The 288,358-nt window shown below is 39.7% G+C and overlaps 5 protein-coding genes and 1 long non-coding RNA gene across 17 annotated transcripts; 4 read left to right on the top strand and 2 right to left on the bottom strand.

The window, feature by feature from the left end:
• Nucleotides 1-1,111: 1,111 nt before the first annotated feature.
• b4galt1.2.L (UDP-Gal:betaGlcNAc beta 1,4- galactosyltransferase, polypeptide 1, gene 2 L homeolog) lies at nt 1,112-53,628 on the bottom strand. 2 transcript variants are annotated; one of them, XM_041561209.1, is made up of 7 exons: nt 53,466-53,628; nt 52,923-53,206; nt 32,518-32,753; nt 10,555-10,742; nt 8,621-8,743; nt 7,084-7,188; nt 1,112-1,359 (listed from the first exon to the last, which is right to left on the bottom strand). In XM_041561209.1, exons 2-7 carry the CDS (start codon nt 53,200-53,202, stop codon nt 1,224-1,226), a joined length of 1,068 nt encoding a protein of 355 aa, XP_041417143.1. In that variant the 5' UTR covers nt 53,203-53,206; nt 53,466-53,628; the 3' UTR covers nt 1,112-1,223. The 2 variants fall into 2 exon arrangements, with proteins under 2 accessions (XP_041417143.1, XP_041417141.1); XM_041561207.1 differs by having other exon boundaries at nt 1,113-1,359; nt 52,923-53,628.
• Nucleotides 53,629-80,614: 26,986 nt separating this feature from the next.
• Nucleotides 80,615-104,279, top strand: smu1.L (SMU1, DNA replication regulator and spliceosomal factor L homeolog). Its single transcript, XM_018254193.2, has 12 exons — nt 80,615-80,776; nt 82,373-82,583; nt 83,982-84,134; nt 85,276-85,386; nt 92,876-93,004; nt 94,931-95,050; nt 95,359-95,475; nt 98,033-98,160; nt 99,797-99,923; nt 101,423-101,590; nt 101,834-101,986; nt 104,013-104,279. Exons 1-12 carry the CDS (start codon nt 80,751-80,753, stop codon nt 104,109-104,111), a joined length of 1,542 nt encoding a protein of 513 aa, XP_018109682.1. The 5' UTR covers nt 80,615-80,750; the 3' UTR covers nt 104,112-104,279.
• Nucleotides 104,280-118,275: 13,996 nt separating this feature from the next.
• Nucleotides 118,276-130,588, bottom strand: dnaja1.L (DnaJ heat shock protein family (Hsp40) member A1 L homeolog). 2 transcript variants are annotated; one of them, XM_041562365.1, is made up of 9 exons: nt 130,532-130,588; nt 124,912-125,079; nt 123,735-123,918; nt 123,392-123,496; nt 122,309-122,536; nt 120,743-120,857; nt 120,175-120,290; nt 119,172-119,272; nt 118,276-118,764 (listed from the first exon to the last, which is right to left on the bottom strand). In XM_041562365.1, the coding sequence occupies exons 2-9, from the start codon at nt 125,041-125,043 to the stop codon at nt 118,540-118,542; spliced, it is 1,206 nt and encodes a 401-aa protein (XP_041418299.1). In that variant the 5' UTR covers nt 125,044-125,079; nt 130,532-130,588; the 3' UTR covers nt 118,276-118,539.
• Nucleotides 127,553-163,384, top strand: aptx.L (aprataxin L homeolog). Of its 9 annotated transcripts, none has more exons than XM_041573643.1 (9): nt 127,554-127,801; nt 141,841-141,886; nt 142,161-142,295; nt 144,733-144,779; nt 147,809-148,126; nt 148,590-148,652; nt 149,041-149,267; nt 149,872-149,975; nt 161,978-163,384. In XM_041573643.1, the coding sequence occupies exons 3-9, from the start codon at nt 142,166-142,168 to the stop codon at nt 162,130-162,132; spliced, it is 1,044 nt and encodes a 347-aa protein (XP_041429577.1). In that variant the 5' UTR covers nt 127,554-127,801; nt 141,841-141,886; nt 142,161-142,165; the 3' UTR covers nt 162,133-163,384.
• Nucleotides 163,385-179,445: 16,061 nt separating this feature from the next.
• On the top strand, nt 179,446-185,409 carry LOC121393277. Its single transcript, XR_005960937.1, has 2 exons — nt 179,446-181,954; nt 182,587-185,409. It is a non-coding gene; the product is annotated as an uncharacterized LOC121393277 (long non-coding RNA).
• An 8,801-nt stretch (nt 185,410-194,210) lies between these two features.
• On the top strand, nt 194,211-233,701 carry kcmf1.L (potassium channel modulatory factor 1 L homeolog). Of its 2 annotated transcripts, none has more exon segments than NM_001092234.1 (7): nt 194,211-194,393; nt 215,090-215,257; nt 217,026-217,165; nt 224,177-224,278; nt 228,745-228,919; nt 230,022-230,304; nt 231,587-232,002. In NM_001092234.1, coding segments are annotated over 7 exon segments (1,146 nt in total). In that variant the 5' UTR covers nt 194,211-194,377; the 3' UTR covers nt 231,849-232,002.
• The last annotated feature ends 54,657 nt before the right edge of the window (nt 233,702-288,358 follow it).

A 288,358-nucleotide genomic window follows, 5' to 3' on the forward strand; every position in this document is an offset into this window, starting at 1 on the left:
TATTTGACCAAAAAATTTTCTCTGAAGGCATGTTCCCTGTCATTAGGTCTGTGGATTGGCCTGACTACATCCATATACCTATATTGTTAAAAAAACAAAATACTATATAGCATTGTTTATATACATGGAACTATTCATTTAAAGATACACATCCCTTCATCTCAGGATAAATAATGCACCAATTTTTAAACAATATACATTTATATGCATACCATCCTTCTTTGCCATTTAAAAGGTGATAACAGATATCACATGTGAATCAAATGCTGAAGCCAATATCACAGAACTGTATGCCAAGGCAAGTAACAGTAATTACCTAGCACTGTATTGGTTTACACAAGGAGTTTAGTAACAGTTCACATTTAGTGCCTATGCTTACGCAAAGCAAGCAAAAAGTGCTCTGGACACATTGGAAATAATATAAGAACCCTTTTGTAAGTGCAAATACTAAATTTTTTCAAAAAAGTATTTTGTCATGAGAAAATAAATTGGCACTGCCAGCTTTAGTTGTATTGCTGTTTTGTTGCTTAAAGGGATCCTGTCATCGGAAAAAAAAACATTTTCAAAATGAATCAGTTAATAGTGCTGCTCCAGCAGAATTCTGCACTAAAATCCATTTCTCACAAGAGTAAACAGATTTTTTTATATTCAATTTTGAAATCTGACATGGGGCTAGACATATTGTCAATTTCCCAGCTGCCCCAAGTCATGTGACTTGTGCTCTGATAAACTTCAATCACTATTTACTGCTGTACTGCAAGTTGAAGTGATATCACCCCCTCTCTTTTCCTCCCCAGCAGCCAAACAAAAGAACAATGGGAAGGTAACCAGATAGCAGCTCCCTAACACAAGATAACAGCTGCCTGGTAGATCTAAGAACAGCACTCAATAGTAAAAACCCATGTCTCACTGAGACACATTCAGTTACATTAAGAAGGAAAAACAGCAACCTGCCGAAAGCATCTCTCCTAAAGTGCAGGCACAAGTCACATGACCAGGGGCAGCTGGGAAATTGACAAAATGTCTATCCCCATGTCAGATTTCAAAATTGAATATAAAAAAATCTGTTTGCTCTTTTGAGAAATGGATTTCAGTGCATAATTCTGCTGGAGCAGCACTAGTAACTGATGCATTTTGCAAAAAAACATGTTTTTCCATGACAGTATCCCTTTAAATTCCTTGAACTACAATATAAAGTTTATTTTGCTATTAACTTAATGGGGTTAGCTTGGAGGTAAACCGATATCTACTGTTATATTTGTGTACAAAGGAAACCTTGTTGTACAGACAACCTTATAAGAGAGCGAGTTTATCCCATCCGAGTTCATAGTCTGTCTTGTGTGCGCAAGCAAGTCAAACCTGCAAATCAAGAAAAAGTATAAGAATAATATAACAAAATACTACAACTGCACAAAATGTAGTTTAAAGCCTTATTTATGTATTGGATAAATTACCAACAGGGGCATATATATATATATATATATATATATATATATATATATATAAAGATATAGTTAAGAGCACTCACGGGTATTGTGAAAAAGGCTTTTATTGGAGTATTACAATCTACCCCACATCAACGCATTTCGGTTCTCTCTGAACCGTCGTCAGGACGACGGTTCAGAGAGAACCGAAACGCGTTGATGTGGGGTAGATTGTAATACTCCAATAAAAGCCTTTTTCACAATACCCGTGAGTGCTCTTAACTATATCTTTATGCTATTTTTTGAAGAAGCACCAGGGACTTGATTGATCGTTGGTGAGTGCCGGTTCAACAAACTGACTATATATATATATATATATATATATATATATATATATATATATATATATATATATATATATATATATATATATATATAGCAATATGTATAAAGTATCTCACCAACACACTCTGAAATTCTTTTCAATTTTTTTTAAATAAATACTGAATTAATTTAGGATCTCACAATTAATTTAAATACAACAGGACCATTTTTTTAAATACTGTAAATTCATGTATCTTACACCATTAATTACATTATCATAAATCACATTTTAGATTACACATAACAGATAATGCTATCTTGTTCAAATTTCTCTCTATGAATCTTATTGCATATTATACAAAATTGAATTGATTTGAACTTATATACTGTAGTTAAAGTCCATGTGACTACACAATCCATAATTTTATTTCAGAATTATTTCCTGTTAAAAATATCTCATGGAGGTATTATTCAGCATGCTCTACGGCTCTCTTAGTTTCCCTCATTAGGGCATTTAAAGTTCCCAATTGAAAGAAGAACCAGTTAGTATATGGCTTAATGCAAAACACCCTTGTTGTCATAAAATCCCCTTTCTCACAAAGCAGCTCTGTTATTGAGACATGGCACCGACAGTCTCTATTCTCACCTGGCACTGATGGGGGGAGTTAACACAGTGCAATATTCCTTTCTCTAGCATGGTAATTGTAACAAAGTCATTAGATACAAGTGATATTCCTTTAGTTAGCACGATAATTGTAGGAAAGTCATTAAATACAAGCTGTCTCATGAAGCTACAATGTTACAAGTCACCGGGAATTCAATCAGCACTATATATGGCAAGAAAATCGCGATCCGGCTCAGCTATGCAGTGAGTTCACATCCAAACACAAGTTCCTGCATACTTTACCGCCTGCCAATTTTCCTCAGTGGCATAGCGAATTATATATATATATTTATATATATTATCTGAAGTTTTTTTAAAAATAAAAATGCCCTATCAGCCACCACCGAACACTTACTGCAGAAATCCACTGGGGATTAATAAGTGTCTTACAGGTTAAATTAAAATTATGTTTCTTAAAAAGAGGATTCATTTTATTTTATGATAGGAAATCAATACCAGTTTTCACAGCCTGTTAAAGGTAAAGAAAGTGATAGCTTCTTCACCAATAGCCTTGCTCACCAATGCTTTGTACTTGCATTTGTATAATACTGCAACATACAATACTGGTTTGCAGCAGTAACACTGAAGGGGTCATATGCCATACACAGGGGCACTTGCTTCGGGAAAAATCCCAGTTGGCCCTGACCCTGTTGTGCTCTGTCACCTGCCCGCAAGCCAGTGTGCAGCTTTAGAAATTCAAGCAAGAATAAAGATGGCCATGTGTTCCACTGTGGAATGAATGGGCATCTTTCATTTTTCCCTAGTGGCTGGGTGGTGGGCTCTTGAGCCAGGTACCTGGTGGATCTAATGTGACCTCAACAGGATGAGTTTCTAAATAAAGATCCATTGTATTGCTGGAGCAATATGGTCTGAGGTTAATGTGGGGTGCATGCAATTCCTGGCAGTAAAATATATGTCTGTAAGCGTCAGGTTTTTCATATAATTAATCTACTTTGGTACAGTTACACTAGAGCATGTTAGCAAAACTGGTGGCTGGTGGCTGGTATGGGCCACATACTTAGCAGATGATCATAGATGACAGATTTCCAGGATAGGTAAATAAAACATTTGTAGATTATGTCATCATTAGCACTACAAGAGACAAGGACTGTAGAACTGGCTTTGATCTCTACTAGTTACTCTGCTCTTGACATAAGTAGAGGAGGGAATGAGTAGGCACTCTGGATTTCTGGCTATCACAACATATATGAGATTTTGGCAAAAAAATGCAAATACAAGCACCATTTTAACACTGGCAGAGAAAATGCACAGTTTGCCATAAGACTTAGGATAAGGGCACACAGAGCTGTGCCTTGGGATCTCGCTGCCTGTGTTTACTCTGTGGGTGGAGAAGCAGATGCACTCCCATATGCTCCAGCATGTCCTGCACTGTCAGCCACTGCGTCAGACTGTGTGCATTTACACAGAGCAGATTTCTTTATGAAAACAAGAAATATGCATTTTCGTGCCAATACCCCCTAAGTGACTGCACAAACTGTCAGTTGGAATTCAATCCTGAACACAATCCATATTGGTAACAAGAGTTTAAAGGTGTGGGACAATTGAAGCAGTCTGCCAAGGTACATATTGAAGGTGTTATGTACACTACCCTATTGTGAAGTATTACATTGCTAATATTGTAGCAACTTTTTTTTTAATTGAGCCTAATCCCCACATAGTATGCAGAGGAAGCTGCTGCAATGTAGTGAGCAGTGTGTTTGAAATTGAGTTTACAGTTTATAGATCAGTGACTCTAAATGACAGAACGCTGAGATCTTCTTACTTAAAGTAATAAACAATTGAGCGTGGAATGCTAACAATGCGAAATATATGGGCCGAGAGTTCAATGGGCAATTATAACTTAAGAAAAGATACAATTTAAACTCTGATACTAATGGGAAGTTCCAAAAGTAGATATGTTGTGTTGCTTTCTTAGTGGCGCAACGTCTATTTAACATACAGTATATCCTTGATTACCAAGGTTTTTTCCAAAGCACTTACTTGGAATAGCTCTGCCTCCCTGCTGTTAGTGACCTGCAGAATCGGGTAGCTTGGATGCCTACACAGTGTTTCCATTATACTGCTTTTGTAGTGCTTGTTTTGTCCCAGAAAAGCCACATAGAGATTAGATAAACTAGAGGAATTTTGAACTTCCCCTCCATCCCATCCAATTCCCATGCAGCTTTACCAGGACAAGTGGTACAGAAATGGTATAAGGGACAGAAAATGCAGGCATATAGCTTCTTCCCAAAACCCACTGAGCTCTGGACAACTGTCCCCCATCCTCCGATGGTGGCCCTAATTCGAATTGCCTCCTGTCCTGGTCATTGCCTTTATTCTATAATGAGCCTTGATACCTTACTTGTATATAATAAGAGGAACAAAGTTTGCCCAGGTCGGTTTTGTTTTTTTTAACAAGTAAACACTAAATGCTTTGTGCTGAGCAAGAGGTAATAAGATCAGTAACAGTTTCTGTCTGATCTTCAGTGGCTGCTTCCACCTACATCCAAACTTTCCAGTCTAGAAGGGCTCATGGTAGTCCTGAGCGAGTCCATTTTTTGAAACCCGTACCCGACCTGAACCCGCAACCCAAAATTTGGCCCACATGTTCCCGTTACCCGATGCAACACACAATAGGCCAACTAACCTTCCGACCCGGGGGACATGTGAAACCAGAAGTGATGTCACATTTGCCTGGAAGTGACATCACTCTGGTGCCGAATCTTCCAAATAAATGTAAAAACTGGAAGAACCACAAGGGTGGGTGGGATCAAGCACACACCTTTTTGGGTACCCAGCTGGGTTACCTGTGGACAGGGTCGGACTCGCAATTTGGAGCCCATCGGGTTCCTAAGCTCGGGGGCCCCATGTGCAAACATCAACGCACCACACGCATGTGCAAACATCAGTGCACTGTGCGCATGCACAAAATTCTGTGTACCGCGCTGCACATGTGTTTCTTCTAGTTTTGGCCAACTGGGAGCAGATCTGGCCAGGCGGGGGCCCCATGGGTTTTTTTTCTTAGTTTCCCGCCGGTCTAGGTCGACCCTCCCCGTGGACTGCCGTGCGGCCAAGCAATCAGGTATTTTTTGTCCCAAACCTAACCACTTTGTGGGTATTCCGTGGGTACCCGACCCAATGCAGGACTCTAGCTTATGGCCCTGAACAAAGTTAAGCTTTAATAAATGTAGTTTCCTTTGATTGTGGAGCATTTATGCATACATACTGAAAAGGGCAAATCTTTATCATTTGAGCAAAAACTAAAAAAATATTTGAAAATTCTACAGGAAAATGTCAGTAATGTTAATCAAATAACTTTAGGGGTAATTTATGCCTTCTGCTGGCTGAACCCAAATGTCAAAATCTCCTCTTTTAAACTGTAAAAATCTGCACACAAAACTATACATGCCGACTAAAGCAGTCAAATGCATAACAGTAGTAAAGGCAAACACAGACTAGGAGATTAGTTGCTCTACAATTAATCTCCTCTAACCAGGGCAATCTCCCGAATGCAACTTTGCACTGCATATATTTCCCCAGTGGGGATTCGGCACCTGGGAAACATATGCGGCCCAAAGTTTCCTTGTCAGAAAACTTCAGGCTACTTTGGAAAGTAGCAGCACTGTATGTTTCCCCAGTGATGAATCAGATATTACCCACTAAAGAAGCATTCAGAAGAGATTAGCCGCCCAGACTAGAGGAAATTCATTGTGGGGCAACTAATGTTGTAGTCTGCCTTCACCCAATCATGCATTTTGTACCTGATTTCTTAGTGGTATAGTGGTTCTTATTTTCTGGGGCTTTTTGTTGTACCAGATTCTGCTTAAGACCCTGCCCAAAGTACCAATTAAATAAAGGTGATATAAGTCCCAACATATAATTTTGCCTTATTAAATCTGTAATTCTCCACAATTTTTCAAATGTTTAATGAATATATATTGTAAGATTGTTTAAAATTATATATTTTTTTCATTAGGAGGAAAATAATTTTTAGGGTTACATCCCCTACGCTTCGAGATTTTGCAGTGTCCGATATTTTTTCACAATGTCTGCAAACACATTTCTCAGCAGCATCCACAAAACACAACTTTCCAGGCCTTCCAAGCACACCACTTTCCTTTCATACCATCACCCTTCCTTTTTTTTGCTCACAGAACACCTGTGAAGTCTTTCAGAGATCCCCATTATTGGTTGGATTATTTTTTATATTAATCTATTACAAATTAGCAACCCCTCTTGGCATCACCCCTATCAAATGTATATAGGGGAGCCTTAGCATCAACAAAGATATGCATTAAAATAAAAACACTGAAGATTAATACCAGGATTAGAAATTTTGACTAGCAATGACAAGCTGATTATAGTATATATAAACCCCTCTTAATATTACTAAATTTAGAGTGGCAGAGATATCAAAGTTTAGGGCACACTGCATAATTGGCATGGATAATAGCTTGCAATACTTTGTTAGTTCTGTCACTTTTCACCCCTCACAGCTTTTAATTAATTTCAGGTTACTGGAAAATTCAAATCAAAGTTTCAATTTACCAATGCTTTATAACATTTTGTCTCAAACATCATTTAACAGTATCTTAAATTGAAACTTTACCTATGTCTTATATGGACTAGCACAGTAGTATAATCTAGGAAGAGAAGTTAACAGCTGTATACCTTTGTGGATTTGGCTCATTTTTGTTGTCTCTGTTATGACGAATCATCCGGCATCTTCCAGTAAGTGTATCTGGACGCGATATATACATACTTCTTGATGCAATTCTACAAAAATATTTAGAAAATGTAATCTGGTATTACAGAGTGACTTTAGAGGGCTAAAGCATCCAGATGCATGCTTATTCCAATCTCCTGAGGTTTTTTCAATAATTTTGTGGTATAATATATTGTCGTAATTCTCAACAATATTAAGAAATATAGGGTAGAGATGATTTGGGGGTTAATGCAAAGATAATGATATTGTAAGCATATACAGTAAGGCCATTTTGGAGACACAATCTGGAACATTTTCTTTCCTAATAGCCTGGACTAACAGCTTAAAGGAATTGTTCAGTGTAAAAATAAAAACTGGATAAATAGATAGGCTGTGCAAAATAAAACATGTTTCTAATATAGTTAGTTAGCCAAAAATGTAATGTATAAAGGCTGGAGTGAATTGATGTATAACATGTCAGTCAGAACACTACTTCTTGCTTTTCAGCTCTCTTGGTTGACACTGACTGGTTACCCTGGCTACCAGGCAGTAACCAATCAGAGACTTGAGGGGGGGCCACATGAGTCATATCTGTTGCTTTTGAATCTGAGCTGAATGCTGAGGGTCAATTACAAACTCACTGAACAGAAATGTACCATGTGGCCCCCCTTCAAGTCGCTGACTAACTCAGAGTTATAGAGCTGAAAAGCAGGAAGTTGGATTCTGGCTGTTTTATTAGAAATCTGTTCACTACAGCCTTTATATATTACATATTTGGCTAACTAACTATATTAGAAACATTTTTTATTTTGCACAGCCTATCTATTTACACAGTTTTTATTTTCACACTGAACTGTTCCTTTAATAACCACAAAAAGGAACCCATGTTGAGCCCCACTGGACATCTTTAAATTGTTCTGAAAGGAATACTCCAATACTAACTTTAACCATTTAAATTATGGGTCCAGAAAAGGTGTTTGGTTTCATTAAACCGACTGAAATCATAGAAATGGAAATTGTAAAACACTTCTGAAACGTCATACATTTTATGATGAAACTATGAAAATATTAATGTAATTGGGTCCAATAAAAACTCTTTTTATAGGAAAAGATTTTGAACGAATTCCAACTGGAAATTAGTTTTCCTGTTTTTTTATTCTTAGAAAACCACCCAAAAGCACAGGTGCCACTAAAACTGGTGCCACAAATTAATTCAAGCTGATTTTCTTTTAAAACATGAACATTTTAATATTATCATGTTACATCTACTTCATGCCCATGTTTCTAGTGAGCCAATGCTTATACAAAATGCACTCTCATGCTCTTTCTGTATTTAACTGCAAGAAATAGTGTTTGCTAAATACTGCTTTCAAAGTACTACACACAAGATGACCAGAAGACCATATGGAAACTGAGGTCTATGGTCAATGAAGCAACTTAAGTGCAAATGTGGGGCCATTATATGTAATCAGTTTCATACTGGTTTTGTAGCGGTTTACTTACCGGTTGTAGATATCATCATCTTCTCCACCCCAACCCCAATAATTGTTTGGAAATCCATTAATTTCGAGAAATTGGTTCTTGCTTAATGCAGAAACACCACCAAAATACTGATTGTATGGCAGGCTGGAAAAATTGTATTTCATAATGTGAGTAATATTATATATTATACTACATTTATACATGCTGTCTAGATTTACAAAGTCTCTCTCGCTATCACAAAATATCATAATTTTTAATAAATTGAAGACCAATTTTCCTCTGTAAATTATTCTGTAAACTACATGGCCAGTAAAAGAAGTTGTTCTGTAATGCAAATGCCTCTTTATTTATGACAATTATACTGTGATCTTAATTGAAAAGAGCTGAAGAGAAACCCCTGCTCACAGGAATACCTGTCTCCTTTTGATTTAGGGTACATAACAATGGTTCAAATTTATGTGAATATTATCTCATTTATTTTCCACCTGATCAACAGCAGGATTCTGCTACCTTGGTGGTCCAGGTATGATGTGGACCAGTAGCAGCAGAAGATGGTTTTGGCAGGGGGGGAACATGAAAAAGAAAATTTTTGGCCATGCCTTTTTTGGTCACTCCCTTTGGACTCCACCCACTTTCCCGTGGGCTTTTTATTGAATTTTCAGAAAAATCAAACCATAGCAGTGGGGGCAAAATTTGCTAAAAGTCTGGCACTGCAGGAAGGGGGTATTAACACCACATGTACAATTTTAACTGAGAACTGTGAATGCTCTACTACAAGCACATTATGGGAAAAAAGGGGAAAAAGATTCTGGCACCTAAAGTACATTACATGCAGAGACTGTGAGATACTCAAAAGACATACAAAGGAGCAGTAGGTACTAATCTACCAAGAGAAGGCACCACAAGCACTATAAAGAACAGTATATAGTAAGAAGCAGAGCACACTGGTACACCAAATACCTACATTGAGAGCAATGGACAATGCCACCACGAACAGTAAGATAAAGAGAAAACTGGCAGGCCAAGCACAATATACCCAAAGTGGGTATAAGTACAAGAATGCATTATATAGTCATTATAATAATCAGTGAGCACAGACACTCCAAGCCTATTAGCACCTCCACATGAGCTGTAGGTCTGGAGCATTGTGTAACCTGTATAAGAGAAAGCCATACAGTGACTGCATTAGTACTGTAAAACATTCTAATATCTCTCACTACATGGATCCCTTTTCTGCTAGTTAGACAGAAATGTTATATTATAATGGGGCAGTTGTACAAATTCTCCAATCCCACTGCATCAGCATAATAATTATATATAAACATAGTAATTTAAGTTGAAAAAAGACACGTTTAGCCTTTTGGCCTAAGTGAAACCTATCTGACTTCTAGCTGATACAAAGGAAGGAGAACAATCCCTTAAAGCTTCTGCAATTTGCTTCAAAACATTCTTCCTGACTCCAAGATGAAATTGGACCATTTTCTAGATTAACTTTGTACTAAGATCTTTAACCCTGTATTTCCCGTATACCCCCTGCCCAGAAAGCAGGATAGCACAATTCCATGTATAAATACCCCTAGAACTCATAGCAGAATTGTAACTTAATTTATAAATCCCCCAGAATTCATTGCAGAATGAATAATGGATAGCACAATTCCATGTATAAATACCCCCAGAAACTATATCAAGTTGACACAGTGGCAATTCCATGTATAAATGCCCCCAGAATTGATAGTAGGATGGCACAGTGCAATTCCATGTATACATATACTGTATATACATGCTGCTTCATTAACATTATTTGCCTAGAACCTGCAATTGGTTTTTGAATTATTCTGCAAATTTCACTGACCATTTCGCCAATGAAAAACATGCCATACAGTTAGATTATAGAAATTACTATGAAGCCTTAATGTCCCATTAAAATATGAAATTAGTTTAAAATAAAGTCTTACCCAAACCCAAATTTATCCATTGCCGCAGAGAGATGTCTTGGTTGTTTAAAACACTTGTAGATATTCCGATCATCCATTGGGATAAGATCAACGTCACTAAATACAAAACAATCGTAGGCATATTCTTTCAATGATTCCACATAACCAATGTTCAGCAGTTTGGCCCGATTGAAAGTTTTGTCACCATCCTTGCAAAAATATATGGAAGAAAATAAATAATAATAAAGGTTTTTTCCTAATGTACGGTATATAACAAACACCAATGCAATTTTTTATATATAAGGTGCTTTATATCATAAATTGAACCAACATTTTAGTTCCTGCTTCAAAACAGGTACATTTTATTTCAAGAACTTCAAAACATGGGAACAAAGAACATAGTAATTGTGCCATGAGCAAAAGTTTGGACCCCCTTCCACTTGTCCAGTGATTAACACTGTTTTTGAAGGGTCTGTGACCCTATTTACCTTTTTAGGCCTTAAAAGTCAATAACAGTTGTCACCAGTTGGCAGCTGCCAATCTCTGACACCCCACACTTAAAATTAAGCTACAATGCAGGCCAAGGGTATAAAAAGTTTACAAAACTTCTGAAATGTTATCAATAAATGATGGTTACAGGAAACTGTGGAAGTTAAAGCAAGATCTGGAAACAAACTTTTAGAGAGAACTGCTTGTATGCTGGACAGCAAGGCAAAGGAAGTCCTTTTAATAAACTTTAAGAAGATTACTTTACTGAACATTGTTTTTAAGCATAAATGTAAACATTATACTTTGATGACATTATCCCTATAAATCACAAGGTGAAACAGTAGTTAAAGTAAACTACTACGCAGTAACCAGAGTTTTTTTGTTGTCTGCATCAGAAATTCCCAGCTGTGCCACTATGGGATCAATAAATGAATTATTATTATTATTATTAACATATTTTTAGAGCGACAGCATATTGAGCAGCACTGTAAGATAAATGTGTTTAAGCAAAGAAATCACATGAGTTACATACATAGAACATACAGAGTTACATACATAACAACCAGTACTGGAACAAAAGGTGAGGAAGGCCCTGTGCAAAAGAGCTTACAATCTAAAGCGGAAGGGAAATGAGACACAAGGTGTGGGAGTGGGCAAGATCAGAAATAAGCAGGCGAGAAATGTACAGATGGAGACTGCACTTTTGTGGGTTTAACACTCTGTAACACTAGATAAGCAACAGCAAGCAAGTTAGAGTTGCCTCAATGCTTTTATTGCAGTTTCCTTTATTTAAATGTGTGCAATACCAGCAGTGCCATCAATTTCTATAGCTGCCGACTTTAAATATGTGTGGAACACAAGTTCTGACTATTTGCATGAGATTGCAATAAAGTAATAAAAACTATTTGCAAATCATTCTGACTGTGACAAACAATAGTGTTTAAAGTTGGAGAAATGATTTGGCAGGTTTCCCAGACCCAAATCGATAAATTTGTATAATTTACTTTTTTGCATGAAGCAGTTTGCCAATGGCACGTTCTACCTGTAGAAATCTAAAACTACCATGTGTCACCTGGTGTCCATTTACAGTAATGCGGTTGAAGGAAACTAAATGGAAACTTTTCTGATTTGTCAAGGCAACGTGGGGAACTGCATACAGCGTGCATATTTGAACTTTATTTGATTAGCTAGGCCGGTAAATTCTCCCAGCAATTGCTGAATAACCAATTAAATGTATGGTGGGAGGTGTTTTTGTATTTAAATTGTATACCATGGTGGAGTTGTATCACACTTGTTAAAGAACTGTTGAGCTCGAAACAAGTAGTTTTGCCAATAAAGGCACCTTGCAGCAGAATCACTGCGCCTAGTGGTATCATTACCCATTTACTGAATTACAGCGCGCATAGCGTGTCTTACCCATTCGGTTACAGCGCGCCAGACACACAAACCAGACTGGCTCTATCTTAGCATATGGTATTGCATTTGGTAGCTAAACACAGTGAGGGTAGGCTTCTCTAAATAAGTGTGTTTTAAGAGATCTTTTGACAGCAGAAAGGTTGGGTCCAGTGAATCCAAACAGCATGAAATTTGTAAAGCATTGTTATAGTGGTCTATGGATACTGATTCTTTATAGACTTATGGGCAAGTCAAAAAGCCACCCTAGGCTCTTCCAAAACTCCAAAATAAGTATGTAATTCAAAATGAGTAAGTAATTTAAACCATAATGAGTTTCAGCAGTCAGATAACACACCTAAACGACACACCTATAGACAGACTAAAGTAAGGTAAAGGTCACTAACACACCCGTCTTTGTTCCTTTTCTGTTAATAAAAAAGGAGTGAAAAACTTAGGAGAGAGAAAATGAGATAAGGAAGTAACATTTGAGTGAATAAGGAAATAAGTGTGTATGCTTTAATTGTTGGATATAAATAACTGCATTTTATTTAACATAGAGTATTAGGAAAATTTTGTAATTATATTGAGTTTTGACCTTATTTTAGAAAAACTCAAATGGCAAAAACCTGAATATGAGAGTTCAAGTCCTGCAGTCCAACAACTTAAATTGATTGAGTTTTTGGCGAAAAAAATGTAATCACTCAAATCAGTCGAGTTTTCGAGCAAAACCCTCCAAAAAAAAAAACTCGAACATTAAACATTAACCTCTTCAAATGGTTCTAGGGACCTCTGCCATTGACTCCTACATGACCTAGACAGGTTTTAGGGGGTGTATTTTCGGAATCAAGCTATTTCTAGGGTCGGGGTATAATAAATATCAAATATTCTAGTTTTTTTTTAACCTGAAAATGTGAGTTTTGACCATAAAAGACAACTCAAAAACTTGAATGTTCGATAATTTTCACACGATAATGAGTCTGAAACCACCTATTTATGCTGTTCGTACCTCTATGCTAAGAGTAGGAAACATTTTAAATTTCTTTCATTTCTTTGGCAGGTTAGGAGCTTTCCTAGAAAGAAATATTTGGTAATGTGATAAGAAGTTACAAAAAAAGTTTGCTACAGGTCTATAAAACAATCAGCAGGTAGCATTTACTGGTTTAAAAGCAATATCATTGTGTCTTTTATTACATACAAGGGATGTTTGTGAATGAAAAACAGCTAAATTGTATTACCATATACTGCAAAAAATTCCATTATTTCATAACCTTGCTGGGGGATGTGCACCAAGCAAATTATGCTTTTAAAAGGGGAGCAAATGTTTCAGAGAAAGTTTATTGATTTGGCTTCATTGCTGTTTGTTATCACTCAATACATTTCTATTAACACAAACTAACTTCAGCAATGTGGAGGTCTATTGATATATTACATTTGTAGTCAGTACTGATTTGGGACATGATCAGTGCTGACTTATATTTTGTATTACATGATTTGTTTAATAGAACCAAGTTTTCAGTATTCAAATAAAAAGGACTGTTTAAACCACTTAGGAAAGATAGCCTGTAGTATCCCAGCATTGGCAAAGAAAGACTGCACAGGGCCCCCCTGCCAAAACATTTTTTGGAGGGTCCCATTGCCCATTACCTCTCCCGCTCTGCTGGTTGCGCCCCTCCCCTGCCTCATACTTGCAAAGGTGCACAAGTGCCAAGCCAATCAGAAATAAGCACACATGAGTAACCATAAGAATCATTTATCAATCTCCTCTTTCTTATACTCATTTGTATGCCCATGCAGGCTTTGTCTTCTCATATTTCTCCCCGACTTGCTGCTTTCAGTGACATAATATGGATATATAAATGATCCCTGCAGCAGGCAGTCCATAAAGCATGCATGCAAATATTTTTTTTCTTTTTTTATCATGTTTTCTCACATGTTGGGGGTATGCATCTCTGTGTGCACATTTGACACTTAATCTGAACTTTTAAATGCAAATTGCATTTAGATTTCACCTCACTAGTCAGCCTGTTTAGGCATCATATGATGTGTTTCTCATTCAAATTCAAATTTAACAACAAACCCTGCCTAAACTTGCAAATCCTATATACAACTACTCAGGCCCGGACTGGCAATCTGTGTTTTCTGGCAAATGGCAGAGGGGCTGCTATAAGGTGCCATAGAAAGTCAGTATTCAGTGGTCTGGTGGGGGCTATTTGGGCCTCTGTGTGGCTGATTGAGCCTCTGTGTACCTGAAATGCCAGGGCCTATTTTAATTCTTAGTCCAGACCTGCAAATACTAAGACAAAAGAAAACAGACATATTATTTCAGCCTTTGCATGTTGTTCTTGTGTGAAGCTATGGTATTGTGGCAAAAGAAAATGAAAGAAACCAGAAAAACTGAAATGGTGTCATGTTAAACATGTACCTTTTTTAATCTTAAGAAAATATACCTTATTGTGTGTATGATAACCATAGAAATGTCAAATAAGCACTCCATTAACCCCATACAAGCCAGTACAATCACTGCAAAAATGGGCAATTAGCACTCCATTAATTAAAGACATGCCAATAAGATCAATGCATCTCAAGAAAAAAATTGAAGAAGACCATGTGTTCCACAGTGGAAAGCACGGCAATCTAGAAATGTTTCCTTCAGATACAGGAAGCAGCGAGTTTACAATGCAGGACAGTGGGATGTGTGCTAAAAATGTGCCTGTCCTGGAAAGGCAGGCTAGTTGAGGTATGGAGATGTACAGATAGCCAGAGAAGAACCGACAGCTTAAAGGTGGCCATAGACGCAAAGATCGGAACAAGCGGATCTTTCCCTGATATGCCATTAACGAGCATGGCTATATCGGGGTAATCTGATTGTTCGGCTGAACGATCCGATTACGATGTGCAATGGGCTCCGGCGGGATCAGTCAGGTCAAAATCAAACCTGACCGATCGACCAAAGACCGATCTCCGCCGGACGAAAGATGTCTGCAAACGCCACACACGATCCGAAAATCATACGAATCGAGGATCTGTGTGTCTATGGCCACCTTCCCTTGCGTGGTAGATTGAGAGCTCTCCTCTCTGGAGAACTGGCATACAGTAAGCAAAAAAGAGTCTAGTTTCCGGTAGCAATTGCAAGAACAAAGATGCATACCTCCCAACTGTCCCGATTTTCACAGCTCAACCACAGTCTCTTTGATATCCTGCACTGAACAGCCAGGAAAAGATAAAAAGTTTCCAACTTAATTGGATTTTGGCAGAAAACCTAGAACAGCCACCAGGTGTACGTAGATACTTTTGTAAAAATTTAAGATAAGCAGGTCTCTTTGGGAAACTGTGACTTGCAGCATAAAGGGCAATTCACGTTTATTAGCAAAACTGTAATAGCACATAAACACCACAGAAATGTATTCAAACTTTCATAACCTGCCAAATTCTGTAAAATGAACATGGTAATTAGGGAATGTGGTCCCAAAATGGACGTGGTCAAAAAAATTTGCCACTCTACATGCGGCAAATCTTTGTGTCCCTCTTTCTATTGACAAAATGTTGGGAGGTATGAAGATGCCATTCACAAAAGTAATTAATTAACTAATTAATTTTTTGGCCTTGGGAAAAGGCACAAAATAATATATTAAATAAACGAATACTTATATATATATATTTAGTTGCAGCACGTGTGTACGCACAATAGCCGTGTATGGAGGTTTTAAAGGAACAGTAACTTTTTTTTAGCAAACTAAAAAAAGTATGGTGATCTAAATTACAGAAACATCCCTTATCCAGAAAATGGCAGGTTCCAAGGATTTTAAATAATAGATCTTATATTTATTTGTGGAAAGTACACATGAAAATTCTGAAAAATCTCCTCAAAACTTTCACCATGTGACTTCCTATTTCCTACATGTCATTAGATTCCACACTAAAACATCAAAAATACATTTATCCAAGAAAACCATAAATGCTTGGAAAGTAAACACTCTGCTGAATCCAAAATGAATAAACATGCATTGCTACTACAAATTACCATGTTGCAAAGCTTTGCTAAAGTTAGAGATCTTGATAAAATATCTGAAACTTGCATTAAACTTATATTTCACAGCATATTTCCCCCATGTCATTACGAAAAAGAAAAAACTCATAAATATACCATACAGTATATATTAATATAATATGCCTAAATAAACATTCACCAACAGTTTGATGCCCAGTACACACAACAGCAAAGCAAACCATATATAGTGGCTTAAAAAAAAACTAGAATTTCTCTGGAAATAGCTTGAATCAGAAAATAATCCAGCTAAAACCTGTCAAAGTCAAAGTGGCAGAGGTACATTTGAAGATGTTTGTAGCCTTCATGATGTTCAGGTTTTTTTTCTATGGTTTTACTTGAAAACTCGATCAGTTAGAGTATTCGAGTTTTTCACCCCGACTACACTGATTTAAGATTTTACATTCCAGCTTTTACATAAATTATAAAAATTTGTGTAGTGAGTTTATTAAAAGTACAAAAAAACGCACAAACTCGACCGGTGATAAATAACCCCCTTTAAAGTACATATTCTAAAGAATCCAAAATGGATAAATATGTCTGTCTACTCCAAAACCTCCCTAAACTTAGTTCGTTTTTATGAATCATCTGCGACCCCTGAGTCGATCACACCACAGGGACCACTCCTTCCCTGCCTCTTTCCATTGCCTGGGGTTAAGGGAATGAAAAGGGAATGAAGGAGCATGGCACCATTGACATTTGTGCACTCTTGGAGGGAAAACACAGTCCAGAGTGACACATTTTGCAGGTGCCTTTCCTCAGGTAAAGGAAGAAAAGTTAAAAAGTTAGGGTAGCTGGGGGGGCGTGGCCATGACACTGACCTGAGGAGACGCAGATTACCAGTGCTCCGTTACCGACGGTCCCTTATAGCTACAAGTTGAGCATTTTACCCGCAGAACTTTCGACTGAAATATACCATTAAGCTCTCCTGATTATGACAAGAGGAGGTAAGCCAAAAAAAACGTCCCCCAAGAGCAAAGAACCGCTCACACAGAGACAGCGAGCTGGCATGGCAGCCAAAATGGCCGACGATGCACTTGCCTCTCCTCGGACCTCCCCTCGGGCAGACTGATCCGGCAGAATCGGAACCGGAGACTTACTCCGGTTTCCAGATTCAAACAACTCTTACATACCGAGTTATCAGCAGTCGCCAACAAGATCATGGACCACGTGACGCAGGAACTGCACGACCTCGGTAATAGAACGGCGGCAACGGCCAAAGTCAACACCCATGACCTGCAAATCGCAAAGCTCCAACAACAACTGCTGGATCTTCAAGACCAGATGGAGGACTCTGAAAATAGGTCACGGAGGAATAATATAAGAATCAGAGGCCTCCCAGACACGGTTCAGGACCTGCACCTTGAAATCCCACAGCTCCTCACGGAGCTTCTCCCAGATACTTCTCTGGACCACCTCATCCTGGATAGGGTTCATAGAGCCCTGGGACCCAGGCAACAAGGGGCCCCACCAAAAGATATCATCACCAGGAATACAAAGGCCACAAATATTCTATCTATGCCGATCTAGCTGCTACCACGATCCAGCGGAGGAAATTGATGAAACCTATTACCGCCCTCTTGGTCACGCACCGGATCAGGTACAGATGGGGTTACCCATTTAAACTAACTTTTACTCTACAAAATCGGCAGCATACCGTTACCAACCCACAAGATGGCATGCAGCTTCTTCACCGCTTGCAACTGGCAGACCCCCTGCCCACTTTTAGGAATTCTTCATCCCCATCTAAAGGCACTAGTGACCACCCGATTGCCCCCCTGTGGAATGCCAGTCCTACCCAGGACAATTGACTGACTTACATTGTGGGTAATACCTTTCTTCTATCATACAATGTTGGGGCCGTCGGGTCGGTGCCCCCCCCCCACAAACAGGCCTACTTGTCACCATTACTGGCTAACCAGTAAGCCCTGTTTACTAATGTCGGCACTTCTACCTAAAGTGCCTTTTGTACAGTGTTATGTTGATGTTTGCACAGTTATTGTTTTGCCACACATTATGCAAAAAATACTTGTATTTTACTGCACTTTCTATCTATTGTTTTGACAAGAAAATGGCATTATTATGTGTAACTCATAACGTAAAGGGATTCAATTCCCACTAAAAAGATCTAAAGCCTTTAGACAGTATAACCAAATGAAAGCGGACTTAATTTTCTTGCAGGAGACTCATTTCTCTAGAACTTCCTTTCCAAAATACTTTCACCATGCTTACTGCAAGGTGTACCTGGCCTCTTCGGAGAGTAAACATGGGGGGGTTGCTATCTGTGTCCATAATAGAATTAATTTCCGTTTAGACTCTTCCAAAGCAGATCTAGAAGGGAGATATTTAATTATAAACGGTTACATACAGGATACTTTAGTAACGTTGGCAGTGGTGTACGGCCCAAATGAAAACCAAAAGACATTTTACAACAAATTTTTACCCCTTTAAGAGGAATTCAGTAGCGGCCCAATTTTGCTTGGAGGGGACTTTAACGAAGTTGTGAACCCTACTAATGACAGACACACTACAGCTACTTCACTAGATCCAGGAACCCGCATTACTTTGCAAAATTACTAGAAAAGAATAGACTTGTGGATGTCTGGCGAGAATGTCATCCCCAACTCAAAGACTACACTTATTTCTCCCCTCCCCATAACTCTAACTCAAGAATAGATATGTTTGTCTTGGACCAAAAGTTACTGCCACGAATCACCCAGTCTAACATCCGTACCTGTGTTTGGTCTGATCACTTCCTAGTAACTTTGCATATTTCCAATCTAGTGGATAGACCCTCTACTTACCGTTGGAGACTCAATGACAATATGCTGTCTGACCCCCAAATAAAATATACCATAGAAAACGAATTGAAACAGTATTTCCTAATTAATGATACCTCTGATGTTACCAGCCCCACATTATGGTCTGCCCACAAAGCCTACATCAGAGGCATCTTTATACAAACAAAGGTGAGACTAACAAAGGCAAAAAGCAAAAAACTATCTGACATCTCCCTCCTATTGCAAACCAAAGAGGAGCAGCTCAAACTAATCCCTAATAATGCCTCACTCAGAAAACAGGTTGGCCTACTGCGAACTGAAATAAACCTCTTACTTACCGAAAAGGATGTCAGAAAACTGCAATGGGTGAAACAAAAATTTTTTCATAAGGCCAACAAAGCTGACACCATGCTAGCTCGTAGATTGTCTAACAAATCTTTACAATCCCCTTTTACTCAGATTAGAAATAGCAAGGGCCTATTAACGGCTAATCCAGTCCAAATAGTTGAAGAATTTAGCTCCTTTTATCAATCCCTTTATCAAGCACAAGCCTTAAAGGAGGAGAAAATAGACTCCTTTTTAGGGAACCTTGATATCCCCTTTCTTTCACAAACCCAGAAAGAGTCCCTATTGTCTCCCATCGATTCACAAGAAATCTTAATGGCAATAAAAACGCTGAAAATAAAAAAATCCCCCGGTCCAGATGGCCTTACTGGATTATATTATAAGACATTTGGCCCCCTATTGATCCCAAGATTACACAAACTGTTCAACGATATTCAACTTGGCCTCCATAAATTCCACTCTGAAACATTGGCCTCACAGATAGCAGTAATTCCCAAACCAGATAAGGACCACTCCAATTGCAAAAAATTTTAGGCCCATCTCAATATGGAACCTGGACATTATAATTGTTAGCAAAAATTATGGCCACAAGATTAAACGTTTTCCTAGGCCAACTAATCCACAAAGATCAGTCAGGATTCATTCCGAAACGACAGGTAACTGACAACACCCACAGATTAATTAATATCTCACACACAGCCAAATCTAAAGATATACCCTCCATGCTACTATCTTTAAATCTGGAGAAAGCTTTTGATACGGTCTCATGGTTATATTTACGTAAAACCCTTTCACATTATGATTTCCCAGAGCCCTTTCTCAATGTTATCTTGGCTCTCTATGATGATCCTACAGCGCAGGTTCAGCATATGGGCTTCCTCTCATCTAAATTCTCGATGGGCAGGGGTACACGGCAGGGGTACCCATTGTTCCCCCTCCTATTTGCCCTAGTCATCGAACCTCTTGCAATTTCAATTAGAGCACATGCCCAAATTTCTGGAGTCAGAGAGGGAGATACAGATTATAAATGTGTATTGTATGCAGATGATATCTTGCTTTCCATATCTAAGCCTATGACATCTCTCCATTTCCTATACGATTTACTACAGTCCTTTGCAACAGTCTCTGGACTCAAAGTGAACCCTAACAAAACAGAAGCCTTAAGCATCAATCTTCCCCCCAGTCTGATAAAGCTACTAGAAATTTACTTTCAACTCCAATGGCAAACATACAAATTAAAATACCTGGGAGTGGAATTACACTGGGACTATGAATCGCTCTCACAGGCTAATTACAACAAAATCTTTTATAAGATACTACACCTAATAAAGTCATCGATCAACCTTAAGCTATCCTGGATGGGAAGAATCAATGCCCTAAAAATGTCAGCCTTACCTCATCTACTGTATCTGTTTAGGACCCTCCCGGTTTCCCCCCCTACGGGCATGTTAAGCTCTCCACAAAAACAGATGAATAAATTTGTATGGGACGGTAAAAGAGCACGGTTAAAATTTTCAACTGCGACTAGACATCGCTCTAAAGGAGGACTGGGAATCCCAGACCTGAGGAAATATTATATTGCTGCCCAAGTTTGTCAGCTGCTCCACTGGCATGACTCCTCAGATAACCAAATATGGGCCGCCATAGAGCAAGATACCCTCCCTGTGGGATCCTTACACAACCTGCTGTGGTCTAAACCTCCCACCAAAAGAGTCAGCTACAATCCTATCATTTCCCACTCTCTGAAAGTCTGGAAGTCAATCCCCCATACACCTAAATTGTCTTCCTCTCATAAACCTGTGGTCAACTTTAACCTCAACACAGAGTTTTCTCCAGGGGCTAAGAAAAAATATTTCTTCTGGTGGAAACTAAACAACCTCCACAAAATACATGCTTTGACTAAAACCAACAAACTATTGTCGTGGCAACAGCTACAAGACTCTTACAATTCCCCACAGAGCGAATATTATAGATATTTGCAAATCAGAAGCTATATATGTTCCCTATGGTCTGACAAAAAATTTCCTAACCCAACCATGTTTGAGAAGATGTGTTTGCAAATACTTCAGCGGGAGAGGGCACTTTCTACTATATATGATAACTTAATCCACCTGGCTCCTATCAAGGATTTATCCAACTTTGGAAGAAAGACTTGCGTATCTGTATGGAGGCAGATCAATGGTCTGATATCATTAAAGACAATATACACTGCTCTGTGAACATTTCCATCCAGGAAACCTCCCAGAAAGTACTGCACCAGTGGTACATGGTCCCCTCTAAATTGGCAAAGTGGTACCCTACATGCTCCCCCCTGTGCTTTCGGAGCTGTGGCCACCACGGTTCATTCTTACATATATGGTGGGAATGCCCCAAGGCAGTCCGATTCTGGATACGAATATACACGATGATTACAAATGTGACAGGACTTTCACTAAAAAAGGATCCAGGGGAAGCATTGATCAACAAGCGAATCCCAGGAATTAACAAATTCACCAGGAAATTAATAACGCATATTTTCTCTGCCTCCAAACAGGTCATTGCAGCAGCCTGGAAGTCCACCATCTTGGACTTTCCTGAGGTTAAACGGAGGCTAGATAATGTCCTCATTCTGGAGAAACTAACTAGCTACACAAATGGTGCGCAGAAATCTTTCCACAAAGTCTGGTCCCCCTGGTTATCATACTGAAATATCTCTTTAACCTAAATGCTCTTAAATGTCCTCCTACTCTGACCCAATGGATACCCTAAATTTTCTTGACCCAATGCTGAACCTGTAAGTGCTGAAATGACGACAGTACTTACAAGTGTTAAAGGCAAATGTTTATTTAGTTTAACGGTTTCCTTTTGATCATTTCTTTTTTTATTCCTTTTCCTTTTTCTCCTTTCTTTTATTTTTTGTATAATTTCCTTGCCTGCTACTAAGGCTACTCTATTACACAACTCAGGAATATATTTTATGTACCAATGTGACACAATACTGCTGCAGCCTGGGAATTGTCCAGTACCTGCAGATTCTGAGTTTTACTATGTACCCATTCTTGCTATATGCTGATCTTTAAAATAAAAATTTTAAATACAAAAGAAAAAAGTAAGGGTAGCTAAGCATTAAGTTGTCCTGTAAGTGTATGTAAAGACAAAAACATCAAATCCCATTTTTACATTCTTTAATGAAAAATAAACCTATCTCCTATGTACTTTAATTAAAAAATGTGTACCGTTTTTATAAGAAACCTCACTGTATGCAGTGAATTTCCCTCATTGCTTTACTTGCTCTAATTGCTGCGCAGGCCCGGATTTGTGGCGAGGCCTAGGACGGCAAATTATTAGGGGCAGCATGCAGCCTGGCTGCTTGCTGAGGAGCGCTGGGGATAGGAAACTTCAGACGGCCCCTAGCTGCTATACAGGGAAACAATGATACTTTCAAACTGCAGGGGGCAACCCCCCGCCTTACTTCCGAGCTGTGCAGAACTGGAGAAGCTTTGTTTGTTTCCCTGTAGAGCAATTGGCGACTGTGTAGAGATTTGTATTGGATTTTATTTTTGCCTTTACATCCCCTTTACTGTTTCCAACTCCAGTGGCAGGGACAAAGATCATGAAATCAGATCTGGAGAGTTCTGGAGAATTGGAGAAAGTTTGTATCAAACAATACAAAAAATACAAAATCCACATCCGATTACATGACAACACGGGACCCAGTGCAGTCTGCATATTCTGATTATTAATCAGTCTTGCTGTATCAGCTTCTATGGGAGAAATGATTTGACTTGTGCTGTTTTGATCATTTATGATGATCCCTAAGCAGCCCAGACCACACTGAGCATGTTCATGGTCTTGCAAAGATTGTTTAACAGTTACAATATGGGGAGCCCTGTGGTCAACTTTGAAAGCATAAATAATTTATTTTATTCGGGTTTGTGGTGCAGTAAATTCATGTAAATGTTTAGTATACAAAATACAGCATTTCTAGCATTATTCCAGTTTAGACTTTAGTTCCCCTTTAAAAAGCTTTTTTTTTCTCAGCACTGTTTGATGATATGTAATTTGTATGAGAAAGCTACCTAAACATTTTTTGAAGGAAGGTCACAATGCTTTACAATTGATGTACTGTATATAGTGATTGATAGGGGAGTACTTTTAAAAAAGAGAAAGTACACTTCAAACATTAAGCCCAAATGCATATATATATCAAAACAAAAAAAGTCCAGACTTCCAATTGCAAGTAAAAAAAGTCCTTTATATGAAAAAAATCCTGCAATTAATATAAAGGACTTTTTTTACTTGCAATTGGAAGTCTGGACTTTTTTGTTTTGATTTATGTTTTGTCCATAATTTTGGACTAAGTCACAGATTGGGATACCGCTCCACACCAGTTTGTATGGATATATATATATATATATATATATATATATATATATATATATATATATATATATATAGCGCACAAAAGAACCGCACACACAGGACTTTATAGTGAAAAACAAAAATTGTTGGCTTTATTACGACGTTTCGGCTCCTAAACTCGAGCCGTCATCAGGAAGTGAAACCCCAACCACAACAAACCCTTTTAAACCCCAAAACGGCGCCAAAATTCAGGATGTGACATCATAGAGTTAGGTATAAATACATACAATTCATCAGTGCGCTGCTCCTATTGCATAAGGTAAGGTGCCCGTGAAACTTCTTGGTGCAAAGGGCCCAGGTCCCCCGTGTATATCCAGCGTTGTGAGTATCTATGTTAGCGCCTACCAAATCAGTGTATCACCAATAAGTGAGTGTGCGCACAGTCAATTTATTAGACCAGCACTTACCGGCAGGATACAGCTTACCTGACGAGAGGGATCATTAGCACAGAGAAATACCGTAGCGATGTCGCCCTTACTGCAGACGGCGGGCCAACCATCAGTGTCCCTAGCGTATCCGTGTTCATCCACAACTTAGGTATTGTCCAGGTACTGACAGCGTCCAAGAGCAGAAGGCGCGTGCTGCCCTACACCACGTCACGAGCAGCTCCGTCCTATCACAGGCAGCCCTTATTGGCCACACCTCTTTGCACATCGCCCAGCAAGGGAATCCCTTGGAATGAGGGATATTCTTGTCACTTTGTTAGACCAGGTGTTGGTGGGCTTGTCACACCGTCCAGACAGCACTGCCCAGGGGTGTCAGCGAGAGGCAAGTATAATACCTGCCCCGCGCTCACTCCTTTGCGGGCAGTTTTGGGCTGTATGTACCTAACGGGCAAGCAGCCATTCACACAGGTCCTGGTGCAGTGTGGTATGTTCGTTAGGGAGCTCATTCTCGTTAGTCGCCTTAGCACAGCGCCTCTCTGCTGCCCTATGTGTGATCTACGGTCGCATGTACGACAGGTTGGTCCGTCATCATGCCAAGGGGCCGACCTTGTTGTAATCCCACTCGTCTTCATGAGAGCTGGCCTGCTATAGAAATAAAATAAAAGGCCTGAACATATAGTTGGTTGGCCATTATATTTACATCGAGAGTCAGAAATGTCAGCTGCCACCAATCAAGTGTGTCATCAAACATTAATGGTTATGGAGAAAGTAAAAACAGCACAAGTATTTTAAAATGTAAGGAAATGATCTGTCCTAGATGCAATAAACTCCAACACTGGCAGCTTGAGAAATCAATACGGTACCACACCCACTCCCAGCCCGGGCCCATGTATATAATTCATGCAATAGCTGTTATCATATTCATGTTGTCCATTAAAGAATAATATAACACAACTGTCAGAGTTTTCATCTAAGGTAAATACGATCTGGCTTGCTTATGAACCAGTCTTCTAGTGTCAATAGAAGGGGGACATGGGGAGTGTTTCATTTAAACCTTTCGGTGTCAAGGTGTCTAGTTTGTAGATCCACATGGACTCCTTCTGCAGTAGTAAAAGGCCTCTGTTGCCACCCCTCCTCGGAGAAGGGACATGGTCAATGATCATGTGCCGGAACTGTGGCAAGGTGTGCTTACTCTTCAGCCAATGTTTAGAAATGGGTTGGTCAGCTTTCCCAGTGGTCAGGGCACTTCTGATGGCACAGCGATGGTTGTTCATCCGTTCACGGTACGTGGTGGAGGCCTTCCCAATGTAGTGTAATCCACACGGACACCAGGCCATATATACTACATGATCTGTAGTGCAAGTGACCCTGTGATTGATCCGAAATTTGGTTCCAGTTCTAGGATGGGTAAAGTGTGTGCCCTGTAGCATTCCTCTGCACGTTAGGCAATTGGTGCACTTGTAGCAGCCATCTTTCAGCGGTCTCTGCAGCCAGGTGGCCTTTGCAATGGGATCTCCCGGTAAGTCTTTTACCACAAGTAAGTCACTAAGGTTTCGTCCTCTCTTATATGCCAACATTGGATCCCTCTTACCAAAGAAAGGCAAGTTGGTGTCGGTGTTAATGATTTCCCATCGGTCCTTCAAAGCATCTTTCAACTGGAAACTTGTGTCAGACCATTCAGTCACAAACACCATATCACCAGCCACCTGGCTGCAGAGACCGCTGAAAGATGGCTGCTACAAGTACACCAATTGCCTAACGTGCAGAGGAATGCTACAGGGCACACACTTTACCCATCCTAGAACTGGAACCAAATTTCGGATCAATCACAGGGTCACTTGCACTACAGATCATGTAGTATATATGGCCTGGTGTCCGTGTGGATTACACTACATTGGGAAGGCCTCCACCACGTACCGTGAATGGATGAACAACCATCGCCGTGCCATCAGAAGTGCCCTGACCACTGGGAAAGCTAACCAACCCATTTCTAAACATTGGCTGAAGAGTAAGCACACCTTGCCACAGTTCCGGCACATGATCATTGACCATGTCCCTTCTCCGAGGAGGGGTGGCAACAGAGGCCTTTTACTACTGCAGAAGGAGTCCATGTGGATCTACAAACTAGACACCTTGACACCGAAAGGTTTAAATGAAACACTCCCCATGTCCCCCTTCTATTGACACTAGAAGACTGGTTCATAAGCAAGCCAGATCGTATTTACCTTAGATGAAAACTCTGACAGTTGTGTTATATTATTCTTTAATGGACAACATGAATATGATAACAGCTATTGCATGAATTATATACATGGGCCCGGGCTGGGAGTGGGTGTGGTACCGTATTGATTTCTCAAGCTGCCAGTGTTGGAGTTTATTGCATCTAGGACAGATCATTTCCTTACATTTTAAAATACTTGTGCTGTTTTTACTTTCTCCATAACCATTAATGTTTGATGACACACTTGATTGGTGGCAGCTGACATTTCTGACTCTCGATGTAAATATAATGGCCAACCAACTATATGTTCAGGCCTTTTATTTTATTTCTATAGCAGGCCAGCTCTCATGAAGACGAGTGGGATTACAACAAGGTCGGCCCCTTGGCATGATGACGGACCAACCTGTCGTACATGCGACCGTAGATCACACATAGGGCAGCAGAGAGGCGCTGTGCTAAGGCGACTAACGAGAATGAGCTCCCTAACGAACATACCACACTGCACCAGGACCTGTGTGAATGGCTGCTTGCCCGTTAGGTACATACAGCCCAAAACTGCCCGCAAAGGAGTGAGCGCGGGGCAGGTATTATACTTGCCTCTCGCTGACACCCCTGGGCAGTGCTGTCTGGACGGTGTGACAAGCCCACCAACACCTGGTCTAACAAAGTGACAAGAATATCCCTCATTCCAAGGGATTCCCTTGCTGGGCGATGTGCAAAGAGGTGTGGCCAATAAGGGCTGCCTGTGATAGGACGGAGCTGCTCGTGACGTGGTGTAGGGCAGCACGCGCCTTCTGCTCTTGGACGCTGTCATTACCTGGACAATACCTAAGTTGTGGATGAACACGGATACGCTAGGGACACTGATGGTTGGCCCGCCGTCTGCAGTAAGGGCGACATCGCTACGGTATTTCTCTGTGCTAATGATCCCTCTCGTCAGGTAAGCTGTATCCTGCCGGTAAGTGCTGGTCTAATAAATTGACTGTGCGCACACTCACTTATTGGTGATACACTGATTTGGTAGGCGCTAACATAGATACTCACAACGCTGGATATACACGGGGGACCTGGGCCCTTTGCACCAAGAAGTTTCACGGGCACCTTACCTTATGCAATAGGAGCAGCGCACTGATGAATTGTATGTATTTATACCTAACTCTATGATGTCACATCCTGAATTTTGGCGCCGTTTTGGGGTTTAAAAGGGTTTGTTGTGGTTGGGGTTTCACTTCCTGATGACGGCTCGAGTTTAGGAGCCGAAACGTCGTAATAAAGCCAACAATTTTTGTTTTTCACTATAAAGTCCTGTGTGTGCGGTTCTTTTGTGCGCTACAGATTACTGTTTACAACCAGCACCCAGGCATTACCATTGAGTGACGGGTGCACCAGTTCTGAACTTTATATATATATATATATATATATATATATATATATATATATATATATATATATATATATATATATATATATATATATATATATATATATATATATATATATATATAAAACCATACAATTCATGTGTGAAACATACAAATCAGTTTAGGCATATATATAAATATATAGTTTATGTTATGCTTTTAGACAATGCTCCCATAGGAATGGAAACCATCTTTGCCTTCCCATACTCCAGCAAAGCCACCCTTCCAAGCAGGCCGGGCAACAAGTATCAAGAAAACTTTGGAACTTGTAAGTCAACTTGTCTGATGGCTAACTCTTCGGGAAGATGTCAAAGACTTACATTATCTGTACCTCTTCAAAATCTAGTCATTCATGTCCATGCGGTCTATTGCAACCGCTACCCATTCCTTCCTGTCCTTGGACTCACTTAGGTATGAACTTTATTATCAAACTGTCTAATTCCAAGGGGAACACTGTTATATGGTTAGTTATTTACCTCTTCAAGAAGATGGCACACTTCATCCCTCTTCGAAAACTTCCTTCTGCAGTAGAGCTTGCCCAATGTTTATTCAATACATCTTCCGACTTCATGGTTTCTGGTGGTGATTGTATCAGAAAGAGGTTCCCAGTTTGTGTCAAAGTTCTGTCGGTCCTTGTGTAAAGATCTGGGTATTGCTCTCCAATTCTCCTCTGCCTACCACCCTCAAACCAACAAGGCAACTGAGAGAGTAAATCAAGCACTATAACAGTTCCTGAGAAGTCACGTATCTCTCTGTCAGGATTATTGGTCCAGTCTACTCCCCTGGACAGAATTAGTTTATAACAACGCTTGCCTCAACTAGTAGATCGCCCTTCTTGACCATGAATGGGCAACACTCGAGACTTCCTCTTGTTGGATGTTCCAGCAGCTTATGATCATGTGGCCCACATGTCCGCCATTTGGTCTGCCACCAAAAAAATTTGGAAAAGAGTACATTGGTCCACAAAGACTATGCCGATCGAAGACAGAAATCTTCTCCCCAGTATAAAGTAGGAGACAAAGTGTGGCTTGCAACTAGAAACATTAATCTTAAAATTACTTCTCCCAAGTCCGGGCCAAAATTTGTTGGTCCTTTCCCCATTGTAGAGATTGTTAACCCTGTGGCAGTCAGACTTCAACTTCCCCCTGAAATGTGAATCCCTAATGTTTTCCATGTGTCTCTGGTGAAACCATCAACCGCTAATTGCTTCTCTTCTGAACAACCTCCTCCTTCTTCTGTCACTGTGGACAGTCAACAAGAATACGAATTAGAATTTTGGACTCCAGAAACTCCATAAATTCACTACAGTTCCTGGTACACTGGAAAGGCTTTGGTCCAGAGGAATGTTCCAGGGTTTACATTCTGATGTCCATTCCCCCCTGGTTAGTGCGGGAATTCTACAAGCAATTTCTTCAGAAGCCAGGATATAATGGTCCAGTAGAGGGGGTACTGTCAGGAGCACCCAGCGGCGCTCCCATCTTCTTCTGCACCGCATCCAAGATGGCAGCACCCACGTGGATTGCGGTGCTGGCACTCTGACGCACGCAAATTCAAAATAAAGGAGCGCCAAGGTCACGGGTCCCTGCTTGTATTCCTGGGCGATTCTCAATTCATATTAACTTGATTTTTGGACTTTTGACACTTGTTTAAGATTTTAACTATGATCCTTGCTGCCTGCCTATTGAACTCTTGCCTGTATCCTGACTACAATTTCTCCTTAATCCTTAACCGCAAATTGGATTTTCAGTTAAGTGCTCCTCCTTGGTCCAAACTTCTCCGCTACAGGAGCTTTAAGCTCAAAAAAAATTCTAAATGCATGCTCTTTAGGTATAAAAAATTGTTTATTGGGTCATATTAAAATATCAAAAACACCCCACATGGAGCCTAACATGTTTCATGCTTACCTAGCACTTAGTCATAGTCAATCTCTAATGGGAGGCATGTCCCAGATACTTATATACCATCTCATATAAACCCTCCCAATGTTAAAACCAATCACATTTCAACACATCTGTTGTATAAGTCATTAATTAGAACCTTGTCTATTGGTCTGCTCATTAGACAAGGTTCAAATTAATGACTTATACAACAGATGTGTTGAATTGTGATTGGTTTTAATATTGGGAGGGTGTATATGAGATGGTATATAAGTATCTGGGACATGTGTCCCATTAGAGATAGCTTTTTTTGAATAATATGTTATACCTCTGTTTGGTTACTAGAGGTTCCTAGCATGCCAATAATGGTGATTTATGCTACTTATAGCTCTATATCATAGAATTTAGCTATAGCTCTGACACATACCAGGCATACTTATTAAAAGGGTTCACAAACCCTGCATAACGACCTGAGGAAAGATTGTTGAATCTAAAACCTGTAATGCCACATTTTTCTTGTATAATAAAGGTTTATAAGCTTTCAAGAGGTTTTTTATTTCTGACTTGTTAAAAGGGTAGTTCACCTTCAAAATCAGTTCAGTACTTTTTTTCAATTTCTGCCCATTACTATTATTTCTAAGAATTAAGTTTAAACTTTGATTTTCCTTGCTCTAGTGTTTCAGACTAGCCAGGTGCAGAAAAACTGTAACAATTTGCTATATTAGACAAAACATTTTATAGCTGCACCAGAAGAATACCAGCTAATTTCTCAATTTTCACATTTGACTTTTATAAACCCCAGGGAATATATACTCAGAGTGAAGAAATATATTAACTGTTTTATCAAATTCAACCTTTTGTCTGCCAAACACGTACGCCGTACATGCTGGCAGGCAAGTGCTCTATCTGCCATGAACGTACTAGGTAGGAGAGTGTTTCTCTCTCCACTTCTGTCACAGAAGCAATAACAGTCCCATTGGCAATGCGGCTGACACAATCGTTGCAGGGCCAACCTGCGAGTAGCATATTTTGATTGTGTACCTGCTACTGTACCAGCTTTCTTCTCCCCCAGCTAGCTCCAGCACCACCCACACCATAGATAATTAAAAAATGAAAGCCAATTGTCTCAGGATATCATTCTCTACATCATACTAAAAGTTTATTTAAAGGTGAACAGCCCATTTAATACAGCACAATACTGTATTTGAAAGAAAATGACTGTGCTTTGAGTATTTGCAGCTTATGTTGCTTTAACATATTTCCATGATGTTACATTTTCCTGGATATTAATCCATTGTTTTGGTCCTCTGAAAATTTAAAAGGGGGATGTGTATGTGTGTATGTATGTGTAACACAGTGTATTCAACAGATCACTAAAATATATCTAAATAAAATTATACATACTCAAACATATTGTTTGTACAGGCACTTCAATCTTAATTATTGATTCCCAAAATAAGTCAAAAATATTCCAAATGCCAGCACTCTCTAGGGCATACATAAGTTAAGTGGTCCCATAAGGAATGCTTTAACTGCATATTTGATTTCCCACACCCAGTGGGGTTTATTTATCAGAGGGAAGTTAGAGGTCGCCACAGTCCTATAGAGTGAAATTCTGCCACTCTTCATTAATTTCTATGGGATTTTTAAAAGAGTATTTATCAATGGGTGAAAGTGAAAGTTCATTCTTTGATAAATACGCCTTTCAAAATCCCCTAGAAATGAATGAAGAGTGGCAGAATTTCAGTCTAGAGGACTGTGGCGATCTTTAACTTAACTCTTTGATAAATATACCCCAGTGAGTCTATCTACTCAACATAATAAAATGTACAAAAAGCCTAAATCAATACATGTAGTATACTACCCAGCTTTCTTCAGATGATTGTTCTCTAACATAAATAAACCCAAATAGAAATGCAAAGTAAACTTACTCAGCTCACCTGAACACTTTGCAATTTTTGACTGCTAATACCAGGTTTCCAGCTCAACAGAGAATCATTGACCCTAGAGTTAAATGGTTATGAAGTTAATGAGAGATGTTGAGCTGAAAGCATGGAAGTCTAAAACTGCTGATATGTCAGAAACGAGTACAGGTACAAGCAGAAAATGAATGTAAATCAAAAAACTAGAGAAGCATTCTGAGTAAATTTACTATTTGCATTTAGATCTATCTTAAGGTATGTCTATTAGATGCCCACGTTTAGTTAAACAGTATAATCTACTGTGGCACATTTTTGGGACAAGCTATGATTCATTAAATACTTTTTAGCAAAGAGGTAGCAACAGCAACCAAAATAGTTATAATAGGAAGGTTTCTATTGACACTTGCACCAAAATCATGTAAACTACCTGAAATTATTAATGTAAATATGAAATTAAGTTAAAAAGTAAACTGCAATCATTTTTAAAAAAAACAAGCTAAACATATACTTGTTCTTATATAGTCATCCATTTAATATATGATTTCATAATTAAAAGAAAATATTTTTTTAGCAATTTACCAATATGGGTGCTCAGTGGCCACAAATAAGGTTTGCTCCATGTCAATTTATTTGGGAGAAAAATAAGCTATGAGTTAAATAATTGTCCATATTTTTATTAATTAGACGAGTAGAATATATTACCTGATTAATAACATATACCCCATAATCAAGCTGCTGCCTCTGTAGAATTGGATGCATATAATGTAGCCAGTACTTAAGGTGATCATCACGATTTCTAAAAGGTATGATGATGGCAACTTTCTGCAATGCCTTACAGTTTTTTGGTATGTAGTGCCCTCCATCTGTTACATCTGGATTCGTTTTCCTTATATCTTCCAAATCCAAAGGCATGGAAAACACAATATTTAGAGGACCAACTGAAAAATAATGATAATAAACAATATTAGATGGACAGGAATTAATTAATTTGTGTTACCATTGCCAAAAATATATGTCACAAATGACAAACATGTCAGATACTATACTATAACTTCTAATTTTCATAGATATAGAATATTCAGTGGAGTTTTCTAAAAGTTATTGGTCCACACAGCAAAATCATTTTAGGGTCCCTCTAAATTTTGGGAATAAGACATTTTTCATAAACTTCAGTCAGTGTCCCACTGGGCCCCTATACCTCCAGCAGTTAGGGTGGCCCTGTTAAGGAACATGCATGAAAGTGGCCTAGTGATGGCTATTTTAAAAAAAAAACTATTGTATCCCACAACCTGAGTGTGGGCTAATAAAAATTCAGGGTGACCAGTGCTCTTTAAGAGAACAATTTTGTTTTTAATGTTTTTTTATTTTGCTCTGTTATAATAAAATAGTATTTTGTACTTAAAGTAACTAAAGTAGAATACATCTACATTGGTGACCAAGTAGACTTTTTAAGGGTTTTCATGTTTAAATGGTTTTAAATAGCCTGGTTTGGTGATCCAAATTACAGAAAAAAACTGACTGTAAAAAAAATATCAATGTACATTACAGGGCAGATTTATCAAAGGTCGAAGTGAATTAGAGGGAATTTTCAAAGTAAAAAAGTTCAAAACTCGACTTCGAATTCGATTTGAAGTAAAATAGTTCGAATATTCGACCTGCCAAAGTTATATGTTAGCCTATGGGGACCTTCTAGAGCATTTTTCTAAGTTTTTTGAAGTTGAAGAAAAATCGTTCGATCGATGGATGAAATCCTTCGAATCGTTCGATTTGAAGGATTTGATCGTTTGTTCGATCGAACGATTTTACTTCGACCTCTAAACGGTCAAATTCGGTGAAAAAAACTTCGACGTATTTATCACTTCGAAATTCGACCCTTGATAAATCTGCCCCTAAAAGATACCTATATATCATGTTGATCGACTTTTTTTGGTCTGCTTTTGTAAGTTGTTACTTGAAATTCCTAAACCTGATTGTTTGCCAAACTGGTTGTCCCTTCTCAACCTGTTAAGCTGGCCATAGACGCAAAGATCCGATCGTACGAATCAACGTACGATCGGACTTTCCCATCTCCCGACCCTCCACTAACCATTCAGATCAAAGTCTTTACCATTCCGATCAAATAAGAACAGATCACCCAATGTTCTGCCCCTGACAGCAATCGTACGATACTTATGTCTGACAACACTAGTGACAGGCAATACACGCAGAGATATTATCGGCAGCCGACAGAAATTTTCTAACCTGTCCGATCGACCAAACGACCGATCTCCGACGGACGAAAAATGTCGGGACTCTCCACACATGGTCCGAAAATCGTACGAATCCACAATTCGTACGATCGGATCTTTGCGTCTATGGCCAGCTTTAGAGTTTTTAATGCTAACAGACTACTGCTGCACAAATATGGCAGCCCCCTCATAGAGGAACATGGGATTAGAAAGGTAATGTAAAAGGATTAGGCAAATACCTTTACGGCAAAATAATAAATAGTATGCAATGACAAAAGTTATCATATATGTAAAGATAAAGGTTTAATTTCTGGTGTCATGAATTTAATCAGGAAAACCCCAGGCCCCTAGCTTCCCAGGTAATAAATTCCATACCTAAAATGTTAAAAATAATGTATATGAACACACACATATGTACATCACGAAATATTTAATAAACAGAATGTATTTAAAAAATATGTATCAATCCTAATATGCATATCATCATTAGCAGATATCTTAATAAAATCATTACAAGGTGCCATATACTGTACATGGGTCATCCTTTACGCATAAAAAGTACAAAACAGTATAACCCAGATGACTTCATAATGATCTTGTCTAACTTCTGATAAGTGGTAGATAACTTAGATAGCAGCATAGCTGTTCAGTGGGAGTCATTTCTGCATTGTGTCTCTGGAATCATGAGTTTGCTTCCAGCTTGGGAACTGTTTGTCATTTATATGTTTTTCCCATGTCTGTGTGGGTTTCCTCCCACATTTCAAAAATATACACGCAGGTTAACAGGCTCCTGATAAACTTGACCATATTTTTTGTCTATGTAATAGGCACCTTAGATTGCAAGCTAGTGAATAATAAACAATCTCTGTAAAATGCAGGAAAAATGTGTCAATAGGTGATCCACAAAAAAATATATTGGGGGTGCACCACACTTAAAACAAAACTATTTCATACTTAAAGGGATTACTGTCATGGGAAAACATGTTTTTTTTTCAAAACACATCTGTTAGTAATGCTGCTCCAGCAGAATTCTGCACTTCCCTTCTGCAAATCCCTTTTTTAAAAGAGCAAACACATTTTTTATATTCAATTTTGAAATCTGACATGGGGCTAGACATTGTCAGATTCCCAGCTGCCCCAAGTCTGCTGGAGAAGCACTGTTAACTGATGCATTTTGAGAAAAAAAAACATGTTTTCCCATGAAAGTATCCCTTTAAGGATCGGGTAGTGATTTCATAAGCATACTAATAGCACAATTGTATGCAAAGATGTGAAAATTATTTATTATAGGGCAGATTTATTCATTTCTAATAATGATCTTGTCTTTAAATCTGATTTGCAAAAGGTTACACCTTTTACCCAGTTGGACCATCTTAAATATGTTCAGATAAAACACTTTTTCTCCAGCTTAGGGGGCCAGGCTACGATGGGTAGACCTCTTTTTCCATTTGAGACCTTATGTGCGGCTAGTTCCCCACCAAGACATGCCATATCGCAAATTTACAACCTTTTACGTAAACACCAACAATTTCGCAGACCTGCCTTTTTAGATTCTTGGGCAGCTGATTTACATACATACTTTGATGATGACCACTTCAACAAATTTATGCTAAAACTTTTCAAAAGCAGCAGATGCTGCCGAATTCAGGAGACTAATTATAAGTTAGCCACTAGGTGGTATCTTACCCCTACACGATTAAAGTTGATATATAAAAGTACTAATGGTTTGTGCTGGAGATGTGGAGTAGAAGCTGGTTCTCTATTGCACATTTTTTGGACATGCCCGCTTATAAAAGTGTTTTGGGAGGATATCAGGCACGCCATGAAACTTATACTAACATACGATATACCTGATGATCCTGCGTACGTGCTTCTTTTTCATTCTGATACAACTCTCAAGGTCTTTCTGTCTACCATAGAACCACATCTTTTAAATGCTGCAAAACTTTTAATCCCGTTGAAATGGAAACAAACCACGACCCCGACATTAAGAGAATGGTATAAAAAAGTGGATGAACTCCACAGGTTCGAAGAACTTTCTTTGTTCGGGGCTGAACGTTCTCAGGAACATATTTCTATGTGGTTTCGGTGGGTTTCGTTTAAAGAAACTGACTTTTATAGGACTACTGCCCTGTAGTATAACTCCACTGCCTCCATCCAAGGGTCTCTTTGTTTCTCTTCCCCCCCCCACCTTCTTCTATCCAGGGGCTCATTCTATTATGATTGTATCTTTGGACAAGTTATATTTTGTTTATGAATGTGTACTGATAACATGTTGCTCAATGTACCCCTTTTCTTTTTTCTGTACCCCTTCTGCTATTTTTGGAAAATAATAAACAGCTATTTGATAGGGCAGATTTATTAAGGTTTGAGTTGTGTTTGCCACAAAAATTTGTGTTTTTGAGGTTATTTTGGAGTCCAAAATTTTTTGAGATTTATTATACCCCAACCCTGAAAATAACTTGAATCCAAAAATATAGCATCTAAAAACTTGTCTAGGTTATGTAGAAGTCAATGGCAGAGGTCCCTTGTTATTTCCTCAGCTAAATCCACTGATATCACTGATGTTACAAAAGCGGGTAGAATAAAAGTTCATTCATGAGTTAAAAACATAGCACATGTATGATTGGACTATTGTGTCCCACAAACCTGTCCACAGTGAGGTTGTGTATTCAGTATAGGTCACAAGTGCATTTAATAGTATCAAGACATGAATTTCACACAATCAATTCCTCACAGGGCTCTATAAAAAGTATATAATAGTATGTTCTAGTTCAGCAACATTGTAGTAGACAAGCAGTCAGCACAGCAATTTTCACTCCTTTTGTGGCTGGTGGACGTCCACCAGTGGGCCCTTTCCACTGGCACCACAAATCAACAAGAACTTCAGGACAGCACCAACAAATTCTTTTGTATTAAAACGCCTTTATTCGTGCTTCACAGGGGCAATGTTTCAGGCCACATGGCCTTTTGTCAAGCTTGGAGGAATGTTTTGGTTGTATAACATTAGATGTACTGCCCATTAGGGCCACCTGTAGGCTGCCTGCTACATACGGGCTACCAAATAGCCAATCACAGCCCTTATTTGTCATCCTCAGGGACTTTTTCATGCTTGTGCTGCTCCCCAACTCTTTTTACAATTGAATGTGGCTCATGGGTAAAAAAGGTGGAGGACCTCTGCTTTACAGCTTTCAAATGGGGGTCACTGACCCCATCTAAAAACAAATGGTCTGTAAAGCTACACATTTTTTGTTTTTACTACTTTTTATTACTCATCTTTCTATTCAGGCCCTCTCCTATTAATATTCCAGTCTTGTATTCAAATCAATGCATGGTTGCTAGGGTAGTTTGGACCCTAGCAACCAGATGGAGAGCTGCCAAATAATAAAAAGCTAAATAACTCAAAAACCACAAAAAATAAAAATGAAAACCAATTGTAAATTGTCTCAGAATATCACTCTCTACATCATAGTCAAAGTTAACTCAATGGTGGACAACCCCTTTAATCAGAACAGAAGCCCAGCTTCATGTCACTTTTTTAAGTATGCATTTAGAGAATCCTTGTGGGCTTTAGACACATGGCATTAAAGGAAAAGGAAAGTCTAATATACATTTAAACTCACTGGACTGTCATACCTTTAGTGCGTTCTACAATGCTATCAAATCTGCTTCATTTCTGTCCATTTAGCTGTTTTAATATCTCACTTTAGAAAAAAAACGCTGAGTTAATGGAAAAAAATTCCCATAATTCAGTGCTCCTGTGCAAAGACCAAAACCAGGAGCATGTGTACTAGGTACTAAAACTAGCTAGTAACTTAAACCAGCACATGTGCATAAATGAAAATAGTGAGCGAGCTTTTAACGTTCCCAAACAGTGAGTGACCCCTGCAATCCCAGGCCTCTCTTCATCTTGCACCAATAACAACTGATTCCCCTGCTAAGGTGGGCGAGTGGAGATACTCATGCATGCACAAAAAAACAATTGAAAATGGCGCCTGCGACTGAGTATTCTAAGATTAATTTAGAATATAGGATTGCAGGAGATAGAAAAGGTATATTGAAAAAGAATAGGTATATAAAGTATATAAACAAGCACCACCCACTGGAGCTTGGGCGGTGAAGAGTGGTCTTGGGAGCCACTGAGTGGTAATGAATTCGACCCACCACCAGCCTCTGTGGGCATAAGGTCAGCCCAAACCTGCCTGACCCATGGGTTTTTAGGCAGACCAGCCTATGGATAGAGCTTTTCAAAGTTGCTCATAGAGCTTTTCATATGCTCAAGGGGAATATCTTTCTCAGATTCCCTCCTGAAGCTCAAAATCATCCATCAGGCACTCGTATTTCTAAAAAAAATGCACTTGCACCATTACTTTAACAACTGGCTACATTTTGGCAATTTTTAAAGGTGTATTTATTTATCAAAAGGTGAACTTTCACTATCATCCTTTGATAAATACGCCTTTAAAAATCCCATAGAAATAAATTAAGAGATGCAGTATTTCACTCTGCAGACTGTGGAGATCTCTAACTTCACTCTTTAAGAAATCTACTCCTATGTAACTCAAAAAAATAACAGCTACCTCAATATGTTTCATTGCACCATTGTGAAAAGATACTATTTAACACGTCAATAAGTTTCAGTTAACACCTACCTGATTTGGATTTTTGGATTTGAACTTTTATATTTTAATTGATATTTGTGAACTCATTTTAAACCTGTGCACCTGACTAATGATTTAATTATTTGCTTTATATAATTTGGTTCATAAATGCGGATTTTATACATATATTTTTAACATATTTAAAAAGTCTGTTAACTCTATGGTGAGTGATAGTAATGGGATCCCTTATCTGGAAACCAGAACGTTCAAAATTACGGTATGGCCATCTCCTACAGAGCTGATTTTAAACAAATGATTCCTAAAAATGAAATCAAATAGTACCTTGTGCTTGATCCTAACTAAGCTGCATAAATGTGTATTGGTCGCAAAACTTAAGTATAGTGATCCAAATGACATAAATATCTTTTATCCTTAAGACCCCAGTTCACAAGCATTCTGGATAATAGATCCTATACCTGTATTAGTTTTATAGTTGAAAAAAATTCCTCTGTAACCATTGCTGAATGCCATAACTAAATAAAAGTAACACTTATAAAACCATGTTTCATACAGACTTGTTTCATGCAGACACTTTCCCACTACATATACTGTATGTCAACTGCCCCCTCTGCTTCCCTGCGTTTGTCTTCCTATCTGCTGTGCACTGAACTCTATCTGGCTGTTCAACTGAAGTGTTAACGTGCTTATTCAACAAAGGAGCAGTTTATGTGTCCCCAACTGCCAATCCTCACTTTAACAAATATAAACAAGTTCTTGCAGTACAGATAGCAATGTCAGCATTTGTGAAACAAATACAGTGGGTATGAGAACCTAGCGACCTGCTTTAGAGGGTATGGAAAACGAGCATAGTCACGCGTATAAAGATTGTCACTCGCGTCATAATTGATGCGCGTCAAAAAATATTTGATGTCCATTGACTTCAATTTTTTTGAAACATTTTCGGTGAAACAGGACAGATTTAGCCATCACTACCCAGGAATTCTGGAGGATGGTAGTGACTCTGCTCTCCGAGGTTCTCCATTGCACCATAAAAGCAGCTCCCCACACATTCCTACTAGGCATGAGAATCAGAGCCATAAGATCCCAGAGCTCGCGTAAACAGCAACAAGCCCTACTAGCAGCAAACTGGAAAAAAACACAGATTCCAGGTCTGTGTGGTGTGTCACAGTCTGCAAACACTGATCTCTAAGGTGAATTGGATCAGGGCAATGGAATCTAAGACATCCTTCTGGACAGAAGCTATGAAGGGGAGTTGGTACCCATGGACCCAGCACCTGGAAAGCTTTCACTGGGGGATTAATACTGTACCATACAGTACTCGAAAGAAATCAAGTTCCTTAAATGATGTATGCAGAAGCTGAATAACATCTCTCTGCCCTTCTCTTTCTTTCTTCCCCTCTCCCCTAACTTCTAAACCCCCCACCCCCTTCCCCTCTCCCCTCCTCCTCACCAATCCTGTTTTCCTCCCCATGATCTACGTTAAAAACTATATGATGCATTGTGTGAATACAACCATTGGCGATTGATGTGAAGCTATCTTTATGTTAATTTACATTTGAACTTTTGCTATATTGAGAAAATTAAAGTTATTTTCTTAACTCCTGGTAGTTTCTTTTTAAACAATGTGCAAAAGTCAACGATGACAGGTTTGTTTTTTTTACCTTCTGTTTTCATTGATTCATATTTTTATGTCTTTCTAAAGCAGCTCGGGGGACGAAAAGGTTCGGGTTTTTGCCATTAAAGTTTTTTCTTAAATTAGATACCATTCGAGTTTCAAGTTCATTTGAGGTTAAAAAAAAACTCTAACACTTGACCTTTGGTAAATAACCCCCTACATGTGTAAAGTATTTACTTTTTAGATGGGTCAGTTGAGAAGAAAGCAAATAATTAAAAAATTATAAAAAGGAGAAATGAAAGACAATTCAAAGGTGGCTCAGAATTAGCCATTCTATAACATACTAAGGGTCAGATGTATCAAGGGTCGAATATCGAGGGTTAATTAACCCTCGATATTCGACTGGCGAATTAAAATCCTTCGACTTCGAATATCGAAGTCAAAGGATTTTGCGCAATTCGTTGGATCGAACGATCGAAGGAATAATCGTTCAATCGAACGATTCAAAGGATTTTAATCCATCAATTGAAGGATTATCCTTTGATCAGAAAAAACTTGGAAAGCCTATGGGGACCTTCCCCATAGGCTAACATTGGCCTCGGTAGGTTTTAGGTGGCGAACTAGGGGGTTGAAGAAATTTTTAAAGAGACAGTACTTTGATTATCGAATGGTCGACTAGTCGTAGTCGAAGTAGCCAATTCGATGGTCTAAGTAGCCAAAAAAAACATTCGAAAATCAAACTATTTTTCCTCTATTCCTTCACTCAAACTTAGTGAATGGGCCCTTTAAAGTTAAGTTAAAGGTGAACCACCCCTTTATACTTCAACTATAAAAAAACTATAAAAAATAGAAGATTGAAAGCAACTGAAAAAGTCTATATTTCTGGTGAACAATCTGAAAACAACTGGTTGTTTGAAAGCTGAACAACACCTTTAGAGTGGTGACACACGTTAAAGGGATACTGTCATGGGAAAACATTTTTTTTCAAAATGAATCGGTTAATAGAGAATTCTGCACTGAAATCAGTTTCTCAAAAGAGTAAACAGATTTTTTTATATTCAATTTTGAAATCTGACATGGGGCTAGACATATTGTCAGTTTCCCAACTGCCCCAAGTCATGTGACTTGTGCCTGCACTTTAGGAGAGAAATGCTTTCTGGCAGGCTGCTGTTTTTCCTTCTCAATGTAACTGAATGTGTCTCAGTGGGACATGGGTTTTTACAATTGAGTGTTGTTCTTAGATCTACCAGGCAGCAGTTATCTTGTGTTAGGGAGCTGTTATCTGGTTACCTTCCTATTGTTCTTTTGTTTGACTGCTGGGGGGGGAAAGGGAGGGAGAGAGGGGGGTGATATCACTCCAACTTGCAGTACAGCAGTAAAGCTCCCCATAGACGCAACAATTCTTCTTGCCAAACTACCGATTTTAGAGAAGTCCGACCAATCCTTCGAAATTATCGTGCGGTTTGTGGGATTCGAACCGCAATTGTAAAATTGTACATCTTACGATTTTTTGGCCGACATCTGTCAGGAAATTGATCGGCCAGGTCAAAAAATCTTTGTCGGTCCCAGTGCAATCTATCTATGTCTGCAGGGCCAAGCAGACAGCTCCCTTTGTTTTCCTGGCAAATTGGTCTTTTTAGTTGATGGTCAATTCGTATGATCGTTCGGGGAAAATCGTGGTCTCACGATGAGGATCTGATCTTTTAAAAATCTCAACATCTATGGCCAGCTTAAAGAGTGATCGAAGTTTATCAGAGCACAAGTCACGTGACTTGGGGCAGCTGGGAAATTGACAATATGTCTAGCCCCATGTCAAATTTCAAAATTGAATGTAAAAAAATCTGTTTGCTCTTTTGAGAAATAGATGTCAGTGCAGAATTCTGCTGGAGCAGCACTATTAACTGATTCATTTTGAAAAAAAAATTTTTTTCCCATGACAGTATCCCTATAAGATTCAGGGAAATCTAGTTGCCCGTTGACAAACTTCAGATGACTAATCTTCCCGAAAAGCCTCAAAAACTTTGCGCGACTTCGGAAAATGAAGAGCTCTGAGTGCCATCCTGCTGCGATTTAGACTCTTGCCTGTGGAAAGGCTTTTTTGGGAAGATTAGTCGCCCAAAGAAGAGGCAATTTGTTGCAGGGAGACTAAATCTCCTCGAATGTGTCACCACCCAGACTGGATTCAAACAACCAGTTGTTTTCAGATTGTTCACCAGAAATATAGAGTTTTTCAGTTGCTTTCCATCTTTTATTTTTTATGGTTTTTCCATAGTTGAAGTATAAAGGGGCGGTTCACATTTAACTTAACTTTTAGTATGTTGTGTTATATTCACTTTTTTCTATTTAAAAGTTGTATTCGTTTTCAGAGAAAACACAAACAACTATAAAGTAACCATTTGTTTTGAAAAAGCGTTGACAAATAGGGCAGATTTATCAAAATGTGAGTTTAGATTTTAATAAATAAAAACTCACCCATGTTCTATTCATTCCCGTGGGATATTTAGAACTGTATTTATCAAATGGTGAGTTCTAACTTTCACCCATTGATAAATACAATTTTAAAAATCCCCTAGAAATGAAAAGAATGCCGGTTAGTTTTTATTTATAAAGCTCTAAACTTACATTTTGATAAATTTGCCCTGTATTGTTAACTGAAAATCAGGGGTAGGTAGAGGTTGAGTTGGGATGGTAGGGGGTAAAGAGTTTCTTGTGTAGTAGGGTGTTGTAATGGCCATTTGCTTATAGGTCAGATTCATGTCTATGAGGTTGACTAAGACATTCTCTGTAGGGACGTTTGGAGATTTTCAGTTTCTGGATAATAAAAGTTCTGTTAGAATATAAAATACTAGAGGGCAGATTTATTAAAGGTTGAGTTGTATTTAACCCAAAAAATTAAAGTGTATTTTTCAGTCAAAACTCTAATTTCGGGTTAAAAATAAGACTCAATTTTTAAGACTCTAAATTTTTTGCTGCTAAAAAAAACTTTTAAAAAAAACCCCTCAGATTTTTCGAGATTTTTCTTGGTTTAGGATGGTTATGTCCCAGAGCTGCAATATTTTGGGCCATTGCAACCAAATATCAAGCAGGCTTCATTACGTTATGCTTTCTGTCCAGCAAGTTGGTGCAAGCCTGAAATATAGTATCTTCTTCGTATAAGTGCATTAGTTTAGGAATTTTATACTATCTATATTTTCTTAGCATTATAGATATGATTTGTGCATCTAAAATTACTGTAAATACAGTGTTCACCATCTCGATCCACTGTAGTTCTGGTACTGTAATTTTTAGATCAAGCTCCCAATTTAAGACATATGCTACTTTGAAAGGTGCTTGTTCTTCTGTAAGCAGTTTATAAGTTCAGGCTATGCCTTTAGTACTCCTCAGTATTTGAAAGCACATTTTTGCAAAGGGGGTATTGTGTATTTTCTGTGACTAGCTGTAAAGACTGTTCTGGATTAGTTAGGGGCACATTTACTAATGGTCGAATATCGAGGGTTAATTAATCCTCGATATTCGACCCTCGAAGTTAAATCCTTAGAAGTCGAAGGATTTAACGATATTTGTTCGTTCGATCGAACGATCGAAGGAATAATCGTTCGAATAATCGTTCGAACGATTAAATCCTTCTAATTGAACGATTCGAAGGATTTTAATCCATCAATCGAACGAAATTCCTTCGATCAGAAATTGGCTAGAAAGCCTATGGGGACCTTCCCCATAGGCTAACATTGATGCTCGGTAGGTTTTAGGTGGTGAAGTAGGGGGTCGAAGTTTGTTTTAAAGAGACAGTACTTCGACTATCGAATGCTCGAATAGTGGAACGATTTTTAGTTTGAATTGTTCAATTCGAAGTGGAAGTCCTAGTCGAAGTAGCCAATTCGATGGTTGAAGTAGCCAAAAAAATACTTCGAAATTCAAAGTATTTTTTATTCTAATTCTTCACTCGAGCTAAGTAAATGTGACCCCTGATCTATATGTAAATAAAAATTAGGGGGATTTACAAACATTTGCATTTCACTTGTTTTAACAAATTGCATTTTTTAATGCTAAAAATCATGTTTTATAGTTATTACTCTAAACAAAGAAAAATGAATAATTTATTAAACAAAAAAATTCAAAAACACAGGCAAATGTTGCCACCTAAAAGCAGACAAGGTCATGTATAAAGTAATTTCAAATTAAAATTCTTGCTAAAATGAGGATTTTGAGGTTTTTGTATTTGGTTTCTTTTCGCATTTGCATTCTCTTTTTGTTCAGTCTTTTTATATTAGGCTGTTTTATTAAATTACTTGGCATTCATGATATTAGTGACAGCTATAGTCAGGTGATCCCACAGGTGTCTAATAAAAGGGCAGCCAAGTTTGGGAGTTTTACTTTGAAAGCAGCTACTAAGTTGCAGGTAAAACTAAAGGTGGCCATACACGGGCAGATAAAGCTGCCGATATCGGTCGTTTGGACCGATTTGACAGCTTATCTACCCGTGTATGGGGGCTTCCGACGGGTCTTCCCGATCGATATCTGGCCACGATATCAATCGGGAAGGTTGGATTTTTACCCGACCCGACGGAGCCACTTGGCGCATCGTAATTCGATCGTTCGGCCATACGGCCGAACACTCGAATTACCCCCGATATAGCCATGCAGTTTAGTGGCATATCGGGGAAAGATACGCTCGTTTGGCGATGTCGCCAAACGAGCGGATCTTTGAGTCTATGGCCACCTTTAGTCCCTTTGTAAAATGTATAATGAAGCAATAGAATTCTTAATGAATCAGGTGAAAATTGAGTGTAGGACTGGCCAGATATGGGATGATTTTGACATAGTTGGCCAGATTAAATATATTGCAATATATGGACAAACAAACAATCCCTCTTTTGAATATCCAGGGTTAATTAAGTAGAGTATCGAAGTCGAAGGATTTAGCGATTAAATCCTTCGATCAAATGATTTTCCTTAGATCCCATATTGCCTAGAAAGCCTATGGGGACATTCCCCATAGGCTAACATTGGTGCTCGGTAGGTTTTAGGTGGTGAAGGAGGCGGTCGAAGTTTTTTTTTTAAGAGACAGTACTTCGACTATTGAATGGTCGAATAGTGGAACGATTTTTAGATTGAATCGTTCAATTCGAAGTGGAAGTCCTAGTCGAAGTAGCCAATTCGATGGTCGAAGTAGCCAAAAAAATACTTCGAAATTCAAAGTATTTTTTATTCTAATCCTTCACTCGAGCTAAGTAAATGTGACCCCTGATCTATATGTAAATAAAAATTAGGGGGATTTACAAACATTTGCATTTCACTTGTTTTAACAAATTGCATTTTTTAATGCTAAAAATCAGGTTTTATAGTTATTACTCTAAACAAAGAAAAATGAATAATTTATTAAACAAAAAAATTCAAAAACACAGGCAAATGTTGCCACCTAAAAGCAGACAAGGTCATGTACAAAGTCATTTCAAATTAAAATTCTTGCTAAAATTTGGATTTTGAGGTTTTTGTATTTGGTTTCTTTTCGCATTTGCATTCTCTTTTTGTTCAGTCTTTTTATATTAGGCTGTTTTATTAAATTACTTGGCATTCATGATATTAGTGACAGCTATAGTCAGGTGATCCCACTGGTGTCTAATAAAAGGGCAGCCAAGTTTGGGAGTTTTACTTTGAAAGCAGCTATTAAGTTGCAGGTAAAACTTAATCCCTTTGTAAAATGTATAATGAAGCAATAGAATTCTTAATGAATCAGATGAAAATTGAGTGTAGGACTGGCCAGATATGGGATGATTTTGACATAGTTGGCCAGATTAAATATATTGCAATATATGGACAAACAAACAATCCCTGTTTTGTTTAAAGGGTAAGGCATTTTTCAGTAGCAAAATGTCTTAAATATATTGATAATGGGTTGAGTGCAGAGGACCTCTTGTATTTGTTTATAGATATTAGCAACAGTGTTTTTTTGTGCTTTCAAAACTACTGAAACCACTAATCAGAATCTTGATAAATGGGTCTCCCTGTGTTAATTATGGCTTCGTATTTAACCAGTAATATAAATGAAATATTTTACTAAAGTACAAAACAGCAGTGTAGACTGTCAAGGACCGGATTGCTATACAATAATGGATTCGATATTTCCATTTCCCATTGCCAGCAATGATATAAACATATTTATTAGCAATATGTGGTGCTGCTATGGTTGGTACAACATAAGTTAAAATGTTTTATAATTATTGCAGTTTACAGTAAGTAACAGTTATCCAAGTCCCAAAACGTTATTTGTTATTTTGCTTAATAGGTCATCCAGTCTGTTGCAAAACAAGTAAACTTGTCATGAACAAAGGTCAGAAATAATATTCTGAAAACACACACCCTACAGTACGTCATGTACACAATTATCCTAGTCATTTGCTATTTGAAACCTTAATATTGACATTATTATTTGGTTTCAGATGTCTGAAACCCCTACTTTAAGGGAACACTAACAGCAAAAAATGTAAAAAAAAAGTATTTTAAAGTAATAAAAATGTCATGTACTGGTAAAAGTTGTGTGTTTGCTTCAGAAACACTACTATAGTTTATATTAAACAAGCTGCTATGTAGCAATGGTGGAAATTGAAAAAAAAGGCTACATGGCACAGGTTAAATAATGCTATCTACTGTGTAACTTGAACTTTTTCTCCTTTGTCCCCATTGCCACACAGCAGCTTATTTGTATAAACAATAGTGGTGTTTCTGAAGCAAATACAGCAGTTTTACCAGTGCAGGGCAACACCGCATTATATTTTTAGTACTTATATTTTTAACACTTTAATTTTTTGGTGTTACTGTTGTTTTAATATACTTTTAAACATTATCTGAAAAGAAAGAAAGAAAGAAAGAAAGAAAGAAAGAAAGAAAGAAAGAAAGAAAGAAATAAAGAAAGAAAGAAAGAAAGAAAGAAAGAAAGAGAATCTTTTCCCCAACAAATGCAATGAAGTGTTTTTTTAAAAAAAAAATTTCCCCAGTGATGAATGTTGTACACACACTCAAAATATAAAAAAAAAAAAATTCAAAATATCAGATGATCCTTTCTTGACATGGGGTAGGGGATTCTTGGCCTGCAAAGAAACGCAGGCCAAGTTCCAACATTGGGGCAAATTTACTCGTAAGCGAATTTTTGCTAGCGTTACATTGGCAATGCGAGCAAATCAAAGTGAAAAAGTGCTCTCGTATTTTTTCGCGCATGTGCACTTGTGTCTTTTCGCGCATGCGCACTAGTGTATCGGGCGCTTTGCCGGGCCAGGCTGCCTAGGGCGCCTGCCCGCGCTGCCCCGGCACTGGTCTGGTCCTAGCCTAAAGAGACAAAATTTTGTTTTCTTCCCTAAAGTTTTTGCAACTGACTATTTGCTATTTGCCTCATTTGCCAATTTGCTGCACAGGTCTCTAAATTAGTCTCTGACAACATCCTGAATGGGACATAGTTTGGCACAATTTAGAATCACCAGCAAATTTAGATACAGTATTTAAATTAAAATGTAAAGGATCATGGACATCCCCTGTGGAACTCCACTGACAACATTGGTCTTCATAATCTATCCATCAGCCAGTTCTAAATCCAAATATTATGTTCCAGGCTAATAGTCCTTAAAGGGGTTCACCTTCCAACACTTTTTTCAGTTCCATTGTTTCAGATAGTTCACCAGAAATAAAAAAAATTCTATGTGTGACTGTTTTTCTAATATTGAAGTGTAAAGTCTAATTTTTTACCTAAAGCAGCTCTGGGAGGGAGGGTCGCCGACTCTTTTAAAGGGGTTGTTCACCTTCCAAACATTTTTTTCAATTCAGTTGTTTTTAGATTGTTCCCCAGAAATAAAGACTTTTTTCAACTACTCTCCATTATTTATTTTTAACGTTTTTTCCAAAATCAAAGTTTAAAGGTGAATGTTCGTGTCTCTGGTGTTTGAGTCTGGCAGCTCAGGAATTCAGGTCCAAACTGTAAACTGTTACAATTTTGCAACATTTAGTTGATACATTTCTAAGCAGCATCTATGGAGTATTAGCAACAATTGTATCAATTGTAACAGCTGCCTGTAATGAAACCCAGAGATTCTGCTCAGCAGGGACAAAGATAAGAAATGTATCAACTAAATGTATCCATTTAGAACAGTTTACAGGATTAGCGACCCCCCCCCTCCAAGAGCTACTTCAGAAGGAGAGAAATTACACTTTACACTTCAATATTAGAAAAACCGTCACACATAGAAAATAGAAAGTCATTGGAAAAAGTCGTTATTTCTGGTGATCTATCTGAAACCAACTAGTTGTTTGAAGGTGAACCACCCCTTTAAACTGATCTAAGTTCATACATTTAGTTGATACACTGATCTAAATTGATACATTTAGTTGATACATTACTTCTCTCTGATCAGAATGCCTGAGTTTCATTAAAGGCAGCTGTTTGAATTGATACAATGGTTGCTAATACTCCAGTGATGCTGCTGAGAAATGTATCAACTAAATGTTGCAAAATTGTAACAGCACAGAATCTGCACCTGAATTACTGAACTGCCAGAGACAGGAACAATAAACTTTAAACTTTTTTTTGGAAAAACTGTAAAAAATAGAAAATGCAAAGCTATTGAAAAAAGTCTTTCTGGAGAACAATCTGAAAACAAATAAACTGAAAAAGTGTTTGGAAAGTGAACAACCCCTTTAAGTAGATTACAAATTACAAAGGCCACTTCAATATCTAAAAAGGTGACAACCTCTTCAAATGAGCAGATCTGCCCATGTATGGCAACCGTAAAGCTGGCCATAGATGCAAAGATACAATCTTTCAAATCCTTGAACAATCGGACTTCCCAAACTCCAGACCTGCCACAAACCTGTCAGATCAAATAATGTAGTAAAAGAACAGATCAGCCAATGTTCTGCCCCTACCGCAATCGTACAAAAGTTTATGTCCAACAAAAGCTAGTGAAAAAAAATTTTTTTTGACGCCCTAGACTTTAATGGGCATCGTCGACGGCAAATTTTTGCTGAAACTAAATGGGTCAAATTCGCCCATCCCTACTGACAATTATCTCCATAGCTTATTATGGTCACTGAGCAGGCAGGGTAATTATGTTATGTTATATTAAGTTGTACAAATTCATACTGTTTAACTGCTACATAATAGGTGGTAGTTATGAAAGTCAGCAACTCCAGAGACTGGGTCTCACACACAGTCTGTATAATATGATGTGTATTATGATGTGTATGCAGTTTCTTCAGTTACTTAGGTACCTATAGTTTAACTACTACATAGCTTCCATTTCATCACTATGGCAGCTTTGTCAAAAGAAGCGAATCAGCTTGAGTGAGCAGAGCCTACACATAGGTGAATTTTTCCCATATTGATTAATCTAGTATATGTGGCTCAGTAAAGCAGCTAAGTGACCCACTGGTGGCACAGCACAGTATTGCTGTAAAATTCTGAAAATACTGTTTTTCTAATTCTATTGTTGAATTATATGAACCAGGAGTACCGCTGGGCAAGGGTTACACTCAGTCCCTTTACACGCAGGTTAGACTATCATCAGAAAACCCAAAACATACCAACACCCAGAAAATTAATTTGCTGAGCTATGCCAAGCCACTGCCACTGGGAGCCATGCCAAGACCTACTACCATACTGTCAACCAAATTTCCACCTGTGTGAGGGTTGGCCTGTATCCCCCAAGGAAATTGTAAAAACCAAAAGATTTATTAAAACATACACTTTTTCTCAGTCTTTCCAGGGAGACACAGGTACATAAGAATGCCTTACTGTCAAACCCTGTGGGCCTCTTTACCCATGGGAATACTTTGATTAGCTTCATATCTACAGAGGCATTTTTGCATGGTTGGCTCGCTCAGTATTACCAGGGATGGCAAGTAGCCACCCTTGATAACTGAATTTTGTTTTTGTTTAACCACAATTCAGCTCTTCAGACAAGGGCTGAAATTGGGCTGCTGAAATATACAGGTTGCAAACAGGCAACTTCGCTTACATTAGCCTACTCTCCTACCTGCCTAAAACTGTAGCATTGGCTCGGATGCAGACACATACATAATTTCAGTGCGAGAAAGCAAACTCACACATTTCTTGACTGAAATCAGCTAAGTGTGCCTGCACCTGAGCCAAAACAGTGGTTCTGGGTGCAGGCAGGAGAGGATGTTAATGCCCAGATATTGGCATTAGCTGCTAGCACATGAGGCTGTGGGGCCTGCGTTCATATGGAAGTAGCTTTATTGTGCAGACTGATTCAATTAAAATTCATCCTAGCGGGTGCAAAATGGACTGGCTAAACCATGCAAAGGAAATAAAACATACTGCTGCTCAGTAACTAGAGGGGGCGGGCCCTGGTGCGGAACAGCAGCTAGGCCCCCTCCGTATGCAATTTGTTTTCACCGTAATCAACGGCGCTTGTGCTGTCGGGGAGTCCTGGCCCAATCGCACCCCCTGCTCCCCCGGTAGTTACACCACTGCTGCTGCATACACATTCCCCACCCCTTTGCAATAAGCAGAGACTGCTTTACATCTAATAAATCTCCTCCCACAGGAGAGGCATATCCAGTAATAATAATAATGAGGTTAGGTTGGTTAGTGGCCTGTTGGAATAAACCATCTTTTTACTAAACCTGAGTGCCGCCTTTCCATTTTTTGAGCAAACATATCAAGTAATAGTTGTAGGAAATTGTAGGAACTAGTTACTTGCAGTAGGTGGCGATTAAGGGGGAATGCAATCCATATCTATGAATAAATAAGAGTACCATACAGTAAACCTTCTTTATTCACCAGCAGACAGGGGTGTTTCAGCACAGTGTGTCGCCCTGAGGCAATGCAACCCAACCCACATAGTTTTTTTGCACTGAAGGAGGTGCCACATCACTACTAAAAAGAGCAGAACAGTGCTCTCTGCACTAGAAGAGCAAAAATTCAAATTTAAAAATATGATTTTCAGCTATTAACGTTACCAAGAGTTGCTTTTTCCTGCATCAATCACATGCTAAGCGCTGCCGTCTGAGGCGAGTTTCTCAACTCATAAAATGTGGGGCTTGACTTCAAACACTGTCAGTATCACTTTGCTCTTACCAAGAAAGTTTAGTTTCAATAGCACACTTAGCAATACTATAATAAGTTTATTGACATATTTGGGAACTTTGGGTTTATGCCAAATTTTCTACATCACGAACCCCAGTTCAGTATCCCTTTTATCTCTACTTTGTTCACAAATTTTCAGTAATATAGTTACATGATCTGTAATGGATTGGTGTTGTGCACATTTTTTCAGGGTTATTCAGACTACTTTGTCCATCAGAATCAGGATTGGAATGATTGCTTAATTTTAAGCTAGAAATATTTTAACATATTTGACATATTTGCTTGCAGCAGAACAGTATTTAGGCTCAGTTAGCTAATTAATATGACATTCTGTGGCAGTACAACAGCATACTGTAAAGCAGCGATTTTTTACCTATGAGTTAAGACCCAAAAAGTGTTCCCCATACTGTTTATGGTGGGTTTCACATTTAATACATGTATGGGACCTTTTATCAAGAATGCTTGGGACCTGGGGTTTTCAGTTAAGGGGTCTTTCTATTATTTGGAACACTTTAAGGGGCAGATTTATCAAAAAATAGATATCACCACAGAAAAACTCACCAACTTTCTACTTATATTGATATATTAATATTTTAGAAGCATTTCTTTCTAATGGTGAACTTTTACCCATAGATAAATAAGCTCCTTTAGATCCCATAGGAATGAATAGAAAGTGGGTAAGTTTTTATGCAGTGAACTCTGTTACACTTTTAGAAAGCTGCCCTGAAATTAGACTACTAAAATTTAAACATTGAATAAACCCAATAGGATTGGTGTGCCTCCAATAAGGATTAATCGTAACTTGGCTGGGTTTCTACAAGGTACAGTTTTATTACTACAAATAAGAACAACAGAGGATTTTTTTATTCACAATTTCAAATGGTATAGTTTGGAATAGTTAAACTATTCGTTCAACTATTTTCTACTGATATGCAGAAAATCTTCTATGAGGAATGCAGAAAATCGTGTTCACCATAGACAAAATTCTCGCTGAAACTAGTAATGCCTGCTGACATGATGGACTCAACTTTCAGGCAGTCAGCTCTCTGCTGCAAGTTCTCCAAATCATTTACTGTTAAGCAACAGGATACAAAAAGGCTAAAAACAAAATGACCCTGCTCTGTGGATCTTTTTAAGGTACAAAACAGAAAGACAATGTCATTCCACTTTGCCCCTGGTTTAAATTGAGAGTGAGCACAAAAGTGAAAACTCTCTGGATTGGCTCATTCTTGCTCCACAAGCCCTGATCAGGAAAGTAACACACAATAGTGCTGCTGGTAAAAGAATATTTGTCACTGAGTCAGTAACACAGGAAGTATTTAAAAATACCTGGGGCAATGGCCAGTTCATATTTCCCAGTTCTGGCCCCACCACCACAGTGCAGTGTCTCTGGAAGCAATGGAATGTACAGAAAGACAATTGCTGTGATGCAGCCTGTGCTATCTGCACATGAGTGATAGGTTTACAGTGTTATCTGGGAGTTTCTTAAAAAATAATCACGGTTCAGTATCGCCTATGCTTTTCAGATACAAAAAAAAGTAGCTTACCTAGTAATGGAGACGTCGTAGGGCAGTCATTTAGTTCTTCTATCCCTTTGGTGCTAATCGCAGTAGGTAGCAGCGTGCTGTTGATAATGGTATCATTCTGGAACTGCTGGTTTCGCCTGAAGTATTGGAGGATGTAGAAATCGGCGCCGGACAAATAGTATATAAGGACGACACAGAGGTGAAGGGCGCAGAAGGCCACCAGGAACTTACAGGCTTTGTGTAGGAAGCCACCGGGCAGGACGGCTGTCACGTTAGATACGGGTAACAGCGACTCTTTCATTGTACTAGTGAAAGCCGGGAGAAATAGCACTGTAAGATTTCAAACCTAAAAATGACCAATTAAAAATCTTTCTTCTAGTAATACTTTTGTAAGACGCACTTTACGCATCAACTGGTGGCCAACAAAGCAGTTTTACAGGAAAAGCCAGGAAAAGTAGTGAATAAAAGCGCTGAGTAAGTTCAAAATCACAGTAAAACAGTGGCGAATTCCGATATCGGGAATCAGTGGTTGCTTGCTTTTCTAGCGCACAAGGTAAAACTTACAGTCACACTTCATAGAAGGAACAGAGGCACGTATCTGATGGAAAGCCAAAATCCAACAACACTTCAGTACTACTGTTAAAGTGCGCGGTTTATCCGCCGAGCTCCACAGGCATCAGCGCTTTACCTGGCAGCACTTTCCCCGTTACACGCGAATCACTATATCTGAGGAAGTCACGTAGTGAGTGGCGCAATAAAGGGGTGGAGAAGGAAACAGAAATGCAGGTAGTAAGCAGAGGGGAGGCTTAGGGATTATCGTTTTTTTACATCTTAAAATACATTTATAACGTATTTCCTTGTAGGTAAAAATGCAGTCCTTTTTATTTTCAGCAACTTCAAGTTACTTATGGCTGGTTAAATTGTGGGAAGTTTTCACTGCCAGTTCTTGTTCATACTGTGTGTTTCTAGAAAAAGCAAATATATTGTATATGTAAAAAAATACAATTGTAGCTAAATTCATTTTCAGTCATGAAAAAAATTACAACTTTTATTACTTTTTGCTTGCTACTCTGCTCTGTTCAGCAACATACTTTTCACATAATTCAGTACTCAGAAACACACACTTGATGGTTTAAAAAAATCATTTATTTGTAAGAATAATCTTAAAGGGGAACTCCACAAAAACATAACATAAGCTTTTTGAAAAGTATATATCAATTACAAAATATGCAGACTTTTCATGATTTTTAATGGTTTGGAACAATTCCCTTAGCCTAGCCCCCTGCTCTCCTGCTGATCTGTCTACTTTGCTGAGCTGCCTGACTACCTTTACTTTGTATCAACAACCATTTGTCCTTAGCCTGCATCCTCCAAACCCCAATTGAGAAGAAAGGAAGCGCTGTGGTGAAGGAGTGTGAGTCCTCGTGGGTAATCCGCCCCCGGTGGGACCAAATAATCCGCTCTGGCCGCGGCCAGATCTGACAATCCGATCTGATGACGTGACACTTATATCACCAAACGCGTCGAGCTGCTATTCCCCTGCCCAGGGCCGGGCCAAGGTATTTTGGCGCCCTAGGCAAGAGCTTCCATCAGTGCCCCCCCTTGGGTCTTGCATTACCATTTCCCACCTTACCATTCATATTGCCCCATTTGTACCTGTGCCAACGTCAGTCAATCCCTCAGATTGCCCCCAATCTGTACCTATTCCAACAGCAGCCAAAAAAATCCATAATATTGCCCGAATTTGTATCTGTGCCAGCAGGTGCCAAAAAATCCATCAAATTACCCCAAATATCTGTGTACCTGTGCCAGCAGCCACCCTATTGCCACATATACCTGTGTCAGCGGCAGCCAAAAAATCCACAATATTTCCTACAAATATGTACCTGTACCACCAGCTGCCAGGAGGGAGTTGGGGAGTGCTTCTGCCCGCAGTACGAATCATGGTCAAGAGGGGGTTGGAACATCGGTTTATAAAATTTAAAAACTATTAAAGGCCAAGCAAACAGGGTTTAAAAAAATCTCCCCTTAAAAGTGCGCCCCCATCATGATTGCGCCCTAGGCGGGCGCCTACTCTGCCTACCCCTAGTTCCGGCCCTGCCCCTGCCTGTGATTTTTTGCTATTTTTAAAGCACTATTTAAGAAAGCCGTATATGTTTTAACATATTGGTTTGCACCAGCATTCACTTCTTTCCGGTGGAGTCCATTACTACGATATTTGGGTCATCCAAACCCCCACAATTCCCTGCACATGTGATTTCAATAAGGAAAGGAACTAGTGATGTGTGGGGCCGACCCGCGGGTTTATTTTCTGGTTGTATTCCATCTGGCCCTGGTGCCTTGTTCACATTTATTTTTAGTAAGCATTATGAACTATATCCTGAATCAGCCACTGACTAGATTGAGCTGAGCCATCAGTACAGCTATGAGATGGGAATGGGAACTCAGAATCCTCTATTGCATACTGAACACTAAAGAAAATAACTGATTTAGCACATTTTCTGTATCTATACCATACTAGTACCATTATATAAAGGGGCAACACTCTCAACATGCATCTTTTTACTATTAATCCTTTCCGTGTCAGCCGTTTTGTCCTAAATGCGGACATCTACTGCCAAGCAGTTTTTAGACTTTTTGTACTCTCACTTTAAGGGCTTTTCCTGGGGGGGTCTTTTAGTTTACCCAGGAAAACAATATATTATTTTTTTCAGGACAACATGAACTTTCAAAATATGCTAAAATCTTGGTGTAATTCCACTGCTGTAAAAAGATATATGCTTCTAAGTGTCTAATAAAATAAAAAAAATCATGTTTCACATAGTACAATCACATATATCAGAAACATAATTTATTTAATGTATGAGAACACAGCTGTTTTGGAAAGTTCTATGTCTCCTGAACGGACCAATATATAGTTTTATGGAGATTTTTCACTTATATAGATCAAAATCTCCAGGCAGTACACTACCAAATTTCCGAAGCACCGCTCCACAAAACGGCATACTTCTGATTTCAAAGCCAAACACTCCACTTACAGTATGTTTACTCTAGAAAACTATGCATTATTAGAAAGAGCAGATTCTGGCAAATCAAAAATTGGTAAATATATCTATACCAAATTGGGTATGCAAGTCTTTCTTCTCCAAAGCACCAAGCCGCAAACCTTTCCTAAATTTGGCAATTTTGGTGACATTTCCAAAAATCACCTCAAAATTTCCACCCTGCAGCATCGTATTTCCCATATACGTTTAGGTATCAAGACATATCACCTCAAATATGAAAGTCTGGGGTCCTCTGAACAGTTTGATGCCTAATATGTATAGGTTTACCTAAGCATGTGGCATATAGGGGCCCCAAAATGAAGACCCCCATATGGTCTGTCATTTCAGGTACTTCAAAATCAACACATTTACATAGTTTTTGGGGGGGGGCAAAGGTAGAAATGGTATGATTTACATTTGGGGGGGGGCAAAAGTAGAAAAAAGTACATTCACCCCAGAAAACCATATCTTTTTGGAAAGTACACATTCCCCCTGAATCCAAATTGGGTATGCAAGTCTTTCTACTCCAAAGCACCAAGCCGCAAACCTTTCCTAAATTTGGCAATTTTGGTGACATTTACAAAAATCACCTCAAAATTTCCACCCTGCAGCATCGTATTTCCCACATACTTTTAGGTATCAAGACATATAACCCCAAATATGAAAGTCTGGGGTCCTCTGAACAGTTTAATGCCTAATATGTATAGGTTTACCTAAGCAAGTGGCATATAGGGGCCCCAAAATGAAGGCCCCCATATGGTCTGTCATTTTAGGTACTTCAAAATCAACACATTTGCATAGTTTTGAGGGGACAAAGGTAGAAAAAAGTAAATTCACCACAGAAAACCATATATTTTTGGAAAGTACACATTCCCCCAAATCCAAATTGGGTATACATGTCTTTCTTCTCCAAAGGACCAAGGCGCAAACCTTTCCTAACTTTGAAATTCTGAAGCTCGCCTAAAAATAGTGCAATTAGCCACATTTATCTCACCCAAATTCTTATATAAAATTAGAAAAGCACCCTAAATATTGATGCCAAGGGTCTACTGAACAGTTTGATGCCTAATATGCATAGCTATACCAAGGCAGCTGGCATGTGCGGACCCCAAATAAAAATAGTGCATATGAATTTTCTCCGCTGACGATTCGCCTTTTCTAAACAAAGTCCCCTACTTTGTATTATGTGCCACAAGACCCTCTAACAGCACAAAGACCCCCCCAAAACCATATATTTTTGGAAAATGCACATTCTGTAGAATCAAAAATGGGTAATTAGGTCTTTCCATACTGCAAAGCTACGGTAAAGGCAGTGGTTTTTATAACATTTCTGAAAATCGCAATTGCAATTAGCCAAATTTATTTCACCCAATTTCTTAAAATCAACGGGAAAACTCTGTGAACATATACCCTTGACTTCATATTATGTGCGACAAGACCCTCCTAACAGCAAATACCCCCCAAAACCATATATTTTTGCAAAGTACACATTCTGAATCCAACAAGGATAATGTCATCTTTCTACACCAAACTACCAAACTGCAAAGCTTTTCTAAACATAGAGATTTTTACAACATTTCTAAAAATCGTCAGTTTTGCAGTTTGCCGCATTTATCTCACACAATGTTTTACGTACAAAGAAAAATCACCCTAGATAGTGACATCAGAGGTCTACTGAATAGTTTGATACCCAATATGCATAGATTTACCAAAGTATGTGGCATGTACAGACCCCAGATAAAAAACGTGCATATGAATTTTCACGCTGGCCGATTCAGCTGCTGAAAAGAGAGCCCCAAATGTGTGTTATGTGCCGTAAGACCCCCAAACTGTAAAACCCCCCCAGAAAACCATATATTTTTAGAAAGAACATATTCTGGCGGATCAAACTAAGTAAAATACATCTTTCTATACCAAAGCACCAAACAGCAAATCTATACTAAATATACATAAGGAACAATAATGCTGGGATAAAATTGCAAGAAAACCTCAAAAATGATGTAAATCATTGAAATAACAAAATAACCGATCCGACAGCGTAATTAGTGGCCAAAATCGATTATCCAATAGTCACGCTGCCAAAAGTTTTTAGGCAAAAAAGTTTTTAGGCAAAAAACCCAAAAAAAGACCTGTTTGTGAGTTTTTATGTATACATGTTTGTGCACTTCTAAAAGTTATGTGAGTGTGTAAATACATATAAATACGTGTGCAAAAGGGAGCAAGTATGCTAAGATAAAAAATACTAATCTTTACCAAAATGTGTGTGTAAGTGTATAAATGTACTGTAGGTGTATGTAAGTGTGTAAAAAAGTGCACTTACCGTTTTTGGAGCAGGAGGATCGCTGACATCACTGGAGGGCCCTGGAGATCGTGTATGCAGAGTTGTTGCACAGCAGGAAGTGTGTGGGTGGCTCTGCAGGGAAGGAGGAGGTAAGTGAAGTAGCAGACGCTCCATGTGATGCATCTGCTACTTTGAAGTCGGATCTGCGACAATAACGTTGCAGATCCGACTTGACAGCCCCCTAGCCTCATTGCCTAGGGGGCTGTCTTCCCTCTCCACTCTCTGCGGAGGCGGCAAAATCCGCAGATGCAGAGAGAATAGCTCGGAAAAATGCTGTACTTTCTTGGCAGCCTGAGCATTTGTCTGCCAGCACGTAGCAGACAAAGCGTTAATATATAATTAAAAAACTTTTTGGAGTTTGTCTTAGCCTCTTTGCCTTCCAGATTGCTATTTCACAACATTTATAATAGTGTTTATATAAGTTAAATGCAGCTTCTGTCCCCATAGACTTGTCAGTTTTAAATGTCTTTCTCTTTATTCCTTATTAACTTCTTTATCTCTATATTAAGCCACATACTGTATGGTGTTTCTTGGTGCTTTTACATTTTAAAGGAATAAATTGAGAACAATAATGATTTAATATCAATTTAAATGCCAACTATTGCTGTTGTGTGTTTTTAGCAGAAAACATAATGCCCAAATCTGTGCTCTGAAGGGTAGCCTTCAAGGCACTAAAATTAGCTTTTTTGAAATTCATGGTTTTTGTTGCCCCAGTGTATATTTGTTGTTTGCACCAGACATTAAATGAGATCGCATTATGGTCACTATTGCCCAGGGGTTCAGTTACGCACATTTGCTATACGTTCTGGGTCATTAGAGATCACTAGATCCAGTATAACATTTTGTCTGGTTGGCTCCTCAACAACCTGTGCCATAAAATTGTCATGCAACAAGCTAATAAACTTGCTCCCAATAACAGCCCTTGCAGTAATGGTGCTCCAGTCAATATCTGGGTAATTAAAATTAGGAATGCACTGAATCCACTATTTTGGATTCGTCCAAACCCTCGAATCCTTCACAAAAGATTCGGCTGAATACCTAACCGAATCCTAATTTGCGTATGCAAATTAGGATGGGAAGGGTAAAAAATGTTTTACTTCCTTGTTTGTGACAAAAAGTCACTCGATTTCCCTCCCGCCCCTAATTTGAATATGCAAATTAGGATTTGGATTCGGTTTGGCCGGGCAGAAGGATTCTGAATTACTGAATTACTGTTTCTTGAATTACTTATATTAGATATACCATGACCTGGATAAATGAAAATCTTCATAGTCAGATTCGGCTGAATCCTGTCTGAATCCCAAACCAAATCCTGGATTCGGTGCATCCCTAATTAAAATCCCCCATTATTATTACTTTTCCCAAACTAGCAGCCTTTTCTATTTGCACGAGGAGTTTTAAGGGTTCTGCCAGCTCATTTTCTAACATTATTACTTCTTTATTAGTGATGGTCGAATTTGCGAAAAATTCGCAAAATGGCGCCGGCGTCTCGTTTTTGATGCCGGCGAATTTTTTCCGCAAATTTATTCGCCTGACGTGAATCGCGCAAATTCGCCGCGAATTCGCGCCTGGCGAATAAATTCGCCCATCATTATTCTTTATATTAGCTTTTAAACCCTGCTTAACAAACAGACATACCCCTCCTCCTTTTCTATTGCCTCTGTCCCTCCAAAACAAAGTATAGCCAATTATATTAACTCGCCAGTCATGCAACTCATTCAGCCATGTTTCGGCAACATCAACTGCATCATATTTCCCCTCCAGCGCCAGCACCTCCATCTCTCCCATTTTACCAGTTAGACTCCTTGCATTTACAAACATACATTTAATACTGGTACCAAATATAGCATATTTGACATGAGGTCCTGACTCCTCCCTGTCGTTAACAGTAAACCCAACCATATCTCTGCCCCCATTTTCCCCAGCCAGTAATCTGTCCACTTGTAACAGTTCCCACACTCGATGTACAGTCGAGTGTGGGAAGCTGTCGCAATTTCGGAGGTAAGTAAATTTGCCCCTTAAGGTTTTTAATGCTGCTAAACACTTAATTCACAAGCAACACTTAGATCACATGCAACACTCCCTGAGTAGCCCCCACACTCGTTGTGCAGTCACCAACTTATTTGGTTGCAAATATGTATGGCAATAAATCCAAAAGGCCATTTGAAAATCTTGTTGTTTTTTCTCTGACCACATACAGGTCAATGCTTCAGCATCCAAGTTATCAGTGTTATATATTCTGGTAATTTGTTTGATCTGGTGTTTAAATTCATCCTATTGTAGTTTTGCCAGTTGATGTGGTAAAGAAAGCTCTGGGCTTTCCTGGAAATATTTGATGATGGCCTTGACACTGCCAATAGCATTTCTTATCCCAGGAAAAGGCATTAAGATCATTCACTACTAATATCAGTTTATGACTAGCACAATGAATAAAAAAATAGCTCTTGGGTATTTTTCTTTAATTTTAGCTCATAATCCACCTATCTTGCCAGCCAATGTAGAGCAAACTTGACCATATTGTTTGTTTATATGTACATCGTACCAAAATGACATTAGCAATGGATGTGGCATCAAATGCCTTTAATGTAGCAAACTTAAGTACATCTACAAATCTGACAACCAAGAGACAACTGCTCATGCCCTGATATATCAGCACTTTCATCTGCAATAACTGAGCAACCAACAGAGCTGTTTGCAGCAGAAATTATTCTCTCCCATAAGATTCTTCACACAGTGCTGTCAGTTCATTTCCTACACCAATGTATACTGAGCATTAACAGGTGTATTTTTAAAATAATATTTATAGGATTTTGTCACCTAATTCAACCTGAAACTCAAAGAGAGCTTGTACATTGTCTGCTTGTTTTACTCATAGAGAAAAATCATGTGTTCCACAAAAAAAAAAACAATTGTTTATATTGTACTGTTAACTTGACACACAATGCTCTGTTCTGGGTGGCTTCTTACATTTATAAAATTAGTTGCTTTGTTGTGTACTTGTTTGTGTCATGTAGTTAAAGTGTGTTTTCTAGCACTGTTGTGAAAGTCTCTATATTTAAAAAAAAAGGAGCAGTGATAAAGAGCCACAATGGATAGGCTTGGGAAAAATTACACAATATTTGCATAAAGCTCCTAAGCTGTTGTTAATAACTAAGACAGCTGTAAGACAGCTGTACTGACTTAACCACAGGGCAGAAATAATGTGCCCTTTGGTATCCTTCCTGAAATAATAGGTCTAAAGGGGTAGAGAAACCTTCATAAGAATCTCATGTTTCCTCTCGTCTATAAGTTGTGATGGCAAATTGACATATGTCATTCACCTCAGCACCTTCATGGGTATCTGTACCTTCAAGCTTATTACTTCATTGTAAATTATACATTCTGTTTAATATGTCATTGTATTAATCTTCTTATTCTGCATACTATTTGTTATCATATTGATTTTTATGGTTTATTGTGAAAACCAAATAAAATATTTCAAACCTGTACCTTCAAGCGACCATGATGGTTCCTCATGTAAAGTTGATGGAGTGGAAATGATCTAAATGTCTGTTGAAGTGGTTCTCCTGTTTGTAGAACTTGAAGACCTCAAGTTTGTAGTTCAAGGGAAAGTGCATTTACTACTTGTTCTAAGAGTGAAAATGCTAATGATGATTGTTGCAGAACTTCAAGTGCCACAGCTTGTTGAGATGAACGTTTTGCTGCTGCTGCTTCCTGACATGTTGCTAAAAATCCATCTGATTCATGAAGCTTTTTTCAAAAGGTTTTTATTTTGCATTTTACACAAACAACCAAAACTAACAACGAACAAGATAGGCATTGCTGAGGTAAAGTGTGGCTGGTCTTGCAGGACCAGAGTTTATTAGGTTTGGGTAATCAGTTATACATTTGGAGCATGATGTATACAACATATTAGATCCATGTAGGCAAAACAGATTACAGCTGGTCTCGCATTTAGTAAAACTGCCTTGTAAAGTGAGAAATTCAGTAAGATCCCTCTCCCTCCCAGTCCCAACTCCTGACATCTGAATGGTTCAGAGGAACTGTTTGCACTGTAATCTGCAGCCCACATTATGACTTAACGCATTATTATCCTGATATTGTACACCATTCCCGACAGTCTAAAAAGTTCCTCCCCTATGGGGCAGTTCCTTTACATCCTACATCCTAAACCCTCCCTAAGGTTGCCACCTGTCTGGATTTCACCAGGATTAGGAAATCCAGACATGGATTTGAAATTAATGCAGCGGCGATTGCCACACCCCTGACCCCACCCCTGACATCACTGGGACACCCCATGACCATCGCCTGCCCCCTGACATCATCTGCCCCTCCAACATCACCAGGTCCTCCCCCTGCCTCCTGTCTGCATAGGGCAAAAGGTGGCAACCCTAGCCCTTCCACTACCATGGAAACAGCCAACAAACACTCACTACTGGTTGCACGTTCTTAGTTCAGCCAATTCCCTGCCAATGCTACAGGTGTGCTGCTTCCTACTTCAAGTCTTTGTTAGTCTTTTCCCATATATACTGTTTGAGTAAAATATGATTAAGGCTTGCTTTGGGGTGGGAAATTTAAAAAAATGTTTTGTGCTGTTAACTGAATTTACAAACATTTTCTTGGAACAAGCTAAAGCCGGGGGCAACTGCCCTCTTCTGTGTATGCCCATGGTTGGGAGACTACATATGAGGGCAGCATGTGAGAACTGCACGTGAAGACTGTAGATGGGAGTCAGCATCCAATGAGATAAGCTGACCATAACTGATTTATTATTCAATATTTATTAACTTTATTATACACTTACTGGTGTTGATTATTTGTCTGCTTTCTCAAAATTACCATAACTCTAGTAAGAGAGGTGAATAATATTATTATTAATAATAATTAATTCCATAACAAACTGACAAGTCATAGGTTAATACCTTTAATGTCAGAAGAAAGAAAAAGTCATAGTATTCATAAAAGATCTTAGAATGTTGGAGGTTTAAATACTTAAGAGGAAAATATTAGGCTGTTTAATTGAGAGCAATACTATCACATAATATCCTAAAATATACAATCTTGAAAACATTTGGAGATAGTACCCATGGTTGTTTTACAAAGGCTGGAGTCCTGGGGGCACATTTAAGTATTGAATATCGAGGGTTAATTAAGTAATTTTTTTTATCAAAGTATTTTTTATTCTATCCCTTCACTTGAGCTAAGTAAATGTGCCCCCTGGAATCCTAGGGGTGCTTCTAATATTATGACCTAAACATAATGGATCTGTTTGACAAAGTAGGAACAGGCAAGAGAGTCAGGAATCAGAAGATCAATCAGAACTGGCAATTTAAAATGCACCCATGTACAAGTCCTACGCCAGTGCCACGTCTCTCATGGAAACCATGGGTACCTTGCAGGATAAAATTAATGTTACAAGCCTTCTGAGATCAATAATACAATAGAAAACTGATAAATATATAGAAGCAAAAAAAACAGAAAAGCATTACAAACATTAGACTTCAGAATTACTGTATTACAAGACTTCAGACTTATTACAGATAGGAAATAAGTCAGGTAAACTGATTGCAAATATTGCCAAAAACAACAAGCACATACACATATACAATAATTCCATACTTCCCAAAACTATATTTGGGATATGTTTGAAATCTTCCCTGAATTCCAGAGATATTTTGAAAATGTATACAGTGATACCCAAAAAATACTTTAGAAAACTGAGACAAATATATAGAGGCAAAAAATAAAAATCTTTAAATAAACTTTATTAACAGAAAAAGTACAACATACATGAGACTTCAGACATAAGACTTATTACAGATAGTAAAATAAGTCAGCTAAACTGATTGCAAATATCATCAAAAACAACAGTCACAAACACGTATATAATAATTGTAAACATCCCAAGGCTGAGTTTGGGATACACTTGAAGTCTCCATTGAATTCCAGAGATATTTTGGAAATTTATACAGTGAAACTCAAGGCAATTTTCAGGATAACATAACGACAAATCTTCATAATTAAACATTTTGGTATACAGTAAATCTGTTAAAAAAAACCCTATACTCTTCTTCAAACAAATATATTACAATAAACAACTATAACACACCACCTTTCCCAATCATGTGGCAGATAACAAGGCTGCCCACTATCCCCCTTATTATTATTAATAATAATAAACCTTGCCAGAAATCACCTCCTATGTAACCTATTGCAAAATGACATATAAATCACCTACTATGTCACTTACTGCAACATGACACAGTCAAAGGAATACCAGCCTTGACATACTTCTTTTGATACACTAGCAACAACATGAGATTTCAATATTGCAGGCTTTAAAATCAACATAACAAAATTGGAAGCATTGAAATGAAATAATACTACTAAATCAGACAAGAAATCTGGAATGGAGGCCAATCCTGGATCAAATTAATCAAACTACAACTGAAAACAAACAGAGGAATTAACTATCCAAATATCCGAATATAATGAGTGAAGTATGCTGCACCTTGCTTGAAATTGGCTCTGTTTAAGGAACTAACATACACAAACAGGACTATACCAAGCTTTTGTAGGACACAACTTACTAGGATCCTTTTGACATACCCCATTATGACTCCTAAGTGATCTTGGGGACAATCCTCTATTTACTGGTAGAGTAAATGCCACCCTATAGCTGACAACAAAAACTTCCCAAGCGGCACTGTTAAATCCCTCTTTAAACAATGGCAAATTCAGTTTCTCTGTGACTTAAAAAAAAACTTAAAAAAAATCCATCAACAAATACATTACTCCAACTAAGGCATTATCTTTTCTCCAACATAATTCATTCTATATACAGAACACACTTTACTCAGCTGACTTTTAAAAGATATAACACAAAGAGACAAAGAAAACCCTTAACTTATGAAATAAATGGTCACAATCAAACCAACCTCACAACAATGTAATCAGAACACGACTAGACAGAATGAAAACTTCTTTGTTTTCAAAAAAACTGGACAGACTATTTATAAAACATCCCAAGATATTCTAAAACTCCTCAAACATATGATGAACATGCTATCTTCAAGTAACACAAAAATGGCTCTTTTACAGACAAATGCTTTCAATGTCACACACTCACCATAAATTTAATACATTGTCTTTAGATGTGCACCATAATAAATAACATCTGGGAAGAGGTAAAATCATATTGAAACAACTTAAAGAATAAGTTAAAATAGGGGTTACTGCAACTCGCAAAAGATAGCTGATGACCCACGTCTCTCAGAAAAAACTAAGGGTGATGCATTTCTACGTGCATTGCGGGACACCCGCAGCCCCCCTGCAGAGGAGATAGAACCCCCCCCCCCCCCAAGCTGTGGGGTCTGCTTCTTCTGTAGTTACACCACTGGGTTATGTAACTCTGACTCCTGTACTGTATAGATATATTGTTTAAGTTGAGGAATAGAATTTATTAAGCACATTAACATCAATATCACCTTCCCTTTATGGGACAGACACTGAACCCATATCTTTTTTTACTAGTGATGTACTTATGATAAAGGTGCTGGGATTACTATTTGAAGAAGATTTCAGTTGGCTAATGATAATGTCTCTGCACGTATTGCCTATTCTGACGATATCAATGAGTGACTACTATTTGTCAGACATAACTTTCGTTGCTGTCTTTGAATTAATAGCCAGAACATCATCCGATTTGTTCTTTTTACTACTTTATTTAATCTGAATTGTTAATGGTAGGTTGGGAGATTGCAACAAACTATTGTGCATCAGATAAAAGGATATATATCTGCACATTTATGGCCAGCTTTATACTACAGCAGTTGTAACTATGAATTCATTTTACTAGTTTCTCTGGATCTCCTTCATTCAAATCATGTGACTTGAAAGGTATTGCTCTGGAAAAAAGGTTTAAAATGGTCTTTTGATATTGTGAGTGTATTGAATCCTATGACGTGTTTAAAAGCAAACATCTTATCAGTTGCTATGAGTTACTGCTATTGGGCAAACGCCTTATATTAAATATGGGGGTAAATGTTTAAACAAAGTTTATGTGATAAGGCCCTGAGTCTTAATGGAATCCTCCACCCTCTGGTACTTACTGTATTTCGGTTTAAGCCAGGCTGCTGTTTCTCAAACTCCCTTTAATGTTATATGGAATTCTAATGGATTATAGGAGAACTGATGTAATTCCAATATTTAAAAAGGAATTACAGTCTCAACCTGGCAATTATACAAATTTACATTTGACATCTGTAATTGGCATTCTATTTAAAATGTTGTTAGAGGATCGCATTCAGGATTATGTTTTGGCAAATTACTTTCTAAGCAGGATTCAGAACAGCTTTTTGAAAGACAAATTTACGTCCTTTTTATCATAAATTCATAGAAAATTTGACAGTGAGGTTTCAGTAAATGAGATCTACTTTTTCTTATCTGATCTTCTTTGAGTTTTCCGGCTATGTGTACAGAGACTTCACAACACAGCAATAAATCAGATTATACTTAGCTTTATTTAATGAATACATGGTTACAGCAACAGCAGAGAGCTAAACCCCAGGGGACGTCTGGTGACTGGGTATAAGCAGGCTTGAAGGGTTCAGTACCACACCACTCTACATGAACAGGTAGCGATGAAAGAAATTTTACTTTGCTTGGAGTGTTATACCCTCAGATAGGGGGGATGTTCTCCCAGAGCTCTCTATAGAGATGCATAAGAAGTGTAGAGAAAAACTACAAAGGCTACCAGCTGCACATTCCCTGCTTTGCAAGCAAAGGGCAAGCTATCCTCCTGCTACTCCTACCCTTGAGATATTGTAGAATATACAAAAATTAAGCTGTTCTTTGAAGAGCAGGTTACAGTTCAGTGAAAATTCACATAGGCAGATTTCCATTGAGCCATACGATCCATTTTGTTTAGTGTGCTGCATTATTAAAGCATGCAATGCAGTGCAACATAGCATATTCCTCTCTAAATGAAAGTCTGTTGGTCTTGTATGTTTGTACATAAATAGAAAACTGTCTAAAGCATTGTGTACAGAAGGTGGCTCTCAATTGTGCATTTTCTTGTGGTAAGGTAAGGTGCAGCAGAGTTCTGTATTGGGTTCACTTTTATATAAATTTAGTGAATGGCAAATCTGACCGGTTTCACTTCGACAAAAATTTTCGAAAACAGAAAAAATTTGCCGAAATACATTGAAGTCCATGGAGTTGCTGGCGCAACTTCACTAGCGAAGGAGATAGACTCTAGTGGTACTTTGCTCCCTGGGTAAGTTGCGCTCTGGCGATTGGTCGTAACTATGCAAATTCACTAAGGTGCAAATTTTACTGAACGTTACCTTTTGCGCCAGACTTGCCTTTGCCGCCTCAGACCAGGCGAAGTGCAATAGAGTAGATATTATTTATAGATATTATAATTGTTAAAACATAAACTATACACTGGGCTCAAGTGTAGGGCAATATAACAACTTTATTTTATTTTATTAAGGTTTCCCGGGCTTGTGTAGTGTAATGTATTTGCTGTAACATATACGTCCATTGAACTTTAACTTCCCGCGGTATGCAAATTAGGCAACGCTAGCGCAACTTTGATTTGCTTGGCGCAGTAATGCTAGCACAAGTTCGCCAGCATTCGGCGCCCCGGATTTGTGTGCTGTGAGCGAAGCCGTCGCTGGCAAATTTTCAGAGGTTAGTGAATTTGCCCCTATGGGAGACAACACTTTTTTTGCTCATTGGACTTTATGGGCGTAATTTCGCTTATCGCTATCAGTTATTACTTAATGACTTGGGGGAGGGTATGCAAGCTACTTGTAACCCTATTCCTAATATTGCTTAGTTCCCCTTTGTAGTCCATACATTCCACTCCACTTTTTTGCATAGCATTTTAAATAGCTTACTATTGAAAATAGCTTACTATTTGTAAATGTTATTTGGAAATATAATTGCAAATGAAAGCAGTTTTTATCTGTGCCTTTCTTTCATGCTTGAAACATTGCATTAGCCAGCTCCCCTCTTAACCATACCTCCCAACTGTCCCGCTTGTCATACCACTGTCCTGGATTGTTAAATGGTTGTTGTTTAATGGTTGTCCTGCTTGCAGCGCTTCTCCCTGCATTATCTTCTTTATTTAGCTGGCTCTGCACTGGTTAGAGCCTTAGACTTCGGCACAGAGTGGCAGTGAGATCCTAAAGGTGTCCATACACATGCAGATTCAGTGGGGCAAATTCACTAAAGCGCAAAGCGCCGAACGCTAGCGTTAATTCGCTAGCGTTGGCCATTTTCGCTACTGCGCAAATTCACTAACGAACGCTGGCGTAGTTTCGCTAGTGTTACTTCGCAACCTTACGCCAGGCGAATCTTCGCTAGCGACGAAACTACTCAAATTCACTAACTTGCGCAGTGTATCGAACGCTACCTTTTACGCTAGACTTCCTTCGCCACCTCAGACCTGGCGAAGCGCAATAGAGTAGATAGGGATTGTTTCAAAAAAAGTCAAAATTTTTTCTAAGTCCCAAAAAACGCTGGCGTGTTTTCTACATGATGGGTGATAGGCTGAAAAAGATCGAAAATTTTTTGGGGCTCCCCTTCCTCCCCCCTACATTTCCTGACTCATGGCAACTTACCTAGACAGTGGGCACATGTGTAGGGCAAAATAAAAATTTTATTTGCAGATTTGAAGGTTTTCTAGGCATTTGTAGTGCAGATACGTGTTCCTCCATTGAAATTTGAATTTCGCGCCGTATGCAAATTAGCCTTCGCTAGCGCAACTTCGCTTTATATAGCGAAACAACGCTAGCGCAACTCCGCAACCTTACGCTACCCCTGTGCGCAACTTCGGATTTTATTGAATTTGCGAACCGCTGGCGAAACTACGCCTGGCGAAGTGCGGCAAAGTTGCGCCTGGCGCAACTTCGCATCTTAGTGAATTTGCCCCAGTGTGTGTATGGTGGAACACTAGGCAACTGATTTTGGTAAAAGCCCTGGATATTGGTCCTCTTGTCAATCATACAGGATGGAACATTTTTAGCATCAAAAGGTTAAAGTTGAATAGTCAGATAGAGCTAGAATTATATAGTTTCTAAAGAAGGGCATCCTATATACTAACCGAAGGCCTATCTATGTCCCGAGTGGAGGGGAGGCAGATGCGCACGCAACTTCGGTTAGGATCTATGAGATGCGCGCGCAACTTCAGCCGAAAGACATAGATGCGGCCTTCGATTAGCAGATGTGCTGGAAGGTTAGGATCAGAACAGGTTAGGATCGGGGAGGCAGATGCGCTGGAAGGTTAGGATCTAGGGAGGCAGATGCGCTCACCGTCTCCTTCTGCCTCCCGCCGCCTCTTCTTTCCTGCTCACTCAGGCGGCGACCGCTAGAAGGTTAGGATCTAGGGAGGCAGATGCGCTCACCGTCACACTAGGGGAACCGGTTGCGTACCTGCACGAAAGTCTGTATAAGCGTCGGCCATCTTGCTACTCCTTTGCAAGTTTGTCTAATGGCGGCCCTAGCGTCACTCTAGGAGGGGAACCGGTTGCGTACCTGCGTGGGTGGCCATTTTTAGCAAAACGGGCTATATTATCTCCAAAAAATATTGATGTTGACATGATAAACAACCAAGTGATTGCATTACTTCCTGGACAAAGCTGTGTCTTTCTGAGTACTGACTGTATTGATTCTGAAGACGAAAGTGAGAAACTTAACTTCCCATTAGAATATTTAAACACTATCAACAATGCTGGATTACCACAACACAATCTTATACTCAAAGTAGGAACAATAGTCATGCTGTTAAGAAACCTTAAGGGTAGGGGCACACGGCGCGATTTCGCCGCGATTCTGCGCTAAGCGAGTTGTCGCTGCGTTTTTTAAGCCGAAATAGCTTTGCTAACTTTGGCGCTGGCGTCAATGCAAATCGCGGCAAAATCGCTGCGCTAATTCACACGCGGCGATTCGTTTTCTATTGTCGTCCGAAGTTGCCTCGCTGAGCGTTTCCGGGCGACAGTAGAAAAAGAATCGCCGCGTGTGAATTAGCACAGCGATTTCGCCGCGATTTGCATTGACGCCAGCGCCAAAGTTAGCAAAGCTATTTCGGCTTAAAAAACGCAGCGACAACTCGCCCAGCGCAGAATCGCGGCGAAATCGCGCCGTGTGCCCCTACCCTAACACTAAGCAAGGTTTATGTAACGGTACACGGTTGGTTGTGAAGAGCATGAGACAAAATGTTATCAAGGCAGAAGTGCTTACAGGATCCCATAGCGGTGATACTGTTTTGATTCCCAGAATTGACCTTACCAGTTCTGACCAGGAATTACCTTTTAAACTTAAACGACGACAATTCCCCATTAAGGCTGCATTTGCCATGACAATCAACAAATCACAAGGACAAACATTGGATAAAGTCGGCATTTACCTATCTGAGCCTGTGTTTGGTCATGGTCAACTTTATGTTGCATTTTCAAGAGTGCAGCGTTCATCTGATGTTAAAGTCAAGATTTTAAGTACAGCTCACCAGGGAGAACTCATTCAAGGACAGGAGAACATTTTCACAAAAAATGTTGTTTATAAAGAAATTTTTCAGTAACACTTTACTACCAATAAACTCAAAATTTAAGAATTCTAATAGCAGATAGGTAATAACAAGCAATAGGCACAGATTCACTCTACATCCCCACAAATTAGCGTCGCCAGTTGCTGCCTGGGGATGCCGAGTGAATCAGCACCCATCGCATTTTGCTGCCTCACTGTTGTTACCATTCTTTCATTAACGATTCTTTAGAGAATCGGGGGTTTACTGGTATTTAATAACATCCCAATTAAATGTTTTCATGAAATGTGTGGTTTTTCTATATTTCTTTAAAGCATTCTAAACATTTGAGATTTATAAGTGTAAAAACCACAAAAAACTCTAATACAAAATTTGCAAGTTTAAAGTTGTCTATGGAAGTCATTGGGAGCTGCACTGATCCTATTTGACCTTTTTTAATCAATTTTGACTTTTAGAGGGTTTTGAAAATTTTTTGCTAGAAAAGTCCTAAAAACTTACATTTTTAGAGGTTTTTAAGTTATTCATAGATTTTTTTAAAAAATTTTACTTTTTATATTAGGATCTTTTAATAAATTCCATGGCATTTGTAGTTTCAAAAACCACCACTCTAAAACCACCAAAATTAAACTGTTGATAAATAGGTTTGGGACAGAGGGGCAAAGAAAGCCGAAGTCTTTGAAACATTGGGTATATATTGTATGTTTCTGCAACAGTTGGTGGAGAGAGGAGGCAGAAACACTGAAGAGGTTGTCAGCACCAGCCTGAGGATTGGAGGGGGGTTGGAAAACTGAAGGGTAGGGTAATTGAGTGCACAGAGAAGACTTATGGCGAAAGTTATAAAGCTTATACAACACTGAGTCTGTCATGAAACGCTGCACTCCCACAGTGCATTAGGCCATTTACAACGGGAGGGAGTTCTTGGTGTGGGCAACCATGTTGTGTCACAGAGAATTGTTCCAGAAATTTCTCTCAATGGAGTCCCCTCCTGGTGCAAGCGGACTAATGCTTGTGGGAGCAATTATTTTTTTAGTAAATGGTTTCCCCCAAGTGGGGGGAATATTTTGGGGTGAAAAGTGCCCTTAAAGGAATTGTTCAGTATAAAAATAAAAACTGAGTAAATAGATAGGTTGTACAAAATAAAAATGTTTCTAATATAGTTATTTAGGCAAAAATGTAATGTATAAAGGCTGGTGTAACTGGATGTCTAACATAATAGCCAGAACACTACTTCCTGCTTTGCAGCTCCCTTGGTTTCCACTGATTGGTTACCAGGCAGTAACCAATCAGTGACTTGAGGGGGGGCACATGGGCCATAACTGTATGCTGAAGATGCAGATGAAGAACAGTTATATCCAACATGGCCCCCGTTCAAGTCGCTGGCTAACTCAGAGAGAGCTGAAAATCAGGAAGTTGTATTCTGTTCTGTTATGTTAGACATCCGCTCAATCCAGCCTTTATAAATTATATTTTTGCCTAACTATATTAGAAACATTTTTTATTTTGCACAGCCTATCTATCCAGTCAGTTTTTATTTTTATACTGAATTGTTCCTTTAAAGAACTAAACCGCAAGATGGGTATTTTACAGTTTCTGATCCACATATAAATACAAGTTTATCTTTTCAGCGTGCCAGCATAAGTGGCTACCAAAATGCTCTAAGTATTATCAGGGCCGGCCTTAGGCCAATTGGACCAATTGGGCCCAATTGGGCCCCGCACCTCTGGGGGGCCCCGCACCACAGGGCAGCACAGATAATATTTCCCTCAGCACATGATGCTGCCTGGCCTGCCCCCAACTTTGAGAGTCCAGCCCATCCCCAAATCCATAGGTCTAGCCTGCCCCCAACTCTCATAGGCCCAGCTTTCCTCCAACCTTGCTAGGCCCTGCCTGCCCCCAATCCAACCAAGCCTGCTCCCAAGCTGAATCGGCCCAGCCCCAAACTAATTGGCCCAGTCCACTCTCCTATTTCCTCCCTCTCTCTCTTACCCTGTGTGCTCCTATTATGTTACCTTGTCTGCCCCTTTCCTTTCTATTTTGTGCCTGTATGCCCTTATTTTCCTAAATACTTGGTGTGTCAGTAGCCAGCAACACTTTGTCTAGGGGCCCCGCCAACATGGTCCCAATTGGGCCCCACATGTGATAGGACCAGCCCTGAGTATTATACTATTCGTCAAATAACAGAAAACTGGCTGCAGTGCAATATTATGTGATGAATAAATGAATGAGAGCCCTCTAGTGACCAAAAGAGGTAACAACCCTTAAAACATACTTGTGTGTTTATATTAAAAAATAACATTTATTTGAAAAAGTTAAAATCCATTAAAATGCATTTTATGATGATCTATTATAGATGATCTATAATTGGTCTGCTCAGGTACTACTGATCAATTTAAGGAATTTATTAGATACATACAGTCATATGAAAAAGTTTGGGAACCCATCTCAGCCTGCATAATAATTGACTCCACCTTCAACAAAAAAGACAACAGTGGTATGCCTTTCATTTACCAGGAACATCTGAGTACTGGGGTGTTTTCTGAACAAAGATTTTTAGTGAAGCAGTATTCAGATTATAGAATTAAATCAAATGTAAAAAAACTGTCTGTGCAAGAATTTGGGTATCCTTGTAATTTTGCTAATTTGAATGCATTTAACTGCTCAACAATGATTACTGGCAACACCAAATTGGTTGGATTAGCTTGTTAAGCCTTGAACTTCATAGGCAGGTGTGTCCAATCATGAGAAAACGTACAGTATTTACAGTAAGGTGGCCAGTTGCAAGTTGTGCTTCTGTTTGACTCTACTCTGAAGAGTGATAGCATGGTATCCTCAAACAACACTCAAAAGATCTGAAAACAAAGATTGTTCTGTATCATGGTTTAGGGGAAGGCTACAAAAAGATCTCAGAGGTTTAAACTGTCAGTTTCAACTGTAAGGAATGTAATCAGGAAATGGAAGGCCGCAGGCACAGTTGCTGTAAAATCCAGGTCTGGCATGCCAAGAAAAATAAAGGAGCGGCATATGCAGAGGATTGTGAGAATGGTTACAGACAATCCAAAGATCACCTCCAAAGACCTGCAAATGGTGTATTTGTATATCGTTCTACAATTGAGTGCAGTTTGCACAAAGAACATCTGTATGGCAGGGTGATGAGAAAGAAGCTTTTTCTGCACTCACGCCACAAACAGAGTCACTTGTATGCAAAAGCTCATTTGGAACAAAGTGCTTTGGACTGATGAGACAATAATTTAGTTAATTGGTCACAACAAAAAGCGTTTTACATGGCGGAAGAAGAACACTACATTCCAAGAAAAACACCCGCTACCTCCTGTCAAATTTGGTGGAGGTTCCATCAAGCTGTGGGGCTGTGTGGCTAGTTCAGGGGCCCTTGTTAAAGGAGAAGGAAACCTAGTCGGAGCAAAAACCCTCCCCCCCTCCCGTGTGTTGCCCACCCTCCCTCCTCCCCCTGGCCTACCTGTCCCGCTGGGCAAATGCCCCTAACTGTTACTTACCCTTCTGCGCAGGTCCAGTCCACGGAGTTCACAGGCACCATCTTCTTCCACGCGATCTTCTTCCTGCTTTGAACGGCGTTTTGGCGCATGCGCAGTAGGAACATTTCGCCGGTACGGATCTACTGCGCATGCACCAAAAGTCACGAAGTTTTCCGATTTCACTTCATGACTTTTGGCGCATGCGCAGTAGATCGTACCGGCGAACTGCTCCTACTGCGCATGCACAGGTCAAAGCAGGAAGAAGATTACTTGGCGAAGATGGCGTCGGTGAACTCCGTACACTGGACCTGCGCAGAAGGGTAAGTAACAAGTTAGGGGCATTTGCCCAGCGGGACCGGTAGGCAAGGGGGAGGAGGGAGGGTGGGCAACACATGAGAGGGGGGTAGGGTTTTTGCGCCGACTAGGTTTCCTTCTCCTTTAAAGTTGAGGATTGGATGAATTCAACCCAATATCAACAAATTCTTCAGGATAATGTTTAAGCATCAGTCACAAAGTGGAAGTTAGGCAGGGGTTGGATATTCCAACAAGACAATGACCCCAAACACACTTTATTATTATTTATTATTAACATTTATTTATATAGCGCCAACATATTGCATAGCACTGTAATGTAAATGTGATTATACAACTAAATCACATGAATTATATACATAGAACATATGGAGTTACATACATCACAATCAATACAGGTACAAAAGGTGAAGGAGGCCCTATGCATAGGCATACACTCTAAAGGGAAGGGAGTAATACACAAGGTGTGGGAGTGGGCAAGATTGAATTAAGTGGGTGAGAAATGTGGTACTGTATGTGGTGTTGCGTTTGGCAGAGTGAGGGTAGGCTTCTCGAAAGAAGTGTGTTTTAAAGGAGAAGGAAAGCTACGGAGGCATTTTATTGCCAATAGATTAGCTGCAATAGTGCAAGCTAGAATGCTATATTTATTCTGTAGAATGTTTTACCATACCTGAGTAAAAAGCTCTAGAAAGTCTCTGTTTGTTTAGGATAGGAGCTGCAGTATTAACATGGTGTGACATCACTTCCTGCCTGAGTCTCTCCTTGCTCTGGGCTCAGATTACAGTAGAGAAGGGAGGGGGTGGGGAAGAGGAGCAAACTGAGCATGCTCTTGCCCAGGGCAATGAGGTTTAAGCTGAAGGCAGGAAGTCTGATACAGAAGCCCATGTGTACACAATAGAAGGAAAGAAATGCAGTGTTTCTTTTGACAGGGGACTCCGAGCAGCACTACTTTGGTGGTTTACTGGTATATTTAGATGGACCTTTCTGATAAGGCTTACTTAGTTTTAACCTTTCCTTCTCCTTTAAGAGATTTCTTGAAAGCAGAAAGGTTGGGAGAAAGTCGGACAGGCCGTGGGAGAAAGTTCCATAGGAGGGGTGCAGCCCTTGCAAAGTCTTGAATGCGAGCATGTGAGGAGGTAATGAGAGAAGAGTTGAGTAGCAGGTCAGTAGAGGAGCGTAGTAAGTGGTTGGGTGAGTATATAGAGATGAGTTCAGAGATGTAGGGTGGGGCAGAGTTATGAAGTGCTTTGAAAGTCAATGTCATTAATTTGAATTTGATTCTGAAAGGTAACGGAAGCCAGTTCAGGGATTGACAGAATGGCGAGGCAGAGGAGGAGCGGTTGCTGAGGTGTATGAGCCTCACAGCAGTGTTCAATATGGACTGGAGAGGTGACAGTCTCTGGAGGGGAAGGCAATTAAAAGAGAGTTACAGTAGTCTAGACGTGATATGATGAGAGATTGAATAAGAATTTTGGCAGCATCTTGGGTGATAAATGATCATATTTTGGTTCCTTAGGTGGAAGTGACATGATTTAATAAGTGACTGGATATGAGAAGTGAATGACAGGGCAGAATCTAGGATAATCCCAAGGCACCGGGCCTGGGGAGAGGGGGTGATAGTGGAATTGTTAACTATGATGGATACTTCCGGGATGTTACTGGTGTTAGTTGGACGAAAGATAACCATTTCAGTTTTAGAGAGGTTTAATTTAAGGTAGCGTAGCGACATCCAGGTAGAGATAGCGAACAGGCAGGAGGAGACGCGAGTTAGGAGTTATGGGTTGAGATCAGGAGATGAGAGATAGATCTGAGTATCGTCAGCATAGAGGTGGTAGTGGAAACCATACGAGTTGATTAATTTGCAGAGTATAGAGGGAGAATAGTAATGGTCCTAGGACAGAGCCTTGAGGAACTCCAACAGAAAGAGGTAGGGGAGAAGATGCTACTCCATTGTAGGAGACACTGAAGGAACGATTGGTGATGTAAGTAGAGAACCAGGACAGGGCTGTGTCACGAAGGGCAATCGAATGGTGGGACAGGAGGAGGAGGAGAGGGTGATCTACAGTGTTAAATGCGGCTGAGAGATCAAACAGTATTAGTAGTGAGAAATGATTGTTGGCTTTAGCGGTTAAAAGGTCATTAGTTAGTCGAGTCAGGGCAGTTTCCGTGGAGTGTGGTGGATTAAAACCAGATTGTAGGGGGTCCAGCAGATTATTGTCAGAGAGGAATGAGGTTAGTCGGTTGTAGACTAGGCGCTCAAGTAGTTTAGAGATGAAAGGTAGCAGAGAGATAGGTCGGAGGTTGTCAAGATTGGAGGGATCAAGAGAGGATTTTTTTCAGAATGGGGGTGACAAGAGAATGTTTTAGTTGAGAAGGAAACAGTCCAGTTGAGAGTGAAAGATTAAATAGGTGAGTTAAGGCTTTGATTAGACAAGGATTGGTATTGTGGAGAAGTTTTGAGGGAATTCGATCAAGCTGGCAGGTGGTAAGGTGAGAAGAGGCCAAAAGCTTTGAGACTCGAAATCTACAAAGGCAATTATGCAGAGGGAGAAGTACAATATTCTGGAATGGCTGTCACAGTCCCCAGACTTAAATATCATCTAAAATTTATGGGATGATTCGAAACAGGCTGTCCATGCTCGGCAGCCATCAAATTTAACTGAACTGAATCCCCATATCACCGAAGGAATCAGAGTTTCGAGATCTTAATCTATCTCCACAATTGGCGAAATTCACAACAGCAATCACACAGTTGGCGAAAACTTCCTCTTACCATGTGGGGAAGGATCAACATCTTCAAGATGGTTTATCTCCCAAAATTTCTGTACTACTTTAGAAATGCCCCAACAGATATACTAAAAGAATTTTTTAGAAAACTCAACACGGAGCTATTAACCTTCATATGGGCTGGGAAACAACCTAGAATCTCTTGGAAATCCCTTACAGCGCCCACATCACGGGGGGGGGGTCTTAGTCTGCCTGATTTATGGTTGTACTACATAGCGGCACAACTGCCCCATATTCATGAGTGGTGTAATCCCAATGCTGAAAACCCTAATATGCTTCTACACGCACTAATATTAGGGTCATTAGAGTCTTTACTCCACTGTCCTATGCGTAAATTGAAGGATTCAGACCCAATGCCTCCTGTCCTTCGGACACCATATCGGGCCTGCGGATGTACAAAATCTCCTCATTCCTGATTTCGCCATACACCCCTCTTTGGGGCAACTCACGCACTTCCGCAATCTCCCAGATTTTATTTACTGGACCAAGTTACACATCAAAACCTTGGGTGACCTACTCGAGCAAGGTGCCTTTCCATCCCTTCTCCAGCTACAGGAGAGACTGTTGGGTACTCCTATAGACCAGTTTCGATATCTGCAACTGAAACATGCATTCAATGCTCAATTTAGTGGATACAACCCAATGATGCACAAATTTGGCATTGGAAATACACTTCGTAAGGCAACCTCCCTGAAGTTGGTGTCTTCCCTATATAGGAATCTGCAGGAGGCGAAGGCCTCTCACTTCCAACTGGCACATCGCAGATGGCAAGAGGCAATACCAGCAATCTCGGAGGATATCTGGGAAGAAGCCACTGATAATGCCTATAACTTCTTAGTTTCAACAAGAGACATTAATCAACTTTAAAATTTTACATTTCTACTACTACTCCCCTGCAAGATTACATAGGGTTTTCCCTAACAAATCCTCAGCCTGTCCACGATGCCATCAACTTTCTGCGAACTTCATTCTCATGATTTGGGAGTGCCCTGTAATTCTACAGTTTTGGAGGAATGTGGTGAGATGCCTCAGTGATTATCTAGACCTACCACAGGTGTTGTCCCCTGAGGTGTGCTTACTGGGTGCTGTAGCCGAGCTAGTTCCCCATAATCACACCAGAATTATGTATAGAACCTTACTATTCTATGCAAGAAAGGTCATTGTTATGCATTGGATCCAACCCCAACCCCCCACAATTAAACAGTGGACTAATCTGGTGAATTATATGCTTCCATTAATAAAATTGACCTACGAAGCGAGAGGGCTTCCCGACAAGTTTGATAAGGTTTGGGGTCAGTGGGTGGATGTATTTCCCATATCATCAATTGAGTAAGGTTTTCCAGAAATTTGTTTTGTGTACTGACATGGTTCCACTGTTTGTGAAAGGTTTGGTATGATATGATGTATGACTATTTGTGTACTTGTAATGCTGCACTGATTTGATGTATAGCCAAGTGTTAAATAAAAACTTTAAAATTTAACTGAACTGGAGAGATTTTGTATGGACGAATGGTCAAAAATACCGCCATCCAGAATCTATCTAATCAAAGGCTATAGGAGGCATCCAGAGGCTGTTACATTTGCAAAAGGAGGCTCAACTAACTATTGATGTAATCTCTCTGTTGGGGTGGCCAAATGTATGCACCTGTCTAATTTAGTTATGATGCATATTGCATATTTTCTGTTAATTCAAAAACTTTATGTCACTGCTGAAATACTACTGTTTCCATAAGGCATGTTATATGTATTAAAAGGAAGTTGCTACTTTGAATGCTCAGCCAATGATAAACAAAACTCCAAAGAATTGAGAGGGGTTCCCAAACTTTTTCATATGACTGTAAATCACAAGACTTTCCAGTTGAAATGCACATATGAAATTAGCACACATTTAATACATTATTTAGCGATTATTTTAGGTACCAAAAGTATCAATATCACAACTATTTTTCTAAAGGAATGCTAAGTGAATTACCATTCTTAAAGGACATGTAAATTGTATTTGACTGGGGGGGTGCGCAACATTTTTTAGGTGCTCCCCAGTGAAATAGATCACTAAGTTTTTTCTTGGACCACTGCTCCTGTTAGGCGAAAAAGGCAATGGGCAGAGGAAAAACACTCTAAGCACTTTGCTGGAACCTCCTTATCTTAAGAACTTTGCTTCTTTGGCTTTTGCTCATGTGCAGTATAGTAGATATTGCTGGCTTTACTCTACTGTGGAGTTCTCTCTCCTAACAGGAGGGAAAAACTTAGAGAAACTATTTCACTGGGGGTTTGGCACCCCAAGTCAAATAAACTTTGTCTTTTAATGCCAACCATGCAATCCTAAACATTTGATTTATAATATACTGTTGCATATGCTCAAAGTATGCACAAGTCCTTTCAATTACAAGACAGACTTTTGAGGACAGGATATGCTATGGTAATTTAAGAAATAGCACTGCTAATACAGAAATATAGTTTGTTTTAAAAAAGATAGAACCAATGATGACAACACCCCCTCAAACAGCAATTTAGCTGCATATGAAGGGATTGTCATAAAAAAATGATAATTCTGAGGTTCTATCATGTATTTTTACACACAGCCCAGTTTAGCAAAATAAATGAAATTATCATTAAGAAATTAAGAATGGTTGTTTTGCAAACTGACCCTATTGTAAGAACAGTACAGGCTGAAGATGTGTGACACAACTGACAAGGAAAACAAACAAATCTTTTTAATTAGATGGGATAACTGTATAATTTGTTGTATCCTGTTATACTTAATATAAAAGCTATGAATGTGTATATTTCATCAGTAAAAAAATATCTGCAGAGTGATAGTCCTTGCAATAAAACAAATTTGGTTTCCGATACGTTGAGTGGCCATCGTACATATAAACTTTGCATGACTGGAAGTTTGGATCTATAATGTGACTTGCCATCATTCATTTTAATAGCCTGTCATGATTAATAACTAAGCTTTACGTGCCCCCTGCTGGAACAAAACACAGAGCAGTTCAAATCTTGGAAACCATTTGGCCAGACTGTATAACTCCTCCCATTCGTACCAAGTTTATTGTGTGTAACGTGGCTAAGCTTGATCATACCACTATCCAGCTAGCTTCCCAAAACCCATCGTGGAAGCTAGCCCCTTAAACACTTTTCGAACGGCTGCGTGGCGTGTGACGTCATTACACCCAAGCTACAGATAGAAACAATGTTAGCGCAGGCGGATGTTACGTTAACTAGATGTGACCGCGCTCGGAAGTGACGATTTACGTGGAAGGGGATTTGGCTGAGTGTCCAAAGCAGTCTGGTGCATGTTACTACTTTGTCAATGAAAAAATGTCTATCGAGATTGAATCGTCTGAGTAAGTTTAGTTCCATATCATTTTAGCGCTTTGTAGCAAACGTGTAATGTTTGTGAGTTTTGGAACACATTGGTCTGGTTTAAGCTGCTCATGGGGAGTTAAATTCATCCACGTAATGCCTTTCGTGTAGGAAGACAATGTTGCGAAGTAATACAGGATGACTTTAAAAGACTGATTTGATAAGTTTTAGCAGACTTAAGTTTTAGTACAGATTAATTTTGTATGCGTGTATGCACACAGCTATAGCGTTTATTTATAATGTATGAAAACGTAATGTAGCTCTGTTTGTAGCTCTGTTTTCCTGAGATCCAATGTGAAAAGTAAAAACTGGTGCATAGTTTACATGCTGGCAGGACTGGACAGATGAATTATGTGAATACTAGCTAATTTGTTTGGGGCCTAAATGTTCATAGAAGGTGCTTAATATAAATAAAGCTCTTGTACACAATCCTCTTCCAACCCCAGGGAACAGTATGCATTGCAGCCTACAGCTTGGCTTTAACTTTTTCACTCTTGTGTTCTCTCTGAAAAATAATAGCAAATGTAAAATTAATTTCATGCATTTGCTTCCCATGGTAATTCAGAAGAGCAGCTATTTACTGATATAAACACAAGTGCTGTGCTCCAGTTGACCTACTGACAGTGTAAAATTTACTAATTCCAAAATATTATAACAAGAATGAATATGGTGCTATGATTGCAGTATAGTTCTGTACTTTGAAAATGACTCAAGTGTGTTACAATACCAGAAAAAAGGATCCCATTGCCCACACCTCCCTGGAGAAAATAGCCAGGGGTCACATGCCTACCTACTTGTTACTCTAATATGCCAAAAAAAGAAAACAAAAGTGTGCATGCATATGGTCTGCTCTAAAGATCATTTTCAGAATGATCAGAAGATATTACAACAGCCCACATCTTTAGCAAGGTTGATATGATATGATTGAGTAATCATAAACTCCAAAGCACCCCATTATATATAAATATCCCTTACTCATATTGTTGTGCATCAAAATGTTTCACATATGTGTTTAACCGATCAACATGTTAGGTTAGATGGTATGTCAGTGAAGGCTTACCTTATGTATTCATCTTTATGCAGTTTAGCTACTTATTTATTTTAAAAAACTTTATGGGTTGTTTTTGTGTAGATAAGTTAGGAAAATTCCAGTTATTTTTACACCGTTTCTGCAGGTTGGCCATCTGAGGGGCAGTGGGGAGGAAATCTGGCTCACTTGCATACTTATTTACTGATGCTCCACCCAACTCTCAAAAATGGGCACAGATATTTAAAAATTTCGGTAATGACAGGGTTATTGTGATCTGAAAGGGTTACAAGATAGTCTAACTGTCTGCACTAAACAATGGAAAATAGGGAAATCACTTATATTTTACTATTTATTTTTATTTAATGCACTTCTCATCTGTAAATTATGTATGTGGAGTTCATTTAAAAACTACAATGTTACTGATTATCTTGCTAAGTATTGTACAATCAATGATGTTATATAGATAACCATATGTATTTATGTAAACAGAAACATGTAAATTATTAATTTAAAGATGTACGCTAATTCATATACTACTTCTTTTTAGTGTCATCCGACTTATCATGCAGTACCTGAAAGAAAATAGTTTGCACCGTACTTTAGCAACACTGCAAGAAGAGACAACTGTGTCCTTAAACACTGTGGATAGTATTGAGAGCTTTGTGGCTGACATCAATAGTGGCCATTGGGATACTGTGCTTCAAGCTATTCAGTCACTGAAGCTGCCAGACAAGACACTTATTGACCTCTACGAACAGGTAAGATATCGGAAAAATTGCATTTATTACTAGCAGATCTGTATAAGCGAAAACTGTCAATGACCCTCCAATTGCTACCAAACGTGCTGGGGAAACAAGTCTTCCTGGTTGTGGTTAAATCAAGTGTAATGGTTTTGGCTTGTACTTCTGAAAGAAAGAAAGAAAGGGGAAAAATATGCACTCCTAGTCCAAAGTTAAAAACTTTGGGGTAAAAAAAAGTTTATTGAGCAATTAAAAACATGGTGCCCCAGTGGGATAATTAAGCCCGATACATTTCACAATTTGTGGATTCTGGCAAATGCCAGAGTGGCTGCCATAGACAATCACTATTTATCGAGCTACGGGTGGTGGTATGGACTTCTGTATACCTGAAATGCCAAGGCCTATTATGAATCTCAGTCCAGACCTGTGTAGACCCTTAATCATAGGCTAAGTATTCCACTGGGGCACAATGTTTTTAATTGCTCAATAAACTGTGGTTTTTAACTTTGACCAGGATTGCAGATGTTCCCCTTTTCTTTCTTTTGGATACACAAATATGATGTCTTATTTGATTGCTGTGTAATAACTTGCAGACTGTTCTGGGGAAAGTAGTATTTTAATTACGGTAAATACATTTAATTTTTTTGAAAAATCTAACTGGCCTATTGTAAATTGTAAAGTGTTTGGAATGTCTATGTACTTAATTATAGACAGGTTTCATTGGGAAAATTATTTGTGGTGCATATTGCATGGTATTTCAAGACGTGTTTCACCCAAGAACAATGTTTTCCAGCTGTTTCTTAAAACCAAAATGGTCATTTTTAATATACAAAAATACAAAGGCTTAATTTGACAGCACACATGAATCTGTCGGTTGTGCTGGAGGAATGTCATAATTACCCTATATGCATGTGCATAAGTTTGACATTGGTAGAATACATTCTGTCGACATATCTTGTTGACAACATTGGTTGGGCATGTTCTGGATAGCTACCACAAAAAATCTTCGGGTCACTTGAGCACTCACTTCTGTTCTCCTGCCCACGTCCTCACTCTGCCGGCTTCAGGCCTTTCAATGTATAGACTCGCTCCTGCCCCTTTCGTGAAGTTACTGTGGGGTGGGCGCGGGTCTATAAAAAGAGGAGGACGGAGCGAGCTGGGTTAGGGTTGGAAGGGTGCGGATCGAGGAAAACTCGACCCGTACACCACTAATGCTCAACTTATGAGATCATGTTAAAAAGGGGGTCAGATATATAACTGAATGTTGCAAAAAGTGCTGAGATATGGCTGTATCTAGGATTCAATGCCTCACATATTGTTATTGGTGCTTTTTTGCCATCTTTAGCATAAACACTGCTAGCAATGGCAGGTGTATGGTCATGACATTTGCATAATGATCACTTTTGTTTATTAAAGGTTGTATTAGAACTAATTGAACTTCGTGAGCTGGGAGCTGCCAGATCCCTCCTGAGGCAAACAGACCCAATGATAATGTTAAAACAGAATCAACAAGAAAGATATATTCATCTTGAGAACTTACTGGCCAGATCATATTTTGATCCACGAGAGGTAAGTGTTTTTATTTTATTATCTATGAGATTAACGAAGGACATCAACGCAGCCTTCCATATGTTTGGTTATTATTGCATGAAATGTTTGTGGTAATGTCATCTCTACTTGGAAATTCTCTGTCTGCTGATATCTTTGTCAAAAAGACATTACAGACTTTGTTTTCATAGTTTTATATACTATTGTACTTGTAATTCTTGATCCCTGAACTTGATTCCTAAGACATTAAGGGGGTTATTTATCGACTGTCGAAATTGTAAGGTTTTTTTTCTACCCTGTATAAACTCACAACTCAAATTTTGCTTATTTATGGAAAAACTTGAATGTAAAAAAATCTGAATCAATGCAATTGCAGTGGAAAGCTGAATACTCAAGTTATTGGTGAAAAAAAAACCTAGAGTTGTTCAAGTTTTCAAGTGCAAACCACCAAAAATAGTTAAGGCTAAAAACATCTTCAAATGGTTTGAAGGAACCTTTGCCATTGACTTCTACATGACCTTGACAGGTTTTAGCTGGAGTGAGTTTAAAATTCAAACTTTATGGCTGAAAAGTTATTATATTTTTTGTCATGCTTGTGGCACGGCTCAGACAATTTTGGTGAATAAATGGCCAATGTTTAATATTTGTGGGACATTGGACCCCTAAGTTATTGTATAAGGAAGAACACTATATGCTACTTTTTATATGGTGTTCAGAAAAGGGATTTCACTTAACGAAGGAGCATTCACTGTTGGATAAAGACTGAATGTCAATCAGAGTAAGAGTGCATCTATAAAAGCTGTTATTCTGCATGAGTCCTTCAAAACTAAAATCTATTTTGCAATATACATTCATTATTTTCCCCCTACATTTAAAGCGTTGTTGTCTCCAGTGTACCTGGCTACACCCATTCATTACTTAAAACGTCAGTTTCTAATCTCAAGGGATACCCCTATTTCCTTTGGATAGATCTCTTGGTGGATAAACTGATTCTTCCCAAGGAAGGCAGCTTTGCCCCATGTCTTCTAAATGTTACTGACTATCATTTATTCTCTCTGAGCAGGCCACCTGTAAAATTTCCATGAAGCTCAAAGCTATTGCAAGATATGGTTCATGATTTGGCACAGTGAATTACTTTAGTTGATTTGTGCGTCCAACACAGGCATACCCAGATGGCAGCAGCAAAGAAAAAAGGCGAGCAGCAATAGCTCAGGCATTGGCTGGGGAAGTGAGTGTTGTGCCTCCATCACGTCTCATGGCATTGCTTGGTCAGGTAATATCAATATTATTCATATACTCGGTACACTATATATTCTCCATATTTTAAATGTATAATTTCTTCTTGGCTGTAACAACATTTTGTACAATGTTTGGCTCAAAGTTTCTCATAACTAAATAAACCTTTAAGTTTCTGCATTTTGTTTAACATTAGCTAGCTTTCTTTTTGTAAAGAAACAGTCACGTTTGGGATCTTTTTGGGCTGGCATATTTTATTTTATATATTTGTAATGCACACTGTAATTAAAGGAACCATAACACCAAAAAATGTAAGTGTTTTAAAGTAATGATAGCATATCATGTAATGTTGCCCTGCACCGGTAAAACTGATATGTTTGCTTCAGAAACACTACTATAGTTCGTATAAACAAGCTGCTGTGTAGCAATGGTGGAAATTGAAAAAAGGCCATATGGCACAGGTTACATAGTGGATAACAGATAACACCATTATGTTCTACAGAACTTATCTTCTATCTGCTGTGTAACCTGAGCATTTTCTCCTTTGAACGGCTGCCCCCATTGCTACACACTACAGCAACTTATTTATATAAACAATAGTAGTGTTTCTGAAGCAAGCACACCAGTTTTACCAGTGCAGGGAAACACTGTGTTATATTTGTATTACTTTAAAACCTACTCACCTATAAAAAAAATTATTCAAAATCCTATTTTATCACATTAGTCAAGCAAAATGAACTTTAAATACACAGTATAAATTATTTGAATCTTGTTTCCTGAAGTCTGGGAATTCATAATTATAGCAAGCAGGCAGGAGCCATTTTGTAGACACTGTTATTAAGGCAAGCCTTGCATTGTCTCAGAATCTTGTTTGTGCACCAAAATGGAGGACCCAATGCTCATTCTCATGCCCTGGCTAGACAAAAGGTCAAGAGAACTGGGGCAATGTGGGGAGTGAGTGACATCTAGGAAGTGTTGAATGGAAAGTGAAAGTAATTGTCTGCCCCAACTATATGCCTAAAAATAGAAATTGGATTTCATTTTTAATTTGAGATTTTTATTATACAGATTTCTCTCACCTATATTGGGGGACACAGGCACCATGGGGATGAAGATCCTGCAGCTTGGACAGTGGACACTAACATGTTAAACTTGACTCCTCCTCCTGCTGTGGGCTTCATCCCCTGCCTCCTCCAATATTCAGTTTCTTTTAGTGTCCTCAGAAGGAGAACACGACACGACGGTGGCTGGAGCAAATGATCCAAGGACTTCGGTTAGGGTCATGCCACGATGGGGACAGCCAGTTAGGTAATGCAAAAACACACTGGCTGAGCAGGTAGGTCACCACGAGGGAATCACCTTTATTACTGGTGCCTGCCTATGCTTATATTGTCCCCATCTCTCTCTCTCCCTCACTGCGGGCCCTGCCAGTCTGTCAGTTCCCCCTAGGGGTTTCCCCAGTATCGTTGACTTCATCCCCTGAAAGACCCGGCGGGCAGGTAGGAGCAGTAAGGCCCTTCTGCAGGCCCTTACCGCTGCGTTATCGCGCTCTTTCTCCCTTGCGCGTATCGCTCCTGTCACATCTTACCGACCTGTCTGTCTCCCCTAAGGAATTTTTCTCAGGATCAGCACGGGCAGAGTCCGCTCCCCTGACAGACAGCAGACAAGGAATGGTGGTGAGGCCTCTCTGCGTTCCCTTCCCGCCGCACCTTGTGCTCGCTCCCACGCGGTTAACCACGCCCACCGCCGCCATATTCGGGCATGGCGCCTCTCGCACTCTCTTCTGCTCCTGAGGGTTTTGGCTCGCGGTCTCTCGCTCTCCATGCTGCAGGACCTTGACTGTTGCAGACAGTTCTACGGATCAGGCAAGTGCCTCTTTTGTCTTACAAGGGGAACACCGTACTGCCTTGGCGTTACTACCCCCCTCTCAGGGATAACATGCCACCTCTCTCTGTCTTTCAGACACAGACCGCGCAAGGCACAGTTCTCATCAATCCCCTGCCTCTACTCCCATACAAGGAACCGTAGAAGGGATAGGCATCATGACTGACCTATCAGAGGAGGCAGTCCTAGTCAATAAGTTTGCAGCTGCAAGGCCAAATTGTAGGCCTTGCTTGTACTAGCTGCAAGGCCAAATTTTTCACTGCTTCTGCTGATCCAGTGTGCGCAGCATGTAGATCTCCTACCCCTGCTAGTGCTCTCTCACACCCACCCTCTGCCGAGCTTGCCACGGCCTCTTAATTCTCTGGCTGGCTCTGACTCAGAATTAGTACGTGCTCTCTGCCTCTCTCTGGCTGGCCTTCAAAATTTAGCCCGCATCCCTGAGACACTAGACAGAGTTTTAGAGCATCTGACAGCACCAGGACACACACAGAGCAAACGCACAACAGCTGCCAAACGGCCTCCAGATTCCCCCCTAGAATCAACAGGTGGCATCAATCCTTCTTCCAATGAGGAGGGACTAATTCCTTCAGAGGACGACTCTGAACAAGAACCTGACACGAGATCCCTAGAACACAGGGAGAAGTTGAGGGATTAATACAGGCAGTCCTCAAGACCCTAAACATTGAGACTGGGAAGAACATTTTCAAGAACATTTGCGTCTTTCCAGCATATGATCAACTCGAAGAGATCATGTGGAAGAACCCTGACCATAGGGTACAAGTTTCCAAACGTTTTACTCAAGCCTACCCATTCCCACAGAAGTGTATAGATCTCTGGGCCTCTCCTCCTACTGTCGACCCCCCAGTTTCCAGACTGTCCAAGACCACTACTATACCAGTAGCAGATGCAGCATCCTTCAAGGGTCCTATTTATAAGAGATTAGAGGGTTTTTGTAAGGCTATCTTTACGGCCTCCAGAACAGCCTTCAGACCAATGTTTGCAATTGCCTGGGTGGCAAAGGCCATGGAAGTCTGGGTGGAACAGGTGGCTCAGCTGACTGGATCCGAAGATCCCACCACAGACCTTCTCCTTTCTCAAGTAGCGGATGCTACGACTTACATATGTTTATGCATCCCTAGATGCCGCAAAGCGGGTGGCCAAAGCATCAGCACAGTTGATGGCCACTCGCCGTTTTCTCTGGCTAAAGTCCTGGACAGATGACCTGACATCGAAGAGGTCCCTAGTCAGTCTTCCCTTCCAGGGAAAACAACTATTCGGAGCAGAGTTGGATAAGATAATCTCACAGGCTACTGGAGGCAAGAGCACCTTACTCCCCCAGAATAAGCCCAAGAGACCTCCTTTTAGGCGACGACCCTTTTTTCGTCCCTTTCAGCAAGGCCAGAGGACCAAGTCGCATACAGAAAGGACCAACACCAGTTCCAGCCCGAAATACCAAAACAGACAGGGATCCACCTGGAACTCCTCCAAGGCTCCCAACAAGTCCTCCCAGGAAAAACCCGCCTCCTCCTGAAGGTGTGCCCACCCCTGGGGGTGTTCCCTTTCAGGAGGTGTGGCAGAGTCACATAACCAGTGGGTTCTCCAAATAGTTTCCCACGGATATTTGATAGACTTACCTCACAGATTTTTCATTTCCCGTCTACCCAGAGGGGAAAACAAAAGACTGGTCGTTCCTAAGTATTGTTCAGGACCTGGCAAAGTCCGGAGTCATACAACCAGTCCCACAGAAGGACAAGGGACGGGGTTTCTATTCCAACCTCTTTCATCGTACACAAAAAGGATGGTTCTTACAGACCCGTACTAGATCTTACCTTAAGAACTGCCCATTTTAAGATGGAGTCAATACAGTCCGTACTAATGTCCATGGAGAGTCGAGTTTTTGACGGTGATAAAGGACGCCTATCTTCACATTCCCCAGAAATCATCACAGATTCCTGAGGTTTTATGCAGCAGAAGAGCACTGGCAATTTGTAGCTCTCCCCTTTGGCCTGTCTTCAGCTTCCCGCGTACTCACGAAGGTCATGGCAGCAGCACTAGCGGGACTCAGACTCAGGGGTATAACTGTCATACCCTATTTGGACGATCTGTTAGTAAAGGCCCCTTCTCGAGAACTGGCAAGCAGTCACACCTCTCAGGTCATCCGTACCCTGACCCAGTTGGGTTGGATTATCAATTTCAACAAATCCAAATTGATCCCTGCTCAGACCACAGAATATCTGGGAATGATCCTCAACTCCAGGAAGGTAAGAGCCTTTCTACCACAGAACAAGATCGAGACTCTGCGGAGCAGAATCGGAATACTCAGGAGGACCGACATGACCCTCCTCCGGACAGCCATGAGGGCCCTTGGGACAATGGTGGCATCATTTCCCACCATACCTTATGCACAGCTCCACACCAGACCCCTACAACAACTGATACTGCGATATTAGAGGAAGGATTCTGTGAACTTAGACAGACAGATACCGATTTGGCAGGAGGTAAAATTCTCCCTCAACTGGTGGCTCCATCCTCAACAGATGACATCAGGACAGCTGTTCCCCAACCACACTTGGACGATGATAACAACAGACACAAGTCTAAAGGGTTGGGGCGGAGTACTGGACCAGCGGACGGTCCAGGGCATTTGGAACCATACGGAGCAGCGACTCCCGATAAATATCCTCTAACTTTGCGCAATCCTTTACTCCTTAGAACACTGGACAACGCTTCTACAGGGGAGCCCAGTGAGAGTACAGTCAGACAACATGACAGCGGTGGCCTACATAAACCACCAGGGAGGCACCAGAAGTCGGGCCGCCCTGGCAGAGGCACAAAGAATTTTATCGTGAGCAGAACTCAACATTCCAGCAATATCAGCCGTGTATCTACCAGGAGTAGACAACTGGGTGGCAGACTACCTAAGCAGGGAGACGATAGATCAGGGCGAGTGGAGTCTTCACCCCGAGGTCTTCCAACTAATCGTGAACAAATGGGGCACTCCGGAAGTGGACTTGATGGCCTCTAGATACAACCATAAGGTCCCAAGGTTCATAGCAACAAGCGTCGATCCACAAGCTTGGGCAGTGGACGCCCTAGTAATCCACTGGAATTGCTCCCTAGCCTACGTCTTCCCTCCATTGGCCCTTCTACCAATAGTCATAAAGAAGATAAGAAGGGACAAGACTCAGACCATACTGGTGGCCCCCTATTGGCCCCGAAGAGCATGGTTCACAGATCTCGTAGTCATGGCGGCAGACGAACCCTCATAGTCATGGCGGCAGACGACCCTCCCTGTAAGAGAAGACTTACTCACACAAGGACAGATTGTCCACCCGAATTTACACATGTGCAATTTAACAGCGTGGCTCTTGAGGCCCTAGTCCTGAAGGCTTCTGGAGCCCCTTCGGATGCAATTCCCACCATGCTACGAGCTCGCAAGCCAGTGTCTGCAAGAATATACCACAGAGTGTGGAAGACCTTTATCGGATGGTGCGAATCTAGGAACTTTGACCCCAGAGGGGTCGGAGAAAGACCGGCCCTCTTGAAGGAAGGATAGTATCTCTAAGGGTCTAGCATTGAGTTCTCTGATGGTACAGGTGTTGGCACTCTCCATTCTCTTCCAGACCAAGTTTGCACTGAACAGCAATATAAAGACTTTTCTGCAAGGGGTGATCCGAATAGCTCCTCCCTATAAGGATCCAGTTCCCCCATGGGATCTTAACCTCGTATTGTCCGTACTTCAGGATGATCCCTACGAACCATTGGAGTTGATTCCCTTGGCCTCTCTTACGGAGAAGGTCGTGTTTTTGTTGACTATCACATCTGCACGCAGAGTGTCTGAATTAGCAGCCCTATCGTGCCACGCTCCATACACTGTCGTTCATCAAGATAAGGTGGTACTACGACCAGCACCCGATTTCCTTCCAAAGGTGGTATCTGAGTTCCATTTAAACCAGGATTTGGTTTTCCCGTCTCTATGTCCAGATCCAAGAACTCTCTAGAAAGGAAACTCGTCAAGCTTGATGTTGTTCGAGCCCTGTCTACCTACTTTTCCGTCAGTAACGGAAAAGTAACGGAAAAGATCAGGAAGACAAAGTTTCTGTTCATTCTCACAGACGGCCCCAAGAAGGATTGAAAGGCTGCCAAGACTACCATTGCTAAGTGGATTCGGTCCACTATCATCAGAGCCTACGCATGGGTTGTCTACTCCTTCTTTGGTGAGAAACTGAATATTGGAGGAGGAGGCAGGGGATGAAGCCCACAGCAGGAGGAGGAGTCAAGTTTAACATGTTAGTGTCCACTCTCCAAGCTGCGGGATCTTCATTCCCTTGGTGCCTGTGTCCCCCAATGTAGGATGAGAGAAAAGGATTTAACGGTAAATACAAAAATCTTCCTTTTTGTGTCTGGGTGACCGCTCCACTTTAATGTTCATTTATCATGAGAACAGCACCAGGCAAATCAAAACTTCCTGAGTTAACGGGGAAGTATAACCCCTTGTTCAACATGCATTCAATGAATAGGGTTAGTGCCAAACATCACTTATTCTATTTATTTCATTCTAAAAAAAATATATGTTTTTTATTCTTAAACTAAATCGGTTTAACAGGGTAATCAAAGCTACTCCATTGCTGGTCATTATGAAGTAGATAAATAGCTTCAGGTTCTCATTTTGCCTTGTTTAGCTCAATATATGACCACAATCATGATAAAACAATAGGTAAGTATTTTCAGCATGAGCCCTATTAATTAAACTCATGCTGAATAAGATGGTAAACTGGCCATAGATGGACCAATACAATCTGCTGATTTGATCCCTCCAATTTGGAGGCCACGACAGTGCAGGCAACAAATCTCCACCAGCATGTCATGTCACACATGTTGTTATTCGCATTATTATTTGCCTTGGAATGTGGAAAAGTTCCACTATCACATTCATAAAACAGAAACATTCACACTGGGTCTGTTTCATAAGAGTTAAGTTAATAGGTCTATTTGTTTTTGTGTGGGAGGAAACCAGGGTACCTGTGGGATAATATTCATGCTCTCAGGTAGAACATGCATCTCTTTGTAGGTAGTGTGCAAGTCAACTAAACTCAGGACCCAAATGCTACAAGGCAGCAATGTTATCCACTGAGCTGCCGGTCTTATCTTTATGCCATCAATCAGATCCAGTTTTACATCGGAAAGCTTGTTTCCCTTTATAACATTCTGTGAAAATCTTATGAAGCAAATCACTTTTACAGAAAGATGAACTTCCTTATACCTGATATTCCTCCTCTGATGCTCAGAGTAGTTTGTTCTTGAGTTGATCTGTGTCTGAAAATTTGTTCTTGCAGTTGGAATCAATTTACATGCATTGTACTCCGTCATACATTAGATAACTTTATAAAGGGTTTGGATGGCTTTTTAGCGAGGGAATACATGGTTATGGAAGATAGCTCATAGTACAAGTTGATCCAGAGACTAGTCTGAGACTTCAGATTTTTTGCCTTCCTCTGGATCAACTAGCAGTTAGGCAGGTTAAAATAGAGTTCAAAGTTTGAACTTGATAGACGTGTGTCCTTTTTCAATCTAACTTCCTATGTATATTTTCTTAATGTCGTCATATGCAAGATTGTATATATAAATATTTTTTTAAACAGGCATTAAAATGGCAGCAACATCAGGGTCTTCTGCCCCCTGGTATGACCATTGATTTGTTCAGAGGTAAAGCTGCTGTGAAAGACGTAGAGGAAGAGAAGTTCCCTACACAACTTAGCAGGCATATTAAGGTGGGTTGTCTTCTAATCATCAAATTGGTTGCTTTGGAATATTGGACTCGTCAGACTATGCTGTTGCTGCATAAATCCTTCTATTTATTGTATATTTCTAATGTGATAATGCACCTTGTTTGTTTTAAAATCTAATTTTATAATCCCATATTTAAAATGCCTTTTTCATTATTTTATATTTGTGTTGCTGTTTGACCCAAGTCTAGAATATGTATCTAAACCATCCCTGAAAGGAATGCAAATTAAACACTTCTGGACTTTCTGGTTGTCTGGTTATTGCAAAACTCCTATTTCAAAAATATAAATTTTTTTGCAGCTGAGACCAATTACAATCTCATAATTTCTAATAGGAGACACACATTTTGTTGAAATGTGTGAAAAAGTAGAAAAATTAGTTATTACTACTAAGTTTCAAGTGCAATGTTGCATAAAAACATTTCTGTCTTTATAAATAGGTGGTTTCTACAAAAACATTGGCGTGTTATTCACCATTTACATCATTTTACCTTTGGTAGTTAATATCAGAACTTGATTTTAAAATATGTCTGTGAAATTGAGGGCAATACTATTTTGTCTTGCATGGATGTAAATTTTGAGTATGTGCTAACTGCAGTTAAACTAGTAGCCCTCCATATTTAATTCCACTCAACTAGGGATACACCGAATCCAGGATTCGGTTTGTGATTCGGCCTTTCTCAGCAGGATTCGGCCGAATCCTTCTACCCGGCCGAACAGAATCCGAATCCTAGTTTGCATATGCAAATTAGGGGCGGGAGGGGAAATTGCATGACTTTTTGTCACAAAACAAGGAATTAAAAAGGTTTTCCCCTTTCCACCCCTAATTTGCATATGTAAATTAGGATTCGGTTCGGTATCCTGCTGAATTTTTCGTAAAGGATTCGGGGGTTTGGCCAAATCCAAAATAGTGGATTCGGTGCATCCCTACACTCAATTGACACCGGATCCCACTTATCATTATAATTAGAAGTTTACCTAATAATAATCCTTTAACATCGTAACTTTGATTTGCATGTACAAGGATAGTCATCATCACCTGGAGGGCTTTGTATAATCTTTAACCTCAGACACCACAGTGGCATCTTGTTTCCTATTCCCAGATCCTTGCTGCTGCTGAGCTGTGCACTTTAGTGCAGAAGTCACGTGAAGTGGGGATATCCCCAGCAGAAATAATCACCCCAATAACTCCTTATTCTTTAAAATAGCTTGCAAGTCTCAATAAGCATAATTCTGCAGATTTTTTCAAATTTGTTTTTAGAGTCAAAACTCTCAAATTCAAATTTTGAATATTGCAAACGCAATTCAAATTTTAATTTCGAGATTTAGCAAACCATGCCCCTTTAAAAATTCAAATTTGACTTCACCACCTACAAGTTCACCTGCGAGTTCATGTATAAGTCAGTGGGAGAGGTCCAGTGACCAATTTGAAGATGTTACTAGCTTTCCTGACATTCAAGTTTTTTTTTCGGAGAAAAAGCTTGATTTGAGTTTAGTCAAATTCGACTTGAATTTGATTCGAGTTTTCAGGTCGTTGATATTCGTTTTACATATTTGATTTTGTTATTAAATAGCCCCCAACTGAATTTCGAGTATATTCAAATTTATTAAATAAGTTAATAAAAATTTGCATGTATTCGAAATTCAATAAATGTGCCTCTAAAAGTCCATCGCCCATGGTCATCTGCATGACATCTGATTATAAAGAGCATGCACATAAGGTACAGGTATTACTCAGAGCAAAAAAATTCTCAGCAAGTGTCATCCATATTCAGAAAAGGCGACATTTTAAGTTGTGCTGGATAATGCTGCTTATCAACAGCAGCCCAGAAGATAAATATATCTGATAAGAAGATTGTATATATTCTGTTTGATAATTGTTGTGTGCTCTGTTTCTACACTTATTTATAGTTTGGACAGAAATCACATGTTGAATGTGCTCGATTTTCACCTGATGGTCAGTACCTAGTTACTGGATCTGTTGATGGATTTATTGAAGTCTGGAATTTCACCACTGGAAAAATTAGAAAGGCAAGTAGTAATATGTTTGTAAACCTAGTGATTCATTATAAAAAAAAAAAAATGTCCGTGATAATGGTGTATGCTTCTACTAGTTGATTTCTAATAAATTCTTTGTTTAATATGGTGCTCAAAGAACAAGGGAAGGCTTAATCGTGGGATGGAGGCAATATATTAAGCATTATAATCACTAACTGGCCCTCCTCTTCACTGAAAAACACATGGGCCTGAACACTCAGGATCACAAATTCTTAAATAGCATTATTATTGTGGGGCATGGTGTAAAAGAGTAAACAAATGTTTTCTGATTGTTTCTTAAGGATCTTAAATACCAGGCTCAAGACAACTTTATGATGATGGATGATGCTGTGTTGTGTATGTGCTTCAGTCGAGATACTGAGATGTTGGCAACAGGAGCTCAGGATGGCAAGATAAAGGTGTGTAAAATCTCATTTGAGGCATTCAAATGTTGTCTTTTGGTACAAAGATGATTTTTCTCTCTAAATACAGTACAGTAAACTATTCTTTTTGTCCTATTTTCTCCCACCTTTCATTTATTGTCTTCTTTCTCCTCTTTTTTGCTCCTTCCTGTTACTCCTGTTATTTTTGTATATTAACTACATACTCCTTAGCAGGAAATATGAGCGATTGCTTTAGGGCAGGGGTGTCCAAACTTTTGGCTTGCCGGGCCACATTGGAAAAAGAAAAATTGTCTGGGGCCACACATTAAATACACTTTTAATTGCAAAAGTAAAGGAAATACACAGAAAAGAACTACAATGCCAGTTGGATAACCAGATAGAGCTATACACTGGAATATGGGACACCTAGATAATAAATAGACGTATTATTATATTATTATTACTAACTTGGCAATGGGCAGAGACTCCCCTCCTCCTATTTCCTCGGGAACCAAGAGTTTCAAGCTGGGCCGCATTCATATGCATCCTGGGCCGCATGTGGCCCTCGGGCCGCAGTTTGGACACCCCTGCTTTAGGGAGAGAGGTTACAATAAGACTAACATCAAAAGGGACTTCCTGAGAGCAGCTAATGTGGATAGGGATCAACTTTTGGCTTCAAAAATAGAACAAAATAGAAAATTCTATTTTATTATTCTAATTTATTACAGGATACAGTGGACAATATATAAGAAAAAAGTTCATGTTGTTAAAGGGGATGTATGGTCAAAAATATTTATCCCCCATTGCCCTCATCAAACGATTGTAAGCATATTTCAAATAATAATTTTTTTTATGAGCCTGTTTCGAGTTATAATGCAATTACCTGTCAGTGCATTCAATTCCCCCACATATCCGCTCGCTTCATCAGCCGTCAAAACCTTCACAGCCCGTGGCCATCTTCTCTGCAAGTCCCACCCACCAACCAATCAAAACCTAGTAGGCAGTCTTTTTTTACGGACACCTGAAGGTTGTGCGTGCGCATCACTATCCAGCAACAGTGGTAGTGACTTGTGAGCCGAGCCAGCGCATATGGGGGGGGGGGAAGCGCTTCAGTATGAACATTTTTTATCAAAATATATTGGGTCAACACAGAGTGAGCGCATTGGGGAAAAAAACGCTTTTATATGCACAATTTTATATACATATAGGAAGCCTGACACTACAGTAATACAGTAGCTAGCGATAGCTGCATTATTTTAGATTGCACAGAGTTCTCAAATGAAGCTGCATTATGGTTATATTGCACATAATTCATATCTATCATGTTTTTAACTCAAATTAAGTATACATTCTTATTTGCAATTAACTTACATAGATGTGAATATAGATCGTTTTTTTTTTTATTAAAAAATGACCGCAATGAGGTCATTTATACTATAAAATACTTTTGCAGACATTTAAATCAATACCTTCCTTACGTCTGGAACACAGCTAGGTATTGCAGAAAATGGATTCTGCTAGACGTGACTGTGTTCCTCAATATGCGTCTTAGATCACGTGAGGAACACTGAGCTGTCCGAATTTTTTGCCATTTCGCGAATTTTTGGGCTAAACGGGAGAGATTCGCCCATCACTACTTCATATGTATTAGTGATGCTTACAATGTTTTTACATTGTCTTCGTTTTATCCCTGAACATGAATCTTTTAGAATCAGGCTGAATGACTTCACAGTCAAGTGGGCTGGTCTGGCACACTCTTAACAAGGTGCTGATGTAATGATGACCTTGCTCAATCATGATTGGTTTTAACTGATGGGAGCCTATATTTGAAGATGTATATACATGGAGACGTGCTTTGTTTCTTTTGGAATTGCCTATGATTAAGTGCTGGGTAAGCATGAAACGCATTAGGCTCCATGTATCCCATACCTGTATATATGTATAATTCAAGTACACACACAAAATCGGTTTACACCAATACCTGAAATTCATATAAACCCCGTTTTATCAACTTAATACATATCTTTAAGCAACCAATTCAACAACTTTCTACAATATTGTTATTCCTGCAACTACCCAGTACCCCATTATATCATTATCACTGCTTTTGCATATATTAATTCTGCCACATTGAAGATTAGTTATCGACCATATGTTCACCACTATCATCATCACGACATTTGAATTATTGTTGGATGATTCTTTCTGTTTAATCCGCTTGGATATGCTGTTAGAATGTATCTTATTCTTTAAATTATTCTATATCTACCGTACATTTAGATGCCTAGTTAATAGCAGTTTAAGATCCTTATTTGTGTATCTGAATCAAAAACTGGTATGTTGGCCAGTCACTTTTTATTTAGTTGCATAATTATTAATTGGGGTGCGTGGGGAAATGCACAATTTATATTATTTTGTATACCGTATCAGTTGTATAGGTACATGTGTGTTATGCTTGAGTCACCGTCCTTGTTTTTTTTTTACAGATATGTAGATTTTTGACTGAGCATAATGAGCAATGTTGTGTAAATATTAAACAACAGAATATAAAATGCATATGTTCCTTTTATGTAAAGCTGTTTTCTTTCTTCAGGTGTGGAAAATTCAGAGTGGACAGTGTTTGAGGAGGTTTGAACGTGCTCATAGTAAAGGTGTCACATGTCTTAGTTTTTCCAAAGACAGTAGTCAGATCCTTAGTGCTTCATTTGACCAGACCATCAGGTAAAGTAAACCAGCATTAAAGTGATACAGACACTAAAAATTAATCTACAACAAAAGTTATATAGGTCACGTTGATCATTTTTTGCTGATCATCTTTTGTAAGTAATTGTTACTTGAAGTTCCTAAACCTGACTGTTTTGCCAACCTGACTGTCACTTCTCGGCCTGTCAATTAAAGTTTCTAATGCTATTGGACTCCTTCTGCACAAATATGGTGTCAGTATCTCTTTAACACAATCCTTTAAGCATAAATCTGTATTCCTTTACATCTTAACTATTTGTAATATATGAGCTGTGAACTTATATTCTTTTTGTAATCTTCACTATGTATGTATATTACTCTGCTTCAAGATTCAGCCTTTCCTTTCTTTAGTTCGAATAATCCTTCAAAAATATGGAGATTTGGAGTGTAATCTAGTAGTGCTGCAAACAAACAGCATTGCCTTAAAATAAAAAATAAGAGGCTATAACCCTCTCTTAACCATCACATATATTTCCTATGTCCCAACTATGCACCCAACCCAAAAAGTGGCAGTGTCTTTTTTCTAAATTTGTAGACCATTTAAACTCTACTGGCAACCACAAACCCACTCATGTATAGTTACTGCACCTAGGCGTTTTGAATCTAGTTGAATTCAATCTTTTAACATTTTTAAACAATTCGGGTTAAATGGGAATGGAAGGGGTGGTTGATAATTAATTCAGTACTCGGTTCACTTTCTCTCCTCTCTCGCATTACTGAACTTACAAGAGGCCGTGGATTTGTGGTTTTTTAGGCCAGCATAGCTCTTGACAGTTTAGGTCTTAGATTAACAAACGAGACCACAGTCCGGTTGCTCTGCCTACTTTGCCTTTGTGGTGTCCCAGGAATTAGAAAAAATTAGGTAGTAGATTTGGGACAACTCCACCTCTCTCCTTTTCCATTTTCTTATTTCATTTTATGAACCTGAGTATTGTTTTTAACTTTTATCCCTATTTATGCGGTTACTCTAATTAATTTATACCTGAGTTATAATGAATTATTGAATTAGCACTGCCAAGCACTTTATCAATTAAAATTGTTGTCCAAATTTGGACGCAGTTACCTCAATTACGCCTCATATAATATTGCCACAATTTTTAATCGATTTATTAAAGGTTTTTTAATTGTTATTTAACTAATTAATTTCATTGCACTGCACTTTATTCATAATTAATTTCATTTTTAATTCCTATTTATCATATAATGCAATTATAGCACGGCACTTTAAGTCAATACCAATTCATTAGATTGGTCTAACGTTAATCACAGGGCTTGCACGGCAACATATGAAATTTTTTAACAGGTATTGAAACAATTTATATAAGTAACAGCTCTAGTAAGATTGTAAGCGGGGTACTTTTTCTTTTTGTTTTTGTTAGTTACTGCACCTGCAAAAATATTTTCCTATCTCCATAAACCATCTGTTTAATGTAAATCTGAACTAATATTTAACCAATAAATCATTTTTATCATAGTAAGTGACCTATTTTGGATAAAGCATTAGATAAAGCATTACATATGGGCTATTTAAGTGATGTTTACAGAGGCTTGCAATGGTTTGATAAATAGATTCCTTTTAATATTAAGTTTGCTTCTTGTACACACATTTTCACAGGATTCATGGCCTGAAATCTGGAAAAACACTAAAGGAATTCAGAGGACATTCTTCATTTGTGAATGAAGCAACATTTACTCAAGATGGACATTATATTATCAGTGCATCATCTGATGGCACAGTGAAGGTAAAGTACTTTAGGTGCTGTAAAAAGAGCCAAGATTATTGCAGTTTTCCTGTTATGAGTTGTTTAGTGTTGGACCTTATTTACACATTCTGAAACGATTTCTGCAAACTTCAAATGATGTTAGTGAATAGCTGTACCATCTGAGCAATATACACTGCTGAATATTGGTCTTTTTAGAATTTGACAGAAGTGCAAGTGAATGTGCCCATACTTGGGCAGCCACCAAAGGATAGCACCTCCGTTTAACAGTTTGAATATCCTACTGGCCAGTTTAAACACTTCCTCAAGTGATCAGATCATTGACCTGAAGACTTACTGCTCAGACAAGGCACATTTAAATCCCTGGCTTTATCTTGTACAAATGAAAAGATTTCACAATGAATTTCACAATTTCAACAGGATTCCGTCCCTAGCGTTCTTGCAAACTAAATATTCAATATTCTAGTCAAGGCAGGCCCTCCACATGGACAGTTTAGAAAGATCTGGTCCTAAACTGTGCTTAGCATATTTTGGGTGGAATTGTGATGTGGTCTGTGCAGATTGGGGAGTGGCCAAATGTGACATTCAGCTGCTAATTAGTCAACTGGCTACCTGGTCAGGTAATGCAAATTAGGGTTTTGAATTTGGCCAAATCTAAAAATTATAGATTGCCTCTGTACTGCAGGGTCCATCTAGAACCACTTACCCCCCCCCCCCCCCCCCCCCCCACCAAATTAAAGCAACACAGTTTCGGAACTACTAATCTATTGTCCATTGAAGGTGACCAATACAGTATGACTTCTAGCCACGGTTTTTACACAATTAACATTAGATAATGTAATTTCTTTTTTTAATTTATTTCTTTTTTTATACATAACGGTAATATTTTAGCTGGATTCTAAGAAACATGTTAGAAAGGTGAGGCCTAAAAATGCACTAAATCCATAGTATTTCGATTTTGCTGAATATGGAAATCTTTTCAAGATTCTAATACTGAACTGAATCTGAGCAATATCACATTAAAACAGTGGTCCACTGAAGGCAAGATTTTTTTTTTTTAAAGCCACATGACTTTAACGGGTAGATTCAGTTTGACTGAATCTAACCCCTATATAAAATAATAAATCACTAACCCCCCATATATAATAAAAGGCTCTATGTTTGCCCAATAGCTGTAATCTATAACAACAAGTAAGGTTTGCTTCTAAACAAGTGACCAATAAATTCTGCCTGCTGATTGCATGGGTTACTTCTCCTGGACAAACATAGTGCCTTTTATTACTTAACCCCTGTTGGAGTCCTGCAAAATGTGCTGAGATTTGTCTGAATCCTGAATTTAGCACATCCTTAGAATAACAAAGGAAGTGAAAAGACCCTGCACCTCATCAAGTCTTTTGGTTGCTGGTGCAGGGTTTATGGGTTACATTATTAATGAGTGCTAGAGCAGGCTGAATGTGGTATCTGTATTTATCTGATGTTACTTCTGCCGTTTTCTCACATGCTTTTTTATTTTTTTAAAGATATGGAACATGAAGACTACCGAGTGCTCAAATACCTTTAAATCACTTGGAAGTACAGCTGGAACAGACATCACTGTAAACAGTGTCATTCTTCTGCCTAAAAATCCAGAGCATTTTGTTGTGTGTAACCGCTCGAACACAGTAGTGATTATGAACATGCAAGGACAAGTATGTAACATTTCATTAGTAAAACTATTAATTAACTTTAGTAGATTTGCCAGCTATAATTGCCGGTGATATGGCTTACACATAATATACAAGCTACTTCAGTAGTTCACATAATAAAGGGCTCCTGTCTCTAGTACATAATTGCTTGCTTCTCATTTAACCAGCTAAAACATATAACACATCATGGCTGTGGCCCTGCCACACAGTTTGGTAAACTGTTCAAGGAAACCTTTTCTCCTGCAGATTGTAAGAAGCTTTAGCTCTGGTAAGAGAGAAGGTGGAGACTTTGTATGTTGCACCCTGTCGCCCAGAGGAGAATGGATCTACTGTGTTGGTGAGGATTTTGTGCTCTACTGCTTCAGCACTGTGACAGGAAAACTGGAGAGAACCTTGACTGTAAGTGTACCTTATCTTATTACCTGTATGCACTCTGTGTCATTCAGTATCGTGATCTTCACCCTTGCAAAGATTTGATCTATTAACTAATAATTGATTAACCTGATCAGAAACCAACATTTTACCCATCTGATTTTCCTGGGTCCTAAGACACAATGGCCAACTATTAAAATCTGCATACATGTGTTATCAACTGATGCTTTATTCCATAAAAAAGTGTTTCACATAAATTAATTTATATCTTTTTCATATAGAATATGATTTGGTAAATCTGCTAATTTTCTGTTATAATCCATTAATTATGATGTTTTTTCTCTAAAGTGCTGCAATGTAAAAGCGAAATGGAGACTTTTCTCCATTCACTGCTCTTTGCAACCATTTGTAACACTTCTACATAGAAAAACTTGTTCATAAGAAGGTAATAGAGCCTGTATCCTGACCATGTTATGATTATCTGTATAGCTTGGTTTTTTCCATATATTTTCTGTCATTTGGAGCACCATGCCTTAAAAAAATTACTTTTTTTAACAGGACTCTCAGGAAATGTGGTAATTTGGAACTTCCTAGATAGAGTTTCTGCCTAATATTATACTTTATGCAGAATATGAGGTTAATTCTGCTAATTATAGTAAAGGAGACATTTTTTGTAAATAATAAGAATGTATCCGTGCATTATACTCATTTAGATATAGAAGAATTGTGCTTAAAAAGTAGTGTTTCAAGCTGATTTATTGAATATTTCTGCAAAAACCATAATAATCCCTCCCTTCTCTTCCACTTCCTGTTCCCTGAATTCCCAAGCTGTGCAGGGGAGCCGACGGCTCACTGCACTATAGAACAGGAACCAATCAGCAGCTAGCAGGACCTGGTAGGGAACTGAAGCCTGTATTTGCTTGTGTGACTGCAGGGCAGTGATTGGCTGTCCTACTCCTCTGTGCTTCTGGCAGGGACCATTAGGACACACCCACCCCTCATTTGAAACATACAGGGACCAGAGAACATCTATAGGGAGCTCCCATAAAAGGGCTATTTTTTAAAAATAAGATTAATTTATAGCGCCATGTAAAAGCAACACCAAATATTACTTCTAATTGCCAACAAAATGAGGGTTTTTTTCACTTATCCAATATGTCTCCTTTAATGAATGACCATTTTTGGCACCTTCAATGTTGCAAGAGTATGCATTCTGCTGCCTTCTTTTAAGGGAAATTTTAACACTGGGGCTTTGGTGGAGAGTCATGAATGGCTGAAAATTAGGGATGCAGTATATGGATAGCTTTTGTACTTGAATAAATACCAAACCGTTAACAGCTAATTTAGTCAAATTGTGGACTTAAAGGAGAACTAACCCCCTCTCCCCAAGATAGAGAGCCCCCCATCTACTACCCATTGCCCTTTCCCTTGCTTCCTTCCTGCATACTCCATTGTTTAAAAAAGTGTCTTTGAATGTTACATTGACCTGTCCATGCAGAGTAGCGCAGCTGAGCTCCTGGACGATATCAAGTATTTTCGGATTCCTTCTGTAAGGGGCCATCGTCACTGAGCTTTTTTGCGCATGTGCATTTGGAGCCAGTCTGGCATTTGCACTTACTGCGCATGTGCCGGAAAGCTCTGTAAATGCCGAAGGGAGAAAAGGATCCAAAGATGACGCCCATGAGCTTCGCTGCTCTGCATTGATAGGTTAAACATTCAAGTACAGTTTTTCCAACCAATAATGGACTATGCGGGGAGGAAGCAGGGAGGGGTCCAATGGAAGGTAGTGGATGGGGGGACTTTCTCTTTAGTTTTCATATAATCACAACTACTATTTCTGCTATTTGGGTTTAACTTAATGTTCATATATGTCACTTATTTGTGCGGTATTACTATGTATAGCTAACTTTAGAAATCTCTAAGGTAAGTGACAAACATCATTAAGCCTTTTTATTGGACAGATACAAGGGCTAGATGATAAAAGGCAGTTTAGCGTGCTAACTGCACCATTCTTTATTGCAGCTTTATCATTAATACATTTTTTTCCCTTTAGGTCCACGAAAAAGATGTCATTGGAATAGCTCATCACCCACATCAGAATTTGATCGGTACTTATAGTGAAGATGGACTCCTCAAACTGTGGAAGCCGTAGTGTGTGTCTGGACCTTATTCGACCCTTTTTTGCTTTATAGAAACATTGTCATTTCAGATCAGAAATTGGTTGCTATCAGTACAGAAAAATGCTTATGCTGACGTGGTATAAGTGAAGTGAACATCTGTAAATATGTTTTACATTTTTTTTTTTTTTGAAAACTCTGACCAAGAATATAGTGTTGTACAGTGGTGTGAAAAACTATTTGCCCCCTTCCTGATTTCTTATTCTTTTGCATGTTTGTCACACAAAATGTTTCTGATCATCAAACACATTTAACTATTAGTCAAAGATAACACAAGTAAACACAAAATGCAGTTTTTAAATGAGGGTTTTTATTATTTAGGGAGAAAAGAAATCCAAACCTGTGTGAAAAAGTAATTGCCCCCTGAACCTAATAACTGGTTGGGCCACCCTTAGCAGCAATAACTGCAATCAAGCGTTTGCGATAACTTGCAATGAGTCTTTTACAGCGCTCTGGAGGAATTTTGGCCCACTCATCTTTGCAGAATTGTTGTAATTCAGCTTTATTTGAGGGTTTTCTAGCATGAACCGCCTTTTTAAGGTCATGCCACAACATCTCAATAGGATTCAGGTCAGGACTTTGACTAGGCCACTCCAAAGTCTTTATTTTGTTTTTCTTCAGCCATTCAGAGGTGGATTTGCTGGTGTGTTTTGGGTCATTGTCCTGCTGCAGCACCCAAGATCGCTTCAGCTTGAGTTGACGAACAGATGGCTGGACATTCTCAGGATTTTTTGGTAGACAGTAGAATTCATGGTTCCATCTATCACAGCAAGTCTTCCAGGTCCTGAAGCAGCAAAACAACCCCAGACCATCACACTACCACCACCATATTTTACTGTTGGTATGATGTTCTTTTTCTGAAATGCTGTGTTACTTTTACGCCAGATGTAACGGGACGCGCACCTTCCAAAAAGTTCAAGTTTTGTCTCGTCGGTCCACAAGGTATTTTCCCAAAAGTCTTGGCAATCATTGAGATGTTTTTTAGCAAAATTGAGACGAGCCTTAATGTTCTTTTTGCTTAAAAGTGGTTTGCGCCTTGGAAATCTGCCATGCAGGCCGTTTTTGCCCAGTCTCTTTCTTATGGTGGAGTCGTGAACACTGACCTTAATTGAGGCAAGTGAGGCCTGCAGTTCTTTAGATGTTGTCCTGGGGTCTTTTGTGGCCTCTCGGATGAGTTGTCTCTGCGCTCTTGGGGTAATTTTGGTCGGCCAGCCACTCCTGGGAAGGTTCACCACTGTTCCATGTTTTTGCCATTTGTGGATAATGGCTCTCACTGTGGTTCGCTGGAGTCCCAAAGCTTTAGAAATGGCTTTATAACCTTTGAAATTGAACTCAGGTGTGATAAACCACAGTTAAGTTATTTTTTAACAAGGGGGGCAATCACTTTTTCACACAGGCCCATGTAGATTTGCAGTTTTTTTTCTCCTTAATAACGTAAACCTTCATTTAAAAACTGCATTTTGTGTTCAATTATGTTATCTTTGACTAATAGTTAATGGTTTTTGATGAGCAGAAACATTTAAGTGTGACAAACATGCAAAAGAATAAGAAATCAGGAAGGGGGCAAATAGTTTTTCACACCACTGTACTTGTTTGTATCTTTAATTCTTACATTACCTTTAGGTTGGTTAAAATATTTTATGTTATAGTTTTAAAGAGAAGAGCTTTAAAAAATCTGGCCTGCCCTCTAGTCCCCTATAAATTTCAGTTTACACAGGAGCAAATAGTTGGGTACCACACCCTCACAATAATGTTTAGTGTTGCCTCTGGGCCTGCATTCTAATCTGACCTGTATTGTCCCTAATAAACATCCACTTTGCTAGCACCCGGTATGCTGCCCCTGGTTTTGTTAGAGTCCCCTACTGAGGTCTTTAAAAAGGAAAAAAAATTGCAAATATCTTTATTCTTTGCCTTGGAGAAACAATATTCTAGGGTGGATATTAAAGAGGATAGCAAACACTAGTTTTTCCTATACTTGTGGTATAACCTTTCTATTTTATCTGAAAACTAAAATGTTTGTTTTCTCTTCTAAACAATTTTTGGAAGGGAATAATCACTGGCTATGGTGAAGAGTTTTAATGCAAGTGATTTTGATTTACAATAACTTCTGAACGATCACTTGAAAACAGCAGACACACTTATCAGTCAACTGGACCAGATTTATGGCATGTTGTCTGACTAGTGACACCAAAACCTTTGCATAATAACAATACAATTTTTAAATTTAATTCAGAATAGTATGTATAATAAGCGTAAGTATGTTCAGTGTACCTTAAATATTTTATTTTTTAAGTTTTCTGTCTGGTCGGGTCATTGAATATCATGACTGTCTGACTAGAAGTCATGCACAGTTTTTTTTTTTTTTTTTTTCATTATATTCAGAATTTAAGAAAATGTTTCTGTTTATTTTGTCATTGCATTGTGATCATTCATGCGGAAAAAAATGTTTGGAAATAAACAGGTTAAATTGCAAAGCCTCCTCTTCAGAGAGTGTGTGTGTGTGTGTTTTTTGATGCATAATTTAACAGCCTTGACATGTAATCATGTGCTAAAAAATAAATTTTTCAAAAGAGCAAAAATAAAAATATTAGGCAAGCCATTAATTTGCTTTCCCATGTTCCTCTCAGCCCCCTGAATTGTACTTCAATGAGTTGAAGCCTCTCCATATGGCTGCCCTGCAAATTGGAGTGATGTCAAAGCCCCACCCCTCCAACAGTTTTTTTGTTGTTTTTTTTTACCCAGACATACAAAACTTTTTGGCCAAAAATTTCCGTTCTTGTCAATAGCACCAGACAGGTGCATTTTTTGTACTAGCTGAGGAACAGAAACAGGGCAACACTATTGTACAATTACCCATAAATTGCCCATACACCATCCAATCTTGTAAGCTACGTGACCAACTGGCCAGCAAGCCAAATAAATAGATTTTTGTACTTGCCGTTAAATCCTTTTCTCTTGTCTTACATTGTGGCACCATGGGGATGAAGATCTTGTTGCTTGGAGAAAGGACACTAAAAAGTTAAAATGGCTCCTCCTGCTCTGGACTTCATCCCCTGCCTACCTCCTCAATCCTCTGTTTTCTGACCAAAGAAGAGATGACAAGCACTACCAATTACCCATGTGAAGAGAAGGAGCACCTCCCCAATGCAAGCTAAGCACGATATGAACCACCTGAACTTGTTGGTATTTTAACAATAACATTATATAAGATGTTAACTGATCAACGTTAATTTGAACTAATACATGGAGGGAAGGCCTGTGTCCCCCAATGTAGGACAAGAGAAAAGGATTTAATGGTAAGTACAAAAATCTATTTTTCTCTTGCCTAGATTGGGGGACACAGGCACCATGGGAACATCCCAAAGTTACCCATGAGGCAGACTTTTTACCCCTAGTGTTCAGGGAATAACCACCTGCAACACTTTCCTCAAAAAGCTCGTTTCGGCTGAGGCGAATGTATGCACCTTGTAGAATTTGGAAAAGGTGTGTGTGTGGATGACCACACTGCAACCCTACAGACCTGTTCTGCTGAAGCCTGGTGGCGAACCGCCCAAGAAGTGCGGAGTGTATGAGTAGAATGAGGTCGAACATGGAAGGGTGTGGCCTTACCTCGTACCTTATAGGCCTTCAGGATTGCTGACCTAATCCATCTAGCAATAGTGGCCTTAGATGCCATAAGGCCTTGGTAGCCCTGGTGTATATTCTGAGCGAACAACCACATCTAGGTTGTGTAACTTCTGTTCCAGCTTTGTCTTTGGTTCAGGACAAAATGAAGGAACCACTAGGTCCTGGTTAAGATAGAATTCTGACACCACCTTAGGAAGAAAATCCGGCGTAGGTCTCAACACCGCCTTGTCCTTGTGAAAAAATCAAAAATGGTGGACGACAGGATAGAGCTGGTAGTTCTGAAACTCAACTAGCCGAAGTGATGGCTAGTAGAAAAACTAGAGTTGGCAAGAGGTAATGGAATTGAATCCAATGGCTCAAACGGTTGCTCCTGAAATACGGAAAGTACCATATTGAGATCCCAGGGAGGGATTGGATGGCGGTATGGAGGTATCATCCTCAATGCTCCCTGTAGGAAGGTCTTGATGTTGGGCAGCATTGCAAGCTGCTGCTAAAATCGTATAGATAAGGCTGATACTTGAACCTTCAGTGAGCTGAGCGCCAGCCCTTTGTCTAAACCAGAAGTGCCCATACTAAAGTGAGGTCTACTTTTACTGATGTTGTCCCATTATGATCTACATCAATAAAAGCATTGTAAGCATGTTCCATGGAAAATATTACTTAAATATTATATTGATTTATGAGAGCATTTATTGTATATTGCTACATTTCAACAACTATTTCTTATGTAGCCTTAAGAGAATCCTTAACAGAATAAATATCTAAATGAAAAGAATGAAACTGAAGGGTAATTTAGACAATCTGTTTGTTGACAGTCCCCAACTAAAGGAATCCACGCCTGTGGCAATAGAAATTAGAAACTAATATGGTGTAATACGTTCAATTTTAGGTGTGCCACCCAGTGTTCAAATATGTTATTACAGGGGTGTTTGTTTTCCACCTTTTAGATTTACACCAGGATTTGGATTAGGACTTTATACTCAAGGTGGTGAATACTCCTATGTTTAGTGCCGAAAGCAGTGTCGGACTGGGATGCCAGGGGCCCACCAGAAAACCTTAGACTGTGGGCCCACCTTAGACCATGGACTCACTTTCTAAACTATTACTCCTCCTTTCCTCACTCAACCTCTTTATTATCCTAGTCTTTTACATCTACTTTATAAATTTATAAAGTAAATTTAAATTTATTAAGGATTTGTTTCCCATAAGGAAATAGGGAATGACCATAAAATATGCTAAATGGTTAGAAGCAAGAGGGCCCACTGACACCTGGGCCCACCGGGAGTTTTCCTGGTATCCCGATGGGCCAATCCGACACTGGCCGAAAGAACAACAAAGAACACAACCTCCACCGAGTGGCCAAAGTGCCTACTTACAAACCAATGGTTTGGTAAAGCGTGTAGTATGGGTTCTCACATGTCTCCCTCCAGCTGTACACGTCTTAAAATATATTTCTTAAAACAATTGCACTCACATTTCCACTCTTTAAAACAATCGCATATAGTCCAAATTTGGTGCTGCGTTATTCCAAGAGGCGACCCTGCCGGCTTTTTTACAGTCCCCATTGAGGTATTTCTTGCAGCTCAGTGCGGTGTCTCCTGCACTGAGCTGAAAGAAATGCCACGAGAGGGACTCCTGAGCAAAAGTGCTCTGCCTTGACTAGAATCTGGGGTGGGTTGGAGCTTGTTGTTTTTCATGTTGGGACCTTTGCCTCTGGCTCTGATTTTGGCGAAAGGGATGAAAAAATGGTCGCCTTTGGAAGGTAGTCCTCTTGGCTCTGTTTTGCGGAAGTAAGGGGCTCTTGCCTCCTGTAGCTTGAGAAATTATTTTCTGTAGTTCAGCGCCGAATAGTTGTTCTGAGAAATGGGAGACCAACCAGATCAATTTGAAGTAAGATCTGCTGACCAGTTCTTTAGCCAAAGGAAACGTCTGGCTGCAATGGATTGTACCGAAGCCCTTGTGACAAGCTTGACCGCGTCCAGGGCCGCAACGCAAATATATGTGTTTGCGTTTGCTATGTGAGCTAGAAGGGGGTCTGTGGAGGGGTATTCTGAGCCAATGAGTTGGGTCACCTGTTCCACCCAAACCTCCATTGCCCTGGAAACCCATGCAGTGGCAAAAATAGATGAGAGCTTCGCCTGCCGCTGTGAAAATCGCCTTGCAGAAACTCTCAAGTCGTTTGTCAGTAGGATCCTTAAAGGAAGCCACATCGGCCACTAGAATGATGGTGGTCTTTGACAGTTTAGAGACCGGTGGGTCCACTGCTAGGGGTGAAGACCAAAGGTCTGTACAGTCCTGCATAAAAGGATACGTTTGAGTAAAGCGCTTGGAAAATCTGACTCTATGGTCCGGCGTTTCCATTGTGCTTTAACAATGTCATCCAGCTGTTCATAGGTTGGAAAGACACAAGACTTCTTTTGCCTCTTGAAAATGTTTTTGGTTGGCTCTGCTGAAGGCGGGTGTCTTCAAGACATAGTGCCTGTAATATTGCCTAAATCAGGCTCTCAACCTCTCTTTGTGATCTAGGGGCATCCTGATCCTGATCGAATTCATCTCCATCTCCGGATAGGATCTGTCCCTCTTCCCCTGATGCCTCTTCCTGTTCATCAGGCAATACCGGTGGGGAAGGGGGGGGGTTGATTTGTGGCCGACTGCTGAGTGACTCTCTTGTGCTCTGCACTGACCATCCAGCATTGATTCCCTCCCTCTGTCGTCCACAGTGAGGATGCACTGGCCGGGACACAGGGTTGAGGTATAGCCAGTTTCATCCTGTGGCTGATTCCTCCTTATATGCCTCCAGGATCCCTACACTAGCACTCTGGGAACTCCTGCCGTGGCTCATTTACGGTAAGCATATATTTTTAACATCCAGCCTATTCACTATCTGAGCACCCTCCCCCTCTTCACAATCCATCTGCCTTCACAGCAGTGTAGGAGACTTTGTTGCAACCTGCAGGTCACTAACATGCCTGGGTCTGAATTAAACAGCCTCCACCAAACACACAGGCAGGCAATGGGAATGGCACTTATGTTTCCTACTGTCCTCACTGTCAGCAGCTCAAGAGAGTTATTGTGGGCTTAGCACCGATTGCGCAAAACTATTTTAAGAGCGACTTCACCGGGGCTGTCTTTCACTCTACCTGGGGAGGCAACGGCTGGGCCAGATTTTGCAAAAGTGCGCGCCTTAGGCCTTAGGCGCCATTTTTCTAAAGCGCATGTTGGCACCATACGTCACTGTTAGGGATGGGGCCATTCTTTGTGCTCTCCATTGCGTGCCCAGGCAGCTACTTCCTATTGATCCTGGAGGAGGTTCCTCTTCCGGCGACGCTCCAGTTTCCATTGCTAGCAGACTCACTATGCTGGGCAGAGCTCTTCTCCAGCTCCCCCCCCCATGTTTTTTTTTAGAACACAACAGGGCAGTACTTCTGATACAGTGGGATTTTTAGCTATTGCCACAGGGCAGCAGGCTTTGTAAGTACTGCCTTATCAGGCTTTTACTCTCCTTCAAGGCTTTGCACTCAGCAGTACCCTGGGGAGGCATTTTCAATATATATATATATATATATATATATATATATATCTCCTAAATTATATATATTGTTAACTTAATTCCTCTTTTACAGGAACAGCTTGTGTACACCATGTCTGAAGGTACAGGTGATAACCTTTTTTCCAGGCTAGCAACTACTTAATCGGGTTAAGTATTTAGCTTGTGCCAAATGCCGCAAACGCCTGCCATCTGGTCACAAGGGCCCTCTGTGTTCCACATGCAAGCCATCTGAGGCCGTTTCGGAAACTTCAGAACTCCGTCCTCAGGTAAGCCAAGCCTCCCATGGGGACCCATCAGGCCAGCCCCGGGACTCCACCCCCCTGGACCCCCAGCCTCCCCCAGAATGGGCATCTCAGCTTGCCTTCGGCATTCCTAAATTGGCTCTCTCCCTTGATAAACTGCTAGCGTGGCTAGAATCCTCGGCCTAAGCCTCCAAAACGTGTGAGGCGGAGTCCATCACTACTTCTCCCCTGCCATCTGACTCCGAGGAGGATCCGGCCCTGTCTGATGGTGAACTATCTCACAGTTCTGACCAAGAGGAAGAGGACTCCCCCAAACTCTCCTCCGAGGCCATTGATTCCCTCATCTCCTCAGTATTAGAGACCCTTCACTTACAGGAGCCGGAACCTAGTTCCAGTACTTCCATCTGCTTGTTTAAGCGCCGCAGCATGTCCTCCTCACCTTCCTTTCCCTCTCATGCTCAACACAAGCAAATTATCCAACAGGAATGGGACAAGCCAGAGAGACTTTTCTAGGCTAACCGCTGTTTTCTCAAGCTATATCCTTTTCCACAGGATCTAACGGAATAGTGGACCTCCCCAACTTCAGTGGACACTGCCTTACCAGTTCCTTCAAGGACTCCATGGACAAGAAGCTTGAGGGCATTCTAAGTTCCCTCTTCTCTGCTTCAGGTACCTCCCTTTGGCCGTTTCTAGCCTCGGCTTGGGTAAGTAGAGCCGTCCAATCTTGGTCGGACTCCTTATACCGAGCGATTGCCACAGGCTTCTGCCGTGAAGAACTCGCTCATTTGGCCTCGTAAATCAAGGAGGCTAATGACTACCTATGTGGAGCCTCCCTCGATGCGCTACAGGTGATTAGCAGAACTTCAGCCGACTTCACTTGACGGTAGTGGCTCGCAGATCTCTCTGGATGAAGCTGTGGCCCGCGGACTTGTTTTCAAAAAAGTCTCTCGCCTCAATTCCATTCAAGGGAAAACTCCTCTTCGGTCCGGACCTGGACAAGATCATCAACCAGGCCACCGGGGGTAAGAGTACTCCGACAACCAAAATCTCGCCCCTCCTTTCGTCTGAACTGTTTTTTTCGCGGCTCCCAGCACAAGGGCACGAGATAGTCTCCTCCCCGACACACCACCACCAGCAGAGGACGCTTCAGTGGAAAGTCCAAGCCTGGCAGTCCCGCAAGCCGCCCAGCAAGCCCACGTCTGCATGACTCGCCCCTTCTTCCCTCCGGCGACTCAGCCGTAGGGGGAGACTTCGCAGGTTTGCTGACTCCTGGAAGAATCTGACTCAAGGCGCATGGGTACACGAGGTCGTGAGTCAGGGCTACCACATAGAATTCACTTCTCTCCTGCCCCGCTGGTTCTTCATGTCCAGATATCCTCAGGGGCATCAAAAGGCTCAGGCGCTGCATGACGCGAGTGACAAGCTTATCCGTTCAGAGGTCATCGTCCCTGTTCCGACCGAGGAGATATTCCGAGGCTATTACTCACACTTGTTTGTAGTTCCCAAGAAGGATGGATCTGTTCGGCCAATCCTGGACCTTAAGGAACTCAATACATTCATTCGACCGCGAAGGTTCAAGATGGAATCCCTCAGGTCTGTCATTATGGCCATGTCCCCAGGCCAATTCCTGGTTTCTCTGGACATAAAATGACGCCTATCTTGATGTCCCAATTTTCCGTCCCAATCAGAGATTCTTGTGATTTGCCTTCCAAAAATCGCCACTTCCAATTCACGGCCCTTCCCTTTGGCCTGACTTTGGCCCCTCGTGTCTTTACCAAGATCATGTCGGTGGCCACTGCTCTAATCCGCACCAGGGGGATCTCCATAACTCCTTATCTGGATGATCTCCTGATCAAGGCACCTTCCTTCGCAGAGGCCCAGCAGGTGTTGCACTTCACAATGGTTTGGTTACAGGAGTTGGGTTGGTTCATCAACCTGGACAAGTCCTCGTTAACCCAGAGCCAATCCATGGTCTTCCTCGGAATGCAGTTCAACAACCAGACACAAACTCTCCTCTCCAAGTCCCACACCGCGAGATTCTACATGAAGGTGTTGGGAGTCATGGTTTTGACAATAGATGCAGTTCCCTTTGCCCAGCATCACCTCAAGGAGCTTCAGTGGAATATTCTTGCGGCCTGGAGGCGCAAATCCCTTCTCCTGGAATTTCGTATATCCCGCAGGACTCGAGTCTCTCTTCTCTGGTGGATGCAAACCAGTCACCTGACCAGGGGCAGACCCCTAGGGGATCCACAATGGCGACTACTCACCACAGATGCAAGCCTCTCCGGTTGGGGAGCAGTGCATGAGTATATGAGCAGTGCAGAGGGTCGATGGTCTCTATCGGAGTGACGTTTTCACATCAACCTTCTTGAGATACGGGCAATCTGACTTGCCTGTCAGCCATCTTCATTCAGCAGATTATCTCAGCAGACAATCCCTAGATCCCGGGGAGTGGTCTCTAAAGGACGACATCTTCCTCAATATCACTCAAAGATGGGGACACCAGAGGTCGATCACGTCACAATCGAAAAGTTCCTCTCTTCTTTGCAAGGTCCAGGGACTTCCATCTCGCGTTCATTCCAAGAACGATCAAGAAGCATCAGAGAGAACACACTACTCTTATCCTCATAGTTCCAAGATGGCCCCATCGATCCTGGGTCTTGGATCTAGTACATCTCTCAGTAAAGGAACCTTGGACTCTGCCTCTCATCCCAGACCTTCTCTCTCAGGGTCCAATCCTTCACCCTTGTCCTTCCAACCTCAATTTGATGGCGTGGCTACTGAAACCGCAATCCTGAGACGGAAGGGGATCTCTGACGCTGTCATTCTACCATGCGTGCAGCCCGCAAACCAGTCTCCACCAAGACGTACCGTCGGGTCTGGTCCACTTACCATCGGTGGTGCCAACGTAATGGTTTCAATTCACTGAAGTTTTCCACTACACACCTTCTGACCTTTATAAAGGAGAGACTGTCCCTGGACACATCCCTAGGGTCGCCGAAATCTCAGTTTTCGGCACTTTCCATCCTGTTCCTAAGACGTCTCGCCTTGCTCCCCGATGTTAAGATTTTTCTTCAGGGAGTGGCCCACTTAACCCTAGTCCTAGATGCCCTTTTTTCTGCTGGCTATTGCCTCAGCACGGAGAGTATCCGAGATCTCTGCCCTCTCCTGTAGGTCTCGTCTGTTGACCTTCCACAATGACAGGGCAGTACTTCATACTTCTCCCTCTTTTCTTCCCAAGGTGGTTTCCACTTTCCACCTCAACCCGGAAATTACGATTCCTACCTTCTGCCCACCCCTTTCCAATGCAAAGGAAGCGGCACTGCACACCCTCGACCCTGTTAGGGCCCTCAAGTTTTACCTGCACCGGGTCGAGGACATCCGTCAATCGGACTCCTTGTTCATCCTTCCCTCAGGCCTTCTCAGGGGCACACCAGCTACTAAGACTACCATATCCCGCTGGATAAAACAGACCATCCAGAGATCCTATTCATCACAGGGTCAGGTTCCCCCAGACTCAATCAGGGCACATTCCACCAGAGGAATGAGTGCGTCCTGGGCTTTTCGAAAACCAAGCCTCAGCGGAACAATTGTGCAAGGCTGCATCATGGACTTCCATCCATACTTTTGCCAAATTTTACCAGTTTGGCACCTTTGCGGCATCTGACACCTGCTACGGCAGGTACTTCAGGCTGCAGTGGCTGGTTCCACGTAGGCCTCTACTTCCTGCCCTTGATTCAGGGGACAGCTTTGGTACGTCCCCACTGTCCGTGTCCCCCAAGCAGACCTAGAGAAAAGGAGATTTTGTGTACTCACCATTAAATCTCTCTTCAGTCGCTTGGGAGACACAGGGCTTCCCTCCCTGGATAGAGGCCTTCTCTTGGCTTCAGACTTGGTTGACTCAACCATCTGTTCTTGTAATTAGTTATCAGTTTTTCTGTTGATTATTAATAACCTCCTGTTTCTCCTTTGGTACGAACTGAGTGTCTCTGCCTACAGAAGAGGGGTATAGCAGCAGGAGGAGGAGGGATCAAGTTACTATTTTTTTTTTTTTTATTGTGTCCTACCTCCTAGTGGCGCCAGCTATACCCCACTGTCCCTGTGTCCCCCCCAAGCGACTGAAGAGAAAGAGATTTAAGGTGAATACACAAAATCTCCTTTTTTGTGTCCTTTCTCCAAGCAACAGGATCTTCATCCCCATAGTGCCTGTGTCCCCCAATCTAGGCAAGAGAAAGACTGTTATCATACCAGGGCCATATACAGTGTGACCATCTGTCTATTGTTCTGTTTATTTAGGCTGACAGTTTAAAGGAATCTTTAACTTTAGCAGCAGTAGCCAGGGCTAAAACTAGGGGTAGAGATTAGAGGCAGCTCCCCAGGGTGCCAATCCAAACACTATGTGCCTGCCCACCCTGTTTTACTCTGAGCCACTGAAAGGACAAGCAAAGGGGGAGGTGTGGTATGAGTAGTTGAGCCTGTGTAGTGAGTGGGCTTTGGGCTGTTGCAATGGTGGTGAACTAGGACACAATGTATATCCCTTGGGAGCATTTACTTCACAGCACTGCCTTAGCTGCTCAAGCAAATGCTTGGAAAAAAGAAGGATAAGTGAAAAAAATCAAATACATGTAGACCTACTGTTACAACCCACACCATCCGTCATACTGTTACAACCCACACCATCCGTCATGTGATAAACATTTGATTTGTAGAGATTATATTTTTTATTGTGTCCTACCTCCTAGTGGTGCCAGCTATACCCCACTGTCCGTGTCCCCCCCAAGTGACTGAAGAGAAAGAGATTTAACGGTGAATACGGTGAATACACAAAATCTCCTTTTTAGTGTCCTTTCTCCAAGCAACAGGATCTTCATCCCCATAGTGCCTGTGTCCCCCAATCTAGGCAAGAGAAAGACTTATCATACCAGGGCCATATACAGTGTGACCATCTGTCTATTGTTCTGTTTATTTAGGCTGACAGTTTAAAGGAAGAAGTGAAGAGCAGCAGTGGCCAGGGCTAAAACTAGGGGTAGAGAGTAGAGGCAGCTCCCCAGGGTGCCAATCCAAACACCTGCCCACCCTGTCTTACTCTGAGCCACTGAAAGGACAAGCAAAGGGGGAGGTGTGGTATGAGTAGTCGAGCCTGCGTAGTGAGTGGGCTTTGGGCTGTTGCAATGGTGGTGAACTAGGACACAATGTATATCCCTTGGGAGCATTTACTTCACAGCACTGCCTTAGCTGCTCAAGCAAATGCTTGGAAAAAAGAAGGATAAGTGAAAAAAATCAAATACATGTAGACCTACTGTTACAACCCACACCATCCGTCATACTGTTACAACCCACACCATCCGTCATGTGATAAACATTTGATTTGTAGAGATTAGAAACAGACCAGGAATAAGCAGTACTTAGTCTGCAAATACCCTTTATTGGTGTATTCTCACTCACTACATGTTTCGGGACTAGCTCCCAAAACATGTCATGAGTGAGAATACACCAATAAAGGGTGATTGAAGACTAAGTACTGCTGATTCCTGGTCTGTTTCTAATCTCTACAAAATCGACTGCTCAAGCAAATAACGGAGCTTATTTCGCCTTAATGTTTAAATGAGTCAATGCAAAACTAAATAATATTTCCAAGTTGCTGAAGTATCTAGAGCATATGGTTATTCTTTAGAGGAACTCTTCTAAATAAACCACAATACCATTACAGCCATATCCTGATAGAAAGTGTCTCACCCTTGCATTTCTTGGTTATGCTTCATGTAAATGCTTACATTTTATTATCAGCAGGGGCGTAGCAGGACAATCTTTAGATATGATGGGGGGCCCTAAAATTAATTTGCGGTGGGGCCTAGTAACATCTAGTTACTCCACTGATTATCAGACAAACATTTATAATTTTTCACAAGCCAAATTTTCTTTTTTCCAGCATTGTTTCATGTGGCAGCATAAACCAATAATTCCTATTAGAAATCCCTCTGTAGCAAGCAGATTCTAATCTGGGTGTGACACTCGCTAAGGCAGTGATTCCTAAACTGTGGGGGCAGAATCCTCGTGTAACCCAAAGTAGTGCCTGGACAAAAAAAGGTAAAAGCATTGTATTTATTAAAGGTTGAAAACAGGTATCCTGTAGGATCCGTTATCAGAAAACCAGTTTTTCAGAAAGTTTAGAATTACGGGAAGACCATCTACTGTAGACTCCATTTTATACAAATAATCCAAATGGTTATAAACCATTTCCTTTTTCTCTGTAATAATAAAACTACCTTGTAACTGATCAAATCTATAGTATATTTTATCATATTTAGAAGCAGAACCAGTCTATTGTTTAAATGATTTTCTAGTAGACTTAAGGTATGAAGATTACAGAAAGATCCCTTATACGGAAACCCCCCAATTAACCATTCAGTAATATCGAAGGAAGTCCAGAATAATTTTGGTTAGAAACCAAAATAAGCTAAAGTTTCCATAAAAAAAACAAACAAATAAACATCAGAAATTCACTGCTGCAGGGTTATCCAAGTTTAGATCTATAAAGGGTACAGTTTACTGCATTTGGGGTGTATGAGAATAAAAGTGTTAATGTGGGAGGTATAGTCATAAAAGTGACAATGTTGCTATAGCAAAGTATAAAGCAAAATTTACCTGGTAAAAATGTTGAGCTAATTAGTTGAACTGTGCGTGTGTAAGGAAGCAATAACAAAAAAAAAAAAAAAAAAGTACACTGTTGCACAACAGTTTAATTTATCACAATTCTTCAAACAGTCGTTTTAAAACATGTAGCACGTGCACCAGATAGTCCTAACATACAAGAGAGATACTTAATTTGGTTGTGGTCAGTGATAGGAAGGCCTAATATATTACTTCATAAAATGATGGATTGCATTTGTTCTAGGCACCTTTAGAGCAAAATTAACTGCTGGATCATCCTCTTTTTACAGCTTCAGAGCACCGAGTTTGAGGGGGGGAAAAATTGAACGTCATTTATGAAGTCTGGCACTGAACACCACTTCTTGGGTGGTCGTCATCATCATCATCATGGTATGCTTCACCATTATAACGTCTACGCCTTTGCTGAGATGGATCAAAATCAATTAGTTCAGCCTGCTCCATGTCTTCGGTCTCTTCTACCACTTTCCTTGCAGGCAGGAGCTTTTCCAACAAAGGAAGTTTGTCTGGTGAAATGAAATTACTGGATGGAAAGTTGACCTATGATAGAGATATAATGTTATACACATTTCAGAGCAAAATATTGAAGCCCGATAATTTTACAAGAAAAATCAACACATCATTTACCCAGTTTCTAGGCAAACATGAAATTATGAAGCAGATTACAATCTGCTCTAAAACTCCTGTTATAACCCTGCTTAAAACAGTACTGTAGAACAGCTCAAGTCAGTGTCTTCAAAACAAGACAGCTTCAACGCATTTGAGCATCCACAAGCACAGATAATACAGATAAAAATTGCACAAAACGATTGGTGTCAGTTCTAGCCAACCAGTGCTCTGTATTATAAACTCTTTTGATAGAGGCAGAGAGAATACAGGTATACAACCATATTGGCATTTTTTTTAATTTAGAATCTAGTGTTGTACTTGAAATATTTTGCTCTTACCTGGAATTGAACAATGAGACGTCCTTTCTCATATGGTCTACGATAGATTGGCATGCCTTCATTCAATACACATTTTACATCTCCATGTTTAACAATCTGGCCTGAACAAATGGACAACATTCAAGAATGTTTTCAACAAGAAGTTACAATAAACACAAAAAGAGCACCCAGAAGTAACCTTTAAATTCTTAGTTGACCTATACGTTAACTCTTATTATGTTATAAAATGGCTAATTCAAAACAAAGGTTCAGCTGCCCTTCATTTTCCCGTTTTTTTTATAAAACTTTTGAATGTATTGCCTTTTTCTTCTGACTCTTCCAAGCTTAAGAAGGGGATAACGGACCCCATCTAAAAACAAAATGCTCTGTAAAAGCTATACATTTATGGTTATTGCTACATTTTATTACTCTTTCTATTCAGGTCCCCTCATTCATATTCCATTCTTGTATTCAAATCAATGCATGGTTGCTAGTGTTATTTTGACGCTAGCAACCAGATTGCTGAAACAGAAGAGCTGCTAAATAACTCAAAAACAATAAATAGAAAATGAAAAACAATTGCAAATTGTCTCGGACTATCAATCTCTACATCATACTAAAAATTAATTTAAAGGTGAACAACCCCTTTAACCAAGAAGAATTTGTGGACAAACGGTTACCGTCTTAGCACTTATTAGCATAAATCTTAGTACTGCCATATGGGGAAGCAATTCAAGCTGAATAGGTGTGTAAGAAAAAAAAACAAAAAAATGGACTTGTGGAGAATATCATCTGGTGTATGAACTAAAACCATTGTAAACAGAGGTCTAAGATCATGGTAGAAGAATTACCCAATTCTAAATACATAAAAAAAAAAAAAAAAAAAAAAAGCTGTACATAGGCAAAATTCCAGCCAACCTATACGCTATCCTAGGTGGGTGTAGGGAGTAGTATTGAGTGCGACCATAGATTTTATTTTGCACATCTGTGGAAACAGTGGAACTGCAAATCTTGATGAACTAACCAGGATGAGAAGTAATAATTATTGTCCTTGAATCCAATGTAACAATAGGTTTTTGAAACCCGCATAGTGCCTCCACAAGCTCTATTTCCATGTGGATAACTAGGTCTTCATGTTTCCTGTTAATAAAGACAAGCGAGATATTAAACACCTGACCACTTCCACCTGCTGTCTGAAGAAGTATTTAATCTAAGCAGACCACAAATACATACTGCAAATTACCAAAAAATTTGCCCTTTTAAATAACCTCGGTCCTTGGATAGATTGCAGTTACTGGGAAATTATTAAAGTCTACTCCATGTAATAAGCATTCCATTAAAAAAGCATACATACATACATTAGCTCTATGGACATAATCAGATGTCTGCTAATAAAAACAGACCTCACAATAAATAAAGTTGTGAGTAAACTTCAAAACATCTTGTATTATTTGAAGAAGCTAATACAAATCCAAAATATTACCTTAGATTGAAGATTGAAACAATCATAGGGAGTTGGCAAACTTATAGTACCACTAAATCTGGTCTCTAATTTTGATCAAGGAGAAAAACTGCTATCAAGTATTTTTTACCTTGTAAAAAGAGAATGATCTTTTTGGTCCAAAACAATGATAATGTCCCCAGGCTCTAGTCCTGGTTCCTGGTCCCCTTCACCAGTGAATGTGATCTTCTGACCATCTTTCATTCCTGTTGGAGGAAACATGTAGTTTAAAGTATGCAGTCTAATTTTGATAACATTATGCAAATAACTGCACTTTAAACGTTTTTCTCAAGTATACAGTACATATTAATGGAAATATAAAACTGTATTAATTCAGTTCAAGAGAAAGTTACATTTCTTTTTATAAATAAAAAATAAGTGTATTTTAAAGACATGTAACAGTGATTACTTTGAAGTAATCAAGCTTGGTGTATGTAGCAACCACCTGGTCTATTTTATTCAGTGAGGCCTTAGGAGATAAATATTTAAAGACTAAAACATCATATATTTTCAACACAAAATAACCACTCAAATACATCACTCTTTAGCTCTCTCACACACCAGCATTTTAAAGGGGTCGTTCACCTTTAAAGGGGAAGTCCACATCAATTTAAATAAATATGCAGACTTTATGATTTTCAATGGTTTGGAACAGTTCCCTAAGCTTAGCCCCCTGCTGATCTGTCTGACTACTTTGCGCTGAGCTGGCAGACTACTGTTACTTTGTACCATCAGCCATCTGTCCTTAGCCTGTATCCTCCAAACCCCACAATTCCCCCCACATAGAACCATTAAATGCAGGTAAGATGCAACAAGCAAATTTCCATACGAGTTTTGCAGAATGCATGTTAAATATTACAACACTCACTAAATGATAATGCATTTAGGACATACACTTTTACATGGTGCTCCTGACCCTGGGCTAACTGCTTGGTGGTGTTTAAACACATGAAGTAGTAACTGACAGTGCTAGAGACTGAGTTCCCAATAAAGGTGTTCTCTCAGACAATATTAAAATGTGGTCTCATCCTTTGCTGGTCTATGGCCACAAAAGCAGCCCAATAGTTTGTGTCTGTTAAAGTGATACGGACACTAAAAAACTATTTTTTAAAATATGAATGTATAGTAAAAGTTAGCTATAGGTCATGTTGCCCGTTTTTGGAGGTTTATTTTTGTAAGCAATAGTTAGTTGAAGTTTCTAAACATGACTGTGTTGCCAACCTGACTGTCCCATCTCAGCCTGTCAGTTAAAGTTTCTAATGCTAACGAACTCCTGCTGCACAAATAGGGCAGCCCCCTCATAGAGGAAGCTGAGGCACCAGACAGATAATGTAAAAACACTGTGCAAATACTTTATGGCAAAGTTATAAGTAGCTTTCAAAGGCATTATTATGACAGAGATACCGACACCAGAAATTAAAACTTTTTATATCCAAGTCTCTCATTTATCATGTGATTACACAGGTTCTCATCTACATTCAAAGCTTATGACAGCCATGATAACATTATTAGTTATCACTTGAAAATTAAATCTGCTTAATACACAGATTGTATTACTTTACAGTAGATAATTACAAAAACACAGTGCAGTTTTTGTGCCTAGGGCGAAGCGTCATGATAGCTAATTAATAACACTTTATTCATGTAAGACACATACCTTTGTCAATATGAACTTCAAGAATCTTCTTTTCTCGGACTATTTTTCGCCCATTGCAGCTCTTACAACGGTCCTTTGGATTGATCCTCTCTCCCTGTCCTTGACACTCTGAGCATACGGATTGTATCTGTTGAACCATTCCAGGTCCTAATTGGTGAATTCTTATATGCATGCCAGTGCCCCTGCAATTTGGGCAGCATTCTACAGCCCCTTTTTTGCCACCACGACCTAAAATAAAAAGGTGAATTTTTATACAAACATCTGCAGGTCTCTAATTATAAGAATGTTACTCTAGCTCTGCAAATGACATGAAAAGGACCAATTTTACTCTTATGTATTAGTATGAACAATTGGGCAAATTACAATTAGAGGAATTTTTGGATTCAACGATATCCTCCATAAAAGATTGGAATAAATCTAAAACAATCTGAATACTGGGTTTTGAGACAATCAAAACTTTGCAACTTTTCAAATAAAAAAAAAAAAAAAAAAAAAAAAAAAAAGAAGTTTTGTTCAACCACCCAGGGTTTTTATAATTACACAACTTTAAGGGGGTTATTTATCAACGGTCGAGTTTTATATACCTCGAATAATCCAAAAACACAATGATTGTTTTCGGACAAAACACTCCAAAAAAAAAAAAAACAACAAAAAAAAAAAAAACAGTCGAACATCATGAAAACTAACATCTTCAAATGGTTCAAGGGACCTCTGCCATTGACTCCTACATGACTGTGACAGGTATTAGATGGTGTCTTTTTGGATTTGAGCTATTTCCAGGGTCGGGGTAGAAGATCTCTTGAAAAATTCAATTTATTTTTTTTTAACCCAAAATGTGAATTTTGACCAAAAAAAAAAAACCAAATCAACTAAAAACCTTGAATCTTCGTGGAAAACACAACTCGAACCTTAATAAATCTGCCACTAACAGTTTGGATTCAGTTTAGCTAAAAAAAAGTAGACTTCAGCCAAATCCGGTGCATCCCCAATTTAAAATCAAATTATTCTTTAATTCTAAGTACATACATTTTCTTTTTAAAGTCATAAAATATATTTAACATTTTAATAAATGCAACTACAAACCTTCACATTTGTCACAGATAGTATTCTTCTGCACAGCAAGTTTTCTTGTGGCACCATTATACAGATCTTCAAGTGACACAGATAACTGATGAACTACATTTTTACCTGCAAACAAATACTCAATTTATTAAGAACAATTTTTAATAAAAGATATTTTAGACTAGGCTGCATGCAAATGGACTTTTGGTTAGCAAGTCTACCAGACTTCTCAGTCATGGCTGCAAGACAATAAAACAAAAGTAAGAAGAATAAGGGGCATATAGTAGACAATTCTAATGAAAATGACATAACGGAAAATCAAATTGACTTAAAAAATGTGAAGTGTAAAAAGCATTACTATTACCTCTTCTCTCTCGTTGCATTCTTCCACCGCCCCCAAAGAACATGTCAAAGATATCCATTGGCGATGCAAAGCCTCCTCCTCCTCCCATGCCTCCCTCTTTAATTGCCTGCTCACCACCTTTATCATACAAGTCTCTTTTCTTGGCATCAGAAAGCACTTCATAAGCCTGGGAAATCTGTTTGAACTGAGGAGAAAACAGTTTTAAAATCTGCGGGCCATGTGATGGCCCACAACAGAACTGCTGAATTTTTACGGCACGTGGGACTTTTAAGGGTTCTTTAGACTTCTATGACATTATAAAATTATTTGTCCCTTGAACATCCAAATGATACAAATATACATTTTATATAGATATAAGAGTTTGCTTTAACTTTTCTTTCAGTTCTATTGAAGCGTAACACATACTTTTCAAATGTCACTAGTCTGTAGCATACTGTGTTGAGGTATAATGCTCAATTAAAAACCTGCTTTAACTTTAGTAGGAAGACAAAAGTTTTCTGAGATTTCCTGCTCTAGCTAGAAAAAAAAAAAGACTTTTTCCTTTCAACAAAAGGGTCACATTTTCTAGTGACCAATGACAAACTACTGGGAACTTAAATCACTTGGCTCTAGGCAATAACATTTATTTAAGATGAACTCAGACCTCAGTTTAATCTGAGGCATTTGTATATGCAGGAGGGTTAATAGAATACACAGGGTCTGAATCATTACAAAGTGAAAAACCATCAGAACTGTGGAGTTGGGAGAAAAGTTGGATATCTGGAGTTGGGGTCGTAGTCGTCAAGAATGTACTGACTCAGACTTCTTATAACTTTAAATACAAGCCACTGAAAATAAATCAAATCAGATGCAAGAGTTTCTATGAATGAGAAGATTGTATTTAACAGCTATTCTACAGCTATGTGTCAGGTTCTATTAATATAGAAGTTGTTTTACGTTTTCCAATTGCTTTTGGTTTATGTAGTTTAACTTTGTATTTGTTTTAGAATTATCAAAGGATGTGGTTTATATTTTTGAGCTTTCGCAGTGATAAAATGCCTTGTATGTTGTGTACTTAACTTCTTTCAATCAACATGGAAAATACATGATTTATGTATAGACTCCACAGCCCTGAAAAATAAAGTACTATATTAATAAGCACTTTCTATAAAACCGCAGAACTATATCATAAGCATACCTTTTCACCTTCATTGGGATTCTTGTCTGGGTGATACTTGAGGGCAAGTTTCCTATAAGCCTTTTTCAGCTCATCTGGGGTGGAATTTGGCTTCACTCCCAATATATCATAGTACGCAGTTTCTAGCACCATTTTCAGTGTGGCTGGGAGTAGCCGATTTCTTTAAACCTAAGGTACGAGAAAAAAAATTTTAAAGCAAAGATTAAGAGAGATATCAACCTGCAAACAGGAAATTTGAAAACTCTCCCCGCTCGGCTCTGTGTAACCGCACAGAAGCGGAAGCTGTTCTTTTAAGAAGAAACACGGATTCCAGTGCATCCACTTCTCTCTGCCTCATTCATATTCATTAGGCGGAGAGAAGCAGAGGAAAACTAGTGTACATTCAGCCTTAGAAACATTCTGCCTGCTTCCCTCCCTTCTTCTAAAGACACCAACTCTGCCTGCTGATTGGATTATTTGTCAATAACTTGCACCCTGGACATTCTGCTCCCATGCATCAAATGAGGTAAGAGGAGGCAGGATAGAGTTGGAGCTGCAGCTTTACAAAGAAGGGGAGAAGAAGAGGGTAGGTGTGAATGGCAGAATGTTTCTAAAGCTTCATATCACATGTGTAGAAACTTTCGCGTTAGGCGCTAGAGGGGTTCTCTCTTATGTATTTTAAAGGAGAAGGAAAGGTTAAAACTAAGTAAGCCTTATCAGAAAGGTCCATCTAAATATACCAGTAAACCCCCAAAGTAGTGCTGCTCTGAGTCCCCTGTCAAAAGAAACACTGCATTTCTTTCCTTCTATTGTGTACACATGGGCTTCTGTATCAGACTTCCTGCCTTCAGCTTAAACCTCATTGCCCTGGGCAAGAGCATGCTCAGTTTGCTCCTCTTCCCTCCCCCTCCCTTCTCTACTGTAATCTGAGCCCAGAGCAGGGAGAGACTCAGGCAGGAAGTGATGTCACACCATGTTAATACTGCAGCTCCTATCCTAAACAAACAGAGAGCTTCTAGAGCCGTTTACTCAGGTATGGTAAAACATTCTACAGAATAAATATAGCATTCTAGCTTGCACTATTGCAGCTAATCTATTGGCAATAAAATACCTCCGTAGCTTTCCTTCTCCTTTAATAACTGATGTAAATAAAGTATATTTTTTTACTTATTAGCATGCCTTGGAGAATTTATTAAGTATATGGTTATACCTCTGTTTGGTCACTAGAGGTCTCCGACATGCTTACAATTAATGTTCACTGGCTTCTACCTCCAATTTGACTAAAATTTGAAACTTTCGCAACTTCACTTTGCACACTGCATGTAGGGTAAGTCACTGACCCCTTGTGTGTGTTGGCAAATGACAATTTATTTGCAGTTTTTCCACTGGATGGCATGGAGAAACAACATGTGCCATTAATTTAAAGAATTTGAATCAGTTTCAATTTACTAATGATTTGGTTGAACCTGAATCCAGTAAGTGTGCATGGTTTCTGTGAATTACTAAAACAAATCCAGGATTCAGTGCACCCCTAATTAAATGTCACAGTGGGCTGCATGTGGCCCAGCAGGGGGATTTTTAATAACTGTTTAAGGGCCATGCAGACATTTCTTTAGAACATTCTCATTTCACATATTCAGTTTATATTAAAGGGATAAAACATCAGTCTATGCGAGAAGCTGAATAGCAATGGCCTGTTAGGGTTTTAAACATCTCCATCATTTAACTCATAAACCAGAAATCCCCAGGTCACCTATGGTTAAACTACAGCATGCTTTATTATACACTGTGGCTTTGGGACAAAATGCATAGAAAACAAGTTAAATTATTCATGCTTACAAAAGTCCTCAGACCTCTTGAGCATTGCCTTGAATATGATACAGGCATTTTAAAACTCATGTATTAATGCAGATTATGGTATTGTTAACGTATTCCAATTCCCATAGCAACACAATAAGAGGTGGGTCACCTTTCAGGCATTTGTTGCCTAGAAACCCGTATTGATCCAAAATGAACCCCCCTGGGATCCTTCAACTATGAGAGAAAGAGCAATGAATGAAACACTGACCCCAGCCAAATAACCAACATTCCCAGATCACGTGGTTATACAGAAGCCAATTAGAGGCACAGAAACAATCCAAATTGACAGGTCAAATACGCTCAGTGTTTCCTCGCCGACCAAAGATCAATCAACATAATCTCGGACCGACAGGTGTGACGTCATAACGCACAAGGGATTATTAAAATAAAAACCACAACCAGGCGCATGTGTTAGGAAGCAAACGGTCTGCAAATAATTAAATTCCCAATTATACAAGCTATAGCGATTAAGCGCATACAAACAAAACTCGCATATATAAAGACAATGACTAGCAAAACACCACACGTGTCATTCCATTCAGTCGGAATCACGAAACAACAAAATGAGTACTGAAGGGATGTATTAAGGCATAAATACTCACAATAATACACTGTATATTCAAGGTGGCTTGCGCTCTTCTGCGTCTAACAGCTTCTAGAAGGATCGAGGGAAGAAGAGCCACATCCGGGAACCTTATGTAAAAAGAAAGAAAAGGGGGCGGTGTAACACGGGTGACGCCTCGAGGCCGGAACCGGCAAATACTCGTGTTCCAATCCTACTGCGCCTGCTGGTGAGGGCGGAACGTGTTTCCAGTAGTGCCTGTTGCGGTTCATTGTAGCACGTCTTGCGTTCCAACCGCTACGTGGCACTGAAGTCTTTAAAATTTAATTGGCGACCACGTGAATTTCTAGAATGGCTTTGATTAAGCAGAATGGAAAACTCATTATTATTTTTTAGACTCCCATACGTAGTAGTACTGCTTCTTTAAAATACAGAGCCGTGATAGTAAATTGTGCATAGCTGTTAAGATTTCGGGTGGTCCTGCTCTAGGTAAGATTAACTACACACAGATTTATGACTTTATGATTGTGTTGAGGCTCAGCTTCTCGGCTGAAAATTGAAATGCAACTCTTCATAGACACGTGTGTGCTTTACAGTGTTCACCCATGCAGATTTAGAAAGGGAAGTGACCATTTTAACAGCAGGGATGTGCCTTTGTGATCGCAATAGGAAATTCCAAGTTACCCATGGTTTCGTTATTGTCACCTGAAAACGTGGCTCAAAGGCCACTTTTAGTTACAGACTTTTTTTTGTTAATAACGAATCCACGTGCTTTACTGTGATTCATCTTACTGAGTCGGTTTCCTGTTACTAATTTTATGTAAATAAGTGGAGTTTTGAGGGATGCCATGCATAAAATACTGCTCCAGACTGGCTACAAAACTGAGCATACACTACAGTGGCTCCAAATTGTGCATCATGGCAGTTCTTGTTAACCCTTTAAGTGCCAGCAGAATTTCACATTTTGGTTAAGCGAAATGCCAGCCGTTTTTGAAACATTTGTGCTCTCTCACTTTAGTGGCATTTTCTGAGGGGAAACCTATAGTTTACCTAGGAAAACTATACATTGTTTTTTTCGGGAGAAACTGAGCTTTCTAAATCTGCCTGAGTTGTCATGTATTTCCACCTCTGCAAAAAGATTTATAGCTCTAAATACAAAAAAAAAATGAAAAAATCCTATTTTTCACAATATATGCATTTATACCAGAAAAATATTTCATTTTACGCATGAAAATCCAACTGATTTGGAAAGCCTCGTGTTTCACGAACGTGCCAATACCAGATATGTATAGTTTTAGCCAGATTTAGGACATCTGTACAGCAAAAACTCCCGGCAGTATATTACCGAATTTTGAAAGCAGAAGGCAGAAAACGGCATACTTTAGATTCCAAGGCCACAAAATCCTGAAACTGTAGGTTTACCCCAGAAAACCATATATTTTTAGAAAGTACACATTCTGCGGATTCCAAAATGGGTAACTATGTCTTTCTACTCCTAACTACCAAACATCAAAGCTTGTCTGAACGTAGCGGTTTTTATAAAAATGTATCAAAATTTTGAAAAATCACTTCAAAGGTTTTATTTTGCTGCTCCGCATATCACACACTATATTAGATACCAAGAAAAAGCACCCTGAATATGATTGCCAGGGGTCCACTGAACAGTTTGATCCCCATTGTGCATAGGCTTACCAAAGTACCTGGCATTTAGAGACCCCAATATGAAGTTAGCACATCCAAATTGTCCAGGACTTTACTTCAGCTACTGAAAAATTAACACATTGACTGCATTTTTTGTGGGGTAAAAACACAGAAAAATAGGTTTACCCCCCAAAACCATATATTTTTGGAAAGGACACATTCTACCGAATCTAAAATGGGTACCCATGCCTTTCTGCTCCAAACTACTGAGTCGCAAGGCTTTCCCAAAATTGTCGGTTTTGGTGAAATATCTGAAAATTGCCTCAAACCTTCAACTTCCCAGCACCATATCACCCATGTATCATTAGGTACCAAGAAAAAGCACCCTAAATATGATTGCCAGGGGTCCTCCAAACAGTTTGGTGCCCATTGTTCATAGGTTTACAAAAGTATATGGCATTTAGAGGCCCCAAAATGAAGTTAGCACATACAAATAGTCCTGTGGGTAACTTCAGCTAATGAAAAATCAACACATTGACTGCATTTTTTATGGGGTAAAAACACAGAAAAATAGGTTTACCCCCCAAAACCATATATTTTTGGAAAGGACACATTCTACCGAATCTAAAATGGGTACCCATGCCTTTCTGCTCCAAACTACTGAGTCGCAAGGCTTTCCCAAAATTGTCGGTTTTGGTGAAATATCTGAAAATTGCCTCAAACCTTCAACTTCCCAGCACCATATCACCCATGTATCATAAGGTACCAAGAAAAAGCACCCTAAATATGATTGCCAGGGATCCTCCAAACAGTTTGGTGCCCATTGTTCATAGGTTTACCAAAGTATATGGCATTTAGAGGCCCCAAAATGAAGTTAGCACATACAAATAGTCCTGTGGGTAACTTCAGCTAATGAAAAATCAGCACATTGACTGCATTTTTTGTGGGGTAAAAACACAGAAAAATAGGTTTACCCCCCAAAACCATATATTTTTGGAAAGGACACATTCTACCGAATCTAAAATGGGTACCCATGCCTTTCTGCTCCAAACTACTGAGTCGCAAGGCTTTCCCAAAATTGTCGGTTTTGGTGAAATATCTGAAAATTGCCTCAAACCTTCAACTTCCCAGCACCATATCACCCATGTATCATTAAGAGAAAGAGCAATGAATGAAACACTGACCCCAGCCAAATAACCAACATTCCCAGATCACGTGGTTATACAGAAGCCAATTAGAGGCACAGAAACAATCCAAATTGACAGGTCAAATACGCTCAGTGTTTCCTCGCCGACCAAAGATCAATCAACATAATCTCGGACCGACAGGTGTGACGTCATAACGCACAAGGGATTATTAAAATAAAAACCACAACCAGGCGCATGTGTTAGGAAGCAAACGGTCTGCAAATAATTAAATTCCCAATTATACAAGCTATAGCGATTAAGCGCATACAAACAAAACTCGCATATATAAAGACAATGACTAGCAAAACACCACACGTGTCATTCCATTCAGTCGGAATCACGAAACAACAAAATGAGTACTGAAGGGATGTATTAAGGCATAAATACTCACAATAATACACTGTATATTCAAGGTGGCTTGCGCTCTTCTGCGTCTAACAGCTTCTAGAAGGATCGAGGGAAGAAGAGCCACATCCGGGAACCTTATGTAAAAAGAAAGAAAAGGGGGCGGTGTAACACGGGTGACGCCTCGAGGCCGGAACCGGCAAATACTCGTGTTCCAATCCTACTGCGCCTGCTGGTGAGGGCGGAACGTGTTTCCAGTAGTGCCTGTTGCGGTTCATTGTAGCACGTCTTGCGTTCCAACCGCTACGTGGCACTGAAGTCTTTAAAATTGAATTGGCGACCACGTGAATTTCTAGAATGGCTTTGATTAAGCAGAATGGAAAACTCATTATTATTTTTTAGACTCCCATACGTAGTAGTACTGCTTCTTTAAAATACAGAGCCGTGATAGTAAATTGTGCATAGCTGTTAAGATTTCGGGTGGTCCTGCTCTAGGTAAGATTAACTACACACAGATTTATGACTTTATGATTGTGTTGAGGCTCAGCTTCTCGGCTGAAAATTGAAATGCAACTCTTCATAGACACGTGTGTGCTTTACAGTGTTCACCCATGCAGATTTAGAAAGGGAAGTGACCATTTTAACAGCAGGGATGTGCCTTTGTGATCGCAATAGGAAATTCCAAGTTACCCATGGTTTCGTTATTGTCACCTGAAAACGTGGCTCAAAGGCCACTTTTAGTTACAGACTTTTTTTTGTTAATAACGAATCCACGTGCTTTACTGTGATTCATCTTACTGAGTCGGTTTCCTGTTACTAATTTTATGTAAATAAGTGGAGTTTTGAGGGATGCCATGCATAAAATACTGCTCCAGACTGGCTACAAAACTGAGCATACACTACAGTGGCTCCAAATTGTGCATCATGGCAGTTCTTGTTAACCCTTTAAGTGCCAGCAGAATTTCACATTTTGGTTAAGCGAAATGCCAGCCGTTTTTGAAACATTTGTGCTCTCTCACTTTAGTGGCATTTTCTGAGGGGAAACCTATAGTTTACCTAGGAAAACTATACATTGTTTTTTTCGGGAGAAACTGAGCTTTCTAAATCTGCCTGAGTTGTCATGTATTTCCACCTCTGCAAAAAGATTTATAGCTCTAAATACAAAAAAAAAATGAAAAAATCCTATTTTTCACAATATATGCATTTATACCAGAAAAATATTTCATTTTACGCATGAAAATCCAACTGATTTGGAAAGCCTCGTGTTTCACGAACGTGCCAATACCAGATATGTATAGTTTTAGCCAGATTTAGGACATCTGTACAGCAAAAACTCCCGGCAGTATATTACCGAATTTTGAAAGCAGAAGGCAGAAAACGGCATACTTTAGATTCCAAGGCCACAAAATCCTGAAACTGTAGGTTTACCCCAGAAAACCATATATTTTTAGAAAGTACACATTCTGCGGATTCCAAAATGGGTAACTATGTCTTTCTACTCCTAACTACCAAACATCAAAGCTTGTCTGAACGTAGCGGTTTTTATAAAAATGTATCAAAATTTTGAAAAATCACTTCAAAGGTTTTATTTTGCTGCTCCGCATATCACACACTATATTAGATACCAAGAAAAAGCACCCTGAATATGATTGCCAGGGGTCCACTGAACAGTTTGATCCCCATTGTGCATAGGTTTACCAAAGTACCTGGCATTTAGAGACCCCAATATGAAGTTAGCACATCCAAATTGTCCAGGACTTTACTTCAGCTACTGAAAAATTAACACATTGACTGCATTTTTTGTGGGGTAAAAACACAGAAAAATAGGTTTACCCCCCAAAACCATATATTTTTGGAAAGGACACATTCTACCGAATCTAAAATGGGTACCCATGCCTTTCTGCTCCAAACTACTGAGTCGCAAGGCTTTCCCAAAATTGTCGGTTTTGGTGAAATATCTGAAAATTGCCTCAAACCTTCAACTTCCCAGCACCATATCACCCATGTATCATTAGGTACCAAGAAAAAGCACCCTAAATATGATTGCCAGGGGTCCTCCAAACAGTTTGGTGCCCATTGTTCATAGGTTTACAAAAGTATATGGCATTTAGAGGCCCCAAAATGAAGTTAGCACATACAAATAGTCCTGTGGGTAACTTCAGCTAATGAAAAATCAACACATTGACTGCATTTTTTATGGGGTAAAAACACAGAAAAATAGGTTTACCCCCCAAAACCATATATTTTTGGAAAGGACACATTCTACCGAATCTAAAATGGGTACCCATGCCTTTCTGCTCCAAACTACTGAGTCGCAAGGCTTTCCCAAAATTGTCGGTTTTGGTGAAATATCTGAAAATTGCCTCAAACCTTCAACTTCCCAGCACCATATCACCCATGTATCATAAGGTACCAAGAAAAAGCACCCTAAATATGATTGCCAGGGGTCCTCCAAACAGTTTGGTGCCCATTGTTCATAGGTTTACCAAAGTATATGGCATTTAGAGGCCCCAAAATGAAGTTAGCACATACAAATAGTCCTGTGGGTAACTTCAGCTAATGAAAAATCAGCACATTGACTGCATTTTTTGTGGGGTAAAAACACAGAAAAATAGGTTTACCCCCCAAAACCATATATTTTTGGAAAGGACACATTCTACCGAATCTAAAATGGGTACCCATGCCTTTCTGCTCCAAACTACTGAGTCGCAAGGCTTTCCCAAAATTGTCGGTTTTGGTGAAATATCTGAAAATTGCCTCAAACCTTCAACTTCCCAGCACCATATCACCCATGTATCATTAGGTACCAAGAGAAAGCACCCTAAATATGATTGCCAGGGGTCCTCCAAACAGTTTGGTGCCCATTGTTCATAGGTTTACAAAAGTATATGGCATTTAGAGGCCCCAAAATGAAGTTAGCACATACAAATAGTCCTGTGGGTAACTTCAGCTAATGAAAAATCAACACATTGACTGCATTTTTTATGGGGTAAAAACACAGAAAAATAGGTTTACCCCCCAAAACCATATATTTTTGGAAAGGACACATTCTACCGAATCTAAAATGGGTACCCATGCCTTTCTGCTCCAAACTACTGAGTCGCAAGGCTTTCCCAAAATTGTCGGTTTTGGTGAAATATCTGAAAATTGCCTCAAACCTTCAACTTCCCAGCACCATATCACCCATGTATCATTAGGTACCAAGAAAAAGCACCCTAAATATGATTGCCAGGGGTCCTCCAAACAGTTTGGTGCCCATTGTTCATAGGTTTACCAAAGTATATGGCATTTAGAGGCCCCAAAATGAAGTTAGCACATACAAATAGTCCTGTGGGTAACTTCAGCTAATGAAAAATCAGCACATTGACTGCATTTTTTGTGGGGTAAAAACACAGAAAAATAGGTTTACCCCCCAAAACCATATATTTTTGGAAAGGACACATTCTACCGAATCTAAAATAGGTACCCATGCCTTTCTGCTCCAAACTACTGAGTCGCAAGGCTTTCCCAAAATTGTCGGTTTTGGTGAAATATCTGAAAATTGCCTCAAACCTTCAACTTCCCAGCACCATATCACCCATGTATCATTAGGTACCAAGAAAAAGCACCCTAAATATGATTGCCAGGGGTCCTCCAAACAGTTTGGTGCCCATTGTTCATAGGTTTACCAAAGTATATGGCATTTAGAGGCCCCAAAATGAAGTTAGCACATACAAATAGTCCTGTGGGTAACTTCAGCTAATGAAAAATCAGCACATTGACTGCATTTTTTGTGGGGTAAAAACACAGAAAAATAGGTTTACCCCCCAAAACCATATATTTTTGGAAAGGACACATTCTACCGAATCTAAAATAGGTACCCATGCCTTTCTGCTCCAAACTACTGAGTCGCAAGGCTTTCCCAAAATTGTCGGTTTTGGTGAAATATCTGAAAATTGCCTCAAACCTTCAACTTCCCAGCACCATATCACCCATGTATCATTAGGTACCAAGAAAAAGCACCCCAAATATGATTGCCAGGGGTCCTCCAAACAGTTTGGTGCCCATTGTTCATAGGTTTACCAAAGTATCTGGCATTTAGAGACCCCAAAATGAAGCTAGCGCATACAAATAGTCCTGTGGGTAACTTCAGCTAATGAAAAATCAACACATTGACTGCATTTTTTGTGGGGTAAAAACACAGAAATATAGGTTTACCCCCCAAAACCATATATTTTTGGAAAGGACACATTCTACCGAATCTAAAATGGGTACCCATGCCTTTCTGCTCCATACTACTGAGTCGCAAGGCTTTCCCAAAATTGTCTGTTTTGGTGAAATATCTGAAAATTGCCTCAAAGCTTCAACTTCCCAGCACCATATCACCCATGTATCATTAGGTACCAAGAAAAAGCACCCTAAATATGATTGCCAGGGGTCCTCCAAACAGTTTGGTGCCCATTGTTCATAGCTTTACCAAAGTATCTGGCATTTAGAGACCCCAAAATGAAGCTAGCGCATACAAATAGTCCTGTGGGTAACTTCAGCTAATGAAAAATCAACACATTGACTGCATTTTTTGTGGGGTAAAAACACAGAAATATAGCTTTACCCCCAAAACCATATATTTTTGGAAAGGACACATTCTACCGAATTTAAAATGGGTACCCATGCCTTTCTGCTCCATACTACTGAGTCGCAAGGCTTTCCCAAAATTGTCTGTTTTGGTGAAATATCTGAAAATTGCCTCAAAGCTTCAACTTCCCAGCACCATATCACCCATGTATCATTAGGTGCCAAGAAAAAGCCCCCTAAATATGATTGCCAGGGTTCCTCCAAACAGTTTGGTGCCCATTGTTCATAGTTTTACCAAAGTATCTGGCATTTAGAGGCCCCAAAATGAAGTTAGCTCATACAAATAGTCCTGTGGGTAACTTCAGCTAATGAAAAATCAACACATTGACTGCATTTTTTGTGGGGTAAAAACACAGAAATATTGGTTTACCCCCCAAAACCATATATTTTTGGAAAGGACACATTCTACCGAATCTAAAATGGGTACCCATGCCTTTCTGCTCCAAACGACTGAGTCGCAAGGCTTTCCTAAAAATGGCAGTTTTGGTGAAATACCTGAAAATTGCCTCAAAGCTTAAACTTTCCAGCATTGTATCATAGTCCATGTATCATTACCAGCATAAAGCATCCTAAATATGAATGCCGGGGGTCTACTTAACAGTTTGATACCCAATAAACATAGATTTACCAAACTATGTGGCATACAGAGACCCCCAAATCCACATAGGGGATATGAATTTTCACGTATGACACTCTGGCTACTACAACATAAGCACCCAATGAGAGCCCCTAACAATATGGAGACCCTAGAAAACCATATATTTTCCGAAAGTACACAGTCTGACAAATCTAAAGCATGTAAAGACATCTTTCTACTGCTAACTATCAAACCGCAAAGCAATGCTAAACATAACGCTTTTTATGAAATTTCTGAAAATAGTCACAAAGCAAGCATTTTACCCCATTATATACCCCATATTTTGTAACGTACCAGCAAAAGTCATCGTTAATCTGAACGCCAGGGCTGTACTGAACAGTTTGATCCCTGATATGAAAAGATTTACCAAACTAGGTGGCATACAGAGACGCCCAAATGAAAATAGTACAAATGAATTTTCACATATGACACTCTGATTGCTACAATACAAGCACCTGGTATGTGCATTATGCACCATAAGACCCCCTAACAGTATGGAGACCCTAGAAAACTATATAGTTTCTGAAAGTACACATTCAGGCGAATCTAAAGCAAGTAATTACATCTTTCTACTGCAAACTACCAAACCGCAAAGCAATCCTAAACATAACGCTTTTTATGAAATTTCTGCAAATAGTCACAAAGCAAGCATTTTACCCCATTATATACCCCACATTTTGCAACGTACCAGCAAAAGTCATCCTAAATATGAACGCCAGGGGTGTACTGAACAGTTTGATGCCTGATATGAAAAGATTTACCAAACTAGGTGGCATACAGAGACACCCAAATGAAAATAGTACATATGAATTTTCACGTATGACACACTGACTGCTACAATACTAGCACCTGGTATGTGCATTATGCACCATAAGACCCCCTAACAGTATGAAGACCCTAGAAACCCATATATTTTCCGAAAGTACACATTCAGACGAATCTAAAGCAAGTAATTACATCTTTCTACTGCAAACTACCAAACCGCAAAGCAATGCTAAACATAACAGTTTTTATGGAATTTCTGAAAATAGTCACAAAGCAAGCATTTTACCCCATTATATACCCCACATTTTGTAACGTACCAGCAAAAGTCATCCTAAATATGAACGCCAGGGGTATACTGAACAGTTTGATGCCTGGTATGAAAAGATTTACCAAACTATTTTGCACACAGAGACCTCCAAATGGTTATATAGCAGACAAAATTTTCATGGTCAAAATGAAGTAACAAAGAACAAAGCGAAATGGTATAAAATCACTAAAATCCAACAAAACCGCAAAAATCAATGCTTTTTTTTTCCCGCCTACTGTAATCAGCAGTCAGAATCAATGGTTGAATATTTTAGCATGGCCAAATAAGTTTTACAGACAGAAACAGGGGAACAACACCATCGCACAGCTGAAAATGTAATAAAATGGCTAAACATGCAATAAAATGGCTAAAAATGCACAAAAATCACCAGAATTGCAGTATAATCACCAAAATAACATACAAAAGGTATTGTGCAGTGCAATTAGCGAATACGCTATTCGCAATGGCAATAAAACAGTTTTTTCAGGCAAAAAAAAACAGACAATGCGATAAAAACAAAAAAACAAAGACACAACATAGTGTAAGTGTGTGTGTAGAACTGACCAATTGCATGTTGTGTGCGTGTGCAAGCGTGTGGGGGTGCTGTGAATGTGTGTGACCCCCCTGATCCCCCAAAAATGTATGTGATTGTGTGTAAGTGTGAATGTAAGTGTGTAATGGGAAAATAAGTGTGTGTTTGTGTGTTTGTGTGTGTGGATGGGCACTAACCTGGGAGTAGTAGGGTCCAGATCGTCCAGGAGAGCTGCAGGCAGAGCTGGCACCGTCCTCTTCTGATGATCCGGTAAAAGGGGCGGAGCTTAGCGGCCAGGAAGTGCAGGCAGCAGCATAGCACGTCCATTCCACGTGCTGCTGCTGCCTTTGGGGCCCCTGGGCTATAGAGCCTCAGGGGCCACTCATTCCCTGCCTAGGCTTGTTGCCTGGGGGCTGGGGAATGAGTCTGAACAGAGCGAGCAGCTTTACAAGCCGCTCCTCTGTTCACAGAGTGCAGGCAGCAGCAGAGCACGTCGATTTCACGTGCCTGCTGCTGCCTAGGGGCCCCTGGGCGATCGCGACCCAGGGGCCCCTTGTTCTTCACCTAGGCTCGTTGCCTAGGGGCTGGGGAACCGGTGGATAGCACTTAGAACGGAGCGAGTGACTTTACAAGTCGCTCCTCCGTTCTGAAAGTGCAGGCAGCAGCAGGGCACATATATTGCACGTGGCTGCTGCTGCCTTGGGGCCCCTGGGCGATCGCGCCTCAGGGGCCACTCGTTCCCAGCCCCTGCTCGTTGCCTGGGGGCTGGGGAACGAAAAGGAACGGAGCAAGCGGCTTGAAAAGCCGCTCCTCCGTTCCCTAACCCTGAAATGCTGCAGAACGTAGAATCTACGTTCTGTGGCATTTCAAGTGTCATTCCCACAGAACGTAGATTCTACGTGGGGTGGCACTTAAAGGGTTAACTGATGTTGCAGTGTAAATCCACAAGAAGGGATGCCCTGCTTTAGTTAACATTTTCCCCACTTAAATAGAGTTTATTAAACAGACTTTGCAGAATAGTATCCACATGTGATCATAGCATTAGTTATAAAAGGGGGGTAGGTACATTGTCATAGAGGGGTGTGGGTACATTTCACAACCGTATCATACTGTGCATAATTATCAATCTGTGGTAAAGTAATGTATGTAATAATGTATTGTTGCAACCCATCATAGAACATATACCCTAGGACAGTGTAAAGTTTTGAGGGGGGGGGGTCCTGGTTCTTGTCTAACCATTGACCCCAGATTTTATGAAACTATGGGCTCCCTGCGTTTTCAGTTCCGATAGCATATGTGCCAGTGTGCCTTTTTCTAAGTGCAGTATCCGGTCTGTCATGGTGCAGAAGGTGCATCATAAGATGCAATCTAGTTCTACAGTGTGAAATGCCCTATGCAGGACATATAATTGGATCATTCTTAATCTGTAGTTTACTGAGACTAGTTGGTGACTCTTGCTTCCTACCATTCTTCGTCTACTATAAAATCGCTAGTTCCCACTTGTTAACGGAGGGTATTGAGTGGACCTGCTCTGCTTGCTTGCTTGCTTGCTTGAGGAGGGCAAGCAGATTGTTTCTGTCTACAATTATAGCTTCTTTCCTGTGGTTTGTCATAAGAGCTTGTTTGACCTGTAAATAGTGCAGCCATTGGCTGGCTGGTAGCCTCATAGACCTGAGAGTGGGTCTCGGGCTAATTAGAATCCAACAGTTGCTATGCCCTTGTCAAGCCAAGTTTTCATTCTGCCCTTATTAGCCACTAGTTCTCATCAGTTTAATGTGACTTCTTTTTCTGAAGCTCCATACTGATCTTCCCTCTCTTGTCTTGAGTGTGTGACCGCAGTAAGGACCATGATGAATCATCTTGCTGCGTCTCGGTCTTGCTTGTCACTCCTGTGACGTCTATACATCCCTCGCACATGTTGAGGGCTTCCTGAGTGTGCTACTGCTGTAAGGTAACCGTTCGCTTACAGTGGTCGCACACTCAAGAAGCCGCCAGCAGGCATGAGGGCTGTTTAGACAATGTGACAGGCAAAGCTGCAAGACTGAGCCGAGCAAGCAGAATGAAGAGCCGCATGAGGCTTTGGAGCCGTGGGTTGCTTACCCCTGCTTACCCCTGCAGGGAGGACAGATTGTTCCATAAAGGAGTATGGGGGCTGTATTTTTGCCCTTCGTTATTTATGTGATTTTCCACACTTGGCGCACATTCCTCAGAACAGAGTGAGCAGGGATTTTGCTTTCCATTTTGATAGGTTTCCGCAGCATCCATCCTATCGGGTGTTCAGTTAACCTAGTAAATTGAGCACATGGCTTTCAAGGTGGGATGGTGTGGTTTTCTAACCAGGTTCCTAGATGGGATAGTTGTGCAGCCAGATAGTATAGTGGCAAGTCAGGGAAGGAAGCCCCTGCATTTGATTGAATCAAAGTCTCTAGTTTCAACCTTCAATCTGCATTGTAATTTGCCTAAAAAGAGCATTGAGCTGTGTAAAATTTTGGTACCAAGTTAGGCACCTGCTGTAGCATTTAGAGATGCTTTTGGAGTATTGGCATTTTGACCAACTGTATCTTCCCCATCGGGCCTAGTGGTGGTGTAGACCAGGTGTGGATTTTCTCTTGAAGCCACTCAACAGTGGGCTCTGACAACACCCAGATATGTCATTTTACTGACCATTCTATAGGGTAAAGAGGGGGGTCCTGCAGCAGAGCCATAGATTTAGAGTTATTCGTAAATAAACCTGAGTTTAGACCAAACCTGTGCAGCATGTATTGAACATTTAGGATGGTATTTTCCCTGTCTCCCATATAGAGCAAGGCATCATCTGCATACATTTGGCTACGCTCCTTCAGGGGCCCCATTTTAAAAACTATTATGCCTGGATGCCTCCTCTGTTTTGACTGTTATAAGCATGGTACAAATGTCTCTGGTGGCTTTAATCCCTACAAGCAGGACAGCTAAGGATGGTTTGATGGGTGATATAGGTCTGGACTGGGATTCAAAATAAGCCCTGGTATTTTAAGTACAGAGAGGCCCAAACAGCCCCCCGCCCCACCAGCCCAATTAATGGTGACTGTCTATGGAATCGTACAACAGTCCCTCTGGCATTTGCCAGCATCCACAGATTGCCAGTCCAGGTCTAAGGTGATCCCCCTTGTTTATTATGTCAAAAGACTGCACCTGTTGCTTCAACTATTCCAAACAACTCAGCTATGCTGTTTGTCAGTTACTGACTCTTCTTGGGATCAGCTAGGTTATTCAGTCACCTAGGTTATTCAGTCACCAACTCATGGCACAAGTGTGTTATAGCTGGTTGAGTAGGGTGCTGCAGGGTTTTCTTTTTGGGTTCACTTTTATTTAATGTTTACATTAATTATTTGGGAGTAGCCATTGTATCAGTGTCGGCAAAGAAAAAAAAAAGTTAGGCAAATTATTGATGGAGAAGAATTTAGGGGCACTTGTATATAATACATTTGGTTGTAGCAAGCAATGCCAGTCAGCAGCACAACGTTTTGAGCTATTTTAAAAAGGGGTATAGATTTGCAGGAGAAGACAGAATTTCTTGCCCTTTTCAAAGCACTAGTAAGACCCCATCTAGAACATGTAGTCTACTTTTGGTCTCCATTACTCAAAAGGGATATTACTGAATTAAAGTCCAAAGAAGGGCAACTAAGCTGGTAAAGGGTATGGAAAGTCTTGATTAGGGAGAAGACTGGCCAAGACGATTTGTTAATATGAAGAAGAGGTACTTAAGGGGTGGTATGATAACTATGCTTTAAGATTATGTGTGTGTATACCATACAATAAACTCTTTAAATGGAACAAAAAAAAACACCATCATTGGGTACAAGCAGTTTTGCATGTTGTACATGGTGCACTTCAATTACCACTTGCTGTTCTGTTAAGAGATCTGCTCATGTTATAAACATAATCAATATTGTGATCAGTACTGTGGTGTCATATACCTGCAGCAACATATTGCAGCATACACAGGCATATTTCTACCACAATCTGGCTGGATAAATGCACTGCAGAAGAGCGATTTGCCTTACTACAAGGATGCCATGTCCTGGGTGGAATGAATTGGCTTGCATAGTTTTATTTGTTCATTATTGAACAAATTAAATATAAGTGGACCCAATACAGAACCCTGCAGAAACTCATAAAATCCATACTCTATTCAGAGAATGTACCATTGCCAAGCATCCTCTGTACAGGATCCTTTATTTCTACTAAAACAGTTGAGCAAGAAATTAAAGAAAGCCTAAGCAATATTTGTAGTTCGGGTTCAGGAATATTGTTATGTGAATATATTCTTAAAGGAAAACTATATCCCCAGAATAAATACCAAACCATTAGTTTATATGGTATTACGTGGCCAAACTGAAATATAGATATCGATAAATATTGCCATTTTACATCGTTTACCATAATCTGCCATTTTATGGTATTCTCTATGCTCCCTCAGAGATCATGTGACCAGAAATAATGCAGCTCTGACTTTAACAGGAAGAAGAGTGGGAGTAAAAGACAGAACTTTGATGTGACCAAACATGTATGTATGTGCCCTTGGTTTGTTTGTGTACACCGTTAGTTCTTAAAATAGCAATTTTTATTCAGGTACCCCCAATGGCAGATACTACTAAAAAAGTATATATTTATGAAAATTGACTATTTAGCGGACACACGGTTTTACATATGAGCTGTAAAAAGCAGTCTGCTTTTTAAAGGTGCATTTTTCTTTACTGCAATTCACATAGTACTGGCTGTACAAATGCCTTGTTTTTTGATAATCTGTTACATAACAATTTTTTGCCTTGTTTTAACAGAGACGATGTTTGAGTGTTGGTTGGTGAGTAAGGATGGAAAACATGGTCGAATAAGGCTCCCTCATGCAGAGACTGTGGTAATTGGCCGAGGGCCAGAGACACAGATAACAGACAAGAAATGCTCTAGACATCAAGGTAATTCAGACTACATACGGTAATTCAACTGTATTATAGTAGCATTATAATTGCATACCTATTTTGTAACATACAGGTATGGGATCCATATCTGGAAACACATTATCCAGAAAGCTTCGAATTATGGGAAGGCCATCAGCTATAGACTATTTCAATCAAATAATTCACATTTTTAAAAATGATTTCCTTTTACTCTAATAATAAAACAGTACCTTGTACTAGATCCCAACTAAGATATAATTACTCATTACAGGAAGCAAAATCAGCCGATTGGGTTTATTTATTGTTTATATGATTTTATAGTAGACCTAAGGTATGAAGATCAAAATTACAGAGACCCCTTATCCAGAAAACCGCAAGTCCCCAAGGGTATGTCATTTTTGCAAGGATATCTAGGCAGACTGAAAGATTCAATGGCTAAGTTGCAGATGAGATTCAGTTTTGCTAGACTTACCACTGGGTTTATGTACTGGGGATTTAAAGGAGAAGGAAAGTCTCTAAACAACATTCCCTAAAAATCTCAGCCTTAATATAGTCTCTAACATATTCCCCCAGCTCAATGTAATGTTGCTTAGTTTGACTTTGTAATGGCAAAATCAGGTCCTGCTATTAGGTACCTGTTTCAATCCAGAGCTGCTTCCTTTCTCCTCCAACAGAGATTTCCCCGGGCAAACACATGCGCACCTCACTGCTGAGCTGCTGCTGCAGTTTTTTTTTTTCTTCATTAGCATATTCAGCCTGTACATGCTGAAAGTCTTGCCCTCGTTAGCCCCGCCCACTTAATCCCATTGTCCAATCGGAACTCTCCTCTGTTTTTTCAAGACAGTCCTGCACAGCCCCTCTCCCTAAAGCTGCAGCTTACAGTGTAGGAGACACGGGCGGAAGTGATGTCAGCAGCTTGAAAATGGCAACTGCAATCTATTTAAGAGAGGGCTTACTTTCAAGACAGCAAGCTGGATAAATAATGCTCATCCAGAAGAACTGCTATAGCTGTTTGGGAGGCAGAAGTATGGTAATTATATTAAAGGGATTTTCATGTAAATCCTTTCCTTCTCCTTTAAAAATATGCATGTTACTTATACTCTTAGTGAGACAAAAAAGACGGACACATTTTTGATGAAAGAGACCTAAGGGTTCTTTGCTAGTCAGAAACAGGCAAGGTATTGTCCCATACTAAAAGGTGTACACATTCAAGGGAGAATAGGTTTTCATTCACTTGAGCACTGGTTAGCAAATCTAGAATATGCAGAGTAGTTGTGGCTTCCACTACTCAAAAAAGAATATTGTTGATACAGAGAATGTGAGTAGAGTGACTTAACTGATTATGGGAGATGTTTTCAAGAAAGGGGCCAAGGGACTTGAGATTGTTCACACTGCATTTGCAGGTGATTATGATGACCATATAAAGGGTGCCTACAATCAGGGCAGCCATCAGGGGAAGAGTTGTAGGGGGCCCTGAAGGTAAGGGGGGCCCAGCCACGCCGAAATTTCTTGATTATCCGGGCCCGCCTGCTTTCAGAGAGCTGCTGACTTCGGGAAGGCAGGGCGGGAGCACAAGGGGAGGTATCTTCTGTCCATTCCTTTCCCTTATTGGTCACTGAGTTTAAGTCCCGGTTGAGCTGCTCAGGGATTGGATAGCTGAGGTTTGAACTTTTCCTCCAGCTCATCCAATCACCATGCAGCTTTACCAGGACTTGAAATTCTGTGACCAATAAGGGAAGAAAATGCTGTCACTGGAAGATGCAGCCACCTGTGCTCCCCATCTCCCTTCTGCAGTTGGCAGCTCACTGACAGCAGGTGGACCACACTAATGAAGTAAGGGCAACATGGCAGGGCCCCCTGTTGTGTGGTGGGGCCCTGGGCACCAAATTTTTTTTTTACATGGACGTTTAAGGGGGGCCCTGACCACTAATTTTCTTGCAAGTGGGAGGGCCCTGGCCACCAATTGTTTTTCCCCATGTGGGGTCCTAGCCACCAATATTTTTTAATGGGGGCCCTGACCACAAATGTTTTTTTTTTATAATGGGGGGCCCTGACCACCAATATTTTTTTATTTATTTATTAAAATGTGGGAACCATAGCCACCAATTTTTTTAGTGTGTGGTGTGGACCTGTGGGGTGGGGAGGGCGGACCTGTGGTGGATCTTACCGCAAAGCTGATCCATGGACTGGTGCAATTTCTTTTTTGAATTGATTTTTTTTCCTTCCTCTGGTTCATCTTGAATTAGGCAAGGTCAAAATAGTTGACCTTGATGGACAACCTCAACTTCTTTACAGCAGAAGCAAGGATTAGCATGAGGCATCATTTATAGGCGAACTACTCAGCAAGTGTGACCAAAGGTTATGAGAATTCACTGAATAAATTTTCTTTATATTGTAATTTGTTCTTTACAGTTTGAAATAAGCATAACTAACTCTAGTTTGTTTAATTACACAGTGCAGCTTATGGCTGATTGCAATAAAGGTTATGTGAAGGTGAAACAGGTATGTTGCAAACAATGTAGAATTGTTGTAATGCCATGAACTTTGGCAAATGCTAAATAAGTATAAATTAACAATTTCTATTTGTGCGTGGTGTTGTTATTGATTATTGAAGTGCCTAAAACTTTGTGGTTTGTAGTGATTTACACAGGGGCTTGTTTCAGCAACCCAGTGTGCTTATATTTTTTTATATATATGCATCCAGTGTGCTTGGAGATAGATAGATATAGATATAGAGAGATATAGAGAGATAGATAGATAGATAGATATATATTACCAAGGAAAGCCGGCACTCTCGAATAAAAAGTTCATATGCCTGGGTGCAGTATCCACAAGAAATCCAAGAAGATCCGCACTCACGGGTCTTACTACTTAAATAAAAATGTTTTTATTGCAGAGCTTAAAGCCTAACATTTCGGCCTCGTCCTAGGCCTTACTCAAAGTGCATTCATCACAAACATGGATGCATTATATAGTGAATAAAGTACCCCCTCTTGTAAAATATAAGGATATTATAAGTTACCGAGGAGTTTCATGTCCATATAAAAACACGAGGCCGAAGGCCGAGTGTTTTTATACAGGTCATGAAAATCCGAGGTAACTTCTAATATCCTCATATTTTACAACTGGGGGTACTTTATTTATTATAATACACAAATTTTAGTGAGTCATGTGACAGAAATGACATCACTACTCACCGTTTATAACTGGGAAACCTTATTGACTCTAGTATACTGTAAGCCTAGGGTGCATTCCAGTACACACTGTGTTGTGATGTCTGTACTGAGGCAGCAGCTGTCATGCATCCATGTATAGAGGCTCTCTACAGAGTAGGCACAGAAGACAGGAAACATGGGAGATGGCAGGTAAGATGGTGATAGGATGAGAAGATAGTCATGGTGATAAGGCAGGATGGTGACAGTTGGGCAAAATGGTAATAGTGGGTTAAGATGGCAGTAGGAAAAGATGCTGACAGTAGGGCAGAGTGTCATCAGAATGGAAAGATGGTGACAGCAGGGAAATTTAAGGTAGTAGGGCAAGACGGAGACAATAGGGCAAGATGATGACAGTAGGCAAACTCCTACTGTGCCCAAAATGGGAATTGTAAAGCAAGATGGCAGATGCAGTTAATGACAGTGACAGGGTAAAATTGAGTCACTAGTGACAGTAAAACTGTATATTTGCTCTGCCTGATCTGGGGCACTTCAGCTGTCAAACTAAGGCAGTGCCGGGCCAAACTCCTACTGTGCCAAAGATAGGACCTGCTAATGGTCATCCATCCTTTCTGTTTCTCCCATCCACAATACCGTAATTTCACCCACTGCGTTGCTACTTTGCTAGCCGTGCTACACAAAGTTTGGGTAGGGAAAGGTCTGGGGATGAGCGGGACATGGCCTTGAAGTACTTAAAGCATTGTGACACAATCGCAGCATCTCCCAAATCTAAACTACCGGTAAGCCCAGTCCAGCCTTTGGCCCCGACTTCCGGTTTTCAGTTGCTAGGTGACGTGACGTCACTCGGAATGCTGACTCGCTTCCTGTGTGGGAGTTGTGAAGCTAGTGGTGCCCGCAAGATGAGTACTACCTGTATGTTTGCAGATACCATTCTGATCGTGTTTATATCAGTTTGCACAGCGCCGCTGGCTGAGGATGAGGAGTTCATATAAATGACGGGCGGAGGGCAGTTTGTGAGCCGGAAAGCGAGATGTAGGGTTAGCAGTTGGGTGATTCTGCACATTGACTTGAGTATAAGCCGAGGTACAGTTTTTCAGCACATTTTGTGTGCTGAAAAACTCTGCTTATACTCGAGTATATACGGTACCCCTCATTTATACAATTAGTGACCCACATGTTACTATGTTGTGAGATGTTAGAAACCATTAAACCTCTCCTTTATGTGTGGATTTTAGCTGAATCTAGTGAATTCATTTCACCTCAGTGCCACATTCAAGTACAATTGTGCTCCATAATGTGTGTATACTCTTTATATTAAAACAAGAGAGAAAGAGAAAAAGAAAAAAAGGAAGAAAATTCATTTAGAAACAAACCAATCTTAAATCCCAAAGCTTAAAAGTATAAGACTGTGTTCAGTATTTCACGGAAGTCCACCAATTATGGGTAAAGCGGAGTCCGTGGTCTGTTTCCGATTGGTTGGTTGGAATGTAAAGCCAACATGGACATGGTGGCCGCTGTCTCTTTGTCATTGATATGTTTGGCAAATAATAAGTACTTACGGGGGGGGGGGGTTGCTGTTATTCCTGATCATCATAATGCTATGCGATCTGGGCCCCGTTTCCACAGCCTTATTAGATAATAAATGATGAGCGTATGCACCTCTCTGGGCAATTCATCGACGGCCATCTTCGGTCAATATGGGGAATAATCCCAGCCTAAGGTGGCTTCATGCCCATCATCTCTCATGCCGGTATCATGAATCAGCGCCCACCGATGGCGCATCAGCAGCTATCATTGGGTACAAAATCGTTCCCCACTCGGGCAGCTTATCAGTTGTCATCCCCGGAACTCATATGCTAATGCACTACTCTACTACCCGCTGCGAATTTACCACCGGCACCGGACTGTATGGTAGTTGCACTAGCCTCCATTAGGTGCACACCGGCCTGTAGAGCACCCCTTGTCGTGGGGCCACCGATCATTTGCTTGCCGGTGTGGATGGTAGATAGACCGTTGCAAAGGGCCGAAACGTTAGGCTGTAAGCTTTGCAATAAAAACATCTCTCCACGCATTAAAAATCTTCTCAGTCCACTAATCTAATAAGTGTATTATAGTTTTAATTAAAGAGTCCTATAGGACTAGGCTGCATAGTGTTGCCCTAGTTGGATAATGCAAGTATCTGGCAGCATGCAGGGGAATTTTTTTTATATATGCACCTAAGGACTAAGGCTGTCCTAGACATGGACCCACAGCCAATATATAAATAAGACCCTGCAGATAAAAAATGCACATGGTGTGATTACCAGTTGTTGTTCTGCCCTAATCCCACTGACTCATAAATATTGTATTTTTATTTAGATGGGGACTAACCCAACAAGTATTGATGGTGTGGACATTGGAAATGAACACAAAGTGGAACTGAAGCCTGGTCACACCTTGTATATAGTGAATAATCTTTACCCATATATGATAGAATTTTTGGAAGGATCAACAAATCCACGAGCCAAAATAGAAAATGAAAACAGAAGCTCAAGCAAGAGGACACCAGAAAACTCGCTAAATGTGGACACGGAAACACCTAGGAAATTGGTGAAAAAAGAATCAAATGTCAGTCCTTCCAGTAGCAGTGGAAAAATCAGCAGCTGCCCAACTCAAGGGAAATCTAATGTACAGGAGGTATTTTTTAGTCAGATATTTGTTTTACATAATGCAGATGTACAATTTAAAAAGAGGCATAATGTAACCCTTTTTAATAACTATTTGCAGAGTGAGAAAAAAACCCTTAGAACGATCTTAAGATTGAAATGCACCATAGCAGCTGAAGGATACAAAAATTAGAATGTCCCTTTAAACTGGGGATATATGGCAACTACCAAACTATTCAATTCTGTTAAGATTGGATTTACCAAGTATTGGCATGGTGACCATTTTTAAAAGGATATGTGCTTTACAGCATGGAATATTGATCACCAAACAGTATACTAGACAAGAAAGCAGTACTGCATCATTAAAACAAGAGATTAATCAATAGTAGGAAATACATGGAAAAATAATAAATGTGTTATCCTAAACAATAAAAATAAATTGTATCATAACATGTGAGTTCATTTAATTCATGACTTATGGTTTATTTTTGTAGGTTAAAAGCCAAGGCCATTGGAGCCAAGGTTTAAAGGTTTCCATGCAGGACCCAACTATGCAGGTGAGCAGCACACTATGGGGCAGGTTTATCAAAATTAGATGTTTTGTTTTTACCATGATTTAAGAATATTACTGGGAAAAAAGTGTCATGTGCTTGATCCATATTGGGATTTATGTGTAAATTTGGGATAGTATGGTTTCTATTTTGCTCTTTATTTGTAGGAGATGCTTACATCACTGTGATATAAACCACAAGTGTTTGGGGGTTTGAATGTTTAATAACAATTAGGCCTAGGGCACACATAGGTTTTTGACCAGTCCTATAATTAAAAAATTTGGCATTCAAAATCAGCAGGGAAATATGTTGCTATGCATTTGTGAAGTATTGTCAAATTCCAATCCAGTATTAGAATATCCAATTATCTTTACATTTACACTTTTTAATACAGGTCTTTAAGGATGACAAAATTGTGGTGATCAAGGACAAATACCCCAAAGCACGGTACCACTGGTTGGTTTTGCCATGGCAATCAATAGCAAGCCTTAAGGTTTTGAGAGCTGAACATCTGGAACTAGTGCAGCATATGGACGCTGTGGGACACAATATAGCAAGGGAGCACACCAATTCAAAATGTGCACCATTTAGGTTTGGTTACCATGCCATTCCAAGCATGAGGTGAGACTGAATGGCGGATGTTATTTCTCTTTGCTAAGATACATAATTCTTATCTTTTAGTACTGGTGGTCTGTGGTTTGTTCTTTGCTATGTAAACAAATGCATGACATAGATCAGTGATCCCCAACCAGTAGCCCGCGAGCAACATGTTGCTCACCAACCCCTTGGATGTTGCTCCCAGTGGCCCCAAAGCAAGTGTTTATTTTTGAATTTTGTGCGTGGAGTCAAAGTTTTGGTTGCATAAAAAACAGGTGTACTGCCAATCCACATAGGGGCTACCAATAGCCAGTCCCAGCCCATAACTGCAACTCTCAGGAGTTTTTTACATGCTTGTGTTGCTCTCCAACTTTTACATTTGAATGTGGCTCTCAGGTAAAAAAAGGTTGTGGATCCCTGACATAGATGAAGTGGCTAAGTTGAATTTACATCAGCTCTATGGTCTAAGTTACATTGCATGATATTCATAGGATTTTATTTATTTATAAGTAAAACTGTTTGGAATGAATGATATTTACCGGTATGTGATATGTATTTGAGTTTCCCATTTATGTATACTAACACTGAGTTGAAGGCTTAGCATTTATGTTATGTTTTTTCATTTTAGTCATGTTCATTTACATGTTATCAGCCAAGACTTTGATTCACCTTGCCTTAAAAACAAAAAGCACTGGAACTCTTTCACTACTGATTACTTTTTGGAATCCCAAGGTAAAAATTTCCTTATTTTCCTTTGTGCTATTAAAAAAAGTTGGTACTTACCTACCAGAACTAGCTACATTAAATTGTGGCAATGGCTCACTTAAAGGAAAAATTTACCCCCAAAATAAATATCTAAGTAACAGTTTATATCTAGGGATGGGCAAATTTGACCCGTTTAGTTTCGCCAAAAATTTGCTGAAGTCTATGGGTGTCAAAAAAATTGTCACACAGCGAATTTTTTTTGACGCTCGTTTTTTTTTTACGCATGACGCCATAAAAGTTTATGGGCGTCATTTTTCCGTGAAACAAGGCTTTTCCCTATTTATATCATATTAAGTGACATATTAAAGTTGCCAAAAATCTTACCAAATGGATAAATATATATATATATATATATATATATATATATATATATATATATATATATATATATATATATATATATATATATATATATATATATATATATATATATATATATATATATATATATATATATATATAAATATTGTCCTTTTACATCTCTTGTCTTGAACCACCATTTAGTGATGGTCTGTGTGCTGCTTCAGAGATCAGCTGTTTTATGCAATATCTTTATATAGAGACCTACCGGGATCATGGGGGTAGAGTTTTTTTCCTTAAAAGCATCAGCTACGGCAAAGAGTGAATTTTTTTTTTACATGTACATTTTGTATTGATCTAGAATATACAAATAAACCATTTCTTGGCAACAAATGTTCATTTATATGAGACACCTCTAGATCTGCTGTAAACCTGGGCCCTTTCTCCCCTTTCAGCTTGCAGTGGCTGTCCTTGTGACTTAGCAGCATGTTTATATAAACTATAGTTGTGTTTTTGAAGCAAACACACGATCTTACCAGTGCAGGACAACAGTACATGGCATATTAATTACTTTGTCAGACTTTCCTTTTTTGAGTTACTGTCTTTGTGAAAGGGTCTTTATTTAAAATGCTTTTCTCTATGTTAAATGCTCTTAACCACTGGGTTAAGCTCCTCCAACCAGGAGGCAGGACACCTAAAAATAAAAAATGTTGCCTCCCCTTCTATATATATCCCCTGTGCTTATCCCTCTTATCTCAGTTTTTACAGTGTCCTCGAATAGGAGGTAGGACCTTGGTCTCTAGAGACACCCTAAACAAGGAATTCTTTGGTCGGTGAGTATAACTGACACCAGGTGTGTGACAGGAGCCAGGGACACACCTGAGCTCCAGCAGTCAGTCCCCACGTGGGACACCTCTGTAAGGGTCATTAGACTTTGATAAGCAGACCACTTTGGCCACCGGACTCCCCACTGATAAAAAATCAGAACATAGAGGGGCCACACAGAGGTAGCGCAGAGAGCTTACCTGGACACGCGGCTGCACTCTCTTAGACACATCGCATAGAAGTACTGTCTGTTGAGCAGCAATAGAACCGCTGTCTTCCCCCTTGCTTCCCCCCACGTTCTCTGCCCCCCTCCTCTCCTTCTCTGCACGCACACCGCTATCAGTGCACTGGTACCTGCTACCCCATACTCAAGGCAGACCCGGAACTTGTTGGAAGAGCGGCTTCAGGTCAGCGCACACTTGAATTACCTCAGCCCTCTTCCCGCTCTGGTTTTCGCGGGCATTGGCAGAGTGCTCCTTCAATGTGCGAGCAGCTCACAGAGAGTTTACAGGCAACGGCTCTTCTACCTTATCCTCTGCTCACAACTGGGAAGCAGGTACCAGGGGGTATTGAGCACGCAGTAAAGGGGGGGAGGAAGAGAAGCAGGGGTCACTGCAACATAAGGATTATGTTCACCAGGGGGGAGAAGACCAGACTCCCTGCCGCGGTCAAATTTTTTTCTTGTGCCTCTTGCAAGGCAAAATTGCCAAGGGGTCAGGGTGAGCTGGTTTGCGTAGCATGCTGCTGGGGAGCACAGCTGCTGGGGAGCAGTCCTCTGCCTCCAATGCCCCGACTGATAGCAGCCAGGAAATTTCCTCACGGCTGATGCCCCTGCTGGGGAGCCTTCTGCGGCCTCCATGTTGGGGATCTTCTACCTTAAGTGACTTAGCCTCACTATGGGCAGTACAGCTGTCCCAGTCCCTGGCTAACCTGCGGGGCATTACAAACCTGTCCTCTTCTCTGGACAAGTTTATTAATTAGCTATCTGATGTACCTAGCAATAGGCAGAGCATTAGCTCTAAGCAAAGGAGACAGGACTTGAAGAGAAAGTCCCTGACTGCCTCAGGGGAATCTTCAGCTTGTCTGATGACAGCGAGGGGGAGGTGATGACTTCATCGGAGGAGGACGAAGGGAGCGGGGAACCAGATAGAGAGGTTCCTCATGATGTGGAAGGCCTGATAAGGGCACTGAGGGAGACATTGGACTTGGAGGATCCAGGGTCAACTGGGTCAGTCAAAAAGGACCCTTTAAATGCCAGTCAAAACATGCAACAGAGTTCCATTCCATGAGCAGCTGGGAGTAATTATACAACAGGAGTGGGACGCCCCTGAGAAAAAGTTCCAGCCATCACAGCACTTTACTCCCTCCTATCCCTTTGCCAAGGACTTGGTGGAGAAGTGGAGTGTCCCACCCACGGTTGATGCCCCAGTGTCTAGATTTTCTAGGAACACGGCGCTCCCGGTTCCTGATGCGGCGGCCTTTAAGGACCCCACAGACAAGCATCTGGAGAGTTCACTGAAGGCTATATTTACATCGGCGGGATCCACACTGCGACCAATAATAGCAGGAGCATGGACAAGCAAGGCAATTAACACATGGTCCCAGGCTCTCTTGGACTGATTGGGAGTTTATACTCCTAGAGCGGAGCTATGTTCCTTGGCTTCAAAGATAGTGGAGGCAAATGCCTTTTTGACTGATGCCATTCTGGATGCGATACAGACCACAGCCAGAACATCCGCATCTTCGGTGGCTGCACGGCGAGCATTGTGGCTGAAGAACTGGACAGCAGATTTGAGCTCTAAGAAGTCTCTGACATCCTTGCAGTTTAAGGGAAAACGCCTATTCAGAGAGCAGCTAGAAAAAATTATTTCCCAGGCAACAGGGGGAAAAGAGCACACTATTGCCACAGCCAAGGCTCGTTATGGATCGAGCTCAAAACGTGGCAGATTATTTTGAGGCTCCAGCTTTCGTTCCCCAAGGGGAACACAAACATCGGAAACCTACCGCGCCAAAGGGAAATTTCAACAACGAGGCAAGCATCAGTGGCAGAACCGCAAGACTAACACAAGTCAACCACTGACAAGCCCCCCTCCCAATGACTGGACAGGGTCTCGGGAGGTTCCAGTAGACGTGGGTAAGGGAGGTGTCCCAACACCTGGGTTCAAACACTAGTCAGCGAAGGCTACAGGTTGGAATTTAAAGCCCTTCCACCTTGTGTTTCCTCCTCTCCAGAGTACCAGTAAAGGCAATGCCGCCATTAGAAATCACAGGGCCCCGTACAACAATTTTCAGGGCCCCGCCCACTCAACACTACAGTTAAAAGACCACATAGACATCCATGCTAAAAAAGCTCCCCACACACAAGCTATAAAAAAAAAAACTATAGGTCAGGCCCCCTTATAAGTTAAAATAAAAACTGGTGCCAGGGCCCCCCATAATTTTTTTTAAAAAAAATTGGTGGTCAGGGCCCCCTTACAAGTTAAAAAAAAAAACAATTGGTGATGAGAGCCCCTCTATAAGTTAAAAAAAAAAAAAAACATTGGCGCCAGGGCCCCCCCATAAAAGTTTTTTTTGTTTTTTTTTTAAACATTGGTGACAGGGCCCCCCTTACAAGTAAAAAAAAAAATTGATGGCTTTGGCCCCCCGCCACAAGTTATAAAAAAAAAGACATTGGTGATCAGGGGCCCCCCTGCAAGTAAAAAAAAAAAAAAGGAGAGAAGAGGGGAGTTGTTGGCGTCCCTGGATATCAAGGCCGCGTATCTTCATGTTCACAGGTTTCTGAGGTTTGCTTTCCTTCAGTAACATTACCAGTTTGTGGCCTTACCATTCAGTCTAATGTCGTCACCAAGGGTGTTTACGAAGATTATGACATGCATGACAGCGACCTTGGCGATGGCCACAAGGAATGTGTCCATCACTGTGACAACTCTGGAATCATTCGGGTGGATGATCAATCATCAGAAATCATCATTAGTACCCAGCCAGGTCATGCAGTTCCTGGGGCTAGTGTTAAATACAAGCTCACAGAGCCAATTCTACCGAAGCAGAGACAGTCGAAACTCAGGAGCATGATAGGACGACTTCTCCAGAACCGCACGCCCACAGTACGATTCTGCATGCAGGTTCTGGGGTTAATGGTAGCCGCAATGGAAGCTCTACCATGGGCCCAGTATCACCTGCGACCTCTGCAGTTGTGCATTCTCCGCAGATGGAAGAAGGGATCTCTCGAACAGACCATTATTCTCAACAGGACAACACGAGAGTCCTTGGACTGGTGGATGGATCCATCAAGACTGGCTCGTGGACAGTCGTGGGAGGACCCACAGTGGACGTTGATAACAACCGACACAAGCCTGACCGGATGGGGGGCAAGGCTCAATCAAAGATGGGCACATGGTCTACCGCAGAGTCCAGACTGCCCATAAACATTTTAGAGCTCTGTGCCATTTACCAGGCCCTAGTACAGTAACAGGATCTGTTAAAGAGCACAAGCACATAAAGGTGCAATCTGACAATGCAACCGCGGTGGCTTACCTGAATCGCCAAGGGGGCTCAAAGAGTGTATCAGCATGGAAGGAGACACAGAGGATAATGGAGTGGACAGAGCACCACAATGTAGTGGTAACAGCGGTTCACATCCCCGGAATCCTAAACTGGGAGGCAGATTATTAAATCAAAATCTCCTGGACCCAGGAGAATGGGAACTACTACCGGAGGTCTTCGCCCTGCTGGTATACAGGTGGGGTTGGCCAGACATCAACCTGAAGGCTTCCCACCACAATGCAAAGCTTCCAAGTTTCCTTTCAAGAGCCAGGGATCGAAAAGCGGAAGTAGTGGATGCAATGACGTTTCCTTGGAACTTCCACAGGGTGTACGTGTTTCCACCAATTCCCATGATTCTAAAGCGATTTCAGCAAGAGACTGACCTTGCTGATAGTAGCCCCCCTTTGGCCAAGAAAGGCGTGGCTTTCGGACCTGATCTCCCTGGCAGAAGGAGATTGGTTCAGACTGCCAGCAAGGCCGGACCTACTGAGTCAGGGACCAATACTGCACCACAACCCTGCCTGCTGACGGCTTGGCGGTTGAGACAGGGTCTGAAAGGCATACAATACGTGGTGTGAGAGACATCAGACACCAGTGTGCTACAATTACTCCAGCAGGGATTGGATGGCGGTCTCAAAAAAAACAACTAAAAGGTTGAACTTGATGGACGTGTGTCTTTTTTCAACCTTACTATGTGACTTTATTCGCTAAAGGTTCTCTGCCTTATCAGTATTATTTCAGGAACGACTAGCCATAAGAGATTATGTGCGAACTTTTCTCCAGGGTGCGGCTCATGTCACTCCCTTATTTCGTCAGCCTGTACCGGTATGGGACCTTAACCTGGTTCTCAGGGCATTACAGGAAGCCCCATTTGAGCCTCTCTGTCACTCCAGAACTCATGCTTTTTCAGAGACAGGGTTACCTTACATACAGTACCAACCTTCTTAACTAAGGTGGTCTCTGATTTTCATGTGAACCAGCCTATTGTGGTACCCTCCTTATGTCCAGAACCTAAGGACGAAAGGGAGAAGAAGCTACATACCCTGGACGTTGTCCGGGCCTTGAGATACTACGTGGAAAGGACCGCTTAATTTCAGCGTTCAGATTATCTTTTTGTCATTCCCTGAGGTCCAAGGAAAGGAACAGCTGCTATGAAGGCTACTATAGCCAGATGGATTAAAAGGTCCATCTACCAAGCATATGAGAGTTCTCCCAGAAGTCCCCCAGCACAGGTAAAGGCTCATTCCACCAGGGATTTAAGCACCTCCTGGGCATGGAGAAACGAGGCTTCTGCAGAGCAGCTGTGCAAGGCAGCGACATGGTCGTTGGTTCATACTTTTACAAAGTTCTATCGTTTTGATGTGTTTTCCTATGCCGATGCGGTAGGAAGTTTCTTCATGCTATAGTCATGACTGACTAAGGCTGAACTGTCTCTTCCCTCCCTTGTTATTCAGAGGGACTGCTTTGGTAAGTCCCAGTGGTTCCTGTGTCCCCCAATAGAACGTTACAGAAAAGGAGATTTTTTTGTATAAGTTACCTTTAAATCTCTCTCTCTAGTCCATTGGGGGACAAAGGACCTCCCTCCCTGAGACAAGAGTTTTCCTTGTCACCCATGGCAGCGATTCACCAATGGGTTAACTCCTCCCTTCAGGCCAATGGACAGGAACCTCCCCTAGCAAGATAAAAGTGCCCGCCCCTCTCATACTCGCTGTCTTTTTTTATCCTGTCCTGATGGAGTCAAGGAGCGTGCAGACGCAGTGTTCCCAGCAGCAGGGGGGCTCTCTCTCTCTCTTAATCCCCCCTACTGTGTTGGAAGTCCCGCTGCTCCCCCTTAGCTGGGGTTAGCGAGGGAAGGCTGAGAGGTTGCAGGAGTGACCGAGGGCCTGGGCTTACCTCCCGCCTGTGCGGGTTAGGAAGCGCGGGTACACAAGGAAGCGCCATGCGCGCGTGTACCCGGAAGTGACGTCAGCGCGTATGAGACGCAGTGACGTGCCGGTTGGAGTTCCGGTCGGGCAGCAGAATGACGCGCTTAGGAGCGCAACTGTAATGGCGGAAGCCGTGGGCGCCATTTTACTTGTGGGAAAAAGTTCAAACTGGCTGATTTTGGTGCTGAAAACACCAGGGATGGCGAAAATCACTGGGCCATGTATATTTTAAGGCATATAACCAGGGAAACCTTGTGGTTTATTGTTTCTACATATCTTCTGGCTGGGTTTATAAGGGAGTGAGCTTCCTGTTGGCAGTCATTTGCAAAGAACTTCACAGAAACCTGATTCTTCAGATACAGGTATGTGCAGGAAGGGAAGTTATTTATCTGGCATTTAGGTGCAATCTAAAGGTGCCCCCCTTTTTTTCTTCTGGCAGCACGTTAATGGATTCAGGAATGCCGGGCAAGCCGCCTCACCCCAAAGGGAAAAGGTATTTAAAAAAAAAACTCCAATAAGAGAGAGAGAGATTGCAGGTGGCTAATGCATATATCTATTTTGTCATTGAACAGCCTTCCTGCCGCTGAGAAAAAAAGATAAAACGCCAGAAAAAACAGCTCCAACACAAGTTCAAGAGGATGTAGGAGCCTCAACTTCCCAAGGGAATCAAGCATTTGTAGATTCTTTGGCTGCAGTAATAAAACAGGCAGTAGTACAAGGTTTCCAGGAGGTGGCTACATCTAAAAAAAGATCAAGACATGCTTATGCAAGACAAACAGAATCACTATCAGAGGTTTCAGAGGGAGAACTTTCAGAGTCTGAAATAGATTCTCCTTTAGGTTCAGAGGAAGGCGAAATTGAGATGGATGAAGAGTCTAATTTTGATTTGGCAGTCATAGAGCCGCTGATAAAGGCAGTTCGGCAGACACTCACATTTCCTTTGGAGCCAGCCAAGTTATCCTCTGCTGACAAATTATTTCCTTCTCTTAGGAAAAGGTCAATATTCTTCCCAGTTCATGCTTCAATAAAAGAGATCATTTCAGCAGAATGGAAGAAAACTGAGAAAAGACCCCAAACAGGGGGAAAATTTCTGAAGAAGTATCCTTTTGAAGAGGAAGATGCAAGGTGTTGGGATACACCACCTAAGGTGGACGCAGCAGTCGTAAGATTAGCTAAGAAAACCACTTTGCCGGTAGATGATGCTGCAGTGTTTCGTGAACCGATGGAAAAAAGAATTGAGTTTAATCTTAAAATATCTTTTGTTGCGGCAGGTGCAGCCTGCAGACCAGCAGTAGCCTTGACTTCAGTCTCCTGGGCTTTGAAGGTGTGGCTGGCGGAAGTAGAGGAAGCAATATATTCCAACGTGAAGAGGCCTAAACTGTTGGAGATGCTAGCTGACTGCAAACTGGCGGTAGATTTCATGTCGGAGGCATCAGTTGATCTGGTTCATCTCTTGGCAAGATCCATGGCATTGTCGGTAGCAGCAAGGAGAGCTCTCTGGCTTAAACCTTGGTCGGCAGATGCAGCCTCAAAAACCAATTTATGCCAGCTTCCGTTTGAAGGGGAGATGCTGTTTGGTGAAAAGTTGGATACTATCATCAAAAAGGTCTCTGGAGGAAAGAGTGTGTTTTTACCTCAAGAGAATAGAAACAAAAGGGTGAGATATGAAGCACCTTTTCACAGAGATAAAGAAAGATCTTTCAGATCATCCAGACAGTACAAACCTGGAAGGGAGTTCTATAGACAGTCGTCATGGAGATCAGGACGTCAGAGCACGAGAGGAAGTTCTAAAAGATCCAGAGGTTTCTCTTCTTCCACCACCTCAGCACAGCAGCAATGAGGTTACCCTGGCTCAGATAAGAGTGGGTGGCAGGTTGGCACAATTTGCTCAAGTCTGGGCCAGAGATGTTCAAGATCGCTGGGTATGCGATACTCTGGAAAGAGGTTTTTTGTTAGAGTTTGCAAAAATTCCGAAGAAGGATCGTTTTCTAATTTCAGTTTTCAGAAAATCCGAGGAAGTTCAAAGTTTGGTCCAGGAATACATGGATCAGCTATGTGCATCAGACGCAATAGAAACAGTCCCTCTGCACGAGAAAAGAAGAGGTTTTTATTCAAGACTGTTTCTAGTAAAGAAAGCCTCAGGAGCTATGAGGCCAGTATTGGACATGAGAGAGCTAAACAAATTTCTACAAAAGCGAAGTTTCAAGATGGAATCTTTAGCGTCAGTCATCCAGGCAATTTCGATTGGGGATTGGCTCACAAACATAGATTTGAAGGACGCCTAGTTTCACGTTCCAATTTACCAAGACCACAGAAAATATCTAAGGTTTGCAGTGGGGGAGGTTCACGTTCAGTTCAAATGTCTCCCTTTTGGCCTGTCACAGTCTCCAAGAGTCTTCACCAAGATTCTAGTAACCTTGATAGCCGAATTAAGGAAGATAGGAATCTCGGTGTTTCATTATCTAGACGACATCCTGGTAACAGCGAGAACACAGAGAGAAGCAGAATCGCACACAAAGAAAGTCCTGGAGTTTCTTCAAGAACATGGATGGATTGTGAACATGGAGAAAAGCAATCTGATACCTACAAAATCCCTTATCTTTTTAGGGGCATTATTTCAGACACAGGAAAATTTGGTGAGCTTGCCGGTCATGAAGCAAGAAAAGATAATACTGGCAGTGGAAAACTTCAGAAGTCAGGGAATAGTATCGGTGAAGCATTGTCTAAGGATTCTAGGCTTGATGTCACCAACAATCCAAGTTGTAAAGTGGGCGAGATGGCATTCCAGACCACTACAAAACTTCTTGCTGAGACGAGTGAGGTGTCCTCAAGAAAACTTAAGAAGATGCTTAGAGATAACAAAAGATCTAAGAGAAGACCTAAGCTGGTGGTGTGTGGCAAACAATCTGCAAAAAGGTACCCAGCTAAGAGAACCAGAATGGACAGCCATTTCAACAGACGCGTCAGGCATCGGCTGGGGGGCACACATGGGAGATTTGTTTGTGCAAGGTTCTTGGGATTTGAGACAAGTATCCTCAAATATCCTAGAGTTAAGGGCAGTAGGAAAAGCTCTGTTAGCCTTCGCAGATCAGCTAAGAGGAAAAAGTGTGAAAGTCTTTTCAGACAACACCACAGCAGTATCCTATATACAAAAGCAAGGAGGCACAAGAAGCATGGAATTACTGCAGGAGGCAGAGACTATTTTCCAGTGGGCAGAAGTTTGGTTGGAGAATCTGACAGCAGTACATCTTCCTGGGATCGAAAATCTAAAAGCAGACTTCTTAAGTCGCAGTATACTAGACCCAGGAGAATGGAGTCTTCACAAGGACATCTTTCAAGACTTGATAGATACATGGGGAGTTCCAGAGGTGGAAGCCATGGCAACCGTTCAAAACAGGAAATGTCAGAATTTTTTTTCCAGGTACCCATGCGAAGAGGCAGTAGCCGTGGATGGTCTGAGACAAGACTGGTCAAGAGGGTTGATTTATGTATTCCCACCAATTCCCCTCGTCTGGAAGGTTCTAAAGAAGATAGACCGGGAATCAGCCGATGCTATAGTAGTGATACCATATTGGCCAAGAAGACCATGGTTTCCGTTGCTTCACAAATTGGCTCTGGGGGAACCCAAAGAAATCCCAAGGTTTCAAGGGTGGCTATCCCAGGGAATATTTCAGTTCCACGGAAAGGACCATCTAGCCTTGAAGGCATGGAGATTGAGAGGAAGGAGCTGAAAAAATTAAATTGTAAAGAGAAGGTGATAGATTTCCTGCTAAAATCAAGGAAAAATTCTACATAGTCACAATACTACAAGATTTGGGATAAGTTTGTACAATTTTTCATTTTAGAGAGCCAAGATCCCTGTTCTGCTACAGCATCGATGGTGGTGGATTTTCTCTTTTCTGGATATGAGAAGGGTCTACACATGAATACCCTTAGAGTGCAAGTGTCGGCCATCTCAGCACTAACAGGAAAAGTTTGGGCAGTTGATCCTCTAGTGAAAAGATTCTTCAATGCCTTGAAGAGGGTTAGACCTCACATACGAAGATATTCACCACCTTGGGATTTGCCGTTTGTCTTAGACATACTAACAAAACCACCTTTTGAACCTCTGGAGGATATTTCAAATTGGAATCTTACTCTGAAGGTTATCTTGTTAGTGGCCATAACATCAGCATGTAGAGTGGGTGAGCTAGCTGCACTATCGGCTGTGGAACCATTTACAGTTATATTTAAAGATAAAGTTGTGCTAAGGCCTGCTTTTAAGTTTTTGCCGAAAGTCATCTCGAAGTTCCACATGGATTTGGAGGTATCCCTTCCTACATTTTTGTCCATCTCCAAAGACAGAGAAGGAGAAGCAGTGGCATAAGCTAGACTTGGTCAGAGCTCTCACAATATATTTGGAGAGGACAAAGTCATGGAGAAAATCGGAACATTTGTTCGTCATTCCAGGCAGATTCAGAAAGGGCAAAGCTCCGTCTAAGAAGACAATAAGTTCCTGGATTGTGGCAGCAATTGCAAAGGTGTACAATTCAGCAGGCAAGAAGGTTCCTCTGGGGTTAAAAGCCCATTCAACTCGGGCATTAGCAAGTTCCTGGGCGATGGAAGCCAGGGCATCGCCAGAAGCAATCTGCAGAGCTGCGAGATGGTCATCAGTTAATACGTTCATCAAGCACTATAAATTAGATATCCTTTCCTCCCAGGAAGCAAAATTTGGGAGAAAAGTTCTTCAAGCAGTTGTAAATGTTACTGAATAAAAGTGTTATGTTTACTGCATTTTTGTGTGAAGTCCCTCCCTGTTAGCTTTGGTAGTTCCCATTGTTGAATCGCTGCCATGGGTGACAAGGAAAACAGGAAATTGTTTCATTACTTACCGTAATTTATGTTTCCTGGTCACCTTCCATGGCAGCATTCACCAAGGAATGGTGGACCACCCTGCTGGACAAGCTTTTCAACTAAGACAGTGAGTATGAGAGGAGCGGGCACTTATCTTGCTAGGGGAGGTTCCTGTCCATTGGCCTGAAGGGAGGAGTTAACCCATTGGTGAATGCTGCCATGGAAGGTGACCAGGAAACAGAAATTACGGTAAGTAATGAAACAATTTCCTGTTTTCTCTGTATTATAGTTACAATTGAATCCTTATGTTGTTGTTATACTATTCTTGGTTGATATACTAAACTGAGATAATAGGGTTAATCACAGGGGATGCCTCCTGGTTGGAGGCGCTTAACCCAGTGGTTCCTGTGTCCCCCAATGGACTATAGAGAAAGAGATTTAACAGTGAGTTGTACAAAAAAATTTTTTTTTTTTTGTACTTTGTGATAACTTTTGTCAACTAACTCTTAACCTTGTGTTTTTTTTTTTCCTTTATGTTTAAAGCTGTGATTGAAATGTTAAAGACACATGGCAAAGTGAACGTCAAAGAAAGAATATCTGATGTTCTGAAAACTCCTCTTCTGTGCCACATGTGCAAGAAGGAGCAAGCAACTATGCCTCAATTGAAGGAACACTTGAAGAAGCATTGGCCAACATAACAATATAATCGTGGTCCTGGTTCATAGAAACTTTTGCTAATACAAAAGACTACCTTCACTAGTTCAAGTATACCCTTTTTTTGGTTATTTCCATTAGCTAGAGCTTATGTTGTTTGGTTAGTTACAAGCTGATACTAAGAAGTAGACAATTCTCTACAAGCAGTTGTGGCACATTGTAATCTTTGTTTTTTTAGCTAGAGATATGCCTGTATGCAGCTACTCTAGTCAATCAATTGCTTCAATAGAATCCACCTGTCGCTAGACGGATGTCTGGCATAAGATGCTTAAATGTGTTTTCTGGTCAAAATCCATATGTCATATCTAGGATCTTTTCCATTCCAATTAAATAAATAACTGAGCAGCCACATTGGGGTGCTTCCTTTGCTGGTTGGAAACACAGACAAATAATGTATAATAAGCAAAGACATGAAGAACATGAACAGAGGACAGACAATACAAATTCCTGAAGTGTCACCCTTTAGCTGCAAAATGTGTTATTGGAGTCGGTATTTGAGACACTACACAACAGGTTTGCTTTCCATTAGCAATACTAAAGTTCCCCATATTAAACTATCAATGTTCCAACGGTTGCAATGTCAGCCAAGCCATCCTAGCTGCTCACACCTAACCCCAGGCTTTAGCCTGATGAGGTTTTGCTCCTCTTCTGTTGTTGTTACAGGTTTAATAATATAAATAAAATATATTTAGACAATGCACCCATTAGTATTTATGCCAGTGTTAAAATGTCACCTGAGTTTGAGTAATTTACAGTTTCTGCTTTAAATTTACATTGAGCAGAGTATAACATTGCAGGCTCTATGAACTACCCAACTTGAAACTACTGCTAACCCACTTTTTACATTAGGTGCCAATTGCGCATGAACAGAATGTTAACCATATGTGACAGGCAGTGGTTAACCTTACTAAAAAGCCACTAGGATGTGCTTTGTTGAAAAGCATTTCCCACTCCACTAAAACTAAAGGCAGCATTGATCACTGTTGTACTCTTAATATAATTGTCTTGTGCCTGTCAGAGCCCACCCAGATGGAATCAGATATTATTGAAGAGCTAAAGATTCTCACAATAACAGTTTACAAGAAAGACAGCAATGTAGATCAAATAAATCTTTATTAAGGCAGTACATTGTGAAGGGACCATCTTCATATTAAGTTTCCATTGGATGTTCTTATTAAAGTGGACCTGTCACCCAGACACAAAAATCTGTATAATAAAAGTCCTTTTCATATTAAACATGAAATCCAATTTCTATTTTTTATTAAAGCATTCATAGCTGCTGTAAGCTCATTTAAAAATCTCAGATGTCAATCAAATATTGTCTGCCCCTCCTCTATGCCATGGGCATAGAGGCGGGGCAGACAATTACTTTCACTTTCCATTCAGCACTTTCTAGATGTCACTGCTCTCCACACATTCCCCTGTTCTCTTTACGATTTAATTGTGTAACCAGCGCATGGGAATGGACATTGGGTCCCCCATTCTGGTGCACAAACAAGATTCTGAGATGATACAAGGCTTTCCTTAAAAACAGTGTCCACAAAATGGCTGCTGCCTGCTTGCTATCATTTTGAATTCCCAGACTGAAGGAAACAAGTTTCAAATAATTTATATAGTGTAATTAAAGTTCATTTTGCTTGACTAATGTGATAAAATAGGATTTTGAATAATTTTTTTGGGTGACGGGTCCCCTTTAAGTTTGGGAGCAGTGAACAGCTCAGAATCTGAAAGGCAAGTTGAATGTTTGACTTTGGAGTGGCATTAAATTTGAGTTAAATATTTATTTACATCTAATCACTAAATGATTAATTCATAATTTCTGAATACCACTTTTTGTTTACACCACCCTACGCCAAAAAAAAAAAAATCTGTGTTTAACTCTTGTCTGGATCTGACATTAACACCAGATATCAAACACACAAGGCTTGGACACTGGACATTCGAATTGGTAAGTGGTTCAACAAAGCAGTTTAAGAAGTGCACAGAGAATATGAACTTCTACACTTATTATGTTTACAAATATAGAAAAGGGAGCAGCTCCCCATTTACCTTATTGAATGAAGTAACTAAAGTTTGTTAATTAGTATTTTCTATACATAAAAAATACAGTAATATTATGGGTTAACATACCTTTCAATGAAGTGTTTACATTCCTTTGGTGCTGCTAGGAAATTGAAATGCTATTTGCAGTTGAGTGAGGACCTTGAACCTAAATTATCAGGCAATAATTAGTTAATTACAGGTGTCCAGTTTTTCATACTTATGTTGCTCTCAACCCTTTTAAATTTGAATGTGGTTTACAGATAAAAAAGTTGGGGAAACCCTGTACTTTTGGAAGAAATTTTTATTAAGTGACCTGTAACTGTGTACTAAACTGTTTTCTTTGTTTTACTACCCACTTCATTATTGGCCATATTAAGTATTCTAAATACTAAGGATGTTCCATTTTCAGCTGTCATTTGGCAAATTAACTTATTGGTGCTGTAGTATGTTGTTGCACACTTGGGGACCAAACCTCTGGAATTGATGTATCAAATAGCTGAAGCAAATCATCAAAAGTCTGCTGAAGTTCTTTGGCCCTGGCATCATAGTCAAACAGATTAAGCACCTTTAATAGACTGTACATCTCCTATTTCGGGAAAAATAAATCAAAGTACATAGCATATTAAAAATCCAAAGGTCATAAAATTAATCACTGTATTACAATAACAATGCAGGTATATGATCTATTATAGTGAAACCCATTTTTTTCTCTGTAATAAAAGAGTAATTATACTTGATGATAACTAAGATGCATAAATCCGTATTAGTGATAAAACAAGCCTTTTGTGTTTATAATGATTACGGTAGACTTAAGGAATGATTATCTAAATAATGGTAAGACCCTTTATCCATTAAACCCCAGGTCCCAAGCATTTCAGCTAACATATGCCATAGCTGTACAAGCAATTTAATTAAATGCATAGTAAACGGAGTATCAAACCACTTCAACTAATAAGTATAGGATCAAAAATACAGTAAAGAGATGTGGTATGTAAGGGATGTTACTCATGTCTTCTGTGCCTCTTACAGACAAAAGATAAAGGGGATTCTATTTTATAAAAATTATTGCATAAAATCACATAGAATGGCCTGTTAAATTTTTTATCCAAACTAATTTATAATTAATACTTATTGGAAGCAAATCCAGCCTATTGGGTTTATTTAAGGTCCATTATCCAGAAAACCCCAGGTCCCAAGCATTCTGAATAAAAGGTTCCATACCTGTATAGGTTACTGGACCTGGAGCAAAATTGAGTTTTAACATTAACACAAAGGGGCATAATTAATACCATTCGATAGCTACATTCATAGATCTCACTTGCATTTTTTAGTTACTATCAATTTCACTTGTGTTACCCGTTATTGATTGCTTTTGTTTTGTGCAGATTTTTTTTCCACTAGAAGAAATAGTGGAAAAGAAAACAAATAAGTAATCAATGCTAGAATTAGACTTAATTGGGTGCTTGAGTGTTAAATAAAGTACTTACAATGGTCTAAGTGCCCTGAAAAGTGTAACAGTAAGTGAAATGGATTATTAATTATGATTATGGATTATTAATGACATCAGGCAAAACTAAAACTTACGAAGAAATCCTTGAGTTGCTTTGAGAACATCTGCCACTCACGTCACTTGCAGTCATAATACTTCTGGTATCAGAGAAAAGGTCAACTTCAGCACAACCAGTCACATCCTCATCTGGAAAACAATTACATCAAAATACCACACTCACTTAAAGATTAAGAATGAGAAAATTGAAAACTATGAAGCCTCATGGTGCCCAAATACTGTATCTTACTGTAAACCTTAAGCAAGTAAGCTTTATCTACATATGATTAGAAAAGAAAAGAGATTTTTGTACTTACCGTTAAATCTTTTTCTCTTGTCCTAGATTGGGGGACACAGGCACCTTGGGGATGAAGATCCTGCAGCTGGAGAATGGACACTAACTTGTTAACTGTGACTCCGCCTCCTGCTCTGGGCTTCATCCCCTGCCTCCTCCTACTACATTCAGTTTCAACCGAAGAAGGAACATAGCAACCCAAAACAGAAGAGGAGTACCTCAACCCCCTCAAAACAGAAAACTATAAAAATATACTTCAACAGGAGAAAACTGTTTACAACCTAAGTTGTCAAAATTTCAGTGTCAATACAGGGAGGGAAGGCCTGTGTCCCCCAATCTAGGACAAAAGAAAAAGATAACGGTAAGTACAAAAATCTCTCTTTCTCTTGCCTAATTGGGGGACACAGGCACCTTGGGATGTCCCAAAGCAACCCATGAGGGTGGGCCACTGGTACCCCTATGACGGTGCTCAGTTAATAACAGTCTGTAGCACCTTCCTCCCGAAGCTGACTTCGGCTGATGCATGTGTGTAACCTGTAGAATCGCGTGAATGTATGAAGAGATGCACAGGTAGCCGCTTTGCAGATTTGTTCTGCTGATGCTTGATGCCGAACTGCCCCGGAAGTACTGAGAGAACATGTTGAATGGGCCTTTACTCATCATTTGCTCTAGCCACTAAAATTGTGTCTTCTCCTTCTGAGAACACTAAAAGAAACTGAATGTAGTAGGAGGAAGCAGGGGATGAAGCCCAGAGCAGGAGGCGGAGTCACAGTTAACAAGTTAGTGTCCATTCTCCAGCTGCAGGATCTTTATCCCCAAGGTGCCTGTGTCCCCCAATTAGGCAAGAGAAAATACTTTACACCAGAAGCCGGTGACAACCTAAGTAATCTACACATACAAATAAATCATCTGTTATGTCACCTATGGATTAGAGTAAAGCTGATGTCATTCCAATATTTAAAAAGGGATTACGATCTAAGATTGACAATTATAAGACAGTAAATTTTACATCTGCGGTGGTAAAATTACTTGAAGGCTTGTTAAGGGATCATTTTCCCAAATTTTGTCCTAGTGAATGGCAGCAATCAGCATGGCTTTATGAAGGATAGGTCATGTCAGAAAAATTAGATTGCTTTTTATGATGAGGTAAGTAAGATTCTGTACAATAGGGGAGCAGTAGATGTGATCTATTTGGATTTTGCCAAAGCATTTGATACCGTGCCCCACAAAAGACTGCTTTCTAAAGGTAGATTGGGCTCAATGAAGTCCTTTGCACATTGATAGGAAACTGGCTACAGAAGCTGGTTGTTAATGGTACATTCTCTACTTGGAGTAAGTTTAACTTGTTAATTAATGACTTAGGGGAGTGTATTGTAAGTAATGTATCAGTGTTTCCAGATGACACAAAACTATACAGCCCAATTAATTCCATCCATGATGTGGCATCCTTGCAACAGGATCTTGACAAACTGGCAACCTGGGCAGCTGTGGCAAATGAGATTCAATGTTGATAAATGTAAAGTCATGCACCTTGGATATAAAAATATATAAGCCACGTATCCCCTTAAATCCATAATGGAAAAGGACCTTGGAGACCTTGTAAATAATAAACTTGGCGGTAGCAAGCAATGCCAGTCAGCAGCGTTCAGGGCCAATAAGGTCTTGAGTTGTATTAAAAAGGGCATTGATTCACGGGAGGAGGGGGTCATTCTTCCACTGTATAGAGCACTGGTAAGGCCCCATGTAGAATATTCTGTACAGTTTTGGTCTCCAGTGCTCAGACAAGACATTATTGAATTTGAGAGGGTACAGAGAAGGGTAACTAAGTTGGTAAAAGGTATGGAAAATCTTAGCTATGGGGAAAGACTGGCCAGATTTGGGGTTGTTCACGCTGGGGAATAATCAGATAATCTTGAATGCTTTATTTACCAGTAGGTCTTTCCAGCTGACACAAGGTCACCCATTCCAATTAGAAGAAAGGAGGTTCCACCTAAATTTTTGGAAGGGGCTTTTTACAGAGAGAGCTGTGAAGATGTGGAATTCTATCCCTGAATCAGCTGTACAGGTTGATACATTAGATTGCTTGAAGAAAGAGTTGGATGGATTTTTAGCAAGTGAGGGAATACAAGGTTATGGAAGATAGCTCATAGTACATGTTGATCCAGGGACTAGTCCGATTTTGGAGTCAGAAAGGAATTGATGGACGTGTGTATTTTTTCAGCCTAACTTACTATGTAACTATAACAAATAAGTCCACAAATGAAGTTATGTGTAATAAGTGGAATGACACAGAGATTAATTATTGGCCACATCAAGAAAAGGAGGCTCAAAAAGCCATGGAAAGCTAAGAAACCTGCTGAAATCTATCACTATTTAGAAAGCAATCCTGCCTCCTATAAGTGCTGGTTTAGTCCTAATTGATGGCCTATAACATAGTAAGTTAGGTTGAAAAAAGACACACATCCAAGTTTAACCCTTTTACATTTTTTAACCTGCCTATCTGCCAGTTGATCCAGAGGAAGGCAAAAACCCCATTTGAAGCCTCTCCAATTTACCTCAGAGGGGGAAAAAAATTCATCCCGATTTCAAAATGGCAATAGTCCCTGGATAAACTTGTACTATGAGCTATCTTCCATAACCCTGTATTCCTTCACTTGCTAAAAAGCCATCCAACCCCTTCTTAAAGCTATTTTATGTATCAGCCTGTACAATGATTCAGGGAGAGAATTCCACATCTTCACAGCTCTCACTGTAAAGTCAATCACCCTTCTTCAATCCAATTGAAAATATATGGAAAGAGCTGAAGATCTGAGTTTATAGAAGAGGCCCCCGGAACTTCCAAGATTTGAATACAGTGTGTGGAGGAATGGGCCAAAATCACACCTGAGCAATACATGCAACTAGTTTCTCCATACAGGAGGCATCTTGAAGCTGTCATTACCAACAAAGGCTTTTCTACTAAATATTAAATAAATTTCAGTAAGTGCGTTCAATACTTATTCCCTGTGTCATTCCACTTTATTACACATAATTTATGGACTTATTTGTTTTGATTTCGTACGTGTGGATTACGTGGGTTGACATCTGGTGTAAATAAAAATGATAAATAAACCTTTAAAGTACTTCAGAATGAAACAACTAACTGCATTTGTAATTACCCAGCAAACCCTGGAGGGCTTTCGCCTTCATTTCTTGTACCACAGAAAGGCGCTCCTTGTGGCGAGTGAATTTTGTTTTCTGGTTATCAAAGAGAATCATGTGATTTCTTTGAGCTGTGTAATAAACATGGAGAATAAACAAACATTATGTGTAATACTTAGAATACAAAATAATTCTTAAAGCATTTGAACAGAGGTTCCAAAAGCACCCTGGGAAGCTCAACATGATGGTCATTCAGGATGAAAATCGTAAATGCTAAATATATAGACTATAACAATATAGCAGGGTGACATATATTGTAATGTGTTTTTAAGCTTGTCCTGAACTACATGGGCCTGGCCACAACTGGTGCAAATGGAACTTGCTTCATAAGAAAAATAACAGTCCTGATTGAAATAAATAATTTTCTCACCATCTAAGAATGCTGGTTTTAATTTTGTTTCCAGTATATCAAGGCGCTTGTATTTGTAGATCTATATGAAATCCATAAAAAAATAAAATAACAATATTACTTATTATTTATCACCATGTATGTATGTCCTATGTCATAGGGGGTGCTTTATTGCCCTGCAGGAAATCTCTCACACTGGTAATGAAGTGCCCAAAAATACCTTCCCTGTTATATTAGTTGCAATCACCGCATGCAAAACACATTTATGCGGCAATAATGGGTAATTACTTTTAAAGTGCATTTTCTGTGATTATCCAGGATTGCTGAAGGGTGTTCAACTCTTGCATTTATCAATGATGAACCTTATATTCTAATTAGCTGCCCATTCTATCAGTGGGAGTAGTCACTGATGAGCACAATCAAAACAAATAATCAGTCCATTGAAAGCCCACTATAAAATGAGCTGCTCTTTATCCCTTGCCTGTGTCCCCATGATGGCATTCCGGCTTCCAATGCCAAACTGAAGGTCACTAATGAATAAACCAAAGAATCAATGACACCTCAACTAACTATATTGGTTCAATTAATTTATCATTTATAGATCACTGCATGTAATAGACAGATTCATCTGCAAAATACAAATTCCAAATATGAATTGAATTTTAGATAATCCCAAAATTAAAATACCATTGTTTTTTATTGAGTTGCTTGTTTTCCTTCAGATCCATGGAACTGAGTTTATTTTTTCCCCACCCAACAGTGATAAATTTGTCTGTTGAAATAGTCAAAAAAATACAAAACATACAAAACATTCTACTGATCAGTAAATTTAAATAAACATGATCTTTCATGACAGTCTGGGCACAGTTTAACTTAAGTGTATGAAACATATTTAAAATGTTGCTCAATAAAGTCATTCATGAAGGTTCACTATGCAAAATAACACATGCAAAGAATAAGCTTAAGCACAGAAATTTAAGGGGTTATGAATTTGTACCAAAATTCTAGGTGATCTTGAATCTTGCTCTGAATTATTTTTGATGCATATTTACAAATCACCAACACATATTCAATAGAACTGTAGAACAGAAGGGTATATATACAAACATAAAAATACATTAACTAATTACCATCTACGACCTATTCTCTCACATTCCTTACTAGATTCCCAGATGTCATTCACAGCCTAGACTCTGAACAGAGAGGATCTCTTTGTAGAAAAGGGGGACAATAATGAAACACTATGAGGGTTATTTACTAAAAAATACATTTATCTCATTGTTTAAATAAAAAACCATGACCAACACGAATACCCGATTTGATCTAATTTATTATTAAAAAAGCTTGCTTTAATCCGTTCGGGAAAACTGAATAAGATCGAGGGAAAACCCGAATCGTACAGTTTTTTGGCCTTTTTCCAGTAAAGTCGGAAAAAGTAAGATTTTCGAGCAAATTCCAGAGCAGAGCACAGAAACTTTAAAATTAGGGTAGGGACCTCTGCCATTGACTTTTTCGGACTTGGGCTTTTTGCTGCACCAAGCTTTTATAATTCTGAAAAAAAATTGAGCTAGAAAAGTGACTCACAAGTGTTGCCAAACTGGATATCCCATCAATATGTGCAACTCTGAAAACCCTAAATATCATAGACTGACTAGCCTTAACATAAACCTATGAGTGGAGAGTTTTATTTTTTTTAAACACCCAAGTGATTATCATCTTGGTAGAATGATTTTTCAGTAATGGTTTCAAAGTCTTTGGTCATTAGGATCAGAGTGTGTTGGCCTTAAATGAAGAAAAAAATGTTTCCAAATTGTGGAAAACAAAGGGTTTAATAAACCCTTTTCAAAATTTATGACAGTAGCTTAGTGTCAGATTGGGTCTCCTATAGCCCACCAGGAAACCTGCTCTCGAAGGGCCACTCAAACAATAAAAACAGTAATAGTTATATTATATAGGTGCTGTAGAGGTATATGGTAGAAATAAAAAAATTAACTGTTTACAAATTACAAATTATTTTGATTTATGAATAAATGTAATTTTAATTTAATTTAAGATTTTACATGACACTTAGGGGCAGATTTATAAAGGGTCGAATTTAGAGTTCATGGGAGTTTGTAAAAACGATTCGAGTTTGCGGGTCGATCCCATTCACTAGAGTTTAAAAAATTTGAATCAGATCAAAATCAAAACTCGAATCAAATTTTAACTATTCCCTAGTCAAATTCCACTAAAAAAAAAAAAAACTTTTTAAATTTTAAAATTCAAATTTTCACATCAACCCTTGATAAATCTGTCCTTTATTTGCAGCCCTATTATAACTTTAGTTTCCTGTTCAAATTCAAAGTACAGATACAATACAACATAATGTCCCACTTTTTTTTTTTAAATATGTTTTTGTTTATGATTTTCATTTCACATTTAAGGGTATACAAACACTTCTCATTGTTACTTATCGTAAAGTAGATAGAGGCATATATTGCAAAACAGTGTTTTACATAATAGTATATTATCTGGGTCTGGGAGGAAAAGGTGTAGGGGCTATTAATGCATAAAGTAAATGGAATCTATTAAACCTGCAGCTTTGTGTTTTTTCTATGGTCATGCCACTGCTCAGTTTCTGCTGCAGAAGAACAGATATAATTATATATTTTGTTTTGAAATGTGCCTAGATGTAATTTATATTGAGTAATCATTGGACTCCACAGTTAAACTAACGGTCCAAATAAGGGAATGTAAAGGCTTACATTAGCTATAGATTCCATCAAGACCTGAGCAGTTCTCACAATTCACAATAATAAATGGACTTAGTGTCAGGTGCAAGAGTGAGCAGACCCATAACTATCAGACCACAAAGCAAACGGATGAAAAAGTGAGCTCATTTTGGGAATTCCGAAATTGACTGCATCCTGTTTTGGTGCTAAAATGCATGAATACCTGTAACAAGTTTGTGATCTGGGCTTCAGCTCATTGCAAGAATGCCACTATCCACGCTGCCAACACATTCCAACTAAAAGTAAAATGTCAACATTTTTTATAAATACTTGAGCAATGAAAATATTTAAGGCTTGTATGTTACAACAAATGATTCTGCATTATATTATTGTATGTCACAAGTTTAACTGAGTCATGTGGCAATACTAAGCACTCTTAGGGACAGATTTAACAAGGGTCGAATTTAGAGTTCATGGAGATTTTAAAAATTCCCATAAACTTCCATGAACTCTAAATTTGAATAAAAAACAATCAAAATTTTTCCAAAAGATATTTAATTTTTCAAACTCGGTGAATGGGATCGACCCACAGACTCGAATCGAATTTGAATCAAATTCAATTTGAGTTCTTTCTTCGAAAAAAAAACGACGAATACTCAAATTCAAATTCTTAAAGGGCCAGCACATGATAAATTTCAAAAAGAATTACATTTTTTTTTAAAAAACTCGAATCTAATTTTAACTATTCCGAATTTCACAAAAAAACTCAAAGATTAGAACTTTCACTTTGACCCTTGGTAAATTTGCCCATTAATAAATAACTACGAAGGTTTTTATGAAGATATAATTTACAGTATATTAATGCGTCTTGTTTTATTGTTTTATATATATATATGCTTCTTGTTTTATATATAACAAGATATTTTATATATATATATATATATATATATATATATATATATATATATATATATATATATATATATATATACTAACCAAGAAATCACCAACATCTGTGAAGCTAAATTGTAAACAACCCTGTGTCAAAGAAAAACAGAAAAGGAAACAGAAAAAATGTCATATGAGATGAATAGTAACCCTTTAAAAACATAGTATCCACGAGATTAACAAGAGACATGTATACAAGTGTTCCTTAATAAAGATACAATGTTTCAATACTTGATTATATTTTTAACAATGTTGCAAATAAAAACATATAGTGAGCATGTAACAAAAGCAGAAAAAAAAAAAAAAAGGCTTTCATCGTTGTTTTAAAGGGCAATTTTCATTAAGTCCATGAGGTGAAAAAGTGCTTAGTATTTTTATCCAAAATACCTCCTTTTGAAGGAGGATATTGGATCGATCCCCACCTCTTCTGAGAGGGGGGATATGGTCAATTGCTATGTACGTAAATGTTGGGAGCCTTTGACCATGCTCAAGAAAATGTTTAGCTACAGGTTTGGTTGTCCTAGGCAGTACTTATGTGCAGAACAATGTGCATCCATTCTAAGCCTAAGTGTCTGGTCAGTTTTGCCTACATAAGACAATCCACATGGGCACGTAATTAAATATATAACATAACTGGTGGTACAAGTAATGTGATGCCTTATTGATAACCTTTTGCAGGTTTGAGGATGTTAAAAGGTCTGACCAGGAGTCATGAAGCGGCATGAGGTGCAGTTGGGACAACGAAAGCACCCTGGTTTTCTGTCCCTGAGCCATGTCTGTTTGTTCTTGTTATAGCAGTGTACAGGGTCATGTTTTACTAGCTACCGGTAATCTCGTAAATTAGTTCCCCTCCTGTCCTTGTCTGCCTGTATGATATTCCATTGTTTCTTGATGAACCTGTTCATACTCTTTGTACAAGAGTTATATTTAATGCTAAATGCTAATCTAGACTGACTCCCTTTGTTTACAACAGAACCAGCATAGCTTTATCCAAAGCACCTCTCAAAAAATTGTCCGTATACCCCCTTTCTTTAAAATGCTTCCACATTTAAGAAATCTGCTTATCACAGTTTGAATCTAAATTATTCCGCAAAACTCGACAAAACTGGCAAACCAGAAGAGAATTTTTCATGGAATATGGGTGACTTCTCATGTAGTGCAAAAGCACATTGTTATCAGTAGGCTTAGGGTACAGAGAAAAATCTAAATGAGACCCATTCAGTGTCAAAATTACACCCAGAAAATTTATCTCATGGGGATGTATGTATAGGTAAACCATACAGGACTGTTAATCTGGTTAAACTCATTAAACATCTCCATGATTTGTGTTTCAGTGCCACCCCATATGATAATCAAATCATAAACATAGCGTTTGAAAAATAGAAGATCACCAAATTTCGACAGGATGTGGCACTGTTCATATTGATACATAAAAAAATTGGCATAGGACGGGGCGACGGCAGCTCCCATCTCCGTACCAGATATCTGTAAAAATGATAGTTTTCATAGTGAAAATAATTCATGGAGAGTGTTAACTCCAACAATTTCACCATAAAAGGAATGGGAGGACCTAAGTAAGCACTAAACTCCTCAAGGGAACGTTGTACCGCTGCAATACCAGCAGCATGGGGAATTATTGTATAAAGGCCGACAACATCCATACTCACTAGCATGCAAGGATGATCAACAAGTAATGTCAGGTTTTTAATGCAATCCAACAAATGTGGTATGTCCTTCAAATATGTAGGTGTATTCTGTACTATCGGTTGCAATATGGTATCGATATAAATACTAATAATAAATGGGATGCAATAAAGAGTCATGGCCCGACACTACCGGATGGCCTGGAGGATTTGTCACGCTCTTGTGAACTTTTGGTAAAGTATACAGAACAGGACATACAGGGTGTTCAAGGAGCAGAAAATCTCTTAATTGTGCAGTGATTATACCTTCATCAAACGCATTATTTAGTCAACTTACATTTAAATTGTATTAATGGATCACTTGATAAACGAACGTACACAGAAGTATCAGAAAGTTGTCACTGTATTATCACAATAATTCATTAGCATAATTCCAACTCCCTTATCTGCCGGGCGGATAACTATATTAGTGTCACTACTAAGGCTCTTCAATGCTCCATGTTCTTTGTTAGATAAATTGTTCTTATATACACAAGTAGCATACTGTTTCACACCTTCCGTCTCAACAGAATGCTTAAACAGTTTGATAGCTGGATTGGTAGTTGGTGGAGAAAAAGTACTTTTCAATTTCAATAACGAAGGCATATTAGAATCTGAATTTTGGCTCTTATAGTAATCCTTAAGGTTTAAAAGGCGCCCAAATTTAAAGCAATCAATTTCCCATTCCAATGCATTGAATTTACTTGAGGGAACAAAGGATAACCCCTTATTCAAAAGACTAGCTTCAGCAGGGGTTAAGTATGCTGGGACAGATTGTAAATAGGCACGGTCAGGTTCTGGGACCCCGGCCTCTTCTTCCCCCGCCACGTTGGGTGCTTTTTGCTCCTCCAGCCCCTCTGCCTGAAGGAGGTCTGTCCATCAATGGGAGAGGCTCCTCAAAAAAAATCGGCAGACATGGAAGATGTGTCCCCACTCATGGAAGCAGAAGCATTGGTGGGGGGTATTTGATTGTCATCACCCTCAGAGTCACCAGAGCTTGTATCGATAGAATTAAGAGGTTTAAGTAACTTACGGTGTGGAGCGCGGCGGTATCTTTGTTATCTTTGTATATTGTTCTGATAACCGGATTTTTGGCACTCCCCAGTTAGCCAGAGGTAAACCCGGAAGTTAGTATAATCTTCATTGACACGGCGTAATTTCTCGTACTTGAAACGGAGGAGGTCCTGTTTGTATACCTCCACTTGTGCTTCAATGTGGCCTAATGAGTCGGGTACTGAATCGCCTTTGAACAAAATTGCGTGTTCCGACTCCAAGGCTGCGCTGGCTTTGCGCACCTTAGTGAGATCACCGGACACCTCCTCCAATACTATTACCATCAAGTCCAGAGAGCATCGATTCAGGACGCCAATCGATTTCTTACAAAATTCAGGATTAGATCTGCCAATAGTCGGTACATTGTGGATTTGAAACCCCCGTGGTATATGTTTGGCTCTGTAATCTGACAAAAAAATCGCCATGGAGATCCAAATCAGGTTCCTTTTTCTTCAATCTCTCTCCCATTCAGTAAGTTTATCCTTACCATTAATCTTGCTTGGTAAAACCTTGTTTGACTGTTGCCACAGCACAAGATCCGCATCCACTGCTGTTATATGCCATATCTCAGCATAATCTATGGGAAAAAAAACTCGATCCACATATTCCTCCATCTTGAGGGATAATGCCTGATATTAGAAGGTCAAACAAAAGAGCAATCCACAAAAAAGAGGGGTACTGGAAGAGTTACAAAATTTGAGGCAACAATTGATATAGAGACATAGTTCAAAGGCACACCACTCATAACAATTGACCTGGGTGCTACTAGCACAAAATGTATAGATAAGTGTCCATGTCCATAAGGAGAGAGAGAGAGAGAGAGAGAGAGAGAGAGAGAGAGAGAGAGAGAGAGAGAGAGAGAGAGTGTATACATATATTTTCATATGAAAAAGTGTGGGAACCACTCTAAACCTGCATAATAAAAGATAACAATGGTATGTCTTTCATTTCTCAGGAACAGGTGTTTACTGAACAAAGATTTTTAGTGAAGCAGTATTCAGTTGTATTATATTAAATCAAATCTGAAAAACTGGCTGGCTTTGCAAAAATGTGGGTACTCTTGTAATTTTGCCAATTTGAATGCATGTAACTGCTCATTATTGATTAACGGCAACACCAAATTGGTTGGATTAGTTTGTTAAACCTTGAACTTTACAGGCAGGTGTGTCCAATCATGAGAAAAGTTATTTAAGGTGGCCAATTGCAAGTTGTGACAGCATGGGATCCTCAAAACAACTATCAAAACATCTGAAAACAAAGATTGTTCAGTATCATGGTTTAGGGAAAGCTACAAATAGCGGTCAGTTTCATCTGTAAGTAATGTAATCAGGAAATGGAAGGCCACAGGCACAGTTGCTGTAAAACCCAGGTCTGGCAGGCCAAGAAAAATACAGGACCGGCATATGTGGAGAATTGTGAAAATGGTTAAAGACAATCCAAAGATCACCTCCTAAGGCCTGCAAGAACATCTTGCTGCAGATAGTGTATCTGTACATAGTTCTACAATTCAGCTCAATTTGCACAAAGAACATCTGTATGGCAGATAAGAGAGAAGCCCTTTCTGCACTCACGCCACAAACAGAGTCGCTTTTTGTATGCAAAAGCTCATTTAGACAAGCCACAGTCATTTAGACAAGCCACAGCCAATTTTAAACAAAACTCCAAAGAATTAACTATATATATATATATATATCTATATATCTATATATATATATATATATATATATATATATATATATATATATATATATATATATATATATATATATATATATATACACATAGACAAATACAAGATTCCTCTGCACTCAACCCATTATCAATATATTTAAGACAGAGACATTTTGTGCATACTGCTACTGAAAAATGCCTTACCCTTTAAACAAAACAGGGATTGTTTGTCCATATATTGCAATATATTTAAGCTGGCCAACTACGTCAAAGTCATCCCTTATCTGGCCAGTCCTATGCTCAATTTTCATCTGATTCATTAAGAATTCTATGGTTTAATTATACATTTTATAAAAGGGACGAATACGTTTTACCTGCAACTTACTAGCTGCTTTCAAAGTAAAACTCCCAAACTTGGCTGCCCTTTTATTAGACACCAGTGGGATCACCTGACTATAGCTGGAGAGGGTGGGAGCTACAACATGGAGCTGGTCACTGCTCCTGTAGAACTATAACAAACAAGGGAAAGTTGTGCTCACCACTAGTTTTTAAAATCATTAGGCGGGGGTGCAATGAGGGTGTGACCACAAAATACACATAGACAAATACAAGATTCCTCTGCACTCAACCCATTATCAATATATTTAAGACAGAGACATTTTGTGCATACTGCTACTGAAAAATGCCTTACCCTTTAAACAAAACAGGGATTGTTTGTCCATATATTGCAATATATTTAAGCTGGCCAACTACGTCAAAGTCATCCCATATCTGGCCAGTCCTATGCTCAATTTTCATCTGATTCATTAAGAATTCTATGGTTTAATTATACATTTTATAAAAGGGACGAATACGTTTTACCTGCAACTTACTAGCTGCTTTCAAAGTAAAACTCCCAAACTTGGATATATATATATATATATATATTACACAAAAGCCTTGAATATCTTGTAAATTATATCGTTATAAACGGTGAATTCTGATGGTTATAAACAGTGAGTACTGATCTCATTTCTGTCACACAAGTGACTAAAACTTGTGTATTATAATAAATAAAGTACCCCCAGTTGCAAAATATGAGGATATTAGAAGTTACCTCGGAGTTCCATGACCTGTATAAAAACACTCGGCCTTCGGCCTCGTCCTTTTATATGGTCATGAAACTCCTCGGTAACTTATACTATCCTTATATTTTACAAGAGGGGGTAATTTATTCACTATATATATATATATATATATATATATATATATATATATATACTTGGTCCCTTTGTAATATGTATAATTAAGCAATTGAATTCTTAATGAATCAGATGAAAATTGAGCGTAGGACTGGCCAGATATGGGATGACTTTTACGTAGTTGGCCAGCTTAAATATATTGCAATATATGGACAAACAATCCCTGTTTTGTTTAAAGGGTAAGGCATTTTTCAGTAGCAGTATGCACAAAATGTCTCTGTCTTAAATATATTGATAATGGGTTGAGTGCAGAGGACCTCTTGTATTTGTCTATAATTATATATATAATATATATAATATATATATATCTATATATATATATATATATATATATATATATATATATATATATATACACACACACATACACATACACCCCCAAATGCAACCTTTATGGCTGTAACTATTTTATATGTCCCGATCCATTTATACCGACACTGATAACAACTGCATGATGTAATGTGCACTTTGATACCACTGAGCCCCAAACTATTCTAAGTTTGTTATACTTAAGATTGTGGTGGACTGGTCAGTTTATTCTGTGTGCTCTTATTTAAAAAGTCTATTTTACTGTTATACTGTGTGTCCTATTATACTGTGTGTCTGCTATATTTCCTTACTCAGCTATTTGCAAAACATATATCAATACTAGCTAGGATGAAACCAAGATAAACCTCTTCACAGAAACAGACTCGGTCTAAAAGGTCACGCCAGCTTGTGGTCATGCCCCTATGCAGCTGTTCCTGGAAGATGACTGCTAAATTAAAACCGCATAAGAACTTTGTACTTTATATTTCGTTGTATTTCCTCCCATTTCAAGATATATATCTACGAAGTTTGATATCTATTTTTATATCTATGAAGTTTGTACTTTTCCATTTGAAGCCACATAGCGAAACCGCAAGCTTAGGAGGGTGTCATAACAACCCCCACCTAGCCTATATAACCTTTTGTACCTTACAATAAAGTGTGAAGAAGCATTTTGTATACTGAACTGTCTGTGTCAGTGTCATTCCTGCTTATCAGCTAGCTGAACTTATTCACCACAATTTGGAAGGGACAGATACTCTCGGGACATATTTCTGTCCATAACAATTGGCTCCCAACGTGGGGCACCAGGTTCTGGCTGACCACTAGCCGATGCCAAGGACAACAGTCGCCCAGTAGAGGAAAAGGACGGAGACTGATCACCTCCGGGACACAGGTAAGACCTATGTTATTAGTTTCTTGCCTGTGTCATACCTGTACCTACTGCTGATGGTGTCTGTTGCCAATATCGACTTCTATCAGCCAGCAAAGACAGGTAAAATCTTGCCTGGTGCCATTTACCTGACCTGTATAAGAGTATCTTGTCGCCTATTAATCTATGGTTGATGTTTATTGTCTATTAACTGCTTACTGGTGGATGAAAATATAGAATAAAAGGATAGGGTAATACTTCGGACAACAGGTGACAACTGGATATACATTGTTTCTGACATTTTGTGGGGGAGGGACAAACGTGTCCCGACAAACGTGTCGGCCCCCCGGCGTCCTGTGCGTAGGACCAAGCAAAGTGTTAAGCAGTGTCTGCTACGGGGGGGAAGGACAGAAGTGTCCAGGACAAACGTGTCGACCCCGAGAAGCGTGTATATCATACATCTCCCAGACGTGGGAGATAAGTACATTTGCAGCTGATTGACACAAGTGGTCTTTCTTCGGGGCTAGCAAACCCCGACTACCCAAGCGTGGGAGCGTGCAAATTGCTGGAGTAGGATAGCACACCTACTCCGTGACGGGTTGTCCCTTTTATCCCTAGTTGTGATAGTCAGAAGACCCACCAGTATTGAGGTTGTTGTTCCCCTCGTGGACATCATTGAGTATTGTATTGTGTGTCCGATGTCCTGTCCAGAGTGCGTGTTGGCCTGTTTATGTTATGTGTTACTTCGTCTCTGGGTGATTTGGATAAAATAGAAGGGACCCTGGACGGAGAAAAACAGAGATAGTATCGGCAGATATAGTACCAGTAAGGCCGGCCCTGATGTATCCGAAGGCGAGAGCCAGTGGAGGCAGGTATCTATATAAGTATATGGACAGTATCAGTAAGGCCGGCCCTGATGTATCCGAAGGCGAGAGCCAGTGGAGGCAAGTATTGTCCATATACATAGGCACAATACCCTGGGTCCTCCCAACTGATGAACTTTGTGATTAGTCAGTGGGAGGCGGTTTGTCTATAATACGTGTGGAGATAAAAAGTTCCCGATTGACTGAGTTTTGTACCTGTCAAGCCTGTGGCGGTCCCCCACGTATCATACTGTCTCTGTTCATATCTGGCTAAACCCAGTAAGACATCCCACCAGAGTTGAAATTGTGTCAATGTCATGAGCTCAGTTATGTCGTGTTTGTTTTTACTTGTGTGTATCAATTTAATCATTATACAGACTGACCAAGAACCCTGCGCAATATAGTCTGTACTCCTTGTCTATCCACAAAGTGTAATTTTTGTATTAGGTCTGGGGATAGGGTTATACAGCCAGATGGCAAAAATCAAGTATTTGTACCACCTTTCCCATTGCATGGCAAATATACAGCCACCGCCTTATAATGGCGCCTCAGAAAAAGGACAGATAGCCAGAGTATGAGAACTAAAACGTCATTGAGTTTCCCTGGTGGCCATCTTCCCCTTGGTCACTGCCCCAGTCTAGATCTGAAGAGTAATAATGGGACAAAAACATCAGTACAATGAGTGAGGGGGTCCCGGCATGTGAGTTAGTGGCAGGCCGGGTGGGTAAAAAGGTATGTAAGAAAATATGATAGATTGCCAAAAGAATGCAATTTGACCAAGAATGACCCCCGCCTACAGCCGGAAGAATGGCGTCTTCTCTTAACCGAGAAGAGAGGTGTGCTACTTGATAAGGGTTTTGTAGAGACCGCTGAAGTTTAAAGTTGTTAAATGCTTACACAAAGAATAATCGAATCAAATAGAAAAGTTAAAGTGATGTATTAGAAGCTCTAATCCTACAAGAGTTGAGTGGTTGTTACTCATATGGCATAACCACAATCTGGATCTTTTTCACCAACATGAAGGTAAACTTGATGCAGTTTGGATCCATACCCAATTCACTCATTGGTACAGGTTAAATTATTTTCATTATTCTCTAGACAGATGTGAATTTATTATTTCATATTATTGTACTGCATTTGCAGTACAACAAGAGGGGAGTATTATATAAATATATATAAAGGTATATATATAAATATATATAAAGGTACAAGAGAGAACTTGTTAAATGTTTTTCCTGGTTATGATTAATCAATATTATTTTGTTATAAGAAGGAAACAGTACAGGTTGTATTTGATAGTTTACACAATTAAATTTTCGATTCTGTTACAAATTTGCAAATATCACTGATCTTAAGTGGAGTTGTGTCTTTGTACCATCCCACTTCCAACAACACAATTACTGGCAGCATTTGGTTGGATTTATTCCCAGCTGTCCTGTCAATTCTCCGCAACAATCCTATCAGGTGTTGTGGACTTTCTCCATTTGAATTAACCACAAGCAAACGAACGTCCTTCACTCATATCATAAATGTACAACCACTTCTCATTACTGACAGTTCATACAGTGGTTTCATTAGAGTTCTTTAGCTAGTACATTAGATAAGTCAGTATTAACAGAACACCAGATATTGTCACATTGTCTCTTTGTTTCCAGGTTGGTGATCTGAGCAAAATTCCATCAGTAGCTGTTGAGATTATTCCAATCCATTCCCAATAGAACAGCTATCATTGATCCCACCACTCATAGAAATCAAAGAGAAGAACAAGAAAAGCTGCTAGCAGAAGGGTTAAGTTAGAAAAATAGAGAATAGTGAGAAGAGACAATTCATCTTTCAGTGCTGAAAACAGCAGCGCTGATACAGGCAGTTCTCAGCCCCGCAGCCAAGCTCTACCCCGCCCGTACAGTACAAACTAGAGAAGAGGGGGGGAGAGGCGGGGGCACACACACAGCACCAAATCTTAGAAGGATTTTTCAAGACGTTTCACAACCCCGTACTAATCCACTCAAATTTGGACAGGAACTCTTGTTTATCCATAGTGCTCATAACCCCAATTGGACTGATATGTTAGTTGTAATCAAACATGTGTGTGGTCCAGCGGATTACCAACATCTGCTAGCTAAAATGAATTGGGACATTAACCCTGTTGACCCAGCCCAAGTAGGGGGTCCCGTATTTACACAAGCTTCCTTTCTTATCATTATCCCTTGTCCCCATCCCTGACAGTTACATAGGTAGGGACATCTTTTGTAAACTAGGGTGCAACATATACTGCAAGCAGGATGCAGTGTTTGTGTCTGTCCCACCTCAGTAAGTGTCTGAGATGACTAATGCCCCAGATACAGCAAATCTGTCACTAAAAGAAATGTCTAAGGAGGAACCTACCTCCTGAATTACAATGTGTCCTAGGTGATGTATGGGCTTTCTTACCGACGGATGCCCAAAATCTCACAGCACCCACTGTCCAGGGCGCAAGTAGAGAGGATCCGCCCAGTCATTCAAGGGTTACTTGACAGGGGAGTGTTAATTCACAAGATCAGCCCATCTTGCCAATAAAAAGCCCAGCAAGAATGAGTGGTGATGTTTCTGTTTGCCGTTTAGGTGATTGCCCTGTTGCACCCCGTGCTCTGTTACCATATTTGGTTGCTGCCTCACATGGTCTCACCCACATTTCAAAAGGGGGGAGGTGGGATGCAGTATCAAGAGTGTGGTTTTCCCTGGGTTCTCATCTATTGCAGCCAAATATGTACACTCAATGTACCCATTTCAGATATTGCAGATAGATTACATATTCTCTTGACAACACTAAAGTTGTAAATGACACAACCTATGAATCCGGTGTGGAATTCTGTGAGCAAATTAAATCCTGGGCACAGAATAGGTTGGCTGATCAGGCTATAAGCATTCAGGACATCAACCAAGATTAGGCGGAATCCGTGGAGAAATACAAGGTCCGCATGATGCAGGTGTTCTATAGTTGGTTCTTGTGATTGTCGACATGTTCTCAGGATGGCCGAAGCATATCCCGTGGCCAATATGACAGCAATCACCACCGCCAAGAAATTACTTACCGAAGTTGTGTGTCGCTACGGTGTCCCGGAAGTCATAGAGAGTGACCAGGGCCCAGCGTTCACTGCTACCGTCACCAAGGAAATTTGCACTGCTCTCGGGGTGACCCTCCATTTCCATACTCCCTACCATCCTCAGAGTAGTGGGAAAGTGGAGCGTATGCATGGCACATTGAAAACCAGAATGTTCAAAATGGCGCAGGATACAGGAATGAAATGGCCGGATAGCCTGCCTATTGCTCTGTTCAGTGTCAGATACACACCAAGGGGGGACCATAAATTGTCCCCCTTCGAGATTCTGTTTGTGTCAGCCCCCAGGTTAGGGTGTTATTTTTCCCAACAATTACAATTACAATCAAATGTATTGACTGACTTTGTATCTCAATTAACCAGTGAACTAACAAGAGTGCATGCTCAGGTTTTCTTCTATTCCAGATCCCTCTCTTGCCACAGGTACTCACAGCCTCAAGCAACGAGATTGGGTCCTAGTCAAGAAGTTTCTGAGAAAGCACTGTTTGGAGCCCAAATTTGATGGCCGCTTCCAAGTTCTCCTTACCACAGCTACTTCAGTGAAGCTAGAAGGAAAACCCACCTGGATCCATGCCTCACACTGCAAGAAAACAGATGCACCTAATGAACCAGATATTGCTCTATATCCTTTACCAACTGCCCCTCCTTCGGGCCGTCCCTCACATTCCGACTACAGTACTCTCCCAATACATTCCTATGACCCCACCCACCCCCACCCCCTCCCTTGCTTAGTTTAAGGACAGTGCTGTTAGTTAAGTTGGAAGGGTTGGTCACTGATTTTGGGCAGGTCTCTCCAGATCACGCTGAAGCATCATACCCACCACTAGGGTGTACCCCCTCTGGAGCAACTTACTAACTTCTATCTAGGTAGGGACAGCAAAATAGACGTTTTTAGGGGGGATTGTGGTGGACTGGTCAGTTTATTCTGTGTGCTCTCATTTAAAAAGTCTATTTTACTGTTATACTGTGTGTCCTATTATACTGTGTGTCTGCTATATTTCCTTACTCAGCTATTTGCAAAACATATATCAATACTAGCTAGGATGAAACCAAGATAAACCTCTTCACAGAAACAGACTCGGTCTAAAAGGTCACGCCAGCTTGTGGTCATGCCCCTATGCAGCTGTTCCTGGAAGATGACTGCTAAATTAAAACCGCATAAGAACTTTGTACTTTATATTTCGTTGTATTTCCTCCCATTTCAAGATATATATCTACGAAGTTTGATATCTATTTTTATATCTATGAAGTTTGTACTTTTCCATTTGAAGCCACATAGCGAAACCGCAAGCTTAGGAGGGTGTCATAACAACCCCCACCTAGCCTATATAACCTTTTGTACCTTACAATAAAGTGTGAAGAAGCATTTTGTATACTGAACTGTCTGTGTCAGTGTCATTCCTGCTTATCAGCTAGCTGAACTTATTCACCACAATTTGGAAGGGACAGATACTCTCGGGACATATTTCTGTCCATAACAAGATAATAACACAAATGTTTGTAGTGCCAGATAATTTTTTGGCAGCCATGGTATGCCCTAATCATTATGAATAATGTGTGAGTAAACACAAACATTATGAGGGATAGTTCATCAGGATGGCAACTGTAAAGAGAGCAAAAAATATTACCTGGCCTGTATTGAGATTAGACAGTAGGACATCACTTGTTGATGTTGCAACACATACTGACTCTTGATCAGGGACATCTTGGATCCCAACAAGATGGACATTTCCATCCTCTGGAAGGAAATTTGGTGCTGTTAAAGATATGTCTCTGATGATCTATTAAAAAATAAAACTGCATTAGATTAATATGACTTAACTTACTTTAAAAAACTGCAAACTATTTCCTTATTAAAGGAGAAGGGAAGTCGAATCCCACTTGGAAGTGCCAGTCAATGACAATAGAGGACTGTTAGACTTACGTTTAGACGTTAAGTGGATCTTTTGTAGAGGAGGACTCACGAGCAGCTTCCACCGACAGCAGACTAACCTGAAGGTGGAACAGGTAGAATGCGCCGTGAAAAGAGGCCGGAGAGTCCGGATAAGTAGCAGTAGGGATCAAGATGGACGAAGTCAGGCGGGCCGAGGTCAGATGCAGGCAGCTCAGGTTCGAAGTCAGGCAGGCCGAGGTCAGATGCGGGCAGCTTAGGTTCAGAGTCAACAGGCCGAGGTCAGATGCAGGTAGCGTTCAAGCAGAGTCAAGGATAGCCGGGTCAATATCAGGAAGTCAATAAACAGTGCTGGGGTCTCTTGGAAATGTACTAAGATAACCTAGCAACTTGTTCACATGTTAGCAGTGAATTTATAGGCCCAGCGTCAATTCGCATGCGCAAGAACGCACAGCGCGCACGAACGTACGCGCGCACGCCAAGACGCGCGCGCGACTAGGCGCACGCGCGACAAAGCGAACGCTCGCGCACGAACGTACGGGCGCGTCACCGCTGGCGACTGACAACTTGCCTGCAAGAACGTTTTCAGGAACAGACATCCCTCTGGAGACGGTGAGTGGCCTTACAGTGCCTCCCCCAAAGACGCGGCCTCAGGACGCGACACGAACCTGGCTTTTCGGGATGGGCTCGATGAAATCTTTGAAGAAGACTGGGAGTATGAAGATTGGATGCAGGTTCCCAAGAGTTCTCTTCCATCCCATACCCTTTCCACTTGACCAAGTACTGAACTTGCTTGCCTCGAAATCTTGAATCCAGAATCTTCTCCACTACGAACTCCTCCAGGCCATCAACTATAACCGTTGGAGGAGGGGACGTCACACGACCATGAAAGATGTTAGGAATAACAGGTTTAAGAAGAGACATATGAAACACGGGATGAATCTTCCAAGAGTTCGGAAGTTCAAGTTGAAATGTAACAGAATTAATCTGTTTGATAATAGAAAAAGGTCCCAGGTACTTCTGACCCAACTTCTTACTTGGGCAGGCTAGTCTCAGATTGGCAGAAGATAACCAGACCTTATCCCCGACTTTGAATTGAGGACCATGAGAGCGTCTGCGGTCTGCATAATCCTTAAAATCCTGTTGTGCTTTGCCCATTGTCTCTTGTAGAGTCTTGAAATTTGAGGACAAAAAGGCAAGACGCTCCTGTACTGCGGGAACAGGTATCTCGGGTAAAAAAACTGGAAAAATAGCAGGATCAAGGCCGAAATTGGCAAAAAATGGTGATTGTCGTATAGTAGAATGGTGGGCGTTATTATATGCGAACTCCGCTAGAGGTAATAAAGTTACCCAATCATCCTGTGCAAAAGAAGAAAAGCATCTTAAATACTGCTCCAGGGTCTGATTAGTCCTCTCCGTCTGTCCATTGGACTGTGGATGGAAGGCAGAGGACAATGATACTTTAATCTGTAAAGCCTTACACAACGCTTTCCAAAATTGGGAAGTAAATTGGACACCACGATCGGACACAATTTCATCTGGAACTCCGTGTAAACGAACCACCTCTTTGATGAAGGTTTCAGCGGTGACTGCAGCTGAAGGTAATTTAGATAAAGACGAGAAGTGTGCCATCTTGGTTAGCCTGTCGACACAAACAAAGATCGTAGTTTGTCCATGAGAAGGCGGTAACTCTGAAATGAAGTCCACTGAGACAGATCCCCATGGACGCGATGGAATAGGGAGAGGTTGGAGCAAACCTGCTGGCTTAGAGCGTGGATTCTTGAATCTAGCACATGTCTCACACGAGGACACAAATGCTGCACAGTCTTTGGCTAGAGTTGTCCACCAGAAAGACCTTTTGGCTAAAATAATAGTCTTCTTTATGCCCGGATGACCAGCAAGTTTAGAGTCATGGACGGTTTTAAGGACATCAAGTCGAAGATCACTTGGCACAAAAATTTTTGACCCAAAAAACAAGAGACCAGCCCTGCGAGACAGGACATATCGATCCACGACGTTGCCAGGAACTAATAGTGATGCCTTCTTTAGACGGTCAATCAGAGATTCCTGCAGAAGGAAGAAATTGGTTGGCTTCAAGATTGTCTCAGAAGAGAGGTCTGGAGAGGAGTCAGATGAAAATATGCGAGAAAGGGCATCAGCTTTAATATTCCTCTTGCCTGGACGATAGGTGATGTGGAAGGAAAATCTCATAAAAAACATTGCCCAACGAGCTTGTCTTGGTCTGAGACGTTTGGCAGAACGCAGGTACTCAAGGTTTCGATGGTCAGTATATACCATAACTGGATGTTTCGCACCTTCAAGCAAATATCTCCATTCCTCAAAAGCGAGTTTAATCGCCAACAATTCTCTGTCAGAGACGTCGTAGTTTTGTTCTGCCCTATTCAATTTTCTAGAGAAAAAAGCGATAGGATGTAACTCATCTTTAACTGTAGTCCTTTGAGATAAAATTGCACCTACTGCAGATTCAGAGGCATCAACCTCCAGTAGGAAGGGTAAATCTGGATCAGGATGACTTAAGATTGGGGCTGAAGTAAAAGTTTTCTTCAAAGAGGTAAAGGCTACTTGTGCTTCATCAGTCCAAAAAAATTTTTACTGGAACGTGTGAGTTCAGTGATAGGGAAAATAATTTGGGAAAAATTTTTAATGAATTTCCTGTAGAAGTTAGAGAATCCGATGAAACTTTGAACAGCTCGACGACTGGTAGGGACTGGCCAGTCCAGGATGGCTGAAACCTTCTTGTGATCCATCTGAATTCCTTTAGAAGAATAATAAAACCCAAAAATTCCACGGATTCTTTTTCAAACTCGCATTTCTCCAATTTTACATATAAACGGTGGGTTCTAAGGCGATTAAAGACCTTTTTCATATGAATTCGATGTTCTTGGAGTGACTGTGAAAAAATAAGAATATCGTCCAAGTAAACAATTGCGAAGATATCAAGAAAATCTCGTAAAACGTCATTTGCAAAGTGTTGAAATGTTGCGGGCGCGTTACAAAGCCCGAATGGCATTACTAGATATTCGAAATGCCCGTACCGGGTACGAAAGGCCGTCTTCCACTCGTCTCCCTTACGTATCCTCACAAGATTATAGGCTCCCCGAAGGTCGAGTTTGGAAAACACCTTTGCACCACGAAGTTGTTGGACAAGTTCCGGAACTAGAGGGAGTGGATATCGATTTTTAACGGTTATTTTGTTTAATTCCCTGTAGTCAATACATGGTCTTAGAGAACCATCTTTTTTTCCTACAAAGAAAATACCAGCTCCTGCTGGGGAAGTAGAATATCTAATGAATCCTTTGGCTAAATTGTCATCCAAATAATCCTTAAGAGTCTTCAGTTCTGGCTCAGATAATGGATAGATGCGTCCAAAGGGTATTTGACTGCCAGGCAAAAGTTCAATCGGACAGTCATATATTCTATGAGGAGGTAATATATCCGCACCTTTCTTGTCGAAGATATCAGCAAACTCCTGGTACACTGTAGGAAGAATATTAGGTTCGTTACTTGGAGAGACTGTACACACTTGTTCCCCAAGAGGCTGTAAACAAGAGGACTGACAGAGCTCAGAATAAAAAGTCAATTTTCCAGAAACCCAATCAATAATAGGATTATGTTTACGAAGCCACGGAAGGCCTAAAATAACTGAAAATAATGGGGAAGCAACTACATCAAAACTCATTTGCTCGAAGTGAATTTTATTCAAACATGTGAGAAGTGCAATAGTCTCTTTAGTCACCGGTCCAGAACTAATTGCAGAACCATCTGCCACTCTGATGAAGACAGGACTCTCTTTAAGCAGAAGAGGAATATGAAGATTGTCCACCACTTGAGAGTCAATAAAGCATCCGCTTGCACCGGAATCAACTAGAGCTGGAAGAACCACCTGCTCCTCTCCCCACTGCAAAGAAAGGGACACAATCAGTAGGGGGAAAAACTTGTTGAATGGTTAATAACAGGAGAGAAGGGCTCTTTACTTGAGAATGTTGGTCGAATAGGGCATGTTCGAAGGAGATGTCCAGCTTGTCCACAATATAAACATAGATTCAGCCTCCGTCGTCTTAATCTTTCCTCCACAGAGAGAGAGGGTCTAATTGCTCCAATTTGCATCGGTTCGGAATCAGGGTTAGTAGGAGTACCCCTTACTGGAGGAGGAGCCTTGGGAGTGGTCCAGAAAGGAGAAATCTCAGAAGCTCTTTCAGACTTCCTTTCTCGCAATCTAATGTCCAACTGAACTGCTAAAGAAATCATTTCCTCTAAAGAGCCAGGTATTGCTACACGAGCAACTTCGTCTTTTAGGCCAATAGATAAACCCAAGCGGAATTGATGTTTGAGTGCTGCATCATTCCATTCGGTCTCCACAGCAAGCTCCCGGAATTCCATAGCATAATCTTCTACAGGCCTCCGACCTTGGCTGAGAGCTCGTAGGGCGGCCTCCGCAGCAATTTCGCGATGCGGATCATCATAAAGTGAAGCCATGGCAGAAAAGAATGATTCCACAGAAGCAAGTACTGGATTTTGCTGATCCATGAGACGAAATGCCCAAGACTGTGGCTGGCCTTGCAGCAAAGAAATAATGAATCCCACTTTCACCTGTTCATTTGGATAAGACAAGGGCTTTAGCGTGAAGAATAACTTGCAGTTATTAACAAAAAGTCTGAATTTCTTTCGATCCCCAGAAAATTTCTCCGGAAGGGGTAACTTGGGTTCAGCGGAAGCAGAAGAGGCAGCAATGCTTGGCTGTTGGATATTAATGATAGGAGGGGATCCAGCACCGGGTAAAACATTCTGTAGCTGATCCTGGATTTGATTATAGCCCCCTTGGAGTTCTTGAACAGCTTGTGTAAGGGCAGCCAATTGCTGAGATACTTGGCTCAGTGCAGCCTCCTCCTCTTCATGATCCATGGCTAGGTTATACTGTTAGACTTACGTTTAGACGTTAAGTGGATCTTTTGTAGAGGAGGACTCACGAGCAGCTTCCACCGACAGCAGACTAACCTGAAGGTGGAACAGGTAGAATGCGCCGTGAAAAGAGGCCGGAGAGTCCGGATAAGTAGCAGTAGGGATCAAGATGGACGAAGTCAGGCGGGCCGAGGTCAGATGCAGGCAGCTCAGGTTCGAAGTCAGGCAGGCCGAGGTCAGATGCGGGCAGCTTAGGTTCAGAGTCAACAGGCCGAGGTCAGATGCAGGTAGCGTTCAAGCAGAGTCAAGGATAGCTGGGTCAATATCAGGAAGTCAATAAACAGTGCTGGGGTCTCTTGGAAATGTACTAAGATAACCTAGCAACTTGTTCACATGTTAGCAGTGAATTTATAGGCCCAGCGTCAATTCGCATGCGCAAGAACGCACAGCGCGCACGAACGTACGCGCGCACGACTAGGCGCACGCGCGACAAAGCGAACGCTCGCGCACGAACGTACGGGCGCGTCACCGCTGGCGACTGACAACTTGCCTGCAAGAACGTTTTCAGGAACAGACATCCCTCTGGAGACGGTGAGTGGCCTTACAGAGGACATTCATTCCTGGAAATGACAGTCAATGCCAATATAAAAAATCTTTCATGCAGTTCTTTTTCCAGAATATTTCAATTTTTTCTAAAAGGGAATATACTGTAATAGCCTGTTATCTATAGTCCTCATGATCCCTATTCAAACAATGGTGGAAACAGAAAATAATACTTATAAAATTCATCACAGAATGAAATTCCTCTTTTAGTTAAGTTATTATTCAATATATTATATTAGAAACTGAGACAGAGAAGCAATGGATGAATTAATTAAAAGATGGTTAGACACCTCAGACACCTTGTTTTGAGGAGATGGTGAACAACAGTGTTCCATCATGTCTAAGTAGTAGTATATAGTGTTAAGTTTGTATAAGTTATTTAGCTTCAAAGAATAGTAACTGAAGAGGCAAAACCTCTTGAGTATTCAGGTGAAATTACACAAAACCATAGCCTGATCCAATCAGCACTGTTCCAGTTTCTGGATGTATGGAGCTGCACTGTGGGGAGCCTAAATTTCCACTCGTGTTGCAGTGTAGACACCTGATTAACTTTAAATTTCTCATTCTGGTGCGCTAATTCTAAAGTTGGAGATAAAAGAGAAAAATTTGTATTAGCCTCCCAATACTGACTAAAGAACTGCAGCAGAATATTTCAGCAATATTCACAATTATATCTATGCCAGGTAACATACATATGTTGCTTGTATTCACTATCAATATGATGTATATTATAGGTTACCTAAAGGTGCAGCTTGTTAAATATGTAAACGGATCTTCACTGGTTCCATTACTGTAATAATCATCTGTATTCACCAGGATCACTATCAATAGAGGTGGACAAATGTTACCAATGGTGATAGTTACCATAACATGAAAGTCATATGTTAACTATATATATAAGTTACATTGTGATTAACTGCAATGGAAATGATTTGAATATGAAATTAATACACATTTTTGTTGCGACAACCCAGCTCATGTTGATTAAAGCTTATGAATCTGGCAAATTTTCTCCTTGTGTAAATTCTCAATAAAAAAACATTTACCAGTGATTTTCTCAATACAATTGTAGTGTAGAAAAACATATTGAAAATACGATACAAAGAAATGCCGTATAAGGGATATTAGAGTGGAGGTGGTAACAGATATGATGGCTGCTCCTACTTTATATTGGCAGTTTGTCAGCCTTAAAGGACAAGGAAAGTCTAAAATAGAATAAGGCTAGAAATGCTGTATTTCGTATACTAAACATAAGCATGAATTTACTGCACCACAAAGCCTAATCAAACAAATGATTTATGCTTTCAAAGTTGGCCACAGGGGGCTGTCATCTTGTAACTTTGTTAAACATCTTTGCCTGACACTGACCCTGCACATGCTCAGTGTGGTCTGGGCTGCTTAGGGATCATCATAAACAAAGCTGCTTGAATTCTGCATGGCTGGTAATTAAGGTGGAGGCTCCCCCTGCTGTTCATAAGTATGATTGTTTCCCTGCAGAGCAATTAGGGACCGTCTGACAATTCCTATCCACAGCAGTAAATGAAGGGAGAATTTCACTGCAAACAGTCAGGTTTCTTATAAAAACGGTACACATTTTTTAATTAAAGTAAATTGGAGATAGGTTTCTTTTTCATTAAAGAAAGTAAAAATGGGATTTTATTTTTTTGCCTTTCCTTAACCTAGAAAAATTTCTCTTCATATTCTTCATTATTGTGCGCTTAGTAAATTGTTGAATATTCACTTGAGAAATTTCACCTGATGCAAGGCTTGTTCCAGACTGATAACAAAATTCAAATAATTTATACAGTGTAATTAAAGTTAATTTTGCTTGACTAACATGATAAGGGAAAATTACTTAAAGGGTGCCTATCACCCAAAAGAATTATTCCAAATCCTATTTTAAATAGGATTTGAAATAATTATTTGGGTTGAAAGGCCCCCTTTAAGTAATTTTCCCTCTCATGAAGTGCACAATCATATAAGGCACACTTTTAAGCCTGGTGTGCAAAAACATGTCTGTCGCAGAACCACTACTAGATACAGTGGGGATTATGTAAACTGCAACCCAAAAACAGCAGAAGACAGAGACAGTCTGGACGTCTCTAATGTACATCACACTAAAATATTAAGCATGAACATAGAGTTGTGTTAGGTGAACGTGTATAACGTATACATAAAAGTTTATATATATATATATATATATATATATATATATATATATATATATATATTTACCCTATACTAAATTCCCTTCGGTATCATACCTCCCAACATTTTGGAAGTAAAAAGAGGGACAAAAAAATTTTTTCCGCACGTAGCGCAGCAATTTTTTTGACCACACCTCTTTCTGTGGCCACACCCCCTAATTACCATGTTAATTTTACAAAATTTAGCAGGTTATGAAAGTTTGAATATATTTCTCCTTATCTAAACTGTGTTTTTGTGTCTCAAAATTGTTACAAAGTATCTTATTTGCACCTGTTAGCGGTTCTGGGCTCTCTGCTAAAAGCCAATTAAGTGAGAAACTTTATTTCTTTTTCTGGCTGTTCAGTGCAGAGAAAAGAGGGACTTTCCAGTACAAATGAGGGACTGCGGGTTGAGCTGTCAAAAGAGGGACTGTCCCTCTGAAAAAGGGACAGTTGGGAGGTATGCGGTATTACATCCAATATAGAAATCAGCAGTGTGTATATTTATGCATAGCCTGTTACTAAAGTGGTGTCTGTGAATGGTTTTAGAACAGAGCCTCTGCAAGAGAAGATGTGCCTTACCTGCTTCCAGTGTGTCTCTGTACGTGTAGTGCCTGCGAGCGTGTCAGGAGGAAGAGGAGGAGGGTGCAGAGGAAGCACACACACACACACACACTGCTGTCTCACTAGGAGGAGGAGGAGGAGGAGCCGGAGTAGCAGCTGCAGCGGCGGCGGCCTGAGCGATAGGATGTCCCGACATGAAGGTGAGAACCGTGATGGGAGGATATGGGGAGGTAGAAAGCTAGTGTCCCTACACCAGTACCCCTGCACATACACATCTCTCAGTAGGCAGCCATTACTCTGTATTTCCTCTTACTATATGCACTACGAAGTGGTGAGTGTACAGGCCCAAGCCTCCTCCCTGTGCTGCCGGCTTCTCTTGCTGTTCCTGGTGCTACTGTTATCCACTTGTCCCGTCATGTAGCGCAACCCCATCGGTTCCTTTTACCTGCCGCTCAGTAGGCAGCCTCGGCATCTTGCAGCTTCCTTCCCCTTTCCGTGTTCGGGCTCTGTTTACATTCAAGGCCGAGGCTTTAGGCCCTTGACACGGTTAGAGGCCACCCAGTGTGTATGTACATACACGTGTATACAGTGTACCCTGAAAGTACATTCATAGACGGTGTAGAGTGTCTTGGGACACTGAAGTGGGTATTTGTTGGTGTGGGCAGCTGGGAGAGGCCCGGTGAGAAGGAGGAGTAGGGGGATTGCACTGTCATGCGAGGGAGGAGGGGAGCCGTATGCACTGGAAGTTGCGAGGAAGAGGTCAATTGGTGTAAGTGAGGTTTATATACAGAATTTTAAATTTTTATTGAACATACTGTTCATGAGTAACGTTTTGTATATATAGTCAGAGGAATACCCATGAGCTGGATTTGTGTTTCTATATACGTCCATCTATATCTGTACATGCCCCCAACTCAGCTGGAGTGTGCTGAATATCCGGTTAAAGTGGGCTCAGTTGGTGTTGTAGGGCATGGATGTGTAGCCAGGAGCACAACACCAACTGTTTTTGAGCCCACACTGCAGTTGATTCATCCCTGTGAATACACAGCTGTGTGTGTGTCTTTATATTGTATGTTTCTAGAGCCAGGCAGTGTAAGACTACAACCCTTATTATTTTTTTATGTATGTACCTTTTTTTGTTGTGTTTGCATGACATCTTTTACATATTTCCATTCTCATTTCATTTCCTATACTTGTGAGCATCACAACCAGGCATTCATATTGTGTTTGTCTGAAAATTGTTTCAGATTGCAATTATTGGTCTGTGTCATACATTCATTTTGTCTGCGGTCAATCTGATTGTTGAATTTACACGTGTATTCTAATTCAAGAGCTTTCCATATAATACAGCAATATCTTTTGTGACTTCTGCATATTGAGATGAGAAAATTGTGTTCTAGGTCTATAAAAAGTGAATCTGTTTTATTTCACTTTATTCACATTTATTTTTTTAAACGAGGTTTCAGGTGTGGTATGTTATTTTCCACTATGTAACAGCTGCATCTTGAACTTGTGGTAAACAGAGGGCTCCTTTAAAGAATTGCTTGACTACAAACTGAATAGATGCACTGTCAGCATCTGACATTCTTTTAAGGAGACCCTTGAAAGGTCTTAGTGTGTCAGATACAGGTATTGCATTTGTTTTCTGGCTATAATCCAGCCAAAGTCCATTGCCTTTCTGTGCCTGGGCTTTCCATTTACTTCATGTTAACTGTCTGTTCCTGATTTGTGCGGAAAAATCGCAATGGTTTTATGAGCTGCCATTGTCATCTGCACATTAAAGCCATATTTTAAAAACAAATATTTTCAAAAATGTTGTAGGATAGCAGTTGTTAATTTTTATAAATATAGTCTCCATATACATCATTGTGCTTCTTGAGATTTCGTATTTTTTTGTAGCAAGTACAGTCAGTACATGTTTACGTACTGTGTGATATGTCATAAAAAAATGCAGGCTTTTTTTATTTTGCCGATTGGCACACAATTAAGCACCACACGATTAGGCCGTAAACAGATTATTTGTAGATGTTCCACAACGACCTATGTGGCTGGCTGTTTAATTTTATTTCTTATCTAAGAACAAACCTCTGAAGTTGTGGATCTGTTTAGTAAAAGGTATATTAATAAAATGATTGGCATGGCTATATCCGTCCTGCCCGGTTGGCCATCAGTTTTTTGGTGCCTTGTAAATGTTTGGGTTTCATGAGTGATTGTAAAAGGAGACTGTAAAATAAAGTTTCTACTAGGATTTTTTTTTACCAAAATGCAAAATATATGTATATTTGCAAATGTACCAATGTTATTTTTTCCATTTTGTTTATCCCCCCCCCCACCCCAGTATTACTTTAGTCCATTTTGTGTCACAGGATGGAAACTTTTAAAAATATATGTATGTGTCGATGCTTGTGTTAAATAAAGTTCACTTTTATGCAGTAGTTTAGTAAGCAGTGTACCTCCGCATAGTCCTGTGATAAAGTTAATATTGGCAAAATTAGAATCAATATCATGGATTCCATGTTCGGTGTAAAATGTGCTAAAACAGGCTTGTTTTTATAGAGGTTAACAAGTCACTGTGTAGAAGTAAGAACGTAATAACATTAATTTAGTCCTATTGTATCATTGTATCATATCATTCAGGATTTCTTGAGAAAATTGCTTTTTCGAGTTGGGTCGATATTCTGTACGTTTTGGGAAATGCTGAAATCATTATCTTTAACAACTGCATATTTAATATATGAGCAGATATTTTAGCTTAAGTAGCCTTAAACAAGCAACCAAGAAAAATATTGTATCGCTTTGAGCTGTGTACTGAAGTAACGGTGGTTGCTCAGTAATTAACCACTTAACTGCTGTTTATTCAGACTTTTGTTTTGTTATAAGCTGTGCAAACACTTCATGGTAGTAGTCTTGAAAAGACTTTCTAAATATAGTTTTATTATAATTTATTTATATTACTTAAATATATGATCTACATTTAAAAGGAAAATAATACTCCAAAATACACTTGGAAAGAAAAAAGAATAAAGGATAGTTGCTTTTCTTATCTGTCTGAAAACAGTTCACTATTTACAAAGTTATACCGTTAATTTTTTATTTTACCTTTAAGCATTCTAGTTCCCATGACATGCTCATACAGTTGAGTCTTAAAGTATTCATACCTCTGTGCTAGAGAAGTTGAAATAAATTAATCGATAAGCTATTGATAGTATATACGATATGGTAACATCAGTAAAGTTGTAAAAAATAGTGTTTGAAATTCTTTAACATGTGTATGTAAGCTTTAGGACCCAAGAATGATGTAAAAAATGTATTCACCCTTATAAATGTATTTTCTAAAGTGTGTTGGCACTTCTTAAAATGATTCTGAAACTGCAGTACCACATTCCTAGCTAATATAGAAGTGCCACCCCAGGACTAGACATCCTTGTTTTGTTGAAATCTCTGTATTTGTACTACTGCAGCCTGAAAAAACAGACTTGACCTATGACAAATGTATGTCCCCAAAATACTGTGGCATTTCTCCATTCATTACTTTGGCGTTGGTATTGCTTTCATTTATTGCGGTAATCATGGCTGCCTAATTGGTCAGCTGTAATAGTCAGATTTCATTATAGAGACTTAAAACTGCTTTGCATATAGAAAAACTTGTGCTCACAGGTGCAATGAGAAAGTGTATCCATTGACTTAAGCTGGCCATAGATGTTGAGATTTTTAAAAGATCCGATCCTCATCGCGAGACCACGATTTTCTCGGAACGATTGTACAATCGTACGAATTGACCATCAACTAAAAAGACCAATTTGCCAGGAAAACAAAGGGGAGCTGCCTGCTTGGCCCTGCAAACATAGATAGATTGCACTGGGACCGACAAAGATTTTTTTGACCTGGCCGATCAATTTCCTGACAGATGTCGGCCGAAAAATCGTAAGATGTACGATCGTATGAATCCCACTAACCGCACGATAATTTCGAAGGATTGGTCGGACTTCCCTAAAATCGGTTGTTCGGCAAGAAGAATCGTCACGTCTATGGGGAGCTTTATTTAAAGGAACAGTAACACAGGTGTCAAAAATTGCCTTATACTGGTAAAAATTGTGTTTGTTTTAGAAACACTACTATAATTTCTATAAACAAGCTACTTTGTAGCCATGGGGCAGCCATGAAAAGGGAGGAAAAGCACAGGTTACACAAGCCACTTTGTAGCCATGGGGCAGCCATAAAGAAGGAGAAAAGGCACTTGTTACACAGCAGGCAAAATATGAATTGTGTGGAAGTCTTTGATACAAAACTGCAATTTCATTTACAAATAACTTTACAAATATGAAACATTTTAATTAATGTTTTTTTGGGGAAACGTGCACTTAGTTTTCAATTGACAGATAATTTTATTACAAGCTTACAAGTATGATACTTTCGCCTGTCTTTTTCTGAACAAATGAAAATATTTGCTATATTCACTTGTAAAAGAGCAAATAAAAAAAAAAATACATATTTTAAATATTCAATGGCATATAGAAATGCACAGATTCATTGTCTTCTACCCTTCTTGTTGTCTTTATTTGTTTAGTAACTTACTCCAACTTTGTCAGCTTCATAGCCCTGTTATAAGCCCTTGTTCAGTAAAGCATGAATCAGTGTATAGTCCAGCTCATCGCTTGTTCTTCAATCGTTCTTTATTTTGTATAGGGCATTGTTTTATAAGTTTTAAGAAATTACACGTGTCCAAGAAAATGCACTAGTACCTGTACTGTAGAGTTTTGAATAGTATTTAACTGTAGGTTTACAGGCTTTTGTGGTAGTCGTATTTGTGTTTGTTTGGCATAGTCTTAACTTAGTGTACATAATTTATTCAACTGTCGAGAGAGCGCTCATTAATTTATATGTGTAATTTTTAACTTCAGTTGACTCTTCGTGTTGATGAGGATTTACTGGCTTACTTGCAATATTCTATTGTTGGTTTTGATGTCTCCAAATGAGGGGCTCTTTCCCCAGTATGCCCACCTTGAGTTGGGTGATATCAGGTTGATCCCTGGGGCCAAATGACTAGATCACTATGACAGGGATACAGGCCGTCGGAGTGAGGACCACATCTCCCCGACCGGGATTTTTAAACTTTTCCGTCTGACATTTTAATTTCAAACAGATTTTGCTCAGGTAGGTTCACTGGACAGACCCATACATGGGCCGATAAGCTCCCGACTCGGTCCATCACATATTTTATCAGCCCATGTGTGGCCACCATAAGAGACTATGGACAATGGGACACGGAACATTTTGTTGCCTGAGCAGGAGACAAAATTTCCAAAATTCCCTCCCACCAGCAACAATGTAAATGGTAAAACATACGTATCTCTTCTGCTGCCCATAGTAGACCAATCTTGCCTATTGGGCATTATAACCAGACGGAACTCCCCACTTTTTATCATCCATGCTGGAGGAGAATAAGCCAGGCAACAAAAATCCCATGTGCCATTACTTTGACATGCAGGTCATACAACCGATAGCAATCTATAAGTACAAGAAGTGGTAAGGCCTGTAATACACAGGATTTACTCTATATTATAAATTATTGATGAACAACAGCTGGAAATGTCAGGGTATCGCTGAGGGTAAGTAGATTTTAACAAGAAAACACGTGCACACCACATTCACAGATGGTAAAGAGGCCCTGAGCTGATTTAGTAAGATGATGTATTGAATTAATATGTTACCCATAGCAATTAATTCAATCTTTGCTTTTATTTTCTAATTTGTAGTGGTCTCATCTATGTGATCTAGTACAATTGAAGATGATTTTTCATCTACAGTTTGGAGGGGAGTAGGTTATATGAACAAGAGTTATATAACCTTCTGCCCTCTCCCTCCTACCTATCCTCCTTAGGTAATTATCTTTTCCCCATTTTAATATGTTACTCACTCATTCCTTCCCTACCCTCAACTTGCACAATGAATTAATGTACTTATTTATTTTCTAGAAAATTATACTGTAGAACACACCTTTTCATGTCCCGTTTTTTTAAATAGAAATTTTAAAACTTTGACTTCACGATTGCAAGCCAACATTTCATCTTAACTATCACAAGGTTGAATATTTTTTAAGGAGAATGAAAGCCTACTGGCAACCCCAGGCCACCCAACCCCCTTTCTGATCCGCATCAATGGGGACTTTTACTGCACTGACTCTAAACTGACTTGCCCCTCTTTGGGTCCTCTTTTATTAGTGATCACTGAGCATGGATAGTTGAAACCAGGTCCATATTTGGTTTCATATGTACTTAATCCTGTAATGAGTTTGCAGAGAAAAGTAGCTGATGTGCAGCAAAATGGGTTCTGCATTTTTGCTTGGTACAGTTGTGAGACTGCTTGGTCGTGGTTTGTGGGGGGATGGCTTTGGAGGGGGGTCGGGGTTGTCAAGTACACTTTCATTATTTTTTAATTCCTCTCCCATGCATTTTCCAGCAGTATTCAGGATTACTATTAAACATTCACCCCAAATCTCACACTTATTGAGATCCTTCAGGACAAAGATATACTTGACATTTTTTCATTAATTAAACAAGGCCGTACATTCTTATTTTAGTGAACAGGCTTCACCCATTTGAAACTCCAAAATGACAATTCTATTTGGTGCATTGCTGCTGTATATTTCAATGTTACCTAAGCAAAACAATTTTATTGCATTGTTTTGTTGCAGAACTAAAGAAGGGGGTGGGGGAATCTCTAAGACACCATATTAGTAAAAAAAAAAAAAAAAATCTGGAATCATTAGCAACTGACAAAGTATTAGTAAAGACTGTCAGCAGAAGCATCTGCTGCTTATTTTTATGGAAAGGAAGAATTATGCTCTTTTCATAGCACGCCTAAAGCTTTGCCAGTCTAGTGAGGCTTACCTCACAGTTTGAGCATTGTTACTCTGGAGCAGGGATCCCCAACCTTTAGAACCCGTGAGCAACATTCAGAAGTAAAAGGAGATGAGGAGCAACACTAGCATGAAAAATGTTCTTGGGGTGCCAAATAAGGGCTGTGATTGGCCATTTAGTAGCCCCTATGCGCTTGTCAACCTACATTGAGGCTCTGTTTGGCAGAACATCTGTTTTTATATACCCAAAACTTGCCTCCAAGCCTGGAATTCAAAAATAAGCCCCTGCTTTGAGGCCACTTGGAGCAACATCCAAGGGATTGAAGAGCAACATGTTACTCACGAGCTACTGGTTGGGGATCACTGCTCTGGAGCATGCAGCCCTGTTACATGGTCAGTGACGGGTGGCATGGGGCCCACAATATTTTGTCTAATATAGTTTACTGCATTTCATTTTTGACCACCAAAAAAAGCAACCTGTCTTGAAGATAGTTCCTTGTGAGAAACAAAACTCTAAGTATTTCATTGTAAACTAAAACTGGGTAATAAGATAGGTTGTGCAAAATAAAAAAAAAAAATCAATAGTTAGCCAAAAATGTAATCTAGTAAGGCTGGAGTAAACAGATATCTAAAGTTATAGCCAGAACATTACTCCTCCTTTGCACCTCTCTAACCTGTTAAGTCGGTCACTGGCTTGAAGGGGGACTATATGGTACATAATTGTTCATTAGTTTGCTTTTGAACCTGTACATGCGGGACCAGTGCCATTTTTTTGGACACTTAGTTATTAACTTTTTGTATGTTATAGAATGGCCGATTCTAACCAACTTTTCAATTAGTCTTCATTATTCATTTGCTTTAGTTTTTTTTTAATTATTTGCCTTCTTCTGCCTCTTTCCAGCTTTCAGTGCATGGTTGCTAAAGTAAATTGGACCCTAGCAACCAGATTGAAACTGCAAACTGGAGAGCTGCTGAATTAAAACCTAAATAAGGCAAAAACAACAAAAAATTAAAAACAATTTGCAAATTGTCTGACTATCCCTCTCTACAGTATACTGAACGTTAACTCAAAGGTGAACAAGCCCTTTGCAGAGGGCAGTGAGTGACAACTAGGAAATGCAGAACAGAAAGTGAAAGTAATTGCTATGTATAAAGCATAGTGGTGGAGAAGGCAATATGCTGATGTTTTTAAATGTGTTTATAACAGGAGTGGATGTAAAAAAGGACTTTTATGTCTGGTGTCTATTATGTCCTCTCATTAACTTTTTAAATACACATATTCAAGGCGTCAGAGTAGTGGCCCTTCCCTGAAATTCACTCCTGCTTTCCATCAGTTTGGTTCCCAGTCTCTCTGTTTTTAAAATTGGCTCTTAAAAACATTTCTTTACAAAATCATATCCTCGTCCATTCCACTTCCACCTGCAAAGTTCAATGCTCAATGACACATCTCTCAATCTGCTGATTTCTTGCCCTTTCCTCACAACTTTTGTCTCCTATCCCCTATACATTTTAAGTTGTTAAATGTAAAAAAGATGGGCCCTTTTTACCTTTAGTGCTGATAGATATATATATATATAAAATACGCCCTAAATTATTTCTTGTATAAAGTGGCAAAATATTCAGCAGTGCTGTACATAAGGGTATACATATTAAATGACCTAGACAATCTGATACATTAAGTACATAATTGTAATAACAATTATATTCCTTAATGTTTAAGATATAATGTTAGGACATATACAGTACACACTCTATTATAACTATACATATCCCAAATGTTGCAGTATTACAAATGCTAGCATACTAGTAAATATTTTCAAGGTTGAAAACATGGCAATAGATGTAATACAGCAAGTTCAGGGTTGGATTCTGAAAGCAACATCACTCATTTGTCCATTGAATGTTCGACATGCACCATACAAACACTGATAAGCTGTTGACTAGGTCTGGAGGGGCCAAGGTTCAATCCATTGGAAAACGTATCATAAAATACTTGCAGCGTTTAATAGCAAGACACAGTACATAATTTTTTGCGTGAAATATTTGGGAATATTAATTAAAAATCCTTAAGAGACAAACTCCTCCATTTAAGAAGACAAATTCCTCCACTGTTCTTAATAGACCCTTCATTTTGTGAGATTTTGCCACTGGAAAGTTGGTGAAAATAGTTTGTATTTTCTATTGCCGTCTATCTGACTCTAGTATTAAATGCTGCAAATGTTTTTAACATCGATTTGAAATTTGGAAAAATCTACTCCCAAGTTTTGATAAATTTGTCCATATGTCTTTATTTAAATTAAATTACTAGTAACTATACTGTATTTTACCCTGATTTCTTTGTCAATGAATTGGTATATTGGAGTATTTTTTTTCTTTTGGAGAAAAATGTCACAATGGCCTAAACGCCAATTTGAACAGCTTTGGGACATAACAGAATGATGTACCCTTTGGTTTAAAATATGAGGATATTAGAAGTCACTGAGGAGTTTGTGAACTCCAAGATTTCTAATATCATATTTTACAAATTGAGTTACATTATAACTGATGACATCAATAAGAACCATTTATAAATATATAATAAACAAGTGATGAATATCCTGTAAGTGAAATAGTTCTAAATGCTGCTTCATAATATCTTTGGTTATACAGTGGTGTGAAAAACTATTTGCCCCCTTCCTGATTTCTTATTCTTTTGCATGTTTGTCACACTTAAATGTTTCTGCTCATCAAAAACCGTTAACTATTAGTCAAAGATAACATAATTGAACACAAAATGCAGTTTTTAAATGATGGTTTACGTTATTAAGGGAGAAAAAAAACTCCAAATCTACATGGGCCTGTGTGAAAAAGTGATTGCCCCCCTTGTTAAAAAATAACTTAACTGTGGTTTATCACACCTGAGTTCAATTTCAAAGGTTATAAAGCCATTTCTAAAGCTTTGGGACTCCAGCAAACCACAGTGAGAGCCATTATCCAGAAATGGCAAAAACATGGAACAGTGGTGAACCTTCCCAGGAGTGGCTGGCCGACCAAAATTACCCCAAGAGCGCAGAGACAACTCATCCGAGAGGCCACAAAAGACCCCAGGACAACATCTAAAGAACTGCAGGCCTCACTTGCCTCAATTAAGGTCAGTGTTCACGACTCCACCATAAGAAAGAGACTGGGCAAAAACGGCCTGCATTGCAGATTTCCAAGGCGCAAACCACTTTTAAGCAAAAAGAACATTAAGGCTCATCTCAATTTTGCTAAAAAACATCTCAATGATTGCCAAGACTTTTGGGAAAATACCTTGTGGACCGACGAGACAAAAGTTGAACTTTTTGTAAGGTGCGCGTCCCGTTACATCTGGCGTAAAAGTAACACAGCATTTCAGAAAAAGAACATCATACCAACAGTAAAATATGGTGGTGGTAGTGTGATGGTCTGGGGTTGTTTTGCTGCTTCAGGATCTGGAAGACTTGCTGTGATAGATGGAACCATGAATTCTACTGTCTACCAAAAAATCCTGAAGGAGAATGTCCGGCCATCTGTTCGTCAACTCAAGCTGAAGCGATCTTGGGTGCGGCAGCAGGACAATGACCCAAAACACACCAGCAAATCCACCTCTGAATGGCTGAAGAAAAACAAAATGAAGACTTTGGAGCGGCCTAGTCAAAGTCCTGACCTGAATCCTATTGAGATGTTGTGGCATGACCTTAAAAAGGCGGTTCATGCTAGAAAACCCTCAAATAAAGCTGAATTACAACAATTCTGCAAAGATGAGTGGGCCAAAATTCCTCCAGAGCGCTGTAAAAGACTCGTTGCAAGTTATCGCAAACGCTTCATTGCAGTTATTGCTGCTAAGGGTGGCCCAACCAGTTATTAGGTTCAGGGGGCAATTACTTTTTCACACAGGTTTGGATTTTTTTTCTCCCTAAATAATAAAAACCCATTTAAAACACTCATTTAAAAACTGCATTTTGTGTTTACTTGTGTTATCTTTGACTAATAGTTAAATGTGTTTGATGATCAGAAACATTTTGTGTGCCAAACATGCAAAAGAATAAGAAATCAGGAAGGGGGCAAATAGTTTTTCACACCACTGTAGTTGGTGCTTGATGATGAGATTTTTGTCACATTACTCACTGAAACATGTGTATTATAATAAATAAAATTCCCCGTGTTCTAAAATATGAGGATATTGGAAGTCATGTTGGGGTTCCATGAGCTGTATATAGTTGGCACACCAGAACTTTTTGACATCTAACAATTCATTTAACTATTTTAGGACTAGAAAACCGATATATCCAGTAGTTTTAAACTTTTATATATAACTTTTTATATATAATTTTTCCACATATGTTACTGTGCCCTGTCATGCAGCAGTTTTAGTGTGTTTACAATCATAGTAAACAGATGGTTACAGGGAATGAATTCTGTGTAACCTCAACTATGAAAATTGGTATCCAACATTTTTATTTTGGGTCTTAATATACCACATATAAACTGGCAGTTTAATGCCCAATATGCATGGTATTACTCTTTGATATACAGTATCTGTATCTAAAATCTAAAGCAAATGGATTTTCAGTTTTCTTGAAAATGAACGGTTTAGCTTTCTGAGCAGCAGCTTCACTTCAACTGATTTGGGAATTCTCTGGCATTTTAAACCCTTAAACTGGTTGTTCACCTTTAAGTTAACGTTTAGTATGTTATGCAATGGCTAATTCAAAGCAACTTTCCACTTAGCCATCATTGTTTCTTTTTTATAGTTTTCAATGTATTTGCTTTTTTCTTATGATTCTTTCCAGCTTTGAAATGGGGGTCACTGACCCCATCTAAAAACAAATACTCTTTAAGGCTACACGTTTATTGTCATTGCTACTTTTTATTACTCTTCTTTCTATTCAGGCCCTCTCCTATTCATATTTCTGTCTCTTATTCAAATCAGTACATGATTGCTAGGTTATTTGGGACCTAGCAACCAGACTGCTGAAATTACAAACTGGAGAGCTGCTGAGTAAAAAGCTAAATAACGCAAAAACTACTAATAATAAAAAATTTAAACCATTTGCAAATTGTCTCAGAATATCACTCTCTACATCATACTAAAAGTTAATTTAAAGGGGAACAACCCCTTTAATGGTAGTGCAGTCATACACATCCTATAATAATAATAACCATCCAATCGGCAGATGATAATATTTTTGTGTATATCACTGGAAGTGTGAATTGTTGTGAAACTGATGCCAAAGTGGAACACTCTCTTTCTAAGCTTTGTTTGTTCTTCCAAAATTATAGATTATATGCTTTGGTATTGGGTCTTTGGGTATACTAACTTCTGTCTCAGGGTGTTGCTTGGTTTTTCTTAATTACTTTTTCTGACTATAATGTTTTGCCTGCTATGTACCTCCCTCTGTTTGTTGGTCTGCTGTTTTTGCTTGGCTTGGCTTTTATTTTTTCAAAACAGTCTGGGTATCCTGAGGTTCCTGAATTATTCAATATTCAAAATTCCACCCTCTTTAAAGGAGAATTCAACCCTTTTACAAAAAACCCTTACCCTCCACCCCACGTAGACCCTCCGCCCAGCCTAACTACCCCCCTCCCCAGGGAAATGCCCCTCGGCGCAGATTCTGGCATCAGAGTTCCACGCAGCCATCTTCCGGGTCTCCATGTCTACTTTCGGTGCTACAGCAATTTTCGTGCGTATTGGCACATGCACAGTTGTCGCAAGTTGCCAAATTGCTCCAGCTGTGCATATGCCGACCTGGAAGATGGCTGTGTGGAACTCCGATGCCAAAATCTTTGCCAAAGGGTAAGTATAAAGCATTGGGCATTTCCCGGGGGGGGGGCAGTTAGGCTAGAGGGAGGGGGGTCTACGTGGGGTGGGGGGTACGGGTTTTTTGTAAAAGGGTTGAATTCTCTTTTAATAACTATTGCACATTCCAAAAAAAGCCAGTTTGCTGTCTTTCACATCTTCCCTTGTGAACTTGGTGTGTTTGTACACAGAGCATATTTGTTCAATGAAGGCTGGAACCCCATGTGCTTTAATTTTAACCCAGGTATCATCCTTATATCTGAACCAATGACTTGGTTCTATTCCGTTGAAGGTGTTCAAGGCTATCTTTTACACTTCTTCCATGAAAAGATTTACTAGAATGGGAGACACAGGCCAACCCATAGCAAAGACATGTTTTTGTCTGTAAAACATTTCTTTATGCTTGAAGTAAGTGATATTAAGACACAAGTCCAGCAAAGAACCTGCTTTGTTCTGCTGCAGAGGGCGATGTCTTGTTTCGGCTGTTTTCTTACTGTTTCAAGTGCCCCGGTCGTGGGTATCCATGTGAATAATGATGTAACATCATAGGACACTATTGTCTCATATGTCTCCAGTTTTACTTCATGCACTTTGTTGACATAATCTGTGGAGTTCTGAATGTCGTATACTCTGTTAAGATGCTGTAGCAATGTTATAAGTAACAAAGTTGATGCACATGACAAAGGGGGGGGGGCCTTCCTTGTGTATCTTAAGGAGGATATATAGGCATTGAATGGTTTCCCTGGCTAGAGGCAACCATACAAAGGCGGACTAATGACCTTTTCCTGATCAAGCAGTCTACAACTGTTTTTCCTTAGCTGCTATATTAGGATCCCTCTTAAGTTGTTCATATGTATCAGAATTGCTGAGTAGTGTGGCCACTTTGGAGTGGTGTTCTGGCTTTTATCTATTTACCCACTTTTATTCTTACACGGAACTGTTCCTTTAAATATCACACACCTAAGAGAAGAATTCCTCATTGTTAAATAAGAAAACATGAATGTTGTCCTACAAGTTCTCATGCTAGTTTTTTTCCGGTATAGGGGAAAGGATAGTTCTAAAAATATTTGTACGCCTTTATTCATATAAAAAAAATCTATATTCCTTTTCCAGCTAAATATCCTATGCAGGCTGGACTGGTGCTGAAACAAATTAATTTTGATTAGTTCATTTACTTCCAACAAACATACAGAGCAAAACCAAAATGGTTTTATATTATGTTGAGGGAGAAGAAAAGGTTAATCGTTGGTCAAATGTTAGACACACAGTAATTATAATAACTTTCCTGATGCCCCGGGCTGTTGTATCAGGTAAGAATGAAGTAGCAGAAGAAAATAAGAAAATGATCACTGTGTACACTATGAAGTACCCTGGGCCAGTGCAGCTTTCTACGAGGAGCACCAGACCCAAGTATCAGATCAATGATTATAATAACTGGGGATTTCTAACATTTAACAGCCTCCAGTGATTTAACCTTTCCCTTTAACTGTGTAGACCATTAACTTTTTCTGGTGCCTTATAATATTTTTAGAGTATCTGTGTTTTCTTTTAAATTTTCCCTTTCCCTGAAGAGGCATGTACTTTAAAGGGGTAAGTCAACCACAAAATAAAAATGTTCCTTCTCATGTCTTTCTAAAGCAGCTCTAGGAGGTGGGTCACAGACTTTGTAAAGTGTTCAAATAATACATTAGTTGATTACTTTTATCTGCTGAGCGGAAGCCATGGTTTCATTAAAGACAGCTGTTGTATTGATACAATAGTTGCTAAAGTTCCACAGAGGTTGCTGATCAATGTATCAATTATTGTAGCAAATTGTAATAGTTCAGAATCTGCACCTTGATTACTTAGTTCCCAGATTGAATCACCAGAAACAGGAAAAATAAACTTTACACAGCAGTTTTGGAAAAATGATTAAAAAATACAAAGTATTTGTAAAAAGTCTTTATTTCTGGTGAACAATCTGAAAACAACTGAACTGAAAAAAAGTGTTTGGAAGGTGAACAACCCCTTTAAGAAATAAAGTGTGTCTTTATACACAATACACCTATGTGAGCCCTTAATATGGAAATTTTTTCATTCTTTGTATGGACCTCTAGTTCAACACTTTCTTTACCACTCCACTGGAAACTGATGTCAGTAACCCTCTGCCCCATTTGCGGTCTGTTTTGCCTGTCCTCAACTATAGACAGGTAACAAGATACCTGTCTACCTGTCCTGTCACCATAAGAATTTCAAATTCTATGTTATGATGTTAGTCGAGCAATATAAATTTCACTTGAAAAATATTTAGATCTTGTTGTTTCAGTCTTGGAATTCATAATCACATAAAGCAGGCAGGTGCCATTTTCTGCATAAAAATACTTTTCATCTTTGTATGCCAGAATTGGACACCTGATGCCCTTGTACAAGCTAGATCATTAGATGGTGAATAGGGAGAGGCAATGTGGTGAGTGACACTGACATCTAGGAAGTGCAGAATGGAAAGTGATTGCCTGCCTAAGGCATAGAGGGGGGGGACAGGCAAAAAATAATTGACAGTTTAGATTATTAAATGTGTTTATAACAGGTTTTTCATTTGAAAATGACTTTTATTATATTGATTTTTATGTCTGTGTGACAGGTCCACAAGAGGGGCAGGGTTTTTTTTTCTGAGAAGTGCAACGACTGCAACTGCAAATTATAATGAGGATTCTGCTGAAATTTGGGTTCAATTAAATGTATGTGACTTCTACTCTGTTACCAAAGAATCTGCAGAATTGTATATGCTAAATGTATACTTTCACTGCCTCTGGGGGAATAATAAATAAATAATTGTGCTAAATGAGACTTGAGTTCAGGGCATTCAAAAGACAGGTTGTTGCTGGAGAGCTGGTCTGGACTCGCTTTCTTTCGTTGTCAGAGGCATTATTAGTGCAGTCCTATTGTTTGAGTAGAAAGCTTTGCAGTTTCCATAGCCATGGAAAAACAAAAAGGGGTGCCCTTTCTACCTATTGGACTCTGCCATTAACCCTTTCTCTGCCAATAATTTTTCAAAAACGTACCAACTGGCAAGTTTGTTTGTTTTTTTTTATATTTTGTGCACTTATGATTTATGTAGGTAAAGTAGGTAAAGTTTTATTTTACCTAGGGAAACTATAAATGTATATTTTTTTTATTGGAAATCATTAGTGTTTTAAATATGCTTGAATTTGTGTATATTTTCACTCTAGTAAATGCAATGTAAACATATTATATTATATGCATGAAAACTCTGAAAGCCCCATGTCCTGTAAATATACCAATATAAAATATGAATATTTTTATTATATTTAAAGGGGAACTCCGGCTTCCAAACCAACATTTGATAAAGAAGCCCACATAACACAGAAACCCCTAATATATCCATCACAGTTACATTTTCTTCAAAAAGTATGAATAAATGCTATTTTCTATGCTGAAATCCAGCTGGTTAACAGTTCTTCTCTTTATGCATTATTTTAAATCCTGGCAGGGAAGGAGGGACTAAAATACAACTTCTCCACAGCTTACAGACAGCATGCAGGAACTACATAACCCACAATCCATTGCATTGTGATGTTCATTTTTTTATTGAAATCACGTGTGCAAGGAATTGTGGGGTTTGGAGGATGCAGGCTAAGGACAGCTGGCTGTTGATACAAAGTAATAGTAGTCAGACAGATCAGCAGCAGAGCAGGGGGCTAGGCTTAGGGAACTGTCAAAAACCATTAAAGGAGAAGTAAACCCCTTATTTAAAAACCTTACCCTACATAGACCCCCCTCTATCCCCCCCCAGCCTAGCTGCTACCACAGGCAAATGCGCCTAACTTTTTACTTACCCCTCGGTGCAGATTCACAGCATCGGATTTCACTGCAGCCATCTTCTTCTCTTCGGTCTTCATCCAAAAACTGCAGTTGGAGCAGTATTTGGGTGTTTGTCAACTGCGCAAGTCGCAAAAATTGCCGAAGCGCCAGAAGAAGACCCGATGAAGACCGCAGTAGTAGAAGATGGCTTCTGTGAACTCTGATGCCGTGAATCTGCACCGAGGGGTAAGTAAAAAGTTAGAGGCCTAGGTTTTTTAATAAGGGATTTACTTCTACTTTAAAAATCATGAAAAGTCTGTATATTTTTTAATTGACGTAAAGTGCAAAGTTGCTTGAAATTATGTTTACTTTTCAAAAAGCTTAAGTTATGTTTTTGTGGAGTTCCCATTTATAAATATTACTCACTTGAATAAATTGAAAAAAGCAATACAGAAGCAAAACACCACCTGAGAAATAAGTACACTTTAGATTGTGATTTCAAAACAGATGGCAAATGCCAAAATATGCCCCATAACCTATATTTTCTCAAAGTAGTCTTTCAAACACTGCATGAGTCCCCCGACTTCCCCCCCCCCACCCCCATAACTCCACTTACCCACACCAAAGACTATATCTCCTACATAATCTTGGGTACAAAGCTGCATTTCCAGAGTATAAAAGCTATTGATCATCTGAGTGCATTTATAAAATATATTTATAAGTCATCAAAGATAAGTGGTTTTTAGAAATCCCAAAACATACATAGCAGACATAAATTTTCATGCCTGTGTTTGGCTTTGTTTCTTGTGCCCCAACATACGACTATATATTATATTCAGTACATTTTGAGAAACAACATTTTCTGATTGTTGAATTTACAAGTACAAAATATTTACCCATTCTTAAAACCTTTGTTTAAATGATTAAAATTTGCCACTTTGCAGTTTTTTATCTTTTACATGTGCAGTGTTAAGAACGACCAAACATTATAAATAGTTTCCATGCCTTCTGAAGTTTTTCATATGCATATGATATAAATAGTGCATTGTATTTTTCCATAATGACTTTTTACCTGCCAACAAAACCACACTAATTTTATGTATCCCAAAAACTGCAAGCAATAAATTGACCCAAGGATATATGTGTGATGAAGATTTATTTGTAACTTATATAAAGAAGGGCGTGTTGATTGTACAATAGATATTCATGTACTGCATTGCTGAAGTTTTAAATGCACTGAATGCTCAGTGTTGGGCACATTTGCAACTGGCTGATAGATCTGTTTTCATATTATTATTTACTCTGCATAAAATAGTAAAGTAACACTTTTTGTTTTCCTTCATTTATTTTTGAAACTTTTGTCATCTATTAGTCTCAACAAAGCTAATATGGCTATGGTAATACAAAGGTAGATCCCTTGAAAGGTGAGGTTAACAAATAAGTAGACCTTTGCTTGATTTGGCCAACAGACCAACAACTAATTCAGATACTTGTTTTGCAGAGCCATCTAACCTCATGCCTTGTTTCTTTAATTCACATGTTATTGTAATTGATTTTGTGTGTTGTACTCTTTGTATTCTCACAATGCAGCGTATAGTGCTTGGAAATATGCGGTGCTTTGTGCCATAGCCCTTGATGAGATTAGTTGCCCACACAAAGGGGCCTATTTATCATGCTGTGTAAAATATTGGAGAAAAACATCACCTGTGATGTTGCCCATAGCAACCAATCATCAATTAAATTTTAACAGTCACCTAAAACCCTGAAGTTTGCTTTACCACTGGTGATACATCTCCCGAAAATGCTTTCTGCCAGTATTAATGGGAAAACATTAAGGCAACTTTGGGATACAATCCGTTGCATGTGTTTTTCCACCGCCAATATACATTAATGCTGGTGGGAAAGCATTTTGGGAACATCTGCTATAAACTGTTGGGGGGGGGGAATGGTCACCTTTTTCTCTGTTTTGTGGAATAGAACAGTTATATTCATCGATATCCCTAACTATTAGAGCGCTCAGAGTTGAATTGGCCTCTTGTAGGGTAATGGCTGATGGGGAGATTTGTTACCCACGATAAATTTGCACTACTGCAGGATATAAATCTCCCAAATATGCTTCACAAACAGCAATAATTGAAATCGCTAGTGGTAGAAACTACACATTGTGAAGTCTTCTGAAGTTCCTCATATGGTAACTTTGGAAAAATGAAGCAATACTTTTTGCCACAGTCGATTTCTGTTATTGCAGGTGTAGTAATATATATAGACCGATTGTAATTAATCCTTAGGTAGAAGGTATCCTGAGTTTTTATGACTCCTTCAAAGGAGCACATCCTGTCTTGTAATAAAATGCAAAAATAAGATAGGAAATAGGTGGGACACATTCCAAGAGACCATATGGAGAGGGTCTTTTACATTTAAAAGAGGAACTGTTTGTACAGTTGTTATTGGTAGAAGGGACAGCTAAAGAAATTAGCTGGTTTTCCTGTTTAACTTGTCATCAGCCAATCAGAACCATTCCCCATTTGGGTCAATGGCATAGAAACAGTATAACAATGGAATTGTTTTTTGGCTGAAGAAAGAAGAAGAAAGGGGAAGGAGGGCTGAAGAGAAAGGGAAGGAGAGGAGGAGAGATTAGGAAGCAGAGGAGAAGATGAAGGGAAGAAGAGGGAGAGAGAGAAGGAAGGAAGTATAACCTGTGGGCACATTTTGAAAGATCTCTGTATTATTTGCTGTCTCTGGGCTGGATAATCTGAATAAATCGTTTCATCTCTGGGAACCTTGGTTGCATCTTTTACCTGGCTGTGGTACCGTATATACTCGAGTATAAGCCGTGGTACCTAATTTTACCAACGAAAACTGGGAAAACTTATTGACTATAGTATAAGCCTAGACACAACTACAGCCCTGTCTCCCAGCAGCGCACATTCTGGCAAAGCTACCCCCCCCATCGATCAACCGGACTTCTTTGCAAAGTTGATGGTGACAGAGAATTGCCAAACGGATTACTGTGTGCATTGTCCCACTGTCCCACTACCATGTGCAGAGGGTGCTGTGTGATATTGCCATCACTGTTAATCTTTCGTATAACCAACAGAGAGCGCTGTGTGATATTGCCATCACTGTTAATCCTACATATAACCAACAGAGGGCACTGTGTGATATTGCAGTCACCGTTATTCTTTAATATAACCAACAGAGGGCGCTGTGTGATATTGCAGTCACTGTTATTCTTTAATATAACCAACAGAGGGCACTGTGTGATATTGCAGTCACCGTTATTCTTTAATATAACCAACAGAGGGCGCTGTGTGATATTGCAGTCACTTATTCTTTAATATAACCAACAGAGGGCGCTGTGTGATATTGCAGTCACTGTTAATCTTTCATATAACCAACAGAGGGCACTGTGTGATATTGCAGTCACTGTTATTCTTTGATATAACCAACAGATGGCGCTGTGTGATATTGCAGTCACTGTTATTCTTTCATATAACCAACAGAGGGCGCTGTGTGATATTGCAGTCACTGTTAATCGTTCATATAACCAACAGAGGACGCACTGTTATTTTTTCATATAACCAACAGATGGCACTGTGTGATTTTGCAGTCACTGTTATTCTTTCATATAACCAACAGAGGGCGCACTGTTATTCTTTGATATAACCAACAGAGGGTGCTGTGTGATATTGCAGTCACTGTTATTCTTTCATATAACCAACAGATTGCGCTGCGTGATATTGCAGTCACTGTTATTCTTTCATATAACCAACAGAGGGCGCACTGTTATTCTTTCATATAACCAACAGATGGCGCTGTGTGATATTCCAGTCACTGTTATTCTTTCATCTAACCAACAGAGGGTGCACTGTTATTCTCTCATATAACAAACAGAGGGCATTGTGGGATATTGCAGTCTCTCCCCAAGTGAACTGTTGGTAAAGGAATGATTAAAAGTGACTGCAATCTCAGCTACTGCCCGTAGACCCGAGTATAAACTGAGGTAGACTTTTTCAGCACATTTTGGATGCTGAAAAACTCGGCTTATACTCGAGTATATACGGTAAATTGCGGTCTCTACATTTCTCATAACACTGTACGGATAATATTGCGGAATACACAACAGCAGGTAGAGAAGTGTTTTTGGTAGATTTGTCACCCGCAGTGGCCATTACCCCTAGATGTAATGCCCCATTGTGCTCAGCAATATATATCAGCATGAACAAGAAAATATGCATTTGAAGTTACTAGCAAATAAAAAATATATTGCTTGGCAAAGCATGGTATTCTGGCTACTGGCAACTACAGAAAAAAAACTGCCTAGTTACACCACTGTCTGTGCCTGTACTATATGCTCCCAGAGCTCCAATGGGGGGGCAGCATTTCAGGGGTGATAGGTGCCGTTTAAAATACAAAGACTTGTCTTTTTATTTTAGGTGTCAGCTGCGATGCATGTTTGAAAGGAAATTTCCGTGGCCGAAGGTACAAGTGTTTAATTTGCTACGATTACGATCTGTGTGCTTCTTGTTATGAAAGTGGTGCAACAACTACAAGACATACAACTGACCATCCAATGCAGTGCATATTGACAAGGGTAGACTTTGGTAAGTGTTTCCAATTCATGTTCTCTCAAAGTATATGCAGATTTCAAAAAACACCTATTTGTTAGGGATAACAAGGATGATTTAGAAGCAGCTAGCATTATTAACTGATTGTAACAAACTGCAAACATAGAGTATGTATAGATATTATTATTATTAATGTACAGTACTTATAATAGTCCAAAATATCCATAGTTACCAACAATAAATATAAGTGAGATGCTCTATTTGTGGTTATTTGAACAAATAAAAACATTGCATCAAAGAGATACTGACAAAAGAAAATAACCTTTTTTATTATCTATCATAACATTGTCTTTGAATGTTCATCTATGAGGGGGGCTGCCATATTTGTGAAGCAGTAGTCCACTAGCATTAGAAACTCTAACTGACAAGTTAAGAAGGGACAGTCAGGTTGGCAAAACCGGACAGTCGGGTTTAGGAACTTCAAGTAACAATTACTTATAAAAGCAGAGCTATCAGCGAAAAACGATCAACATGATCTATAGGTATCTATAGGTAGATTAATATTTTCAAAAGAAAATTTTTAGTGTGCGTATCACTTTAAGTAACGGATGTGATTCAATGTTAATAACCACAGGTTTTTGGATTTTTGGGTTAAAAGGAGAAGGAAAGTCTAAATTACTGGGGGTTCTTCCAAGTAATTGTAATCACTTACCTGATACCCCAGGCGGGAGCTCCTGTTTGCAGAAAACTGAACTGGCCCGGGTACTTTTCAGCATGCACCACTTCCTGCTGCTTCTTTTCTGGTGCGGGTGCAAATGCACAGTAGAATTAAAATCCAAGCTTTAACAAAAAAAGCTGAATGTTTCACGCTGCTGCACATTTGTCCTGGGAAAAAGAAGCAGATTGCTCGTTGGTGCTTGTTAAAAAAATACCCCAGGTCACTGCAGTTTTCTGCTAACAGGAGCCCTGGCCCAGGGCATCAGATAAGTGAGTACAATGACTAGGGGGTGCCTAACGTTTAGCTCCCAAGTTATTTACACTTATCTTCTTTATATTTGTATACTACCAGTACTTTGAAAAAAGCAAGTAGGCAGGCTAGAGGTACAGGAGGACCACTGAAGCTCGAGGATCTGCGCCATCAGGGAGGGATGTTCACTTTTAAGGGATGATTGAGTGTATAATTATATAGTGATAGAGAAAATGGCATGCGAGTGTAAATTAAATGCCAGTCTGCTGGAACTTACAGCAAGAAGACATGACACTATCACATTAGAAGGGATGTTTGTGAATGCCCAAATTGCCAAAATGCAAAAATTCACTTCCCCCAAATGGATCTTTTCACATATTTTTGTGTTACAGCCTAATGGATTTAATTGAGATATTTACATTTCATGATATACTGAACTCTTGATGGTGCAATTTTTTTTGAAATTGTTTGTTAGTTAGAAAGTTAGTTAAAACTTTTGGATGCAAGAGTTTTAATGCCCCTTAATTGGTAGAACTGGCCTATTGCTGCAATAACAGCAGAGTGTCTTTTGAGGTAAGTCTGTATCAGCTTTGCAAATCTGGATTCTTTGAAATTGCTAAAAAAAAACAAAACCATTTCTAACTGGTGTTGATGGTTTTTATTTAGTTTTGATTAAGTTCTTAATTTTGAAAGGAACAAATTAAGCCTTTTATGTCTGGATGACAGTTACATGTTTTTGTGAGTTTTTTTTGTTGTGTTCAGTAGCTCTTGTCTACTGTACTTGCCCTTGTATGTTGGTATTAAGTGACACTTTTTCTTGTGTTTTTTTTTTTACAGATTTATATTATGGTGGGGAAGCTTTCTCTGTAGAACAGCCACAGTCTTTTACTTGCCCTTATTGTGGTAAAATGGGTTATACAGAAACTTCTTTACAAGAACATGTCACTTCAGAACATGCGGAAACATCAACAGAAGTAGTAAGTACTGCTTGTTAAAAATGTAATATTTTATTTTGTTGTATATTGCTACAGCCTTTTACATGTTTCAGACACACTATGTTCCCCCAATTTGGATTCTATCTAGTAGAGAATCTCAGTACAGAGATTAAAGGAATCACTCAGTGTAAAAATAAAAACTGGATAAATAGATTAGGCTGAGCAAAATAAAAAATATTTCTGATATAGTTAGTTAGCCAAAAAATATAATGTATAAAGGCTGGAGTGACTGGATGTGTATAGCCAGAACACTACTTCCTGCTTTTCAGTTCTCTTGGTTTACACTGACTGGTTACCAAGCAGTAACCAATCAGTGACTTGAGGGAGGGCCACATGGGTCATATCTGTTGCTTTTGAATCTGAGCTGAATGCTAAGGATCAATTGCAAACTCACTGAACACATATGTCCCATGTGGCCCCCCCTTCAAGTCACTGACTAACTCAGAGTTATAGAGCTGAAAAGCAATAAGTAGTGTTCTGGCTATTATGTTAGGCATCCAGGCACTCCAGCCTTTATACTTTACATTTCTCTTGCCTAGATTGGGGGACACAGGCACCATGGGGATGAAGATCCTGTTGCTTGGAGGATGGACACTAAACGGTTAACAAGCTCCTCCTCCTGCACTGGTTCTCATACCCTGCCTACTTCCTTTCCCCTCAGTTTTACTTTAGTGTCCTCAGAAGGAGGACGGATGCTACTGGCTGGGAGCAATGGTGCCGATTTATTCATGTGCCATGCCAGCAGTGGGGCCTGAGTTCACTTTCCCGAGCCCCCCACCAGCCGAATAATGTTGTGCCCTGATTGCCTTCCCGCTCCACGGAGGTCTGCAGGCAGAGGCTCCCTCAACACCCTGGGGCTGCTGGTTCCCGCTCCACGGAGGCTGCACCAGCAGCCCAGAACGGGGTACGCACCAAAAATAGGGCAGGAAGGCTGGCAACGAAAGGGGTAAGTGCTTTTTATCCCCTTTTCACCCCCTTATACCTTTCCGACTTCCACAGACAGGGTAGGCCCCTACCTGCAGATTACTCGCATTCCCCTCTAGGAGCGCTGGGTAGGATAGCGCTCTTACCCGCTCTGGCTCTAAACAGCTTAGATACACGGAGGGACCGTCCTCGTGTTGGTCCTATTCTTCTGCGCATGTTGTTCCGGCCGCCATCTTGGAAGAGGGCGTCGGCGGAGGCACTCTCTGCGGCGGCCATTTTCCTTGGGGCATACTGCGCGATCACGTTCCCAGCCTTACACATACGCGTCACTTCCGGCTGCCATCTTGGGACACGAGCTGGAACGGCGCACTCGCTCCCTCTACCTTACTGCGGCGATACTGCAGAGCAACCAGAGTAAGTACTCTTGTATTTCCCTAGGCAGTCTTAGTCTTATTCTGGCACTAAGCATGTCACTTTCACCCATGCAGGTCGCCCCTACAGGGACAGCCCAGGTGCACACAGGACTTACTCAGTTCGCTGCCTGCTTCCTTTTCTTAAGGAAGGGCCAACCCTCTATAGCATGACTGACAGAGTAGAGGAAATGCCCTCTTCTAAGCGGCAGACTAAGTCCCGCACCCCATCTCAAATTGCATTCCTTGCATGCTCGTCATGCAAAACAAAATTTGACATTGCCTCTTCTGACCCAAAGTGTGTAGCTTGTAGTACTGGTAATATACCTGCTCCTAGCTTACCCAATGCAACCCTACAACCCGGCTCAGCGATAGCTTCGGCTTCTCAGGCGAGCTCGGATTCTGAATTGGTGCGTGCTCTCTCCCTCTCACTGGCTGGTCTACAGAATTTAGCCAGGATTCCAGAGACTTTGGACAAGGTTATGAGAACACCTCTCTAGTCAGCCACAAAGGATGAGCGCACAGGCAACTGCTTCTAAGCGGTTTCATTCCCCCACACCTGAGTCACCTGAAGAGGAAGAGTCAGGGGAAGAGGGGCAAGTGTTGTCCGGGGAGGAGTCAGATCAGGAGCAGGATACTCCCAGGTCACAAAGGGAGGTAGAATCACTGATACAGTTAGTGTTACAAACATTAAACATTGAAGACACAGCAGCTACAACTGAGCCTAGCAAAAACATTTTCAAAAGGCAGAAGAAGACTTCATATGTTTTCCCGGCTTATGAGCACTTAGATGACATTGTTAAGGCTCAGTGGAAAGTTCCAGACCGCAAGCTCCAACTATCTAAACGCTTTTCACAGTCCTATCCATTTCCTCCGGAAAATACAGACCTCTGGTCCTCCCCACCAGTGGTGGATCCTCCGGTGTCACGTCTTTCTAGGACCACAACCATACCAGTGGCTGACGCAGCTTCTTTTAAGGACCCAATAGACAAGCGTCTATAGGGTTTCTGTAAGGCCATTTTTTCAGCAGCAGGAGCGGCGCTTCAACCAATCTTTGCCACAGCGTGGGTGTCAAGAGCAATAGAGATATGGGTTGAGCAGGTAGCACAACTTATTGGGTCTGAGGACCCGTCTACAGATCTTTTATTGTCACAAATAGCTGATGCAAACTCTTATATCTGCGAAGCAGCATTGGATGCAGCAAAACTCATTGCCGGAGCTTCAGCACAGTCCATTGCAGCCAGACGTTTTCTATGGTTAAAGAACTGGTCTGCAGACCTCACATCAAAGAGATCACTAGTCAGTCTTCCGTTTGTGGGTAAACAGCTTTTTGGAGCAGAGCTCGACAAGATTATATCACAAGCGACGGGTGGAAAGAGTACCCTGCTACCGCAAAACAGACCCAAGCGCACCACCTTTAAGAGAAGACCTTTTCTGCGGCCCTTTCGTCAAGGTCAAGGCCAAAGGCAGAGAACACAAACGGAAAAGCACCAATCTTCCAGCCGTTCCAGATACCCAATCAAACAAGGCCACAACTGGTCTTCAACCAGACAAACCGCCAAGCCTTCTCAGGAGAAACCCGCCTCCGCATGAAGAGGTGCCCACCCCCGAGAGTGTCTTCATAGGCGGACGCCTAAGAAACTTTCGGGAGGTGTGGGAACAGAGAGTCCAAGACCCTTGGGTCCTGAAGGTAGTCTCCCACGGCTATCTCATAGACTTTATACAAATTCCTCCAAGAAGATTTTTTGTGTCACGTCTTCCCTCAAGGGAACCAAAGCGTTCAGCATTTCGAAAAATTCTCCGAGATCTCACGAGCTCAGGGGTCATACAGCAGGTTCCACCTCTAGACAGGGGCAGAGGTTTTTATTCCAATTTGTTCATCGTTCCCAAAAAGGACGGATCCTACCGTCCTGTGCTGGATCTAAAGGCAGTAAACAAATATGTCAAGCGTCAACATTTCAAGATGGAATCCATTCAATCGGTTCTGCTGTCCCTGGAGATGGGAGAATTTATGACAGTAATAGATATCAAGGACGCGTATCTTCACGTGCCAATACACCCCAACACTACAGATTCCTTTGTTTCTTCGCTGCAGGAGAACATTGGCAATTTGTGGCACTTCCATTTGGCCTATCCTCAGCCCCGCGTGTCTTCACAAAGGTCATGGCAGCAGCTCTAGCAGATTTGAGGCTGCAGGGAATAGGAGTCATACCATACTTGGACGACCTACTAGTCAAAACTCCATCCCACTCCTTAACAACAAACCACCTACAGACCGTGGTGGAAAGATTGAACCAATTAGGTTGGCTCATCAATTACAAAAAGTCAATGTTCACTCCAACGCAACGGACAGAATACCTAGGTCTGATGATGGACACGTCGCTGGGAAAAGCTTTTCTTCCACCTGCCAAGATATCCACCTTTCGCACAAGATTAATGATCATTCAGAAAGAGAGATATATACCACTCAGAGTAGCCATGAGAGCACTGGGGACAATGGTAGCGGCTATTCCAGCTGTACCGTATGCCCAGTTACACACCAGACCATTGCAGAGACTAATTCTATTACATCAAAGAAGGATGCGTACAGAGCTAGACCGCAGGATACTAATAACAGATCCCGTTCAAGCGTCAATGAAATGGTGGCTCCAACCATCAACATTGCAATCAGGCAAGCTGTTTCCCAACCATACATGGACAGTAGTAACAACAGATGCCAGCTTACAGGGGTGGGGAGGAGTACTGGAACAACACACCGTACAGGGCAGATGGAGCCCAGGGGAAGGATCCCTCCCAATCAACATCCTAGAGCTCAGGGCAATATGGCTCTCCTTGTCCCACTGGACCCACAATCTCAAGGGTCGACCAGTGAGAAGTCAGTCGGACAACATGACGGCAGTGGCCTACATAAACCATCAGGGAGGCACAAGAAGCCAAGCGGCGCTGGCCGAAGCACAAAGGATACTTCTATGGGCAGAAGAGAATGTGCCAGCCATCTCCGCAGTACACATTCCAGGAGTAGACAACTGGATAGCAGACTTCCTCAGTCGAGAGACAGTAGATCAGGGCGAGTGGAGTCTGCATCCGGAAGTGTTCCAAGAGATAGTAAGAAGGTGGGGTATACCAGAAGTGGACCTAATGGCGTCAAGATACAACAACAAGCTGCCAAGCTTTATGGCAAGAAGCAAGGATCCTCTAGCAGTAGCGGTGGACGCGCTAGTAGCACCTTGGCCGTTTCACAGGGTATACGTGTTCCCACCTCTCGCTCTGATTCCAAGAGTCATCAGACGAATAAAGGAAGAGAGAGTAGAGGCGATACTGGTGGCTCCATTCTGGCCCCGCAGACCTTGGTTCGCAGAGATCATGCGGCTAGCAGCAGACACTCCATTTCGGTTTCCAGTCAGGGACGATCTGTTAACACAGGGACCTATCGTCCACCCGAATTCTCCACGGCTGGATTTAACGGCGTGGCTCTTGAGGCCTTGATACTCTCCAGGTCAGGAGTTCCACAGGAGGCCTTACCTACCTTATTGAAGGCCAGAAAGCCTGTATCTGCACGGATTTACCATAGGATATGGAAGACCTTCATCTCATGGTGCGAGACTAACTCCAAAGACCCACAGATCTTAAACGAAGCAAACGTACTGTGTTTTCTGCAGGAGGGACTGGATAAGGGTCTAGCCATCAGTTCCTTGAAGGTCCAAGTATCTGCACTATCTATCTTCTTCCAACACCAGTTGGCGTTGCGGCCTAACATTAAGACTTTCATACAGGGTGCTCTTCGACAGGCACCACCATACCGTCACCCGGTTCCTTCATGGATCTTAACCTAGTACTATCAGCAATGCAAGAACAGCCTTTTGAACCTATCATGGACATTCCCTTGCTTACACTGACTATTAAGACAGTATTTTTAGTAGCCATCACGTCGGCTAGACGAGTGTCAGAGTTGGCAGCCTTATCGTGTAAAGTGCCGTTTACAATTTTCCATTAGGACAAGGTAATTCTAAGGCCAACACCGGATTTCTTGCCTAAGGTTGTGTCCGAATTTCATCTGAACCAGGACATTGTAGTGCCTTCCTTCTGCCCTCATCCCAAGACACAGATAGAGAAAAAGCTGCACAAGCTAGACGTGGTCCGTACGCTAAGTATTTATGTATCCGTTACCAAAAGTATAAGAAGAACTGACAGTCTTTTCATCATTCCGGAGGGACCGAGAAAGGGCCTCCGGGCATCGAAGGCAACGATTTCCAGATGGATCAGGTCGGCCATCTCAAAGGCTTATGTAGCAAAGGATAGACCTCCACCCTTCGGGATTCGAGCTCACTCGACCAGGTCGATGAGTACTTCCTGGGCAGTACGCCACCAGGCTTCCGCTGAACAGGTTTGTAGAGCTGCAGTGTGGTCTTCAGTACACACTTTTTCCAGGTTCTACAAGATACACACTTTCTCCTCGGCTGAGGCAAGCTTTGGGAGAAAGGTGCTACAGACCGTTGTAAGCTGAGCACTGGGGTGCAAGTCCCGCCCTCATGGGTAGCTTTGGGATGTCCCCATGGTGCCTGTGTCCCCCAATCTAGGCAAGAGAAAAATAGATTTTTGTACTTACCGTTAAATCCTTTTCTCTTGTCCTACATTGGGGGACACAGGCCTTCCCTCCCTGAATAGGTTATAATTCAAAATTCTTCTAGCACACTGTCTAAGTGTGACTGTATATAGTTCATAGGGGGTGAGAGTTCCTTTTCTGTTTGCACATGGTGATAGTAGGGTTGTCCTTCCTTCTTCGGCCTGAAAACTGAGGGGAAAGGAAGTAGGCAGGGTATGAGAACCAGTGCAGGAGGAGGAGCTTGTTAACCGTTTAGTGTCCATCCTCCAAGCAACAGGATCTTCATCCCCATGGTGCCTGTGTCCCCCAATGTAGGACAAGAGAAAAGGATTTAACGGTAAGTACAAAAATCAATTTTTTTGCCTAACTAACTATATTAGAAACATTTTTTATTTACACAGTTTTTATTTTCACACTGAACTGTTCCTTTAAGTCAGTGGGATATTGCACATGTATATTTTCTCTAGGCTTATTAATGAGTGATAAACAGGTAGAGGCAAAAAAATCATGTTAATAAAATTCTCTGCTGGGCTGTATACAAATCTTTCATAATATATATTTGTTCCAAAAAAGTCTTCTAGGATCATCTACAGGTACACTTAAAAAGTTTTTGTTTTCGGGCCAATTGCAATTAACTGTACCAGCTGTGCCCTAATGAGAGGTATTCATAACACAGATGCATACAAATTGAAGAAATACACATATTACAAAAGTCTGTGGGAAATTTGAACTACTGAATTTATTCCACTATTTTTCCCACTCGGTGTATAATGCATTAAAGGAATGATACAGGATACTTTTTTCTACCCCAAACTCTTTTTTCTTCTGAAATAGTCTCTCGACCTTTGTGCTTATTGCCAATATAAACTTAAAACCAATTCACAATGGATTGAGAAATATTTTAAACCCTAAAAATTAATATGGCTAAAATGCTATATTTTATATATTTATTGCACCAGCCTAAAGTTCAAATCAATTTAACACTTAGGAATTAAGCTTAGAAAAGCTAACTTGTAAGATTGAAAATGCCGTTATTATGTGTTTGTATCATTGCAGATTTGTCCAATATGTGCAGCGTTACCAGGGGGAGATCCAAATCATGTCACAGACGACTTTGCTGCCCATCTAACACTTGAACACAGAGCTCCAAGAGATTTAATATCCTTTACTCTTAAATTTATATTCTATCTCTGTTGTGTAATGCTATAAAAATTTGCTATATATATTATATTCTTTAAAGATATGTATTTTTCCTCTTGAAGGGGTACATCTATCAATAGTTTATAGCTTATTATTGTGAAAATTAAAATATAATATAAGCTTCATCATACTGAAACTTTCTAAATACAATCAATTAAATAAATTTTCTGTACCATTTCTGAAATAATCAAGTTTATCTTCACTATTCTTCTCTCTCAGCATCTGTTTCTCTTCATTCTCTCTTCATGCAGCAGTTGAGTGTCAGATATTCATTGACAGTTAGATCCAATATATCTTATATGGGGGGCTCCTTTCCTAGAAGACGAATTAGAGCTCACTCAAATAACTGTATCCAGTACAAACAAAATCTAACAAAATAACTGCTTTTTGCACAAATCCTGCATGTAGAGAGACATGATGTCTGGTGATTTTTATAGTGAGCTCTAATACATCTTCTAGGCAAATGAAGCCCCCCTTTAACATATATTGGATCTAACTGTTAATGATTATCTGACACCCAACTCCTGAATGTAGACAGAATGAAGATAAACAGGTGCTGAGAGATGAATAGTGAATATACACTCGTGTATAAGCCGACCCGTGTATAAGCCGAGGTACCTAATTTTACCTACAAAAACTGGGAAAACTTATTGACTCGCGTATAAGCCTAGGGTGAGAAATGCAGTAGCTACTGGTAAAATGTCACCTAGCGCAGAAGCGCAAGCAGCATCGGGCAAACCTAGTCCCTGTGCATGTAAGAGCACATAAGCGCTGGCTTCCCAGGCTTTTATATAGTCATGAACCTCTGGGATATAACATATCCTTATATTTTATAACAGGGGGTACATTATAGGCACACTAAATAATAAATGCTGAACTTAAAAAGGGAAGTTCCTACATTTCAATGGGGAGAGACAGTATCCACACAGGGCCCTTTTTAACTCTTTCCTCTAACCATTTGCTTCCATATCTTTCCCTTCCTCTCTCTGCACCAGTCACAGTGCCTTTAAACTGTAAGACAAAAGTTAGTTTTGCATCCGTTTTCTTTCCCCTGTTTCTTGCCTCCGTTTCTATCAAAGCCAATTTTCTGTCCACCTCTCCTCTCACAGCCCGACTTCTGAAAGTCCGTTCTCTCCACCTCTCCCACCCCTACTGTCACAGCCGTCTTTCTCTCTCCCCCTCCTCTCTGAATCATTTCACTCACAGCTCGATCTCTGAAAGCCGCTTCTCTCCACCTTCCCCTTTTTCTCAAAGTTGCTGACAGGCTGACAGGCTGCTTTCTCCCTCTCTGCACTGCTGGATCTTGTTTCCTTTGCGGCAAGCAAAGATTAACAGCCGGCATAACATCGCATGTTCGTCAAGCTCTGCACGTCACTTCCGCCTACTACACTGCCACAGGGTCCTAGCGCTGGGTCCCTTAGTCTTGAAACCCCTGTGCGCACCCAGTGACTCGCGTATAAGCCGAGGTAGACTTTTTCAGCACATTTTAAGTGCTGAAAAACTCGGCTTATACACGAGTATATACGGTAAACTTTATTTATTTCACAAAATTTTCAATTGTTTGTATTTAGAAAGTTTCTTATTTCAGTAAGAGGAAGCTTATATTAATTTTTCATTTTCATGATAGTTCCCCTTTAAAGGAGATGGAAAGCTACGGAGGTATTTTAATGCCAATAGATTAGCTGCAATAGTGCAAGCTAGAATGCTATATTTATTCTGTAGAATGTTTTACCAGTAAATAGCTCTAGAAACTCTGTTTGTTTAGGGTAGGAGCTGCAGTATTAACATGGTGTGACATCACTTCCTGCCTGAGTCTCTCCCTGCTCTGGGCTCAGATTACAGTATAGAAGGGAGGGGGGGGGGAAGAGGAGCAAACTGAGCATGCTCTTGCCCAGGGCAATGAGGTTTAAGCTGAAGGCAGGAAGTCTGATACAGAAGCCCATGTGTACACAATAGAAGGAAAGAAATGCAGTGTTTCTTTTGATAGGGGACTCAGAGCAGCGCTACTTTTGGGGTTTACTGGTATATTTAGATTGACCTTTCTGATAAGGCTTACTTAGTTTTAACCTTTCCTTCTTCTTTAAGTAAGGGAATATATGATTGGTGGAGGTGTCTACTTTCCTTTTAATCAAAAATATATTAGCTATTTATTACAAAATTACTAGATCTAATTGGCCGCCATCATCTGAAATCATTAGGCCTCATACTGCTTAGTTGTTAAGGCCATACTTTCATTGGCTCATTCCTCACTGGTAGTAGGTCATGAGTTAAAGTAACAGTAACACCATAACATGAAAGTGTTTTAAAGTAATGAAAATATAATGTACTGTTGTTTTCGCACTGGTAAAGTTTATATAAACAATCTGCTTGTAGCCATGAGGGTAGCCATTTCAAGTTGAAAATTGAGAAAATGCACAGGACACACAGCAGAAAACAGATGAGCTCTGTAGAATACAATTTGATTCAACATAGTTTTTGTTATCTGCTGTGTATGCTGTGCTTGAATGGCTGCCCTCATGGCTACACAGCAGCTTGATTATATAAACTATAGTTTTGAAACAAACACACCAGTCTTACAAAATTGGGCTTTTATTGAAAAAAATATGTTCATATTAACAGACCATGCTCTTGATGCTGGCCAGCCATTCCCTGTTACACACACATCTACACATGTGTAATCTCTCTTAAACCCCAATACCACTCCTGACAAGCCTCACCTTTTATTGGCCCCAAAAAACTAGGTAGTCATGTAATGGGTTTCATTTGGTGAGGGTGCATTTGGTGAGGGTGCATAACTTAAGCAATAGTATGATTTCTGCCAATGGATTTGTTAGAGTTGTTGAGTTGCTGTTTTATATGTACAAAGGAATGAAGCTTTGGTCATAATATTTCCTTTCCCTGAGATGACTTTGCTGTGTGTCAACTCTCAATTGGCTTCACATTTGCATATCTGAAGCACTGTAAATTCAGCAAGTTCTGCTAATGCAAAAATGGTCTGTAGCTGTTGTCATATGTGGTTTTAATAAACGGATTGCCTCTCTCACAGCCAATGCTGTGTGTTTCCACACAAATGCTTGGTATCCCATGAGTAATGTATGCTTCCACAATATAACCACCTACTACAAGACTTTGCTCTCATGGAAGCAGCAATTAGAGCATCACATAGAGTATTCATTTGTTTCTAGAATTTCACTACTACAACACATTCTTCAGTTGCCTGATCCCATATGCACGGCAGCAAACCATTTGCTTAAAAGAGACATGTCTATATTATAAAAGGTCCACTGATCAATTTGATTTTGAATAAATCACAGTTTATATTCTATTTTCTTACAGTTGTCTATATATTTGAAAATTCCTTTTATTGCCAGGTGCAAACACCACAGTTGTGTTCTGAGTCACAGCAATTTGTACTGCCTTACAGACAGTTCTTTTAGAATTTTTTTTAGAATAGGAATGCATGCTAATAAAATACATACAGGTATGGGCTCCAGAATACTCAGGACCTGGGATTTTCTGGATAACTGTTCTTTCTGTAATTTGGATCTTCATACCTTAAGTCTACTAGAAAATCATATAAACATTAAATAAACCCAATAGGCTTGTTTTGCATCCAATAAGGATTAATGATATCTTTGTGTGGATCAAGTACAAGGTTCTGTTTTATTATTACAGAGAAAAAGGGAATTATTTTAAAGAAAAATTGGCTTATTTGGATAATATGAAGACTTTAGGGTACAGCTTGTCCATATCTCAGAGCTTTCTGGATAATCTGTTACCGGATAACTGATCTCATACCTGTATCTAATAACTATTATAAAATGTAATTAAACCTGTTTGTAAAAATCCTTATTAAGTATGCCCCCAAAGTTTGGGTGCATGTTTTTATGCCCCCTGTTTCTTTGAAGGACAACAACCAGGGTCATGGGTGCCTCTGACACTAGCTAATGTGAATTTGCCTTTCCTTTTTCCTCAGCTGCACATTTTTCAGTTTGAAAAAAATCCCTGCATTATAATAGATATAATATAAAATAACAGAAACATTACCTATATGCTACAAATGAAATTAAATAATTGAAAGTAAAATAAAGCATGGGAATCCATTTTGTAGTGGCATCTGGATGTTTCTAGATAAGGAGTCTTTCCATAATTTGGATCTCTGTGCCTTATATCTACTAAAATACATTAAATAAACTCAATATGATTTTTTTGCCACTATTCTGATTTAATGCAGCTTAGTTAGGATCAAGTACATGGTTCAGTTATATTATAACAGAGATAATGGAAATAAATATACAGTTGAATTATTTGCTAAATTGTACTTCACTTTCCTGTAGAGTTTTCTGTGTTTCCAGATAAGTGGTCACATACCTGTACTAAGAATTTACTCCCCCATTTGGTATTTTGCTTTAACTCCTGTCTACGATGAATCCAGTGGAGTTCGACATGTACGAAGGATGTTTCACCCTGGCCGGGGGTTAGGTGGTCCACGAGCACGTAGAACAAACATGCACTTTACTAGCAGCTCCACTGGAGGGCTTTCATCCTCGCAGAGCTCATATTCTCCAAGCAATAGGGAAGCCATGGATCCAATAGCTGGTAAGGTTCAAGAGCTCAACTTTTCTTTTTTTGTTTTAATTGCTGGTTTACTGTGTTAAAAAGCCAAAATATTGTTTATGCTAAAATCTTTTCTTTCATTAATTTCATAATAGTTTTCCAGTACAGTATAGGTGCAGAGTAATAAAGTTGAACAACCAGTGTTGTCAATTCCAGAATTATTGTAGAAATGTAATTAAAAAATATTTCAGATTGTTATATATTTTATTGTAAATGTGATTGATTTTTAGGGTAATGCCATATGGAATGGTTTGTGACATCATGTAAAAACTTGGATCTTACAAAATGAATGTTAAGTCACCATTTTTAGAAAATATTTGCACCTTAGGAAATATTTGTGGACATCTAAGCGATAACCACATTGGAGCAGTAATTTTGTGAAATGGCAACTGTGATAAACAAACCCACATAAACTCTTGCAAACTAATATTTGAGAACATTCTCATTTAGAGTACCCAAGTATATTAGTTGCTGTCCTCAGGTAATATGCATTTTCTATATTTGAATATAGTTTTGTGAAACATAATAAGGTTGTAAATGATGTATGCAAACAGCATTAGCTAGATAGTGTCCCTTTAAACACCATTTTGTGTGCAGGCCACAAAGTTTGAAAGGTGTTCCCTAAAACATAAAAATAAAAGAGCTTTGTAGAAGTTAAAATGAGAACTGTTTTGTTCTGGCCTATACCAAAGTCCCCTTGCAAATGCTTTAAGATCATATTTTTAATTAAAATTGTTGGACTGTCAGATTGAATCTGAGCAATAGCATATTTACTGTTTAACATACTGTTTTTTTTGTCACAGGTTGTCGAATATAATATTTAGCAAATAGTATATAATATTTAGCTTTTCTTAAACAGAAATACAAGCATGATACAATATATAATATTGATGCTTTTACAAAGAATAGTATTACAGCTGTTATGTCATCCCTAGTGTTATAGAAAATGTACAGGCACATAAGTATTTTTAATAATGGGATCTATATAAAAGTATAAGTGTAACACCTGTTTGACCTTTTGCCTTTATATAGATTGTTTATATTATAAGATGTATTCACCTATACTGTCTTCTACCATGGGCAGAACTTTTATCACAGTTATCTGGAGTAAGGCGTTCAACAGGAGGACAGCTCAATTCTTCAGGCCCGTCTGCCTCCCAGCTGCAGCAGCTACAAATGCAGTTGCAACTAGAAAGACAGCAGGCACAGGCAGCACGGCAACAGCTAGAAACAGCACGCAACGCAACCAGACGCAACAATGCAAGTAATGTCACCACCACAATTACACAATCAACAGCAGCAACCAACACATCAAGTACAGAAAACAATCAGCAATCTATACAAAATTCACAGTTTCTACTCACAAGGTTTGTATCATGAGCACCTTCATGATCATCAAAATAAGAATGTTTCATTACTGGAAACAATCTGTAATAATGACTAAAGCATAGCCTAATTAATTAAGGTATGAATGTGATGAGTTTAGATTTATGGTTAGGAATTTGAATATGTGTAAAAAAAAAAAAAAACATGGGATGTGGACACATATGTAAAGAAACTTTAATTTGTTAACTTTTGTGCAGTTGCAAAATATCAGCACCTTTTAAAGGAGAACTAAACCCTAAAAATGTATATACTGAACTTATTGATACAGCCTAAAGCTTCAGCATCTCTATAGTAGTAATGATCCAGGCATTTAAAGTTGTCATAGGAGTTTCCCATCTTGTATTTTGCTAGGAGTATCTGCAACACATACATGCTCATTGTGCTTTGAGCAGCTGATAAGAAGCTAAACTTAGGGGTTGTCGCAAATCATCAAGCAGAATATGTGGTTTTACTTTCATATAAGCTGATACTACAGGGCGGATCATTAAATTCTTATGCTAATTCTACTGGTTTCTACATATATTTATTTATGTAGAAACATATTTATATTCTACATATTCAGTATATTGTGTGTCAGTTCCTAAACTCAGTAAGTGACAGCAGTACGGAGCATGTGAAGAGAATCAGCAGAAAATAATATGGGGAGCTACAGAGGCATCTTTGGAGGCACAGATCTTTACTGCTAAAAGGCCATTGTTACCTTGGGCTGGTATAGAAGCTCAAAACACTATGTACAATGTGGTGTTGTATCAGCTAATCAGTATTATACAAAGGCACAAGGGATGATTCACAAATAAATAGGTGCTAAACTGTATGTGAAATTGCCTATAGCAACCAATCTTTGCTTTTATTTCCAACTTTTTTGCCTTTTTTTATACCTATTTTCTTATACTGCAAAAATACACAATTCTGGCACAAAGGTTTTTTTGCTTTTTAACTACACCTGATTTTAGAAGCCCAGATGTGGATGGACATTATACTAGTTGTATTGCTTCTATGGTTCTGAACTTAGTTGCAGTGTTTCTCTTAGAAAAGGTAATTAGGGCCTTTAGGTTTGTAAATTACTTCTTTTCCTTCCCCCACTTTATTTGTGTGAAGAAATGTCAGAATATATACCTGATTTTGAATGAAAAGATAATTTTAATCTATTTAACCAACATAATGTTATGTAAAATGAGAAATATTTTTATTCTGTAACTGTTCTGTATTTGTCTTCATTGGTTTGTTATATCATAAAATAATCTCTGCTTCATTTTTGCACAGACTGAATGATCCCAAAATGACAGAAGCAGAACGACAGTCCATAGAAAGTGAGCGTGCGGACCGCAGCTTGTTTGTCCAGGAGCTTCTTTTGTCTACATTGATGCAGGAAGAAAGCTCCTCCTCTGATGAGGATGAAAGGGGAGAAATAGCTGATTTTGGGGCAATGGGTTGTGTAGATATAATGCCTTTAGATGTTGCTTTAGAAAACCTAAATCTTAAAGAGAGTAATAAAGGAAACGAGCCTCCGCCACCTCCTCTTTGATGACATCCCCCTTTGCAGACAATGTCCTCTGTGCTGTAACTGCCAATGAAAGTGGACAAACAACTATCTTTGGGTTTGTTTTGGTGATTGTAATTTCCGGTCTGTCACTCTTGTTACATTGTGTACATTCAAAAAGGAAAAAAAAAGGAAAAAAGAAAAAAAAAAGGCAAATATATAAGATAATTCACTTAACTAATTTTTACTTCTAGCAGGTAAACATAGGTAGCAGTACCAGAGGCAGTCGTCTGCTTCCTGTACCGTGATGTAAAAAAAATAAATACATTCTCCTAATCTCCCACATTCAAACAGAAGAGAAAAAAAAAGTATATGGGGAAAAAAATCTCTAATGAAGCTGCTGTGTGTATTTATGAATATTAATGAATAAAAACTGCTTGGATGGTTTACCCTAACTACTGCATGAGGTTTTTTGCAGCGTGCATGAATTTTTAGTTCATCAAAATATGTAAAATTAAAGTTGTTCAACTGTTAATCCCAAAGCTTTTCTAAGCATTATTCAAAAGATTACCTGACCCAACATACAATGTTATTTATGATAGTTATTGTGCAGCCATGTATCTTTTGAATAATGCCTTTAGCAAAACAGAAAAAAAAAGTTTTTATATTTGTTAAAAGCACTTCAGGCAATCTCTGCAGTTATATTTACTGTGTCTTTTTAAGTGTAAGGAGCCCCTACGTTAAATGTGAGTATACTCCATTAATTAGATTACAGTATATACTGTGTGGCCTACATTCATGTATTTTTTTCCTCTGCACATATTTTTAAACTTTTTTTTTGTCTCTGAACAAGTTACAATAGAGTCAGGCCACTACCAGAATTTGCCATGTTTGTGTTTCCTTAAACAGTTCTGTTAATCTATGTTTTCCCCCTTTATATGTGGTTGCTTAAAGTTTGAACTGTTTGTAAGTGTTTTATCCAAGTGTAGTCTGAATCATTTAAATGCTGTTTAGACAAACGTTAACCCTGATTATTTTGTCATAGTTTTAAAAGCCTTTCACATTCTCAATCATATTTCTTAGTTTCTTATTTATGTACTTGCTTCATAGATAGCAGAGACATGACTGCAGAACGAGAGCTTGAGGATCTGACTCCCAGATTTTCAATATAACATTTGAATTCCTAAAGCTGATGTTGGCACCTTTTTATTTATTGTTACTTTATGATTATTCTTTCAACATAAAAGTAAAAGCCTTTTGATTAAAACTCATGCCACCTCCATGCCTATACTATTAATCCTATATGTAAAAATATGTACAGTGTTCTTTTTTTTGTGCATAGACTTTCATAAAAGGACCCAAAGCAGGAATAGCAGGACTTGGTTTTTGTTTTGCATTGTAAATTTAGAATATAAAGAAAATAAAACATGCACACAGCTTCTGATTAATTTACAAATACATTCACACTATTATGTCTGCTTTTCATTATCTCTATTACACCCACCTTTTTTAATTTATATCTATCCAGTTTGACAGCACCATACAACAGAATATATTCAGATTTCAGCACTGGCTAGTATGTTAGCAGTCCTTTATTGTAACCATTGATAACCTTTAATAATTACGCTGGGAGTGTTAGTGCTTGCTCCATTCACATTTCCTGGGATGATGGCATCCTTTATTTCTGCACAGTGTAGTACTTGAATGTTTTTTTCCTCTTCTATCAGGTTTTCAGTGCTGAAAGGGTTTAGTTCTTTCGTTAATGTAGGAGTTTAGCCCATTTTTTTCTTAATGGTTGACATTATCCAAAAATAAATTCTCTGAATTGTAGTATTTTTCAACACATTCTGCACATTACACTTATACACTTGGTTCAATAAAGCATTTTCAAGACTGTTGCCCAATTGAGTTTCTTTCTGATGGATGCACTATTTTTTTCTCTAACAGAAGAGACATACATCCTTTTGAGGTTGTATGTCATTGATAGTATATCACACTTAGGGGCAAATTTAGTACGGATCGAGTTGTTTTTCACCAAAAAATTTAGTTTTGGAGGTTATTTTTGGGTCAAAAATCTAATTTCCGGGTTAAAAAAAACTAATTTTTTTTAAGATGTATTATACCCTGACCCTGGAAATAGCTTGAATCCAAAAATACACATTTAAAACCTATCGAGGTCATGTAGGAGTAAATGACATAGGTCCCTTGAAACATTTCAAGATGTTAATAGCCTTCATTATGTTCAGGGTTTTTGGTGGCTTTCACTCGAAAACTCGATCAATTTGCGCGATTTGAGTTTTTTTCACCGAAAACATAATAAATTTGAGTTTTTGGGTTTCGCAACCCAAGTTTGCTAATTTGTTTTACTTTTTCCAGTTGTAAGTTCAATCAAGGTTTGAGAGTTCACATAGCTCTAAAATTAAACCTTTGTTAAATAACCCCCTTAAAGGGGAACTATCAGGAAAATTTTAATTTTATATAACCTTCAGCATACTGAAATAAGAAACTTTCTAAATGCAATAAATTAAAAAATTTTGTACCATTCTGAAATAATCAAGTTTTGAAGAGTCTATGCTTTCCATAGTGATGCTTTCCATAGTGATTTTCTTTGGAAAGCAAGGGGGACTTCAGAAAACCTTTCATCAAAAGAAAGGCTATGCCTTTAAATTTGAGGTTTCAAATGAAGGTGTGCTATTGAATCACTTGCAGTAGACCCACAGTCTATACAGGAAGCTGTTCAATATACAGCTGTTATCAATATGGTATAAATAAACACAACTTATAGCAGATATGTGATCTGGTGCCCATGTTAAGAGGGTAAGGTAAGAATCATGCCTCAGATGGCAGCGGTAAAATGCCGCATCTGGTAAATTTAAGAACCGAAAATTTTGCACTAGTGATCTGTCCCCTACCCCCTCTCGAACTGCTCTGATGCGGAAAAGATAAGTGGGAGAGCAACATTGGGGTGCATAAAATGTACAGATTATCCCGCCAAATCAAACTGATGTGGATTTCTAAAAAACAGACAGATCTATAATGATTCATAGTCTAAGGGGCAGATTTATACCTCTATACCCGTGAACAATGTAGGTCTCTATAAAAATATATTGCATAAAACCGCTCATATGTAAAACCCTGATTCATGTAAATAAACAACTTTCATAATAATATACTTTTTAGTAGTATATGCCATTGGGTAATCCAAAATAGAAAATTGCAATTTTAAAACAATAAGGGCCCTCCCCTGGGATCCTAGGATCCACGCTGCACACAAATAAACCATACATGTTGGGTTACATGAGCCAATTAACAGACAAGGTTCTGTACTCCCACACCTCTTCCTGTTATAGTTAGAGCTGCATTATTTCTGGTCAAGTGATATCTGAGGCAGTACAGAGAATATCATAAAATGGGGGCTCAAGGGTATTGATGTAAAAGGGCAATATTTACTTGAATATATAGTTAGGCCCATAAATCTTTGTACAGAGACCACTTTTTTTCTAATTTTGGTTTTGTACATTACCACAATGAATTTTAAATGAAACAACTCAGATGCAGTTGAACTGCAGACATTCAGCTTTAATTCAGTGGGTTGAACAAAAAGATTGCTTCAAAATCTGTTTTTAAACACAATCACATATGACGTAAACTATCTGTTGCTTAAAGGAGAAGGAAAAGCCAGAAAACTGCACTGGCTCGAGGTTATACCAGTGAGCACCACGGAGTCAGCTATTTTGTTCAACTGCTCATGCGTTTGCCCCGGGAAATTTGAAAAAAGAAGATGCCGGAAGAGGATTGATCCGTGGTGCTCACTGGTATAACCCCAGGCCGGTGCAGTTTTCTGCTGATAGGAGCACCAGCCTGGGGTTTCAGGTAAATCAATACAATCACTTGGGGCTGCCTAATATTTGGCACCCCCAAGTGTACAAAGCCTTCCATTCTCGTTTAAGTATTCATTTTGCGGGTAAAGTTTTCCTTTAAAGGGATACTGTCATGGGAAAATATGTTTTTTTCTAAATTCATCAGTTAATAGTGCTGCTCAGAACAGAACAGAACAGACTTCTACACTGAAATCAGTTTTCCAAAAGAGCAGATTTTTTTTATATTTAATTTTGAAATCTGACATGTGTTCTGATAAACTTAAGTCACTCTTTACTGTTGCACTGCAAGTTGATGTGATATCACCCCCTCCCTTCTCTCGCCTAGCAGCCTATGAGCAGAACAATGGTAACAGCTCCCTGGTAGATCTAACAACAGCACTCAATAGTAAAATTCCATGTCCCACTGAGACACCGTCAGCCTTTATACATTACATTTTTGGCTAACTAACTATATTAGAAACATTTTTTATTTTGCACAGCTTATCTATTTACCCAGTTTTTATTTTTACACTGAACAATTCCTTTAAGGATCGAGTTGTATTTTCCATTTGTGTTTTCATGGTTATTTTGTTTGTCAAAAATCAATTTATCAGGTAAAACACATTTTTTGACATTTATTATACCCAGGCCCTGGAAATCCTTGAAGTTCCTCAAAGCTCGAATCTGAAACCTGTCGAGGTCATGTAGGAGTCAATGGCAGAGGTCCATTGAACCATTTGAAGATGATAATATCCTTCATGATGTTCAAATTATTTTCGGTGGTGTCGCTCACAAACTCAATCAATTCAAGCAATTCGGGTTTCTCACGCGTTTTAAGCCTTTTGAGGCTGTATGTCATTGATAGTGTGTCACACTTAGGAGCAGATTTTTTAAGGATCGAGTTTTTGTCCATGAAAAATTTGAATTTTGGAGAGCAGCGTGAAATACAGGAGCTGTGACTGGAGCTCACCCTCTTGTATTTTGTTAGAAGTGCCAGTGACACTGCACATCCTCTGTGTGCTCTCAGCTGCTGTTGAGAAGCTAAACTTAGGGGTTGTCACAAATCATTATGCAGAAAATGTGGCTGTTATATAAGGTGATGCTACAGGACTGATAATAAAATTCTGATGCAAATTGCACTCGCTTCTGAGGTGCCATGTCATGAAAATTGGAATTAACTATTAATCAGGATTGTATTGTGACTACATATACAGTATATTGCGAGCTGCTCCCTAAACCCAGGTGTTGCCATTCTGCTTAAGAGATAGGATAAACGGTAGCTCAATCTGCTTAAGAGATAGGATAAACGGTAGCTCAATCTCACGTGAGCCTGCAGCTTTCTTTTAGACAGGAGAGGAGAAACTGCACACATGCTTCTCTTGCTTCAAGAAGACATAACTTTATTAACACTTCTCATTAGCAGACAAGGATCAGGTTACATGACACTGTGTCAGTATCAGATTACTATGGGATCTGCATATGAGCACAGACATTAATACATATCTTAACACCAGGTAACTGAAAGCAGTACAGAACATGTGGTAGAAATCTGCAGAAAAAAAGTATGGGTAGCTACTAGGGGCATACTTAGAGCAGTGTTGGACTGGGGTGCCAGGGCAATTGTTCAGAGGCATAGGCAAATTGCTAATGTGGTGCCATTATTCAAAAAGGCATTTGGTTTTCAGCCTGTTAGTTTGACATTGATTGTATAAAAAAGGTTTTGGAGGGAATACTAAAGGATAAGAAATACATCCCAACATTCTGGAAATGGAAAAAAGAACAAAAAAATTTGGCGTGCGGCTAAATTTTTGACCACGCCTCTTTTTGCAGCCACACCTCCTAATTACCATTCCATTTTACAAAATTTGCCAGGTTATGAAAGTTTGAACACATTTCTGTAGTTTTTATGTTTTATCACAGTTTTACTAATGAAGGTGAATTGCCCTTTAAGCTGTGAGTCTAACTTCTCCCAAGGGACAAAACTGTTACAAATGTATCTTAAGTATCTATTCTGGGCTCTGTGCCAAGAGCCAATTAAGTTAGAAACATTGTATCTTTTTTCTCTGTTTGTGCAGAGAAATTGGGACTTTCCAGTACAAATGCAGGACTGCGGGTTGAGCTGTCAAAAGAGGGACTGTCCCACTCAAAACGGGACAGTTGGGAGGTATAGATAAGACACTGGAATACATTTACTTTGAGTTTGTAACAGCATGGTTTTATGTATTATAGCTCTTGCCAGACAGATGGGGAGCTGAAAAACATTGCCTTGATGTGATCTGCTTGGATTTTGCTAAAGCATTTGATTTGGAATAATAAAAAATAAATATTTACCTGAGACATAATATTTGTACTTGGATACAGAACAGGCTGAAGGATAGATTACAAAGAGTGGTGGTAAATGGAACATTTTCCACATTTTGAACCAGTGTTAATATTGAGGCCTACATTGTGCAAAACAATAAGCTTTGTGCTGGACATTTTGCTTTGCAGAGATATGTGACCAAACTAGAGAACTGGGCAGCAAACTGGCAAATAAGGTTTAGGGGGTTATTTATCAAAGGTTGAATTTTAGAGCTTTGAGAGCTTTTTTAGACCTCAAATAAACTCGAATGAACTCACAACTCATATGGTTTTTAATTCAAGCAAAAACTCGAATCAGTGAGTTGAGTTTTTGAGCAAACCCCTGAAAAAAATTAGAAAATCATGAAGGCTAGTTACATCTTCATATGGTTCAAGGGACCTCTGCCATTGAGTTCTACATGACCTCCATAAGTTTTAGATGGTTTATTTTCGGATTGGAGCTATTTCCAGGGATGCACCAAATCCACTATTTTGGATTCGGCCAAACCCCCGAATCCTTTGCGAAAGATTCGGCCAAATACCGAATCAAATCCAATCCTAATTAGCATATGCAAATTAGGGGAGGGATGGGGAAAACATTTTTTACTTCCTTGTTTTGTGACAAAAATTCAGGTGATTTACCTCCCCGCCCCTAATTTGCATATGCAAATTCGGATTCGGTTCGGCTGGGCAGAATAATTCGGCTGAATCCGAATCCGGCTGAAAAAGGCTGAATAATCCTGGCCGGATCCCGAACCAAATCCTGGATCGGTGCATCCCTAATTTCCAGATTCGGGGTACAATAAATCTCGAAAAATTTTAGGGTTTTTTTTTTTAAACTCGAAAAAGTTAGTTTTTTTAACCCGTATTTTTCTTGTAAAAAACCTTGATCTTTGATAAATAACCCTCTTAATGTTGATAATTGCAAGGTGAAAAAAACACAAATGCTAGTTATACATTAAATAGTATTGTATTGGGGCCCTCTTAATTAAGAATAATTTGAAGATTTGAAGAAGATTTGTGGATAAAAGACTTTAAGGGCAGTGGCTGACAGGGAGATTTGTCACCCATGATTATTTATGCACAAATGCGCCTCCATTGGAAATAATTTTAATTGCTGGCGGTAAAACCAACACTTCACTTTGTTATTCTGAAGTTGTCTCGGTGGGGACTTCGCAATGTTGGTTTTACAGCCAGTAATTTCAGTTATTTCCAATGGAGATGCATTTTTGTGAGATGTGTTGCCCACAGTCATGCATAAATAATCACTAAATAATCACGGGCACAAATCTCCCCATCAGAAACTGCCCTTACTCTATACAAAGTCAGTGGCTACTAAGTAGGGCAGTAATGTGAACAAAAACCTATTTTATGCCACTTTTTAGATCTACAGAAAGGCTTCACTTTCAGTATGCAGTGGCCTTTTGAACCCAGAATGATATTAGTGGTATTACTTTTTGTTTTTATTACAAACATTTTATTTCATGGGCACTCTATTCAATAAATTGGTAGACCCCATTTATACTAAGCTTCACCAAATAACTGCCTCTTATGAAGACCTCTAGTGACTCCCAGGAGATAAAAGCCTTTTGAACCCAGAATGATATTAGTGGTATTACTTTTTGTTTTTATTACAAACATTTTATTTCATGGGCACTCTCTATTCAATAAATTGGTAGACCCCATTTATACTAAGCTTCACCAAATAACTACCTCTTATGAAGACCTCTAGTGACTCCCAGGAGCTGAAAGCTAGAATACAGTAATGCTTTTTTTTAACTGTGAGTTAACAGAAATGTATGTTTTTTGCCCTCAATGCAAAAATAGTTACAAACAAAGATGCTTAAACTGATCTGGTTCAATGCATATGAAATTAAAGTGCAAATTCCAGGGTACACTGCTGCCATTGGTTTGCACTTACAGACAATACCACTTTTGTTAACTGAATCACATGCAAAGTTATTGACAAGGCATGCTTTGGCATGCCATGCTTCCATACTGACAAATCAAGTACGTTATATCTTATGTGCATTATATCTTCACATCATTGTATTCTAGCTTTCATCCTCTGGGAGTCACTAGAGGTCTTCATAAGAAGCAGTTATTTGGAGAAGCTTGTTATAAATGAGGTCTACACGACATTTTATGACTTACATGTACGAAATATACTTGGTAACATGTCTTACAAAAGAAAGAAAAATCCTGCAGTAGTCTATGCAATTAAATCGGTATATGTTAATATAGTACTTCTGAAAACTCATTTCCATGCACTAACCATAGTCACTACATTTGCACCCATCAGAGACAATGTATATGTTATACATGTATAGGGATGTAGCGAACGGCGGAAAAAATGTTCGCGAACTTGCGTCAAAAATGCGAACGGTTCGCGAACGTCGCGAACCCCATAGACTTCAATGGGAAGGCGAATTTTAAAAGCTAGAAAAGACATTTCTGGCCAGAAAAATGATTTTAAAGTTGTTTAAAGGGTGCAACGACCTGGACAGTGGCATGCCAGAGGGGGATCAAGGGCAAAAATGTATCTGAAAAATACATTGTTGACACAGCGCTGCGTTTTGTGCTGTAAAGGGCAGAAATCACACTACGTCACTCAGGTGATGTTTCTGGACACGGAATGTGAAAAAGCTCACACAGCTAGGTGGCACTTGGTTAAAGACTGGGCAAACAATGCCTGCAAGGGCAACGTATACAGTAGTGGATACGGAATATATTATTGCTGCTGTAAAAACATCACTCAGGTGATGTTTACGGACACGGAATTATTATTGTTATTTAGACAGAATGTGAAAAAGCTCACACAGCTAGGTGGCACTTGCATACCTCCCAACTGTCCCTCTTTTGACCACTCAACCCCCTGTCCCTCTTTTGTACTGGAAAGTCCCTCTTTTCTCTGCACTGAACAGTCAGAAAAAAAACAGTTTCTAACTTAATTAGCTTTTGGCAGAGAGCTCAGAACAGCTAACAGGTGCAAATAAGATACTTTGTAACAATTTTGACTCTGGTTGGTGCTGGTAGTGGTGAACTACTAGGAGGAGCAGCACACCAGTCCCACTCCCCAACACAGCTAGACTAATAGCACTGGGCTCTTACAGTAGCAAAGTAAAAAAAACAAAAAAGAAAATAAAAGCAGTCCTTACAAGGACTATTGGGTTACAGGCAGCAGTCAGCAGATGAGAGATCAGAAGCAGTGCCCACAGCAGCTACATACAGAGCACTGCAGTAGAAGGTAGATTACTAGCCAGCAAAGCTACCTAACCTAAAATGTCCCTCAAATCCCTGCAGAGTTCTGTCCCTACAATACAGAGCAGTATCAAGTAGATTACTAGCCAGCAAAGTTACTATCAACTGTCCCTCAAATCACTCAACAGCTCTCTCCCTACACTAGCTCTTCCAAGCACACACATGCAGAATGAAAAAACGCTGCAGGGCTTCAGTTTATATATGGAAGGGGAGTGGTCCAGGGGGTGTGGGGGTGGTCCAGGAGGGAGAGCTTCCTGATTGGCTGCCATGTATCTGCTGGTCTGGGGTGAGAGGTCAAAAATAAGCGCCAGCTAAGGCGAACCCAAATTGGCGAACATTCGGCGGACGCGAACAGTCGATGTTCGCGCAAATTAGTTCACGGGCGAACAGTCCGCGACATCCCTATACATGTATATGTTAATACTGGAATGTAATACACAATTTGAAATGTATATGCAGCTGCTCTATGTGAATCAGTGCAATAGGCAGTGTGGTAGCACAGTTAGGTATTTTTCTTTATTGTATTTTTCACTCTTTAGGGTACAGTATTGGCTGTGCACATAAATATATTTATTTATGTGTTAATGCCCTTTCATATGTTTTGCATCATGTGAGCAGCACTGGATTTACAGCACAGCCCTAGGTATAGCCCCACAATTGCCCCTTCCATACCTAATCATTGCATGTAACCTGCAATCTCTTAGGGGAGATTGGAATATTTTATATAGGCCCCCCTAAATCTGCTGGCCTAAGCATATACTCTTTGTGCCTATATAGAAAATATGGCCCTGCAAAGGTGGTAATCCTTCCAAAAAATCATTATCTTTGTTAGTCATTTCTCATGGCTTAAACTACATTTTTTTTTCAAAATGTGTCGTCTGTTTTTGTTTGGCTTTTGTTTTCTAATTTATTTTGAATTCCTGATGCCTCACCATGCATCCAGGAACAAAACACAATGGGATTTACCTTAAAAGTGTGTACTTTCATACATTCTAGTTCCCCTCTCTGCATACTCTGTATTTATGAATACATGTTGTAACCTTATTGACAAGCTGGTTTCCTTTTAATCCATGCATGCTTTGCTAACAGATATTATAAATGGCCCATTTTGTTGTTTTCACTTTGTCCAATGCGAGTATGGTAGATTTAGTTCTGTGAATTACGGTGAAGGTCATTCTAAAAATGCCCATACAAAATAAAGATAAAGATAAGTATGGGACCTGTTATCCAGAATGCTCAGGACCTGGGGGTTTCCTGATAAAGTATCTTTCCATGATTTGGATCTTCATACCTTAAGCCTACTAGAAAATCACTTAAACATTAAATAAATAGGTTGGTTTTGCTTCCAATAAGGAATAATTATATCTTAGTTTGGATCAAGTACAAGGTACTGTTTTATTATCACAGAGAAAAAGGAAATATATTTTTGCAAATTTGGATTATTTGGATAAAATGAAGTCTATGGGAGACAGCCTTTTTTGGATAACGGGTTTCTGGATAAAGGATCCCATACCTGTATTGTACCTGCTATTGTAATTTGTAAGGCTATTAGAAGTTACAGATAATTCTGTATAAGTGACAATATAAATCCTCCAGGCCATAGGAATGTCATTTTTAATATATTTATATATTTAATATAATTTGGGAAACATTGAAAATCCTTTGATGTATTACTTTAATTATAATTGCATAATCACAATGTTAGTTGTTATTTATATAGCGTCAACATATTTTGCAGCACTTTACAGAGATTATTGAAAGTGTTGTTAATCTAGTCCAGCCTAGGCATTCACCATTCACCTTGTTACAATTTGAATGGACTATATGTGATTAGCTAGTAGCTATTTGGCAGTTTTTGTTTTACATTATATCTGTATTACTTTAAAACACTTTCATGTTTTGATGTTACTGTTCTTTTAAGAACAGTAGTAGCATTGTGGAAAGAAGCTTCTGTAACCAGGTAGGGCAATGTATATTCTATCACAGAGGTAAAAACTACTTTAACTGCAGTGTAATTTTGCCTTCCCTTTGCATTTTAGCTACATTTTCTGTAAAATTGTCATTATTCATTCATTATTATATAACACCCCTGATGGTAGGAAAGTTTTATAATTGGCTTAAATATATTTAAAGGAAAACTAAACCTCCCAAACAACGTAGGTCTCTATAAAAATATATTGCATAAAACAGCTCATTTGTAAAACCCTGCTTCATGTAAATAAACCATTTTCATAATAATATACTTTTCTAGTAGTATGTGCCATTGGGAAATCATAAATAGAAAATTGCCATTTTAAAAAATAAGGGGCGCCCCCTGGGATCGTACGATTCTCTGTGCACACAAACTTACCAAACAAACTATACTTCTTAGGTCACATGAGCCAATTAACAGACAGAGTTGTGTCTTTTGCGTCAACACTTCTTCCTGTTACAGTTAGAGCTGCAGTATTTCTGGTCAGGTGATCTCTGTGGCAGCACACAGACCATCACGAAATGGTGGCTGAAGGCAAGAGATATTAGGGTAGGACTACATGGACGTTTTTGTCGCGATCCGGCGCGCTGCGACAAAACACCTGCGACAAGTCACATGCAACAGAAATAAGGTGAGAGATAGAAATGTCGGATTAAGTCACAGTGTTGATCCGATGCAACACTACTGTTGGATGCAGACACAGCATACAGCGACAGTCGTGTCGTGTCGGATCGCGCCGAAAACATCCATGTAGTCCTACCCTAAAAGGGCAATATTACTTAAATATATATTCCAGTTTGGTAGGATTCTTTAATATGCCACTTAATATGATATAAACTATCTGTTGCTTAAGTATTCATTTTGGGGTATAGTTTTCCTTTAAAGCATTCATTCTGCCCTCATTTATTATTTTGCCTTTGTACATTTGTGTCAATTTTTTTTAAAAGGGATTCTGTCATGATTTTTATGGTTATGGTTTTTATTTCTAAATTACACTGTTTACATTGCAAATAATTAACTCTACCATTTTTGTTCTTGAACCAACAAATGTATTTTTTTAGCTGTAATACTGGTGTGGAGGCAGCCATCTCAGTGCATTGTGCCTGATTCTGAGCTTTGAGAAGGAGCCAGCACTTCAGGATGGAACTGCTTTGAGACAGCTATTGTACTTCGCATTGTACTTTAATAGCACCCAAGTCGTGCTCCCTCGTCCCATCTATTGGTAGACAAAAGAATAGCACCACTAGGAGGGGCTAGAGAGCACATTTAGTATTGCAAACAAATCCTTCAGAAGAGGTGTCAAGTAGCTGCTATCTGGTTGGGTACCCATTGTTATGTTGATAGGCTGCTGGGAGGGAAGGGGTGATATCACTCCAACTTGCAGTGTAGCAGTAAAGAGCACATGGCACATTGTTGTGGGAACCTGGGAAATGGACATTATGACTATAATTTTCAAAATTGCATTTAAAAAAATCTGTTTGCTATTTTAAAAAAATATATTTCAGTGCAGAATTCTGCTGGAGTAGCACTGATGCATTTCAAGAAAAAAAACATGTTTACCCACAACAGCATCCCTTTACAGGAGAACTAAAGCTGAATCAAGTAGACCATAAATGCAGCACATTATGTTTTGAGGGTCTATGTCAGCCCAAGACCACTACAGCCCTTAAACAGAGAAGATCTGTGCCTTTGAAAATGCTGCTTTGCAGCTCCCCATGCTCTTTTCTCCTAGCTATGTTAATTGAGCTTTAGGACTGAATATACAGTATACAGTAGAACCCACATTTTAAGTTTTTCAGGGGACCAGAAAAATGGTGTAAAATCCAGGAAAATGTAAAATAAGGGAAATGTATTATGCTTAATATTTAGGTGGGACCATAAAGCAACAATGTAAAATGAGGGAAAACTTGAAATCAGGGGTTGTAAAATTGAGGTTCCACTGTATATAGAATGTAAATGTCACAATACAAGGCTGACAGTAATAGTAATTAATTTAGATTACTTGGCACTTTCAAAACCAATGCAATAGCATCATGAGTTAATAATCAGCTCTCTAGTATCAGCCTCTATGACAATGATGAACCTCATTTTCTGTTTAATGATTTGCGATAACCCCAAAGCTTCCCTACTCAATAGCTGCTCAGAGTACCAGGTCACACAGAGCATGTGCTGTGTCACTGACACTCCTAACAACAAATTCCAAGATGGTGAGCTCCTGTGACAACTTTGGAGGCCTGGATCATTACTGTAATATAGTTGCTGAACCTTAAGACTGGCGCATTGAAGGAGAACCAAACCCTAAAAATGAATATGACTAAAAATGGCATATTTTATATATTAATCTTATTGCATCAGCCTAAAGTGTCAGCTTCTCAATAGCAGCAATGATCCAGGAGTTCAAACCTGTCACAGGGGGTCACCATCTTGGAAAGTGTCAGTGACACTCACATGCTCAGTGGGCTCCATCGCCCCTCTAGGGTTGCCACCTTTTGAAGTAGCTGAGACCGGACAGGGTGGCAGGGCCGTGACATCAGAGGGCGGGGCCGTGATGTAGGTGGGCATGTCAGTGACAGTAGGGGTGGGGCTATGACGCGGCGATCGGAGTTTGGCCGATCGTCATGTCAATCGGGGAAATCCTGCCGGTTTTCCTTATTTGAAAAACCAGGCAGGAAGTTTTGACCCAGACAGCTCTTCAAAATACCGGGCTGCCTGTGTCAAAACCAGACAGGTGGCAACCCTACGCCCCCCCCCTCTCCCAAAGGATTGCATGCATGCGCATCCTTTCTTGTAACCGGAGCACTAGTGCCTAGTAGCTAGTGCTCCAGAATTAAATTAATAGATTGTACGGCTTAATTTATGCTGCCCTAGGCCTGGGCCTTTGAGGCCTCGCCTCAAACCTGGGCCTGGCTCTGAGCAGCTGTTGAGAAGCTAAGCTTAAGGGTTGTCAAAAAATGATCAAGCATAAAATTAGGCTGGCCTATAATACAAGCTGATACTACAGGGCTGATTATTAAATTCAGATGCTAGTTGCACTGATTTCTGTGCTGCCGTATAGTAATTTTCTGTGTTAATTACTAATCAGCCTTATATTATGACATTTATATTCTATGTGTACTGTATATTGTGAGTGGGTCCCTAAGATCAGTAACTTATAGCAGCACAGAGCATGTGCAGTGAATCAGCAGAAAAGAAGATGGCGGGCTACTGGGGCATCTTCAGATCTTTACTGCTATAGGACTGTGGTTGCCTTTTGCTGGTACAGAAGCCCAAAACATAATGTATAACATTTCCAGCCTACTTCTTTAGTTAAGCTTTAGTTCTCCTATAAGCTCATTATATAAAATATGGCATTTCTATGTGTTCTTTTCTTTTTGATTCTTCTTTTCTCAAAACAGCTTAAACGTTAATGTTCCCTGTAATCTTATCTTTTCAGGAAAGTATACAAAATTCTTGCCGTTTGAAGTATGAAATGCTGGGTCACCCTCTGGGGCTGCAGATGAAGTCAGAGTAGAAGAGATGCCAGACCCAGAAGCAGGACCGCCATCAGAAATCACAGGGCCCCATACAACAAAATTTCCTGGGCCCCCTGGGCTGTGCCCACCGCAAGCCCCACCTACAGGTCCGCCCTCCCCACCCCACAGGTCTGCCCCCCACCACACAGTAAAAAAACAAAAAAAATATTGGTGGCTATGGTTCCCACATGTTAATAAAAAATAAAAAGATATTGGTGGTCAGGGCCCCCCATAAAAAAACATTTGTGGCCAGCCCCCCCATTAAAAAATATTGGTGGCTAGGACCCCACATGAGAAAAAAAATTGGTGGCCAAAATTGGTGGCCAGGGCCCCCACCCACACATTATAAGAAAATTGTTTGCCAGGGCCCCTTAAACGTCCATACCTTCCCGAAGTCAGCAGCTCTCAGAAAGATGGGGGGCCCGGCTTATCAAGTAAGTGTGGCGTGGCAGGGCCCCCTTACCCTCGGGGCCCCCTACAACTCTCCCCCCTGTCCCCCCCTGATGGCTGCCCTTCCCAGAAGTCAAGGGATAAGAACACACCCTCTGAGGTAAAGTAGCAAGAACCTCAGACCTAGGGGCCGGGCCAGCAGAAACTATAAGAAAGTCACACAAAAGCTCAATATTGGAGACAGAGCAACTGCATCCAATTTAACTGGTGCAGGAGACATGCCAGGTAAATGTAGATTTAAAAAAATAGTTTTAGAACACCAAGAAGAGGACCAACTGGGAAATGTAACATCAATAAAAGGTGTCTACCTGTATCAAGACATGTCTGTGGGACATCTGTAAGCTTTGAAGTTTAATTAGAAAAATTGTATGGATACTGGAAAGCACATTTCTTGTGGGTTGAGGATTTGGATTCTGTAAGCACTTTAAAAGAAACAGCCATTTTCTCAATGGGGTTGTGAAGCCATTAAGAAGCATTGGACTTTTATTATGAGTCTTTTAGTAACAAATTGATATGAGGGGAAAAAAGACAACATTTTTATTATTGTTTTTATAATTATTTATTATATATTTACTCTTTGACCCTCTTTTCAGGCTGTTATTTAAATACAAGAATCACTGCAAATTGTGCTTTCAGTATTTCATATTGAATATATCTGTTTGCAAAATTGATTTCACAGCTACAGCATGTAATTCAGGATAAGCTGCAGAAATCATTTGATACTGCATTCTAAAGGGCACCAACGCACTGTCCAAGGATTGTAATGTACAAAATTCTTCATTACGAAAATATTTTTACAGCTGCAGAGAGATTATTGTTATGAAGGTCTTGAATAGAAGGTCAGCATAACAAGTAGGCAGCAGCCTCAAGATCTAAAGTCTATTAGAATTCTGTATATAGAACAAAAGTCTGTATTTTTCTAAAGTTACTACAAAAATGTTTTTGTACATTCCACTAGGTGTGTTTAAGATTTTGCTCATCTCAATTGTTTTTATATTTCTCAATGCTGTGAACTGTTATTAAAAATACTGTTAATCTTAAGAGGCCACTTCACATTACAGTATCTCCATTTTTTCCCCTTTGTGTTTTTCTAATGGAAATAAGATCTGAATGTATAATAATTTCCTTGTTTTATTGCTTTACCATTTTCTATGAAACTGTCACGGACTCAGACCAGTTTCATGCTTGCATAATCTTCCATTATTTTTATTTTTAAACTGGATGCCCATAACCTTCCTTATCCCCTTATACCCACCTTTAGGGCCTACACAAATAGTGTTTATTTTTGTGCTGCCTTGATTTTGAAACCATATTCAATATGGACAAACCTCAAGATCTAAACACTTAGGGGCAGATTTATCAAAGGTCGAAGTGAATTTTCGAATTAAAAAACTTTGAAGTAATTTTTGGGTACGTCAACCATCGAATAGGCCAAATTCGACTTCTATTCGAATTGAAAATACTTAGAATATTCAAAGTTGGCTCCATGTTGATTATTAAATAGGGACAGTTCATAGTGAAATTAAGTGAAAGGGGCTGCTTTATTTATATAGGTATGCAATTGCGTCAGTGCAGTAACCCATTCATTAAGAGGTTCAAATTAAATAATGTGGTCAGTGATATTCTGAGACAGTTTTGCAAATGATCTTGATTTTAATTAAAATTTTTTGAATTGTTTACCTCTGCCTTTCTCCAACATTAAATTTAAAATGCTATCTCATTTTTATTTCAGCTTGTTCAAGAACCTACTAGGAATGACTCTCTTTTGAACATGGTAATAACTAATAATACTTAACTCATCTCTAGCATTTGTGTGTGTGAGCATTTAGGGAATAATGATCATAACATGGTCTCCTTTAAGATTATGTTGCAGAAACAACTTTATGAGGGAGTAACTAAAACACTAAACTTTGAGGGGCGTGGCTATGTGAGGGAACGGAGCAGACGTGTCTGGCTGGAGCTCCGCACTAAACCCATCCTGATATATACCCAGCGTCGATTCCTTACTGCAAAAGTGAGTGGATACTACATCGGAAACTCCACTTATCTCGACCATATGAGCGGTAAGCGCTCGAGGCGATCCCAAAGGGCACTGCGACTCTCTAAAAAACAACAACGCAACAGCGGACCGGACGCCATCTTGGGTATGACGGAGACACCTCCAGGCGCGGCGTCTCCGCCGCCAGCGGCAGTGGCTCTGGATGCCGACCCGGTACAGCAAAAAGAACTCTCACCGGAGTCCACTATGCTGCTCAATGCTATCCGTGAATCCCAGACGGCCCTCTCCTCCAAAATGGATGACCTCCGTATGGAGATTCAGGCTGAGGTCTCCATATTTCGGGCAGATCTGGATAAGGTGAGAGAGAGGGTGTCGGAAGCTGAGCGCCGCGTGGGGGATGCGGAGGATACTCTCGCACGACAACAGCCGCTGGTGGCGGAATTGTAACGACAAGTGAAGTTGCTAAACCAAAGGGCGGAAGACGCTGAGAACTGCTCGCGGAGAAACAACGTGCGCATTATGGGTTTGCCGGAGGGAGCGGAGGGGCATTCTCCAACTGACTTTATTGAAACTCTGCTTAAGGATGTGTTGGCGCCCATTACTTAGTCCACTGCCTATACTGTGGAAAGGGCCCATAGGATTCCCACGCGGCGCATACCAGGTGAGACGCCGCGGCCTTTTATACTACGTCTTTTGAATTACAGAGATAGAGACGTCATTTTGTCTGCAGCTCGGAAGAAAGGCGAAGTTCGTTTTCTCAACGCTACGCTGCAATTTTATCCTGATTTTACTGCGGAGATACAAAGGCAACGTCACACTTTCCAAGATGTTAAGAGAAGACTGCGTGAAAAAGAGATTAAATACAGCATGCTTTATCCCAGCAGACTGCGGGTAATTGATGGAGCGGCTACCCGTTATTTTACAGATCCGACAGAAGTCGGCCAATGGATCGACAACCATCATCGCTAGGGCCGGATGGCCCCTTGTCTGGTGCACCTTGCGCAGTAAGGCTATTCGCAGGACTGTGATAGCATACGGGGTAAGACACATTGGAGCCCCAGCCACCATGAAGAAGTTTTGGTTACACCTTAGATAGTTACGGTGTGCCTCCTCAGTTAGTTAGACAGGTTTGGGGATTAGGACCTCCGTTTTCGGCTCGGAAGGTCAGGGCGGGGGGGAGTTAGTGGGATTTGGCAGCTAGGTTTGCCTATACGGGCTGATTTCTAGTCCTATGCTTGATTTACGTATGGGGATTCCCATATACGTTGATATGCCCTGTGTAATAATGCTTGCCATTGTATATTTTTTGTTTGTTGTATTTTTTCTGTGCTCTTTCTGTCCCTACTTTCTCTCTTCCTCTACTCTCTTTTCTTTCCTGGGGTGTTGGAGGGGACTTAGGTGTGCTGGCAGTCGGACGGTTCCTAATTGCACTGTACACTTATGGCGTCTTTAAAACTGCTTACTTGGAATGTACGGGGTCTGGGCACTAAAGAAAAAAGAGCTTTAGTGTTCCAGTTCGTGAAAAGGCACAAACCGGATGTTCTTGTGCTCCAGGAAACCCACCTCTCGGGACAAAAAATTTTAGCGCTTAAACGGGCCTGGGTAGGGAGAACTTTTCATGCCACCTACTCCACTTATTCTCGGGGAGTGGCGATCCTGGTGCACAGGAATATTGATTGCCAAGTAGAGAAGGTCAAACAGGATCAAAATGGGAGATATATACTTGTCCAGGCCCGATTTAACGGGGTTAGGCTTATATTGGCCTCTATCTACGCCCCCCCCTGCTGTTGAACACCAATTTCTACCCCACCTTGTTACGCTTATGGCAGACATGGTCCCATCTCCTATTTTCCTGTTGGGGGATTATAATGCGGTTTTGAACCCGGCAATCGATACGACTACTGGCTCGCATTACAGCAAGCTACCCTTAAATAGCTGGGCGGATAGCAGTGCTCTTATTGAGGCATGGAGGTGGAAACACCCGAATACGAGGGAATACTCCTGTTACTCGGCCACACATAAGTCACATTCTCGCATTGATTTGGCCTTTGTATCCCCAGATGTTCTAGCCAAATTGTCCTCAGTAGAATATTTACCTAGGGGCATATCGGACCATTCCCCCCTGACACTCACGCTGGTCCTACGGGCCGAAGCAATTGATAAAATTTGGAGGCTCCCTTCACACTGGATAGGTACCACTACCATCGAACCCATAGTCCAACCTGCTTTAGTGCAATACTGGCAGCTTAACCCGGGTACTGCTTATACATTTGTAGTCTGGGAAGCGTTTAAAGCAACAGCAAGGGGGGTGTACATATCAGGCATTAGCCAGGCAAAAAGGGCATTGGGTAACACGATTGGCTCCTTGGAAACAGACACCGCAGCTAAGGAGCAGGTGTATCTAGCTGACCCCACTGATGTGAATAGGAATGACTGGTTGCGGTCCTCTCGCTTACTTGCACTGGCCAATGTCGAACAGGCACGGGCGTCCATACAGAAGCAATCGCATAGGCTTTTTGAGATGGGGGACAAAGCTGGCAAGCTTTTGGCCATGCTGGTGCGAGACGAGTGTAATACGGCTTCCATTCCCTGTATTGAGAATAATGCTGGTGAGTTGATAACCTAACCTCGATGCATTGTGGATATATTTCGTCAGTTTTACCAAGAACTATATTCTTCGAAGGTGACATGCTCTGATGTACAGTTGCTTGAGTATTTGGGAACCGTCCCACTGCCCTACCTTTCTGATGCTACACAAGAACGGTTAGATGAGCTCATAACGCAGTCAGAAGTAGAGCAGGTAATTAAATCGCTACCGACAGGCAAGGCCCCTGGCCCTGACGGCCACCCGGGTGAGTTTTACAAACAACATCTATCCTTGGTGGCGGGGCCGTTAACGGCAATATTCAACGATGTTGCTCTGAGGGGTGCAGTGCCTGAGTCCATGTCCCGTGCATATATTTCCATTATCCCTAAGAAAGGAAAAGATCCGCGAAAATGCGCTTCATATAGGCCTATATCGCTTATAAACTGCGATGCCAAGATTCTAGCTAAAGTGTTGGCAAATAGGCTTAAACCATTTATGCAAGATTTAGTCCACCCGGATCAAACTGGCTTCATTCCCTCTAGGTCGAATGACATCAACATTCGGAGGCTTTTTACTCATCTACAGGTAAGGCATGATAATGCTGGCTCCCGAACCATTGTGGCATTAGATGCAGAGAAAGTCTTCGATTCAGTCGAATGGGCCTTTCTGTGGCAAACCTTGAAGCAATATGGTTTTGGCCCCAGGTATGTGGGGTGGATTCAGGCACTGTACCACTCACCGGTAGCTCAGATCAGGGCAAACTCTATGCTCTTGGTCAGTTTCAATTTGGGGAGGGGTACCAGGCAGGGCTGCCCCCTCTCTCCTTTTTTGTTTTGTTTGGCGATTGAGCCGCTTGCAGAACTAATTCGTAACTCTGCTGGTATCACAGGATTGAAAATTGGTACTCTGACCGAAAAGATATCGTTGTACGCTGACGACATGTTGATATACCTTGAAAACCCTGGCCCGGCCCTTGACGATCTGTTAGGAATTATAAATGAAAATGGGAAATACTCTGGGCTTCGAGTAAACTGGCACAAATCTATGTTATTTGCCTTGGATCGGGCGGCCAAAAGACAGTTATCTCCAAATTCTCCTTTACAATTGGGATTTGGATAACTCAGGAGATTACGCGATACAAGACAGTCAATATAGATCCTATTACTGCAGATATGGTCGCCAAATTTGCCCAATGGGAGTTTTTGCCATTGTCATTATATGGTAGGATCAACTTATTAAAAATGAAGTATGTTCCTAAATTTCTATATATGTTCCGGAACTCTCCTATATGGCTTACTAAATCCTTTTTTCAACAAGTGAACTCAGCTATCTCCTCCTTTATTTGGGCCAAACGGGTCCCCAGAATCAGTATGGCGACATTACACAGGTCCACTCAGGCCGGGGGTCTTGCCGTCCCTAATTTGTACTTATACTACTTGACTGCTTTATTGGTAACGGTACGATGGTGGTTTGAATCTGACTGTACCAATGCATCCTGTCCCTTAGAAGCTGGGATACTGGGCTCGAGGGAGGCCTTGAGGCTTTTGCCTTATAGAGGGAAGGAGGCACACCCACAGGTTACCCACTCTATGGACACAACCGTCAAAGCCTGGCAGCTAGCTCAAAAACTGTTGACTCCCACGGGTCTGACCTATCACTCACCTCATGCTCCACTGTGGTGTAATAAGTTGCTCCCACATTTTCTCACTAACCTGGATTACAAATTTTGGGCAGGCAATGGGCTCAGATATGTGAAAGATCTGTATCGTGAGGGGGAGCTAAAAAGTTTTTTTGGAGCTCAGGGCCTCTTGTCCGGCACAGCATGTTACACAGTTTCGGTATGACCAACTTCGTCACGCTGCTCAGGCGCAATTCCCTGATCCACAGTCTACTATTGTGGCTACCTCTTTGGAAAAGGCTCTACAACTTCAGGTGGTCACCAAACCTCTTTCTGCCATTTATCATATCCTGTTGGTGCCTGAAAAAAAACGCCCGCTTAAATGTTTCCAGAAATGGATCAGGGACATTGATAATTTGGATAAGGAGTCCTGGGAGCTGATTATGCGTCACATGTTAGCCACCACAACTTCGGCTAGAGACAAGTTGGTACTGAAACTGAAATGTATGCACCGCTCCTACCTCACGCCGGTGCGCCTTCATCATATGGATCCTACCAGAGATCAGAACTGCACCAGAGGCTGTGGGCACCCGGGGACATGGTTCCATGTGGTGTGGACGTGCCCCAAATTGACTCGCTACTGGACTGACGTCTTCTCCTTTATCTCTAAAGTTTTGGTTCTCCCTATACTGCCTCAGCCCAGCCTAGCACTGCTTGGGTACATGGGTGGAGATGTGAACTCAGTTGGCTGTCGGACTTTGCTCCAGCTGCTGTTGTTCTATGCTAGGAAAATGATTGTTCTTCGGTGGAATAAAAAGGAAGCACCCAAATTGGAGGACTGGAAGGACCTTGTTAATAAAGCCCTCCCTTACTATAAAGCAGTATATATGTCTAGAGGATGAACTGACAAATTTATAGCTGTATGGATGCTATGGGTTTTGAACTCTGACACTAATAGCCCACATGTGTTTTAAAATGCTGATCTATGCTAGCACCACTAGATTCTAGTCATGTCTAATGTTCACCCCCTCCACACTCCACACCCTAATTGGCTCTCTCTCTCTCTCTTTCTTTCTTCTCCCTCCTTTCTTTTTTCTTTTATTGCTTTTACTGATTATGTATGATTTTTCTGTTTCTTTCGTGGAACAATGTCTGTTCTGATTTCTTCTGTGTGAAAAAAACAATAAAAACACTTTAAAAAAAACACTAAGGGGCAGATTCACTAAGGGTCGAATTTCGAAGTTAAAAATACTTCGAAATTCGACCCTCGAATTGAAATCCTTTGACTTCGAATATCGAAGTCGAAGGATTTAGCGCTAAACGTTCGTTCGTTCGATCGAACGATTAAATCCTTCGAATCTAACGATTCGAAGGATTTTAATCCAACGATCGAAGGAAAATCCTTCGATCAAAAAATCACAGGCAAGCCTATGGGGACCTTCCCCATAGGCTAACATTGACTTCGGTAGGTTTTATCTGCCGAAGTAGGGGGTCGAAGTTTTTTTTAAAGGGAAAGTACTTCGACTATCGAATGGTCGAATAGTCGAACGATTTTTCGTTCGATTCGTTCGATTTCGTTCGAATTCGAATGAATTTAACCAATTCGATGGTCGAAGTACCCAAAAAATACTTCGAAATTCGAATTTTTTTCATTCGAATCCTTCACTCGAGCTTAGTGAATCGGCCCCTAAACTTTAGACGTGCAAACTTTACCAGTGTAAGGGCATCTCTGCAACATATTAACTGGGAAAGGCCTTTCAGAAGGTTAAACACAAAGAAAAATGGGATGTCTTTAAAATGCTGTTTAATAAATATACATATATGCCAGTATATTCTCCTTGTAAGCAAGGAATTTCATCTAAAAGCAAAACCTTTCTGGTTTGACAGAAGTGTTGCTGTTGAGGTTGGTAAGAAAAGATGTGCTTTAAAGACTTTCAAGTTAGCTGGGATAGCTGAAACGTTTTCAGGCAGACTTTAATGTGGGGGGGGCACACATTAAAGTCTGCCTGCGGGCCGCCAGTTAGACAGCACTTTGTATTGCAATATATTTAAGCTGATAACCACTTCATGATATTAAGTCCTATGCATGACAACTATTCCAACACTTGTCTACATTTTCACCACAGAATTTATTTTAGCTCCCATTCTAATGGTTAGATCAGAGGTTACTAATGTAAAAGCTGCTCTATATATATAAAACTTGTGACTTCTGCTCTCTGTCAAGTTGTCCTTTAACACCCTGAGATTTTACAGCAGGTGTTGAAAAGATAAGCCTGCAGAAGAACTAGAAGCTAAAAATATTAGACTTTGCAACACCTGAATATTAAATAATAAGTAGATCAATCAAGGTAATGAATAACGCAGCAAAATCTTCAAATGCAGATAAACACAAGTTATTTTGATTTTAAAGTGTTATTAAAATTAGGAATGATACAAAATGAAATATGCAATTCAACAAACTTCCTGCCATGTGAGAGAGTGTATTCCCATTGTTTCAGAGCAGTTATTGATATTCTCAAGTCTATAAAAGGAAAGCATCCTATAGTTGTTACTCGTATTTAAAACTTTTGCATCTAAAAGCTGCCGAGTTCATGTAGAAGTCCATGGGACCCGTCTATGACATATTTAAATCTTTTTTCAGTGTGAATGACTTGAATTTGAGGTATTCAAAACAATTTATGATTCTATTTAAACAAATTTTTTTATATTCAGATTTTTTAATAAATAAGCAAAAATTTTAATTAGATCATTAACATTACACAAATTCAAATTTTAATAAATAAGTCCATTGTAGTCTGAGATGCTGAGGATAGCCATATGAGCAGTTCTGTGTGCCACTGAGGGGCAGTGTGGGTTTAGTAATGCCCAAGTGAAAACTGCCAGTATAGTCTTGTAGTTATATAGTAAAATAGTCCAACAAAGACAAGGATCAATGTGTCTCAGGGGAAGAAAATATTCATGGCAATCAGTCCATAACTTCAGAGCTCTCTGTGTATAAAAACATTTTTAGAATGTTAAGATGGAACCTTCTTGGTTTTAATCAGAATTTATGCCTTGCGTCAGCTGAAAGAACCTACTGGTATATAACACATCAGAGAGTCTATTATATGATCCCTCATATATTTATACATAGTTATCATATTCCCCCCTTAAGCTCCTCTTCTCCAACTAACCCCAACTTGGCCAGTACTCTTTCATAATTTAGGATTAAGCCCTGTGAGACCAGTCCCTTGGTCAGGACACACATATTCCAAGAAGTGCTGTCATGCATGGAGGTGGCAGTCTACAAAAATGGCCAGAAGTAAATAGGACAATCATATGGAGTTTATCTTGGCATTGTAGGATGGCTTTTCAATTTTATGATCATAACTTTGTAACTAAAAACCCATGTTTTTAAAAGTATTCACATTTGCACAGATACTAAATTACTAGTGAAACAGGGGACTAAGAAATGTGCATTGATCAAGCCCCTTTCTTTTGTATGCATGGACCTATTAGAAAAAATGATAATTTGTCCCGTATTTCAGTATATGAATAGTAATAAAGTATTATCAACTAGGGCAAAAGCCCCCTTAAAACTCCTCCTTCAAATGGTTCTGGGTGGGTTTAAGGATACTCCTACTACAGTATAGTTGTTGTACTAGAGGGGTTGTGATATTCTGAAACAATTTGCAATTGGTTTTCAGATTTTATTTCATTATTTGAGGGTTTTTTAGCTTTTTATTCAACTACTTTCTGTTGTGTATTCCGCAATATTATCCGTATAGTGTATAAGAGAAATGTAGAGTCCGCAATTTACCACAGCCAGGTAAAAGATGCAACCAAGGTTCCCAGAGATGAAACGATTTATTCAGATTATCCAGCCCAGAGACAGCAAATGATACAGAGATCTTTCAAAATGTGCCCACAGGTTATACTTCCTTCCTTCTCTCTCTCCCTCTTCTTCCCTTCCTCTTCTCCTCTGCTTCCTAATCTCTCCTGCTCTCCTTCCCTTTCTCTTCAGCCCTCCTTCCCCTTTCTTCTTCTTTCTTGAGCCAAAAAACCAATTCCACTGTTATACTGTTTCTAGGGCATTGACCCAAATGGGGAATGGTTCTGATTGGCTAATGACAAGTTAAACAGGAAAACCAGCTAATTTCTTTAGATGTCCCTTTTACCAATAACAACTGTACAAACAGTTCCTCTTTGAAATGTAAAAGACCCTCTCCAGATGGTCTCTTGGAATGTGTCCCACCTATTTCTTATCTTGCATTTTATTACAAGACAGGATGAGCTCCTTTGAAGGAGTCATAAAAACTCAGGATACCTTCTACCTAAGGATTAATTACAATCGGTCTATATATACTGTATATTACTACACTTTCCAGTTTACAATGTCAGCAATCTGGTTGCTACGGTCCAAATTACCCTAGTGACCATGCATTGATTAAAATAAGTAATTTGGTTTTTATATGGGGTCAGTGACCCCCCATTTAAAAGTTGGAAAGAGTCAGAAGAAGAAGGCAAATAATTAAAGAAATAGATAAAAATAAATAATGAAAACAAAATGAAATGTTGCTTAGAACTGGGCATTCCATACAATACTAAAAGTTAATTTAGAGGTAAACCACCCCTTTAAATTCTATTGTGTTGGGTATGACAATGTCTAGCCCAGAATCTTTAATTTTACACACTAGGGGGCAAATTTACTTAAGGTCGAATATCGAGGCTTAATTAACCCTTGATATTCGACTGTTGAAGTTAAATCCTTCGACTTCGAAGGATTTAGCGCTATTCTTTCGAACGTTCGATTCAAAGGATTTTAATCCATCGATCAAACGATTTTTGTTTGACCAAAAAAAGATAGCTAAGCCTATGGGGACCTTCCCTATAGGCTAACATTGACTTCGGTAGCTTTTAGGTGGCGAACTATGGGGTCGAATTTTTTTTTAAAGAGACAGTATTGGTCGAATGGTCGACCGATTTTTAGTTCGAAACGTTCGTTTCGAAGTCGTAGTCAAAGGTCGAAGTAGCCCATTCGAGTAGCCAAAAAAAACATTCGAAATTCGAAGTTTTTTTTCCTCTATTCCTTCACTCGAGCTAAGTAAATGGGCCCCCAGATGTTTACTGAAAGCAGACACCCAGCTCAAGGCCTTTTTTTTTTAAAACTAAAGCCTGTAGCCTACTGTGTTTTAGTGTAAAGTGCAAATACAGTATCACATGTCATAATACTTTATAGTATCCATTTCACACCAGAAACCATGATATTTTTCACAACACTACAGTATTACTACAGTACCACCTGTAGTTGGTTTCCTATCCATAAACAAACAACACTACTTCTTATGAGAAACTCAGTGAAATGGGTCTTAGAGTAGGTTATATTTTCTGGTGATTGTTTCTGTCCTATGCTTCACATGAAAGAGATGAGTAATAAAATGCCTATTGCATATTGCATGTCGGATAACATGTAAAAGTGTGTGAATAAATCGACACGTTTTTAACCATACTACAGAGAGTGCTGATCTTCTGTTCATATACTACAGCATATTTGATTATGCACCTCTGGCTTCATTTTGGATTGAGTGCGGGCACTGTGGGACAATATATATATAATACACAAAAGCTATGAATATCCTGTAAATTATATCCTTATAAACGGTGAGTTCTGATGTCATCAGTTATAAACGGTGAGTTCTGATGTCATTTCTGTCACATGACTCACTGAAATTTGTGTATTATAATAAATAAAGTACCCCCAGTTGTAAAATATGAGGATATTAGAAGTTACCTCGGAGTTCTATGACCTGTATAAAAACACTCGGCCTTCGGCCTCGTGTTTTTATATGGTCATGAAACTCCTCGGTAACTTATAATATCCTTATATTTTACAAGAGGGGGTACTTTATTCACTATATTATTTAGCTCGAACACGCACAGAGTTCTTCGTCAGAAGTATATAACAAACCACCACACAGTGTATATATTTATATATATAACACATATGGTTGAATATGAAGGTGAAGGTGAAGCTGGTGATCAGGGTAAATGTGTGCATATTTGGCATTAAACTGTAGAAGGAAGTACCAAAATAAAAATAGCAAAATTGCTTTTCTTTAAAGTGGTTGAAACCAGAAAGTCTTATAACTGGCTTATAGTTGTGGGAATGGCTTATTTTTAGTGCCCTAGCTCACATAAGCATTGTTCTACTTTTTCACCTCAGTTCAAATTATGTGCTTAATGGTATTGTCACATGGTGATTTCCCTGCAGTTTCTCCCCTCAACTCTTCTGTAAAATATGCAGATGCCAAGCTTAAATCTCTTTGCTTGTTTCCTGTAAGTTTAAGATCACTGTCTTAAAATGTATAATCACCTATGAGTGAGTACCGGAGGGTACGAAACACGTACGGTGGAGGACCATGGGGTCAGTTTGCTAAAATGTTTTTTAATATACATTTTTGAATAAATTGGGGTTTTTAAATAATGTTGAGTTACGGGAATTTTTTGGAATATTTATAATTTATACCTTGGGAACCGGCACATATCCTGTTAACTTTGGTCCTTTTGGACTGACCGTTTAATTACCCAAAGTACTAGGATTGTCTTAGAATGTGCTCAAACCATTGCCAAATAATATTTACTACTGCGTACTACCTATTGTGGTGAACCTTACTGCACACTATGGAGAGCGATTGCCAATACTTTCTGTTTAAAAAATTAATGAGAAACTGCTTGTGTCTCCCTGTTTCCCCTGCCCCACAACTGCATGATATCACTGGATTAATAGGGATCAGAAGCACATGCACCTGAGTCAGAAGTAGAGCAGGGGCTGGATGAAAATTCCTTTTCAAACTTCTTTTGTATACTTATTTTATTCATGCATTGTGCCATAAAGAAGCATAATGAATGAAGATAATTCAAAATTAACAAGCTTAAAATGTTGATTTACGATTTTTGTTTTTCTGTTAACGAATCTGAGAGTTAGGATTAATATCTCTGTGTATTGAAGTTGCAGAAATACGAGAACTACCTAGCGTGACTAGTTCATTCAGGTTAGGCGGTTTCCATGGGTTGCCATAGTAATGTACAATGTAGAACAAAGTTCAACAGGTGTGAAAGGACAAAGCAGAACACTGAAATTAACAGCTGCCAGCAAGCAAACATTTGCCTAACAAACATGCAACAACTTAAAAAATAATTGATTTGTAAGCATCCTTTCAAAATGCATTTTCAATTAAATATTTTTGCTTTGACAAATGCAGTTAAAGTTTCAATACACGTTTTAAAGGGGTGGTTCACCTTTATGTTAACTTTTAGTATGTTATAGAATGGCTAATTCGTCTGACTCTTTCCAGCTTTCAAATTGGGTGTAACTGATCCCATCTAAAAAAAACAAATCCTCTATAAGGCTACACATTTATTTCTATTGCTACTTTTTATTACTTATCTTATCTTTATTCAGAACCTCTCCTCTCCTATTCATATTCCAGTCACTTATGCAAACCAATACCTGGTTACTAGGGTAATTTGAACGCTAGCAACCAGATTGCTGAAATTGCAAACTGGAGAGCTTCTAAATAAAAGCTTAGTAAATTTAAAAAAAAAATGAAAACCGATTGCAAATTTTTTCAGAATATCATTTAACATCATACTAAAAGTTAATTTAAAGAACCACCCATTTAAGATGTTTCTATTTACATAAAGGTTACTTCATACAACTTGCACAAGCATATCATATAAATGGCATTTTCTATTACTCAGAATGCAACATTTTCCTCATAATTTCATTGTCATCATCAGCTGCCATTGTCAAGTTGGTGGTAGTTCCTGGCAGGGCTGGAACTAGGGGTAGGCAGAGAAGGCACATGCCTAGGGTGCAATGATGGTGGGGGCAAAAAGCTGGGGGGCGGCACCAGGCATGTCCTCTACCTCCTACCCCATATCCAGTAAACTCTCTCCACTCTCATCCCCGGTTGTTCCCTCTATTTGCGCGAGTGTGCACGCCCAGTGTCGGACTGGGATGCCAGGGGCCCACCAAAAAACCTTAGACCATGGGCCCACTTTCCAAACTATTATTCCTCCTCTCCTCACTCAATCTATTTATTCTCCTAGTCTTTTATTTCTACATACTATACTCTATTCCTAGATTATTAATCCTCTTTTTTCCCATAAATAAATAGGGAATGACCATGAAATAGACCAAATGGTTAGAGGCAAGAGGGCCCACTGACATCTGGGCCCACCAGGAGTTTTCCTGGTATCCTGGTGGGCCAGTCCGACACTGTGCACGCCTATTTGACTGCATCAGGGGATGGGTTGCCTAGGGTGCCTGGCCAGCCTGGCCTGCCGCTGGTTCCAAGGTTCCCCTGCATCAATGCATTGACTAACGGTGTAAAGTCTCTGGACACCTTTAATAAATGTCGTCAATTAGCACAATGATTTTTGTGCAACTGCAACTATGGTTGCAGTTGTAATTGAGCCCTATAGCCATATACTTATCAAGTTACTAAGAAAAAAAATACTGAAAAATTAAATACATAATAAAAATTTGGATTATTTGGATAAAATGGAGTCTATGGGAGATGGCCTTTCTGTAATTCTGCGCTTTCTGGATAATGGGTTGCTGGATAACAGATCCTATACTTGTACTTTATTTTCTTTTAAACTAAACTTAATTCATGAAAACAAAGTACAAATCTGCTAAATTCTAAAACACTGTTTCTAAAAATGGAGAATAATAGCTTTGTACAAAATGTTCTGTAACAGAGGAATATGATTATTTGCAACACTCCAAGGGTGTGTCATCTTCAAAGGGAGAACTGATTTATGAATTTAGAACTGTTTCTGGTGGCATAAAAACATATTACTTAAAAAAGGCCAATTAGCCCATAGAGACTTTGACGTTTTGCATTTTAAGTTTTCATTTTGGTTCATTAGTTTATGGGAAATTCTAGCAAAGAACAGGAAATGAAAGAACTGACCCATATAAGTGCACCTACCCATACATAAGCTCTGAGGCTCATATGAAGTATTAAAATTAAAACATAACTTTTATTGAGTCATTAAAAGACCAGTTAGAAGCAGGAGACTGATTGACCGGGTAAAGGGAGGGTAAAAAAAAAGTGCTGACGCACCTGTGTAACCAGTAATCGCTTGTTGGTCACAACAGTTATTGGATTTCTTAAACACAACCAAAATGCACTACCCATTTACATTCTCTACTTGGAATGAAGTGGGGTCCCACAAGGTTCTATATTGGGTCCACTTTAGGGTTACCACCCTTCTGTGCCAATAATAACAGCCTTAAGGTTGGGGGCAATGACATAATTTGGGGTTCGGGGATAAGCAAGCAGGAGAGGAGGACGGAAGGGAGAGATTTATAGGTAGGGTTGCCAACCTTTCAAAATTTACTGTTAAATATATTGCCGGCAGGGCTGGAACTAGGGGTAGGCAGAGTAGACACGTGCCTAGGGCACAAAGCTGGGGGGGCGCCAGGCACGTACCTGCTCTGACGCCTACCCCATTGTCTGGTCCCATCTCTCCCCAACTAGCATGAATATTTTGTGGTAATAATGTGCTTCTGCGCATGTGCGCTCGAGCGCACTTTGGCACATGCGCGCTCCAGCGCGCACTCAGCCGGCGCCGTGCCCAGCCAGGTAGCCTAGGGCGCCTGGCTGGGTTGGCCGGGCTCTGATTGCCGGTAATTTTCAGCTAGGCCAGTGAAGAACCAGCTGAGTGGCAACTCTAGTCCACTTTTATATAACTTATTCATTAATGAGTGGAGGAGATTAAAGCTTAAAAGGTGGGGAGTAGATGGGCTAGATAACCTTTTAGTTTTTGTGTTCTTTCCCACCCTCCCACCTTCTTAAGCTGTACAAGTTCAGTTCTTCAAGATAAGAGAGGTCATGAGCAGGAGTGGCGGAATATACATCTGAACTCAAAGCAGAAAAATGTGGCAAGACATAAAAAGAACAAGAGAGTGGGGGCTATGCCCTGGTTCCGAGCATTCAAGATAACAGGTCTTGAGCATTCTAGAAAACAGTTTCCATACCTTTAATTGCAAATTTATAGTTTAACAATTTCTAGGAATGTAAGAGCACCAGTAGGTGTCACTGTAGTGCAAAATACATGACAATTTCTGTTTGTATATTTTTATTTCTATATCGCTTCTTGAGGGCAAAGCACAGTACAGCAGAACAATAAATTAGTAGAGCAAACAGGGGGATATTGCAATAATAAGTACAACAATACAATACATTTAAATCTAAAGTATGGTTACAATACAGATTAAGTGCTTAGCATCAAGAAGACAAAAGGATGGAGGTCTCTGCCCCATAGAGCTTACAGTCTAAATTGGAGGGAAAATTACAGAAACAAATTGGAAGGATATTAAGTGCTGTAGGTTACGGTGTGTGACATTGCCATATGTGCCAGTTAACTGTTCCGTTATTATGCAAGTGCTCCAAGAGGTAGTCTTTCAGTTTAGTTCTGTGGACATTGAGGGGAGATTCTCTGCAGAGGAATTTGGGAATGGCATCCCAAATATAAGGAGCTAGTAGTTAGGTGCAGAGGAATGAAGAGCTTTGAAGGTTATGAAGAGGAGTTAGTAAGTTATTCTTTGTTTTATGGGAGACCATGATAAGGACTTCAACAGGGAAGGGGTCTGTACCCTTTTGGATGAGAGGAGATTTCTGTATTTAATACAGACTGTAGAGGGTAGACAATTTCAAAGTATTCTTCTATTTGATCAATCAGGCAGATAGCCTGAAATGTATCCTGCCCTGCTAAAAACACACCCGGTTTTCTGAACTCCAAGGATATTACAAATTAACTTCTAATTCTGTACTGCAGCTATATACATAAATTCATATGTGCTTACAATAGTATACAATAGGCTCCTTAGCGCACCAATGTCAAACATGTACGCTCCGTCACATGCTGATCTCAGGAAAGGACACCAGAGAGCACTCACAGTGTGTTGAAGAGGGCACAGAATAGGGGTAAGTGGTTGGAAGAGGTACGTGCCCGGCGCCCCATTCAACTTTGCGTCCTAGGCACGTTCCTCTTCTGCCTACCCCTAGTTCTGGCCCTGGTAGCCCACAACAACCAACCATTAATTAGATATTGTATTGCTTCCACCTATAACCACCACCTTTTGCTTCATGGGGAGCCCTCCACCAGGTCTTATAGTTAGAGGACCAAGGAGAGAGTTCTGGGCAGACAAGGGAGCCAAACATGTGCAGGAAGAACTAGGAGAGTGGTTGAGGAGGGTCCAAGAGAATTATCAATAAACTGAGAGGTCAGGACAGGCAGCAAACAAGTGAAGGTCAGGAACAGGCTAGGTCAGAAACAGACAAGAGAGACCAGAAAAAGCTTCCAGTAGACCACCAGGTATTCTCACAGATATTTTAAGAAGATGCAGGTAGAAGAGTGAAGGCAAAACTCTGGTTTGTTGATGTGCAAATGTGCCCAGTGCTGATAAATAAGCCTGTATACTTGTTATTAAAATAGATCACAGGATCCAGCCCATTTTTACCACTCAGAAGAAGTTGTTATGGTCTGTGCTTAAATCATCCCATAGAATCTTTCTTTCATCTTATTTTACTCAAAAAGGGATGTCAAATATCTTTGCAGCTTTCAGCTTTTTGGAATAAAACACTGTATAAAGCATTTATAATATCAAGAATTCATATTAAACATTACATTTACAGGTCAACAATCCAGAGCACTGATTATTTCTATTTTACTTTTTAACCGAAGTTTTCAGAAAAGCCCGACTCACACATCACTTGTGAGCAGAGCTCTTAGCCTTAGAGCATTGCTTTATAGAACAACATTCTACAGGGCTAGTGGGATACTTCCAAATGTTAAGTCTGGACTTTTGAAGTAACTTGCCTATACAGTTGTCATTTTGATGCTCTGTTTGTTCTTGCCTGAGCAATTTTCTTTTCTCCAACAATGCAAATGCTGCTCATTGACTTGATTCTGTAAGACAGTGCTTTAGGTGCAAAGAAGTGAAATTTCACACAGTTCTGAAATAGATGTCAAGTACTTGTGTGAACATGAATGAAATTTAATCTTTCATTTCTAACATATCTTGCAAATGCATTGCTTCTCGTGTTTTTTAGAAGGATGTATTAAGTATGATAAATACATAGAAAGCAAAGATTAAAAAAGCCAATGCTTTGCATAGCCTTCTCTGTGCTAATTTGGAACGTCTGAAATCATGAAACAGAGTTACATAGTAAGTTAGGTTGAACAAAAGACACACGTCCATCAAGTTCAACCTTTTCAGTCTTTATATAACCTGCCTAACGGCTATTTGATCCAGAGGAAGGCAAAAAAATCCCATCTGAAGCCTCTCCAATTTGCCTCAGAGGGGGAAAAATTCCTTCCTGACTCCAGGATGGCAATCGGACCAGTCCCTGGATCAACTTGTACTATGAGCTATCTTCCATAACCCTGTATTCCCTCACTTGCTAAAAAGCCATCCAACCCCTTCTTAAAGCTTCTAATGTATCGGCCTATACGACTGATTCAGGGAGAGAATTCCATATTGTCAAAGCTCTCAATGTAAAAAATCCCTTCCAAAGAATTAAACAGAACCTCCTTTCTTCTAATCGGAATGGATGCCCTCTTGTCAGCTGGAAGGATCTACTGGTAAATAAAGTGTTAGAGAGGTTATTGTACGACCCCCTTATATATTTATGCATAGCTATCATACCACCCCTTAAGCTCCTTTTCTCCAGCTTGAACAACCCCAATTTGGCCAGTCTTTCCTCATTGCTGAAATTTTCCATATCTTTTACCAGCTTAGTTGCCTTTCTCTGGACCCTCTCTAATTCATTAATATCCCTTTGAGCTGTGAAGAACAAAACTGTATGGAATATTCTAGATGGGACCTTACCAGCTCTCTGTACAGACCTTGTTTGCCCATGAAGCTGCTGACTGGCATTGCTTGCTACAGCCAAGTTTATTATCTACAAGGACTCCAAGGTCCTTTTCCATTATGGCTTTGCCTAGTGCAGTCCCATTAAGGTTATAAATTTATGTGCAACATTTTTTTACGCGTGCAACAATTTTTCTCGCTCCAAATGCATTAAAGTCAATGGGTGTTTTTTCTTCTAGAGAATTTTTTTTTGTGAAAAAATTTGCAGATGGCAAAATGCGGAATTTCGTCACAAAACCATGGCTTGCGAAAAAAATCTGCTCAACACTAAATATCATTGATGGTCCCACCCAGTAGTTCTCTAAAGGAGAACTAAACCCTAAAAATTAATATGGCTAAATATTCCATGTTTTACATACAGAATACATTGCACCAGCCTAAAGTTACAGCTTCTCAATGATTCATGACTTTAAACTTGGTACAGGGGATCACCACTTTGAAAGTGTCGGTGACACTCGCATGCTCAGGGAGTTCTTTTGAGAATCTAAGATAAGTGGTTGTCGCAAATTATCAAGCAGAAAATTAGGTTGGCCTGTAATTTAAGATTATGCTACAAAGCTGATGTTAAATGCATTGCTTTCTGAACTGCCATTTAGTAATTATCTATATTAATTACCAATCAGACTTATATTGTGACATTTTTATTCTATATGTACTGTATATTTTGAGTTGGTCCCTAAGCTCAGTAACTGTCAACAGCACAGAGCATGTGCAGTGATGGGGAGCTACTGGGGCATATTTGGAGGGCTATGGTTGCCTTGGACTGATAAAGATGCCCAAAACATAATGTACAACATTTCTAGCCTACTTCTTTAGTTAAGTTTTAGTTTCCTTTAAATTGGTTGTTCAAATTCCAAAAACGTTCTTCAGTACAATTGTTTTCAGGGTAGGTGAACCCCGCCCTCCCAGAGCTGCTTTATAAGATGAAAAATGAACCTTTACACTTCAATATTTGAAAAACTGTCACACAGAAAATAGAAAGTAATTGGTAAAAAGTGAACTATCTGAAACCAACTGATCTGCAAAAAGTTTTGGAAGGTGAACAACCCTTTTAAGTCTGCAGCAAGTGAGTTAAGATATAACTTTTTTTTTTGTAAATTCTTTATTTATTCACTTTTCATAGTATAGGAGGGGGGGGTACAGAAAGGAGAAAGGGGGAAAGGGGCAGGGGAACATTATACAGTTGACCATATAACATTATAGTGCAATCTATACATTTCTGACCTGACAGACCATGTTACATGCCTCCTTGTACCAACGGTGGGATTTGGTGGGGGGGGGATAGGTTGAGTTCAACTAGGGATATATTATAACATATAATCATCGAGTGATTGGTTATAATGCCAAAACTAGGGAGGATGTAGGGGGTAACTTCAGTAGCTTGTCTCACTTTTGTTTCTCACGCAACGCCCTTGTTTGTCTTAATGTTTCACCTCTGTTGCTTACTTCTTTGTGAGGTCAGCCTGGTTTTACAAATGTGGTCTCTGATGCTTACCTGTGTGTATTGTAGAATTTTATCCAAGGATCTTATCTATCCTTTTATTTCCCAAAAGTACATTGTCTCAATGTTCTAATTTCTTTGAATTTCTTAATCTTCTCCATTGCCGCCCCACAATTCTTGTATTCGGGGGGGGAGTCTACTCTTCCATTCCTTGGGTATTAAGGCTTTAGCTTCTTGTATCATATATAAAGTTAGAAGATTTGTTACCATTTGATTTGTGTTCTTATTATAATGTAAGGCTACCACCGATGGGCTGCAACCATCACATGGTAGTGGAGTCACTTTTTGAATAATTTTAAATATCTCTCTCCAAAATTTTTTGATCTGAGAACATTCAAACCATATGTGTACCACCGAGCCAATGTCTGTCATACAACGCCAACATGTGTCTGATATATTAGTGTATATTTTACTCAATCTTTGCGGAGTATACCATTGTGTTGTTAATTTATAATTTGCTTCTTGGGTCTTAGATGCCACTGAAATTTTATGCAAAGATCTGTATATTTTCTGCCAATCCTCTCTGGTTAAATCCAAATATAGTTCTTTTTTCTAATTCATTTCTGACACTATGTTATTATCAGTTATATTTGCTATAAGTCCCTTATAGAAAGTGGATAAAGGTCTCTTAATTGTTAGCTTTCAGCATCAGTGTGTATTCTCTCCTGAGTAACGTAGGGTTTAAGGAGGATACATAGTGGCACAGCTGTTGATGACACCAAAAGTCCCTTGGGTGTGGTTGTTTGGTCTTGTGTGGGTGTGGTTGTTTGGTCTTGTGTGGGTGTGGTTGTTTTGGTCCTTAAGAGGGATATAAATGAGCTGAAGAGAGTGCAGAGACGTGCAACTAAATTGGTTAGAGGGATGAAAGACTAAATTATGAGGGTAGACTGTCAAGGTTGGGGTTGTTTTCTCTGGAAAAAAGGCGCTTGTGAGGGGACATGATTACACTTTACAAGTACATTAGAGGACATTATAGACAAATAGCAGGGGACCTTTTTACCCATAAAGTGGATCACCGTACCTTTAGACTAGAAGAAAAGAACTTTCATTTGAAGCAACGTAGGGGGTTCTTCACAGTCAGGACAGTGAGGTTATGGAATGCACTGCCGGTTGATGTTGTGATGGCTGATTCAGTTAATGCCTTTAAGAATGGCTTGGATGATTTTTTGGACAGACATAAAATCACAGGCTATTGTGATACTAAGCTCTATAGTTATTATAGGTATGGGTATATAGAATGTAATTAAAATTACAGAGGGGTGTGTGTATGGATGCTGGGTTTTCATTTGGAGGAGTTGAACTTGATGGACTTTGTCTTTTTTCAACCCAATTTAACTATGTATCTATGTAACTATGGGAATTTTTTGCAATGATTTTAGTTTTCCGTCCTACATAAAGTCAGAGATTTTGGATGCCCTATTTCCTGTCACACTCCAGGAAGTATAGGCCCTGTCCTTCAAACTAGGTGAAAAGTCCCAGTTTACATATATTGGGAGAATGGGGGAGGGTTTTGAGACAAATTCCATTTCAGCATATTGTTTCTCCATACCTGAATGGTGGCCCCAATCAATGGGTGTCTATTGTATTCTCTTTGAATATTGTGCCCGGAAGCCCACATCACATTATATAAGGGTGCTTTGGAGAAATTTTGTTCTATGTTGTACCAAAGTTTTCCCTTTTCTTTCCCTAGTTACCATTGTTGGATGCATGTCAGATGTGTTGCCACATAGTACAGGTATGTATCAGGGACGCCTAAACCCCCTTGTTGCTTACTCTTGGCCAGTATGCTGTATATTTGTCTGGGTTTTTCATTATTCCATATGTATTTAGAGAAAACTGACTTTATTTCACAGAAGAAAGAGTTAGGTATCTTAATTGGGAGCATCTGTATTAGGTATAGGATCTTCGGGAAAATCAGCATTTTAACTATTTGGATCCTTCCAAGCCACATTGTATGTGGCCGACTCCATCCACTTAACGAGTTGGTTATGTCCTCTATTAACGGCAGGAAATTGTATCTATAGATGGTTTGTAGGTCATTTGGTATGTTGGTGCCTAAGTATTTTATGGTGTTTTTTTACCCATTTAAATGTGAAGTTCCCCTCTACTCTTTTAACTTCCTCGTTGGGTAGGTTTATATTTAATGCTTCTGATTTGCTTGCATTTATTTTAAAATTTGATACCTCCCCAAATTTGCCCAGTAGATTCATCAAGTTGGGAAGAGAAATATGTGGTTTGGTAATTACTAAGAGCAAATCGTCTGCAAATGCTATTGATTTGTGTTCCTTTGGTCCTATTGTCACACCTGTTATGTCTACCTGAGCTCTAATGTGGGAAAGCAGAACCTCCATGACCATTGTAAACAGAATAGGGGGAAAGTGGGCAACCCTGCCTAGTTCCATTCCTTATTTGTACAATAGGGTTCCATTTATTCTTATCCTAGCAGTGAGATTTTGATATAGAGCTAGAATTTTCTTGGTAGCGAATTCACCTATACCAAAGCCATATAGTGTGTGTTTGAGAAAATCCCACGATACCCTATCGAAGGCTTTTTCAGCATCCGTCGTTAGAAGCATGCATGGGTTTTTCTCAAGTTTGGCATATTGTATTAGGGATATGATCCTCGCTGTATTATCTTTGCCTTCTCTAGCCGGGATAAACCATGATTTACTGTATCTTGGTGTATAAGTAAATGAATAATATTTTTAAAACGGTTTGCAATCATCTTGGCATATATCTTTAGATCTATATCGATCAATGAGATTGGCCTATAATTTGCACATAAATGTTTGTCTTTCTGTGGCTTTGGTATGACTGTGATGTGCACTTTTTTAGCTTGTTATGGAAATGAGCAATCTTCATTGGCATATTTTAATAAATAGTCTTTTATATCTTCTCGAAATACTTTATAGTAAGAGGCTCTGAAACCATCAGGGCCAGGGCTTTTGTTGTTAGGTAAAGAATCTATTGTTTGTTGAATCTCTTGTTCTGTAAATGGAGCATCTAATTGTTGGGCTTGTGTTTTATTAAGTTGTGGAAGTTTAGCTTGTTGTATGAATTGCCTGATTTTATCTATCATTTGCGGTGAGTTAGGTTAACTTTTTTATATTGTATAGGTCCTGGTAGTACTCTTGAAAGCATTGTGTCATCTGTTTTGTGCCATACTGAATTTTTTGTTTCTTATCTTTTATAGCTGAGATGTATATTTTGTCTTGTTGCCATTTCAATTGGTTCATAAAAAAATGGTTGCATTTACTATTGTATTCATAAAATTTTTGTTTGGTTCCAAGGTATGCTTTATAGGTTCTTATATCCAATAAAGCTTTCAGTGCGGCCCTTTTAGCTTCTAACTGCTTTTGTATCTGTCTTGTTAAAGTTAGTTTATGTACATTTTCTAGTCTGTTGATGTCTTGTATTAACATCTCGATTTCTTTGTTCCAACCCTTTTTATCTTAGAGCACAGAGCAATCAGGTACCCTCTGAGGACACACTTGTGTGTTTCCCAAAGAGTTCCTGTGTTAATTGAGGGTGTGTCATTGTCTATAAATGTATTCCGTATATGTTTTTTAATCGCCTCTCTATTTTCTTTACTCAATAATATGTGTTCATTCAATTTCCAAATAAATTCGGATTTAAGAGTATTAGGAATCCCAAATTCTATTGTAATTGGTACGTGGTCTGATATTGCAATGTGCTCTATAGTTGCTGATGTCAAGTAATGGAGCCAGTTTTGGGACATAAATATATAGTCCAGCCTGGCATAACTGTCATAAGATTTTGCATAATGGGTGTAATCCTTTGTTTTTGGATTAAGACTTCTCCATGTATCTGCTAACTGTAAATTGTGAAAGATGCTTTTCACCTTTTTTAGAATTCTATAGGAGGTGTTGGTTCTACCTGATGAGGTGTCATCCAACGGATTCAAAGAAATATTCATATCCCCTCCAATAATCAAGAGGCCTTCTGTGAATGTTATCGGTGAGGGGCTTTAGCTGCTTCCGTTTTATTAGGGTGTACCTGGATAGGTCCTGAAAAAGGGAGATTGTATTGTATATGTATATGTTATTTTGGTCATAGACCTGGCTTTGTTCAAAATTTCCTCCTTCAGTTGAAAATCGTCTATACAACATAGTATATCTCTTGAGGCCTCTGCTGGCGCATTTCTGGGTTTAAATACTCTGTGCTCCCGATCTATTTTTATTTCTGTGTGTGCCTCTCTGTTAAGCACCGTATTAAAGATCTGTAGGAGAGCAGTGTGGATTTCCTCCCTTGGGACTGACTCAGGTACCCCTCTGAATCGTATGTTATTTCTTTGGCTTCTATTTTCGATGTCATCTAGATGCCTTTTATTGTCCTCTATTTGTGTTTTTTGTTTTAGTATAGTTTGTATGAGTGCTTTTTGGGTATGCAGCATTTTACCTTGCTTTCTTTCTACTGCGTAGGTTCTTTGGATAGGTCCGTCTTTATCTCCTGTAACTCTGTTCTGATGTTATCCACTGATTCCCAAAGCAGGTTTTTGATACCTTCCTTGGTTGGCAACGTTTTTAGGTAAGCTTTTTGCATTGGAAGAATCGCGGTCTTGCTGGTCACTCACAGCTCTTGCGCGTACTCCCTTGCATCTCGCATGGTCTGATCTTTAAAGATCGGCGCCAGGCTTTCGTCCGCAGGTGTACCTTGCTCCGGGTGATGCTTCTCATTCTCCACTTTTGCTTTATGTGTTTTCACCATGTCTCAATGCGGTTTATAGTGGCTTCTGGTGCGGTGTTGTGCAGGACTCTGTTACCGTGCTACCATCTAGTTTGCGGCTAGCCACGCCCCCAGTTAAGATATAACTTTTTGATGTTTTTATTAACAAAAGAAACCAAACCAAAAAGAAAAAAAGAAAACCAAATATATTGTATTATAACATTTTATTGTGTAAATGAAGATCAAAAGTATCTCTTCAATATGAAGAATTTTTAGATAAAATGAACTCTAACTATAAAAAAACTATAACATGAATGATTACAGAAATGTTTTGTGGACAGTTATGAAAGTAACATTGCCTTCAGTAGCATTGTACATTTTCATTTTGTTCTGCTATCTGAATGGTTTATATTCTGGGAATGTTTCTCCATGCTGAGTCATTAATGCAGCAGCGCTTAAATAAATCTGACATGAGAAAAGGACACTGAAGGGTAAGTTTGGTCATTGAGAGAATATTACAAAAGGACTTTAAGATGAACAGTTTAATGATGATTTACACAACAACAACAAAAAAATAAAGACAGTAAGCAACTGAGATCAATGAGCATAATTCATTTTTGGGTTTTTTCTCTCTGTGTTGCAAACAGATAACAAGAACAGATTTAGTTTTGCCAAATTGGAATGTCCTTTGTGATTTAAAGGGGTTGTTTATATTATAAAAGTGTAATGGGCTAAAAATGGGAGTAACCGGCCATGTTTTTTGACTATATGCACCCCTATTTCCAAATACAGGGTAGAGATCTTGTAGAGATCTCTGTCTATCTGTAACTTTCTAATTTATTGCCCATAAACCCTTTTTCAGTGATCTAACAGTATATATGTACCAAATATACAACAATGGAAGAATGAACCAGGTATAAATGAAGAATCCTTTATTTGAACAATAGCCATTACTAATTTTGAAGTGGATATGTTATATAATGCTATATTAATGACATTATATTTATTGAATTGTTCAAGATGCAAAGTAAAGGGTGCACAGATGCCAGGAATCCATGGATTTAACACCTGCATCAAGATGATGTTGTTTAATGGGCTCCCTGGGACACTGGAAATGAGCCTAATTAAAACTGGCACCACTACTTGCATGTAATTACCAAGTGCTAATCAGCACCTACATTGGTAACCTACTTGCAAGTTATGATACATGTTATTTTTTGTAAAATTCTAGCATGTAAGGTAAATTATGAGTATAAATATTGTGATTTGTGCAGATATTTAGTATTTTACACATAGTGCTTATTTGAGAAATGAGCCCTAGTAATTTTTGACCGAACCATATTGCACAACAAAACATAATTTGGGGCCATAACACTAGCAAATGTACACCTGATCAGTATTGATAGGTGCCTATTATTAAGTATCAGTGTTGGTACGAAATGCCTAAGGCTGTGTCATGGATCCTGAATAAAATGATTTAGTTTACACATCTGTGTGGAAGATTGTTCCATTGAGTGGCTGTCCATTTGCTCTACCCCCAGTTTTAAGCTTATTCAGTTGGGAATATGTAGAAAGTTTTTCTCAACGCACCTGGTTTCAAAGACAGTTAGCAAACCATGATAGTCTATTTCTGTCCGCAGACACCAGTACCTCATCACCTTGTGCCGTTGTGATGTGATGGATGCTGTGACGACATCACTCTGCTTGAAGGTTTTTGCAAAAATTCTCTGCAAAGCAGAGGAATATTAAGTCCCAGAATCCAACATTCACAATGGAGCATGGTAAATGGAAACTATATCAAAGCATGCCAAAGCAACCATGAAAGGTCAGCCCTCAATACTGATTTCACAAAGCTGCAAAGAGGCCAACAATAAATTTGAAGGAGTAAAGGTCCATCAGTCAGTCTATCAAGAGCTCTGCATAACTTTGGCCTGAATGAGAGAGAGGCACAACAGTCATTCATCAAAAACAGTCATTAGAAAGCATGTCTTGAGTTAGTCAAAAAGTGTGAGTGACCCAGTTAATGTGGAACACAGGTGAGACTAAGGGTCATATTTAGTAAAGTGTGAAAGTAAATTTTTATTTCAACAAAAATGAAAATTCACTACAATACCTATTGTTACTTAATGGAAAGTATGACAGGTTTTGTCTAATTGACTTTGCATTAGTGAAAATTCACTTTAATGCGGTGATCACTCACATTTTTTCGCCAGGTAAAATTTCCTTTTATTTAAATATATCAGGCATGTCCAAAGTGCGGCCGTGGGCCAATTACGACCCTTTTTCAAATTTACACTGGCCCTCAGCCTCCATCATGAAATTAATAATAATGAGGCCCCCCCACCACAGTGCGATCAGGAATCCCATAGCAGTAATTGTTATGTTTTGGGTAGCCGAGGATACTCTACTCATTTTCGGCTACCCAAAACATAACAGTAATATAGGCACATTAGTGAAATGATCTGCCACTTGCTCTATACTACTGCCTGTGTGCTGAAGGTGTTAGTAATAGACACGTACTGGAACATAGTGACGCGCTGTTTTTGCATACTTCTTTAGGGCTGAAGGTGTCAATAGATGTACTGACGTGCCAGTACAGTAAACTAAAGAAGTATGGCATCACTATGTTCCATTGTTAGCATAGGTTTATTGCTAACACCTTCAGCACACAGGCAGCAGTATAGACCAAGTGGCAGATCATTTCACTAATGTGCCCAAATATTACTGCAACGATTACTCGATTCCTGTAATTTAATGTTAATGGTTCAAAGAATGTCGGGCTGAATGGTCGGCCCCCGCACATTTTCACCTCACCAAATCTGGCCCTCGTTGCAAAAAGTTTGGGCACCCCTGAAATATATAATTGATAACAATTGATATTTAAGTATATACATTTTTGCCAATTTCTCCAGGTTTTAAAATTGGCATAATAAAAAAAAAGCAGCCACTTTTGCAGCTCAATAAGTACATCATTTCCTCAATGCTAATATTCCATATACATGATTTCTCCAGGGAATTTTCCCCACTACAATGATTTGGAGAAAACACATTGGTTGATTTTAATAGAGAATTAACAGCAAGAAAAATGAATTTTTACTAACATCTTTCACCACAGTGCAAAACAGTATTGGGGGAATGTAATATGTTTAGCTCGCGCCATAATCCTGCAAAAAATGCTTCCGAACATTAGCGACCATGTTTGTGTCCTTTTTGACTGATTAATGACCTCACGATTTCATTTCTCAAGTGCAAAGTCTTTTTAGTGACAAAATATTTCATGAAACTCCAGAACAGTTGTTAAAGGAGAAGGAAAGTTGTATGTCCCCAAGTGATTGTATTTACTTACCTGAAACCCCAGGCCGGTGCTCCTATCGGCAGAAAACTAAAACGCCCCGGTGTTATTCTAGCGGGAATCACAAAGTGATCCTCTCCAGCTTATTCTTTCTTCAAATTTCTTGGGCAGAGGCATGTGCAATAGAACGAAATAGCCGTCTTTTTCGTTAAAAGTTCGGCTTTTCACTGTACTGTGCATACGCACCCGCAAGTATAAAGAAGATGCCGGAAGGGGATCGTTCGGTGGTGCTTGCTGGAATAACCCCAGGCCGGTGCAGTTTTCTGCTGATAGGAGCACTGGCTCGGGTTGTCAGTATCCCACTTGGCACCCCCAAGTGGGATACGACTTTCTTTCTCCTTTAACGTTAAACCTTTGCTTAGCGAAAATGTGCAAGGTAATACTGATTTCACATTGCTAGCATTGCTAAACATTCTCAAAGACACAATTTTAAATAGCGCTGGTGACTTTTAACTACATTCCCCCTTATGTGTGGCATAAATCTAACACTGGAAAGCTACTGTAGTAAATACAAAAAAACCTAAAGCTGTTATTAGCTGCAAAGATGGTATTACAAACTATGAAAATGAGGGGAATAAATATAATACTGTATATACAAAATATATAATGTTTTCTTAAATAGTTTCAACATATTAGATTCACAATAAAAACATTTTAAACCGGAGTGCTTTTAAATATCACAAGATTTCAGTGCAGGGTTTATCAATTAAATGAAGATTTTTAAAGAATCTTAATACTGTTTTAATCAGTTTAAGTTTAATCAGACTAAAGTTACTTTGCTTTTAGGAGACAGATGAAGATCAGTATTGTTATATTTGGTTTTATTACTGCAGGAAATCCTTTCATTCACGCACCCTCTCACATTATTAGGGTAGCGTGTGGGTTCTTCTAGTAGTACGGTTAGCTAAGGATGTGTGCCAGCTGCTCTATTTATTGAAATATTACCTTGTTATAGCACACATTGTATTGTAGTTCTATAAGCATGGTACAGTACTCTGACTTTTAGAAAAGTGATGCTAACACAGTATATTATACTTTCAAAACTACACATCTACTGTGCAAACTATAAAGTCCCATATGATGTCTCTTACAGTATGTATGGTAGGCTATAGCCACTCAAACCACATCTCAAGAATACCATAATCAGTCTAATTCCATGTATCTTTAAATGTATGTGTCATCATTATATACAATAAATGCTACCTGTGAGATTGTATTCAACAGCAAGTTCATATCTAATGTCTTCTGATCAATAAAGAACGAGCATTGGCCATCTCTCACATAGAGATCAGATAACATGCAGTGCTGCAGACACTTCCAAAAGAGATTTTTGAGAATCAGAATATTTGTCCACTGGAATGTTTTGTTATCAAATCTGTAAATAATGTTCTCTTTATTATGAGTCTGCTGCTGCATGTAGATGTAGCCCATACTGCTTATTGCATATAATGGGGTATATTTATCAAAGAGTGAAGTTAATAGTGAAGTTCTGCCACTAGAGTGAAATTCCGTCACTTCCCATTCATTTCTATGGGGTTTTTAAAGGCGTATTTATCAAAGGGTGAAATTTCACTTTCACCCATTGATAAATACGCCTTTCAAAATTCCATAGAAATGAATGGAGAGCTGCAGAATTTCACTCTAGTGGCGGAACTTCACTCTTTGATAAATTTACCCCAATATGTCAAGTGATCATAATATGCATGTTTAAGAATTTTATTGTATATTTTGCTAGGTTCTCTTTCACATCATATTACATCTCACAAAATACCAAAGGTCGGAACAAAGTGGCATTTTAGTTTGGCTTTGATCCACCTCTATTCCCAGAAGTAATGTTACACTTTATATCTGACTTTCTGATTATATTTCCTTGTTGGCTGACCGGATGCATATGTCTTCTCACAAGTTTTATTTTTAGATTTAGTTGTCACAATGCCAGTTTATCATGTCATCTTGTACTGGATGCTGGGAATTAAAAGAAATATAGTTTAAAAATTAAGGGGGTAATGTAATAAAAGTTAATAAGTTTGCAACAGGTCTAGTTACCTATAACATCCAATTAGCAGATAGTATTCACTGGTCACCTGTTCAAAAGCAAGCATTATTTGTAGTGTAGGTCAGGGTAATTTGCCAGGCAAAGTATTTTCTTATTGGTGCCACCAACGCATAGATTCAATACAACATACACAGTCTGTTGGGAGTGTGTGCACATACAGGTAGACACCCATGCACTGTGAAACAGATACACTGGACCAAATTCAGTTCAGTGATAAAAGGTTATCTTAAAGTTTATCACGTGAAAAATTATGGACGAGATTCAATTTGAGGAGAAAAATTGTTTCTCCATATTAAGTTCCAGTTTTTTCCCATAGACTTCAATAGAGTTTTAACGCGATAAGTGAGATAAGTTTTACTGAATTGAATTGCATCTCAAATTGAATCTTGTCCATGAGTTTTCATGTGATAAACCTTTTTCTCACTGAATTGAATCTGGCCTACTGTGTGATTTCTAAATAAGTGGGCTGTTGTATGGCTTCTCCCATGGGCATCCACAAATAGGGGGAAGAGATGGCACTTCCCCCCCTTGGAGTCTCTGACCTGAACTGAAGTTGGTTCAAGCCACAATGTTGATAAGATTTCAGTGTCTAAGTCCTGGGTAGGGATGTAGCGAATGGCGGAAAAAATGTTCGCGAACATATTCGCGAACTTGCGTCAAAAATGAGAACGGTTCGCGAACGTCGCGAACCCCATAGACTTCAATTGGAAGGCGAATTTTAAAAGCTAGAAAAGACATTTCTGGCCAGAAAAATGATTTTAAAGTTGTTTAAAGGGTGCAACGACCTGGACAGTGGCATGCCAGAGGGGGATCAAGGGCAAAAATGTATCTGAAAAATACATTGTTGACACAGCGCTGCGTTTTGTGCTGTAAAGGGCAGAAATCACACTACGTCACTCAGGTGATGTTTCTGGACACGGAATGTGAAAAAGCTCACACAGCGAGGTGGCACTTGGTTAAAGACTGGGCAAACAATGCCTGCAAGGGCAACGTATACAGTAGTGGATACGGAATATATTATTGCTGCTGTATCACTCAGGTGATGTTTACGGACACAGAATTATTATTGTTATTTAGACAGAATGTGAAAAAGCTCACACAGCTAGGTGGCACTTGCATACCTCCCAACTGTCCCTCTTTTGACCACTCAACCCCCTGTCCCTCTTTTGTACTGGAAAGTCCCTCTTTTCTCTGAACTGAACAGCCAGAAAAAAAACAGTTTCTAACTTAATTAGCTTTTGGCAAAGAGCTCAGAACAGCTAACAGGTGCAAATAAGATACTTTGTAACAATTTTGACTCTGGTTGGTGCTGGTAGTGGTGAACTACTAGGAGGAGCAGCACACCAGTCCCACTCCCCAACACAGCTAGACTAATAGCACTGGGCTCTTATAGTAGCAAAGTAAAAAAACAAAAAAGAAAATAAAAGCAGTCCTTACAAGGACTGTAGGCAGCAGTCAGCAGATGAGAGATCAGCAGCAGGACAGCTGCCCACAGCAGTTACATACAGAGCACTGCAGTAGAAGGTAGATTACTAGCCAGCAAAGCTACCTAACCTAAAATGTCCCTCAAATCCCTGCAGAGTTCTGTCCCTACAATACAGAGCAGTATCAAGTAGATTACTAGCCAGCAAAGTTACTATCAACTGTCCCTCAAATCACTAACCAGCTCTCTCCCTACACTAGCTCTTCCAAGCACACACAGGCAGAATGAAAAAACGCTGCAGGGCTTCAGTTTATATATGGAAGGAGAGTGGTCCAGGGGGTGTAGGGGTGGTCCAGGAGGGAGAGCTTCCTGATTGGCTGCGATGTATCTGCTGGTCTGGGGTGAGAGGTCAAAAATAAGCGCCAGCTAAGGCGAACCCAAATTGGCGAACGTCGCGCGACGTTCGCGAACATTCGGCGGACGCGAACAGTCGATGTTCGTGCGAATTAGTTTGCGGGCGAACAGTCCGCGACATCCCTAGTCCTGGGACAACTAAACACAGATTGGGTATGCTAGAGGGATTGACCCAGCAGTATAGCCAATCACTGTGCAGCTGTACACGATTGGATAGACTGGAAGGAATCACTTTGCGTCCTAGCCAATCCCTGTGCAGCTGTACCGGGACTTAGACTGAGGGGAAGATGGGCAGTTTCTACAGGCAGCAGCAGGCTTGGAATAAGGAAATAGCACTAAAGTTTATTGTCAGTAAAAGCTCCAGATTTGTCCTTATCTTCTAATGTCTTGTGTATGTGTTTTACTAAGTATATCTGATTCTACATATGTGTGTTTGGGCATGACCCAGATATCTTTGTACTGCTGCCTAATGAATTGTGTATTATTGTGAGTGTTTGCTAAGTATTGTCACAATTTCTCTACTTGTGCAACTGTGCCTTTTACATCTGCTTCTGTTGCAGTGCCTTTATAATCCCATATGTGTATGAGTATGTTTATGCACCTGCCTGAGTCCCTGATTGAGTAAAGCCCATATACACTGCTGGCAAGACCCGCACCCTATTTATTCTCCAATGTGATCCGATCGATCTGCTTTAAAACTGGCACTGTGTATCTATCCAGCCTTGTCTTCTAGAGTCATTATTAATGGAACTGGCACCATTGTTATTGGCATTATATTAATTCTGGTGTGTTTTCTGGTTTGTTAAAAAAATTATTCTGCACTGTGTTCTGGGGGATTCTATATTGAATTGAGACCATGTTTACACTGTGAGGTATTAGGTCTATTATACTCAGAGCTTGGCCTTTCACCACATGGAGACAATTTACATGACATTGGCGCTGAAACTCTATTGTGGGGCATTACGTATCAGATTGGCACTACACTGTATGTGCTTGCATGAAGTGCCGTTTGACTATGAAACAACTAATTGAGTTTACAGCTGTAATTAACCTTTCCAAACCAAAACATTACCCTCTGCCTGTGCCTGCACCACTACTGGAGCTCCCAGCACCACCAGTGTGTAAAGGATCAAATGAATGCAGGTTTTTTTCTTTCACATGTGTGTCCTTCTCATGCTAGTGCCACAAGTGATGTTTATTGGCTTCAACCCACTTACTTATGTCTCTGCAATGGGTAAATATACACAGAATGTCTTACAGCACAAATGCATGTTTTCAATCCAAAATCTGCTCTTTGTGTATGCACCCAGGCCAACACTGTGCCTGTCAATGAAGAGGCAAAACCAGTGTATTCCAGCAGATCAGTTATTTCTAGTTTGAGACTGTTAGTGCAAGTGTGTGAGTCAATGCAAGTGTGTAAGTAAGAAAAACTACAGTTACTGACCATTGCATCTGATGCACTGATTCACCTGCCAATATGTGTGTGCCCAATGCATGATTTGCTTGTAAAATGGGTAAAGATGGCCACATTGGCTTAGCGTTATGACTGCCATGAAAATATTTGTAGACATTTTGCTTGTGATGCTTTTAGCTACTTGCCCCACCCTGAAAACTCTTCTGTGGACACCCATGGCTGCTCCTGGCATGCTGCCAATCTGAAGTGCACTGCCCTTTTCTACCAGCCCTTTCTTTATTACAAAACAAGCTTTTAAGACATGTGCATTCATATATTGAAGGTCCAACACCCAAGGCACTCCAAGGAAAAAAAATCATCCCCTTAGTTTTATGTATGGACACCTTCAGTAAAATAAAATAGATTATTATTGAAGTCAAAGTTAAATATCATTTTTTTTAATTTTAAAAAATTGGATATTTTTTTTCTCATTGAATTATACCCAACCAAGTATTTCAGGTGACTGGAAATCTTTTGCTACTCTGATATAGAACATGCACAAAGAATTTGTGGCGTTCTGACACATCCCTCAGGATTTTATTTTTAAATCTGTTGCAAGTCCAAAGGAGCACTGAAGTATTTTCTAAAGAAAGTCACCATTGTCCTTGTGAGGGCTGAAAGAAGTTTTAATATACTTTTTTATACAAGGATTTCTGAGATGCTTACTATGAAAATCTCTTTTAGAAATCTTCAGCATTTATGGTCACAGAATGTATTTAATGAATTTTAGCTATCACCCAATGAGTTAGCAGTTTTAAAACTTTCAGTCAGTTGCCTACTTCATCTTTGCTTGCTCTGTGGGACTCTATGTTGTTGACTTGCAGCATTACACTAACTTTAATATTTAACAGCCCATACAAATATCTGCTCTCTGTCAATGATTCATAAATGTCTCTGCGGAAGCATTTCCCTTTACACTAGCAATAGAATCTCATTTGAATTTCAAATGTATTAAGAGGACATCTCTATTAAAGTAAGAAGGTTATTGTAAGAATGGTATAACAAAAAAAGAATCTAAAATTATAATATTATTTGTACTTGAAAATCTGCAGCTGGAAGGGTAAAATATGTTGCGGTTTATATTATTTGTACTTAAAAACCTGCAGCTGGAAGGGTAAAATATGTTGCAGTTTATTTTATCTGGGAAACCTCTAAACTGCATTACAGTGTAAACCTAATTCAACCATTATTTTATGTCTCTTGCTGTTTGCAACACTGAACTTCCCACAGAAATCACATTATAGACTATTCATGCAATTATTTGGTACGATTGCACAGTATTTGCTCTGGATGTAGGCCAAAACTCAGACTGAGTAGATTTTTATTGCTTAGTATTTCTGTATAAGTCCCTTGTGCTGACTTTTTCTGAGAACATTTTATTCCTGTCTGACCCCAAAGTGGCAATCAGAGCTTGTTCAGCATTTTTTTTACCTGTATATACATGTTGTTATCTCCTAATAGACACCTCTTTTTTGAGGGAAAGATTTTCAGTTCATTAACCCTTATCAATGCATAGTGATACTAAGATCTACTATAGATATTGATATTGTATATCTATAGATATAGATATTGTTATTTATTTATGTAAGTGTTTAGTGTTTAAACTATCCAGAAGTGCCGTCTGCCTGTGGAGTTTTTGCTATGGGGCCGATTCATCAAGAGTCGAATATCGAGGGTTAATTAACCCTCGATATTCGACTGGGAACTAAAATCGTTCGACTTCGAATATTGAAGTCGAACGATTTTGCGCAAATCCTTCGAATCGAACGATTCGAAGGATTTTAATCCAACGATTGAAGGAAAATCCTTCGATCAAAAAATCACAGGCAAGCCTATGGGGACCTTCCCCATAGGCTAACATTGACTTCGGTAGGTTTTATCTACCGAAGTAGGTGGTCGAAGTATTTTTTAAAGAGACAGTACTTCGATTATCGAATGGTCAAATAGTTGAACGATTTTTACTTAGAATCGTTCGAATCGTTCGAATTCGATCGAATTCGATCGAATTTAACCAATTCGATGGTCGAAGTACCCAAAAAATACTTCGAAATTCGAAGTTTTTTTAATTCGAATCCTTCACTCGAGCTTCATGAATCGGCCCCTATGTGTTTAGATAGCTATGAGTGTGTGTATGTATGTGCTCTGGGTTTCATTTGGAGGGGTTTAACTTGATAGACTATGGTATTTTTTCTATATAATTTTTGTATCTAACTATGTTAAATTAGCTTGCCCTTTATTATACTTCATAAAAAAATTAGATAAAAATGAAGGGTGATTAATAAATGTTGAATGAAGCTGAGAAAGAAGAAGCTACAAATGATGTGGATGAAGCCAGTGAGATAAAGGCACATAAGGTCATGACAAGATAAGTTAGCTTGTTGTAATAGTTCTAGAATGCATCTCAAGGAGATGAATAGAAGGTGTTTTTGCATTGTTAAATATTTATGGATTAAAGAAGAACTAAATCCTAGCCCAAAAATTTGCAGAGTTGCTCAGCGAAGTTCAAAGTTGCCATCTTCACCTGTTTTCGGATGTTCTTCTGTTAGATTACCAACACTGATGAGCAGTTGAATCCACATCCTGAATCAACTTCGACCGTGCATACTCCCTCATGATATGTATCGGAGAATTGACAGAAGAGGATCAAAAGACAGAGCAAGAAGGTGCCTTTGACGGTTGCTGTGCAACTCTGCAGATATATGGTAGGTCATGATACAGAGCTTTTAAACACATTAGGGGGCTGATTCACTAAGGGTCGTATATCGAGGGTTAATTAATTAAATAATATTCGACTAGGAACTAAAATCCTTCGACTTCGAATATCGAAGCCGAAGGATTTAGCGCAGATAGTACGATCGAACGATCGAAGGATTTAAATCCAACGATCAAAGGAATATCCTTCGATCAAAAAAAGTTAGCCAAGCCTATGGGGACCTTCCCCATAGGCTAACATTGACTTCGGTAGCTTTTAGGTGGCGAACTAGGGGGTCGAAGTTTTTTTTAAAGAGACAGTACTTCGACTATCGAATGGTCAAATAGTCGAACGATTTTTACTTCGAATCCTTCGATTCGAAGTCGTAGTCGTAGTCGAAGGTCGAAGTAGCCCATTCGATGGTCGAAGTAACCCAAAAAATACTTTGAAATTCGAAGTTTTTTTTACTTCGAATCCTTCACTCGAATCGGCCCCTAGATGTTGAGAGGAGGGAGCTTGATGGGGGGAAGTGGGGGTGCGAGGATTGGCAAGGGTTTAGTTCTCCTTTAAAAGAGAATTTTTTTCCCACTGCACTTACTCAGCACCAATATATAAGTAATGTATTTGGGACACTTTCAGGGTTAATGCAGGGTGTGGGTACTATCTAGGGTAGTAGGTAGGGTCTTTTCTTATTGGGGGGATTCAGCTCTCCTTTAATAATATAATAGATGCTGAGGGAAGTATATTGATGGTGGGTGGATTTTTGGTTTCAGATGGTGCCTCTAATGTCTAGCTTTGATACCCAAAGTTGTGTACCCCTCCCCATCTTTACTTCATTAGAGACCCATCCTCCCTGGGATGCTCTTTTTAGCATTACACAACGTCTCCAGTCATTTTGTTCCAACTTTTTGAAACTTGTTTCTGGTATTGAAATTCAAAAGCAATACATTTTCCAGATTTCATATGTTGTCTTCATATGTTTTGCTATTTTTAAGTAAATATAAGGTTTAACCCTTCAAGTGCCACATAATGTAAAATCTACATTCTGTGGATAAAAGTACCTAAGCGCCACAGAATGTAGATTCTACATTCGCCACAGAACGTAGATTCCAGGCAGTGGAGGGGGAAAAGTAGCCCCTGGGTGCAATTATCCAGGAGTCCATAGGCACAGTAGACATGTGTGTCTGCTGCTGCCTGGTATTGCCTCCAGTTCTTACTCCCCCCAGAGTTGCCCCCCTACCTGGATCTCCAGGATGACATCTTACTCCAGCACCTCCAGTCCTCCCAAATTGTAAGAAGATGGATATACTGCCTGCACCCCCCCAGGTTAGTGTAACACACACACAAAATACACAATCACACACTTTTTACACACTTACATTTACACTTACACACGCATACATTTTTGAGGGTTTCACACATTCACACCACTCACACATACTTGGAGACCTATCTATTTTAGATTCGGCTGCATGTGTACTTTCCAAAAACATGTGATTTTTGGGGGGGGTCAAGGTTTTGTTTCTGTTTTTACCCCACAAAAAAGCAGTTAATGTGTTGATTATTCAGTGGCTGAATTGACTTATGGGACAATTTGTATGTGGCAATAAAGAAAGCCGATACCTCCTTATGCATCAAACGGGGTGATCCCAATCTTTATTCCATGGTGCTCTCAACACTGTTCACAAGATCAAACGTTTCGGGACCACATGGCCCTTCATCAGTTGAGCATGCATCAAACTGTTTTTTCTTGGTACCTAATGTTATGTAGAAGATACGCACTTACAAAGTGAACGTTTTGTGGAGATTTTACAGAATTTTAAATACTTTGAAAAATACTTTTTAAATACTTAAAATGGACTCTAGGGGGCAAATTTACTTACTTCTGTAGATCCGCCAGTGTTGTCTTCGCCACACTTCGCTGCACTTCGCCAGGTCTAGATTAGCCAGGACATCGCAAATCGACACAAGATCCGAAGTTCCGCACAAGTTACCGATCATTTCTGAAGTTGCTATGAGCGGTCCGAAGTTGCGCCAGCGAAGGCTAATTTGCATACGGCGCCAAATTTGGATTTCAATGGACGTGTATGCAGCAGCGCATACAGAACACTACACAAGCGTAGAGAAACGTAATAAAAGTTTATTTTGGTGTTCTAATGCCCTACACATGTGCCCACAGTATAGTTAAGGTGCCACAAATGTAGGGGGGAAGGTGGGCACCCATATCACCCAAAAAACACCAGAGTTTTTTGGGACTTAGAAAAAATTTCAACTATTATTTTATTTTTTAAAACTCCTATCTACTCTATTGCTCTTCGCCTGCTCTAACCTAGCTAAGTAAACTCTGACGAAGGAGGTCACGTTCAGAAAAAGACCAATGTTAGTAGATTTGCATAGTTTCGCCCCCTTCACCAGAGTGCAACTTCGCCAGCATTAGGGTGCGAAGTTGCGCAAGGCTATCATCATCGCTAGCAAATTTTCGCCAGGGTGACTGATAATAAATTTGCGAAGTTGCGAAATGACTTCACGCTGGCGAATTTTCTCCAGCGTTACTCACTTCGGCCTTTAGTAAATTTGCCCCTATGGGAGATGGCCTTCCTGTAATTATTTGGCACTTTTTGCATAATGAGTTTCTGGATAAGGGATCCTATACTTGTACACATTACAAAATACCGCTTTAACCCTTTAAGTGCCAGCAGAATTTCACATTTTGGTTACGCGAAATGCCAGCTGTTTTTGAAACATTTTGTGCTCTCTCACTTTAGGGGAATTTTCTGAGGGGAAACCTATAGTTTACCTAGGAAAACTATACATTGTTTTTTTCGGTAGAAACTGAGCTTTCTAAATCTGCCTGAGTTTTCATGTATTTCCACCTGTGCAAAAAAATTTATAGTGCTAAATACCAAAAAAAAAATGAAAAATTACCATTTTTCATCGTATATCAATTTATACCAGAAAAATATTTCATTTTACGGATGAAAATCCAACTGATTTGGAAAGCCTTATGTCTCTCGAACGTGCCAATACCAGATATGTATAGTTTTAGGGAGATTTAGGATTTCTGTACAGCAAAAACTCCCGGCAGTATATTACCGAATTTTGAAAGCACTAAGGCAGAAAACGGCATGCTTTAGATTCCAAGGCAAAAAATCCTGAAACCGTAGGTTTACCCCAGAAAACCATACATTTTTGAAAAGTACACATTCTGCCGATTACAAAATGGGTAACTATGTCTCTCTACTCCCAACTACCAAACATAAAAACTTGTCTGAACATAGCGGTTTTTCAACAAAAAATTCAAAATTCTGAAAAATCATTTCAAAGGTTTTATTTTGCTGCTCCGCATATCCCAAACTATATTAGGTACCAAGAAAAAGCACCTGAAATATGATTGCCAGGGGTCCACTGAACAGTTTGATACCCATTATGCATAGGTTTACCAAAGTATCTGGCATTTAGAGACACCAATATGAAGTTAGCACATCCAAATTGTTCAGGACTTTACTTCAGCTACTGAGAAATCAACACATTGACTGCATTTTTTGTGGGGTAAAAACACAGAAATATATGTTTACCCCCCAAACCCATATATTTTTGGAAAGTACACATTCTACTGAATCTAAAATGGGTACCCATGCCTTTCTGCTCCAAACTACTGAGTCGCAAGGCTTTCCCAAAATTGTCGGTTTTGGTGAAATATCTGAAAATTTCCTCAAACCTTCAACTTCCCAGCACCATATCGCCCATTTATCATTACATACTAAGAAAAAGCACCCTAAATATGATTGCCAGGGTTCCTCTGAACATTTTGGTGGTCATTGTTCATAAGTTTACCAAAGTATCTGGCATTTAGAGGCCCCAAAATGAAGTTAGCGCATACAAACAGTCCCGTGGGTAACTTCAGCTAATGAAAGATCAACACACAGGAGAAAGCTCTCTGTTTAGTGCTGAATTAAGCATTGAAATTCCTGTTTGAGACAGGATTTTTTGTTATCACTTGGTGTGTGAATGTGTTGTCCACTTGGTGGGTGAAATTTGGGAAGTTTTGAGTTGATTTTCTTGACTAAAAATCGATTTTTTTGACCCTGAAGGTGAGTGATTCCTAGCCCAGTTCCTTTCACTTGCTCTGGGCTACAAACTCACTGTTAGATCCCCTACCCCTCCCCCGCACCTGGGTGTCAGTTTCATTTGCATTTTTCTCTTGTTTCAGCACAAATTGTTTAATTTTGTACAGATTGAGTGGATATTTTGATTTTGCACTCAGTTCTGTGAGGAGAGAAAGCTAAAGGGAGAAGGATTTAATATAAGTATAAATATAAAATCTTTTCCAGCAGCAGCAGTGCAGCTCCCAGGCACCTGCTCACATTAACCCTCTCCCTGCCACAGCTTCTCAACTTAAAACTTACTTTTTTGTTAATCAATAGTATAAAGCTTTCTTTTTGTGTGGTGTT

Source organism: Xenopus laevis, chromosome 1L (assembly GCF_017654675.1).
Source record: "Xenopus laevis strain J_2021 chromosome 1L, Xenopus_laevis_v10.1, whole genome shotgun sequence".
In the NCBI taxonomy this organism is placed as follows: domain Eukaryota; kingdom Metazoa; phylum Chordata; class Amphibia; order Anura; family Pipidae; genus Xenopus; species Xenopus laevis.

Bases quoted from the DNA above. Each gene is read 5' to 3' on its own strand.
- b4galt1.2.L (XM_041561209.1), bottom strand. From the start codon at position 53,202: ATGAAAGAGTCGCTGTTACCCGTATCTAACGTGACAGCCGTCCTGCCC. The intron at 32,754-52,922 runs GTAAGCTACTTT...ATTATTTTTCAG, and splicing joins TACGACGTCTCCATTACTAG to TTGGTCCTCTAAATATTGTG. The intron at 1,360-7,083 runs GTATACAGCTGT...CTTGATTTGCAG, and splicing joins AATGAGCCAAATCCACAAAG to GTTTGACTTGCTTGCGCACA.
- dnaja1.L (XM_041562365.1), bottom strand. From the start codon at position 125,043: ATGGTGCTAGAAACTGCGTACTATGATATATTGGGAGTGAAGCCAAAT. The intron at 123,919-124,911 runs GTATGCTTATGA...TTTTCTCCTCAG, and splicing joins ATCCCAATGAAGGTGAAAAG to TTCAAACAGATTTCCCAGGC. The intron at 119,273-120,174 runs GTTAGTTCATCA...CCATTTGTTCAG, and splicing joins AATTATTACTTCTCATCCTG to GCCAGATTGTTAAACATGGA.
- kcmf1.L (XM_041580225.1), top strand. From the start codon at position 194,905: ATGCGAGGGAGGAGGGGAGCCGTATGCACTGGAAGTTGCGAGGAAGAG. The intron at 217,166-224,176 runs GTAAGTACTGCT...GTATCATTGCAG, and splicing joins CGGAAACATCAACAGAAGTA to ATTTGTCCAATATGTGCAGC. The intron at 228,920-230,021 runs GTAAGGTTCAAG...TACCATGGGCAG, and splicing joins AGCCATGGATCCAATAGCTG to AACTTTTATCACAGTTATCT.
- aptx.L (XM_041573542.1), top strand. From the start codon at position 142,166: ATGTTTGAGTGTTGGTTGGTGAGTAAGGATGGAAAACATGGTCGAATA. The intron at 148,653-149,040 runs GTGAGCAGCACA...TTTTTAATACAG, and splicing joins TGCAGGACCCAACTATGCAG to GTCTTTAAGGATGACAAAAT. The intron at 149,268-149,871 runs GTGAGACTGAAT...TTTTCATTTTAG, and splicing joins CATGCCATTCCAAGCATGAG to TCATGTTCATTTACATGTTA.
- smu1.L (XM_018254193.2), top strand. From the start codon at position 80,751: ATGTCTATCGAGATTGAATCGTCTGA. The intron at 85,387-92,875 runs GTAATATCAATA...TTTTTTAAACAG, and splicing joins TCATGGCATTGCTTGGTCAG to GCATTAAAATGGCAGCAACA. The intron at 101,591-101,833 runs GTATGTAACATT...TTTCTCCTGCAG, and splicing joins TTATGAACATGCAAGGACAA to ATTGTAAGAAGCTTTAGCTC.